The 288,358-nt window shown below is 42.0% G+C and overlaps 6 protein-coding genes across 8 annotated transcripts in view; 4 read left to right on the top strand and 2 right to left on the bottom strand.

Moving 5' to 3' along the window:
• RAI14 (retinoic acid induced 14) overlaps positions 1-10,009 on the bottom strand; it is a 71,487-nt gene extending 61,478 nt beyond the window's left edge. The window contains exon 1 of the mRNA XM_088532105.1: positions 9,917-10,009. Coding sequence (XP_088388231.1) covers positions 9,917-9,952 — 36 coding nt within the window. The 5' untranslated portion in view covers positions 9,953-10,009. The remainder of the gene's footprint in view (positions 1-9,916) is intronic.
• A 65,435-nt stretch (positions 10,010-75,444) lies between these two features.
• Positions 75,445-89,234, top strand: C1QTNF3 (C1q and TNF related 3). Of its 2 annotated transcripts, none has more exons than XM_088532096.1 (6): positions 75,445-75,616; positions 80,760-80,871; positions 83,179-83,333; positions 86,080-86,209; positions 87,559-87,658; positions 88,751-89,234. In XM_088532096.1, exons 1-6 carry the CDS (start codon positions 75,533-75,535, stop codon positions 88,908-88,910), a joined length of 741 nt encoding a protein of 246 aa, XP_088388222.1. In that variant the 5' UTR covers positions 75,445-75,532; the 3' UTR covers positions 88,911-89,234. The 2 variants fall into 2 exon arrangements, with proteins under 2 accessions (XP_088388222.1, XP_088388221.1); XM_088532095.1 differs by having other exon boundaries at positions 75,445-75,820.
• A 7,520-nt stretch (positions 89,235-96,754) lies between these two features.
• AMACR (alpha-methylacyl-CoA racemase) lies at positions 96,755-112,817 on the top strand. Its single transcript, XM_088532101.1, has 5 exons — positions 96,755-97,004; positions 98,208-98,351; positions 100,671-100,831; positions 105,049-105,235; positions 112,102-112,817. Exons 1-5 carry the CDS (start codon positions 96,755-96,757, stop codon positions 112,509-112,511), a joined length of 1,152 nt encoding a protein of 383 aa, XP_088388227.1. The 3' UTR covers positions 112,512-112,817.
• A 1,785-nt stretch (positions 112,818-114,602) lies between these two features.
• Positions 114,603-130,121, top strand: SLC45A2 (solute carrier family 45 member 2). 2 transcript variants are annotated; one of them, XM_088532094.1, is made up of 7 exons: positions 114,603-115,041; positions 116,147-116,323; positions 118,320-118,405; positions 124,772-124,915; positions 126,858-126,981; positions 127,830-128,035; positions 129,897-130,121. In XM_088532094.1, exons 1-7 carry the CDS (start codon positions 114,603-114,605, stop codon positions 130,119-130,121), a joined length of 1,401 nt encoding a protein of 466 aa, XP_088388220.1. The 2 variants fall into 2 exon arrangements, with proteins under 2 accessions (XP_088388220.1, XP_088388219.1); XM_088532093.1 differs by having other exon boundaries at positions 118,320-118,642.
• An 11,697-nt stretch (positions 130,122-141,818) lies between these two features.
• On the bottom strand, positions 141,819-143,153 carry RXFP3 (relaxin family peptide receptor 3). The gene has a single exon (XM_088532092.1). The coding sequence runs from the start codon at positions 143,151-143,153 to the stop codon at positions 141,819-141,821; it is 1,335 nt and encodes a 444-aa protein (XP_088388218.1).
• A 5,130-nt stretch (positions 143,154-148,283) lies between these two features.
• Positions 148,284-285,582, top strand: ADAMTS12 (ADAM metallopeptidase with thrombospondin type 1 motif 12). The gene is made up of 25 exons (XM_088532112.1): positions 148,284-148,380; positions 153,202-153,563; positions 201,567-201,741; positions 221,059-221,255; positions 223,124-223,207; positions 224,865-224,989; positions 227,070-227,219; positions 229,201-229,344; positions 230,212-230,356; positions 233,767-233,859; positions 234,046-234,191; positions 235,035-235,204; positions 242,140-242,273; positions 249,209-249,329; positions 253,527-253,771; positions 255,086-255,227; positions 261,674-261,800; positions 268,898-269,108; positions 271,328-272,473; positions 274,571-274,723; positions 277,522-277,695; positions 279,359-279,505; positions 281,454-281,607; positions 283,813-284,090; positions 285,388-285,582. The coding sequence occupies exons 1-24, from the start codon at positions 148,284-148,286 to the stop codon at positions 284,046-284,048; spliced, it is 4,878 nt and encodes a 1,625-aa protein (XP_088388238.1). The 3' UTR covers positions 284,049-284,090; positions 285,388-285,582.
• The last annotated feature ends 2,776 nt before the right edge of the window (positions 285,583-288,358 follow it).

Raw genomic sequence — 288,358 nt, 5'->3', positions numbered from 1 at the left:
ACTATGCTTGACGATATCTCTCCCTGTTAAGTGCATTTCAACAAGCAACCAAGACAAGCAATGAAGACACGACTCTCATAGCCCATTAGCTGCTTCTCGCTGACTTACCATAGAGGTTTTCTTGATGATTAATATGGTGCTTGTGCATGATGCAGCTTCCTCCATTTTGAAAAATGCAGCTGTTTGCACTTGGGCAAGGAAATTGCTCACAAGCTCTAACGTCACAAGTGCAAGGGAAGTGCTGGATTGCCATTGCTCCTGCTGCAGAGTCACTGCACATCAGCCAGCAACCACTGCTCCCTCCCCCCTTCTCCCATAAATAAATAAACAAATAAATCACACAAGACCCAAAAGAGAAGATGCTATTGCATAGCTACCAATAACAAACTGAGGATCTCCAATTGTTACGTGCACTTTTGTGCTAGATTTGGTGAAAATAAAGTCAACTGAAGCTCTGCTATTTGCTTCTGTGAAGTTAGCATTTTATTTTGGTTTCAAAGCTCAGTTCAGGAGACTAAAGTCTTGCCTCAGACTTCAAAGGGCATCATTCCAGTCTCTGGATAAGCAGGCAGGTTACCCAAGTTTACAAAACTCCTAAGAGATTTCCATCACACACAGCAAAAGCATCAAAGATGAAAGGACGCACCTGCAAACAGAGCAGAATGGGTATGCCACATACATACACATGCACTGCAACCACATTATTTGCAAAGCAATGAAAACACCTTTGTTCCATCATCACCCTAATCACTCAACTCCTACAGGACTTCTGGAGAGCCATCTACACAGCCCACCTGAGACACATACCCACAGCATAGCTACAGACTGTTACATAGCAGTGAGGCCAGCCTGAAATTCAGATTACTGAGTGTTGCTATTTGTACCATGTCATCTCTCTAAACCCTAACAGCATCAAGCAGCCCTAGTGTTCGGTGCAACACAAGACTAGCGCTCAAAGAGGTTTCTACACAAAAAACTTCTAATTCAAGGTAAAGTATAAAGTCCATGTAACAAGCAAAAGCAGGAAAAGCAAAGCACCTTTAATAAGAATACACAGGAACAACAAGATGCAAGTCTAAAGGATGAAGATGTCCTGGAAGCTGTCGTTAAAAGATACTCAATCCCAGTGGTTTTCCCCAGCTGGTATTGTACAACAGTATTTTCGAAAGTTGAAATCTACAGCTACTTTTGGAAAGTCTAGAGCTAGAATTAGGAAAACAGCTCATTCAATAGCTTGTCATACATTGAGTGACCATATAAGCCCAGGTAGCTGCATTAACTTGGAGAGGGACAACGACAACATAGCTTGTCCTGGGGCAAGCCTCAAGTTCCTCTCAGGCAGCTAAGAACCAGGTAGGAAAACACACTTTTCCTCCACCCCTTAGGGAACATTTTGTATCTTTTCTAAGTATCAACATAATTACAAGTTTTCTACAATATATGTTTCCAGATACTAATCTCTGTATAGAACCAAAAAAAGGTTGAGTTTGGAAGAGCCCTTTTGAGATTCCTAATTCATGTGTCTGCTAAGTACCTTGCCCAGCTGAGTTTTGAATATTTACACAACCAGGTTAGAGTAAAGTATGAGTAGCTAGTGCAGTTTTGTTGCCACTTACAATAAAGTGGTATATTAAAAATCTGTACTACTTCAAGATTTATTAGAACTGATGCGCTGTTAATAAATGTTGAGCAGTTGTTCCTAAAACATCTGTACTCCAGTTGCATGTATACACACATAGTGTCCTAACAAAGACAAACACTGCAGAACTAAGGCTTTTTCTCACTAGCTAAAATATGGCTCATTTTTGGCTTTCAGCCTCCTTTTCGTTCCAACTTCCCTACACAGCTCATAAGTTGTTAAATACTCACTTAATCAATGCAGCTAACGGAGTCAAATAAAACATCAACCATCAGCCTCACCTTGGCCCGCAAATCAGCCTTCAGCCCCCAGAAAACCTTTCCTTGCACCTGGGCTGAAAAACCTGTAGCTTTTTTTTTTAATACAACCACAACACAGGAATCCCTCTCTGTGCTTGCTCCCTCCGCCTGCCCCACAGTGAGCCTCAGCAACCAGACCTGTGGGCAAGAAAAAAGGTGTCTTCAAAGCTGTGCTGGAAGTCCAACAGTCCAAGGATTTGCAATATCATAGATAGATAGACTGCATTTTCCTGCAAAGAACTGCCACTGTTGCCCTCCTCCTCCTCAGTGCTTCAATGTGCTGGAGCCTTGGAAAAGGTGTAAGGAGATGTAAACGGGGCAAGTGAGGGAGCAGAAAGGGTCTTGACACATCCCTAACGCCAGGGACAGCTGCTGGAATGAGGCACATTCTGCACATGCTTCAGCTTGGTGAACTCTGTAGTGTTTCTTTCTGCTTGTATCAGTCATACGGTCCCAAAATAAAAGCATGGGATGAAACAGATCAAAACTCCAATAAAATAAAATGTATAAATAATGTTTTAGTCTGTAGTTAAAATGACCATGCCTATCCACAGAAGTGTCTTTTTGTTCTTGGCAAAGACAATAGGTCACACTCTTCAAACACAAAGATCAGACTAGTCACCAAATCCCTTCCTTTGAGTGCATTTTAACTGACAACTTTGAGCTGTACAGAAAATTCCTTTTTTTTTTTTTCTTTTTTTAATCAGATAAAGACGAATGGTGCCAAAAAGGAAGAGCAAGGATATAGTGTACCACAATAAGAACACACAGACAGCTAATTTATTGCACTATTCATTTATTTCACTTTACATTTAAATCTTATTAAAGATAAGCAAATAATCCAAAAAAGTTACAAGTACTTTTTGCAGCTCTTCCAAACTCAGGCCTTTGAACTTTTGTGCTCTATTTAAAGGGACGCAAAAGTCATGTTTCTACACAACAAAAATTCCATTCTTGTTACCAATATATTTTAAAATACTATTTTTTTCCAGTTTGTATAAGCTAATTTTGCCTTCTTTTCCCTACCCACCCCATTTTACACTACTTAATCTTGGTACTTCATTGAGCAATGAATTGTAAACAAAGTAGATACTTGCACATTTCAGTTCATCTGCATTCACTTATTTCATACAATTTTGTAAACTGCTGCCCTAACACTATACTATTAAAAAAAGATAACTATTCCTCATGTAACTTGGGGCACAGCATAGCTGGAAAAGCTGCAGCAGGGTAGGAGCCGGATGTCATCTCCTCAGGGCAGAGCTCAGGTGAGTGCCCACACTAGCAAAAGGAGTGAGAAACTGCAGGCAGACACGCAAGAGGAGCCCTGCCTGATCTGGCACTCCTGCAGTGCCAAAGATTCTCCCAAGTCAGCCCAGACACAGAGCTGCACTTGCAACACAACACTGTGACTTTGCAACTGTCCATCATCAGCTCAATCTATGGATCAATACAGCTGCAAGAGGCAGATACTCCAAACAGACCAACATGCAACTAATAGTAGGTCTATAGGATTATTTCCTCAAGCACCCTGCCACATAGGTACTGATAATTGGCTTTAGGACCAAGACTATCTCTGTTATATGCTGAACTACAATCCTGTTTTAGGAAATTATTTCATATATATGAAATATGTATATTTCATATATTTCAAATATATATTTCAAATAATTTTTGTTTACTCAAAGCAAGCCGACTCCAACACAGCTTCCTCTACTATAATATCAGGCATCACAGCACACTTCCCATTCGACTTATTTCCTCTCCTCTGTCGAGAACTATTGGCAGATACTGAAGGTTCTAGAATACCTGCAAGTTTTCTGCCCTCACATGTTCTCCTCTTTCCTCAACTGGCCCGTCAGCTGGCATCCCACAACAACCAGCAGCAACACTGCAATTCCTTATCCTTCTGCTTCTACTGACGTTTTTCCCCACCACCTTTTTCTTTTTTAAGCACCATTTTTCTCCTCCTTCATCTATCTCAGTACTTGCCTTCTCCATTCCATTTTTCCTCCCTCAGTAAAAAGAGAGGCTGCACCTCACCCCTGTGGGGGCTGAGGATCAAGGGTGCCAGAATTACAGTTCACCCAAACGGGAATTTTAAAAGCACTCTAAGGACATTTCCACTGCCCACTATAAAAAGACTATTTGATGGCATGAAATTCCCATGGAACCAAGCACACCAGGCAGCAGGTCTTACTCAATACACTGTAAGGAACTATGGAATATATTTAACGGCTTCCCTAATCGAAGGGCTCAAGCTTTGCCCAGGACAGCGAGCAGCCAAGAGCGGAGCGTCACGTCCTCCAGAACTGGGCGCACAAAGCCAAAGGGCTCCTGAGCTGAAGCTGCGGTGGCAGGTAAAGTCCTCAAGTAGAGGGAGGCACACATGGGAGCGGGGTCACTTGTTCTAAAAGGAAGGGGGTTGATCCTCCTTTTCCTGAAGGAGGTGGTGAGGACATCCTATACATCCCAGAGATAAATTCTTTCCCCATGCATCATACTGTAAAAATCAAAATTCTGGCTGAAGGACACAGTAAATGGAGAGACAAGATGATGTCAATCCATTTCAGGTTTATTTAATTTGATTCCTGATAGAAAGCATGACACCCAAATAAAAGCAAGTTTCAGCAGCTTGCTTTCTAAATAACCGGATAAAGCGGTCAGGTTTGCTATTTCACTTGAAAGTCACAGCAAACTCTGTACACACTTTTTGTCACAATTAGCTTGAAAGACACTAGTACTGTACATGGACAATGCAATTTAACAGTCTCATGTTTCCTTTCAGGCTAATTGTAACTTTGAGTGGATAAAAGAATTTAAGAACTGTTGAAGACACCCCGCTTTATTATTTTTAAAGCTGCCCCACCCAAGTTCTCTCCCACACGTTCACTCACAGAGCACACGGGAACACAGTGATTTCACTGGAATGTAACCCAGCAATCTCTCCCTCCAGACCCCCACATCACATCTTACTCCTTAAAGCTGCTGAATAGAAGCCTACTAGTCAGAACATCAGGCATTACAGTAACCTGCTAAGCCTTAACAAGGACAGCCTCTAGATTAAAACTATTTTACACTACAAACATACCTAACTTTCCTACATTTTGAGATTTATGATATGATGACTACACTGCAGACAAAAAAAAAAAAAAAACCTGCAAATTTTTCCTCCCTCACTTGCTAGTAAAGGAATAGGCATTTCCAGAAATACCAGAAGTTTGAGTTGGCAATTAGCATTGGGAAATCCCAGCCTCCCTTGGCTCTACTTCTGACAAAAGCTACTTCTCGCACTGAATTGCCTAGTCAATTTTCAATTTTAAAACCAGTTGAATATTATTAGTATTTAAGGCATTTGGAAACAAAATCCAGTTCTAATCTTCACTTACCCAGTCAACAAGATGGCAATCAAGAAAAAAAAAGTTCTGTTGTCAAAATAATATGTTTATCAGCTGATCTGCAAGTATATCTAGATAAGAGTCCCAAAACTTTTTTAGTTACTGCCCACAGATCTAAGGCTGAGAATGAGAAGTCAAGGCTGGGAGGAAGAAAATACCTTTATAGAGCGGCCCTTTTCTAGAGGGATAAGAACACAGTCAAAAACAAGTCTACCTACACAGATCTTCCTGGTACCTACCATATCTTAGTATCAAAGAGCTAGATATTTAAATGTGTGTAGGTGCCTAAAAATGTAGGTGAGTATCTCGTCATATGTAAAAGGCAGACAGAACATGTTTAGACAGGTTTGGTACTTTCACACAACTGAAAATCCACCCAGCACTCATCTGCATCTTTAAGTATCTAGATGCCTTTGAAGCCAAGCCACAAAGGTATTAGTTATTGGGGAAAACATTCAAGTCTTTACATATTAGTAGTAACTATTAAAAAGCCCAATCAAGCATTAGTAGAACTTTTTTTAATTCTTTCAAATCCTACTTTTTCTAGCTAAGACAGTGAGGAGTCTTTCTAAAAGGTTTAGAGATGCTCATTCTCTATTATGGAGATAAACTGCCCATAAACAAACTGAAACCCTAAACTGATAGTTCCCAATATGATTATACCAAATTTTTCAAGTGCTGCACATAATGGCAAATAACAATTACAACGGTCATTCTGTCAGGTCACCAGGCACCAAGAGTAGGTTTTAAGTTGCACCACGAAGAGCAAGATGTAAGAAAAAGGAAGAAAAAATAAAGCTTCAAGGCAGAAAAGGAAACTGGATGCTTTCTTGAGAAGGAAGTGCAATTTCTGTAGTTCCATCTGCAAATGTTTGAAGTGTGCATATCAAACCCCAAGCTCGCAGTCACAACAATTGCCCCTTCCTGGGCATCCTGCTCAGGTTCCTAGGCTACACACATGCTCCCATGACCACACATCATGCTGCACGCTGTCACAACTAGGTATTGTCAGAGCATCTCCCTCCTCCACTTCCAACACACACGTTCACATGGCAACGGACACCCACAGGAAGGGTTCCACAATGACTAAATGTGCTGGGGGAAAAAGATGTTCTCCATTAACAGGGCTGTTGGTGCACAAGAGCCTTCTCCTTCACTCCCCCCAGGTCAGAGCCCTAAGAAGAGTCACACTCCAATCTGCCTCAGTTTTGGACAACAGCAGTTCTGCTAAATCTCAGAATTAGCAGCCTCATGTGTTCCTACATACCATGGCCACCCTTGTGCTTTCTGGCCGCTAATCTGAAGGCAGGATTCGACACCACGGTGAAGCCAAGCGAGCAGCTGCAGACAGGGAAGCCCTGCTGCTCCTCCTCCTCTCACCAGGCTTCTCCGAGCAGACGCCACAGTAAGACAGCACAGGGAGTTAACCAGCTAAAACTAACCTCACTAAATAGTTTTCTGCTGCTTTATGTCCCTGAACTGCCTCACTGTGGGCTCAGACAAATACCACCAGAGCCATAGTGTTGCACAGCTGCCCTGTCAGCAGTGGCAGGAGAAGAGCGAGCAGAGTCATTCGTTTGGATTGCTGTAGACAGAGCACCAAATCAAAACCCCACAGCAAGAATACATAAATACATACATGAATATCAGCAGTTGAGCCTACTTTGAATTCAGTTGCTCTACAAAGGCCTAGAGAGCTTTAACATATGGTTGAAGCTGCTTATCTAGTCTTCATGTAGTTTTATGCTTTGAGCCTCTGTGCTTGAGAAGTGTTTGAGTAATCCCTACTTCCCACATACACCTTGAAGACTTATTCTCACTTCTTTTTTAATGGTAAGAATGTGGCTAAAAAGAAGGACACATTCCCTCCCCCAAGACACCTTCAGTTCTGCAAAATAAGACATTTAAAGATTTTCTCCAGAAAGCAACAGAGTAAGGGTGGGCATGAAAAGAAAGATGGGGATCCTTATCCACATCTGAAAAGCAGTTAGCATGTTATATGCCACAATAAAAACACAACTAATTCCAGTTTAAGCCATCTCCTTTTCCTCATAAATTATGGCTAATGGCAGCTTTCAGAAACTAAAGAGAAAAGGATAATCTTTCTTATCTTGCACAAAATGCAGAGCAGCTCCTGTTGGCTGCTTTGAATTATGCCCTTAAGGTTCAGCTTCAACAAGAGGAAGGGAAACTGGTGTGAATTCAGACTGCTGTGCTCTTATACACCCAAACTTCAGGTATCTGAAAAAAGCCTTTGTGGTCAATTTTATCTCCAGCTTTTAGACTGCAGAACTAGCATCAAAATGGCAAATGTTTTCAACCACCTTTTGATTTTGTAATGAGGTGCGAGGGAGCTGGGAAGGATAAGCTAGGGATTAGCAATTCCAGGCAATTCATAGCTGTGGATGGACTAGTTAGAGCAAGATCTAGTTGCATCACGCGTGTCCCTCAGCCTTTGCTCTACAACAGCTGCCCAGCCAAAAGTGTGCCTGAAGCCTTGTCAACTCACAGGCACTCCTAAGCACCACGTGCGTTCGTTCACACCTTCACCAAGGGATTCTCTTTATTCTGGCAGATGCCCATAAAATATTTTACTGCTGGGGGAACCATAACAGCTCTTGCTAATACTCAAGAAGAGCAACAACACTTTCCGACTACAAAATAGGCAATTGTGGACTAAAGTGAGTAGCACACTGGGGTGAGATGCAAACAGAAGCTTGTGATTTTCGATTTTCATTGTTGCAAAGTGGCCTAAGGTACAAATCAAAATTACACAGGATTTGATGGATTTTCCACAATCGTTTTCTTCTACATCTAAGTCTGTTATTTCCAGTCCAGTTCTCCAACCCAGAAAAAGCAGGACATTTTAGAAGCCTAGGCAAACACACTAAGGCTGCACTGAAGACCTTTAAATGCTGGATAGCATGAAATACACTTTTGGTGCGAGACCTTTTTCTTATCCCTTTCTTTGGACTCCAGCAGTACAATGAACATACTGTCTCAGCCTGGTCACTAGCAAAAGCCAAACACTGCTGAAATCAGTGTGCTTCACTCACCTCTCAAAGGTTAGTTAGCTTGGTTAAAGAACAAGCCTTTTAGAAAGAGCTTTTGCTGAGCTGAAGAAATAGAGCCACTATCACCAGTGTTGCTGCTAAGACAATACAGTGTTTGCCCACACCAAGTGCTAACCTGTAGCTCAAAAAACACTAAGCAGCAATCAGCACATCTGCAAATCACATTGCAAAAGTATGTTACAAGCTGACTAAAAAGACACCTCTTTAATAGTGTACCTTGAGACTACCTTTACATCAAAACACAGTTTGCACTACTGAGCACCTTGTAAAATAATGTTCCCAAACATGAAAACTTCTGAAGAACCTCCATTTCAAGCATAATGCACCTTCACCAAACACAGCTATTCCTGGGGGAATCTGTCTGTGACAAACAACAATACATCACTTTTTTCAAAGAAGTGTGTAGATTTGTAGAAGGATGAAACATCCCATACTTCAGGGATGACAGATTTGTTACTAATTCCATCCCAAACCTGAAAAGTTAATCAAACACATCAAAGTCACCACATCAAAGCCATGTGTTTCACTGACTATCAAGTGGGCATCAGCACTAGTGCAAGGCAAGAAGCTGGAATGAGCAACTGGGGGATAAAGAAGAGGACAGGACTGCAGCATCCCAGAGCTGTATCGGCTTCAGGTGCAGTTCTGTGCTCTTTCAGCTAATCTTGTTATAAGCTTATCTAGTTATGATGCAACATGCACCACCTTTTTTCTACCAAGTGTGCAACAGAAGTGCATTCACTAACATGCTTCCAAATGCTACCATTTCCCCGCAAGATGTGACGAGCAGCAGTGTGGAATACAGTAAAAGCTGTGGCAGCCTATGGCAGTCCCTCTGGTCCAAGGGAATTATGCCCACTCCATAAACTCTATCTTGGACCTCCACTGATCCTACTTTAGCAAGAAAAGAAGATGAAGTGCAACATGGTCTCTCTCCAAATACAGTTTTAATAGTTTGCTGTCAGTTTGTCAAACTTGTGTCTTGGGCTGACTGATCAAGCCTCGCATCCACCTCTTACTTGTGGCTTGTCAGCTCCAGTACGACAGAAGTCCTACTTGCAGCACTCCTTCCTCAAGTCCTGCTAACAAAGGAACTGCCACAGCCCAGGGAGGCTCTCAGTAAGCGCTCAAACATCACACTGATAAGAACAGTGCTATGCTTGGACAGAAATACGATCAGGCACTGAAGTCTTAACACTAGCCTTAACACTGCACCTGGAACAAAATTTCAGCCTGAGCAAGAGCAAAATCTAACAGCAGATCAGCAGACCCCAGACACATATGCATGATTCAGCTATTTCTAAACGGGAGCAATGCTATTAGATTGCATAACAGAATTACACTCCAAAACAAGAACAGCCCAGTGTATGCTGCACTCAGTCATTGCTCTGGTGCTTGGAAAAAGGTTTTCTCTGTAATTCATTAACCTAAAACCTTATCAAGGTGGGAATGAAGAACTTGTTTCCAGTATGCAAACCAGCAGCCAAGCCGAGCAGAAATACTTACGTCACTCTTCCTGAACTTTGCTTTTAAGCTCTTCATGTTGATCACATTCAACCTTCTAGATCTTTGAGGAACTTTTTATCCTTCTTCAATATCTAAACAAAAGAGAAAGGAAAATAAGATTTCCGCTTGATAACATACAGTTCCCTGGGAGCCAAGCCTGACCTGAATTTACAAACCTACATGGCCCTTTGGGATTTTAGCCCTCAAGCTCTAGAAAAGATTTAGACAAACAATAAGAGAAATTTATTTTTTTCCCCTCAAAACTTAAAAGCACATTCAAGTCCAAGTATGACCTGGGAAGAACAAAGGCTTCACCAAAAACTGAGAAGTGTACCATGTTATACTAGCTGGAAGTAGATCACAGGCACATTCATATACTGGGCAGCCCCTTTCCCAAACCACAGCCCATTTCAGCAGTAGTGTGAGGGAATTAGCTTGCAAGGTGGGGTGAGTGGAAGCACAGGCAGGTTATCTCATTCAGCAACATCTGTTGTGGGTCTGCGCTGGGTAGCTGAAGAACCCACTGCTGTTTTATACATAAACACAACCACTAACCAGCAAGCTCTGGAGCATGCACATGCAGAACCAAGTACAGCTCCACACAATGGAGTAGACGGGTCATCCGAGCAAGGACAGAGGACAGTTTTCACACTTTTCCGGCTAAGAAACCATATGTGTATTTTAAGTCGTGGCTGTTCTTAATTTGGCAGTGCGCTAATCACAAACAACAGCCATGCTCCACTTTCCTTCCTCGCAAAGGGAGGAAAGGAGCAGCTGCAGACACATACCACAAACTGCAGGCAAGCTGCAAGCTTGCAGCCCGTACCTAGAGCAAAGTTTCCTCCAGAAAGTCCCCATGTACAAAGTATGACCAACCAAGCCAAACAGGACAGGGAACAGGAGAAGCATCTTTTCCTATAGCATAATAGGAAAAAATAAGAGTGTCATTCCAGTGTGTTCACTGGAAGAGCCAGCCTCCCTCCTTTGGCAGTTTTAGATGCTATACGAGTTCCTCCTACTATTCCAAGGAATAGTTTAAAGGATGTTCAACTGTATAAATATCTTCCTTCCACCATAGTAAAAAGAAAAATATTATGAGTCTAGAAAAATAAACAAGTACCTGAAATGAAGACTGGGACATAACTCAAATAAGTCAAATAAGTCATGCTAAGTCTCTAAAATTTCTTGTCACTCTTCAGAAATAGTGGGTAGATTTAGCAAAACTAGTAGATTTGACAAGCAAAGCAAAATTCAGCTGTTTCATAATAAAGTCCCAGATTATTATGAAGCAAGTTGCTGTGTTGTACATGATCATTCTACTATGAGCAAGGATTTAAAATGCTATTATGTAGTACTGCCTTGGTAGAGTATATATGAATGCTTCCAGCAACACAAAACTGAGCACCATTCAGGAACAGCAATTAGTGCTAAGTAAACATGTCATTTAAATGGTTGCCATATAACTACAGGGTTGAATTAAGGAACATACAAGTATGTTTTTCCCCCTCAGAAGAGCCCCAAACACAAAACTCCACACACCACATGCAGAAGAATAAGTTTCCCACAGAACACAGACCTGCAGCAGATTTTATGTATGGGAAAATTCTGTGGGTTGTTAAAATACCCCTGAATCCAATTGGAGGACTCCAGACCCAGACTAGTTGTCATTCTGAGGTCATTTCATTTTCCTCACTCCAGGTACACAGCCTAGGGTATTCATTCAAAGTCCTCATTTGAAGAATGGGCTTGTGGGGTTTTTACATTTAACACTAAATCATGTGGAAAAAAAAATCCATGGAAGCTTTTCATTCCCTAGTTTACATGAAAACTTTTCTAGTTTTTGCCCTAGCTGAATGATTGGAGTAACTGCAAAATAACAACCTCAAAGAATTGTGCAAGTTTTGGAACACCTGGGAGGAAGGAATAGTCATTGCTCAGAGAGAAGCAAGTCACTTTATTTGCATTACAGCTAATCACAATTTGGAGGAAGGGTGAAACTGCACAGGAGCTGTTGAATCTTCCCTGGAAGGGAGCATGAGCCTCAGCAACAGCTCCATTCTCTGCCAACTTGTTCTCTAGCACTGAGCACGGTGAGCATTGGAAAGAGCAGAAGTGTCAGGGTATGGACAAGACAAATGCTAGTCCACGTATCTGGTCCTCTTCGTACACTACAGCTGGAGACAAAAAGGGGCAAATTGTTTTTAAGACTGTTGGGAAAAAAAAGGGGGGATACTGAAAGAACCAGGAAACCTCACACAATATTCCATAGTACCAAAAAAAAACAAAAAAACAAACAAAAAAAAACACACACACAGATTTTTTTTTTTTTTTTTTTTTAAGTTAAACATATCTGACTTAAAGTTCAGCAGGTTAATTAGCCTAGACTATTATAAGAAAAAAATAGGAAAAAACACACACACAAACAAGTCCTTGCCTATAGGGTATGGCATGGAACTGGAAGTAAGATTTTTTTTTTTCCCCCAAATACAGATTGCCAAAGAATTTTCTTCTTCAGGTTGTTTTTTTTTTTTTTCCCCTGGTTCCCCCTGGCCTTCTTGGCTCCTATGAATGAAATATTTGTTACAGCTCCTGTGGAAGGTAAGTACTGCACTACACGTTTTTGTGAGAGAACACAACTCCTTGCAGATACACATGCAGAAGAGATGTAAAAGTTAAACTGCCTAGTATGAGGAATCTGTCACACAATCCAACTTAAAGCTGTTGCAAGTGCTTTTAGTGTGCTACTATAATTTCCCCCTACATGGAAAGGCAGAAGGGAGGTGTGCTGTACTTCTGTCAGACACGAGCTTATTATTTCTCCCCACAAGATACTTCACCTCTTACGTAAGTGCATTTTGTATGTTAAATTCGAAACTCAAATCTGCAGTGTAATTAAAAAAGCACGCACAAGCAGACAAAAACACCACTCCTGGGTTTAGCGTGTGGGTCACATCTGTATCTTTTCCGCAAGAGACAGCGCAACACAAACATTAAGATTACAGTTTGCCCATTGTAATGCCCACAGTCCTCCAGCAGAAGAGATAAAAACCTGTGAAGCAGCAAGGGCTGCCTCTTCTTGGCATGGTTCCTAGGGGAGGAAGTCACCTCTCCAAGGGTGTAACTATTGGAATTAATGCAAAAGGAGGTCAGCATCCTGATTCAGCTGAGCTTTACGACCAGCGTTGATTTGCCAGAACAGGGAAAAGAGGAAGCTAGTAACACAGTCCTCTTTTTACAGGATAGGAAACAACTATTAGGAATTCATTAGGGAGAATCAAAACATTTCAAAACAGCATTTCTGCAATGAATCACAGGTTCTAACAAGAAGTGGTGTCTACCCATAGTAGCATTTCTCTCCTTTCAGAACAAAGGTGTTAAAAAAAATACAGAGCATCATCATTTTGTAGCTGCAGCAAGTTAGCAGTGGAGAAGCGCTTAGCTCCAGAGCTGCTCAGCAGCTAATGCTGATGATATGATTGAACCATTACCTTCAAAATTAAATATCTAGTCCTCCATCTCATCCCTCTTCAGCTTATTATTAAGAAACAGCTTTTGGGAGTATGGACCACAGAAAATATCTTTAGGTAAGCCTATTTTGTAAGGACAAGAGGCATTGAAATGATGGTAATCTTCAGCCTCAATTTATTGAAACTGTGTTTTAATAAATGGTACAATTTTTAGGTTTAAACAGAGGCAGCAGCTTAGGGCAATCTCTCCTGTTGATTTACAGCAGTATTGTGCAAACCACACTAAACAGCCAGACTGGCATAGTTTTTTCCTTTCATTAAGTTACATTAAAATCAGAGCAATGTCTTTTAGACAACACTATAATTAAATCCTTGAGCAACCAAAGATGCAGTGAAGCAACAGTAAAACCACCTCAGGGTACATGCTGCTCGTGTTGCTGACAGTCAGCCTTCACTGAGAAGGGTATGCTGAATTTGATTAGTTTTATGTGCCAAAGGTCTTGCATCTCCTTCAGAACACACCGAGAAGCCTCTTGCTTGGACAATGCTCTTCTGCAGTAAAGCATTGTTCATAACATCAACTGATTGTCCCTTCCTCCTTGTCTGTCTGCTGTCTCCCCAAACCACCTCAAACATTTTCTTTCCTTCTTATTATCTTACAAAGAAGAGCAAGAAGCTCAGTGCAAGATCTGGCAACATTAAGGGCAGAGCGGAAGGAGCACTATTGCTGCCACACATTCACATCTCCTCTGCATGAATACACTTACTCCCATAGAGGAAAACAAGGGCTCGCAAACGTCTCTCCTCTGTCATTACTACTTCATTGTTTATTTTCTGGATGATCATTTTCCTTCCAAATAACAAGCTCTGCTTTGACTCAAGAAAGCAAACTCTTGTGGTAGCTAGCGTGGCATATGGAGCAGAGGCATCCACAGCCCTGGTACCAGTTCTGTTCACCTTCACTGCCCAACATGTCAAACACGTCACATGCTGCAGTTCCTCTGACCTCCTAAGCAACCCAGGAGCACATCCAAGCACAAGCTTCTCCTCTGCGCCACTGCTGAGGCCACTGGGCTGCCCAGAGGCATCAGCCTTTGCCCAGCGCCTGGGCTGCTGCACATGAACACAGTAAGCCCACAGCAGCCTGGAAAGCACACCCAGCATGTCACATTCGACCTCCTCACTTCTACCCAGCTGGGCATGTTTCTCCCACCACCTCCCAGGTCAAAGTGGAGAGGCCTGCAATGGAGGACCAAGAGCAAAGGAAACAAGGGAACACTCCCCCACTCCGTTAGCATAGCTCAGTTTTTCCATAATGAGCAATTCTTCCTTCTCTCATAGGGAGAACCATATGGAACAAAACTGTTTTAAACTTAATACTCTCTACAAAGATAAATAATTCTTGGCTTGGTCTCCTGTTACTTACTTATGAAAAGACACTAAAATAGGTCACTTCAAGTACTATATAAGAATGGGAGTGATTTATGCACAATTAATCTTATTTGAAACAGAATGGGACATCAGACACCACAGGTAACTACAGCCTTGGGCAACTTAGTCCAATACCTCTAGATATCCACAAATCACTAGCGAGGATGTGCTGAACTACACAAATGCTAGAATGCCACAGATAGAGCATCACTACATGTTCCTATTGCTCCTTCCTCCAGCATCAGCACTCACACTCTCATCACTTCTTCTTGATATTCAAAATTTGCAAAATGTTAACTTTTATTTCAATGGATTCAGCTACAACAAGAGTACAAGCCTCTGTGAACATCACAGATCTAACACAAACCTGTGCAATGCTGCTGATGCGGAGATAGGTACAGTGTGTTAAACGGTGTTTCCAAAACAGCTCTGGACAATTAGGAGGGAGCTTGTACCAACAAGGCCTTAGACACACTGAATTACAGGAGAAGATTAGAGGAAAAGAAGCAAAATGTGACATTGCTCTGATTTGTTTACTTGGCATATTAGCCAGTGCTCCAGGCAAAACTCAAGTGAAGTCCAAGGAAATTTGTCATTCACTCATTACACTTAAACTTTACTCTGTTCCTACTCCAGCTCTTTTGTCTGGAAGTGTCTGTCAACCACATTCAGCTCGCTGAAGAGCACAGTAAAAGAGAGAGACCATCTGCATGAACGAGGACTTGCTGCTATCTTCCTCTGCTTTCAATTTCCCATCACTAAAACAAAAAGCCTCTGCCTTGGGTGCCCCTCAATCCTTAGTCCAGACTCTTGTGCGATTGCACATAAGATACAGTGCCACTCTCAAGACTTTTCCATGCTCAGTGCTTAGGCCAATGGCACTAGGCTGGAGCTAAAGTTTTCGGCTACAAATGGAAATAGAGGCAAAGTGACGCAGAGACCCACTTGCAAGATGCCATCTTCCAAATGAGAAGCCCACATGAACAGCAGCAGCTAATATTTGTTTAGTCTTACTCCCTTCATAATATTTTGTATCAGTCACTCAATCGCTCCTCGGAACCAGCAAATGAAAGAATCTGCATAGACACAACCTTAAATCTAAGCAGACACAAATGCATGATTTTATGGATGAATAATCTGAAGTAGCCTATGGCAGAACAGTCACCTACTGGTGGGGGGAGACCAGACCCGAACAGCAATTTAATTTACATGGGACACCCATCACCGCCCAGCCCCAGTGTCATAAACTCTGCCCTTACACTGCTGAAGGCTGAAGTGTACCCATTCCTTAAAAACAAACAAAAAAAAAATAGGAACTTAGCTAGATGACTATTCATGCTATAAAGTAGCTTGATACCAACATAAGCAACTCGATTATCTCAGCGATAAGCAATTTTTACTTGTCTTTATTCAGATTTGTTGAAACTTGCATTGAATAGCAGCTGTACTGCGTGTTCCATAAACACTGAGGTAGAGACCCTCCTGCTGGAGACCCAGCATTTCAAATACCTCTCTCGGGCTTCAGAAATCTCTGAATATCTACGGCTTCATTAGAGACTTCTTGATGGGGTCTCAAGCAAGTCCCCGCAGCCAAGATTTTCAGAAAGCACCCAAGCATCAGACTCCCTAGGGAAGTTTCGGGTTGTGCCAATACATTTGGGAATCCAGACCACAGGCTGTTGTTTCCTTGGGCCCATGTGCAACAGGCAGCTGCACCTCCTCTCAGCACTGTGGAAAAGTGGAAAGTATGAGTGTGGAAAGCTCCCAAGTTACAGACCCTAGATGCAGGAGCACACAACCCCCCTTTCCATCATAGGGCTGAACAAACCTGGGCTCTTCCCTGTAACTGTCTCTTTCAGCTCTTTCAGGTCAAAGCAAGATGCCACATCCTATTTTACAGTGTTTTTAATAAGAGCAGCAGCTTCCAGGTGCAGAACTACAGGGAGACGACAGCAGCTTTAGAACTCCTTTAACGGATTACAACACACACCTAAAATGCAAGACCTGCCCTGCAGAGGGAGGATCTGAGCCCAGACCTTGCACTTGCCAGGCAAATACAAAAACCATCAGGCCAAACGATTTCCCTCCAGAGCTGGTCACGAATTGGGCACAGCAACCACCACTGGCCAACCTCACCAGCTCTCCCACTCTGTGCACTGACAGGCACAAAGACTCTTCGCTGACACTCCAGCCATCCTCTGCAGGCACTTAGTGTTAAAGCCCTGAAGTGAAAAACTGAGATTGCTTCCGTACTTCTCCAGACCCATGCTTGCTCCTGGCATTTGCACAGAGATAAGCTCCACGACAAGGAACTGCCTGAGCTGCAGCTATTTGTACTACATCTTCCACGTGCATCGGTCAGTGGCCTTCAAAGCGTGAGGAGCAGCACTCTGGGAGAGAGCAAGCGCCGCTGCACCCCACACCACTGGCGACTCTAAGGAAAGCACTTGGAAGAGCCTCCTCAGACTTGCAGGAAGGCTGAAAGCTGTGGGAAAGGCAGTTCCACAAATGCACAACCCAAAAAGACATTACAGATTGCTGTGCTCCCACCTACCACACAGTGTTAATAAAAGACACTCAGGATTTTCCGTACTGTACCATCTCACTGCCAGCAAGAAAGGCTCTAGCGCTGAGATTGATTTGTTCTAGTTCAGCTTGTTTTTCCCTCTGTAGTTATTTCGAGCATTATCCCCATGCAAAACGAATCAGCCCACGAGCAGCTCTCAGAAGGTGAGTGATTAGGGTATTGCTGCCGCAGGATTTAGACCTTGCCAGCAACATGCACAATAACTTTGTTTTCATAATCATGCCTTACCAAGATGCAGGGAGAAAGGTGGGGACCATAAAAACAAAAAGCAGGGCAGAAAAAAACACCGAAAAGCCCCGAAGAGGCAAGTGAGTAACCGCCTTGTGAAATGCTCATATTGCTCAATGAGACGAGCATCTTCTCCACCTGATCCAACCGATGTGTTGCTTCAGTGACACAGCGGGAGGAAGAAATTTTTAATTGTGTTTTTTTTTTTTTTTCCCTAGGGAATGCACTCTTGGAAGAGGGAAGAGAGCAGCACAGGGCCGGTATGTTTTGAGGGATGGGAAAGGCTGACTCCGGGCGCGTTCTGCTCCAGCGCTCCCTGCTCTGTGTGGCTCTTATGCAATTCCCGGTATTTGTAAATAACAACCCCCGAGAGCCCCCACGCGCGTGCGGGACGCGGGCGCCAGGCAGCCCCCCAGCGGGCACTTACCCCTCCCCTAACCGGGGCATCAGGAGGCCTCTCTAACGTGGGGAACGCACACTTTTTGGTATCTTAAACATCTGTTTTTTTAAAAAAACAACCCACGCTGACCCCCAGCCGGGCAGCCGCCGCCGCACGAGCCCCGGGCGGGCCGCGAGGTGCCGGGACGGGACGGACCCCAGCGGAGCGGGAGCCCCCCGGGCTGCCCCGGCCGCGGCGGCTCCCCCCGCGCAGGGGGAGCTCCGAAACACCCGCGCTCCGGTTAAACGCGACGCGATCCCTAACGCGGCCCGGTTAAAAAGAAAGAAAGAAAGAAAGAAAAATGCCCACGAGGAAACGTCGCCCGCTCTGTCCCGTCCTGCCCTGCCCTGCGCGCACCCCCACGCGGGTCTCTCCGCCAAGGGCGCGGGGGGAAGTTTCCTCCTGTTGCGCGAGGGCAGGTAGTCCCCCGCACAAAGCCCCCGCTCAGAGCGCTCCCGGCCGCACTCACCGCAAGGAGCCGCCGCCGGGAGCGGGCGCCGCGCACGGAGCCGTTGCAGCCGTTTGGGCCGTTGGGGCCGTTGCGGAGGGCGGCGCCGCGCGCGCCCCGGGACGCTGGGGCCGCTCCGCGCGCGCCACGTTCGACCCGCGCGGGCAGGGCGGGGGGAGTGGAAGGGGGGGGCGTGACATCACTGCACGGCCACGTGACCGCGGGGCTCCGGCCCCCCGCAGGGGAGGGGGAGCGGGCGGGACTCCCCCCCCTCACGCCCCGCCCCTCCCCGCGGGGGGCTTCGCGCGGTCACGTGGCGGCGCGCGGGACCCCCCCCTCCCCCGAGGGGGGCGTGTGGGAAGGGGCGGGGCGGCGGCGCGCTCGGTGTCCCCGCGTCACCCCGGGCGCGGGGCGAGGGGGCAGCCGCCCACGGGGGACGCGGGGCGCCCGTGGGAGGCGGCCGGTGCTTCTCCGCAGCCGCGGGGACCCGCGCAGCCTCCGGCCGCTCTGCCCCTGCGCGCCGGGCGCTTTTGGTTTGATAGCGCCTTGAAGCGCCGCTCCGGTGTTCGGTTGCACGGGGGTTGTAGAGACGCAAAGCCCCTCTCCGTGTGGGTCAAAGCCGCCGCGCCAGCGCTGAACCAAAGCGAGCTATTCCCGGAGGGACAAACCGCTCTCGCGCCGCCGTGCAGAGGAGACCCCCGTGGAAAACCCTCCACGCTTGGTTTACAAACCCCTGTCAGGTTCATCAGCCCCTGACAACTCTGCCACCCCGGGGTCCCCACGCCACGGGAAAGGTCCGCGTCACGGGAAAGGTGCATCGGCCCAGTCCTGCTCGGCACTGCCACGTGCCCCTCTGGATGAAGTCCCATTTAATCACTCTGATCAGCCCTAAATCTTCGTGGCCCACAGAGTATCCACACCCTCCAAAGAGAAGTGGAAGTGACCACTTCAGAACTTCAGGACGTGATTGCAGTAGTAACAAGGGTTATTGTTAAATGAATACTTGAACACCACCAGAAGCGTTTTTCCCTCTGCTCATGTGCAGCTAGCGTAGCTATAAAGTATGCTGCATATATGAGATTATTTCTAATTCCTTTTTTTTTTTTTAATACATGTGTACAATATGTTTTAAAAGCCTTCTGACTTGTTCCAATGCCAGCAAAATTCCATGTAAACACATGTTACCAACATAAAACTTATTAAATAATTTTCATGTTGGTAACACGTGTTTATCAACAATGTCTGGTGTCTGGAATAGTGCATTATCTTCCAAGAGTGAGGCAGGGTAACGGGTCTCTGGGCTTTGTAGCAGCAGTTATCTCGAATTTATTAAACTATCCTCATCAAGAGTGGTTGTTGAGGTAAGAGGGACAGCGTTCGACCTGCAAGAAGTTGCTTTCCGAAGCAACTTCTCAAAAGCTAGATATTAGCACACTGGCTGTGCAACGCGCACTTCCCATCCCTGTAATTCCTTTGCGCGAGAGGCACGCAAAGAGGATGGCAGAGCGAGAGAATCATCTTTGCTCAGCTTCTCATGGAAAACTCTGTGGGAGATGTTGCAGCCAGTTATAATTCAGAGCAGCTGTGCACTGCAATGAGGATGAAATGAATCCACCCAAGCCTTGCTAGCTACTTCTCCAGAAGGGAGAGGCCTGAAAGTGGCTTAGAGATGTCTCAGAGATATCCTTATCACTGTTTCCCTTGTGTTCATATTATCTGCCAACTAGCTTGCCTTGTTTATCTATATATATAATTTTGTTGTTGTTGTTCCACTTCTGGCTATTGCCTACTGCAGAACACAAAGTGCAGGTCACAGATTCACTTAAAAATTATTTACAAAGAAAATCAGATTCCCAAACTGCTTCCTCTCTTCCCTCTCAGCCTCCTTATAACTTGTTTCATAAGTCGTGCCATACTCTCTTTGCCCTTGTGGGACTTGTTCTGGTTATTATTTCCAATCTGAATACCATTTGTTTTGCTAATGCTGGTTGTTTTTCACTGAAGGATCATTTAAAGAAAGTTTGATTTTAGATTTTGAGACAGCTTTGTTCTTGCAAGTGTTCCTTGCTGGAGTAAAATACTTTAGTAAAATATTTTACTGTCATAAAATACTGTTTTTACCCTTTGTGGCAGATATTCTCCTCCCTCTTTCCCCCATCCCCTAAAAAATACAAAAGATGTAAGAAAGTCACAACTAGAGCTGCTCAGACAGAGTTCTTGAACTGAGGCAAAAAACATAGCCATGGGTTTCCTTTGAGGTGATCCTTCAGAGCTGGGGATAACATCCTCACATGGTTGCAAGGAACTTTCCAGATCGGTATCCCCTCTTCCTCCATCAATCTCCCTTCTTTCTCATGTTCTTTACATCTCTGCAATCCTCTCCACCTTTCTGCATTGAGTGGCACTCTACAAAACAGTCGCAGGCTTCATTTCTAAGAAAGATCCTGAAAAATGTAGTATTTCTGTTTCTGAGATTCCTCCTGCACTGCCCAACCCTGCTTTGCCATGGCAGCAAGAGGCACTGCAAGGTTGCACTGCCATCAGTTGCACCCTGTAAATTTCGTATGCCCTTCCTCTGCTGCAGGAGCAGAAATCAGTACAGGAGGAGGACACCAAACTGTCTGGATCCCTTAAATCCTTCAGGGATTTCACAGCAATGATCTGCTAGACCTTGTTTTAGAGAGTAGCTTTCCTGCTGGATTGTATCTTGGGTGAGTTCCTCTTAGGAAAGAGAACAGTCCTCCAGAAATGTAGTTTACCCTTCCGGCCCTATAAAAGGAAGGACATTATCTGCCTCTAGATAGATTTTTTTTTTTCAGTATGGTCTGCAGCCATTGGAATAATCAAAAGGAATTTATGCAATTCTTTAGCTACAAAGAATAAAAACCCTCTTCTTTTTTTTTTCTTTTACTTTCTCACATTATTATGGAAATCAATCCTTGCATTAGTGTCTTCAGTATGAATATGCTTTTATAGACTTAACTAGGGAAAAATAATTTCTTGGCCTTTTCACTAGCATCAGTGTAATATAAGCTTATTTTATGCATCTGCCCTGCAGGGACCACAGCTCAGATCTGCAAGGCAGTGGCCTTGATGATCTAATGCAGCTTTCCCACAGAGACTCGTTCTCAAAATTATTCCATAACATATTTAATTCTTAAATCATTTTCAAAGCACAAGTCCATGGAAACAACAAAAAAGGAATTACACACTCATTTTACAAACAGACTATGCCTAAAATGGCAGTGCATCTGTGTGAATAATTAAAGAAGGAGTAAGCGCTACATTTTGTTTTACAGAAAACCTCCGCAGTCAGTAAGGCCACTGTTCAAGTAAGCACCAAGACCTTTGGAGTTAAAGTTTTGTTAAAAATCTACCCCAGATCAACGGGGCATATTTCAGCTCTGTACACCATGAGTAGCATCCCTCTGTTTTGCTTTTGTAGTGGCGTGCCTCATTCCCACTTACAGTCATTCCTGCTCAGGACCATGGCAGTGCCTTGGGTTTCACGTTGCTCAGAATCCTCCTCCACGAGCACCAGAAAGACTTTCTCTGCTGTGAAATGAACTCCATCTGCTTGGCCAACAGATACCCAGGCAGCAAGCAGGGGACCAGGATCACCTGCAAGGAAATCGCTCTCTTCACATCCTCAGAGGCTGTCCTGCAAGTCTGGGGGTTGAAACTCCATAGCATCATCTGGGAACGTCGGCGCAAGCTCCCAGGCCTGCAGAGGCTGGGCAGAGCACACCTTGCAGAGACCATTATGCAAACATAAAAGGCTTTTTGAAGGCCCACTGCTCTAAGTCCTGAAAGGCCAGTTGCCCAAGAATAACCAAAAAGAAGATTATACTAATCTAAGGATTGCTAAAGAGCTAAATCCATCGTATTTGTGTATGCTGGAGAGCACCTTGATTATGTTGTAATAGTACAAAAGTCAAAGCAGTTCCCACAGTTGGTGGCATTTGCATGGCATGTTTACTACTCTCCACGCAGAGAGCTGCTTTGTCTCTGCTCTTGCGCTAAGGTTCTTTATTCCATTCATGTTTTGTAAATCGATTTCCTCCTCTATTTCAAACCAAAGAAATCCACATTCCTGCATATTTTATATGACTATTTCTATTACAGAGAAAGCAAGCACCTTGCAGATAGCATTTCAAACCACTTTCTTTCTTTCTTTTTCTTTTTTTTTATCTTTGCTCATTGCAACATTTCTTAATGTACATTTGCAATCTTCAGCTTCGGTTATCTCCCATGCTATGTTCCCATGACACAATTTCTGCTTCTGATATTTTTGAGGAGCTGCAAAATCCTATATGCATTATATATTTTTGTTGTCACTCAGCTGTTGAAAAAGTGAGTTTTTTACTTTCTCGAGGAGAGTTCAAATTTTACTATGTCAGCAGTCTGTTTTTTAGAAATGATAGACCTTCATACCATTTATTTTATGGTTCTTCATTTCTACTGAGACTTCAGGATCTTTCTTTTATATGATCAGATCAAAACCGAAAAAAAAAAAGAATAATAATTAAAGATTTATTTTCTCTGTATCACAATAATCAAACTAAAAATTTGTCTGAATTTTATTCATATTTGCACTCAAAGCCCCTTATCTTTGCTGGAGTCAGTGTAAATGAGTATCAGGCATTCTTTTTCACTTCTCAGAGATGGCTAGAGACATCCAGGATCATTAGCCAAAAAAAAAAAAAAAAATCAAAGAGTTGGAAAGTGGGACAAGATCCAAGGTTAAGACTTTGCGACCTTGGAGACTTCTGCACTTTGCACAAGGACAGATAAAAATCTTATGTAATCCTGCTCCAGCAGAGAGTCTTTGCATAAAGATCTCTACAAATGAAGCACTTAAAACCAGCAGATATGTAGGAAACAACATGTAGGGAGAATAAATCCTTAGTATCTTGTACTTTGGTATATTGCTTAGAGATTGTGCCACGCCAAAACACCACAGATGACTACAACTGAATGTAGAATATAAATATGAATCCAAGGTCTAAGTTTCACGAGGTGATCGAGATCTGGGTTTGGCGTCTCGAAGGTAAAAACACCAAAGCCACATTCTGCAGAGACATGAACCAGTATAAATTCACTGCACGGGGTCAAAGTCCAAACTGGGAACCTGGAGATAAACCTTCTTCATCTTCATATACATCCTTCATTGGTAGATTGAGAACTGACTGGATGGCAGAACTTAGAGGGCTGTGATCTGTGGCACAGAGTTGGAGGCCTGTAGTTAACGGTGTGCCCCAGGGTCAGTCCTTGGTCCAGTCCTGTTCAATTTATTCATCAATGACCTGGATGAAGGCACAGAGTGCTCCCTCAGCAAGTTTGCTGATGATACCAAACTGGGAGGAGTAGCTGATACCCCAGAGGGCTGCACTGCCATCCAGAGGGACCTGGACAGACTGGACAACTGGTCAGTGAAAAACCTCATGAAATTCAACAGGCCAAGTGCAAGGTCCTGCACCTGGGGAAGAATAACCCCAGACACCAGTACAGGCTGTGGGCCAACCTTCTGGAGGGCAGCTCTGCAGAGAAAGACCTGGACATCGTGCTGAACAACAAGTTGTCCATGAGGTAGCAGTGTGCCCTCATGGCCAAGAAGGCCAATGGGATCCTGGGGTGCATTAAGAAGAGCATCTCCAGCAGGTCGAGGGAGGTGATCCTGCCCCTCTACTCAGCCCTGGTGAGGCCACATCTGGAGTATTGTGTCCAGTTCTGGGCCCCACAGTACAAGAGGGATGTGGAGCTGCTGGAGAGAGTCCAGCGCAGGGCCACAAGGATGATCAGGGGCCTGGAACATCTGCCCTATGAGGAGAGGCTGAGGGAGCTGGGCCTGTTCAGCCTGAAGAGGAGAAGGCTGAGCAGGGACCTGATCACTCCCTCAAGGGAGGCAGTGTGGAGGATGGTGCTGGCCTCTTTTCAGTGGTGGCCACTAACAGAACAAGAAGAAATGGCCACAAACTGAAACATCAAATGTTCCACAGGAACTTAAGGAAAAAATTCTTAACAGTGAGGGTGACAGAGCACTGGAACAGGCTGCCCAGAGAGGTTGTGGAGTCTCCTTCTCTGGAGATCTTCAAAACCTGCTTGGACGCAGTCCTGTGCCACGTGCTCTAGGTGACCCTGCGTGTGCAGGGGGGTTGGACTAGATGACCTCTAGAGGTCCCTTCCAACCTTAAGCATTCTATGATTCATCTGCCCAAGACATAAGGCTCTCTGCTTGCTTGCCTAGGTTTCTATCCCTGCCCAACGTGTGTAGATACCGTATATCATATTCAGCTGACTTCTCTGGCCTTTAGGGATGAAATAGTTTTTCTGCCCTAGTATGACTCACAGGATCACATCATCCTGTGCGAGGGTGATGTCGAAACGTCATAGCGGTCTCCAGCCGGATGATCATCTGCCCTCCCTTCTTCTTCCCACACATTGATACTCACATGACCAAGGCTAGGACAAATCTCACCCTCTTTTCCCAGTCCCAGAAACACATGCACCAGGATGCTCTCACCACAAACCTGTCTTCTGCTTTCCCCTTACAAGCATACTATGAGTGTTTATTTCCTAGAACCACTATGAGTGGTTCCTCTCCCTCTCCTTGCCTTCCAGATGGAGATTTGGAGCATATATAGAGATATGTCGACTATCAGCAACACCATCCTGCAGCATAGAAGTTCTCTCGCAGGGAGGAGAGGGAGAACTTGTCGCCCACATGAACCACTTTCATTATCTTGCTCGAAGAGTTGGCACTTGGGAGTGAATGCACTTGAAGCTGCAAGCTCAGAGCATTTCCAGGGAGCACTAGCCAGCTAAGGGGAAGGTGGAACTCAAGGGGTACCCAGCAATGTACTCCTCGTCCACATCAGTGTAAACACCATGTGGTTGTGGCATCTATTTGATGCCAAAATAGTTGTGCTCATACACATCTGAGCAACCTGCGATGGTGAGAAAAGTCTTAGCCTTTGCTATTCTAGACTTTTGGAACAAGCCTCCTATATGTCTTTTTATCTCATTTCACCTCAGACAAATTTCAGCTCACCTGGAAACCTATCACCTGAAGTAACATTCCATTGCTTTCAAATTCAGCCTTCCTGGTGTTTATTGTTGATGCTACATGAGTTTTGCTTTGCTCCTCTGAATGCTGTTAAGTCGGGTTTGCATGGGAAGTAGTCTGCAAAATGAAATTATGATCACGTTCACAGTGATTGAATCTGAAAAATATTACTCTTCAAAGGTAGCACTTATATGATAACTGTTGAAAAAAAAAAAGCCTCCCATACCCATTTCATCATTTGACATGTCTGTGCTTTGAGAGATGTGTTCACAGCTGCTAACATCAGAAGCAATCCAGTGCGTTGTATTAATAGAGTGGACTGCACACTGCTATGCAAAGAGTTAAGGCTGAAGAAAGAAAAGTTCATTTGCTGTGAAAGTCTTTATTAATATGATTCATGGAACCAGAAATTCCCTTGGGCATGGGAATCTTGCTTTTGAATTTCTTTTTTGTTTTCATTTCTGACAGAGCTTTCATGCAACTCCTGAACTTCCATTGACCTCTGGCTTTGGCTGTGTCAGCACTGTCCTCTCCTATGGCTCTGCTGATGTTTCCATGAACCTCACCTTCCCACTTGCCATCCTGAGTACCCTTTTCCCTTAGTAACGAATGCATATTATAGAAGTGAACGGGCACAGTGGGAGACACCTTCCAAGCCAGGGCAATAACGGCCTATGTCCACATTAGCAAGCCATTCATTATGTTCATTAGGAGAAGATCAGCGCAGTTGGAGCAGAGGCTCCATATTTACACTACAAGCAGTAGGGAGATTTTCCTTTGGACAACACTTGATCTGGTCTCCTGGGCAAGGCATCCCCAATGTAGGTGCTTTGAAGACACTCAAAGTACAAATCATTGGTTTGGATGCATGGACTCCCATGAGAAATTGGAGCATATTTAAAGGGCATCTGGAATGGAGCTTCTTCTGAATAGACTCTAATTCTGCACCAAAACTGCTCTGCAGCAAGTGGGTATGATTGGGAATTGCACGTTCAAACCACACTAAAACAAAAGCAGCCAGAGCTGCATGACTTACGTTAGCTTGGTTTAAGAATGGGAGCCAGGACAAGCCCTTATTTTGCTACACAGTAGAAAAAGCCCTGCCCGAATTCCCTTTCTGCCCATGAAGAGGTTGATTTGCATGATACATATCAAAGCATGAAGACTGTATCAAATTAAACTCAATCCTTGCCATGCCAATAGACCTTTACATCTCTGTTCAATTTGTGATGGAGTGAGGTTGCCATCAGTATTTAGCAGAATTTAATCTACAAAAATGGTACGTACTGCCTTATACAAGTGATATATAAAGAACCATTGGTTTAAATTGGAATGGATTCATGCTTCTCCAGCCCAGATGGTGCAGCAAAGAATGTTATGTTCCTTATGTTCCAAACGACACACTGAGATAATAAGATAAGTAATTTTGAAAAAAAGAGTAAAACATGTTGGAAATAATACCCAAAATTGATGAGAGACATTTTTCTTTTGTTTATTTTATTTTTGTTTTGTTTTTGCACTTTTTCCCTTTTTCCTCATCTGGACAGTTAAAACTGTCTATTTCCGTTCAGAAATCATCAATTTCTATTCATTCTTAGGATAAGAATGTTAGCACAAAGTTCTCTTTAGTGGGTTGCATGCTATACATGGGAAATATATTTTTTAATGTCAAATTTTGTATTTCATGAGAATGTTTATGAATCAGGAACTCACTGAAAACTACTCTACCAGTCTTAAATTAGTGTCAGTTTAATCTAATACAATAGCAGTGCTCTCATTTACATTTATAATGTTGACTTATACTATTTATTGCAAGTGAAGTACTTTTAAAGTGGATGTAAATTACACTTTCACTCCTTGACTTGCCTTAGTGTAAATAAGAACCTATCCTGACTCTTCAGTCTTTCCCTCAGCTAATATTATGTAAGCAGCCGGTCTGGAGCCAGATCTGCTTTCATTTACACTCTTACAACTCTTAGGGACTTTAGGGCAGTATGGAGCTTGGATACTTATTTTTATGTCACCATTAAAACTAATTATGAGAGAGTTAACAAAAGCTGAGTAAACACTGGGTTGCAAGATCATGGCTGTATCCTTTACCAGCATTCCTACCATACCACTAGAGATGGCAGATTGGGCTGCTTGTTTTCATTGGTCATGAGTATTTTTTAATTCTCCTTACTTACTAACCACAGGATACAGGCTTGGAATTTACAGCTGCAAAAGCAAATAAAAAGCAAAATAAAATAAAAATAAGAGAAAACCGTATTAATCCAAAATCAGAGTGTCCCAATAATGCAGAGCTATTTCTCTGATCGTGTTTTTGTGTGTGCTGTTTTGGGTTAAGCTGCATCACAAGCTCAAAAGTGGTTAAGCGAACAGCTAAGAAAGATACATCGCTGCTCAAAAATGTTAGAATTCTTGTTAGCAAAGGAATATTATGCTTATAAATTGTACTGTCGAAAAGAATCCCTTTTACCGCATATCCCATCAACTAATAATTGTTGGAGCATTTAGTCTGGAGCTGCAGGAGAGGTTTATTGCTACTTCCTGGTCCTTGAAATTCTCAAAGGGCAAGCATTCATTTATGGAATTAAAATGAAAAAACACAGATGGCCCGTGTTGATAACCAAACTAAAAGCAGTTAGGAGCCAATCCTGGAAACATTTACTTACTGAAATAGCTTCTTCTCACGCAAATACTTCTATTAAAATAAAAGGGATTAACAGACAGGAGAAAAGACCAGAGTTAATAAATATCAGGCAAATAGCTAAAACTTCTTACTCTATGTATATGATGTTCACTTATAAGACCTGAAAATGCAGTTATATGCTTCAATCATTTTTCCTTCAGGAAAATGTATTAATCTAAGATTTTCCTTTCTCTGCTACAAAAGTGATCTGATGATTTGTAAGAGAGAGCACTGACCTCTCATCAAAACTCCAGATAGTGTCAGGTTGGGGCTTCACAGATCTGCTAAGCAATAAGAACAATTTCTGTTTAATGTTAATGAGTAGGAGCTTACCTTAAGATTTTATTGCTTTGAGATCAGATTCATAAAAGCAAGAATACATGATGAACATGAAACACTTTATCAAATTTTGGAACAGTGTCTATAAAATTAGAAATTCAACGTACTGGAATTTTTCACAGGCCATCCTATTGGGGCTATAAATCAAGTGCACAGGGAATGTTTTCTGATGCTAAGAGTAGCCATTAAACATGCCTTATGCTGACACTTTCCTGGCCTGGAAGATAATCCAGGTTTTGTACCTATGCATGAGAAGAAAAGCTCTGCATTCGAAACCTTACATGTTCCATGCTTAAATTTTCAGGTGCCTGTGCATAGATCAGTTCTCTTAATTTTTTTTCCATTAATAATGACAACAATTAATGAAATCAGTCTCTTCTGTCACTGTCTCCCTTCTCCCTCCCCCATGCCTTGTGTCCTTCAGTTTCATCCCATTTGCTCTCCCTTTGGATTTTTTCCTTTACACTCCCCTTCACCTCCTTGCTCTCCTCCATGACTTACACTCTTTTTTCTCTGCATGGGTCTTGCCCCTCTTTTTGCCTCTATTTGTCTCTTTCTTATGACATTTTAAGACATGCCTCTCTCCTCCCCCTTTCTCCCTCCATCCAGATTGCAGTCATTTCCTCCCCATAGTGGCAGATCCCTTCCAGGTAGTATCTCAGGAAGGGAGTAGTATCTGCCCCCCTCCTAGGGGTAGTATCTCAGCTACAAGACTCTTTATTTTTATTTTTATTTTTATTTTTATTTTTATTTTTATTTTTATTTTTATTTTTATTTTTATTTTTATTTTTATTTTTATTTTTATTTTTATTTTTATTTTTTTAAGACTGTTGTCCATAATCAATCCTTCCATAGCCTGTGATTTAGTTAATATATCTAGATTTATATGCCTATCTGGCCCCCTTCTACACAGGGAATGAGACAATCTTATGCTATAGAAGAGAAAAACAGAAGAAAGAAAGTGTCCTTCCATCAAAGAATCTGGCTGCCTATGCAACCTACCAGATAATGCACTGCCTTCCCAGGGCCTAGATCTCCTCACAGCCCTGCTGTTGGTTACCTAGGGAAGCAGAGTGGCACTTGAGCATGCCCCAAAAGCCAAAAGACTGTGAAAAAGGAATTAAAGCTACTGGTAAGCTCCTTCAGTTTATTAGGCCAAGACAGGCATGATTTTCAGGGCTGAACACTGGGCTTGCCCAGCCACCTCATCAGCTTTGAGCTTGCCTCAAGTAGATTGGCATTTTTAGCTATTTTTGCGTTTGGAATCAAAGTCAAATTTATACTAAATCATTTTTATATCACTCTGATGATGAAAAGGCTACAAGTGCCTACAGCTTGAGTGGCTACAAGTTTCATTAACACCTCTGACCTATCTGATGTAGCGCATCAGCACAGGCTTGGGAAAGAATTTTCAGGAGTGGATGCCTTGCTAGGAGAAGACCTTTACCTATTGCAAGTTGCTGGACTCAAAAAAGAAGATTAACTGAGTGGAACTGTGTGACACTTTTCGCCTATGAGACTGAATGCTCATAGTGGTCGCTTAAAATCTTTAAAATCCATCTGTTTTACTTTTTTTTTTCCTGTAGATCTTTATCTTTTCTGAGTTGCAAATGCCTGTAAAAGACATTGCATTTTGCAGCAGTAGGAGTATTGGGGTATAGTAATTTGCTTTGCACGCTTTGACCTTTGAACAGAATTAATGTGGAAAATCATGAATAGAACTTTTTAATAGAAGGAAAAATTGTATGAAGGAATCTCTGGCTGAACGTAATAGCCTTGTTTGCATTTATACTCTCTGAAGTTTCTGGAGCAGATTTTGTATAGAAATTCCATGTTCATGCCTGAGTCACTGATAAAATCACCACTGTTTATGTACTCTGAATAACTTGGTTCTGTGGGGTACGAGACCTTCTCCTTTCCATTCTGCTGAGATCAGCCCCTACCCTCCACCCTGCTCCTTCTGTCCTGGGCAGTACTGATCTGGGAGATAGGAATACTCGATAACTGCATAATTATGGCTTGAAGGCTCTGTAAATGTTTTAAAAGCTGTAATAAAAATGTGTGACTGAGCAGTTACAACAGATCAGTTTGGAAAACCTTTCTCGTTACTATAAAGACATCATTCAAATCGATGTGCTGGGGGAAGTTTTGTCAACAGAAAGAAATTCCACAGAAACAAGGGGTCTCCATCAGGATTTCCTAAAATTTTGGTCCTGGAGAGAGAATCAGAAATGGTAGTATATTAGCTAGGTACAGCATGAGAAAATTCTCCGGTCCGTGTTTATAACAGGACAGTCTCAAACCAAGGGTCCCTCTATGGCTCTTACAAGGTTCTGCAGCTTTCAAGTGGCCAGGGAGGTGCAGGGGAGGTGAGGAAGGCATGTTTGGAAACCCTTAAACTAATGATAACCCTGATGTGGGTCAGTTATAAAAACACAGGGTCATCCTCCAGCAAAACCCCCACGCTAGAGTGAAAGAGCATTCTGTCTCTGAGAAGCAGAGAGGGTTTCACCGAGGTGATTTCTATATGAACTACACGTACAAACATGCAGAGCACGGCCTTGCAAGCAGCTGCATCAGCTCAGTTGAGGAAGCTGCAAGCTGTGGAGCAAGTGCCCAGATCCCAAAGTGGAGAGTGTGATGGGGACTTGTTAGGTGGCTTTTCCACATGGAAAGATGTGTAAGACTACCCTAAAAATGCCAGTGAGCTCTGTCGGTGTTTCTGACTCAATATTATTGAGCTGATGTTTGGTTTGTGAGCACAGTGCAATCAAGCTGAACTTTAAATGAACAATTGAAGCAAAAAATGTGGGGCAGATGGAGAGCGAAAGGGGAGAAGGTTGAAAATTAATGGTTTGTGCTAATATATTTTAACCTCCTAAACATTTAAGTGGTACAGGAAAAGCAGAATGTATACAGCAAATATTTTCCATCCATGTATACACCTAAACAGGAATTTAATGTCCTCTTTGTGTGCTTAACTGCATCCAGCAATCATTGACAATATACAGTGGGTGGAGGAGTTTGTTTTCTGGGTGTGAAAGAACAAATAAACACAGGTTCAACATTTAATATTTTTCTTTTTTGTCCTGCTTTCCTAATGTGTCCTTTCCAATTCTTTTTTTCCTCCTTCTTCTCTCTAATTGAATTTCTTGGCTTTTCTTAGTGATTTTATCCTTTCTCTGTATGTTTTTTCTTAAATGCACTTCCCAATTTCTTCCCCCTCTGATTTCTGTCATTCCCTAATACTAGAAATATATTTTAAAAATAATAATATTACTATAGAAAAGATTTAGTCAGATCCACATAACATATATTTCCAATTTTCTTATATATTCCTATATTTCTTGCACATCCTCCACTCTTCTTCCATTCTCTTAGCCCGTCAGTGCCTTGTTCCAGCCAGGTGTAGAGAGCAACCTCACTTGCTGCACGTGTACCAGCCATGGTGCAATACAGTATGTGTCTGAGAAAGCCCATACTGCCATCAAGGTTCCCTTGGGCAGAACTAGAGCAGGACTGTTGAAAGCATCCTTTAAATAAATAAATAAATAAATAAATAAATAAATAAATAAATAAATAAATAAATAAATAAATAAAGGTTTTCTGCTGTGACTGTGTTTTACTTGACCACCCAAGTCAAATGCTTCTGCGGTAGGTCTGGCCTTAAAGGATATTGCCATCAACTCTTGTGCAGGGGTTGCCTCTTCCCTTGGGGTGTTTCTACAGACGTGAGGGTCCCGCTGCAGTAGCTTCCAGGGGAATGACCCAAAGCTGCTGGTGCAGCTCTCTGCCCTTCCTGAGCCGAGAAGCAGGGAGGCATCGTGGACCAGGGCTCAGCTCTGCCCTTGGCCTTTTACTTCACTTGTACAAATGTACCTGGTTGCAAGGGCTCTGAGAGCTGCTTCCAAGGTGCAGGTCGGTGCTTGGGGCTGTTTCTCAGGACTGTTGTTGCCCTGTATCTGGTGTAAGCAGAGTGCAAGTGGAGTGCTTAAGATCTTCCCCCAAATTAGAGGTCCGATGAGGGACCTCTCCGTCTTCCAGCTGGAAATCTGCAGCTGATGCAACCTCACTCATTACAGAGTTTCACAGCACGTGGTTTCTACCCTTTTTTCATTTGCCCTTTACTTAAGCATAATCCTGCAAAAGTATATTTAACCAGGTCAAAAGATTTTAGTGCTGTTTTAGCAATAAGTGTTTCTCAGTGTTTGACAATTGCATGAGAAAACAGCCTTGGCCACAGCTCTCTACTGTAACCTCCCAGAGTCCCAAATGGCAATTAGGCTGTGAGCTGCCAATGATCTATTACCTGCAGCGAGGATCAAGACAAAGTGGATGCAGACACGTTATGTGTGAAGAATTTACAAACAGAAGGAAGAGAAAATGGATTTTAAAGATGAGATAATGCAGACTAGACATGGCATTCCTACTGAATGCAAGGCCGTGAAAAGGGAATGTATTATGCAACAAAGGCAGAAAAAATAAGGGAACATCCTTCTGTATTTGGGAGGTAGTGTTAGCACCTCACTGGCACCATGTGTGAGGATGGACTGACAGGCAACACTCTAGAGCCCTGCAAGAGGTTGAAGATAAATTAGTATATTCTAGAGTATATTAGCTTTTAAAAGTCCTTCCTTCATATTCTGTAAAAGCATTTCAGAAAAGCTCTCTGCTTAAAGTAATCACAAGCTCCATAAACAGAAATCCCTGACACATCAAAATCACCCTGTCTGTGATACTCCTCCTCCCACCACAGAGAGCACAGTAAATCCTAATTTAGTTCCAGAAGCCTGATGTCAAGAACCTCTTTTAGAGTCTGGAAGATCTACAGCGTCTTCATATAATGGGAAATGTAAAATTCAGTGGCACCAGGAGTTTGCACTCCCTACCCAATCATGGGGAAGGTGGGTGGAAAAAGGAGTTTCCTGCCTCTGGTTTCTAGCAAAGTCTCATAGTTATTTGTCTAGTTATGTGATGGAGTTGCTGGCCTTCAGCTGAAGGAGCAACAAAACTGCACACAATATACAGCTACAGAATTTGTACTTTGTCAATACCCTTTTCCTTTCCCTCCAGCCCCTCAGATAGACATCCAGAGGCTCCACTTTTTGTCATGCCTACCCTAAAGGTGCTCAGTAACATTACGTCGACTCAGCTGAGTCTGGCCATCAACCACAGCAGCACTGATCGAGGAGGAGGCTGCCAGAGCAGAATGATAACTGTTTGCAGCCCATCACCCTCTGCTGGAAAATGCACATGTTCTTTGAGTTCTGCCTGCCCGAGCCCTGCTGCTGGGGGTATTTACAAGCTTGATCTTGATTAATAGGAGGAGGAATGGAAGGAAGCCACATGAGACGCAGCATCTTGTGATCACTTGCAATCCCAAGCACTTATCTCGTGAAAATCATACAGCTTCCTCTTCACCTTTGCTCTGGATGGTAAAGCACAACCCATAAATGTCCTGCTGGAATACTCCCAAATTCTTAAGGCAATAGCAAGTTTGCCTCAAACAATACCGAGTTAATCTGTCCCAAATAAAACAGAAATGAAAATGGCAGAACTCTGCTGCATTTTGAAAGGGAGCTTTAGCTGCCAGCCATCTAATTATGTTTACACGCTTCTCTGCCCTAAATGCAAGTCATGGTACACTGGTGAAATAGGAAACTTTTGCATTCCAGAGGGTACAGACATTGCAGAAACAACCGTGGAAAGTTCGCACGGCAGGTCAGCGCGCCCCACGTCGCTCCAGGAGCCGCCGCGCGTCTGAGAACTGGGAAACTCGGTGTCCGTGTGCGATCCCGGCAGGAGCGCAGGCGTGCCAGGAAGTGTGCCAAAAAGCTTGAGGGCTGTGTGGGTGTGCAAGCGAGGGGGTGTTTAAAACCATTAGCTGCCTAACGTGAATGTACGCACTATTAACTGAGAACATTACAGTCAGATAATCCCTGCTTAAGCTGATTTTTGGTTGTTAGATATCCTTTATTAGAGTTACAGAACAATTCTCTGCTTGTCCCTTGACACAGCAGTGTTCTCTGCAGATACTAAAAAATGATAGAAATCAGTCTAAATTCCTAGTGTTATGAATATAAGTTCTTCACAGCAAGAAAAAATTCCTTTGCTTTCCAGACATGACCGCAAGCCCATTTAGCCTTCAGGAGACTATTATTCTGAGTAAATTTATCAAGCAGAGGGTATAAATTAGAGAGGAGCAAGAATCAGGAAGTTGGATCCTCACCAACACCCTGACCTCGGGCACATTTTAATTTCTTTCCAAATCCGTCAGCTGGGTCACTTTTCTATAGAATAGGCCAAACCCAAACCCTTGATCTGGACATTCTGAAATTTTGCAACAGGATTCAGTTTCAGATCTGAGCAACATAGTCTGAGCTCACATAATGCTGAAGCCAAGTCTGTCACTGCAAAATAATGACTTTAAGTGACTTCATTTTGGGGTGTTGGATCACATTTTTTTGGATGTGGGTCCTTGAAACATTTTGAACACACACTTATTTTAGAGAGCTATGCCTCACCTCATTTACCACTATTTAAAAGTCATGTCCTCCACAGAATTTTTAATAGAGCTCAGGACCTACGTGGAATTTATTGTTTAAAGATAAATCATGGATATAATAATAAAAGGACAGCTTATTTCTATACATGTATATATACCTACATATTTTAACTCATCTGGCACAGGTTTAAGTATTTGGAAATCTAATTCAAAGTGTACAACTCTATGCTTTGACTTTTCACACTGTAGTAGACATGTAGCCTGCATTATTCACTCAGAGATGGACCTGCTGAAGTCAACAGTATGCATTGAAGTTCATAACTTCAATACCTACTAAGTAAATTCTAGATGCACGTAGCTCTCCCCAAATTTTGGCACCACTGGTGAATATATCCTGAGCTTTTCGCTCTGTAATACAAAGGGTGGTCTGGAAAAGACAAGCCATCTATCGTTTCAAGTGAAACATTACTTTAAGCTCTCAGAGACGTGGCAAGCAGGGTAAGGCAAAGGCAATGCTGCTGTTTGCAAAGCTTATTGGCCTCGTGGCAGTAGAAGGATTAAATGTGACCAAGGGCAAATTTTGTCGTTATTTCCCTTTTCTGTATTACAAATCTGAGGGCAAAACAATTGCAGAAATCGCAACAGAATTCAAAGCAAAGCTAAGTCCATCTTAAAGTTAAAGTAGTCTTAAGATTTACTTAGCATTAATAATGTTGTCCACAAGTTAAAAAAGTGAATTGTTCAAGCTAAAAATGACAAGTGACTTATTGTCCATAAAACCATCTCTCATCACAGCAGAGTATACTTGCTTCTTGCCATCCTTAAAACAGCACTGCACCAGGGTTTTTGCTGTAGCACTCTTGCTATTTACTGGCCTTTCTCTGTTAATGGCTGTACTTCTTACATGAACACAAAACATACGTTTTTCATTTCCTTAGAATAGTGAGAAATCTTTTTACAGAAACTGCTGCCTAAGCAAATTACAAGCCTGTAATATTTCCATTAAGAGATATTTCTTTCCCAGTGTCGAGTGCTTTTGGTGGTGTATTATGAAGTACAAAAACATGTAGTGAAAATCGTTCCTGTGACCACAGAAGCATTTTAGATTTTTCTGGTGAGGCCCATATCCAGGTCATTTAAATATATATTTGATTTATGCTTCCTTTTCCCTTTCATAAATTATAGGGCTGTGGAAGAGATACAGATTTATTTCTAAAAAATTGTGTCTAAATGGGAACAGAACTTTTACAGGACTTAAATTACACTTTGCCCTGCTGGGGATAAATAGACACATCCGGATGGTTACTGCAGAAGTCTATAACTAGCTGAACATCTTTAAGTGGATCATTACTGGCCAAAACAGGTTAAAGCTGCCGCTGGTTTCTCAGGAGCTGTGAGTCAAAGCCAGGGGAAGGGAAGAGAGAGGCAAACCCTTATTCGCCAGCGTGATTTATGTCACTTTTGCTCTGCATGAGGAACTTTTTTTGGAAAAGAAAGAGCTTTGCTAGACTCAATGGTGAATGAGAAAAGTGTCAAAGTTTAAAGCTGTCTGTACTAAAGCATTTATTATTGACTCACGTGTATGTCCTGAGAGCCTGATTTACCTATATAGATTTTTAAGTTGTTGGCTTTTTTTATGCACAAACTCCAGATCTATGTCAAACCGAACAGGATGTTTACTACTGAAGTTTTCCATAGCAGCAGGTGGAAGCATTTCATGGATTTGCAGATGCTGCAGCCGTACGCCTATGTCCAAGTAATTTTGATAGCAACCTGGTCATGTGCTTGTGCAGTGATAAGGGCTGCTCTCTGGCACACAGGGCCTCCATCTGGATCTGCATGCATAAACACACACAAATACACACACACCGTTCTCTAATTTGCTGGCAATGAAGTCTATCTCCTTTTTCACTCACCTTGAAGGAATCAAGTGAGGATCCTTGGTGTTTTATGAAGCTAAGCAGATGTCATAGCACAGGCACCCCAGAGAGGGATAGTACACAGCATTTTATTTGCATTAGTTATCTCTGAAGAAAAAAAAAACTCCCAAATCCATCAACCCCTTTTTGGCCACCTCTAGTTGCAGAGAAATCTTAAAATAGAAACACAGTAAGAGTTTACTCAGGAAGAAATAAGATCTGGCTTTGCATTACGCGGTTGGAAACAAGGTTTTGATGAGTAAACAAAGGAACAAATCTCCATTTTTGCTGCTTCACAGTCCTGTCCCCTGCTAGCAACTCCCCTGGCCTGCCCTGCAGTGCAGCAGCTACTATGTGTGCTGGAATCCCCCGTGTATGCAGCTGGTTGGCTCCATAAGACCCAGCTCCCCTCTGTACTCCGCGTTGAAGCTTCCCCGCTGTACTGGCCCTTCATGCCCATGGAAAGCTCCATGGGTTAGCCAAGACTTTGGTATTGAAGTCCTGTAGGGACCTCGACTCCCTTCTTGCCTGGCCTTCCCAATTAGAAAGCCCACCGCATCACATTTTTCTCCAACTCCTCCTTCTCTGGGCCGCATAACACTGCTGTGACATGTGGTGTTCATCCTGCTGTGTACTCTCTGTGGAACACGTCTGTGGGGTTCAGTTTCTGGCATGTCACTGGTGATCTCACACAAGCAAACTCTGAGGCAGGTGAGCCCGCTGGGCGTGCTGCCTAAGCAGCCTCTGTCCCAGCTTGCCGGGAGATGCAGAACTTCCTTATGTCACTGCAGACCAGGTCACTAGGAAGGGCTCGGATTCAGGCTGGTAGAGTTCATTACCCCATTAGCACTGCATTTGAAAGAAGAAAATAAGGTCTAAGGCAAGAGCCATCTGACTAGGCTGAGGTGGAGGCATCTTTGCATAGAAGCTAAGGATGGGCTGGTGGGCAAAGGTCAGAGGAAGGTGTGTAACTTGCTAAGGGTGGAGCTGGGAAATTTAAGTTCTCAGACCTTAATTAGGTTTGATACTAGTTGTGAAGAGAAAGGGAAAAGTTGGATCAACGGAAGCTTGTTGGGCTGAGTTGGGACAAACAATCAAGGTTAGGGCTGATGCTAGCAGGGACGGGTAGGGCAGCTCTGCACTGATCATGCTGCAGGGCTGGGATTATTGCTCAGCTCAGGGCTGGTGTTAGGGAGGGCTGAGTTTTCAGGAGCTGATGAGTTGGGCTGTGGTTCAGTTTGGAGTTGTCTCTTCCCACATGGCCTGTGAACCCATTTGCTTAACCTCTTACTTGCCAAGCAGCTGGATGGAGAGTGAGATTTCCTATGTCTCTTGGTCCCTGGCTGCTGGTGATTGCGTTTTTATACAACTCTTAAGTCAAAGCAAAATAGAGGATTTGAAGGATAAGGGAGAATGTCAGGGGCAGCAGGGATGAAGAGGTGTGAGCAGTCTTGGGCATCCATAAAAGATGTGAGTTGGACACCAGCAGCTCAACACATTTGCCTGTATCTTCCCAACCTGGTACTTGAAAATGCTTGAATAATGCTGTGACAATAACGAACCTTTAATTTTGTAAGCTGCGTAAATGTAATGGTGGTGCACAAGTTAATCATCTATGCCTCAAAAGCAGAATCCATATCTTCATCTAAGATTTGTCTCTTCCAGAACTGTCTGAAATCCCATTCATTTAGCTTCTGCTCTTTCCGTGCCATGGACACTCCCTTGCCAAACACCTTGAAATGTTTTTCTCCCTTTGTTTCACTGCCCCATCCACTCCTGCCACTCCTCATACTTAATTTCCACTCAGACTTCTCACTCTTGTTCTATGATGTCTTACCTCTCTTTGCTCTGTTCTTTGTGCTCTCCACGATATCATGCAGATCTTGCCTCTTCACATTGTTACTTGTTCTATCTTTTCCCCACTTACATGTGGATCAACAGATCATTACAGGTCATTTCTGAACCAAACTTTGTAGGTGCTTCTCCCCAGAAGCATAACCAACAGCATAACCCCTGCAGAACCAGCTCCTAACCTCAGTCAGGCCTGTGTCGTCCTTCTGCCTCCCGTTGCTCATGCTAATGCAACAGTTCATGGTGTTACATGCTGGAACATATCAACTCCTCAAGGTTAAAAGTGCATCGAAGAAGGAGGAAATGGCATTTTTCATTGCAATTCACTTCGGAGCTCCTCAGTCAGCTACAGAGCAGCAGGAGGGGCAGTGCTGGGACACAAGCAAGTGCTGGAATTGCTAGGAAATCACAGCCTTAGCTTGGCTTCCTTCAGTCAAGAGTATTACTCTGGGCATCTGCCTGTGTGGTATACAGTGAGTAGACACAGTTTTGCATTACCTGCACTCAGGGCTGACTGGAAGTTGCCTAAGTGGATTTGTTTGGCCCAGAGTCCAAAATAAAAAAGATGTCATCTAAGGTCATCTAAGAATATTCCATGCCCATTATAAAATGCTGCAGGTTAGTCTAGAAACATTATACAAATGCATTGATTTCTCTAAAATTCACTTGTATTTTTTCATAAGGTTTCTCAGCTATGTCTATGCTTGATATGCTGAATATTCTCATTCAAATAGGCAGGTTTTCTGAAAATGCAGTATTTTTTATCCTTTTTCTACATTATATCTACTGTCCCCTGGTCTAATGGCTGTAAAATTAAATATAACTCTCAAAAATATAAATTCATGGGCATTATTGGTGAAAAAAAATCTGAAGACTGAAAGGTTGCATTGCTATGAAAACTGGAATTCTTTGGCATGCCAACAGAGTTGCCAGCTGGCTATAATAGATGAAAAATGAGCAGAGCATCTGCAAGATATTTACAGTACGGGTAGAAGGAGAAGGAGAGCAGCCTTCAGAGTTTATCAGTGGTATGCAGAGGTCAAAATGTTTATCAAACCAACTTGATGTGAAAAATCCTAATGAGAAAGAGGTTCTGAATAGTCTGAGGAAGTTCTCACATGATGAGTTGCATCCTCTTAAATGCGCTTCTGTTCCCTCGGGAACTGGACAGCCAGGAAGGGAATGGTCAGGCAGAGGGAAGGGGGGAGGAGGCTCCTAGAAGCCAATGGATGCTGGTGCTGGAGAACTTATGGCAGCGGTGAGGAACAGCTGACCTGCATGCAGCCAAGTCCTCACCTTGGGCAGGCCGTCCTGCCTTGCTGACCATCCACATATTACCTCTGCATGGAATAGTTTTCATTGCTGCTATCCAGAATACGGAAGAAATTTCTTCTGGACAGTAATGTACATATATAAATAAATAGAAAATGTGCAAGAAGGAGATGCTGGGTCCCAACTGCGAAGCATCGAGTCTAAGCTGAGCCTTGTTAACTCCTATCCTACTTCAAGTCCAAAGGTGCTAGTAGAGCTCTACTACCAGCCTGAGGATAGAGGCTGGGGTGGTGAAACTGAGCCAGTTTGGGAAGGGATTGTAGGACTGGTGAGGATGGGGGTGGGAGAGAGGCTGGAAGGCACAGGAAGGTGGACAAGATGGAGGGATAGAAAGGGAATGGAAAAGGTTTGACAAGGCTGGAGAGGGCCGATGGCAAGATGGTGGAAGCTGCTGCAAGAAGCCAGAAGGGAGGCTGGGGGAGGAAGGAAAAGTCCTTTTGGTTATGCTCATTTGCCTGATTTCTCACTTTCGCAAAATCTCAGACTCCTCTCCCCCATCTTTGATGGTGCCTGCTGTCCTTTGCCATCCTGCCCTCACTGCAGCTCCTGGTCTCACATGGCAGCCCTGCTGCTCCATGGTGCGTGCTGTCCTTCTCACTGCCTGTACTGTCCTCTGCAGCCCCTGCCTGCCCCTCCACAGCCTGCTTAGGTTTTCCTGGAAAACTACGTTGCTCATTCCTGGCTCATCTCCTCAGCCTGGGGCTACTCAAGTTAATGGGGAATTTCCAGGAATGGGGAAGTTTTCCAGCTTTTGCCGTCCCTGATAAAGTAGAAGGGGTTTTCCAACATGCAGATCTAACAGTGACTCAGAAGAAAGGCTAAAAGGAAGCATGGTTTAGTCTAACTCTCCTCTAAGAGGGAAAATGAGAGATTCAGGCCTCACAACTTTAGATCCCTAGTTTTAGACAAAATCATTTTCTTAATGTTTGGCATGAAAAAGAGTTTTGTCTTCCCATCTCCCTGATGTCATTTTACAGACATGAAAGTGGGTCAGTTTTGGGTCTCAGCTCTCCTCTCAGTGAAAAGAGGGTGTTCAGCTCCTGATGGCTTCTTCTTCTCCGGGATGGATAGAATTAGGGCTCTCTAGCAGTGGACAAGCTGTCAGGCAGTGAGAACATATGTCCGAAGTCGCCTACCACAGCCATTCCTGGGAGGTTACTCACTGACTTCCCAGAACATGGGATCAAGTCCCAGGGGGACAACTTTGCTCTCCAATTTGCGGGAGGTGTTGGGGTGACTCCTCTAAAGCACAACACAAGCACAGAACTAGTTCAGACGGGAACTTTTGGGGGTTTCCCCCCTATGTACTGCCTGAGGATGTTTCTTAGCCACTGGCAGTGGTTGCTCTGAGGAAGGCGAGTAAAAGCACCCACTAGACCTTAGCCATGAGCAAAGTCAGGGTGACTTTGAAGAAGTAGCGCAAATTCTTGTTCTTCCTAGTGTTGTGCCTATGCTGCTTGCAACAGCAGTGTAATTTAGAGCTGGTTTCTGGCTGCTCTCAATTAAGTTAATCCTGAGAGACGAAAACCACAGTAGGAATAGACTGTGTACAGTCTGGCTTCACTCCTCTCCCCGCTCTGTTTTCCTTGACAAATTGCCCTAGTCTGAGGCTGACCTGTGCTATGGGGAACTGAAGCTCCAGTACCGTAGATCAGACTCCCCTGACCTCTCTGCCTCCAGCTGTTTGAAAATGCCTGTATAAAAACCTGTAGCAAAGTGGTTTAGTTAAATCTGCACATACAAGGGGTCTGTAAGAATTAGTAGGCCACATAACTAATGCAAAATTTACTTTAGATTATTTACAGAATCTTGCTGGAAATTTTGATCCTGCAAAACTCAATCCAAATGAAAGTAGTGAGGCAGTCAAAGCTAGCAGCTGCTCTGTATGTGGAAATATTGGGTAAGCTAATGGCAGGGAGGAGCACAGAGGGATTCTTCCCTGCTTCTCAAGCGTCCCACGCTAAGCTTTCTTGGTGTTTACAAGTCCACATATTGCCCTCCTAATATATAAGATAAATACACCCTGAGATGTGTATTTTGAAAGAGGAATTATGGAGCGCTTTGGAGGGGCAGCTGTAACTGGGCTATGCAAGACATTACCAAGCCTTGAGGACTGGTATGCAGGAAGTTTGCAGACCCCTTTCTGCACTGCTGGAGGAGGAGGTTCAGATGGGGAATTTAGACGAGAAAACAATGACAAATGACCGGTCTGTGGGGATGGAATTAGGATGATGGGGAAAGGAGAGGAGAGAGAAGATAATAGGAAAGGAATACTGTTCTTGGAAGAGGTTTGTTAAAAGGAAGAAGATCATGTAACAGCTGTGGGAAGGAAGCCTTGTGATTCACCTAGTGCCATGATACCAAATGACTTGGTTTCCATTGCCCTCATCCACACAAACACCATGGCCATTAGAAACAGCCTCTCCTATGCACTGTGAGGCAGGCGGGAGCCCCGCTCACCTTCCTGCTTCCTCTGAGATAATAGGGTTCCTCTGCACATATTGTTGCTTCAAAGCACAAATCCCATCTGGAAGGGATCTGATAGCTTGTTGTCTGGCAGGAGTCATTTCCTTTAGGTAAAATGCCTTTTTTTTTTTTTTAACACTTGCAGCAAAAAACGTTTCCAAAGCAACATTGTGCACCAAAGTATTAGCACACAGGGTTTTTCTGTTGCTTCACCGCAGGGGTCTCGACAGGAGTCATATGGAGAGGTGGTTTGGTCGAGAACCTCATAGAAGCGAGCGTGGTGCTTTGTGAGCAGCTCCCCAAGGCTCCCACGGCCCCCACACATGGCAGCAAGGTCTGCGCCATGCCCTTGTCACTGCCATGTGAGAAAAACCCTGCTGAGCACTGAGGAAGGCGCATGTGGCGTCCAAGAGCTCTTACCTGGCTGCTTTCATCACTCCACTGTTTTTATGGGTTCTCTGTTCTTGTTTCATGAGGGTTTTTTTCTGTAAATTTTTTGCTCAGAGGGCCCCAGGCCTCAGGGAGGATGAATACAGAAAAACCTGCTGTGGACAAGGCTACTTCAGCTTGCTGTGGACTGTCCTGAAGCACCTCCCAGGCTGCCTTTATTAGTCTTTCATCTCACCACAAAGTGTGGCCTAAATCTATCTCAAAGGTCGATGTATCCCAGTCTGCTTTTCCATCCAGGCAAGCACAGAGAGATTTCTTTGTCCAAGGGAGAATATCAGTTTTAACTCCTTGTTGCAGAAATTGAGCAGAGTTCAACGACTTGCTTCCATACGTACCATTCTACCAAGTGGTCCAAGCCTCCTCAGTCAGAGATCTCAGGCATGGCAGGATGCTCTTCTTTTAACTCTTCCTTTCTTCAGAGGTGGTGAAGACCTTCCTCATCACAGGATACAACATCTTAAATCATTGCATCTGCTCCAGAAGTAATTGCGCCCTGGGAAATAGTAGAGATTTTAACCATATGGATCTTCCCAGTCTCTGTGTCTCTGTGCTGAAGGATCCTTACTTTGGTTTGTGCTCCAGGCATTCAAAAGCAGCAGCTCACCATCATTTCTTAGGTAATAAAGGAAGTCTGTAGCCACACCATGTCCTTTGCAGCATTAATCACAGGCCTTTTGCTTACACTGGAACATTTCAGCTTCCGTTACAGGCTCCACAGATTTACTGCTACTGTCTGTTGGCTTTATGCCTCTGCACCTTGGCATAGCAATCTCATTTAATGTTATATGGAAAATGCAACCAAAGCAAATACAAACGCTGCAGGAAATGTGCCTGGCAATGAAGGTACCATTCTGCTCTCTGACTCAGTCGGGAAGCCGTGCTCTTCTCCTACATCCTATCACCCCTTTCTTTACAGGGCCACGACACTTTGCTCACACAACTTTCCTGTTTCATATCTCCAGCAAAACTGATTCAGGTGTTTCACTCTGAGCTAAGCAGTTATCCATTGTTTATAATGCTGTAAAACACTGTGAAGCCTTAAAAAGATATGCAACTACTGTGGCACATCCTACTCCTCTATCAGGAGGCCAGAGCCTTCCTGAACTGTACACTGTTTCTTTACAGTTGCAGTGGGAAGAAAGTCAGGAAAGGGGGAGAGGAGAGGAGAAGGGGAAATGGAAAAAATGGCCCTTGGGTGCAGATTCTGCTGTGAAGCTCTACAGATGAAAGTTCACTTTTAGGCATCTTACCATTTTCCAACATTTCAGTTCGGTTCCCTGTTCAGAAGGTGTTTTAAGCTGCATTTCTCTTTAACCTAGAGAGCAAGCAGGTGCAGCAGGTCTGCCAGCATGACCAAAGGGCTCTAACTCTGCAGACTGGAACTATGGATTTGTGCTGCTTCTGCCTGCTACCTTACCTGGAGCGTGCCCTGCTGTGGCCGAGATCCTTTGCTAAACCTGCTTTGGCCACAGCCCTTCTCCCTCATCTTCTTGATCAGCGTGTTTGTTGAAAGAAATGTTTCCACAAAATTATTAGAAGATAAAGAAACTTCTCTTAACAAAATTGGGCCAGGAAACCTAAAGACTTATGTGATTACAATGTGGAATACCACTCATTTAATTTTAGCCTTCTAAAAGCCGTGGCCTGTAACCTCTGCTATTTGTCTGGTGTCTCTCTGTAGTCGGTGGAAAGAGATAAGGCTGTCTGGGGATGACTCATTCCATCTATTTTAGGGTGGGGTGAATCACCCCTTTGCAGCTGCCTGTTTCTATCTGTTGGTTCTGCAGGGAATCAAAACAACTTCCTTAGATCAGAGATACCTGATCTGAAGTAGCTGGAAATAGGACTGGAACCACCCCCCTTCTTGATAATTCAGAGAAACAGTCAATGAAGAACCCTTTCTCCTGCCTGTGCTCCAAAAAGTTGTCTTATAACTAGGTAACTGTTAACTGCAAAACTGTTGCTGGTCACACAAGACTCGGAAACAGTCATTATGCAGAGAGATGGAGCTGACCTGAACAGCCTGAGGTGGGGAAACTGCTCCTTGGGTGTAGTCACGTCCACGGAAAGCAGTGCACAATAATGAAAACAAGCGAGGCATCTTCATCTTATTTCCTCGTGGTGCTATGAAGGACACAGCAGTGCATTTTACCTGTTGCATTTTCCTGGATACATTTTCCTTGGATACCAGAGGATTTTTTTTCTCTGTTCAGTAAGATCACCGTGCAGGCAGCAGTAGCAGCTACATCAGCCTGCAGGAGCTTATGGACAGACACGACGAGCAAGCAGTGCCAGGGACAGGCAGAAGCACTGCCTAAAGCTCATGTCCTCAGGGTCTCAGCCCTGAGTTACTGGCTGATTGCAATAGGAACAGGAAGAACAGAATCTATGATATAGTATATAGAGTAAGTATACGTGCAATTAAGCATCACAGTGCCTTTCCTATGATTTTGACCTAAAGCTGCCTCCGTTCTCCCATTTCCTTTTAAACATGACAACTCACTTTGACCTCATCTACACTCACTGCACACCAGTATATAGACTTAAATTGCAGTCTGGGTGTGATGGGAATCAAGCCCAACTCCTCATACCGTTGCTGGCATCTGCTGAGCTGGACTGTGGGGTGAAGCACCTAGTATGGCCCCAGAGGCCCAGCTTTCACTGAAGCTGGTTGACTGCATAGTCAGGGATAAGGGCACTGAATGTACCTTAGGGGACCAGGGGATGACCCAGGTGGACACATGGCCGGGGTTGGCTCTGTGGGAATTTCATGTGAAAGCAAAATGGGGTGAGGTGCAACAAAAGGAAAAAAAAAATAGAGAAAAATAATGTGGAGGCAGGGAGAGGCAAGTGTTTGTTTTTTTTTTAACGGGCATATAACATCACTCTGTGATACTTATCTTCATGTCTGTGTAGATTCTTGCTTGTTGCTCTTACTGTTGTATGTGACTTTCCTCATCCAGTAAAATTGCTTAAGGAGAGTGTAAATTATAATTAAAAAGTACCATGCTAGCTTGTCCTATGGGTTGGTTTTATTGCTCAGAAGTGCCTGGTCCCAGGCCAAGGTCTTTTCCGCAGGATGCCAATGTGCTACGTGGCTAACAGCTTCTGTTTCAGAGTTTTCCATACAGGCTTTTAAATCCCAGGCAGTTGCCAAGCCGCCTGCCAGGCCAGTTAAGAGATTGCTCAGGAAAGCAGCCTGGAGTTGGCTTAAATAATATTTTCCTACAGTTGCATAAGGAGGAGGGAGTAGAACATCAGTTAGAAGGAAAACTTAAGCCCTGTCTGTAAAAGGCAAAGTGAATTACCCTCCCTCACCTGCTATATCCGACCGTCCATCCTTTCACTGCCAGTTCCGTTTCTGACTGTCCCTTAGTCTTCAGCTTTTATGCTAGCACTGTTGTGGAAACTTCTTGTTAGAACTCATAAATTGGCCTGTTTAATATTTCTTTATCAATCCACATCTTCTTTGGCGTTCTTTCCAGTGTGTCTAAACTAGCAACATCTTCTGCCCTATTTCTGCACTATTTTGAGTCCCTCCTCAAATCCCTTCCCCAGGTTGCAACTGTGTAGTCCTAAGCAGAACCACTAGCTGTGGTTCGCATATTGGCAAAACCCTGTAAATGCAAAGTCTCTCTGGCCATTTGTTCTAGTGTTGTCTTTAAAAGAGGGATTACGTGAACCCTGAGATACCTGGGCATGTTCCAACTGGAAAATCGTGCTAAAAAGAACTTCCTTTAGTAGTTACTGCAGGAAATGTTATTCTTTCCTCTCTGTCCTACCAAAAAGGGGTGTGATCTTGTTGCTGTCATCCCATCCCGGACTGAATTTCAATATGAGGAGGCATACATGATAGAAATGGTTTCATTTCTATCTTTGAGAGATTTATATGAAAGTGTCTTCAAATAATTAATAGGACTAATTAATCAGTCTAGGGAAAAGTAGTTATTAGATTTTGGCACATGAATCTTAGGTATCAGTCTCCAAAAATTGCTCCCATGAGTCACCTTGGAGAATCCTGGTGCCTTGGTATGATGAAATAGTGTATCTGAAATAAATAGAGTTGTCATGGAAACAAAATCAGTCCTGCAAAGGATATTGAAGGGGCAGCTAGTCCCTTACCCTGTTACAAGAAAGGATCAGATATATTCTAACTGTTTCTGACAGAAGTTTCTCTAACCTGTTCTTAGGAACCTCTACAGCTTTCCAAGGCAACCTGCCCCATTGCTTCTTTTCTGCTTGTTTGTTTTTGATAGTTAATCATGCCTAGATATCTGGTCACTCTTATTGGTGCCCTTATTTCACTTGGTCTATATTTTTTCTAAAGAACACTTTCACAAAACATACTTGGAAAAATATGAAAAAATATGTATGCTCAAATGCTTCTTTGAGCTAAATTATTACTTTCTTTGCCTTATTTATTACCTTTTTGTCTTATTCATTAGATTTTTTTTGCATCAGTCTGGCATTGCTGGCGCATGGCAGATTTGTAACCCTAACTCCTGAATAACATACTCATGCTCCGAAAGAGAGTGAATGAGCATGGATATATCTCATAGTCTTATGCTGTGTGCATTACAAGAGAGGACTTCCTTTTCCACCGCACAACTTTGAGGGCCCTATGTAGCAGACAAATGTGGATAGTGGGAATTATGGGGAGGGACAAATACCTCAGCTCACTGGTGAACTCTGAGTTTGGTCCTTGAAGCCCTGTATGTGTATGGAAGGACGGGTCCTCAGCACTTTTTGCTCTGCCCAGTCAGAAGGTTTTTTTTTCTTGTCTCTGAGAAGCCAGGGGTATGTCCAGGCTCAGGGGAGCCTTTAATGGGGCTATCAGTCTGGTTTACATCCAAGGCTGTCAGTAAGGTTGTGTTACCAAACAACTCAGAGCCCTCAGACTGCTCTGCTCTCCACTGGGAGTGATTGTGCCTGGGAATGGCTGTTTAAATCACTTCATTTTTTAAATTATTCTTTTATAAACAAATAATTTGATAAAACTGATCAAAATGCTTTATTTGAACTGCTTTACCATTGAAAAATGTGGGGTTTCACTGCACAAAATTTTGAAAAATATATGATTTATTGATTTTTCTTTAGTCTGTGTTCTGCAGTGATTTAGTTTGGACATTCATTGTGTTGTCTTGAAGGAACAGGGTTGCATTTCCTTATAACTCTCTTTATAGCTTCTCTTCATGCACGCTTCTCAGCTGAACTCCCATGTTCCTGTACTTCCATGATACATTTCCTGTAATATACCTGTCTCCCTTTACTATGATGAATGATGGTGGTACACTGTGAAAGGGAGGTGCAATTTGACAGACTATTAGGTAGGAAACACCTGAATTCCAACTCTCATGTCAGGCAGTTCTCCCAGATAGGTCTCAGTGCCTCAAACACAGTGTGTCCTTACAGCACGTCCTTATCCCCTCTCCCACCTCAGTAGCTTCCTTCTCCCATAGCTGCCTTTTGGGCTCTCTTTCATGTTCACCAATGTGCTTGCAGCATCAGCATTGTTTTTTTCCTCTATCAGCAACATTCAGGCAGATAGTGAAACCACTGTAATTAATTGGCAATACTCTCAGGTAGGAAATAAATGTCTTCGGCCTGCTTCCTCTGCAGCTTTCTGTTCCTCAGCTCATTACCTTGCGAGCAGGCTGCTCAGTGAGCCCAAATGTTCCCTCAGCAATTACCAGGGCAGAAAGAAGAGAGAGCAGGGAGGGCAAGAGGCAAACTCTCTGCCAGCCTTCGTTAGCAATGTGTGAAGAGCTAAGGCTCCTTGGCCTTTGCACAGCAATGAGGAGTGGGTAACTGGTGGCTGAGGACTGAGATTTCGTGATACATCTGTCTGTGAGAACAGCAAGGCCCAGAGCCAGGGCTCGCACAGACTTGCCGTGCTGTTTAATCATGAGCTCACTGCTCACTCCTCACCCTTTCCCAGGCAACACCAGGTTCAGTGGGTAGTGCAAACCAGGGACTGTTTTCCTTAACCTAGGGATGGGGGCACTCTATTTTTTGAGGGAGAATAACTGTGTATATGAACTTTTGTGTGCTAGCAGCTTTCAGGACCTATATTGCCTACTTGAGCAAAGTGAGGAATCAAAGTGGCATTCAGAAGAGTCAGCAGCCCATCCCTGAGCTGCTGGGGGCCACAGAGCCTCTGAGAGCCACCACCATGTCCTCTTCCCATGCATCTCACCACATGTGCTCCATAGAAGGACTAGCTTGTCTGTGACCAGGCACTGTGTCCCTGAGATGCCTGGGTGTGTGTTCATCACATCAGTCATGGGACCAGGTTTGACACCAACATCCAGGCAGGCTGTTGGAAGATGAGGGACTCGTGCCTGTGGGTCATGTGGCTGCACAAGTAGGGGACTGAGGAAAGGCCATAGCAGAATGGGAGCTGCCAATGTGGTTCATACAGTGTCTGAGGAGAGATGGTGGAAGACTCCATTGGATGAGTTTTTCTAGGATCTACCTCTGGAGTGTCCAAAGATGGACACTCTGACTGCTTCTATCAGCATCTGTTGCCCTGCACTTCCCTTGGGGCTCCTTCCCTGTTCAACAACAGTGTCTGTTGCCTGTTTGCAGATACTTGTGCTGGTCTCATGGAAACAGCTCAGTTTCTCCAGAGGGTGGGAAGGAGAACTGGTTCTCCCACACCAACAGGTTCCCATGATATCCCTTCCAAATTTTGCTAAGCAAAATTATAGCAGCAAAAATGTTTACCTCATTTGTAAAGAAAAAATAATTAGAAAGGCAAACCTGATCTGTTTTCCTTTCCCTGAGAAAGACTGAATTTTGTGTAGTAGTTACAAATACCAAAATTGTATCTGCAATTGTTACAACCCTGTGGCTGCAAATGTCAAAATGTAAGGGTGACAATATAGTGTGTACTACATTAGAGGCCAGATTTTTAAAACTAAGAATATGATTCAGCTATTTGAATATCTGTATCTCTCCAAGTGATATAAAGAAAAAATAATAATCACCTTGGTTCCTAGGGTGCTAGAGCCAAGATTTCTGAAACTGGCTGCCTAAAGCGGTGGCCCCAAGTCCACTATTTAGCCATCTGAACAAGTCATCTAATTTTCAGACATTCAGAGTGCTTTACAACTCTCGTGTGGCTTTGCGAACAGAAAATCTTGGCCTCAGAGTCTGGCTGTTAAATTAAGCAGCGCCAAGTCTGGCCATGATCATTAGAGCTGAGAAAACCCCCAGTTGAGTTTTGCCGCCTTCCAGGCTGAGCTGGCCCCTGTCCTGAGCAGACGTGTTCCAGGATGCATTTTCATGCAGATTTGCACGAATTAAAACAGCCCTTTGAAAATGTGACTGTGTATGAAGATGCTGAGCGATAGGACTCATGGACACCCCATACGGAGGCAAAGGAGCTCTGAAATCAGTGTGGGCAGCAGCAGCAGAAGTCGTGAAACGAGTTGCAGTGGGAAGAGCTGCTAGGACACGCCAGTCTGTGGCACTTGAAGTGTTCCAAGAAATGGAGTTAAGCTGGCTAGAGTTTCAAAAGACATAGTCCTGTTTCAACATACATTTCAACTTTATATATTAAACTTCAATATTTTAAATAATCAAATAATTTTAACTTGTGTGCTATATAATACACTGCAAAATAAAACGCCTCCATTTCACCAAAATGAAATCTTCACAGGTTTGAGACAAGGTTCCTGTTCTAACAAATACAGAAGCTGTTCCACCTTCAAATTAATCATATTCAGATCTCATCAAAACTTTCATAGAACAGAAGTTTCTCCCTTCAGCCGTCTCGCTGCTGCTGTTGTGTCTGCCCATACCAAAAGGATCAGAAAGGGGCAGTAAGACAGTGTCACATTTATGGAACATGTGATAGAGGGTTGAAAAAGCTAGTATGTGGGATCATGATGTCATTGTATGAATTATAGAAAATGACAAGAGTTAACAGTAACATTGATGTCCTTGTTTTGGGGAGTATTTGCCTTGCAAACTGGTGGTATAAATATTTAAGTACAAGTCATGGTCATTCAAGCCTTTACACTGCAAAACAAGTTTTATGTTAACCAGGAATAAAGACTCTGAAACTTAGGTTTTTGCTTATGCAGATTGGTCCTACTTGTGTATATAAACTTGAATATCTGAGTCACTAAATAACACACGTGGAACAGCACTGGCTTTTACAATGATTCTATTCCTTTTGTGCTTTGTTTTTTGAAGAAACTATATGACATCAAGATTAGTTCAAAATAATCCAGAATTCCCTACCTCCCAGGTCTGGCTCATTTTGGACACGGCCAGTGAGTTCACATGATTTGGCTCATGTTGCCTTTCTTGCTCAGTCTTAGTTCTTCATGACAATGTGTTTTTGTTGGTTCAGTGTGTGCATGAAAAGACAGTCGATCTTTCCTTGCACATCACAGCACCCATGAGTGCAGTACAGCCAGCACAATTCAGCTTCCTGGCCATGGAGCATCTGCCTTTGGAAATGAAACTTGGAATGTCCATTGAGTTCCAGATAAGCAGCAAGTGAGGCAGCTCACAAATTATGAATTTCAGCCTGGTACATGAAAGGGAAGCCAAAGTGGTTTATTTATATACCGGTTATGGTTTGTGTCAGGAGTTCAGGAGTGTTTGAGCAGCCTTGTAGCTCTGCCCGCAGCTGGAGAGGGAACTTCCAGAGAGCAGGGCTGATGGTAGGGCAGGAGATCCCAGAGTCACTTGTGATAAACCCCAGTGTCTGAGTCAGAGCCCTCACCCCGCTGAAGTCACTGTAGATAAACGTGTGTCTTTGGTAATCAGACACATAACAAAATGAGGGTGTGAGTTCCCCGGGCTGCAGCTTCACTTCCTTGGCCGGGTGCAGTGAACTACATGGGGGAACCACAAGCACTGGTGTTTTGAAGCAGCGTAAAAAGCTTTGCCTCTGGACCTGTGTGGCATTTGGTATGTGCTACTGCCCATTCCTTGCAGAGAGTTTTTTATTAGATAAAAAATACTATTTTAATCAAAACATAGTCATGACAATGTTTGATATTAAAATACTGTAAGTGTAGCACTCCCTTGTGAGTGGATTCTTTGGAAGTTCAAGGGAAAATCTTACTTCTGACTACAGCTACCTAGTGGAAGGATAAGACTGAGCCAATCAACTCTTATCAAATGTAGATAGTGGCAAGACAAGAGGCATGTACACAAGCTGGAACATGATAAGATTGATTAGATTTAAGGAAAAATGCTTTTATCATGGGAGTCCTAGGGATGAAGGTATCTCCTTACCTGGAGTTCTTTAAAACATGGCTGGAAAAGTACTTGATCTACCCCAATCTGCTCTGAGCAAGACATTGAACTGGGACATGGATCCCTGCCAGACTGAATTTTACTGTGATTCTTTGACTGCAGAGTAGTGTCATGACAGTGACAATACAGAAAAGAAAAAAGCAGTGTAGTTCTAATTGCAGAAGCATATTCTATATGGCAATATAATTTAATATTTATGGGAAAACTGTTCTTAGGAAACTCACAGGAAATATTAGCGGCTTCAAGTACCAGCGTCATCATCATATGGTAAACAGAAAATGCTTTACTCACATTTCTAGACGAGCACATTTAACCAGACGAGCTTTGCAGGCATCTAGGCTATCCCAGACCTGTGATTGCCATCTAGTGGGCTCTGGTTTTCATGCAAACTTCAGAGAAACCGGACGTCTTGGAGCAGGTGGCTGGAGGTGTCCGTGCTCTGTGTACTTTTCTGTCTTTGCTGGAGAATGCAGTGAGTTCTGCTGCCCTGGCTCCTCTCGCGGTTCTGGGTGTCCCGCCTTGCCCTGGGGCCACACGTGTCTGCAGAGCGGTGCTGTTGGTGCTGCTGGCCCGCTCTGCAGCCCCATGGCCTGAGACCAGCTGAGCGCGACACGCGGGTGAGGAGCTGTGGTGCTGGGCACGGCACAGAGCAAGGTACGGGCCTGCCGGGGGGACCCCATGCTCACTCGCTGTGCTCTGGCACCCTCTCATCTCAGGACACAAGGCAGCTTATTTATCCCTGACTGCATGACACTATCCCGAGAGAGCAGATTTGAGAGGTCTCTTATTCAAGGAATATAATCCTGGGCATTTTCTGAGCTGGGCATAAAGCACGGCCAGTGCCTATAGCAGGAAAGCAAGATACAGCCTCCTGGGGCACAAGACTATAGTTAAAACTCCCACTTTCCTGGAGACTGCAGTTCCTGCAAGGATGGTCCCCCCAGGGAATGTACAGACCTCTTCTCTGGCAGGAACGGGACGGTGTGAGCTCTGACATGGCCTGAGAGGCTGTGTCTCTTCCACCGTGGTGTTGTACACTTGTACTGCACCAGCCAGTTGAACACTTGGAGGCAACTCATGTATTTAACCACAGCGGAGAGAGAAGCAGGATGCCAGCAGCGCTGCAGAAGCAGGAGAGGGGCAGAAGAGATCTCAATGTCAGGGACCACGCACCTCTCACTGCCTGTTTGTTTGACCAGGGTAACCTTATCATAAGGCATGAGGCAAACTCCGGCAAAGCATCCCCAAACTGTGACGTGCCATGGGCATGTCCCCTTCCCAGGCATCACTAGAGGGAGACGGAGCACTGTGCTGTGGTACTGCCCAGAAGTGTGTCCTACTTTCCCCCTCGCCAAACCTTTTCTTTCTGTTGGAAATTACTGTTGGAAACACTGCACTGAGGATTAGGACACTCACAGGACCCTCAGGCTCCTCCAGCAAGGGGTGCAAAGCCATCCACACCACAGCCATGAGCCACTGCAAGGGCAGATAGCACCAACACAAACATCTCCTGGCCCTGAACCAGCTGAGAAGCAGTGAATGTGCTTGGGTCTCTATTAGATGTGTAACAAGACATGAGAAGGAAAGTTGGCTGCAGAGGGCCTGCGGGTCCCACCGAGCAGCAGCACAGGTGACAGCGGGAGACCTACAGCAAGGGCAGCGCACACAAGGAGCTGGGAATGGCTGAGAAGATGAGACCTGCAAAAGGCAACTTTCGTATAAAAACAGCCAGAGAGACTGCTCTGCACAGACACTGCAGCTAGACTGGCACTTGTGTTAAAACCGCGCGTGACTAAGAGCTGAGTGAAGGCCCAGAAAGGGCTGTGGGCAGCGGCCACCGTCCATGCCTGGTCACTTCAGACTGACAGGGCTCATCAGCTCCCTGGAAGTTAGCCCTCACCGAGCACAACTTTGTCTAAAAGTTAAGTGTCTAGACAAAGCTGTCTCATCTCCCAGCATGAAAACCTCTCCCAAAGAGCAACCCATCTCCTCTGGAGACTGAGAAAAATGTCGTGATTCATTCTCCTGGTTTACTTTCCCTACTGAGTGCAGGAGTGGAGACACCTCGCCAGGAAGAGCTGCTTGGCTGTTGGCTTGCGCTGGATGGACTGGCTGCAACTTGTGATCCTCAGTGTATGTTCGGCAAATCCAGTCCATACCACACTGCTCCTCCATCAAGCATAAGCAAACATCTCCCCCAGAAGATCTGCCACAGTTTGTTCTCATAGCTGCTATAAATTTTTTCTAACTTGAGTTCACCTGGTTTCAGGTTGTAGCCACAAATTCTTGTTTATGTGCTTTTTCTGTTGGGAAGTGATAATAGACACTATTAACAAATCTCTCACTTTAGCAAAACAATGAAGGAAGAAGTTCTTGAAAGACATTTTGGATAATTTCATGACTTACTTTCTCCTGTTTTTTTGAAACCCTTAAAACACACTCGCAGCAGAATAGCTTACGTGCTTCCACAGCAAGAATCTATACGGCTACATACAACATCAAATTATCCCTGGCATTTGCATTTCTTCCTTGGGTACAAATTCAGTTTTGTCACATCACACTGGGAGCTTATGTGGACCTTTGAATCTCCAAGACACATGTATGGTATTATTGCCAGGTGTTCCCAAGATAGACTTCATAGCATGTAGCTAATCTTTCTTATCTATAGCTTTGTAATTTTGTTTTGGTTGCATGAGAAATATGTTTTTACACTGTGCCTCCATATTTAATATTATAGTATTGGAAATGTGATTTTTTTTTCTACTTGATGAAATAAATGCTTTGGGGAAAGGTTATTTTGGGGTCCTTTCTTTTTTTTTTGCTTTCTACTTCTTTATTTCTGTACTATTTTAACCACCTTCTCCTGCCTTTCCTCTGGACAGATTTTCAGATATAGATGAATCTGAGTTTCTCAAACATTTGTTTCCTTGTCTTTGACACATCAGCTGTATTACCAATTCAAATGTAAGAAGAGGCAAGCATGAAACATTGCACTGTTTGCATTCTGAAATATATATGTCACATTATACTGGAAGATTATAACAAACAGGATGAAATCCAGCCATCCTGCTGTTCCCGGCAGTTATTTTTCCCCGGTTCATTATACTTCTAAATTTCTCTCACTGCTGGTGTAATGCTATCCTAGGTATAAAAGTGCTACAAATACTATTTGAGAAGGATTGGCCTCTGTTCTTGCATTTCCTTTACATTTTTTTTCTGGGAGGAAATGAGAAGTGCCAGGGCCCAGTGCTGGAAATGGGAGATTGTTGGGGATTGTGGATGGAGTTAAAGGGCTGACTTTAACGGGGGGCAAATCATGTCTCCTGTCTTTATTTGATTTATCCACTTGTCATACAGCAACAGGCCCATATCTCATCAAATGCTCTATCTTATTAAACACATGGAGACCTATGGACAGAAAGCAATGTTATAAACAGTGCCTCATGATTAGAAAGAAACAGTTTGCATAAATACCAGCTATGATTGTGTGCCTAAAAGAGGGGTGAGCAGAAAGCATGTGTTTCTCCTCATATTGCCATAGCAGACCACGCTGCCATCCCTGCTGAGCAGAGCCCTTCACCTCTCCCGACGTGCTTGAGTCAGGGTCAGGAGCCCCAGTGCATGTTTTCCAAATTGCTGCTGGCAGTCTGGTGAATCCTGCAGAACATGCTGCAATCCCCCTGCTGCCTGTGCTCGGAAGAAAATGAAGATAAGAAAATTCACGGAATGTAGCATTTCATTCAGTCGCTGGAAGTCTCCTGAGAAATAGCCCAGTTGTTAGTATGGCCTTTGGGTTACGGGTCCTGCACCTTCCTGTGGGGACTTGCTGTTGCCCTCACTGATGCCACCGCTCACCTCTGCTGCAGGCTGCCTTGCTCCCTGCTCCCTGCTCTCCTCCGTACTGGGGACCACTTGTGCCCCTCCAGCTGTTTTCCTGTGACTCCAGTTCTCCCCTTCCCACCTCTTACCAGCAGCATGTTGTGTCCTGCGGCATTTTCACTCTGCTGTGTGCCCTGGGGCCATCTTCTGCCCTTTCCTCACCTTTAACTCCCTGTCTGTTGAGACAGGGCAGATATTTGCCATAGGATCCTGTCTAGTTCATGATTTAAACCTCTCTGAAATTCAGAGTTGCTCATATGCTGGGATTCAACAGCCATATCCTGGGATCTAGCAGCTAAAGATATAGCGCATTCGTGGAACTGTAATTTAAACTCCATTTTCAGACATGTCTAAATTCAGACAGTTTTCAGATTTTTTTCTTATTATTTTTGCTCAAAGACTGCTTTAAATAAGACCTTTGGAGACCAGCTATGTGAGAGTGGTGTTGTGTCAGGACCCTGTGTGCACAAGGACATAAATAGGACTAATAGGACTAAATGCTAATTGCAGGTAATAACACAACAGAGGAGGAGCTGGGAAGAAGAAATAAATACCTATTTCCAGGTAGGAATCTCCATAGTGACTAAAGGGTCTGGCCCCAAATACCCCAGGTCAACGCACACGATGGGGTACCAACTCCCATGACCAGTGAAGCAGTGCTCTGCCATTGCCTGTCTGTGTGTGCCATGGTGTAACTTCATCCCATGAAAAACAGCCTGAAAAACACAAGAAAAAGTAGAGAGCATGACTTGAAATAGTTATATTTCTCACCTATCCTGCCTCTTTTGGCAATTTCTGCCTGAGTGTCCCAAAATACTTCTCAAAGGCTGTGAAGCTTGGGTGCACTCATTGCAGTTTATGAGAACTGCAGGTAGGTCTCCTCAGATTACACTAGGCCCCAGAGTGCAGTTACGCCAGCTACACCATGTTAATCACCAGATTATTCCATAGTTTTAAAACCCATAGGATAAGATACAGGCACTGAGTATTAACTAGAGCTATTGTGTGAAAAGTGATGGTTTTTGCTAGCAGTTAATTTGTTTGAAGGACATCACTTGCCCTGTATTTGCATAGGTCAGCTCCAGCACATGTGCAAACATCCAGGCTTGGCTCTATCTGTCCTCATTAGGGAGGCCTTACGATTTATCATCCTTGCATTTAGTGGATCTCTGTGAAGAAACTTTAAAATATCAAGATTCCAAGGCACAAAAGCTCTTTTATAGCCTTCATTCAAATTAAAGCTTGTGTTGCATTCTTGCCATTTTGAAATGATCCTTGTCTTGAGAGTGGTATCTTATGATGCATGAGCTCTCTGCAGGAAAGTATTTACAAAGTAAAGTAACTCATTTCTGATAATACAAAAGCTGTATGTTTTATCTGCATATCTATGATTGAGGGAATCATTTGTTCTTAGATCTTTTACCCCAGCAGGAGAGAAATACTGTAGAGTATTATTTAACATGAATGTGCATGAACAGCACATGATTTTACAATATTTTAGTAAAACTAATCTGTGACAAATACCAATCGGAATATTCCGGATAGGGCTTTTAAAGGATGGCTCCAAATTCCAGATTGCTACCAAATTTCAGAGGCAGCTCTAATCTCTGCAGCTCCTCTCATGCATTTCCCATCTCATCCGAAACATATGTATTTATGCACAGTCTGGCAAATCTCCAAAGAATCTGTTACAATTTATCAAGTAAATACCACATATTTGGGAACTGTCTGCATACTTATCTACACAATAGACCTCTCTGCTACATGAACTCTCACATATTCCCTTGAGAGAGCTCTTTCCCCAGATCGCCCCAGCCTCTTCTTGTATTTCCTTGTTTATTCTAATGCACGCTGGAATGTCTGGCCATTTGCCTCGACATTCTGACACCGCCTTTTGGGAACAGTGTGTCACACTGTCCGCTGAGCCTTTGGCCTCTGGTGGTGTGCATGTGCATGTGCTTTGCTTGAGGAAAACCTCTCTGCTTTGCAAAGAAAAGCCTATTTATTTTTCTAGACCCTTTAAGGTACATGAATAAGTGCTGCTGAGATCAATCGATTTCCTGTTGAATCTGCAGAGTGGCCACTTTTATCTGAACAAGGAAAACCTTGCCTCTGCCACAGTTCTCTTCATAACAGACCTATAATCCTTACAAAAAATAATTTAATACCCCATACTAATTATTCCACTGAGCAGATGCTCTGGGAGCCTGGAGTAGGTTTCACTAATCCAAGCCATGTGAAGTCAGCCCCGTAGCCTTCTCCCCACATGTTCTCTTCCCATGCGAATGCACTCCTAGCGTTCCTCTCCTTTCTCCAGAAGGTTTTAAAAATGCACAGTGAAATAGGTCTGGTTTTCCTTTCACTGTAGCTGTTGAGAATTACAGTGTTGGTGGTTGGTGGAGGAAGGTCTCACCATGGTCAGTTTGAGGGAGCAGGACAGACTTAGCCACCGTGCTTCCTCGCAGTGCCCAAGCTGTAGGCAGAGAAATGTTTTTGTTCTTGTTTTTTTCCACCAACCAGTTTTCAAGTCTTTCCAAAATTGTAGGAACTGTCAAGATTACTCTGTCATAACCATTTGATGATTTTCTGCTTGCTGTGGCTGTGTTTGAAAGCTGCCGGGAAGGCTCCTCTATGTCTGTGTCACAGGAGGAGAAGAGCGGTTCTTGTTAACAACTAATCTTGCCCTCCGGAGTGCAGATAGAAGAATGCTGCAGCACAATGAGTACACAAAATCGCAGTGACAAACAATACAGCAGATAAGACACTGGAGACAGCTCCTCTTGCAGGCAGTTTCCAGCTCTCCTTTCCTTCCTATCCTACTTCAGGCACTGCAGGACCATCAGCTGGAGTGCTATTCTCTTTACACTTGCATAAGGATCTTTGATATTGGTATCAAGCTGTAGGTCTCAGCATCCTAGGACATTGAACTTAAGTGTAATAAACTCACTAGTCTGTGACTTGGATTGCACATTACAAAAGAAAACTTAGATATGCAACTCAAGGACTTTTTTTTTCCTGTAAGTGTGCACTTTTATTCTTTTGCAAGATTATTTTTCTATTTCTTTGAAGATCATAAAATGTATATTAGCCCTGGACACACAAAGTGAGGAGTACACACTGAAATTTAGGTGCATGGGCTACCATGGCAAGTGCATCTCTTAAAACGTCTAGGCAACAGGAACAGTCACTGGTGGTCCAGATGCTTCAAGGAGTTAGCTAGAGTCTGAAATTATGATATCCAGGCAGGAGAACTGTAGCTGCCTTCGCTGGCAGGAGGAACGAGGTTGGCTTGGGTTCACCTGCAGCCCTAGTCTCTGTGGGATTCCTCAGACCATGGGCATGATCTCGCTTGCTGGTAGTCACACCACAGCGCTGCGTGGAGGTAAGTCGTGCTGAGTGATTGGAGAGTGAGGAGCACTGGCTCATACTGAGGAGGAAAGCAGACTTGGACAGATACGGATAACACTGATAAGAGTGTCCTGCCAGTTCAAGCAATTGCACAACTCTCCATCTATCTTTGTGTGACTGTACTTAGAGGGTAGTTATGAAAAAGGCATTTCTTGTTTGGGATCTTACCAACATTTCACACAGGGCTGGGGAGAGTAAGAGGTAATTGGTGGAGAGAAAGCTGGCATGAGTATCACCAATAAAGCTTTGAAAAGTGCCCAAGGGAAGAAACCACAGAGATAAGATTGGAAACTTCCCTCGAACTCCTTCCCCAGCCATCACCCTCAGCCCAGGAGACTGGGCCCTGCCGACTGGACAGTGGCAGCTCCTGAAGGAAGACGAGGCTCCCAAAGGGTGCCAAGCTTGCTAGGCAGTCGTGGCTGTGCTGAGGCTGCAGATGTACCAAATCCTTGGAAGTTTCTATGTTCAGAGTGAAAAATGCTCAAGTTCATCAGGTACCACAGTTAGTTAAAATAATATGTTTGAGTTAAACATATCATGGGGTACCTGAGGCTCAAAGCTGAAGGTAGTCTGTGTGGCAGGAGGGTTGCAGCCTGTTGTTTTGCAAATTTCTACCTTCCATGTAGAGAACTTCACTGGTGAAGGCATTCAGGGTGCTCTCCCAGCAGTGATGGGACCTCCACTTTATTCAACACACAGGACTTCACCCTTTGTGGACTTGCTGCTGAGAAATTATTCTGGTTTCTTCACCACCCTGTTGCACCAGGGAGTCCTGCAGAGAACTTCTGTGCTTAGCACAGACTCTAATCTGACTTGTTTTGTGGGTCAGGCTCATTCAAGTTTGTCCTTCAGGGGCTATTCCCAGGTGTGGCAGATCATCTTCAGCCATAGCCTCCCATACTGTGGAATTGATGCTAGATCGCTGGAGATTGGAGAGTGTCTTTGAAATTTTTTGCTGTCTTCCTTTGAGCTGTTCTAATTTCTCATTAGAAACATTACTGTTTCCAATACATGTAGCTTTTGTCTACCCTCTGAGAGTCTTCTATAAAAAGTAAATAACCTTTTGATCAGGTTGAAAACCATTCTAGACATCTCTACAAAACAAGGCAAGCTTTCGGCCAGCAACCTTCCTGAACGTCTTTACTGTCTTGACTTTGTCTATGGCATATCTATTGCAGCACAGTGACCTCTTAACTTTGCATCACTTCTTCCTGCAGCAGCATTTGCAAACTTGAGCAAGGATGGCCAGGACACACGTCTAATTGTGTGCTATGGTGGCCAGGATTCATGAAGGGAATCCCTTACCTGCGCCTTGGTTTTCCACAGCACATAAATCATGGTTGTCTGATCACGGAAAGAGAGTGCGACCAGAGGGCGCGAGAAATGCCTCAACTTTCAGTGCCAAGTTTAACACAGGTGGCTAGAAAAAGTATCCACGTTCAACTTCTCTTACTGCCCTGGCCATCCTGTGCTCATCAAAGTAATGGCCGGAAACTGAAACATCAAAAATTCCATAGGAACTTAAGGAAAAATTTCTTAACAGTGAGGGTGACAGAGCACTGGAACAGGCTGCCCAGAGAGGTTGTGGAGTCTCCTTCTCTGGAGATCTTCAAAACCCGCTTGGACGCAGTCCTGTGCCACGTGCTCTAGGTGTCCCTGCGTGTGCAGGGGGGTTGGACTAGATGATCTCTAGAGGTCCCTTCCAACCCTAAGCATTCTATGATTCTATGATTTTGAAAGATTATTGCCATTTTCAGACAGCCCTTCTGTGTGCTGTCTGCAGGGGCAGAGCTCTTCACACATTTTTGACAAATATTTTTCTATCAAAGTTTGTATCTGACATCTCTTGTGAAACAGTTCTGCTTTTTGACAAAATCTCAGCCCTGAAGATTCAAATTAAATAACCCAGTGTAGTTTTGAAAAATGGCTGAAGACAATAATTTTTAGTTTTGAGTTTCATTTCACAGGGCTCCACTTCTCCCTCTTTTCCCACTCTTGCTGTGGGATGAGGAGTGTGTGGTGATTCCAAAAAAGCAAAAAGCAAACCACTTTTTTTCCTTACATTTCAAAACTTAAAGTGAAAGCTGGGACTTGATGTGAAACAAATGTTAGCTTTAGTTTGATAATTTATGTAAAGAAACCAAGAGCTTGAGTGTGGGGAGAGAGAATGGGAAGGGAAGAAGTCACATTTTCCATCAGTCACTCTCAAGGTATCTCAACCATAACTCCAGTGTCCAATTTTCCACATGCAACTTTGAAGTAAAGGAGAACAGCAGCTGCCATCTCCTCTAATTTGTTTTTCCCACCTCATTTTCAAAACTTTTCTGAAGAAAATTACTGACGCTGAGCCAGTGGAGGGGAATAGGCGGGGGCTGCCGATGGGGGATACAGTTCACTGCAGCGCCCCCCGCATCTGCAGCGGGACCTGGGGCCTCATTCGTCTGCGTCACCGAGCACTAGATCTGTTTGCCCGGGGAATGCACTAGGGATACATCGCTTTTCCCCTATGTAATATATGGATAACAATATCATTATCCTACAACTGACAGAAAAGCCCATTTCTTGCCACTCAGATAACATGCAAAACTGAAGATTATAATTACCAAATGTTTTTATTAACAATTTAGACTATGAGAACCTGTTTATGGGGGGCAGAAAGTCCTCTCTCGTGGGTCTGGTTAATGTGAGAGCACCCGCATTGCCACCTCTCCTTGGCTCCTGAGTCATCAGAAGGGTCTGGAACTCCCTGAGGAATTTCTCACTCCCTAGAGAGAGGCACAGACCTAGGCTGACAGCAGCATTCATCTGCAAGGCCAGGTACATGGACCCTCACCTCTGAGGAAGAGCTGCAAAGTGATGAATGGCCCCAACATAGCAGCCCAGGAGCCTCCTGCTCACATTCCAGTCACAGTTTGCCCAGGTCTGCTGCTTTTCCTGGACACTGTTTCACACATTGGCTTGTGCTGCACCAAGGAAAGCAAAGAGAAATTTTCCACCGTTGCTATCAGGGTTGAGCTGCAGCAACATGAGAGGCCTTCTGCAAAACAGCCCTCAGCTGGTAATAGGGTTTTCAGCAGGGTCATGGAGTCCTTCTGGAAAAAAAGTGTCAGGAAAACAGATGGGAGAAGTGTCTGAACTGACCAAATAATGATGAATGGTGCTATTTGGACAGGATGCATCTTGAGAAATATGCTCAAATTGACATATAGGGACCAGATTAAGCCTAGAACATATTTTCCATTCTCAGTGGCTACAGTTTGAGGAAGATCATTCCAGCGCTGCAGGACTGCTGGAGCAAGGTGGAATCAGCAGCACTTTTACTTGCTCTCTTGAAAAAAACTCAGTGATTGGGTCTTGTTTCAGTAAAATGAAAAACCAGTTGTGGCCCTACAAGCCCAAAGGATGAAGGAAATTATTCCAGTCTAAACTCACCTTGAAAATAAATATTTTCCTCCTCATTTAATTTCTGTTGCATATGTTTCATTTCCTGTAGTCATCTTCTGGGCAGAGAAAAAGCTATTCTGATCTGAAGTGCAAAGAGCAACAGATGGTGCTGTTTCTGTTCAAGTGAGAGCTACAGGAACGAGTCTTTGCAGCAGTGTTAGAGCTTGACGACTCCAACTTCTTCCCCTCATTTCAGCTCACTTTTTTGTGACAGGCTCCATCAACGCATAGTAAGTCAAGCACTGAGAAACACATGAGCTTTAAATTAAAAAATAAAATAAAACATTTCTGGGTTTGCGGCCTTTTTTTTCTTTTGGTGGTTGCTCAGGGATGGCACTGCTCACATGATGCGTATGGGAGACTAAAAATCACAGTGAGCATCACAAAAAAAAAGGAACAAAATAACTTGGTTACTTGAGCGCGTATCCAGAGTAATTACAGGGATTAGTCTGAAATGGTTTGGCATAAAGGGGAATATTATGTCTGGGTAATTTAGATAAGAAAGGGCTCAGCAATTCCTGCTTTGGATTTCTCAGAGAATGTTTTTTTTTTTACACCTCATTTTTTTTCTGAGAACTAAAAATACAGCAAATCCAAGTGCGAGTTAAATCTCCCATGCAAAGGAGAGTTACAGGGTATTCATTTACCTTTCTGATAGACTCATACAGCCTTCTGCTGGATTTGGGGTTGTCTAGACTAGTTATTTCTCCATTCCACCCTCCCATGTTTTCCAAACTTAATTTCCCTCTTGGAAGCGGTTGTTTTTCAGCTCTCCCCAGTGCAGAGCATCTTAAGAAGCAGCCTCTTGTAGCACAGTCTGACAGTTCACTACCTTGGGGCCATCATGTGGCTGCACTTTCCGGGTCCAACTGTGCACCCAAAGGTCAGCGCTGCACAAATGCCAGTGTGGCTCCCTACGGGGCATGCGGGGCTGTTCACAACCTCATACCTCTCTCAGCTGCATTCAGCATGTCCCAGAGCCTGGCGCAGGCTGCTGTGAATCAGATCTCGGTTTGAATAATAAACCTGTAAATGGAAATCTTCAAATCTGTTTTTTTTTTCATCACAAAGTTATAAATGAGTTTGGTGCAAATATTTTGGTGCATACTCTGAGTTTAGAAGATCTGTGATCTGCCATTAAACCATAAGCTTTGGTCTTATAATAGCAGATAGAGTCAAGTGACTTTTGCACAGTGACTTTTCCACAGCTATTTCACACGTGGAGCAGGGCTCAGACCCATGCATACACCCACAGTGGTCTGTGATTGCTCAAATGCCGCAATGGTCGCAGCACTGAGCAACAGAGGCAGCTACAGGAAACCTACATCCTTTGTGAATGTAAATTCTCCTCCACTCTAGAGTATGAAGAGACAAAGTTTCTGAACTCAAATCCATGAGAATTCACAGAATGAACCGTAAGAAAACTTTACCTACAGCTTTCAGCATGGATTTCTGAAGTACGCTACAAGAGCTACAGATGAATGGATGGGCGGGTGGATGGATGGTTGAATAGACGTGCCATAAGAACTGCTATTCCTGCAGTTATAGGATGCTGGATACGGAGATCCTATGATGACTTAAATATATGGAGATCTCATGTAAGGTTGAGCTAAATGCTGTTTGTCCTTCAGGGTAGCAATGAGGGTTATTTAGAAGGTAAGTGTGTGACTTCCCTGGTCTCATTCATTTGAACAGTTGCCACCTGAGGATTGGAGGGTATTCCCGAAGTGTGACATAGTTAATACAGAGGGAGACATTCTGTTCATGTGGAATCAAAATGAGTTTTGTCCCTGATGTCAATACATTTGATCCTCCCCGAGTATTATTGTTAGTAGTATTATTACCACTGCCATGAATGGGCTTCAGAGTTCTAGCTTTTGCTATGGCCAGCTTCTTCTTTCAAGTTAGCAAAGAAGGATAATCAGAAAGATCAGGTGATTCTGCCTTTCTCCCTTTCCATATGGTTTCTGTGTTGGCGGGTGTGGGACAGCTGTGAAACCCCTACCTGGCAAAGGCTAAGAGTCTAGCAAAGAATGAAGAGCAAGTGTCTGCAGTCAGCTAGATTTAAACTTTAGCGGTATTTGATGTTCCTTCTCCAAGTCCAGCCATGTGAACTGCCCTGGAGCAGTAAATCTGCATTTCTGAACAGCACAAGCAGTTCTGTCTCGCTGGGCTGCGCTGACACCTCTAACTGCTGTCTCAGCTGTGCATCTTTACCCTGATTGCAAAACCTCCTGGCACACTTCTGCTCATGGGGATTGATTTTTCCTAGTCTCAAGGAAAATATGATCGCCTGGTGCCTTGGACACAGGTAAAGGGTGTAATGCAACACCTTCAGGCAGGCAGGAGGTAAACAGGGTTAAAAACTTAACAGCAAAACCCTCCAGCCAGCTGTAGCACAGGGTAATGATACCATCCGGAAGAGCTTCAGAAGTTACTTGAAAGGATTAGACTTTGTTTTCAGAGCCACCATGAGAGGCACAGTTCTCCTCTGAAAAAGATGGTGTAGAAAGAACATCTGTGGCTGGTCTCCTTGAACAATTTTATGAAGTAAAATCAAGTTGCCAAAAGCAGCTAGAAGTGGTGGTAAAAACGTGGCCTGGCCGGAACATTCCCAGCATCGCTCAGTGCCAGATCCCCAGAGGAGCAGGCAGAGCCTCCCCAGGGGAAGGGGGAGGTGGAGGGAGTTTGCTCAGTTTGGCTTCTCCTCCACCCAGACCCCACTCTAGAGGTAAGTCTCATCTGCAGAAGTGAAAAAACAGAAGTTGGGAGCAGCTTGGAAGGGCTTGAATGATGGCCATAGAGCTGCTCCCGCTTTGCAGCTGCGTTTGCCCCAGCTGCTCTTAGTGATAGTGCAGTTCTTCCTACAATCAGCCTTAGAGCTCAGCCTAAAGCTGGAGGTGTAAGCTGGGCTTGCTCCCTAGTGGCATCAGGAGCCAGCCCTGCAGCTGATCCTCCCTTCTTTTTTCATAAAAATGCTCAGGCTTCTTTCCCACCAGGAATTCTGTAGTACTGATGATGGTAACAGAATGAAGGAAATGGACCAAAACTTGTCAAGCAAAATTATCCTAGTGCTGAAGATCTCTTGGCTGTACTTTAGTGTCCCATCTGTTCTTCTTATGAGCAAACAAGCAACCTGAAACCAGATCAGTAATCTTAGCTTTAGTGGCTTCTGTGCTCTGAGGTTTCTAAGGCATTTCTAAAGAAGTGTTAGAAAAATCTCTTGTTTGTCTCCAAAACTTGTGTTGGCTAAATGAATCTGAGCTCTGTAAGAACAAGCTATGCTTGCTATAAGCCCATGCAGAATTCTGCACTTGTTAATCTTAAGTTTCCAAAAGTGCCAAGGGGAAAGACTGTGTTAAAAATGGTATTAAACCCATTTTTCCCCTAAATAGAAACAATAATACTCTTGCTTTTAATAAATCAGCAGAAAAATCGATTTTATTTATACAATCTAGGGAATTGTCTCAGGAAACAATTCTTATCTCTGTCAATTCTTCCCTGATAAAAGGTCGTAGTAAGAAATGTCTTCCTTCCAGTGATATATGAAAATGAATAGCAACATATCTTTCTATGATATAGTTTTAACAAAGTAAATAGACTTAGTAGTGCCGTGGGTGGCCATGACAAATTAATTAGAGACTGACAGGAGAAGTGATTTTTAAACTAAACATCCTGGCATGAACTGATAGCTGAAGATGTCAGTTTGCACGTCCACGCACCTGCTAAACAAGTCTAATGTATTTTATTTATCATCTGGAGTAGGTCTTCTGAGTGAAAACTTCAGGGCATGTACCTGAATGCTGCACCTTCAACAGCATCAGTGGGGACAGCCCTGAGGGCCTCCCTTCAACCTGCCAATGGCTGTGTTGGGCCTGTGGCACTTGCACTGCACTTGGGGGAATGAGTCACGTTATATGAAGTCCCTCAGATCACTTCTGGGATTTTTTTTAGGTTACACACACAAAAACGGGCTTTGGGGCTGTGCTATTTGATACAAAAAAAAAAAAAAAAGAAAAAGAAAACTGCAGGGTGAGGATGCGAGGAGAGCAGACTTGCTGATCCTGCTGTTCTTGATGGTAGAGGAAGGAGAGACTAGTGCATCTGCTGACGTGTCTAATGTCACCGTAGATTTGAAAAAAAAAACCAACCCTTATTGAAAGTAACACATGAGAGAGAGGGAGAAGTGTAGCAAAGTGTCAGAGACTGTTGGATTTTAGGGAGTTCGTGCCCCCCGCCGTGTACCTGAGAAAACACAGAGAGAGAGACAGGACTTCTGCTCTGCACAGGAATTACTGCATGATCCTACAATCCTGCAGACATCTCTGATGGAACCCAAGGCTGTCAAGGGCTGGGCTGCTGCCAGAATGGCCTTTCTAGACCTATTTTGAATTACCCAGAACATCACCTTCACTAAGAATGTGATGGGATACCAGTGCAGTGCCGCTAGCAGAAAGAATTTGGGGAAATCCTGTAGGACTTGCAGGACCAAGGACCTAAAACCTTAGACAGCATCGTTTCTTCACTTGTTTTTTTACACTGCTTGCTGAACTGCAGCCTGTATTTGATTTATGCCCTGGTGGAGGAACATTTTATTCATCTTGTAAATGTGCTTGGTTGTGCTCAGGAAAATCAACACTTGAGATGCACACTGCTCCCTCCCACACACTGCTGGCTGCCTCAGCGTGCATGACCTTGGCTCACTAGCAGGATCAAGGGCTTCTGAAGAGAGGCAGATGCCCTTCCCATCACCTGGAGAACCGCAAAATGTTTTATAACCCTGAGAAGATATCACAGCTCTCAGGACCACCTTCAGAGCAGTACCTTTACCTACCACTGCTGCCTCCTGATGAGACTAAACAGATACATTTGGCAGGTTACAGACTCTCTGTCTTGACACAGAGCCAGAAAGGGGTTGCTTAGGTCCTTATTTCTGACTGCTTGCCAAAATGTGGGTCCCCAGTTACAAATACCCTGGACTATATGTACAGTGTTTGCATCTGCAGGGAGTTTGCAGAGGACATGCAAACTGCTTCTTGCTCTTCCAGAGCACCTAAAGAAGTCAACGTGGGGCCTCTGGAAGTCTCAGACATGGAGGCAGAGTGTAGTAAAGAGCCCAGGAGCTGAGAGATCTCCATCCTTGTCTTTGATACAGTGAAAACATCAGAGAAAAAGGACAGTGCTCCAGCACTGACGTGTCTTGACATGAAACTTAGGTCTCTCTTGCCAGAGATAGAGACTCTTGAATATTTTGGCCTCTTATTGCCACTTCTCATCTCACTGCTGAGAAACTCAAAATGAATGGCCCAGATGTGGTTGGTAATGGTCTAGAAATGGTCTGTAAATATATGAAACCATTCTGAAGAAGGCTTTTCTATTGCTGCCATTAAAATCCCACCATGATGATGTAATTTCCTTTTTAAGCTATCTTTTAAACTATTTTTTTCCCCTCTGTGAAAGTGAATATCTAGAAACCAAATTAGGAAGACGAACAGCCTTGCAGGATACTCATTCTTTTCTGTTATAAATGGCGCTAGCTGGCTGGGCTTTTGCCCAGCAAGGGTTGCCAGCTCTGTAAGAGAGGTTACTCTTCTCTCCAACACATGTGGCTCTTTCCCAGATATTATTACAGCATATACTTTTAAAATTATTTTTAGCTCAAATAGGCAGGCAATGAATGAAAGTGAACAAATTCTACCTAATGCTGTGCCAGATATCACTCTTAATCCTTCTCAGTGCCATTTTCTGCCTCTTCTGGGGTAAACAGATGTCTGTGGGTGGTGGATTTATCAGAAATCTTTTACAAGGGGAAGAAGTGAAGGAACTATCTAGGCCTCCGGCACAGCACAGCTGGTGGGTTTATATGCTAAACTGGCATCTGGCCTGGTTTGTGTTAATAGGCCTTTTTGCCTCTTTGTAGGACTGGCTTCTTGCTCCCACACACTGGCTTGCTCGGAGCATGTTGTGATGGTAGGAATGCAGGTGGCTGAGCAAAGTCACTCGGTGATCACCCCCGCTCTTTCCCTGGTGTTATTTAATTTTTTTTTTTTTTTTTTTTGGTGAGCTCTGGATCCCAGCTTTGGTGACACAATTTTGTCACTTTGGTTGGAACCTCAAAGCAGTGCATATGCGGGTGAGCATGAAGATCTGTCTCCTGATGGTCTCTGCTGAGCTCAGCAGGATGCTGTAAACCGGAGTTGTCGTGTGGGACCCATCTGTAACCTGTAAATCCAGGGCCCTCCTCCCGTTTTCCTAACAACAGCTGTGCTCATGATCTACGGCATCCCCGTACATGAAGCAAGGACTAATCTAATGTGAACTGTCATGAACTTTCCCAGTGACCAAATCTTGCTGGGTTATGGATCATAGTTTGCTTTCATCCAATGCCCAAGTAGGACGGGGAGGATTCTTGGCATATCCCTCAGTATAAGCCTTGTTTTTTCACTCAGTGTCACATTTTCCAAAACACATCATGCCTTTGAATATGTCTTATGAATATGCAAAACTGTGTTAGAACAACACAATAGTGATGCGCTACATCTGGGCCCCTAAAAATGATTTAAGTAAGAGCAAGTCACTATTACTATCATTGTTACAGCCTTGAGTCAGAAGTGTTAGGGTTCATTCTTTACCTCCTCTGGGTGCTGGAACATGCTGAGAAATTTTTGTTCTTATGCTTTTCATTGTGCATCCGAAAGAAGAGTGTTGGGCAAAGATGGATCCAAATCTATGTCTCAGTTTCTCATCCCAAAATAGCCACCCCTATCTGACCTACCCACATATCCTGCGTGTGCAGAACTTGAGCCGGGGATGCAGCTGAGCAGGAACTCTCACAAGATGTTCTTTATTGCTTGTTGGGTGGTTAATATAATGAGCAGTTGTTTCTGTGGTGTTTCAGCCGTTACACTTCTGGTCCTGGCCAGACTAGAGAATTGCAGAGAAGAGCATATTTGAAGTAATGAATTTGGAACATTTGGAAACTTGAGAAAAAAATGAATTAAGAGGTAGTCAAAGATGCAGGTTAGATATTGCTTAAACCAAACCAGGCTATTCACCCTGACAAAACTATTGACCAAGGCTATTTTTATTATGTCCATTCCTTCCCCGCCCTGGTTTCTTGGAAGTCCCTCTGCTCTGGCTCTTCGAAGAGAGACGGATAATTGATGTATTGCAGACTGGAAAAAGCTTATCACCCGACATTATTTGTTCCACACCAGGATCCTATCACTACTGTGAAATCTGTTTTTGCAAGTTTAAAAGCGACTCGGATGAGCCACCTGGCAATCCTGTCTGGGATTGCCGACAGCCCGATCCAGACGGTTCGTCACGGACCCTTGAGGCCGGCGCCGAGGGAGCCACGGCACATCCCCAGCTGCCGGGCTGGAGTGCGGGAAGCCTCCTGGCGCCTCCGTGCTCTCCCCGGCTGGCCCAGGCACGTCATCCCGGGAAAGCCACAGTGCTCTCCCGCACATGGAAACCTGCCAGGCAGGAGCGGTGATGCAGAGACAGAGCCTGTGAGATCTTCTGGGGCAGAGCCCTTGGGAAGCGCCATGGCTGCATGGATCTGTGCTCCCCTTGAGGACCGTCTCCAGAGATGCCCTGCTCCTGCAGGTTAACACTTGCAAATTTTTCACACGTCAGAGCTTCTGGCTGTTTGCAAGAGCAAACCTTTCTGAAACTACCTTGGGGTTGGTTTATCCTTCCCTCTGAGTATATGTTATGCTGTCATGTGCATTTTGAAAAGCTGTTGCACATGTTTCCAGAGACCGCTTTTCCCCCTAAACCACTTTTTTTTTTTTTCCTCTGGTCAAAGCTGCTACTTCTGGACAGATGGTCTTGAATGTGAGTGGTGAAAACGTACCTGAGTGGTGGCCCTGTCACATAGGAGGAGATGAATTCGCTGCTGGCATTTCAAGGAAAACTAACTAAATAAATAAAACATGTGAAAGGGCTGTCTGTGTTCCTCCCCACAGCCTCACCAAGGGCTGCTGGAGTAGTGAGCCAAGGGGAGGCACATGCTGGGGATTTTGTGCCTCTGCAAAGAGGAATCATCCTGCTCCCTGGATTGCTGTGGGACTGGCCAAGGTGTCAGCGGGAGCCCGGGGCCTGACAGGAGCTAGACCAGGGAGAGCGTCCAGGAAAGCAAGAGCCCAAGAAGCTGCAGTGGGGCCAGGAAATGGGCACGTGTGGGTGCATCGGGGTGGCAGGGCCACTGAGGCTGCTGGCGCTGGCATGAGACAGGGCCACGTCTCTGCATCGAGCGCTGCCCTTGCTCCTCTTCAGCATGACTCTGTGGAGAGCGCTCGTGAAGAAGCAGGTGCAGATTGTCTCTGTGTGTAGTACGAAGGGGTTATCACTGTAAACAGTTATTTCTACCGGAAGGAATGGTAAATGTTTGATTACAGATTCATCCCTTGCCTGAGTCAGAGCAGGCTTTCTTTCTTATTTATTTGTTTTTAATCATTTTACTTTGTTGCCTCTTGAAATGGTGGCCTGCAGTTTTACATAATAACCTCACTAATAACCCACTTTCCCAATGTCTATATGAACAAGATAATAAGGCTCACCTTTCTCACCAAACAGGGATTTTGCTCGCACAGAAGGTGGAAAGCAGCTTTTATCTGGCAGTTATTGCTTTTTAGCTGGTATCTCATTATCTGACATAAACAGATCCATGCGCTTCACTCAGTCTTAAATGTTTTCCAGATAGAAGTTTACGGCTGCCAAAGCACCATGTCAACAGGTAATTGGTGTTTTCCGGGTGGCAAAGGCTACGGGGGGCTTGATGAGGTCAGCTGTGAGGTAGAGATGGTGCCAGGTTTTATTCTTCTTCACCAGTCACAGTTCCACAGCTAAAAGCAGAAACCTGTCAGGTCAGTCCGTCCTTACCTCCAGGTCACCAGGAGCTGTTCTTCTAAGCGTGGAACATTCTCGGTATTTTAGTACAGTACAAAACGAATTCAAAATCCTGCCATTTTAATGTCACATCACTTTATATTCAGTTCAGGCCATTTCCATAAGCATATTTAATCATTTGGAGCTCAGGAATGGAGAAACAATTCCTCCATTGCTTTTTTTTTTCTGATTCCAAAATTTCAGAATGTAAACAGAGACTTTGTGGGCCACCTATTTCTTAACAGAGGCAGAGAAGGGAATGATGGGCAGTGAAGATTTATGCAAATGGGATTCTATTCAAAAAAACTGGTAATAAAAGAGCAAAGGATAAGTTATATTATTAATTTGGACCAAGAAATGTATATAGCATCAAACCACCAGAACAATGATGGGTAGGAACCAGGTGGACTTTATTAGAGAGTGAGGAAAGGAATGTTTCTTCTTTCTAATCGCTGCCAAGAAACATGCTTGTTTCAGCTTTTGCATGAAATGATAGATGGGGGCTTTGAAGCCAGAATCTCTTTGGCTTTATTGCTCCTCCCTTTGGGACATGGGTGCTGTGAGTAGTCATTACTCACGTTGGAAACATTTGCCACAGGAAGCTCCTGGAACAGAGTTTGGAAAGCCATGAAAGCGCTAATGGCATCTGAAAACATCAGTGCTGTCCCAGCACTTGCTGAATCAAATTATAAAGTGCCAGGACAAATTAATGTTTGCCTCTGAGTCATTCCCATTTTTACAGAGTCCAGAGTTTTCAAAACTTACCAGGAAAATCCTCTCTCCACGAAAAAGAAACACCATTTCAATGGTAGCAGTTTGCAAAATCTGGAACTGTGTTTAGAGAAGACCTGCTTCACTCTCCAGTAAATTCCTTTCCATCAATCCTTGCCCAGTGAAATGACTGGAATATCTGCACTTGCATTTTTTTCTAATCACTATTTTCAGCAGTCATAAAGCATAAGCTAACGATCCTCTTCTGCAAGACTATTGTGAGCTAATTAATATTTATAGGCTGAAGCCAGGCTCAAAAGCTAATCTAGGATCAGTGTTTTAATGATCCTGAACATCTGGCTTGAGAATTCAAGATCTCACTGAAAATGAATGAAGATTCCTGATGTTCAAAAAAGAATAACAAAAAGTGGGGTGGGGTGAGAAATATGACAAAAGCATAAAGCAGTAAAGCAGGGAGATGCAGCTCTATCTTCCGAGCTGGTGGGCAGAAACAGAGCAAACTGTGTCCTGCCTCCGTTCCAGGATTGTGCCTGGGATAACAGGCAGTGCAGCAACCAGTGGGTTTCGCACACAAGGGGAGAAGCGGAGCTGGCAGCAGCCGAGCGCCGGCTCCTGCTTGCGCCGCCCTGTCCCTGTCTGTGCACGCGGTGGCCATCGGGCTGGAAGAGGTGGCTGCCTTCCCTGTGCCCCTGTTCAGTGGGAATTAACAGGTCCGCGCTGACCACTCCGCTGGCGCCTGTGCCCTGGGCAGACGTGCTCAGGCTGAGCATTTCTGACACCTTCCCCTGACATCCCTGGCCAGCGTCTGCTGCTCCTCGATGTGACTTGCCCCAGTGTCTCCCGTGGAAAGGACTGGGATGTAAAGCAGACAGCGCTTCCTCCCCAGTGTTCAGCTAGCATACATTAGTCATCTGTTCCCGCATCTGCAAGGGCTTGAATAGCCTTCAAACCTCTAATATCCCTTCTGTGGCTCATCTTAAATGCAAAGCAAGGCAGAGAGACAGCCAGAGCCCCTTTGCAGATCCCTGCTGCTTGAGCCTTTTTCTCCTTCCCTGGGGTCAAAAAGAGGGTTTTCTGTGACTTCCTGAGGATTAGCACAAGGTTTTATTTCTCCCAACATGCGCAGAGTCCCCAGGCAGGGGAGCAAGGAGGCGTCTGCGCTGGTCATGCTCTGCCGTGGAGCCTTCTGCTGCGCTCAGGGCTTTTTACACTGCCAAATAACTCAGCGCCTTGTTTTGCTCATGGCTTTTGGCCTCCTGGTTGGTCACATCTTGTTTTTTTCACAGGGTATGTTTTGAAGTGAACTGTTTTTTCCTCCCAAAATGAAGCCTAGGTGAGATTTGTGGATCCTTATCTTCAGAGATTCCCTTCTGGATGGATCCGTGTTCTCCCAGCACACCAGGCCCCTGGTGCTCCCTCGTCCCTATGATCCTGGAACTACTAATCTATGGGACTCTCTGGGACACTCTGGGACACTCATCTATGTTCTGAAGAAAAGAAAAACACTGTAGCTGCAGCACAAACCTCACATTTCCTCAGACACACTGAACAGAAAAACAAAAAACACAGCAAATAATAAAAGAAGAAGGAGAGTAATTTAGGAGCCCCATCCAAATGCAATGCAGAGTGCTCACCCTCGATAGCATGAGTTTGTGTCAGTCCATCCCATTGCAGGGCTGGAAATCATCCCTGGGGGTTGATGCTATTGTAACCTGTAGGTAAGTGTTTGGCACAGGCTAGCGAGCTACTTGCTCTCGGCAGGCTGGTGGGGTGTGCAAGGCTATGGGCAAGCGATTGCAGAACGGTAGTCTGCAGTTGTGGCATTCTGGAGGATATTAGTGGGTGGTTCAAAAAATATTATAAGGATATTATTATACCTATATAATTTGATTCTTTTAGGATAAAATAAGCCCCAGTAATTTATATTTACTTGGCAGCAAGGAAATAAAAGTTGGTTTGGCAATTGCATTTAACAAAACACTGGAAACTCAAGGGAAAAAAGTATCGCCTGTCCAAGTTGAACTAATGCTGAGAAACTGAGCTCTGTGAATCTGAATTCAACTCATTTTTTCAGAGCTGCTTACCCTGTCTCCTTCCACTGCTGGCCAACTGACAGAAATTCAATATTTTTCTTTTACTGAATGAAAAGCATAGTCAGAAACAGCGATTGGGTCAGAATCATATGCAAAAGCTCCTCTTGTGCTTTTGTTTCCTAATTGCTCTTGGAAGAATTTTCGGACTGGGCTGACGCAGTTGTGTGTGTGAATTTCCTGGCAAATAAGGAAGGTGACTGTGTCCAAAAGACATTTTAGAGTGTGAATTCACAGCTTTTCCATGTCTAATCAAGGAACGTAAACCATTAGCCACATGTTCTCCATTTCCATCACATTTTTTCACACTTAAACAAAAACATGCCAAAGAAAAGGTGCTACATTTTTAATGCCCCCAAATAGGAACCACGGGAGTCCGTTAAATGCTGTGGCCATTTCCAGCATACAAATCAATTTTCCTTGTGGTGGTGAAGTGGTGAATAATGCCTGGTTTGTTTAAAGAAGCATGACTGATTTTGGATGAAGGATCCTGTCAGTTTGGCATTTTTCGTTTTATTTATTGCACACAACCGTATAAAACCTGGTACTGGTCTCAGTGCCAGGCTTACTAGTGGAAAAGCTGAAAGGACCACATAGCTCCTGGTGCAGCAGAGAGGTTCTCCTTCTGCAAGACATTTGCTGGACTCCTGAGAAATCATTTTGAATAGCATGGCAGAGAAGGATTTCATCAGTTGGCATCTGCTGGCTTTATTTTTTCTTCCATTTTGCCTGTGTCAAGACGAATACATGGAGGTGAGCAGAAGATCTTATAAACCAGTGGCCAAAGTATTGCAAAGTCATCACCAGACTGGCCATAAAGGTTCCAGAAGCAGGGAAATATTGAAACAGCGGAGTCAACTTATAGAGTGGACTGTTGCTAATAGCACTTCTACAGACCAAAAAGTCCTGAGACCAGAGGTAGATGATGTAGAACTGACTACCTCAGATAGAGTCCAGGTACTCTGAATTAATCTTCTAAAGATAATTTTAAAGTTAATGAGATATTTCTTTTTTTTTCTCTCTCTCTCTCTCTAAGATTATCACTGATATATTTATGAAATGAATTTTACTAAAGCTGTTTATTGGTCTGTGTCCTGCTGGGTTGTTTTATAGGATCTTTTAATGAACTAGTAGAACCAGCAGTGTCTCAGGACGCTGTTACCAACATGCACAGCAGCCTTTTGTTTTGCCGAAATTATTGTGATATAGAGTCCCTTAATTATTTCTGAGTATTTTTTAAAAATATATTACAATTTTATATTTTATTAAATCATTTGGATGTGAAGGAAGTTATGGAATTTGCAGAGGTATTTGAAAGGATTCAAATAACAAAGAATAAGCTTACTTGAAAACTATGTGTAGGAAACATATTGAGTTTGAGAAAGACAATGAATTTTTCAGTATTTGCAATTGTTATTCTAAGGAATAGCTTGAAAATACAGGCACAAATATTGCTTTTGAGAGACAAGTAGATTTAATAATGATATATATCAAATTGACTTTCAGTTTCAGCAGAAAAACATGTGGAATGAAATGTTTTTTAAATCTGCTATAGTGCCTACTTTTTAAATTGGAGGTCTTTTTATGCCGTTCACATGGCAATTTATATATTATAGTCATTAGCTGACAGCAAAGGGGAAATTGCATGATTTTTGTATAAAATACCACAATCATAATTTAGAGGTGAATCTTTTAAGAACAGAAGATAGACCTTTTTCTAATTTTAGGCAAAACAAAATTCTATTCAAGTAAAGTTTTTGTTGATTGGTATATTTTTTAAAAGCAGCAATGTGAGTGTTTCATTCCTATTTCTGATATAAATGATGAGGCTCTCTCAAGTTTGTCTTTTATCATTTGCATTTTACAACTTCTTTAGAGCTAATCATGATATTCCAAATTATGAATCAGGGACATGCAGATGAACACTGAATAATCACCCACTTTATGATAAACATTTTATTTTAGTACTATGCTAGGCTAAAGCAACTGAAACACTTCCCAGTATAAGAACAGGTTTAATCCACCACTACATTCCCTGTAATCAAATTTTAAAGTGAATTACATTTCAGATTTCTTGTGCAGGAGTTACATATAGATACAAACAGTGTGAATATATATGTATAAACATATAGCCTGGTGAGCCAGCTAGTGTATGTTTGTGTGTGTGCTCCTCTTTATTGCACAGAGACTTGTGCAGCTGCATCCGTGAAAATTAAAGTTAAAAAAGTTTTAAAAGACTTTAACATAATTTCAGATAACGCAGGATTTAATATAAAATGTTGATTTTGTTAAGGGTCAAATTGCCCTTCAAAATGTCACTGCAGTCTCTGGGGAGCCTGGGTCTTTCATCAGACAATTCAGTGTTTGGAGCTGCCTGGTGGGCAAGGAGCTGTGACACTAACACTGAGTCCTGCCAGCCCAAGTGCAGCTGATAGCAGGTCATTTGCTTGGCAGTCTCGTCCCTAGGAAGCAAACTTTGCTGGGGAAATTATGCCATTTTTGGCTTACTTAAATGAAATGGAGCATTAGCAGATGCACAACAGGGATAATCCATCACAGAGTGGCTGATGCAATAGGTATTTTCCATCCCGAAACTCCCTGGGTTTCCAGGCAGACGGGGAGCAAAGGTGGCAAGGACATGTTTTTACTTATATCAAACCTCTCCCTTCTCCCTGAGCTATCTGAAAGGTGTTTGGCAAATGCAACAGCTGTAAACACCCAGACTGTGTATGGAAAAGTTTAATCCCTAATATCCCTAGCTTCTTGATTATCTTAGCTCTGGCTGGAGAATTTTGCCCTTTTGCTGAAGTGTTTTAAACATCACATTCACTATTGTGCCAAAGCCACAAGAGCATTTTTCTTTGCTGCACTGGGTAAAAGACCAGTTTCCATCCTGCTGGTAACTTCTGAAAAATATAATGGACATTTCTCAAGAACAAGAACTCGCAGCAAAAGGAGGAAAGCCAGACGTGCTCCTCTTTCTTATGTTCTTACACCCTCCAAGTACCCCTCAGCCTATTGGCCTTTTGCCCTGCATTTTGGTGGTTTGTTTATTCCTTTGCAAGAGAAGGGTCATAGAGACCACAGAGACATCTTGATTTTCTTGCAGCACAGGAGCCAAGGGCAGTGGATGCACAGTGCTCTCTTTTCTATATTGTGTTAGGCAGTTTAAACAGAAACCCAGAAAATTAACCAGGAAGTGGAAAGAGGTCTGGTTCTCCAATTCTGATTGCATCACAAGTTTAAATTAAAGGAATTTTATAGGCCATCTGCTCCCTAGAACTGCCTCCTACCTGCTAAATCAAAGGAAGTTCAGCAAATATCCGCAGTGCCCTCATTTCTAGTTTTTTATCTGTATTAGGATGTGGCAGATGCCTTTCACAAGCTGCTAAATCATATTCCTGTTCTGGAGAGCAATGCCAAAGATTCCTTGCGCAATAAAATTTATGTGCCGCTTGCTGCATAGGACCCCCTTGGCAAGTAGGCTGCAATTAATTTTTATTTCCCATTTGAGTGTAATTTTATGTTAGGCACAGATTTTTACTTTAAATGTACTTTTCACAAAGTCCTCTGTTTTTAGAGATTAGAAAATTATTCTGAATATCCATTGTTCTTGGCAAGTGATCGTGAACATTTTTTCCTCCGAGTAAAAGGATTAGTAAAGATAATAAGTCAATATTAGCTCACAACTTGCATAAGTAGCTATTTTGAAGGCAGTGGAACTGTTCTAATACAACCAAGCTGGCAGGACTTGCCTGCTTTCACATGTAATAACCTGTTGAGCTGTCAGAGAGATAATGTCAAATTAGTCACGTTCAGTACCAGCATCTATTTAACAACAATTTTGCTGGCACGCTAAAAATGTTGTTTGGGATGGCAGAGTGTTGGTTAAGGAAACAAGTGCTACCTCTGCAAAGAGAGCCTTGCACACTTGAATAAGATTTATTTTTGACACAGAAAATCCACTTTGCTGGACTCATGCATTTCCTTACCTGTAACCCACAGTTGCAAGCATTTGGATATTTCTAGCCTTGCACTATTTATTTGCTCTGGACAGATGCTTCTGTCTGAAAAGCAAAGGAGATTTCCAGCTCAGCACCACATTGAACATTAGCATTCCAGGAGGTACAAAAAGTTTGTGTAATTCCAGTCCTGGAGCATTTGGCTCTCCTTCAAAGATGGAAAACTAGTATAAAGCAGGGCTACTTCTTATCTCACATTGGGAAAGCTTTGACCAGTACATCTGGAGATTGTCAGTTTTATTCTAACAGCTGGGAGAGATGAGACAGCAAAAATGATACAGATGGGTCCTCCAGGAACAGACAGTCCAGCAGACAGAAGTCATTTTTTCTCTCGTACAGTATACCTCTCATCTGGAATTAAGGTAGAAAGCAACGACCCATAATCCAAAGTCCTCCTGACCACTGGCAGTCGTTAATGTTTTTGTGCCTCTTTGAATATGAAATTCGCTTTCTGAGCTCTCTGTCCAGCCTTTTCCCCCAGCAGCTGTCACTGCTTCCAGCTGAACGGTGTCCGATATGTCCTATCCATCGCAGCCGTTGCATAAAAGACGTCCTTCTACAGCCATAAACACAAATTCTGGAGCCTCTTGAAATTAATGACTTTCTGGGGGTGTGCTTGGAATCATTCAAAAGATGGGCAGCAAGCCTCAGCGTTGCAGATTAGGTCAGGTGGTGGCCTCAAGGGTAGGAATACAGTGCAGCTATATGTTCATTTAGCTGTGCCCAGAGGACCAGGGGCTCATTTACTGCAGTTAAACCAGTAGCTGTGTATTAGGAAGGGGTGAGAAAGAACAACAGTGGAAAGAAAGGGAAGGAAGACAAATAGCAGAATGATTAGGAAAAAGTAGCAATCTGATTTCCCTACAGAATTTAAGCACTGCAGATTTGTACCTCAGGATAATAGAAAAGAATTGCAGGGGAAGAACAACAAAGAAGGGAAAATGAAAAGGAGGTAGAAAAATAAAATAAGAGCCATGACCTCTACCTCAGCTGACCCAATGAAAGCTTTGTACCCGCTGTTAAATCAAAATGACAGCCTAGTTATAAAATCTGACCAGAACTGAATGAGAATCCATTAGCCTAAATACAGTAATTTGGGAAAGAAAAGCAATGAAAACTGATAATAGCAAACTATAATCAGACTATTATTACAGTAGTGAAGCTGTGCATAATCAACTCATTTGTTTATTTGTGCTGCTATACATTTCATCATATAAACAGTTTTTCATAGTTACATATCCACAAGTATGAATAATCAAATGTCCTTAACCCCATGTGTCATGGTCAGTTTGAGTCTTCTCATGTGCCTTGGCGCTTTGGCAGGTTATCTTAACTTTAGTAGTTTGCAAATGTGCTGTCTTGGGGTCATTTGCAGGTATTTGCTGTATGGACAATTTTGTACATCTCTTCCTGTCAATCTGATCCAGTTTTCTCCACGTTCAGCAGAAGACAGCTCACTGCTGAAGGCCACAGGAAGGTCCTTTTTTCCTGACACTCATTGCACTTAGGCTTGCTTGTCAGCAAAGGGTCTTACATGAAATTCGGGATCAGGGAAAAGCAAGATAGAAACCTAACTGACATATCCACTTAACCTTCACTAGTCAGTATTATTTCATTTCCATATCCCCCATTTTTTAACATGCCAACTTATTTCTTCTTTTTGTGTTTATCTAACTCTCAGAACACTTGAAGAGCTTTTTCCTTAAATCTTCCAAAAATAACATTTTTGGAGGAAGGGTTCCAGATAAGAAGGGTTTTGAAAACTTATGCAAATATATATACTGATACTATATAAAGAAGATCCTGTAACTGACACATGTATGATTAATGCATTCCATGAATTAGTTATTTATAACCTATTTTTGTGCACTTAGCCCCCACAAACAGGACCACAGAATCCCGACTGCAGTACCTGCTGCCGCGGCGATTTTGGAGTTCGACTCTACCAAGGGCCCCCAGGACCTCCCGGCCCCCCTGGGATGCCAGGTAAAGAGGTTCAGTTGATTCCTGATCAGTCTGCTTGCAGGCAATAAACTCTGTGAGAATGGTCTGAACATCACAAGATGAGGAGAAATTTGGAAATGGGTTTTTCGGTTATTTCAGGGAAGATAGGGGTCTAATACCAGTTAAACTCTAAAGTCTATGCCAGTGGAAAATGACTTGTTAATAAAATCCAGCTTTAACAGAATCATGCTGAAAGTAGTCTCTTTGCATTTGGCCAAATTGTTCTCTCTTCTTAAAGCTGCATGAAGTGTCCATTACAGTTGGGAGAACTTGTTCTCTGGGGTTGATTATTGCTTTCATCATTGAATATTCAGCAATGCCAAATTGTGCTGCTTTTAGGAGCTTTCCTGTCTAGCCAAATTTTTACAGACACACACATGCTCTCTTCTCTCATCTTGTTGTCTTCCATAATATAAAATAACTGATTTATTAAAAATGCACACAGAATAACAGGACACCTAAGAAAAGGGTATAATTTGATCAAGTAATTGCCACGTAAAGAAACAAATCTGCAGAAAGGGAAAAGATGGTATGTTGGTGTAAGTAGTATGGTGGTTACTTTCATGAAATGATCATTTCTAAAGCAGATGTGTAAAGTAAATGAACACATCATTGACAGATTTGCCTCATCTTCCCGATCTTTCCTCTTCTGTTGTGTCAATAAAATATATTTCTTTATCATTCTGTCTCACAGATTTACTGTCAGCTACCAGAGATAACAGATAACCATTCACAAAAAAAGACGCAGTCTTTCCTTAAGGTGATTTTATATGCTATGAGATAAATATTTTCCACTAACAGGCACATCTGACACTTTTCTAAATGAAGCATTTAAAGAATTAGCTTCGGATTGCAGAACACTGAAATAAATTGCTACTCAGAAATGTTTTGATGTTAAGCATAATGAAGTATTAAGCATATTTGACATTAGACTGCCATGAGCTAGAATTTATTATTTCATGCATCACTCCTTTATAAGAATAGCATGACCATTATAGATGCAGGAGAAATGTAACAGTGAGACCTCTTGTGCTGAAACGCTGCCTTATGTATTAATCGATTTGGCTGCTTAGAAGTGGGACAAAGTGTTGCTTATGCCCATACTTTGGCGGCTGCAGTTGGGATACTGCAGTGGTTGTATCCGGACACAACTTTGCCTGTCCCTACATGAGGGAATGTAACTCAGTCACACTCTCATGCTGTCAAAAGACACCACAAATGCTATTCTACAGCATCATTCTCCAGCCAGGAATTTCTCTGTCTCCTTCATCTGCTGCATTTTTTATCACAATGTGCCAAAGGGAAATAACAACAGCTGTGGTTCACTGATTGATTCAAATATTGCTTGCAGGCGTCTGTTACAAACAGAGAAGTGGTTCTTTATTTGTATGAAGGATCATACTTTTAATTTGTAAAGTCTACTGATTTCTCTACTTAAATAAAACTTATTTACAGCTATCATTTAGCTTCGTTATTGGATATCATGTTTTTTCTCAATACAAAAAAAATGAGAAATTACTCACTAGATTTGACCTCAAACAACACTATTCTTGCAAATTCATGATTACAGTACCTAACTGCTTTGCATCAATGAAGAAGCAGAGCTGCACAGAACCTCATTTCAATTCAAGTAGAGTTAGATCAACGACTGCATTAACTAATTCCCTTAGTAATTAGTTTAAGATTGAGATCTTGCTTCAGGTAAGCATAATAATCATTCAGTTATTCTAGCCAGTTTTGAAATTTTGTCAGTCACAGATGTTTGCTCAGTAATTTCCTCAGTAAACACCAGGAAGTAAGTAATAGCGTAGATGCAGAAATACCTTTTTACAATGAGCCCTTTTATATAAAACCACTTCAGAAAAGCTTCATTATAAGATTTTTGTCTTTCTGTAAGTCTAGGGATGACCTATCAACCCTTCTAAGGAAACCTACACCCTGAGAATTTAGACCCTAAAACATATTTTAACTAGTTTAAGGTTACTGCCTTTCTCCATTTGCAAGACACATTTTGAAGATAGCAAAATGTTTCTCCAAATTATCCTATGAGAACAACAGGAGAAAAGATTTTATGGAGAAGTAAAAGCAGAAGCACCTACACGGGCTACCTGGACGTCCCACCAGGCAGCAGCCTTTGCTTTCCCTGAGCCTTGTATCTGCTGAAGTTTCTTCCTGCACAACTGCCTACAGGGACTTGAGCAACACCAGTGCCAAAGAAGGGTTAACTCTTACACACAGTTGCATCTCATTTTGGAAACCTGCTCATCAAAATCTTAATCCTCTATTAAGGAAATCATGGAAACAACGGGAATAATGGAGCAACAGGCCAGGAGGGAGCCAAGGGTGAGAAAGGAGACAAAGGAGATATGGGACCAAGAGGAGAGCGCGGCCATCACGGACCCAAAGGGGAGAAGGGCTACCCTGGGATCCCCCCGGAGCTGCAGGTACAAGATCTCTCGTGCTGCCTGCAGCAGTGCTCCGGTTATGGAGTTTTCTCCTCTGAAAAGCTGTTCCTGATTACCGTAGGATACACTGCGGGATGCTTGGGAAGCAAATCCATCTGTAACTGTATACACTACAGGGTGACATACACAGCACTTGCCAGGACTGAGTAATGTGCTCTGCCAGATCTTCCTGCAAAAGAAAGACACCAGGGCTTAGCCCTTCTTCAGAGTAAGAATCCAGATGCAAAATAAGCAGGAAGAAGCGTATACCATTCCCTTTTAGGGCAGAAAGCCAGTAACTGGATCGTTAAAGGAGAGTAAACGGGACCATAATTTTCCCATTAAGCTGTATCACATACATACCTCTGTGCTTCCTAGGGCACGTGAGAAGAGCAAGGGCCCACACTTCTGAGGTCTGCCAGGCCTTGGGAGCTTCGCAGCACCATTCGTATCCAAATCCTCACATACTAGGTCAAAACCCTTGAGTGAAGTCCAGAGTCGTCAGGTTTTGAAAAACGTCCTCAGTAGCTACCTCTGTTTTTAAATGTACCTCTAAAATGTTGCTCGGAACTATATGGATTATCTCCATGCAGCTGGCATGAGGGAGAAGCAGGTACGTTCTGCCGTGATGGAGCTCTCCCAAAGCCAGGTGAACATGATAACGTGGGTTCAGGCCTGAGCTGTCGCCTTTGCTAAGGTCTTGGGTATATTTGTTCAGGCTCACCACTGTGTTAACATAATTACATAGCTTTCGGATTAGACCTTGCTCATCTCTTCAGAAAAGGCATGAAAACTAACAGCAAAGTCACCAATAAACCAACATGTGTGTAATGTCGGAAAATTGCTTTTTCTTTGGCATTTCTTGGCATTGTGTATATTTGAATACTCAGCGCTAGGTTGCATGGAGACGGGGTAACTGTACAGAATAAAATTCAGTCTGAAATTAGTTTCCAAAAGTAGTAGACTTCTGTGATAAAGCAGAATTATTTTAGCATTCTTAAAGAATTAACTAGGATTAGTGTTTTAGCTGAATATCTTGAAAAACGTATTTGTTGTAATTACATTCATCATAGACACTTCAGCAATTTCAAAATGAGTTATCTAGTGTTTTTCTTAACAGTAAGTTAGCAGGATTGATTTATTTAAATATCGAAAAATGAAAGATGATGACAAGGCTCATATTACAGTACTTGCTTTAAAGTAAAATTCTTTGGCTATATTTAACAGATGTGCTTTAAAATTCTTTACACAGTAAAGCATAAAATTTCTTGTCAACATCATGCTTTAGAATTCTAGGGAAGGGATAGGGAGAGGAAGAAACACCTTTAAATACAATACCATTAAGTACAGGATTATTTTGAAAGACATCTGTATCCATATTGATCTGCTACTTCAAAATAGGACAGAGAAAAAAGACACCTTTTCCAACTCTTCTGGTGAGTGCAAGCAAAGGAGTGTGGGGTCAAAGAGAAAGCAAAATGGAATCCAGACAAAAAGCAATAAATTCCATAAAGCTGCCATTGCAGCTGCTTTGCTTTAACACATGATGAACTTTGATGTGACCCTGGCTGAGATGCAAGAAGTTAGGAGTTTGCTGTTACGGTAAATGCATCCATGCAGGATAAGGAAAATAAGCCCAGTCTTCAGTGTACATCTGGTGCTCCTCAGATTTCTTAGCAGATGGCTTATGATTTCCAGTGTTGGATCTGACTGAGCATTTGATTTTGCCTGTTTCAGTTTCATTCTTATTTGGATCTGAAATCAAAAGAAGGGAAGGGGCTGATTTTTTTTTTTTCTTTTTATTTCCTATGTAGTTGAAATCTCATGGAAAATGACACTTTTGTGAGAGGCAGTAACAACTGCAACTGAGCATTTTCCATTTAAAAAGCAGCAAGACAGAAATAAAACATCTGTCAACTCCCCTCATGACCTTCTGGCCTCCAGATGCAGTGTCTCTGCTCCTGTCACTCTGCTATCAGTCCGCTGGGCGACCATGGCCTCACAGACCAGATAACACCTTTCCCTGCCTAGGCGGTTGGTTTTCACAGCTTCCTACAAAACATTTTCCACAAACTATACCTCTCACTACAAGAAGATGAATAGGGAGTTCTAGTACAATTTTCACTTTTTTAGTTTCCCCTTTTGATCCTCACCACCATATATCTTGACTGAGAAATACAGAGCACATGGTAAGAGAAATAGTAGTGATTGGTGAATCCCCATCACTTTACTTCTAGGACATCTTTAATAAAAATGACTCATGCATCTCTGAAGGTAGTCATCAAAACTACTAATGTGTATGGATTTTACCATGCATGATTTATTTCACACTTTCAGTTAAAAGCAATATCCAGCTTAAATGTACGGGGCAACATATAAAAGCTAATTAAATTATTTTTATGCAAAACACCGTATATTTCAATACCACTTTTCTACTGCATCATTCTAGAGAGAATTTAAGATAAATAAAATCCAAAACTAAGGTTCTTACCTGTGAACACTTGCCCATACACTTACTTTAACAGTCATGAATAGTGCAATTGAACCTAAGGAAGCTAGTGTTCTTCCAGTTTCACTCAATGGGAATTTTGTTACTAGAGTTTAATGACCTTGGATCATGCCCTAGAAGAACATCTCTGTCAGGAAAATAAACAGACCATGAATAAGAGATGAAATTCTGTAGCCGATTCCTCCATATTTGCACATTTCATGAATAACTGACTAAGTATAAACTGCATTTGCATAGGTTGCATTCATGGCTTCCATGGCTACTCACTTCAGTAACCAGAACAGTGGCATCATCTTCAGCAGTGTCGAAACCAACGTCGGGAATTTCTTTGATGTCATGACTGGTCGATTTGGAGCTCCAGTGAATGGTGAGTGTTTGCAAAACAAAATAACACAATTCTGAGAGCTATCGAGAGGAGCAGAGCCAAAGGCAATGAGAAAATACTACTGCCTTTTCACAAGAGGCTGATGAGGCTCATGGGAATAGTCCATATAGCTCTTGCCTTCAGGAAAAATCAGACTGGAGAAGCAGCAAGCCAGGAGGAGGTTCCCCTGTGGGATCCTCCTCTCCTGTAGGAGAGAGCAGGGCCTCCCGCATTGAGACCTTAAGCACTCCTGTTGTCATGATGAGAGCACCATGGTCACACGCACCAGGGGCAGTTTCACAGTCATCTCCTCCTGCCTCCTGTCACTCCGGCTGTCCCTGCTTTCCTCTGCACCGTGAGCTGGGCCAGATGTGGCTTGAAATGAGGCATTACAGGGTTTCCTGATCCATTTTTCATCCGTGTTGATCCCCCAGCTCACCAGGCTGTGGTGTAGGAGGAGCAATGGGGGATGGATGGTGATATGCCAAGAACAGGTCTAGGCAAAGCCTGAAGTCACCCTCCTTCGCTTGGTCCTTTTCATCCTCCCATTAATTTATGTCCTGCTGTGAAAAGTGACATTAGTGCAAATGAAAGTCAGGCCTCCAAGCTTGCTGTGGCAGTTGTCTTACGGACAGTTAGGACTATGTGTGATTTTTCTTACAGATGCCTCCCTTTGTGGTTAATGTATATGTGGGCGTTAAACTTTCACCCATAATGACTCAATGTCTTTGATACAAGATCTAAGCTCACAGCACTCAGAGCACTGCAGGGTCAGTGATCCAGACCTCCCTGCTGAGGATCCAGAGGCTTTTCCTCCCTCCTGGGAGAGTCTCACAGACCTCGTGACGCATAACGTGGTTGTACTGACGGCATTGCTAGTGCCTTCCAAAGGTCAGAGAAGGGATGGAAGGGCAGAGAGCAGAGGCAGTCTGCACACGCAGGGCACGGTGTGGCGGGCTGCAAGGCTCATGCCCTGTCCGATCCGGGATGGCGTCCAGGGCTGAGCTGGGGCTGCCGTGGAGACTGCCCTTTTGGGAATGTTTGGGAGCAGGAAGGCAAACAGGGAGAGGCGAGAGAGGGGTGACCAGGCTGAATCTCTGGGAAACTTCCATTTCGGAGAGAAGGAAGGGTGCTGCCACGTCTTTGGAATGGCATGTGGCTGAACCCTTGCCATATGTAGAATAAAAACGAGTCAGGTTTTGACACACTGTAATAGGAAGTGAAATACCCACTAACAACAGGAAGGCAAATTTGGTCTTAGCTGTTAGATTTTCTAAGTAAGAAGCACCAGCCTGCAGCATAAGCACCTCCCTCTAGGAAGCCAACATGTTATAAATTTTAACCTTTTTCAGGAGTGTACTTCTTCACCTTCAATATGATGAAACACGAAGACGTGGAGGAAGTGTACGTGTACCTCATGCATAACGGCAATACCGTTTTCAGCTTATACAGGTGAGTTGAGTGCCAAGCCTTTTTCACTGCAAAAGATGCATTTGTGCAGATGTGGCTTCTTTCTCACATTGCAAGAACGGTGAAATTGTTCCTTTTCTGAAGGAATTCACTAGAGTGAAAACAAAACAAAACAAAAAAACAAACAACAAAGAAACAGCACTTCATTTTGCACTACTGAAATCATACCTGCCACAAAATCTTCCTAAAATTTAGTCTTGATCAGATGTTCCCTAAAGTTTAGGAAAGCACTGCAAATCAGGGTTGGAGTCCTGCAGTAACTAGCTGTTATTCTGTTAAAACATATTTCACCTCTATTTGGTCTATAAGGGAACAGGAGTAAGGAAGAATTCAGCAATGTGATAACAGATCTTATCAAAGATTAAAAAAAAAGGCAGATTACTTTAAAAAACAGCAATTAAACGGCCAAAGTCAGCAATAAGTAGCTGCAGGAGCCAGAAACAAAGGTGCTCCATTTACTGGTTTTATCATTAACGTATTTTGAATATTATTTTAACTGTTTGGGTTACTTGGCCTACTTGCCCAACTATTTTTCCTGAAGTATTAATGAAAGAAAAGGCAAGTGGAAGAAAGGAAACCAACCCACACGCATAATCAGCAGGTTAGCCCAGATCTGGCAGATCTAAGCAAAGGGCCTTAGGCTGGAGTCAGCCCTGGCTACTGCTGGCAGGGAGTGCAGATGCTCAGCTTACATGAGACTCCTGACCTGTAGGCATGTAAAATTAGCTGGGGTGACTCCAAGAAAAAGAGCATAATGAGAAATCCTGAGTGCTGTGAAAAATGAACAGTGTTTCATTTTAAATAATAAATTTGTTCTAAAACCTGTGTGAGCTAAGCTTCAAGAATTTCAGAAGGGAATGAAATGATGCACTTAAGGTGCAAAATTTAACTAGGGGACCAAATGCACACAGATGCCAACATTTTTGAGTAAATCAGATAAAAAGTGTTAGTGAGCCTTGGAGGAAAATTTTGCTCAGGATAACAATGTGCTTTCTCAGACTTTATTTTCAAGTTATTTGCTTGATCATTTTGAAGAAAAAAAGAGCTGAGTTGTTGTAAAATATTCCTCCTTAGCTATGAATCAAAAGGGAAAGCAGACACTTCAGGAAACAGCGCGGTGTTAAAGCTTGCCAAGGGAGATGAAGTCTGGCTGCGGATGGGAAACGGAGCCCTCCATGGGGACCATCAACGCTTCTCCACCTTTGCTGGGTTTCTTCTTTTTGAAACAAAGTAAAAAAAAAAAAAAAAGGAAAAAAAAAGAGAAAGGTAATCATCTGAGGAAGCTTTTCTTTTTTTGAGCTGGTATTTTTCTCTGGACTACAGAATAGCAGACCAAGAAGTCTTGTTTTGATGCAGTGTGTTGCTATTTGTGTATCAGAGATGAGCTGAACACATTGGGTAGCTGACACAATTACAGATTCACAGGGGATAAATTGTCATCTAGGTTGCATCTAATGAACTATTAAACGTTGCTATTGCTCTCTTTACCAAAGCAACTGAAAAACAAAGGTAAAGCAGTTGAAAATGATTTGGAGAGCAGTTTGTGCAGTTAGTTTTGTCTCTAAATATACTTAAGTATATGTCAGGAAATGTTTGTTTGTTTGGGGATTTTTTTTTTGAAATGTTGTTTGTTTGGGGATTTTTTGTTGTTCTTTTTAAATGGTTCACCTAAGCTTTTATCATGGAAACAGGCCTAAAGGAGTTGTGACTTAAGTTCAGCTGAGAGCAGGTTTAGAGGAAGAAGTTTTTACTGGCCTATTTACTATTTACTAGAAATAACGTTATAAACAGGAGAAAAAAATGTGAAAATTAACATGTCAAGAATTCAGGTTTATTTCATTGCCATCTCAAACCTCCGAAGGTGCATTTGGTGTCTTTTTTTTTTTTTTTTTTTTTGTAAATTTTTCAGTACATATTTACTCTTTCTCTCTCTCTCAAAAAAAAAAAAAAGAAAAAAAGAAAAAAAAAGAGTGGTAATAATTCTAGCCTTATTAGCTGCTTAAGGGACAGGGGAAATGTATTATTCCTTCCTAGCCTTTAGATTTTTGAAAACTGACGTAGTTGAATGCAGAGTGTCAAGGCGGAACCAGAGATGCTAGACAAGTTGGAATTAATGGGCAGCACAGGTAGGCAGAGAAACACATGTTCTGTGGGCTTTGGAGCTCGTTTAGCAGAAAGTACACTGATATATTGCCTATTTACTCAACAGTGAAGTTGCTGATACAGTTTGCCTACTAACCTGCCAAGAACTAGTATTTCAGGAAAAGAAATTGTAGCCTGGCAAAGTCACAGCTAACCTACTTCAATATTTAATTGGTGAAAGGCTAGGTTAGAAGTTCTGCTCCCAGAAAACTGGACAATTCTTTAGAATTAATAACTGCTCACTGATTTTTTGGATATCTGAGATCTTATGCTGTTATTTTTTACTTAAGAATGAACTTATCAGCATAGGCTTCAGAATATGGTTTCAGAAATACTGGGGTTAAATTGTGAGCATATTTTGCATACTCTGCCTCAAAAAGTAATGAAAGAAAAATTACATTTTAACAGCGATTTGTTTAATATTTATTTGAACTTATTTTATATAAGACAAATATATCATTACTGGTAAAATAAAGTAAAAGAATCAAAATCTGTTCTAAGAATTTGTATGTCCTTGTATACATTCTTAGTTTATGCAAAAAACTTCTTGTGTTAAAAATGCATGCTGATACTTGATGATTATGAGTTGTGATTTTTTAGTATTGTGCATCAACCACTGAAAATTTTAATTTTAATGAACTACCTTCTGATGGCTTTATCTTCTCTTTATGAATTTGGGGCAGGTTTGCGCCATATAGACTTTCAAAACCTGAGATTGTGTTATTTCAATAAATATTTTAATGACATTTTGCCATTCCTTCAAACTAAAATCCACCCACTAGCCTATCAGATAATGTTATTCATTTGGAATAAGTGTTACATGTGATATACAGTACAATGAGCTAACTTTCACAGTAAGGAAAATCTTGAAAAAAAAATATTTCTTGTTGTGTTAGGAATATTTGCTTACATTTACCCAATAAAATCTAATAGTTGTAAAACTATAATAGTTTGTTCACATCTATATTTACTGCAGCACATCTGAGATTAGCTAGAGACTTTTACTGTTTGGAGACTGTGGGGATAAGCACAAATTTCCTGAGCGCTCATTTTGCTATTGCACTGGAGAAAACCATTGCTAAGGGTCAACAACATGTTTTTTTTTACACATATAAAGACAAACATGCATACACACACGTATATATTTATGTATATTCCCATCTCTCCTTTTTTTACATTTAGCAAGTCAGATGCATGTTTATTCTCAGATTTTTTTTTAACAATAGTTGTCTTTGAATCATTGTCCATAGTTGAAAGTCACTTCTTTAACTGATGCTGTAAAAAATATGTTCTCTCTTCAAAGACTCTTGTCCACCACTTTGAAATAAGTGATATCTTGTGTGTTTTATGTATTGAGGTCCCTATTTTCTACCTCTGGATCAATAAAATTCAGGTCTTTGATTCTGCCATGGAGATAGCAAAGGTGACGGTGGAAGGGGCTCATATTGTGCATGTGTATTTATTTGAAATGCGGCAGGGCAAGGTCCATGAACATACACATAGAATAATGAACTCCATGTGGTGCAGAAGAGATTTCTTGTGTTAATTGTCCAAAAAAAAAGAACAAATGGAGTATTATCCTTCTGGTCTTCTGGAAGCAATCCAGCAGACAAGAAATTCCACGAAATAACAGTGTTTTAGAAGAATCACATTGTTACAAAGCCAAGACTGGAAATATCCTTGCTAAAACCATCCTGAATATCTTAGCTTCTGTTTCCTCGGAATGTGTCTCACCATATGTTCTTCCCATCCCATAGCCACTTGCTGTTTCTTAGCCTCATCCTGCAGCAGCTAGATGGTGCTTGCTGAGTAAGCCATAGACCACATGCTGACATGTGGTAACAGAAGACAAATGCAGAACAGCTTCATTCACTGACTTCAGCCAAATGTACAGTTAATGAAGCTTGGTCGCTATAGAAAATGGAACACACTAACACAAGGAAAAACAAAACTAAATTTGCAACAGCAACCTTAATTTTAGCGTCTTTAAGCCTCTGAGAACTTCATTTTCTAACAGTAATGATTCTTTGAAAGAAAAATACTCCAGGCCCTCACAACATCACACAGTGGAAGAGAATTAATTGTATGTTCCACCTCAAGGATTGGTACTTCCGGGAAGGAGATGGGGCTTCAGAGTTTGTCATACTGTCATGGGAATAGTCTTGATCTGCAGCTGAAATTGCTGTATGGGAATTAATTTTTCTGTTGTTCATTTTTTTTTAAGCTACATTGCTTGGCATAAAATCTTTAAGCATATCATTTCAGATCAGTGCTTTCTTCCCTGAAAGATTACGTGTTTCTCAGAAAAGGCACTGTTTGCTTTCTCAAATTCTCAAAGTGACACAGAATAAACAAGAATGTGAATTTGTTATGAAATAAGTATATTGTGACTATAGCCAAGTCCCAAACAAATTGCTCATTTGCAGGGTGATGGAAACAGTTAATGCAAACAAAGCCCTGTTCAGTCCAGCCCTGTTCAATTTATTTGTCAATGACCTGGATGAAGGGATGGAGCACAGCCTCAGCCTCCAAACTGGGAGGAGTATCCAATAGTCCAGAGTGCTGCGCTGCCATCGAAAGGGATCTGCACAGACTGGGCAGTGACAACTCTTATGAAATTCAACAAGGCCAAGTGCAGGATCCTGCACCTGGGGAGGAATAACCCCAGACAGCAGTACAGGCTGGGGACCAACCTTCTGGAGAGCAGCTCTGCAGAGAGGGACCTGGGCGTCATGGAGGACAAGTTGACCATGAGGCAGCAGTGTGCTCTTGTGGCCAAGAAGACCCATGGGATCCTGGGGTGCATTAAGAAGAGCGTCTCCAGCAGGTCGAGGGAGGTGATCCTGCCCCTCTACTCAGCCCTGGTGAGGCCACATCTGGAGTACTGTGTCCAGTTCTGGGCTCCACAGTACAAGAGGGATGTGGAGCTGCTGGAGAGAGTCCAGCGCAGGGCCACAAGGATGATCAGGGGCCTGGAACATCTGTCCTATGAGGAGAGGCTGAGGGAGCTGGGCCTGTTCAGCCTGGAGAAGAGAGGGCTGAGAGGGGATCTAATCAGTTTATATAAGTACCTCAAGGGAGGGAGTGAGGAGGATGATGCTGGCCTCTTTTCACTGGTGGCCACTGATAGAACTAAAGGAAACGACCAGAAACTGAAACACCAAAAGTTCCACAGGAACTTAAGGAAAAATTTCTTAACAGTGAGGGTGACAGAGCGCTGGAACAGGCTGCCCAGAGAGGTTGTGGAGTCTCCTTCTCTGGAGATCTTCAAAACCTGCTTGGACGCAGTCCTGTGCCACGTGCTCTAGGTGACCCTGCGTGTGCCACGAGGTTGGACTCCACTGGCTGACAGGACTGAACAACTCACAAACAGTAGTTTTTCTAGATAGGACCATTTTAGCAAAGCAGCATGAGGTATTTTGTACAATTTCTTTCTGAGAATGAGAGTAGACTTTCATGCCTAAATATAAATTCATAAACTTTGACAGATAGCACCAGACTCTCTGGAAGCACAAATTCACCATTACTTTGGAGGGATGCATTTCATCTCAGGATAAATTCACTTTTAATGTGTGAGCAAGAAAGTGTGCGTTCACACTGACACATAAAATGTGGAAAAGCAAAGAGAAACTCCATTCGTGAGCTGAAGAACGGTACTGAAATTGTGGAGATTAAGGTGCTGTATTTGACAGAGTGCCATACAAAGGACAGCGTATCATAACAACACTCAGTATAAGGCCAGAAATGTGGAGTATGAACTGCATTGTCTTACAGATGCCAAGGAAGCTTTTATTCTGGTAAGGCATAAAAGCCGATATTAGGATCAAGCATCAAGGCTTGAAAGCTTTGATACATTCAGAATACAAAAATACCATCGAAAAATTCATGAGTTCTCAATTTAAGATTGATGTGGATATGTTTGAATTAATCAGGGATGTTTCACATTACTGCTCCTCACATTTTTAGGCGATGCTAATTTCCAAGTAAGATTTGAAGTATTACAAGAGATGTGAGCAATTCTTCTGCCCTTTTGGCTTTTTCATTTAACAAACTGAACAGTTATCAATACCTCTTTTACCATATACCTCTTTAGTTCTGTCTATGCACCTCATACACTAATGTAGAAAAAAGGTGTGATTCTGTATAGCACAGCTTGCAATATCATAAACATGATAAACATGAATGTTTTACCTAATAAATTCTCCACAGGGTCCAAGAATATTGGTAATACAGTACCTCTGATTTCTGCTTTTCTGCTCATGGGGCTCCCTACCATTTGTTGCTTTTGGATTTCTAGAATTTATTTAGAGCATTGGAAAGTGTTTGGCAATCAGACAGGAGGCAGGGAGTGTGCTGAGCAAGTGGGTTCTGCAGTCACACACTTGTCTGAAATAGCAGAGAACCGGAACCAACCCAGGTGGTTTCCCATTCAGTCCTATACTTCTGTAGTAACAGCTTCTGGTGCTTGTCAATGTTTTTCACGTCCAAATAAATGCCCCTGATTGAAAAGACCATATATTTATATCTATTTTTAACAGTCTTTAGCATTGCTAAAGACTATTATATGTTTATCTAATAAGACTAGATCACAAATAATACACATGCAAAGGGCAGAAACAAGGTTTTATTAACAGCTGCATCTTGACTTCATATTCCTGGTTCGGTATTTTTGCAATTTAGTGAAAAGTGAGAGTAATTGTAAAGTGCAAATCTGTCAGGAACTGTAAACCCAGCATGCAATCCAGCCAGCCTCTGACACAGACATGTCTGCACCTCTCTGAACAATATCTATAACACATAGTCTATAATATTTCATTTTTTCAACACTGTGGAATGCACTAACTTAAATATAGGAAATGTATATTTTGCAAAGGATGATACAGCTACTAACTGAGGTAATTTAACCAAGCTCACAAAAGCACCCTAACAATATCTAAAACAGAACTGCATGTCCTGCCAGCCAGTCCTGTGTTTTGATCTCTTATCAATCTCTTTTTTTCATATCTGTTGCCTGTCCAGTAGTGAACTTACAGAGGTCTATTTGTTGCTGTAATTTTAATGACACATATTAAATGGTATCACAAATATGTGCACTGTACTGTTGCTGTTGTAAGTTAATGCTAAGGGAAGGTTCCTTGTTTTTAATGTACACTTTCTACTGAACTCTAGGTTGCTTCAAGAGTTTGCTGGATTCAGATCATTAACCTCCACCTCTTCCTCAATCAAAACCTATTTCTCCCTCACACCTTTTTTTTTCTTTGCTTGTTAAAAGTCATTTTTTTACGTAGATTTAACTCTCTTAAAGTGCCAGCCTCATACTGCTGAAACCGAAATAATTTAATAAGGTCATGACTAGAATGTTTCTGCCATAGGGTACTTTTTAACAGTACATGACAGCAAAACAAAAACAAAGAAACAAACAAAAAAAACCCCACAGTTGTAAAGCACCTTATATATGAGCTGTGAAATCCACACATAATCCAGTCTGTAATGATGATTTTACTTGCCTCTGATAAAATAAGCTTCATCAGGTAAAAATGTAATAAGGCAACAAAACAGCAATTGTCTCTTCCTGCTCAACACAAATCCCAAGAGCCTTAAGGTGAAAGGAGATGAAACTGAAAATAATTTAAAGAAATGCACTGCCCCAGTAACACAGTAACACAATGGTAACTGTGGAAACAAACCGTCATATGGAATAGCATCTCTAAAGGAGATGGATAACAAAGAAAACAAGCTGGTTTCCTTTGAATAAACATGCACATATTTTTCTCCCCACCATTTCCTGTGGGCAACAGCATAGCAATGGATACAACTGGGGAGCTGCACTCAGGTGTCCACTGGAAAAATAAAGGGCATTCTGGAAACAGGACTCTCTGTTATTGTAGGGATCCAACAAATTCTGCATTCATATTTGCAACGTTCACCCATTTTTGTTGTCTATTGAACTTAAACAAAAACATTAAATCACCACAGAATTTATTTTAATGGCCTCCTCGTCCTGTCTCCTGTATAGTAACTGGAGATACCAGGAGCAGGATGTATGTTTGAAAAGCCTTGTGGATCTTATACTGTTTCATGACCTTATCCTGGCTGCATGTCCATCCCCGTGAGCAGCCGAAACAAAAGCAAAGCTGCCAGATCTCCAGTGAAACGCTGCTGCTTTTCTGGAGGGCTTTACAAGCACAACTGTGCCTGAATACAGGTGCTATTAAACCTGGTGTGCTTTCACCAAATGCAAGCTCTTGTGCTCCATGCTGGGGAAAGGGCTGAATGATCTGGAAGGCCGGGAACTGCTCCGGGCTAATGCTCATCACAAGGGCAGAAGCCTAGCGGGGACAACGACCTAAGAAGTGATGCTTAGGGGGGACCTTGGGTCACTTCTGAGTCAGTGGGGAGCTGGAAACACTAAGGGCGCAGGGAACCTGTTGTGGGTTCAGTGTTGCTGTCCCCACCATCTGTCTGGCTCCTTGTTAGTCGGTGCAGCCCTGCAATGGGGACAACGGGTGTCCCAAGCGCAGGCTCGAGGTGGTGGCACAGACTGTTTTGCGGCTGTTTGGTGGGCGCCTGGGCAACCTTTTGCCCTCCACAACCACTCGGAATGAGATAGCGCAGGTACCACATGTCTCATCCTACAGCATCCCTAGACCACCTGCCAGTGCAGCCTCCCTGAACTCCCGGGGCTGATTTTTTACGTCTCCTGCCCGGCCCTGCACCTCCCGCAACCAGCACGCAGAAACGGGCACGGGCTCGCTGCCAGTACAGCCGGAGGATGCCGCTTTTGCGTTGGCTTCACGCAGGGACGCCTCGGCGCGGCGCGGCCGTTGAGACGGCAGCGGCGGCCGTTTGCGACCGTTGGCGGCCGCGCGGGGGCCGTTGGCGGCGGCGCGGCCGGGCGCGCATCGATGCGCCGGCGCTCGGCAGGCGGCGGGCGCCATGGCGCTGAGCGGCGTGCGGGTGCTGGAGCTGGCGGGGCTGGCGCCGGCGCCGCTCTGCGCCATGATCCTGGCCGACTTCGGCGCGCGCGTGGTGCGCGTGGACCGCGCGCCGCGCTCCGCCGTGGCCGCCGACGTGCAGGGCCGCGGCAAGCGCTCGCTGGCGCTCGACCTCAAGCGGGCGGCGGGCGCGGCGGCGCTGCGGCGGCTGTGCCGCGCCGCGGACGTGCTCGTGGAGCCCTTCCGCCACGGTGAGGCCGGCGCCGGCAGGCTCGGCTCGGCTCGGCTTGGTTCGGGACGCGGCTGCTCGGGCGCCGGCGGCCCTGGGGCACCCAGGGAAGGAGCTGGCGGGTGCGCAGAGCGGGACTGTCGCGCCCCGCCGCCCGGCCTGGCCTTGTGTGCCCTGCTCGGGGTGGCTGCGCCCCTCGCCTGCCCCCGGCTGCTCCCTTAAGCCGTGGTTGCGAGCCCAGAAACTCTTCTTCTCCCGAGGTGTTTACCCCTGTTTCATTTCCTTGTTGGTGACGGGAAGGACCCGGCTTCTCAGAGTAGTTTTTATTTGGTAGAAACATATTGCTCAATTTCCCTGTTGTTCCTTTAGCGCTGGTCGGCTGTGCCGCTATTTACAAAATAATGCAACAAAACCAGGCTTTAAGGTATTTGAGGGTGTTACGGATGGGTTTGTGAAAGAAGCGTCGGCAGTAGCTGCAGGATGGAGCAGGCGTTGAAGCGCTGTCGAGGGCGTCCCTGCCTGCTCCTCTGGCCTGGCCTTACTGCAGGCCCGAGCGTGGACGATGGGCTGCAGTCGGACCAAGGGTCACTGCACAGATAAAAACTGATGTTTTGTGCCCAAACGGAATGCCTCTCTGAAACCACTATTTTAGAAATGGGCCATCAAAATATTAGTCTTGATTACTGTAGACTGTATGCTGTCCCAAACCATATTTGATAGATTTCAGAAAGCTCCTTATTTTTTACAAAAGGGAATTAGCTTCTCTTCTTCTGTAGCTGTTGCAGATGGTTTGTGCAGTGTGTAGTTGAGTGATCACTTTGCATTAGGGAGTTAAAGGTACAGGAAAAAAAGGGATGCTGAGGGGGAAAATACATAGATTTTCCAAAGGAAGTATGTTCTGATGGAAGTTGGAAGTAACGAGGCAGACTACTGGGGAAATAAAAAAGGAGGAAAAAAAAAGGGGAAAGATAAAGGAGCATAAAGCATTTTAAGTGTCATGCATTCAAAATGCATGCTGTGCAATATTCTGGCTATTAGCATTATAATATGGATCTTGAATTAGAAGGCATGTGCATGTATGTGTATATATATTCTATGTATATAGAATGTTTCATAAATTTCAATTCTTTTATAGTGCAATTTACATTTATTTTTAACTATGAATCATCTATGTTTTGAGTCTCATAATGTGCTAAATCCTAATTCTTTTTTTTTTTTTTTTCAGGTGTCATGGAAAAACTTGGCCTTGGTCCAGAGGTTCTTTTGGAAGAGAACCCCAGGCTCATCTATGCTAGACTCACTGGATTTGGCCAGACAGGAAAGTATGCCAAGTCTGCAGGTCATGACATCAATTATTTGGCATTATCAGGTAGGCTGAAAATATATTATGATTAATTTTTTTTGTATAAATCAAGGCTTAAAAATCTATTGAAAAATTTCTTGCAGATAGCTCAAATTACATGAGATATATAGCTTGGTGAAGCAGCTGAGCTGATCTGAAGCCTCACTGGCAAGAAGGAAGAGGTTCCTCCTTCATCCTTGTGCTTCTCTTTGCTCCCTTCCCTCCAGTGTGTGGTGCTTGCTTGACCTCTGCGAGCTAGCTCGGCTCCTGCGCATGTTAAAAACTGACCTAGGAAAAATGGGTTGAAGCACTTTACTAAGAGGTTGGTTGGACAAATGTTAAAAAAAATAAATAAATCAGCACAAGAAAATGGAGGAAACTCAAGCTGAGCAAGGTGTTTATTTTTACAACAGCAGTGAGCTGTTAGGCTGGATCAGTGTGTCTTCTCAGACTGTATTTTTCTCCTTTTGTGCTGTTTTATCTGAATATTTTTTTTTCTTTAAAGAGAACTGAAGTCTGTATGTATTTTTATCTTTTCCTTTGGGGCCTCTCTGCTAGAAAATCAATATGTTCGTAGTCCCAGTAGGGTTGCAGGTTATTTTGCCTGCCTTGTGAGCAGCTGCTTTGAAATAAAGTAAAACTGCACAGCCTACAAAGCATTATCTTGTGCTTTTCTTCTGTGATTTTCTCCCCAATTATACTATTCTAAAGCAAAGCAGATTTAAAATAGAATGTTTTTCTGTCTGCAAAACTACATTGCCTTAGAATATTGTAAGACAGTACGCTCATTTAATGTGTGATTTTGCAGGTATGCAATATCAAACAATAACAAAATGACCCAATATTGATGGTAGCATTCAATTTGTGGTTGTGTATGGGTCCACTTGCTGCTTCTCACACTGCCAGCACTGTGTGTGTTTCTGTCTCTGCCCGTTTTCCAAGCAAGAGCAAAAGTGAGCCAAAATCTTGTGGCTAATTTCTGGATGCTGCATTTCCGTTAGCCCCAGGGAAGTGTCAGGGCAGAACTGGAAGAGATGTGGAAATCTGGTGCCCTCATCCGTGGGGATCCACTGTATTGGGCAATGAAGTTTCTTCAGTGCTGAATTCAGTCCTCTCTCATGGCATTAGATTGTGGGTGTATAAAAGAGAAGAAAGTCACCTTATTTGAAACACCTTTGACTTCATGTCTGCATGATTTTAAAAGTTTTGTGATAGTTTAGTTTGTTACATACTTAGGGAACAAGCATTGTCATCCGTTGCAATCTTGGATGATAATCCTTTCTCTTTATTTTTTTTTTTAGTAAGTACAGTCTTGTTTAGTGCTATCTTGTAATTGAGAAAGGCCTTTTACAAGAAGGAAGTTCCAAGCAGTCAGACATGTCAAACTTGTTGATATTTCAAATTTAAATATGAATTATGTATCAGTACTTTTAAAGTGTAAAAGCTTATGAGATTTCCAGGTCAGAAGAGGAAATTCCTTTCTTTACAGGAATTAAAGAAAGGAATGAGTTACAGAACCTTCACTGCACTTACTGTTTCACTGGTAGTGTTTCTCTTGCCAGACATCCTGGTGTAAAAATAAGTCTGTTTTTAAACACATGAACTCTCACTTTAATTAAGTCTTCTTGAAATTTCTCATAATCAGCTTTTCCAGCCAAATTAAAGGAAATGGGACAAGTTATTTGAGAGGTGCTCAAAATTGAGATGATCTCACATCTTGGCTATTTTCTGGATGGGTTTTCGCTTTCTGAAACTCAGAAGTGGCTTACATTAGAAATTCTAGATGTAAGTTAGTATGTTAATATGCTGATGCATGTGACAACCATTAGTTAAAAGTCAAAGTCTGGTCATTGACAGAGCTTTATACGTGCATTACAGTTCTGCAAACCTCCTTACACTGTACACTCAGCTGCTTGCACTTAAATGCATTAGACTTTAATTAACCAAACAAGAATCATGCAGTTTTTCAGGAAATTTTGCCCTTAAGTTATACACATAGGTGAGACATGATCTTACTGGAGAGTTTCTTATGGAATTGTTATGAAGGATCTTCAAAGAGTGAAGTGATAAAGAAAAGATGGCAAAGAAATGCTGGCAGATGCAAAGCTCTGTTTTCTGCATAATTTCTGGCAGACACATTTTAACAGGATTATGGATATTCTTTTGTGAATGTGATTTTGTATATTCTTTTGTGAAAAAGGCTTAACTGGATTGGAATCAGAAAACAGTGTTGGGAGAAACTTGCTTTGTCCCTAATTTGCTCACATAGATTGTAGAGAATGATACTTCAATTGTAGGAATGTAGAAACTAAGATTTATAATTACATTTACTTTGTTTGCTATCAGGTGTGCTGTCAAAGCTGGGTAGAAAAGATGAAAATCCTTATGCACCTTTAAACCTTTTGGCTGACTTTGCTGGTGGAGGAGTCCTGTGTGCGATGGGCATTATTATAGCCCTGTATGAACGTACCAAATCTGGCAAAGGGCAGATTGTTGATGCCAGTATGGTAAGTTTTGTCTCATGGGGAGGGTGGTTTGCTGTTTCTTTTCTACTCTTTAAGTCGGTAAAATTGGTTTATGCTCCTGCCCTGCCCCTCAAAATTACACTGTCATCAATAATAGCCAAGAAATCAAATTCAAAACTTGTTTTAATAAAATATAGTAGACTGTATAGTCTACAGTCTATATATGCTTTATATATTACTATGTTGTCACACAGTATTATGTACTACTGTATATAGTATTAATAGAATAGAAGAGGATAGAAGAGAGAATAGAATAGAGTAGATAGAAGAAATGACAGAAGGGCAACATGCAAATTTGTAGCAGTTTAATCATGAATGCTATGGATTTTTTCACTGCAAGGCCACTCAGTTTTCTGTAGATGAAAAATATTTACATTTATCCTTGAAACCCGTTGATACTATTATGTACAAGTTTTTTTTCCTGACTTGCACTTTTTCCTTTTTATTTTTAAAAAGGCAGTGCAATTAAAATTTGACCTCTCTAGAGACAGTGTAATACAATGAAGGCTGTCATTTGGGTTCTAAGTGATAAAATTAAAAAAATCCTTTCATCGTAAGAGATCTTGAGGCTAGGGAATAGCAACAGACATTATTTGTTTAGCAGTTTTTTAACAGATTCACAGAACATTCTCAAAAGTAGGTCATGAAATTATGGTCTAGATGAAAATTGCATGGGAAGAGTGCAAAATTGGTCTAATCCAGTAGCTATTAAAGGGCAATTATCAAAATGGAAAAAAAAATTAAGTGGAGTTCCACAGGGTCTTTTGTTCTGTCAGTCTTTTCACTGGATGAGAGACTGCAAGATACACTTGTTAAATTTAAAGATGAAGTGAATCTGGGAGGAGCTACAAGCGTGTTGGGTGAAGGATTGAAATTGAAAATGGCCTTTACAAATCCGTGAAATGACCTGAAGAAATTGACTGAGCTTCACAGCGACCACTGCTGAGTGCTCCTGCTAGGCAGAAGTGATTAGCTATCCACCAAATACAGCCTGAGAACAATTAGCTAAAGTACCATCCTGGGGTTTACAGTAGTCACAAGCTGAACATGAGTCAACAGCACCACAGTACCATGATGTTGTGAAACACACTGACACTGTGTTAGGATATATAAAAAGGAAATTGAACCGGCAAGGTTTCTGAAGTAAGTCTTCTAATCAGTTCCTCTATTCAGCATTTATAAGGCCTCAGGAAAATAGTGTCTAACACCGATGATCATTTTTTCAGGAAAAAATAAAAAAAGCAGTTGGAGGAAGCCCAAAGAACATACAGCAAAAATGACTGTGGGTCTAAAAAGCATGACCTGCAGGGGAAGACTGAAGGAGTTTACATATTTGTGAAGTGGAAACTATAAAGAGATAGCATAAGTCTTCAGATATGTACAAGGCTATTTTTTATGGCTGGGAGTATTACCTTATCTTTTCTATCGTTGCTTGAAGCCATTGAAAGAATTTGTTCACAAGAAGAATGAGTGCAAGGCTACTGATGTCCAAATGAAAGCTCTGGCTAATTGGGAAAGGAATTTGTTGTGTTTTTTTGTTTGTTTGTTTTTGTTTTAAAAATCCTGAAAACTTCTCTACCATTTTTTTTTCTTGTCTCAGTAGTAGTTGAGGAATTTACAGTTCCCTAGTGATATTCCAAGCAAGCCCTGAAATGCTTATCTGGTGATACTGGACTTATATTACCTAAATTTTAGCTAAATTTTAGGTAAAATACACTTTCACTTGCACAAACTTTCTGTGAGATATTTGATTTAAAACATGTATGTGTCATCCACAACAAACACAGTTAAATAAGATGGGATGGCTGAGTCTGTTTCCGTTTCTAAATTTGATTCATGGAAGTAGGGTTTTCTTTTCCTTTCTCTTTTTAATACAGTAATGCAGCATCAACATATTTGAGCTGTCATTTAATTTTAAAGCTTTATTTAGTCGGTGTATTATGCTGCTGAATAATTGAGTTAATCTGAATACGCCAAGAACACATTGGGGAAATTTCTATGGTAAAAGAGGGAAAATTATTTTTCATAAGGTTTTGTCTTATTTCATGAAGAAAAAAGTGTTTTACTGGAGCCTTATTTTTTTATCGTAATGTACATGTGAAGAACTCCTGGTTAGCAAATCTGAATTATTACAAAAAGAGGGTAGAGAGGCAATCAGATCAAGGGCTGCATTTGCAACATCTCTTCACATTAGTCCGGTATAATTGCTACACTGCATAAAAAGTAAACACTGAGTCTTGCATTTTAGCTCTGCGGGATCAAACTTCTGGTGTGAACCAATTCATATTAGTTACTGTCTCTTCTTGTTGACTCTCTGAAAACGTGTGTATCTGATTACTCTTGCACACCAAGTGGGGTGCTGGATGAAAACTGTGGTAGGATACAGTCATCTTAGGGTGCTGAATAAGGGTGACTCCCCTCACTTCAGTCCCCTGTTCAGACACAGGGCCTTCTCACAGAAGGCATCTGACCGAGTCTTTCTTGTGAAAGAAGCCACAGGAGAAATTTTATCGACCACTTCTTGTATAGCAGCCTTGTGGCCAGGGCATTTCCCTGTCAGACACAAGACTGGACATCCAGGTTTTTCTCAGCCTCTAGGTATAGAAGACCAAAGCTCCCACATCCTAGAAGAGCTGCTCAGTCACAAGGCTGGAGTTTAGGTTGGAGTGGGTTTTTCTCAGTCATTTTGCTGGCCCTATTTTGCTCTGCGGCAGGAAAGAAGAGCTGTGGTGTGGGGAGAGGCCACCCAGCAGCAAAGTGTACTGGGCCACCAATCCCTGCTTCACAGCCTCCTGGCGCTTGTAGCATTAGGAAGTCCTTGGGGAAAATGCATAACCAGTAGTGCTGTAATCATTGTGTAGTTAAGTGGAAGAGAAAAGTGACCACAGTGGCATGTGTGGAGTCATCTGAGATTGCCTTTGGGGTTCAGGGCAGAGCTTAGCCACCATTTTACTTGTCTCAGAATTGTGAAGGGCCTTGGGCACGAGCTGGGTGTCTGGTTGCCAAGCCTGGGATGCTTCTGAGAGCCAGTCAAGAAGAAATGCTGTTTTACTGTAATTGTAGGCAAGGGTAGATGTTAGGGTAGGTAGGTAGGTATTCTGAATAGTTCTGACAAATTTAGACACCAAATTTGCAGTTTGAGTTTATTCTGAGTGTTAGCTCACTAATTGTTACCTTCCAATGTGTTTCATGTAATATTTTGCTGATGTGTGTAATGCAATATATGATTATTAGCAAAGCAAGCAGTAAGTTGGTGGTCTTGCAGTTGTTTTGCAAACGTGCTAGTGAAAGTGTGTAACCTTAAATCTTTTCAACATATAGCAAATAGGGCAAAAGAATTCCTGGATTTTGACAAGAACTTGAGAGGAAGAAGACAACCAATGTATTTTAAATGAAGAAACCTTCATGACTCTGCATACTTGAGATTTATGTCTTTTTAAAATTTATGCTTGGAAAGGTAGAAAGTTATAGATATTTCTACTTTAAAATTTAGCAGCTTTCTATTTACAGAACCTCTACAGACAATCTCAAATTAATTTTACGCAACTGAAAATGCATTAAACAAAATGATAGCTACTACTACATTTGAACAATTATCTCCAATTTGAGGGGGAAGAAAATTTCTAAGTACTTGATGATGTGAGGAGTGGGAAGTTAATTTTTTGCTCCAACTTAGCCATCTGGATGAGCTTCCTCATTCACACAGTATGAAAGAGACCTTTAATTTCTGATTTCCTTTCAATTTTCTGCTTCTAAAAATAGCAGTGTTATTATAATCAGGTAAGCTCAAGACAAGTTGTTCATCTATAAGGACTGGTGTCAGCATCCTGCTTTCCATAGGTATAAGGCTTGAAGGCTAACGGGTACTTAGGGTTCTAGATACCAAGGAAGCTTGTTCCATCACCTAAAATGGGAACATGTATGTGAGCAACTAGTTGTTATAAAGTTGCTAATCTAGGAAACTGAAGTAGTATTGTTATACTTATACCGCTTGTTATTCTTTAGTAGTAAAAAAATTGACATATGCAATACCAGCTGTGCTTCGCAAGTATAAGAAATGAAAATGCTTTTAAGGTTAAAAATCTTAAACCCAGGCCAGACTAGCTGGTGAGTGTTTGCAGTCTTGTTTCATGTCAATTAAGGCAATATGTCAGCTAATTTATTGAAGTGGATGTTTACTTTTTTTTTGTATCTTGAAGGTAGAAGGAACAGCATACCTGAGTTCTTTTCTGTGGAAATCACAAAATTTAGGACTTTGGAACAGACCCCGCGGTGAGAACTTACTAGATAGTGGAGCTCCTTTTTATGAAACCTACAGGACCTCTGATGGAAAATACATGGCTGTTGGTGCCATCGAGCCACAATTCTATGAGCAGTTAATAAAGGGTAAGTCGCTTGGAGCAGCTGTTTCACATCCACTAAGCATGATTGAATAGATAACTTTTTAACTGAATTTTGATTTAGGATGTTTGTTGTGTTTTTTGTCTTTGTTAAAGCCAAACCCTTTATGAACCAGTTGGGTAGAGTTGTTTCTTTCTGGTTTAGTTCCTTTTTCTAGCACTTGGTTTTTTAGTTTTTAATTCCTTTTCTTCCAAAGTCCTGGTATTGCTAGTCAAAGATGGGGCTGAAGCACTGCACAACTATTTTAAAAAAGACTAATATGGCAAATAAAATGTCATACAGTTTCATATATTTTTGCTATACAAAAGTTTAAAGAAAATTTTATATTATTTTTAAAATGAGTGTTCCCTGGAAATATCCCATAATATTTTTGATAAAATTTTCTAAAATGAAAATCAGCTTTATAAACTGATTTTCACCACAGAATTTCAGAATACTTTTAGAGTACAACTATATGGATTTGACTTTTATGTTTGACTAAAGAGCTTTAAAATAACTTTATAGAGTATGACTTACGTGTTTAGAAAAATTAGATTGGGTCATGCAAAATCATTTTATAAGGCTAATACTGAAGTTAGCAGTGCCCCTTTACCTTCGAACCAATTGCATAGTTTCAGGTTTAGACCAGCTGTGCTCTTAGTTTCTTCCTGGTTACTTCATTTAAAAATAATTTCCTTTTATTCCCCTTTGATAAACTGTTATGCTTTCCATGCTGAATATATGGAAGTTTTAAAAATCCACAAAGAATTTGGGAGTTAATTTTCCTTTCCCAGTATTTAGGATATAAACCATGTAAGAAATCCATCTTAACCTAATTTTAGTTCTATTTAACGAGTAGGACAAAATCCATGTAGGAGATACCTACAGTGGATGTACCTAGGCTATGTTACGGGGTCACTTTGATGTGTAGAGTTAACGTGGCAGCTCTCGGCTGGGCAAAGGTAACAGTGAAGCAACTCTTGACTCCTGCTCAACATTTCTCCACAAACTATTACTGGAATTGCAGGCTGGGTGCCTTCTCAAGGCAAGTACTGCCAGGCAACTCGGTACCCCACGGCTCTGTTGCACTAATGAGAGCATCGGCAGTGCCAGGGCTTGCATTTCCAGAAGGGTTTGAGATTCAGGAACATGGTCAAGGTGGGAGGTGGGCACGGGAGGACATCTTCTGTTCTTTTTGATGTTGCTCTTTTGCAGATATTGAGCTCCCAAAGAAACATTTGTGCAGTAAATGGCTGCTTCTATAAATGGCTATAAAGCTCTATTTATTGCAGAGAATTTTCACAATTGCAGAGAATATCCAAACTCTTGTATAGTAGTTTTATGTATGCTGATATAGGAAATGCATTAACCAGCCTCATGGACTGAGCTGTTGACATGTTCAACATGATGTTATACACCCAGATCAGATGCCAAGTTTGGGAGAACTGTTGTTTTGGCTGAGTTAGTGCTCCTGTTTCTCATTGTCCTGAGAATACCTTGCTTGTTAGGCTGCAGATCTAAGCCACTCCTTGAGAAAGTGTAGTTGTTTTTTTTCCACAGTTACTGGTTCTTTGAAGTGTTATTCTCATCTAATCCCCTTTTGCTTGCAATAAATAGAGCCAGAGAACAAAAATAATTCAATACAAAATCGTCAATCGTTGCTCTGAAAATTAGGGAATTTGTGATTCCCGTCCTTCTTCAGGCAGAATGCCTATTAAATACGAAGAAGGAAAGAGGAAAGAAAAAACTAGAAAAAAACAGTTCTACTTACTCAAATACTCCTTGTTTGGCCTAAAGTTCATGGCTGCAATATTTATCGTATGCTTCTCTGGAGATTAAGTTGAATAGCAAGTGCTTTTAAGGTACAGAAGTGGGATAAAAACTATATATTAGGAGGAAAACGCAATCTGTAAAGGAGTGTGGGCTCAGGCTTTTTCCAGTCAACTGGAAAGGTTGTCTAGGTGGACACCCTAGGATAGTTGATTCCAGTATTCGGACAAAGTAATATAGTCTGACTGGTTTCTATCTCACGTAGGTATCTCTTTACTGCAGAAAATGTTGAAATTCTGTTTTTCTCTTGATGTTTTCTCAGAAATTTGGAGTATAAAGTCAGAGCAGCAACTATGAATCCATCAGCCTATATCAGGGTACCCATATTTTTCATATTTTTCATGTTTGAAAATATTTCCTATACTTAAAACACACAAGAATGGCTTGATTTTCAAAATGCTTCAAATTTTTTAAAAACATTTTTTTTCGCACAATAAAAGACAAGTGTATTTGCATGTGTGGAGAAAAGTGTAATCACATTTGTGACTGCGTCTGTCAGCATTTGTCAGATTCAAAAATTCAGTATGTAGACTACAATCTTCTACCAAAAAACATGCTTTTGGTATTACAATTTTTGCTTCCAGTCAATAATTTTTATTTATTCATTTTATGAAAGAGTGTTATTGAAAGCTTCAGACTATAAGCAGAATTTTTTTTCACAATGTTGCATTTAAAATAGATGGTTGTTTTCACTGTATTTTAAGTACACATTGTGAATCGTTCAGATTTTCACATAGGAAATAATTATCACCTTCAGTAGTTCTGCTTCTAAGCTTTTGAAGCAGTGATGTACTGAATTAGAACAGCTGATTTTTCTCATAGCTAAGATAGCTTTTTCCTTTCAGGGATATCTAGTGCAGGAAGTCGGTTTAGAATTTAAGCCTTTAAATGTCAGACAGAAGAAAAAGCTGCTTGTAAGAACTATATTAATGTTCCTCAAACCGAGAAACTTCTGTTTAGACTGAGTGGTCTGTTCAAGGCTTTTATTCCTTGCTTGAAGTAGTTGTAAAATACTGTGTTCCAGTTACAATTTCCATGATTTCATTTCATACTTTTTTTTTTTTCATATTTCTGGTCAGTTCTGTTGGTGAACAACTTGGTGCTGTTCCAGATAAAACATATTCAGAAGCCACTTTATGTCCATCTGTTCATATTCAGAGAAACGTGCTACCTCTGCCACTCCCGTATAATGAGAACAAAAGAATGTGGGATGTGCAGAAGTAGTGGACAAAGATTGAAAGATTGCAAATGTGGAAAAAGTGATGGAAAAGTGGTGGAAAGAATGGTGATTTCTGCCCACAAAACTCGATTAGCAAAAGTGAAACTAATGTCCATTTTCCTTTTGCTTCACTTTAGTGGTTCCCTGTAGAATTAGGAACCCAGGTGAACCTAGATGAGAGTGCAGGTAATAAAAAAGAGGGGAAGGCTCTAAAGGGGGCTGTAAAGAGGAAAGCGTAAGGTTTAAGAAAATACTTCATCTTAATTTTGAGAAAATTTGCTGTATGGATCATGCTTGCCAGGGAAAGTAAAGTTTCCACTTACCACCAAAACTTGGCTATGAGGAAAAATTGAAGCTATATAAAGTAAATAAGGTAAACTCCCATAATAGCTGCAGTATAAGAAATTATATTCTGAACTCATTGTAGACTATTTGCTGTTCACAAACATGCTGTAGTCATCTTGCTTACAGTTTGTTACTAGTAAAGTCAGCCAGCATATAATGAAAATATCATGCATCTTATGAGAAATCTGATGAAAGAAATACGTATTATTAAGGCTAGGTCTCCATTTTTTGATTAATTAAAAAAAAGTCTTCCAACTTCCAGATCGCTTCTGTGATCAAGTTTATCTTGATTTTTAGCAACATGTGCTTAGTTATTCCTGTGGCCAGGCTAAGAGGAACGTGCAGAACTTGGTATTTTCATGTATCAGGGAGAAGGTAAGGATGTGATTCTGCATCACCATGTGGTGTAAATTCATTTACATAAGATGAAGTTAGTATAAACTTACCCTGCAAACTTGGATGGCAGCTGTGGATGCATTTGCAGTGATGCAGTGGTAGCAGTCTGGTTCTAATCACCCTTTTGATGAACCATCATTTTTTTAATAAAAATCAAGGGGCTGGGAGAACAAATACGGAGATACTTCAATGAAAATTCACTGCTGTTTTGGAATATTCCAAAGTTTAATTCCCTGTGAGAGTGAACATGAATTGCATTTATGTAGAGCAATGATATATATTTTATGGTTGTAGTTTGCCATAAAAATAGTCATGCTTAGACGATTCTGTTGCCCTGTCATTACAACATCATTTAAAAATTACTGTGCTATGAGTGTATTGCTTGGAAAAGAAAATCAGAATGCTAGAAGAAGAAAATCCCAAACAAAATCCCACCAAGGTTCCTAAATATAAACCACTGTTGTTGAAATACTGTGAGAAAATATTATTTCTGTTTTATCACACCAACATTGCTGATTTATCTGTCGAATTTTCTTTTCTCTGTTTTTTAAATAGGTGCCTAGTTTCACTGCAGTTCGTCTGAGAAGTTCTGTAAAAACAAATTTGTAATTTGCTGTATTAAACAATTGCAGATCTGTCTCAATACAGCTATAGCATACAAGAGAGACTTTTTTTTTGAAAACCACAGTTTCAAAGCTGTAGTGGGATAAATTATTGGCCTTTTCTAAAGAAAAATCCCTAGACCAAAATCCGAGCAGGTTTTGATTTCTGTACCAGATTCTCTGCATAAAAGATACTTTGCTTTTGGTTATATTGGTGAAATATGTCATTCTGTGGTATCCCAAGCAATTCTGTGCTGTGTAATTTTTTCCCTGTTGACTCAGTTGCTCCTGCTGTGATTCCGTTTTCTGTACCGCAGATGCTTAGAACAAGGTGGAAAATGAGAAGCTTCAGTGCTTAAATGCTTTGAGTTCATACTGTTTAAAAGCTCCTGAAATCCTCAGTGGGTGGTGGAAAATGAGCATGTAATATTAAATTCTAGGTTCTGCATATTGTTCTTTTTAGCTGAGCATGCAGGGTTAGATTCGGCCAACTTTCTATCTGGTGTGATCTTCAAGTGTAATTGTGTAATATGATAATGATAGAGTTATATTCATAAGGTTCTGACTCCTAGAAGCCGGAACGTAATTAAGCAATCAATATTTATCATATTGATGTTTGCAATTGAGACAGAATCATGGCTAGTAGGTTGTTACTTAGCTTTACTTGTTCTGGGATGTAAATTTGTCTCGCCTCCTAGTCCTTAAGTAGAGTGTCTAGCACTATTGATCTTTAATAATATATTCTGAGTGAAGATTAATCAAATTCATTTTGTATCAGTGGCTTCAATTTAATTTTAGATGCTGAACCTGTAATTGTAATCTCCAATTAATTCTTACTTAGAATGATAAGAAGTGCTATGAAGAGAAGATTTTAAGTTTAGAGATAACAGGTACACATACTTGGTAACTAAGTATGGACTAATGCTTACCTTTTAATGATATTTAATTTGATATCCTTAGGAATTTCTATTAAGATATGAAACTATTCATTCTGTCCTTGGTTGTATTGATTTTCCTCTAATTTCAAACAATTGCATGGCAGAATTTCTGAGTCATTTCCTGAAATTGGCAATTTCTGTGTGTTTTTCTTTGCAGTACGGAAGTAAGATTTATAAGTGTGTATTCATTTTTCAAACACTTGGAGTCTGATAGATCAGAAAGCCACTAAATATTATGGTGCCTTTAGAACCGGGAAGAGATAGAGCCCCAAGAAGGACACGTAGTAGAGATTAGATTATCAAGAAAAAGAATAAATTTAAAGAGCAGATGATTATATTCTCCCCTGTAGGAGTTATGTTTCTGCCCTTTTCAGCGATGAGGAAACTGAGGAAATAGCAGAAAATATAGAAAGCTTTTTGTGTCTATTTACAGCTGAAGATGCGAGGAGTTCTGTGTCAGTTCTGCACGCAAACAGGCATCTGGTAGGCAAGCCTGCTGCAAACACTGAAAGTCCAGTCATCAGTCTGACACCAGTCACAGCAACAGAGACAAGAAAAAAGATTCAAAATTAAATGTTCCCAGAGCAAACATATTCTCTGCATTTTGCACAGAACTGTTGTTTTCTAAAAAGTTCCAATTTTTTGTTGTCTTGTAAAACATGATAATAGCTATTCTCAAGCCCATCTTAAGTTCTTAACTGTACATGTTTTCTATCCCTGCTTTTTTTGATTTTCTTTTCCCCCTCACTTCTTTCAAAGTGCTATAGCTGTGACCATTTGGACCTAACACTTATGAATTCTGTTTGATATTATACACTCAGTGTCCCTCTGTATGCTGCTTACATTTTAAAACTGGATTTTAATTGCTTTCCTCTCTTTTTTGTTCCTTATAAGAAAAGTAAACAATTCTTGTGTCTGTGGTAGGCTCCATGCCAGTGGTAGGCTCCAGAATTGTCATAATCTCCTAGATAGCTGCTGGAGTTGGTATGGGACCTAATAAGGTGCCCATTTTTCCAAGCCTGCACTCCCCGAGTAGGCAATACCTGATTGCACTGGCTGCAAACACTGTAGTCTGAATGGCCAAGTAAGGCAGATTTACTGACTTCTGGGACTTAAATATCTTGCAGTAGCCATCGACCTGTTCAGTGGATGGTTGCAGCAGCTGCTAAGTGTGTTACTACTGCTGGATAGATAACACAATACCTATTACAGCAGATGTTCTCAGGACAAAATGTTCTTTCTAGGCAGCTGCTACTCTTATAAGACATTTATGCGAACAAGTGTTTATTATATGTACTTAGTTAGAAGGCCATAGCTGATGCAGTCTAGTTTAAGAGCAAGTAATAGAGCATGGCATTCTTCTTGTCTCTGCCTGTGCCTCCCCCAGGCATAGATGTGAAGTTTGAAGTGACTCTGAGCATGCTGGGCAGCATTAGACTGCCTGCAAAATACTAGTTTCTTAAGAAACACTTAGTTTGGGGGAACTTTTTGTTTTATCCAAACTCTGCTATTGTTAAATCTTGTTTTTTTTTTTCTTTTCAGGTCTTGGGCTAGATTCAGATAAACTTCCTAGTCAGCTGAGTTTCTCTGACTGGCCCAAAATGAAGAAAATGTTTGCATCCATATTTGCACAGAAGACACAAACAGAATGGTGCAGCATATTTGATGGCACCGATGCCTGTGTGACCCCTGTTTTATCCTTTGATGATGCTGCCTCGCATCAACATAACAAACAAAGAGGTTCTTTTATCAAAAATGATCAGGAAGAGATAAGTCCTAGACCTGCTCCTCTCCTTTCACGGACCCCGGCAGTTCCATCTTTTAAAAGAGATCCTTTTATCGGAGAACACACAGAAGAGATACTTTTAGAATATGGATTTACTAAGGAAGAGATTGCTAAGCTTCATTCTGATAAAGTAATTGAATTCAGTAAACCAAAAGCTAATTTATAATCTCTAACTATGCCAATCAGATGAATTTCAGATGGATGCAGTAAGATATTATGCATTAAAACTGAATTATATGACAAATAATATTTGTATGGTATCACTTTTAAATTAATGGTTTAAATGAATGAAGATTTAAATTTAATTGAGAACCTGTACAACTGGATGACTTTCACTGGACTATACCAACCGTGTTCATAATACATCTAGAACATTACTGAAATTGCATTCTGGAAATCTGCACTTTTTGTTTACTAAGTAGATGTAAATCCTCATAATGTTTTTTTAAATAACATATTCTGCAAAATGGTTGTTTCTTTTAATATGAATTCTTAGTTACACAGTTGCTTTGTAATATATTTTGTAATTACCTGAAGGTAATACTTTTCATAAAATACAGTCATGTGCTTCATAAATGTGTGATTGTGTTGTTTGCTCAAAGATGGGAAGGGATTTTTATCTCTATTGTGCTGGTGCATTTGCACTGTTGTGCTGGCACAGTGGTCCAAATAATGAGCCTGTGTCCTTATGCTCCACTCTAGAGTTTGGTGTGGTGGTTCTATTTAAGAGCTTGACTACGTTTTCTACATTTGGAATTTCACTTTGTCTGGAAAAATGCTTCAGGATGAAATTTGTTGCTTTAAAATAGTTGCCAATCCTTTTCTGTCTTTTGGAAAAAGTGTAAGGAAGCTTAGCTGCGCGAGCTTTGAACAATGGCGATTCCATGCTGGTGGTTGTTCCCTTCAAAATTAGGAGTTACTTGAAGCAGCCTTTGTTTCTTCAACTTATTTTTGGAAAAAAATGCATGGTCTTAATACAGTTTTCTTTAGTTAGGCATATCAGGAGTTAAATTCCAAGGGGTTGCTTATTTTTTGTATCGTAGTGTTTACCATGCTAAGTATCAGTTCGTTAGTTACAAAAACTTCAGAGCTGAGGTATGTCTATTTGACATACGTCATGCCAAAGTGTCAGCCTTATTACTGTAAAAAATACTTTTTTATATTTTGCCACAGAACACCTGCATGAGAGCAAGAGTTGTTTAGTAGATCCTAACTACAAGTAGGTCCTAATCACGTAAGCAAATAGCAAAAGGTGTTTAAGTTTCAGCTGCTAACTACTTTAATGAGTTATTCAATGTTATACATGTTTGCAATAAGATTTGACAGTTTTCTTTGACCCAGATGTATCTGATTACATGGAGAACAACAAACATCATCAGGTGTAAGCTGCAGTGCATCTAGGTTTTGACCCAACGCAAGTGAAGCCAATTTAAAAACTCCTGTTAAATCCAGTATAGCCTGGATGAGCTGCATTGTGTGGGTGGTTGAAATGCAAGGTTTGGTTTTGGTGCATCGCCACAGATTCCTGTTGAAGCCTTCTGTTTTCTTGCCAGGAATACTGCTTGTTATGCGCCAGGTAAGACTCTTTTTAAAAAAATAGGGGATCCTCATCCCCTTTGTTTTTTCAGAAACCAAGAAAGCAATTGGTTGCAGTGAGAGTATCACACAACTGACACAAGAGAGGTACTCAGCAGTTGGCTCTTGGCAGACTTCTGTCAAGCTTTTTTATCTCTCCCTAACACTCCAGGGTAATAGGTAGGTTCACTTACCTACCTGAAGTGCACTGAAATCCCTTCCTGAATATATGTTTATAGATATCTTTATAGATACCTTTTTCCCCACTTTTCTGCTGGCAGGAATGCTGCTCGCTGAATGGAGAGAGGGCTCTGGTCTGGGCAGCATGGTTGTCTGTCAGGAAGCGGAGGAGCAGCTTGCGCGCAGCTCTCGGTGCACCTCAGCACGTGATGTGTAGGCAGCCCCACGGGCGTCCCTCACCTGGTGCCCTGGGCCACCCCTCCGTGGCCCTGCAGCCGGGAGCCGTGCAGACACCCCGCAGGGCCCATGTGTGGATGCTGACACAGGCTTCCCCGCCCCCTTCCTTTCATAACTTGTGATCGCGGAGCCATGAAAGTATGCGAGTCCCTCCCCCGGCGCCGCGCGAGCTCCCCGGCCATATGATCTGGGCTCCATGTCAGTCCCGAGCAGGCAGCTCTGACCTCCCCACCGGCCGGCCCGCGAGCTGGACACAGCCACGGCGATGACCTTGACGAAAGAGAGTTTCTATGGGGCTCTTCTACCCCCTTCCGAGGTGGCCGAGGCCAATGTGGACATCCCCAGGGAGGAGGAGAAGGCTGCACCGCAGTCTGTGGCAAGGACTGGAATAGCGGAGCCAGGCAAGCAAGGGACTGGGAAGCTGGTCATGCACAGCATGGCCATGTTCGGCCGGGAGTTCTGCTACGCTGTGGAGGCCGCCTTCGTCACTCCAGTGCTGCTCACTGTAGGGCTGCCCAAGAACCTCTACAGCCTCGTGTGGCTCATCAGCCCTATCCTGGGCTTCGTGCTGCAACCCGTGGTAGGTTCAGCCAGTGATCACTGCACCTCTAGCTGGGGCAAGAGGCGACCTTACATTCTGGGTCTGGGCATCATTATGCTGGTAGGCATGGCTTTGTACCTCAATGGGGACGTGCTGATCTCAGGTGAGTGAGGGGCATGTGCTGTGCTGACAGAAAAAACGCGTTCTAGCCATTTGAACCAAAGATTCCTGTTAAAATTGGGCATTGCATTGAGCTGAAGAACAGTAAGAGCTTTAAATCAGCTGAGTGCCGATACTGCCCATTGACTGTTCCATGATTTATGCATGTGATCGCTGTGTGCTCTGTGCTGATGTGATTGCCCAGCAGTTCATAAAAGTCAAGCACTGCTTGGGCTCAGAAACGGTTTTAAGAACTGAAATGTGTCATATTAAAATTAGCAATGGATGTTGCTTGTATGGTGCAGTACACATCCAAACTGAATATATATTAATCGCTATTTAAGAATGTGTTGACATTTAAAATATATAATCACAATTATTGCAGCACCAACTCGACTCAGGAATGGGTTGTGTTTGTGAATAAGAGAAATCAGCAACTTCCTAGAAAGTGTTGCAGTAGGGATGTGCAAAATCAAATAGGAGTGAGGGCTCCACAGGCTGTTTTCGTTGCATTTCAGTTGCAACTTTCTCAAAGTCTTGATGGAAGGTTGTTGCCATTGTGATCTGACAGTGAGGGGAGCAGTGTGTCCTTATAGATTGATTTATCCTCTGTCCTGGGTATTTCTGATGTTGTATATGCCAGTATTTATGTGCCCAATAAGAGTTGTTTTAGTAGATTTGTGTTTATGTAAAACACTAGAAGGATGGGACAAAAACATAAAATAAAAAAAAGATACGAAACGTGACTGAGGCTACTAGAGCATGCAGTGCAAGTGTAAAGGAGGAAAAAAAAGTTAGTGATGCTTTTGATTGTGGAGTTTGCAGTATCCAGAGCCTGTGCCGACCCAAGGCAGTAAATCAGTGTAGCACAGCTCAGCCCTGCACTAGCTCAGTGGTGCTGCTGCCTGGGTGCCAGCTGGCACCGGTGGAAACAGCTCTTATGCCACTGCTCTCCCAGAGATAACTGAGAAATTATTATATTTCGATGTACCAGGAAAGAGGAAATACAGTTTTTTTGCAGAACATGTCACTATTGTGTACAGAAAAGTACTCATGAAGAGGGTGAAAGTTGTCAGCATGAGTTTTGTTTTGCTTTTTTCTTTTTGTAGCTTTCATTGCTGAGAGAGAAAAGCGGCAGACATGGGCAATAGTCACTACCATGCTTGGAGTAGTGCTTTTTGATTTTGCAGCTGACTTCATTGATGGCCCCATCAAAGCATATTTATTTGATGTCTGCTCTCATCAGGAAAAAGAGAAGGGTCTGCATTACCATGCCCTCCTTACAGGTACTCAGATCCCTTCTTTGCCTTCCTACCTCCAGAGGGAAGGGAGGGCAGTTGCATGGATTTTATTCTGACTGTGTTTCTAATCTTGAATGAACGGATCATCTGATCTTGAGCCACAGTCACGAGTCTTTTGTTGCTGGATTTTCACTACTCCAAAGAACAGCAACTTGTGATTGCTACAGGGCTTCTCCAGCAGAAGGCTAAATATTTACAGCAGCAGACCCAAGGTTAAATTATGAGCAATTAATTGATTTGGAAAGCAAAGTAGTGCTTATTCAGCTTGTACTGATTTTTCTTTAAGCTTTTAGTGAAGCAAAAATTAAGGAATGCAGCTTGCTTCCTTGCCATAGAGGTGAAAAATAAATATTTTGGCTCAGTATGCAACACAAGCAAGCTGTATGCAAAGCTATGTAGCTAGTTTTCCATTTGTCAGCAGTGTTTCGATACATGCTAGCCTCTTCTATAGAGATAGAAGCCCGGTGTGAAATTCAGAGTTTCATAACTTTCACAAAACAACATTGAGAAGCTCAGTCCAGGCTCTTGCTTCATTTGATTGCACTTGCCCATGTTTAAAAACGTTGCAGTTAACTTGGTCCAGCACCTTGGGTTCTCTATAGCAAGACCATCTACACCAAAATCCTTCCTGATGGTTAATTGCTCTATTTTTAAAATCCTCCAGGGATAGAGATTCTCTCATCTGCCTAAGGCAATCTATACCAGCGTTTCACTGGCTTTGTTAATAAGACTTTTTTTTCAGAAAGACGTATTGTAGGAACTGAGTTATTTTACCTCCCAGCTTAGTTCCTTCTTTTTACACTAAATATCTCCAAGATTTTGTTCTTAAGATTGTCTTCATCATTTTTAAGGTCCAAATGGTAAAACAGATATTTTGCGATTAAGGATTTATGATCACTGAGAAAAGCGGAAGAGATACTGCACATATCCAGTGTTCAACTCTCAGATTATGCATTCTAGCATCATGATTACTTTTTGTCAAAACAGTATATAAAGATGATCTGAAATATAAAACATTCACCACTGTGCAAAACGTTAGTGTTGTTTTAGTTCAAGAAACTGTTACCAGCTTTATTGCTTTTCATTAAAGCAAGTTAGGATCCAGTCTCTCCAAAACTTGGTGGAACAAGAAAGGATACAGTCCCTCTAAAATTCAGTGGGACACAGTGAAGAAAGGCCATAGTCAGACCTAAAAGGGAAAGAAATACAGAAATTCCAGAATTAAAGTACAATCACATGGTTATTAGGTCAAGCAATATAGGAGAATAATATTCTCATAGTAATATTCTCTCTTTACCTTTACTCTGACCTTTTGTTTTTCATTTCCTGAGATGACGAAAGCCAGTGAAAACAAACTCACATTTGTACGTGTTCTTTTTTTTTTTTTTCCTTTTTATAGAGGTGAAGTACTTGGTTTGTGATAATTACCAAAATATGTTATTTATTTTACTTCCCTTTTGAAGATTTCACATGGAGGCTGTGTTTCTGTTTGTATTCAGCTATTCAGTATAAAATACGTTTTACAAGGTTTAAGATACTGATAGTCCTGATGTAACAAAAAAATTATATTCAGTCTGTTTTGTAGTCTTTTATTTTCATGGTACACTAAAAACAAATTGCTGTAGAATTTTATTTTGTATTGGGCATTGTTTCAGAGAGAAGAAAGCCTCAGAGAAATGTTTCTGAATCGTGCTTAGAGAATATTTGCTAGAAAGGGATGGAGAACTGTGCTGCTATATGTTCAGCCATTTCATGGAGAGCTTTGTCCACCAAAGCTGGGGAGATTTTTCAGGATATGTTTGGCAACTGTTCACACATGTGATTAGCTCAGTGTTTTAATTTCTTGTGATTCTTCCCACATACACTGATACCTGAAGGGCATTATGTAGTGATGTCTAGAGAAGATTACATGTAGAACATATTCTATATTATTCATTTATTTTATAAATATTTTCTCTTTCCTGCTTTCCCCCTGCTGTAGGCTTGGGAGGAGCCCTAGGTTACTTGACAGGGGCTGTGGACTGGAGTAATACCATACTGGGACATCATTTGGTATCCGAGTTCCAGGTGATGTTCTTCTTTGCAGCCTTAGTTTTCCTGGTCTGCCTCGTTGTGCACTTGTGCAGTATCCCTGAAGTCCCCCTCAGATATGAAAGCGAAGAGACCAAGTTCTTGTTGGAAGTGGATGAACCCCATCAGTATAAATCCATAGAGGAAATCAAGAATGGTTACTTAAAATCAGCATGTTCTGAAATAAAGGCCACACCTAAACCAACGAAGTCCTCTGGTCCATCACATACAGATGTAAGTGCGGATTGATTTTGTGACCTTTATCCTTTCAGTCTTGGAGACCACCAGTTACCCTTTTTTAATTACCTATTACCCTTTTTAAAATACCTCTTGATGACTGTTTGAAATGCAGCCCTCAGAAAATCCTCTACCAGGATATAGAGCGAGCCTCTCTGGCCTGGTTTCTATTTCATTGTTTATACAGTAGTTTTAACAGAAGGGACAGAGATGGGCTGGTCTTGCCGGCTTTGGACATTTTGTGGGGATGAGGGAGAACCAGGCTGGAGTTTGTGCTCTGTACTGCCACAGAGCAGAAGCTCCTCATATCCTCCTCATCTGTTTTTCCTCCATAGAATATAGTTTGTCCTTTAATTTCTATAGAATTTGCAACATACTGAGGACAAGAACTAGATACCATTAATCTTTGATATAAATCCGTAGCTTCCACTGAAGTCAACAACACCTACATATGTAGTATATATGAAGTGTACCCTGCCCTGATAAATGCTCCAGTTACACTGCTGCTCTGCATTCCAGCAAGTATCTGTTGGCAATACCAGAAGAGTTAAACTCTTATTCAGTTTTACAACAACATTGCCTCCCTTCCAAGGTTTTTTTTTTTTTTTTTTTTTTTTTTTAAAGCAGCTATTGTAGCTGCATCTTTGGGAGAACTTCCAGGTGAGAGGGAGAAGTGAGCACTTGCACTGGCATTTTATTCATACTGATTTACTAATGCATCTCGTTTTCAAGAGATGATGCGTCGCCCTAAGGCAGTTAGGAAGAAGTGAATCGGCATGGAAAATATGTGGAGATCACACTTGTAGAATAGTGTTAGGAACAAACAATAGTTCTTACTGTTTTGTTGATGATTTGCAGTGCTAAGAATCCTGACAGCACTTTCATGGCATCCTAGGTAAGCAAAGGCTTGCTGGTTCCCATTATAACAATAAATAGCAAAAGAGCTTCCTCCTGTTCTAAATTCACTTTTGATTTCTTAGCATTATGTATAGCTATCCCTGAAATAAGTCTTGGGAAATCAATTTAAAAAACCCTGGGAATGTGCAGCGCTTGTCCCCTTTCCCCTCTTGGGCCAGGCCTTGCCAGCCCTGTTCACACTGAGCATCCTCATGATTACCAAAGGTGGTGAACGTCATAGCATGTCTGCCAGCATAGGCTCCAAGAGAAAGGAGGAGAGAACAAATGCAGGGAGAACAAGGGAAGCAAACTATGGAATGGGATAATCTGTTGCTTTGCAAAAGCTAATCCCACTGAATCGATGACACCTGACCCCCCATGTGGAGCTCTGCTGTCCGCTCTGTTCCCGCTTGTTCCGTTGCCCTCCTTTCCCAGGGGCTCACTGGACAGCCTGTCAGAGGCTCCGTGCTTTGATCCATCTAAGGTTTCTTTGATGTGTTTGGGCTTGTGTAAATTTTAGACACTCTGTCACTGCAGAAATGGTCTGTCTCATATAGCACATGTTTTCTGAGTTTATTCATTACTGTAATTGCTTCCTTGAAAAAAAATGGCTTGGTTTCCTGCTTTTCTGTGTCTCTTTTGCTGCAGGCATTAGGGTCCTATTTCTTTTGAATTAGGGCCTGTGCTCTTGCATGCTAATAGTCCCCATAGATATTTAATGACATTTGACTTGCTACACTAGGAATAAACATACAAAATGATTCTACTTGTGTTCTTTAATTTAGTGCCAAGTTACTCAGGACCCACTGCAATAATAATAATAATAATAATAGTAAAGTCATATTGATTCCCATGTGTCCCTTTGAAGTATCCTTAGGCCTTGAGTTACAGTAATGTTATAGAGAAAATGATTGGGTACTTTGGGCTATAGAAGGGAAAGTCACTTAAAAAGAAGCTTGAGTCAAACTTCATTTAAAAATACCAGTGTGAGGTCTATATGCATTAAACAGATATAGTTTTTCACTTTTGAAAACACCTGAATAGGCAATAACAATTTCTGGCTAGTTCTCAATTGGTCATTTGTAATTACAGTAGCGTCCTCTGTAGTTCCCTGACCCTTTGCTAATACTTTGATGGGAAAGGCTATTTGAAAGAATTATGAGGAAGAGATGAACAAATTATATATGTGGGATCATGCAATAGTAATTATCCTTGAAATAAGGAGTTAGTTAGGTTTGGCTAATGAATTGATCTTTTTTTTTGGTTGGTTGGATTTTATTTGTATTACTATAGTCTAGAATCATAGAATCATAGAATCATAGAATGCTTAGGGTTGGAAGGGACCTCTAGAGATCATCTAGTCCAACCCCCCTGCATACGCAGGGACACCTAAAGCACGTGGCACAGGACTGCATCCAAGCGGGTTTTGAAGATCTCCAGAGAAGGAGACTCCACAACCTCTCTGGGCAGCCTGTTCCAGTGCTCTGTCACCCTCACTGTTAAGAAATTTTTCCTTAAGTTCCTATGGAATTTTTGATGTTTCAGTTTCCGGCCATTTCCTCTAGTCCTATCAGTGGCCACCACTGAAAAGAGGCCAGCACCATCCTCTGCACTCCCTCCCTTGAGGTATTTATATACACTGATTAGATCCCCTCTCAGCCTTCTCTTCTCCAGGCTGAACAGGCCCAGCTCCCTCAGCCTCTCCTCATAGGGCAGATGTTCCAGGCCCCTGATCATCCTTGTAGCCCTGCGCTGGACTCTCTCCAGCAGCTCCACATCCCTCTTGTACTGTGGAGCCCAGAACTGGACACAATACTCCAGATGCGGCCTCACCAGGGCTGAGTAGAGGGGCAGGATCACCTCCCTCGACCTGCTGGAGACGCTCTTCTTAATGCAGCCCAGGATCCCATTGGCCTTCTTGGCCACGAGGGCACACTGCTGCCTCATGGTCAACTTGTCGTCCACCATGACACCCAGGTCTTTCTCCGCAGAGCTGCTCTCCACAAGCTCGGTCCCCAGCCTGTACTGGTGTCTGGGGTTATTCCTCCCCAGGTGCAGGACCTTGCACTTGGCCTTGTTGAACTGCATGAGGTTTTTCACCGCCCAGTTGTCCAGTCTGTCCAGGTCCCTCTGGATGGCAGCACAGCCCTCTGGGGTATCGGCTACTCCTCCCAGTTTGGTATCATCAGCAAACTTGCTGAGGGAGCACTCTGTGCCTTCATCCAGGTCATTGATGAATAAATTGAACAGGACTGGACCAAGGACTGACCCCTGGGGGACCCCACTAGCCACAGGCCTCCAACTAGACTCTGCACCGCTGATCACCACTCTCTGGGCCCTGCCATCCAGCCAGTTCCTAATCCATCTCACTGTCCACTCATCTATCCCACACTTCCGGAGCTTGCCCAGGAGGATGTTGTGAGGGACGGTGTCAAAAGCCTTGGTGAAGTCGAGATAGACGACATCCACCGCTCTCCCCTCGTCTATCCAGCCGGTCATTTCATCATAGAAGGCTATCAGGTTAGTCAGGCAAGATTTTCCCTTGGTGAATCCATGCTGACTACTCTTGAGCACCTTCTTGTCCTCCATGTGCCTGGAGACAACAGCCAGTATGAGCCGTTCCATCACTTTTCCGGGGACGGAGGTGAGGCTGACTGGCCTGTAGTTGCCTGGGTCCTCCTTCTTGCCTTTTTTGAAGACTGGCGTGACATTGGCCTTCTTCCAGTCTTCCGGCACCTTCCCCGTTCTCCAGGATCTTTCAAAGATGATGGAGAGCGGCTTAGCTATGGCATCTGCCAGCTCCCGCAGCACTCTGGGGTGCATCCCATCAGGGCCCATGGATTTGTGGGTATCGAGGTTCCTTAGGTGCTCTCTGACCCAATCTTCCTCTACCCAGGGCAAGTCTTCCTCTCCACCCGCTTCTTCTCTTGCCTCTAGGGCCTGGGGCTCTAAAGGGCTGCCCTTGGTAAACACCGAAGCAAAGAAGGCATTGAGCAACTCTGCTTTTTCTGTGTTATTTGTAACCAAGGTGCCCATCCCGTCCTCCAGCGGACCCACGTTCTCCCTGATCTTCCTTTTGCTGTTAATGTATTTGAAGAATTTTTTTTTGTTATTGTTATTTTTAACGTCCCTTGCCAGCTTGCCTTCCAGACGTGCCTTAGCTTTCCTTGTCGCATCTCTGCACTCCCTGACTACGTTCCTGTATTTCTCCCAGGGGGCCTGTCCTTTTTTCCACATTCTGTATACCGCTGCCTTCTGCTTGAGCATTGCCACAAGCTCCCGGCTCATCCACGCAGGTCGCCTGCCCCCTCTGCCTCCCTTCCTACACACAGGGATGCACTGTTGCTGGGCGTGGAGGAAGTGCCGCTTGAAAACTAACCAGCTCTCTTGGGCCCCCCTGCCTTCTAGAGCACTAGCCCATGGGATTCTACCGAGGAGGTCTCTGAAGAGGCTAAAGTTGGCCCTCCTGAAGTCCATCGTCGCAAGGCTACTTACAGCCCTGCCTCCTCCTCGTTGAATCCTGAACTCCACCAACTCATGGTCACTGCAGCCGAGGCTACCCCCCACCTTAACATCTCCTACTAGGCCCTCCCTATTTGATAGCACGAGGTCCAGTAGCCCACCTCTCCTCGTCGGCTCCTCCACAACCTGCGTCAAAAAGTTATCGTCGACGCTCTGCAGGAACCTCCAGGACTGCTTATGCCTGGCTGTGTTGTCCTCCCAGTTGATGTCGGGATAGTTGAAGTCCCCCATGAGAACCAGGGCCTGTGACCGTGAGGCCACAGGCTTTCTAATAGAAAGCTTACTTTATTTAAAATGAAGTTAAAAGTGACAGTGATGCCAAGACAAATTCCGAGGGATTTGGACAATATGCAGGTCAAGGTAAAAGTCAGCATCTTGAAATTTGACATTCCTATGAGGATTAGAAACCTCTCACTGCAGCAAAGTATTTCCCAACCTTTTCCATGGTGATTACTTGTATTGCAGCTAGCAGCATAACCTAGTTTAAAGGACAGCAGAACTGTGAAAAGTAGCTAAAACATCAAAGATAGGAAAAAAATCCTCAGCTTACACAAAATTTAAGATAAAATTCTGCTTTTCATAACTTTTATGGTTCTGCCACATCTAATGACCATACAACTCCCCTTACCATCTCTCCCAACATTGTTGCCTCTGACTAGAAAAAAATGGGAATGTTCCATCACTCACAGTAAAAACAGCATTTCTTTTCTTTTTTTTTTTTCTTAAAAAGCAAAGAATCATGCAGGATCTTTAAAGTAGCCAGAGCTGTGTGCTATAAATGTGTGGCAGCTAACCTACTGCTCATCATGCTCGACATACAAGTGATATGATGAATGTAACCAGAAAAGAAATAGGGAAAGAGTGTTTGGGTCCAAGGCTGAGACTGAGGAAGAGGGAGATAAGGTGGGGTATTGATGATGCTAAGAAATTGTATTGTTCCAAAAGTAAAACTCTGTTTAAGATTAGCTGCAATGTTCTGGGTTTGAACTGAGCCCTTTCTCCCATGGGATGAGGTGCTGGGGTGCCGGGGCTCACGTTCTGCACACAGGATTTGGGTGGTGCTGTGTCTCCTATGCAGTATCACTCTCTCCTGGCTTGCTGGGGAGTAGATAGTACATAAAAGATCTCACGGTGATGATGCACCAGAAGAGGTGAAGTTTTCTAGGGAGCTTAACACACAAAGGGGAATGAGAGTGAGGTCTCAGAATCAGACACATTCTTAACTCTTACGAAATATTTTGTTTTCCACTTTTTTTTTCCTATGGTAGCTTTCAATTGTCAATGGAAAGCTGATTGCCTTGATAAAGATTTTTTATTTTCGAAACTCCAATTTTCCACTGAGGATCTGTTTTGACAGAAAATTTTCTCTTGGTTCTACAAATAATTAATAACCCCACTGATGGCTTGTAACAGCAGGAAATGTTTTTATCATTAGCGATGTACCCCAGCTCTCCCAGTGTCTCTGTTAATCTTTCAGATGACTTTATTAGGCATTAGCTCTGACAAACAGAAAAGATATTGAAGGACTTTCAGTACCCAAGCAACCCATTCTAGCAAAAACAAATAGAAAACTTAGGAAGTTTGGCATTAAAACTATGATGAGACCTTCTCCATTTGCCGTCAGCTATTTTATTAGCCATCAGGGCAGTAATACAGTATTATTGTTAAACAGTTTATTGTTAACTACTGTTAAATATTTGTGTTTAGACTCAGCCACGGATGACCCTTAAATCGCTCCTGAAGACGCTTATAAGCATGCCATCCCACTATCGCTACCTGTGCGTGAGCCATCTCTTCGGATGGATGGCTTTCCTGTCCAACATGCTCTTCTTCACAGATTTCATGGGACAGGTAAAAACATAGGGCACTTTTGCTTTTATTTACTTGTAGCATTTCATCCTCCACAGAAAAAAAGTGAGCATGTATTATAAACTTGAAGAAATGACAGTGATTTCGGAGCGAGTTATATGTGGAGTGCCCAAACAAGAGTTTTGTGAAATAGCTCATTCCTTTCAGGCCCCGTCGCAAACTGGGCTCTGTTGGGTGTCAGGCTTTCTGCATTTGTAAGGGTTTTGGGCCGTTTCGCCGTTCAGAGAGAAGCTCTTGGGATGACTGTCAGAGTTTTTGTGATGGTACCAGATCCTTCTGTGGTCCAGGGTGCCAGGAAATTTTGCTTTTTTATTGGGATATGCTCTGTCAAACAAGCCAGCAAAAATGTGCCAGTACCTGCTTCAAACATTCACCACGTCACAGTGCTCAGCTCATTTGGCCTCCTGAAACACTGAACAGTTTATACGTAGTATGTGGGACTGCATTCCCAGAAACACAGAGACAGTGGGGGACGGGTGCCGGCTTTGCCATGTTTTGTTTAAATCCAAGTTATTGGGCAGGCTCAGGGTGCTGTGTTGTGGCCCCACGTGGGCTGGAGCCTGTGGTGCCTGCCCTGTCTGCGGGCTGCAGATAGGCCTGGCCAGCCGCCGTGTAGGTGATCCGGGCTATTCCTGCACTTAGCTCTAGCAGGCAGTCAGCCCATAGGCGTTTGCTGCTGTTGCAAATGACTGCTTCTTGCCAGGACTGTAAAATAGGCTAAGAAATGACACTGGGTATTATTTTTTTTGCCAATAGATTTGTGAATATGAATCAGCAAAGCAGCCTCTCTTCTGTTATAACAAAATGTAAATTAATTAATTAAAAAAGGAGGCGGGGGAGGGAGGTTGATCTGCTGGCAAGCAGCTCCATGGAGAGGGATTTGGGAGTCCTGGTTGACAAGTTGACCATGAGGCAGCAGTGTGTCCTTGTGGCCAAGAAGGCCAATGGGATCCTGGCCTGCATCAGGAGGAGCGGTGCCAGCAGGTCGAGGGAGGGGATCCTGCCGTTCTCCTCAGCTCTGGTGAGGCCGCACCTGGAGCACTGGGTGAAGTTCTGGGCTCCCCAGTACAAGAAGAACATTGAGCTTCTAGAGAGGGCCCAGCGGAGAGCCACGAAGATGATTAAGGGACTCAAATGTCTATCGTATGAGGAAAGACAAAGCGAGCTGGGCCTGTTTAGCCTAGAGAAAACTGAGAGGAGATTTGATCAACATGTTCAAGTACCTGAGGGGAGCATGTAGGGAGGATGTCACCAAACTCTTCTCGGGGGGTGGCCCGTGATAGGACAAGGGGTAATGGGTTCAGACTAAAACACAGGAAGTTCCACCTCCATATGAGGAAGAACTTCTTTACTGTGAGGGTGACAGAGTCCTGGAACAGGCTGCCTAAAGAGGCTCCCTTCCTCCCTTCCCCAGTCCTGTCACTGCCACTTCCTGCTTTTATGTGGTTTCCAGCCAGTATCCAGTATTTACTTGCCCCCCCACACACACTTTTTTTTTTCTCTCTAGGTAAGAGAGAGTTTTTGTTTCTGGAACAGAAATTTTTAAGAAAAATTTAAAGAAAAATTTACTTTAAACTTTACAACAACTTTCAAAAAAACAACTTTAAAGAAAAAAAAGCTTGTTTTCCTGCAAAAGGAACTGAGTAAGAGACTAATTCTCAGAGTGCCTGGGTGGAAAAACAAGTGTGTGGGAGTAAGCCTGAAAGAAAGAAACAAAACATGAACAAAATAAATCAATTTCAGAATAAAAAAAGAAAGAAAGAAAAGAAAAGGAGAGAGAATCTAAGACAAGGAGGTAGGAGTGGAGCCAGGAGGATGGCCCAAGGATGAGACCCTGTGTTGGGGTGCCATGTAGCTCTAGTATGGAGATACTACACATGTGCAGCACATACCTGCCCTCTGTGATCTCTGTGGTCTCTCTCAGATTGTGTACGAGGGCAGTCCCTACGCGCCTCGCAACTCTACCCTTTACCTTGCCTATGAACGAGGAGTGGAAGTTGGATGCTGGGGGCTGTGCATTAATGCGTTTTTTTCATCAGTCTATTCTTGTAAGTACTCAAGAATCCATTCTGGCATTTTTTCACATTAAAACTTGAATGTTGTGTTCATATTATTGGTACAAAGCTTGTCTTGTAACGACTCCTGACCAGACCTCATGATGTGGGTCATTCTGGGAGAAAGGCATTGCTCTATATGGGGCCTGACTGAGCATTGAAAGTCATCCTAAACTTAAATACTCAAGTAAAAAGGATGCGGTGAGCATATTCTAAGATGCTGTTTGTATATCAGTCATGTAACTGAGTCCTCAGAAGATCTCTGTAATGCTTTCACCTATCTGCCTTTTTCCCTTACAGAATAACATTTTCACAATGCAGTAGAATATCTTGCCAAAAACATGAACTTTACTATGTAGAGTCGTGTGTCAACATGCCAGTCCAGTTCCCCAACTAGATTTTAACATACTTCTTATCCTGGATTAAAAAAGTTGTTTGCTACCCCAAAAATTAAATTAGTAACATTCTGGGGTATAAAGTTAGTATCTAAAAGAGACTTGATGGAAATATTTTCTCCTTTGGATCTTAAATGTAGATATTTGTGTATCAGCCCCCTCAGCTCAGTGAGGCGATATTGCCAAAAGTTTGTATTATAAGCAAACAGTCAGGGTGCCAGCAAGGGCAGTTCTTACATGATACCTGGTAACTAGTTCTTCTCTGGATTTGCTTAACTCACAATAAGAATATTCCCAGAGAGAGGAATGTCAGGAAAAAGAATATCTGCTGCAAGTATATCCTCACAATAACTTGAAGCAACTTCCAAAAGCCTTAAGATTTTTCTCTTCATTATGTCTTATGAGAGGAAGCTTTTTAACTTCCCATCACTGTTTTCCATTTTGCAGACCTGCAAAAAGCCCTTCTGCCATATATAGGATTAAAAGGACTTTATTTCATTGGATATCTACTTTTTGGATTAGGTACTGGCTTAATTGGCCTGTTTCCCAATGTCTATTCCACCCTGGCTCTATGCTCCCTCTTTGGTGTTATGTCCAGCACACTGTATACGGTGCCATTCCACCTCATTGCAGAGTATCATCGGGAAGAAGAGGTAAGTTCAAGGCCTAAGGAAGGGTAAATTCGTATCTGGCGAAGTTTGTTCAGTCTGTTTGTGGGGGAAAAAAAAAAAGGATGGAGCTGGAGGAAAGATTTTAGTAATTGTTTCAAACTATTTATGGTGATATAAATGCTATACGAAGAAAAATTCCGACGGAGACCACTTCAGGACTCTAACTATATTAACATATTAAGATGGGTTGTAGCTCTATAGAACTTTTTTTGATAAGAACCTTTCCAAATTCTCCGAATTCAGTCATGCGTTACAACAAACTATTATTTATCATCACAACTGAAACAAAGGTGATTCCAGTAAGTGTTCAGGCAGTGCACAGACAACAGGGCTTCAGATGGGGCTGTAAGTGCTGCCATCCTGGAAATGAAATCAAAAACGTTGGTTTGTAGACAGCTGTGTGAGTACATCTTTGTTTCTAAAAGCAAAAAGATTGACTGGGCTCAAATTGAGGAACTCTGCCAAATGTGATTTCAGTGAGGCTTAACCTGTTCATATTAGTGTAGACTTGACTTTGGAGTCAAGATAGAACTTTTGAGGACAAGATAGAAAAAAGAGGATCATAATCATGCCTTCATCTGCACATTCATCTGCACATTCATGTGCCTGTGCTCAGAATTACTGGCACATAGGGACACTGGGAAGAGACCAGCAAAATAGTTATAATTAAAACAAAAATGCTACTTTTAAACTTTGAAACACCTCAGATGAAGTGACATTATTGACCGTATTGTTCCCCCCACAAAAAGTAGACAAAGGGGGTAGAATGCATACTCCACCAGTATGCATTCTACCAAAACCATGTGCTGGGTTTTAAAGTATTAGCCTCTCAATTCCTTTGTATGCTGCTCTTCCCTAGGATCCAAATTCAGTTTTGTGTACTGGATTTGGAAGGGACTGACTGTTTTCTCCAGTACTTCTGACCTTTGTGCGTTAGCATCTCAAATGCAATGTAACAAGGTCATGGGAAAAGCAAAAAGCATCCTAACAACTGAGAGCATTCAGCTACCAGGAGACAGCTGCTCATCTATCATACAGCACAGAAGGTCTATTACAACACATGCAATAGCCTATGCAACAAGAACTATAAATATGTAAACTATCAAATAATTTCACAACAAAATCAGAATAATTCTTTCTTGGAAGAGTTACTTATGTATAATAAATAAAGCCTGTTGCTCTGCTATGATATCCCTGGAATATCATTAGTTGATAATGGATTTCTGTGATGTAGAATCCTAGTCTGGGAATTGCTTTCAAATCATTTTTTCAGCAATGAAAGCATTATGTTAAGATGTTAGTAATGAACTGATTTTTGAGCTTTGAAGCATAACTTCAGAGCATAGTGCTCAATGAAAAGCAGGTCAGGTCTGTATGTGGGGGATGTGTGTGCACAACACTTCTTACCCTGCCATCCCCTGGGGCTTTCCTTTAAGCACATGACAGTTGGAGCTAACGTATCCTTGACAGGGTATTCTGTGCTGTGAAAAACTCTCCTTGTGTCAGAGCTCAAATAGACCCAAATGTCAAGGAAAAACCTATTTCTTACCATGTTTCTTTTCTTCCCCCCGAGAGAAAGGATGGAGAGAAGCAAGGTGGGTGGGAGAAGTGGGACAAAAATGGGACAAATTTGAGGGAAGCCTGGAAAGCTCACTGTTGCTTGTACAAGCTTTAAATGTCACCTCAGGGACTGGCAGAAAAACAAAGATGGGAAATAGAGACCTGTTGTCCTTGCCTTGCTGTGCCTGGGCCTCATGACAGGGGCTGCCCTTAGGCATCGTCTGAGAGCTGCCAGTCACCAGCATTCATGTCAGACTGCAGTTTGATTTGTGCTCATTTGCAGAACCTGAAGCTGCAGGACGGAGAGCAACCCGGCACACACGGGCGCGGGAAGGGCATTGACTGCGCTGCCCTCACCTGCATGGTGCAGCTGGCCCAGATCATTCTCGGCGTGGGCCTCGGCCTCCTGGTTAGTGTTGCCGGCAGCGCGGTCACGGTGATTTCGGCATCCACCGTGGCGCTGATCGGCTGCTGCTTCGTTGCCTTTTGTGTTCGATATGTGGGGTAAGCCACAGGGGAGCATTTTCTGTCTGGTTCAGGAGCACTGGTGCTGGTGCCATGCTGAGGTTGCTGGCACATCCTCTTCTTTTACCTCCTTGGAATGGTTGCAATTCCAGAGCGTTTCTTGTCCACAAAGTGGAGACTCTTATTAAAGCTGTCAGCCTAATGCATCAAATGGAAAGTTTCTCTATTTTGCCTACTTTATTACCTCCTTCATACTAAGAAGGTGCTATTGCACATTATGGCTTGTATGCCCGTGGTGTCCTGATACCCTGCATGAGTAGTCATTGAGATATTTCTCATTGGCAATTTGAGGAAGTTAATAAATGAAGTAATAAATTGAAGAAGTAATAAAAATGGACAGAGCAAGGATGAAAGCTGTTGCTTATATTATTTTTAAAAATATTTTAAAAGACTGGACCATTCCCTGTAGAAAACAAAAATTGCAAGAGGATTAAACAAGTGTCAAAGTCTGTAGTGCTGTGAGGTTGTGATTAGCAGGTTTGTTAAATGGGATCAGTTACCTCCCAGCTGCCATCAGAAGCAAATTTGGGTATGACTGGATTCTAAAAAGATTGAAGTCTACTGCTTCAAAGCATAACCCATTACAGTAAAGTAATTCTTTTACAGTGCATTCTGATGCTTATGTATAAATCAAATGAAAATACTTGTCAAGATTGTCATAAAAGTCTGTCCAAAGTCACTCTGCAAATCACTGTTCAGGCACCTAAACAATCAGGCTACAGGAAGCAGCTACAATTTCTTCATTCTTAAAAAGTCTGGCCATTTGACCTCAATATTTCAGTTAGAAGAATAATCTAGGTCAAAATAAAACCTTTATGAATGTTTGTAAGTCACTCAAATCTTCACACTGGATATCACAGTATATACCTTAATTAATGTACTTTCTCTGTTTTCTCTGTATTCCTGCATGTGTCTTGCTTTGAGTGAAATGTTTTTGCTCTCTACAGAATATTGTAATTAATTCAGTTCTGAAAAGCATTGTCATGAATTGTTTTACAGACCTCTAACCAATACAGTAAATGCTAAAGTGAAATCATTTGTATTTAAGTGATTATGGAGCATCATTCTTGTTGTTATAATATCTCCAGAGCTTCAAAGTCCTGTGTTTGTGAAAGTGGAATTGTGTATTTATGCTGTGCATCCTCCATCCTGAAAATTTTCAAATCCATTTACTATGTTATGTGCTAAGATGCATGTAGCCATCTGCTAATACAGGATTATTAGTGAACAGAGACAGATTGTTGCCAGATACGTTTCCCTAATTGTTGCACATGTTCAGTCAAGGCTGTTCAATCATCCTCACTGTTGAGTAGCCCTGCATGAATGTACAACAGTACTTAAAGATGGTTCATTTGAGTATGAGGATATCCCTGCACAGATGCACCAACTTCATCCTCTTGTTTCATAGAATCAAAGAATCATTAAGGTTGGACGGGACCTTTAGCAATTGCCTAGTCCAACCCCCATTTGTTTGTGTTTGAAGTGAATGGTGAATCATTTATTCTCAGGAGAAAACAAAACAAAAAAAACAGGTCTCCTTAAGAGTAAACTCTTGTGGACTATAACAAGGCCATGGAAGGCTCATCTGCCTTTCCATGTTGGTGACTGTGCCTCCCTGTTTGCCCAGGACAGGGCTCAATGCATGGCAGACGTTGCCTTTCTCCATAGCTCCTTCCTCCCTCCGTGTGAGGAGGCCACAGTGCTTCGCTCTTTTCATTTTGTGGCTCTTCGTTAATCCTTCTCTTGTCGCACTCCTGGAAGTGAAAAGATTGCCAAAGTGAGCCCCTACCTGGGCAGTGCTCAAACCACTCTGTAAGAATGAGGGATGGGCTGGAGCACAAGGGCCTCAGCTGGGATATGTGAGACAAAAATGTGAGACAAACATCTCATTGCCATCACTAACTCGGTTAGTCACCTTAACTCAGCAGTATCTTACAGGAGAAGGAATTTTTAAGGGAACAGTAGGATAACTAAGGATAAAACTCTGATGCCAATGTGAGGCTTTCACAAGGAATCTTGAAATGTTTACCTGTCTCTTCATCAATACTTTTTTTAGGGTTTAATGATATCAAAGCATGAAAATTTGGGTGGTCTGCACTCTCTGTCTTCTGTTACGCACAGAACAAGCTGGCATTGACCCAGACCCATGGCCTGATGGTGGATGTGTAGCAACAGAACACTAAGTGTGATCCTGCAAAGAGGAGCTAGATGTAAGCGTCGTTTATCACTAATTCTATTTAGAAATCTCTTCAAAGGTGGCCTTTTCAAGGGATCAGGTTATCATCTTTCTTATAATTCTTCCTTTTAAAATTAAATGCACACTATAGTATACAGTAGTATAAGGAACAGATTTCCTTTTTCTTTGGAAGTATCCCTATAAAAGCCAGCTATTTGTCTTTCTAAGATTCAAAATAATATTTAGCCTAATGGATCTTTCTCAAAAATAGCAGCAGAAAGAAAACTATGCAGAAATTAAAAAAAAAAAAAGATTTAAACAGGAGAATTAAGATGGTGTTCGTTCTGAGGCCATATTTTGGATGTTGATTCTGAGTATATTTCAGATACCAGTGAAAGCTTTTTAAAACATTACAAATTCCTGAGAAGGGAGAAAGTATTTCTAACAACGCTAGAGGCATTGAGAAATTGCACTGTGGTTCTACTGATTAAAAAATTCTGCGTTTTCTGTGCTAAATTAATGAGTTTAGACTTTGGATCAAGTTACCAATATGATCAGTTATTGCACTTACTATCAGCTTTTATTAAGATGATGTGAGTGCCAAAGTTAGGACACTGGCTCTAATCTTTCTCATCTATTTTTGCTGTCATATGCAAAGAAAATCAGTGGTGCACTTAGGCAAATGGATTTAGTTGAAAAGAGGAGACATTTTGAGATAATCACAGCTCCCTCCCTCCCATTTCAACAGAGCTAATAATGACTGAAGGAAACAAAGCAGGAAACAATTGAGCTGTCTTATCTTCCTGATACTTTCTTTTTTCCTTAGGAATACACATAATTTGTTCCCCTTTAACAAACCAGTCTGTCATACAAGTAGAAGATTCAAGAAATTTTTGTTCTTTTGTTTAAAGTACTTGCAATGTTACTAATGTCACGGTTGTTTTTTTCCAATTTTCATTCTCTATCTCTTTCAGTGATCTCATTAGATTTCTTTGACTTCCTTGAAAACAAGCAATTCAAATGATAAAACTTCAAGATAAAACTGCATTAGTCAGATGAATCACAAATGTCTCTTGGCTTGGCAGAACTCTCAGTTATAGCATTGGTTATATTAGTCTGCAAATCATCACGAGTCCCTGCAACAGGTCAAAAGAAAAGGAGAAACTGGAGTAACTAAGAGATGTGCCAGTGACGGCATTTGGTATTTCTGAACCATAGATGGATTGCTCCATGGGGGAATAGGGTGGAAGCACTAGATGTAAAATTTCCTCAAATATTTTATGTCATTATAAAGATGTGTATCTATAAAATAAACCATTTCCCTCTAAGTTTCCAGCATTCATTTCTCATTTCCTAGCTACTGCTGCTTTGTTTATTTAAACACCAAACACTTGGGGCTGCTTGTCAAGACTATAAATCGACAAAAATGCTTCTCAATTCTGAGACCCCTCCACAGTAGACTCAGTTCCATATGTTGCTTGTTTAGGTACAGAAGATTGCATTGCCATTAAGATCCCTTTTGAAAATGAATGTATTAGTTTCCCATGTATTAATTTTTACCTGTGTGTTAGTGATGTTGCCTTTACATCATGCAGACACCAAACCAGGGTATTGCTTGTGCGCGCTGCATGCGCACTTGCAAAGGAGGCAAATAAAAGTACAGTGCTCTCCACCCTTGATTGACTGAGGAAAACAGATCCTGCCTGTCACTTTTAAGCAGAAATCTGCTACCTTTTCTAGAAAATTGATGGCTTTTTGAGGCGAGAGTGTGCCTGTTCTCCCAGGGAGAGGGACTGGCGGCCGTTTTAGCAAGGATGGAGCAATTCCTTCCGCCAAGGCCGGGTGCTTGTTTGCCCTCCAGTGGTCAGTGACATTATCGCACTTCTCCAGAGCTTTAGCTGCCTTTCCTTGCGAGGCTCCCAGACCTGAGGACTCTCCTTCCTATCTTCCTTCTAAGTTTCCTTGCAGTGATGCCGAGTGGCAGTTCAGTCCCCTTGTCCTGCATCTGAACAAGTCCCAGTTCGCTTGCGGCAACCTCTGCCCCAGCTACGTGACGCCGACGGCGACACTGATAACCTGCATGGCCCTCAGAGCCAGCGAGGACACGAGTCGTGTCTGACCCTTCGCCCTGGGTGGCAGCCGTGCAGAGTGGATCACGGCCAGAGCTGGGATACAAACCTGCTGTGCAGCTGCCCCTTGTTTGGTCTGCACCGAAGCTTTTGTTGCTTTGGTTCCCCGCAGGTCAGGTGTAGCAGGAGATGAGAGCAGCAGGAATGAGGAGAGGAGGCAGCATTGGCTGCTTGAGTGCCGCTGTTTCAGGTCGCTCTGTCCATTAGTGTTGAGTGAGAAAGGGGAAAATAGCAAGAGCGTGGCCGTGGCATGAGGGAAAGGAGAAAGCTGTGGCTGTTAGAGGCTGAGAGCACTTAGCCAGGAGCTGCATTATTGGCAGATTGCCATACAAGTGCCAACATATCCCAGATGGTTTGCTTTTCATTTCAATGTTCAGATCTGGAACTTTTAAAAACAAGTATGGCTTTGCAATATGATTTGCTAGTTGTCAGATTCCAGGGATTTTAGGGGCTGAAGATGCGCTCGTTTCTTTGATTAATGCTGACATTCTAAAGTAACTCTTCATCCTGATAGCTGGACCTTTAAGAAATATATCCCAAATACTGTTAGGCTGACATAACACTACAAAACTTTGCTATAAAACAGTTGTTAAAACTATATTTATCTCTGAGAGAGACAGCACCTTATCAAAGTGTTCCATTCTGAACCGTGTGTTTATAAATTCCTTTTGTAACATTTGACTTGGAATGACCTTATATTGTGTGCTCAAAATGCAAGTTTGTACTCTTTGCCACTGGAAATACAACCCCAAATCTGAAATTTAAACTAGATTCTTCTCCTTGTCATTACTGATGACCAGCTGCATAGTTTTTGCAATTATTCAAAATATCAAAACACCCTGTCCCCCTCAGTTCAGAAACTCATTGATAGGTCTCTACCCCTAAATGCATCATTGGATTTGCCTGTAAATAAGGGAGTGGACTTTAGTATGAAATGCTTTATGATGAGACAAAAGGAAGAGTATATTTCCTCTGAGCCCTTCTGAGTTGTTTCAACAGAAATAGAGCAGTAAAAACAGTTTTGAAATTTAAGTGTTTGTAAAAACATATTATAATAGGAGATGATTTGAGAAGAAAAAAAATAGAGGTTTTTCAGAATAAATGTGAAACAATGCAGACATGTGCCAGGTCTCTTGGAAAGGAAGAAGAACATACTCATAGCGTTTTTATTTGTCATAATGGAATCATGGAATCACAGAATAGCTGGGCCAGAAGGGACCTCTGGAGATGACCCAGTCCAGCTTCCCAGCTCAGAGCAGAGTTGACTACAGTGGGTTGCCCAGGTCCCAGTCCAGAGGACTTTCAAATATGCCCAAAGAGGGAGACTGCACAACCTCTCTGGGCAACTTGTACCAGTCTTCAGTCACCCTCACAGTGAGAATTTCACATCTCAGAAGTTTGCTGGTTTTCAGTTTGTGCCCATACTGTCACCAGGAACCGCTGAGAAGTGTCTTAGTCTAACTTACTCCCTTCATCAGGTATTTATAGACATTCATGAGGTCCTCCCCAAGCCTTCTCTTCTCCAGGCTGAACAGCCACAGCTCTCAGCCGTTTTTGTCTATCAGATGCTCCAGTCCCTTAATCATTGTGGCCCTTGGCTCAACTCTTTCCAGTAGGTCCACATACATCCACGCTGAACCCAGCACTTCAGATGGCAGCTTCACAAGGGCTGAGCAGAGGGGCAGGATCCATCAGCTCGACCTGCTGTCGGTTCTCTTCCTAATGTACCCCTGAATACCATTGGTCTTTATTGCTACGAGGGCACAATGCAGGGTCATGGTCAAGCTCTTGTCCACCACAACCCCCGGGTCCTTTTCTGTAAAGCTGCTTTTGGGCCAGTTTGCCCTCTGCCTGTCCTGGTGCCTGGAGCTATTCATCCCCGGATTCAGGGCTTTGCGTTTCCTCTTGTTGAACGTTGTGAGATTCCTGCTGGCGCTTTCTCCCACCCTACTGAGGTCCTTCTGAATGGTAGCACAACCCTCTAATGTACCAACAACTACTCACAATTTTGTATCACTGGCAAACCTGCTGAGAGTGGGCTCTGTCCCTCTGTCTAGGTCATTGCGAAGATGATAAGCAGTATTGGCATCAGGATCGAATCCCAGGGCACACAGCTGGTCACTGGCCTTGAGCTGGATTTCATGCTGCCCATCTCAAACCTCTGAGACCATCAATTCAGCCATTTTTCAATCCACCTCACTGTCCACTTACACAGATCATACTCTCCCAGTTTATTAATGATAATGTCATGTGAGACAGTATCAGAAGTCTTACTAAAGTTGAGATAAACAGCGTCCACTGCTCTCCCATCAACTCCCAAGTCAGCCATCCATCACAGAAGGCTATCAGGTTAGTCCGATACCGTTTTCTCCTCATGTTAACCCTGGGCTAATTATTGGTAACTATAAAGTGTTAGCAATCTAATTATCGCAGCTTTAGGATGTAGCCTGAAAAAGAAAATTGAAAGTATTTGATTTTCAAATTTCTTGTTTGAGCTGATTAGAGTCTCATTCACAGAGGGAAGTCATTTTTTCTGCCAGATTCCAATCTTATCCAGCATCAGGTCTGATGTGATTTTGGAAAAAAAGCACGGAAAGGTTCATTGAACGGAGGAGCTAGAAGTCGGTATTGAATAGCTAATTTGATCTCTGTGCCCTAAATGTATTCATTTCGTGAGCCTGTGCAAGGAATGACACAGGCTCTCTTTGGAGGAATCCTACCTCATTAACACTAGATATGGATGTGTAAAGGATCTCTGAGTGAGCTGCCTCTATTTTGTTATTTCCCCAGTGAACAGCCTGTAGTGGGCCACCTAACTTTCTATTAGCACTTCCTATGCAGATAGGCCAAGATTCAAAAACAAAAACAAAACAAAACAAAACACTTGCACAATTAAATAAATGGTTTCAAGCTCCAGCTGGTGTTTTGCCCACTCTGCAAACTGTACCTACTCTGTGTGCCTACTCTGGCAACCTGTAAGAGTCGGTATTTTATTACTAGGCTTTTTGTGAATGACAAGTGGAAGCAGCTCATGAATACAGGTTGAGAAGCCTGCATACCTGTGAAAATTCCTATGGATCTGAAAGCGCCTCTTGTAAGGAAAATACCTATTTGGAAGTAGGGAACAAGTTTACGTTACTAATGTTACCCACTATACTTGGGCAAAGCAATCAGTGAACTGACTGTGCTGCCTTTTTCTGGAGACCTTCTCTCAACAGCCACTGCAGTGATGATGCAGAGAAATGTCACCGGAAGAGATTCTTATGCCTAAATCATCATAATTAGAAAGATAATTTCAGTAGCCACCTCCAAATAGATTAATCAGAATTCTCTTCTGAGGCACAAGAGAAACAACCCTTACTATAAATGGCAGCATCCTTGAACGGAACTGCACCCCCACATATCCCTGTTCAGGCTCATGGACACCCATTAGATCAGAGTTTTCGGTATGGACGCTCAAATGAGTAATCATCTGAAGCAGAAGTAGAGAAAGGGAGGGAAAGGCACCGTATTCTTTTTCCTGCTAAAGTAAGTGCCAATATAATTCAAAGAGAAAGTCAAGTAATTCTCCCACCGAAGAGATGTTTGAAAGGACAACCTGGAAATGCAACGGGAGATTGTTCTCACATTAAGAGTTTGGTTAGTTATTTGGAGGTAAATATTTAGAAGTCTTTAGGCACGCAGCACAAGCATCGAGCATCATCGCGGCTGCAAAGGTTCCTCCAGGTTGTCACTAGAGGTCAGTCTGCACCGCTGGGTCCGTCTCCTTCCTCGGCAGCTCGGACCTCTCTACCAGCACCCCAACAGGGTCCCGGCAGAACAAGGCAGGTCACGAAAACCCCTTAGGAACTCTGTAAATGCTGTTTTCAATCCTTCAGTGGTGCTTATTTTAGTCCATGAAGAGATAAAGGTTACAAATGAAAACATGAGCACTTGGAGGCACAGGAGTGTTTGGGGATTCATAATTCAATTCTGTAAGACTCCCACCCTCTGTCTCGGTACCCGCTAGGATTGGTTGATGCTTCCTTGCAACCTCAAAGCTGGAGAGCAGGGAAGACCCTGTGTCCTGGCCACATGCCAGGCAGGTACCCACCTGGAGCAAGGCGTCCCGGGTGGGCAGCGCGCGCTGCTCCCCTGCGTCTCCAACGGGCTCCTCGCAGCAAGGACAGCGACTCCCTGTGCACGCCAGGAGAAGCACCCACGTGCAAGGCCCCTGCATACGCAAAGCCAGAGCGGTGCCGGGCACACGCACCAGTGGCACAGCCTCAAGCATAAAGTGGTATTGAGCAGCTGTGCACGGGTTGTGCCTCCTTCAGAGCGCAGGTCCATGACCCAGAGCTGGTGGATCAGTGGTTAAGACAGAGTAGCCTTCTAAGTCTAGATCCCAACGCCTCTACACACACAGGACCTTACCTTGCCCTTTGCCTAGATGTCCCTATATGAAGTTGTTATATTTTAGTGATCAGGTGTCTGGGGCTTCCTTTGGCCATAGTTGCTGGTGTTCTGAGCTAACCATGCGTATCATCTGTGTGCTCTGCATATCATCTGTTTTATGGTGCTGTGCTGCTCACTTAAAACGATGTGGAGACTGATAGCCACAAAAGGATGTAGTTTTTTACTGCTAAACACTGCAGAGAATATTCTTTCATCAACTTGCTCTGCAATGAGATTCACACCAGAATTTAGATATCCAGAAAGGCTTTATAAAATGCACAAGACCATTTAAGCATCTGAGGATAAGAATCGACTATCCAGTAAGCTGAGCAGAAACTTTAATGGTCAAGAGCAAACACTAAGAAGCAAATCTGGTCTCAGGATCCACCTGTGCTCCTTAATTTAGGTCTTTGTGCATTCTGGTGTCTTTGGCTCTCACAGAGTGACACTCCTGTGGCTGTCGTTTCCCTGCTATCACAAGTGCTAGGGTTTTCTCCCAGGACATGCAAGACCCAGATGCATCCCTTGCAAATCCTTCAACACATGAGGCTGCTAGATTTAGGGACTGGAAAGCTCTGAGGCTGCGAAAACCACCTCACACTGTGTGGCATACGGAGATGTTAACTGAACTGGGGCCTGGGAGCAAGATGAAGTCAGGTGTTTTATGGTTGGGTTGTGCAGTCAGGTGGTTAATCATTGTCCCTGGAAACAGGAAACCTTCAAGCCAGACCTGGATCCAATTTATGTTTCTCTATTTTATAGCAATTTATTTGCACAAGGAAAAAACATGCTGGTACTTTCTCTCCAGGGCTCACACTTGAATGCCTGCAAAGTTATGTTTAATGGTTTTCTTTCCATTCCTGATCCAACAAGGGCGAGCAATTCAGGCAGCATGAAACAAATTTAAGCCAGAGGATTTGAGCCAGGCTCTAATCTGAACTCAGAGGCTCCCAGGGTTGTGGGAAAGGGAAGATTTAGTCTCCCAGGTAGCGAGCAAGAGCTCACAGCAGCAATGCGAGTACAGGCTGCACAGGCGCTGCAGACGGGACAGCGGAATAGCTGCAAGAGGGGATTAACTGAGAGCCCTCGTAACAGCAGAGCTTGGGAGCGGGGCTCGGCGTGCTCGGCTGCCTCCCTCGCACGGGGTGAGCCCTGCAGCCAGCCTTGCCAGAGGGATCTCAGCGAAACCCGCACAAGGTGGATGCTACAGACAGATACAGAGTTAAGCACGCTCAGGAGCAGACATCTAGACACAAAAAATGTACTGAAATTAAAAAAGAAACAAAACCAAAACCAAATATCTTTTAATTACCTACAGATCTCATTCAGCAGCTGCTCGGGATTTAGGAACCTAGGGGGGCTGTTGCACAGTGCGTAGGTCCCCAAGCTCCTCCGTGGATGTGTCTTCACACAACGCTTTTCAGAGTCTTCGCATTCGGGTAAATATGTCCATCAGCTGCCAGCTCACTTCTGCGCCGCTTCTCAACACCTTGCAAAACTGCAGCATCCTCCCAGGTAGCAGGTGTTCAAAGCTGCAGTAAAAGTCTCTGCTGCCTCGAAAAGAAAGAGTGGCTTCTCATTGCAAGCTGCAGAGACGTCTGCTTCCAACCCAAGTCTGAATCTGCTAACAGGAATTCCTGGCGAGCAGCAAACCTAAAGGGGTCTGCAAAGCATAGCTGCCACTGAGGGCAATGCAATTTTGCCTGCACAGAAATAGCAAGTTTACTCCATATCTGTATTTAAAGGTGACACAGCCCTCTGCAGAAATGATTTTTTTTTTTTTAAAGCAGAGTTGGACAAATGTAGGAATTTGGCTACAGGAGCAGGGAGGGGAAGGATTAGAGAGAGGTTGCAGATACGGTGTATTCATCCCATATGCAATTCTGAGACATCAGTGAACTTGCATTTTGTCAGGAAAACCAGAACTATTCAATATCTCCATCTTTTAAAGGAAATATTTTGACCTTTCCATTTAAAATTAATGTTAATAATTTAACAGTTAATATTAGCATCATATCTTTGAAAAACATTTTTAAAAGAAATACAGCCTCAGCATAAGAAGTTTCACAGCTTGAAATGATACATTTTTATCCCCTTAAAAGCTCCCTTGAGACCAACCCAAGTTATTTCCCCATTTCTTTCCCTGGGGCAGTTGCGGGGACGGTCCCCTGCCCCGTCCCTTCGCGCGTGTGCCTGTAGAGAGCTGCGGGCTGCAGCTGCTCGCTCCCAAAGGAAGTGCTGGAACCCGGTACTAACGGCAACAGCAGCAAGTACCAGTGCAGACCCATTACCAGCATTTATGCAGGGCATAAACCCTTGGTTTAGCTGAGCCCGGCATATCCTGGAGCAAGTTATTTGAAATGGCGGCTTTCCCCTACCTGTCCAATCCACCTTCTATTTACATCTTTGATCGCCTGTGGTGCGAGGAGAAGCGCTGCCGCGTGGTGCCCGGAAAGACACCGGCTTTGCCGCGCACCATGGGCGTGCAGGGCCCCCCTTGGCGGCCGGGAGGAGGCTGGGGACCACAGTGCCAGCTCTCCTGCCTTCCCCTGACAACTCCGCTGAAGCAGCATCTCTCCATGCAGCCGGAGCCCCGTTCTCGGGTTTCTCCCCGCCCTGCACACCCTGCATCCTGCCTGCAGCCACCAGTTTGGGCCCCATGGCCCTCCCCATTCCTCCTCCTCCTCGGACAGGCACAGGTAATCGGGGTACTCCTATCCCCTGGACACCACAACCATCAGCTCTTGTCCTCCAGGCACTTTCAAGGGGGCAGTTTCCATTAGGAAGCCCTCGAGAGCAGACACGATCCCCAAAGAGCATCTCGCACCCAGGAGTCCTCTCTTTACCCGCGTCCCTCTCTCCACTGTCCCCCCAAGGCAGGCGCTCAGCGTCCCAGAGCCACTTCCTCTGCAGGCCCCCGTGCCGCCGCCAGCGCCCGCCCTCAGCAGCGCTGCTCGGGGGAGCCGGTGGGCAGCATGTCGTAGCGGCCGCTGTACACCACCACGCCGGGCGGGTAGTAGGCCAGCTCGGGCTGGACGGCCGCTGCAGGTGAGGAGGCGGCGACGGGATGGACAGGCACCAGGGCGTGCAGGGCCTGCTCCTCCTGCTCAGGCTTGGTGGTGTCGGTGAAGGGGCGCATGGTGGTGAGGGAGGGTGAGGTGATCCTCCAGAGGAGGCTCTTGAGTGCCTTGCGAAACTCCCGGCGCATGAGGCAGTAGAGGATGGGGTTGAGGCAGCTGTTGGAGTGTGCCAAGCACACGCTGATGGGGAAGAGGTACACTTGGGAGAGGAAGTACTCAGTGCTGAAGTGCACCACGTTGAGTTTGATGAGGACACCCCAGAGCGTGAGCGCTTGGTTGGGCAGCCAGCACAAGAAGAAAGACAAGACCACGATGGACACAGACTTGGTCACCTTGGAGCGGCGCTTGGTGCTGGGGCCACTGCAGCTGCTGCCGATGTGCTTGTCACTGATGAAGCGCACCAGGAGCAAGTAGCACAGGCTGATGACGGCCAGTGGCACCACAAAGCCCAGCAGCACCTTCTGGATGTGGTAGAGCCCCAGCCAGAACTGGGCATTGCTGCCGCGGCCCTCGGGGAACTTCAAAAGGCAGAGCACATCATCAAAGACGGTGGCAGTGGTGGAAAAAATGGCATGGGGCAGAGAAGCCAGGATGGCTGACACCCAGATGAGCACGCAGAGCCACTTGGCAGAGCAGCAGCCGCCCAGTGGGTCCCCGCGCCGCTGGTTCTTCAAGGCTGAAGCCACTGAGCGGTAGCGAGCCACGCTCATGGCCGTGAGGAAGAAGACGCTGGCGTACATGTTCATGGCAGTCACATAGGAGACGATCTTGCACATGGCCTTGCCAAAGAGCCAGTTGAAGTCCAGGGCATTCTCCACTGCCCAGAAGGGCAAGGTCAGCACAAACTGGAAGTCGGTCACCGCCAGGCTGGTGACGAAGAGGTTGATGGAGGACTTCCTCCAGCCTTGCTTGCTTTTCATCAGGTAGAGCACCAGCAGGTTGCCCACCAGCCCCAGGGCACACACCACGGAGTACACCAGGGAGATGACGATGCGCACCACGTCCGAGCTGTCGCCCCCCATGCCGTCGGCTCGCTCCAGGTTGATGTTGCGCAGGAGCTGCAGGAAGGACACGTTGCTCCGGTTGCCCGCGGCCGGAGCGCCCTCCAGGAAACTCAGCGACATGTCCCAGGGGTCGCCGTCCGCTGCCCCCTTGGCGCCGGCCGAGCAGGGCCCGGGCTCGCAGGACTCCCCCATCCCGCAACGGGGCGGGCAGCGGCTCCGCGGCGCCCTGAGCCCGCAGCAGGGAGCGCTCGCGGCGGCGGCTGAGGCGACCGCGGCGGCGGCTGAGGCGACCGCGGCGGCGGCAGCGGTTGAGGCGGTGGCGGCGGCGGCTGCCTCCGGCTCGGCGGGGCGGCGCGGCTGGCGCCGGGCCCGGCCCCGCTGCGCGGTTATATCCAGCCCCGGGGCCGGGGGCCGGCGCGGCGGCGGGGCATGCGCGGCGCTCCCGGGCCGCCCCGCCGGGCCCCCCCGCTCCGCCCCGGCGGCTGCACCCCCCGCAGCATCCCCGGGACACCCGCACCCGCCGCTTTTCCCCCGAAATCGCCAAGAGAAAATCCCGACTTCATTCCTACTGCACCTTGCGCTCCACTTCACCCTTCTTGGAAATACATACATATATGTGTGTGTGTGTATGTATTTATGCGTGTGTGTGTATAGGTACATATATCACCCTTTACGCCCATTTTAAACATATATATTGCATGTGTGCTTCTACTGGTATTTACGTGTGTATTTGTCCACGTGCATATGTGTATACGTATGAACATGCCATCGAGCAGACACGAGCTCTGTCCAAACATCCACCCTGCAGCTTCCCCATCACGAACGGGACGCGCGGGACAGCGAGGGACCGGCCGCGTCTTTTTGTGCCCTGGGGAGATCAGAAGACGGGGGCTCTCCAACTTCATCAGGAAGGATGCTACGCGGCGGAGCGGGCTGCCCGCCGCGTGCAGTGCTCGCCTGGGGACGAAAGAGGGCAAGAAACGCGGTGGAAACGGCAGCAATCCCGGGAATCCCGGCCGCGGGCAGCACCGGGCTGCAAACGTACGAACACAATCCCAGGGAAAGAGCAAAGTTTTGATCGGAGCCGCACCAGGGCAGATGTTCTGACATAAAGCAGAGGGCGTGAAGTGCTCCCCCCGCAGCAGTGCTGGCAGCCTCAGCGCTCGCCCAAAAGAAAGGTGACTGAAATACCTGCCACAAACTCACTTCTTGCTCCTTCCCTCTGCTTAGTTCCCGTTTTAGCTCACGAGCAGCAACCATCTGTAACTGAGCCACGCAGAAGCAGCAGCAACGTCCTTTGGTAAATAATTAGCAAGGTATACAGGGAAAATCGGGTTTTCTTCTTAGTCCCTTGTCAGAAATATTTATTCTTCTTAACATGTTTTAGACACGTCAAATAAATTTTTGCTGAAATGATAATTTCCCTACAATTTACCCCGAAAATCCTTATTATTTTTCAGTTCTCTACAGACCTGTTTCAAAAATGAAACATTAATTACAAAGTGACTGAACCAGCTATGTGCTGCTTATTTATTTATTTATTTATTGGCAAGGGATATGGGACTTTTTAATATGAAAGCCGTTTTTGTACCGCAAAGAAGAATTTCAAAATATTAAATACATCATTATTTTAAATACAGAAACATTTCAAACAAGGGTCTAATTCCAAATGAATTTTTGTAGCAGCAAAGGATTTTTTATTTTTTTTTTCTTTTCAATACACCAAAGCAAAGAATAATCGAAAATGTCCTGAATGGACTTAATTGAAAAGAGTAATTAATATGTGGCAGCACTGATGGACTTGAAATTATGCTCAAATGATGCATTTTCTCCACAGAATACTGTTTTGTGAATAACTCTTTGTATGGCATTTTCATTGTTGATAAACTTCATGGAAAACAGACACATTCTCCAGAAAGTAATACCTAAATGCAGTTTTAAATTGTAATGAAAGATGTTGTTCAGCCACGTTCATGTCCTCTCTTCATTTATCTTCTAAGTACATCACTGAGAAAATACTTTTGTGGCAAAAATATCCCTGAAAAGGTAATTTCAAAGTAACCCCTTGCTCCAGAAACATCCTTTAAAAATTTTATATGAACAATAAGGCTAGATGAGCTTTACATTTTACATAATCAAAAAATAAAATTAACATTTTTCTGAATTAGATGGCCACTTACAAGCAAAGATCCATATTTGGGCAATGATAGGAATTAGCAGAAATCTGAGCGTGAACCCTCCAAAAGTGGAGTCACTGACCCTTTCAGAGTTGGGTTCATTCTGCTGCTCCACGAATCTGCTCATGGACCGTGACTGGAATGCGAGCAAGCAGCTTTTGCACGAGCCACCTGCAAACACCTTTAAAGCACAGAATTGAAAGGTAAAGCCGGAGGTGCAGCGGTGTCTCTCTTCCAGCTACCAGAAGTTGGTCGTGCCAAGAGACGGTAAACTCTAAAGGAGAATCAGGGAATTAAGGGAATTACACACACACAAAGTACTCACAAACTACCATCTAAAAAGAAAAAAAGATAGTAGATATGTAATAATTGCTCAGCAGATTCTACATACAGTCTTTGGGATTCGAGTCTGGACAGTGTTTGCCCTTGTGTGTGACAGCAGGGGATGTATTATCCTTCGGAGGTATCTTCTCTACTAACAGGAGGAGGAGCCCGGCAAGCACATACTAGATGCCTTACAGATCTCTAAACTTTGGCCAGAGAATCTCACTTCCAGCAAAGCAGATTTTTTTCACTGTCTTAAGCAGGGATTCATCCTGTGCAATTCCTTACTGTGGAACTGTGTAATTTATGTTGTAATTTCTCTGTGCTCAGAATGTCATCTTTCCTGCCTCTCTGTACATATTTATATAATATGAATCTCAGCACATACAATTAATTAACTTTGGGTTATATAGCTAGACTATGTGTTTCTTCATCATATTCCATGTTTTTTTCCTTCCAGTACACATATAGGACTGTCTGTCTTGAATTACAGGCTACTGAACTGCAACACTTTTACCATCACTAGAACACAGCTAAAGTGGCAGTACATTTCTTTTTCTTTTATAATTGAGGCTAAATTATTAAAAAACAGTGAAACAAATAAAAAGTCACAGTCACAAAAAGCTCCAAGATCTCAGGTTATACCTCTTTCAGAATGAGAAACCACCAATCAATTCCTTATCAGATGATTTTCACAATTCTTTGTGCATGACTAAAACAGCTTAATATATACTTTGTAATAGCCCACACAGGCTCTCTGAAGTCACGTCTATACTGGGAAGACAGCGCCATTAATTTTGTTGGCTTAAATAGCTGGCCTCTGTATGTCCTCACAGCATGAAAGCATTTCTGCTTGTGCCACTGCTGCACATTGTCATGACTGTGTCAGCCAGAGCCAAAGCATCCCTTAAACGGGGTCCTCTTGTCCCCGCTGGGTATTTCCCGATACGACACCCAGTGATTCACTTCTTCTGTATATGTGGATGTTGGCCCAAAGCCCAGGGAGTTATAGATGTTTGGAATCAGATTCCCACAGTTCTGTTTCTCTATTCTGCATGGCTTTTGCATATGTAACTTTTTGGCTATAAAGAAATCAAAACAAAAATGCAAATTCCTACAAAACCTCTCAAGTTCCTCAAGTCTCAAGTCCATTACTTCCTGACTTTTTTTTTTGCCTTCTCTGATATGACACTCTTGAAGAAGAGATGACAGAGAAGGAAACAGGCAGGAGTAGCATATTGAGAGAGTTAGTCCAGAAAAAGAACTCTGCATTCCCAGAAGAAGGCAGAAGTAAAAACATATTGTGCTTCATGATTATGGGCGGATTATGGGCGATGGGAATCTGCTCTTCCTGCTGAGGAAGGAATCAAGACGAATTTTCCTGCACAAATATTACTTGCCTCACACCAGACACTGTGCGCACCTACACAAAGAGAAGACGGGAAACTGCAGGTGGCCACATGCCAGTTTCATCAAAGGCCTTCTAGAGGTTTGCCACACCAGTACTTTGTACATGTGTGCCCCTACCTACCTAGGGCTCCCGCTCCCTCTTTCCAATTCTCCTAACCTTTTCTGCTCACTTTATTTCCCTTTCCCATTTTATAGTTTGATGTAGATATCTCCCTATTCTCAAGTTTAATTACTTTAAAATACTTACAGCTTTTTGTGAAGCTTGCATTGGGGATGTAGTGATAAAGAAGCCAGACAGGTTCCAATATCCTATGCCACAAAACGTTCTAGCATCAAATATGATATTGCATTATTCAAAGAATAGTGCTGACAGCAGGGATGTCAGGTACTTGTTGCTCTATTACGCAGCATAACATTATTCACAGGCAGAACACACTGACAGCTCGACCAAAATGAGCATTTAGCATGAAGAAATCATGCATGAAGAAATCATGAGGGTTACTGGGTATTGGAAGTTAGACAAAATCACCCTCTTTTGCGTAGCCTGAGCTGTTCCATTAACTAGGGAACAGGCCATGGTGAGTCACCCATCAAACACTTATGCTGCTGTAAACACGTTTGGTTCCCAGGACTCTTCCCTGTCCCAAGCCTGTGAGCAGTCACACTGGCTATTTTCCTGGGAAAATGTGAGATTTGCAAACTCTTCCTTGCAGGTTCATTCTCAGGAGTTTGGAGTTCATGTTTCTTGTATTGCTAGACAGCTGGACCGTGATGGATATTTACCTTTGGGAAAGCCTGACCAGGAGAAAAATGGCAGTGCAAATAACCACAGAATAATGCGAAAGGATTTAAGCAGTGAGTGGGGAGCTGCTTTGGGCACTTGGGTCTCCCCTGAAGCAGTGCAGTGCAACCAGCACAAGCTGCAGTCAAGGACCTCCAGAAATAAAGCACAATAAGAAAGTAACAGGATGACCAAAATACAATAAGAAAGTGACAAGATGACCAGAAATTTCCCTCCTTCCACGCAGGGACCCCGGGCCGGTAACGCAGAAACACGCGGCCAAACGCCGCACAAACGCGGTTTAGCCCCGCGGCATCGCCGGGGCGGGGCGGCTGCGGGGAGGGGACCGACCCGGGACCCCCGTCCGGGCCGCCCCGTCGCGGGGCTCTGGGCCGGGCTGAGGCCTCGGGGATCCGCGGGCGGCGGCACGCGGCGCTCCCCGCTCCCCTGCGGCCGCCCCCGGCGCTCCGCGTTAACCCCGGCGGCGCCAGCGCGGAGCGGCGCCCGGCCCCGGCCCGCCGGCAGAAACCGGACACCGCGCGGTGGGCGCGGCGCGGCGCGGCGCGGAGCGGCGCGGGGCCGCCCCGCCATGCGGCGGCCCGGCTGAGGCGCCGCCGGCCGCCGCGCGCCATGCCGAGCGCGGGCTGGGCCCTCTGCGCGTGGCTCCACGTCCTGCGCGTCCAGGCGCTGTGCGCGGCCCCGCCGCCCTTCCCCGCCGAGCGGCAAGGTCAGTGTCCCCGCGCCGCGGTCCCCGGCTGCCGCTTCGTGCCCTCCGTGCGTTCACTTAGTTGCGGGGAAGCTCCGTGCTGCGCTCGGGGCTGCTGCGGGATCCGCCGCTGCCTCTTTAAAGAGCAGCGTCGCCTCCGCGAAACTGAGCAAGTTTAGTGCCCGGCAACGTACGTTTTTCCCTTTCTTTACCTCGCCCCCTAATAACGACCGTCCTGCAGAAACGCGGGGTGCGGGAGGTTGATGCTCCCGGGGTGTAAAGGGAGTTGGGGGGTTGCGCATCGGGACAGTGTCCGGCGCGCGCCCCGTTTGTGGCCGTCAGCCGAGCACCTGGCCGCGGTGGTGCCGGCCGGGGATTTACTGCTGCTGCGTGTGCATGGAAAAGCAGCCTATAAATGAGGGAAAGCTAGTTGGGCTCTGCCTGGCCGTAGGAGACCTGAACGCACTGGAGGAAGTTTTGCTGAAGACCTTCCAGATCTAATCATCTCCGGTGCTGTCAGAGGGATGGTTGAGCAGAGAAAAGTGCAGTCTCCTCTGTGCCTCTGAGCTCGTGAGAAGCTGAAGCGGTGCCCTAACTGCCTGAGGAGCAATCTGTTATCCTGAAGCCACTGACACGTAACCCGAGCGAGAAGAACGATAGCACTTCAGGGGCTGGGAGAGGAGCCAGGCAGGGAGCGCTGTGTTAGCAAGGGTTCACTGTGCGTGTGCCAGGCATCCAGAAACTGACTCAGAACGAATTTCACTTTCTAGGCATTGAAATCAAGGACTTCCCAAGAGAAAGCTTTGTGTAAGGGGACAGTTCCAAAATTTTATTTAGTTATTTATTGGCAACAGTAAGAAGGCAAGTTGAATGAATATGAGGCGTGCAAGAGTCGGGAGTAATCCCTGTGTCTTGCATAGCTGAAGTGACTTTTAAGCAATGTCTTCAGTCAGTATCTGCAACGAGTGCGGCTCATCGGACATTGGAGGAGACTCTTGCTATGTGTTCAAGGGCTGTTGGGATGACTGTTCTCCAGGATGGATTGTCTCAGCTCGGGGCGGTGGAGGAGCTGGAAGGCCTGGGAACGGAGCCTTGGGATCAGGAACACGCTTCCTCCAGGGATAAGCATTCCTATTGGCTGCCCCAAGGAACTGTTTGAAAGGAATCCAGAGGGTCTGAGACGCAGATGTAGGAGACTTGAAGATGAAGCAGTGGCAAATGATGGTGTCACATTTTGAAGGAACTTTGTCTACAGAGAAAAAGTGTGTTTTCTGTCTAAAAGAAATTGTGCATTTCCCAGTACAGGTGGCAGACTGTTTAATGTCTTTCTGCTTATTCTAACCTAGTGAGTTTGTGTGCAGCAGTTCTTCATACAGGCTGTGGAGTTGGAGTTTGAATCCGCAGAGCAGGCAGTAGTGGTGTTCAATTTTATCAGATGTTTGGCGTAGTACAGAATTAGCAGGGTCTGTGGGGAAAGTTTCTCAAACAATCTAAGCAATTTTTAGACTTCTTAAGTAAGTCCTAAGGACCTGGTCCTTGCTCTTGAACCTTGCTTGTCCTGCGTGCCCAGAAGAGACTGTTATTCCAAGGCAAAGTACTACCCTGAACACACTGCTTAATTCTTTGCTTCGGTCCTGCTCGCAATGCAGACAGAAGCCGGTGCTCAGGATGCAGCTGAAGAAAGATGAAGCATTCCAAGGATGGGCACTATACAAGTCTCCCATGGAAGTCTTTCTGTTCCTGGCCTGCACTGTCAAGCAGTGCCCACTGCATGATCTGCTCAGGGCTTCCTTGCTTTGGAGAGCACTATGCATGGCCAAGGAGAAGACTGGTGCTGCTGTTAGGGATGGGGAGATGCGGAGAAGAGCTCCTAGGTCAGCTTCACCCTATCTACTAACATTGGATCCAGACACTATCTCTGGTTAATAACACTGTTCAGAAGAATAGATAGCTGAGCCAAGAGTTGTATAGGATATTAGGATCAACTTCAGCTACTTCAGGAAAGAAATTTTCCAACTTCTCCTGTCTGTTTCCATCTTTTACTGCATTGCTTATCTGCAGTGCGTCCTTCTTGCATGTGGTAAAGGTCTGACTCCAAGGGAATGCCTACACAACATGCAAGGTGGTGGCCTTTTCAAAGGCTGGATGGCATTTTAAATACTGATGGCATTTAAAGATTATTTAGTTTTTGCTGGCACACAAAGCATTAAGGGTGTGGGATGGGAGAAATGGCAGTAAGGTACCCATAGTGTTTGAATAGGAACTAGTTACTGCTGCAGAAAACTTGAGGGAGTCAATACTGAAGGATACTACTGTTGTTGCACAGTTGGATTGCATGTGTTAAGTTCTCCTTGCTTCTCTGTTTCAAGCATTCAATCACTCTTTTATTTCCTAGAAGAGCAGTAAGATATCATCCAAATTGTGCCTCCTGTCTTTTAGTCTCTCTTCTGCAAATAGAAAGATCAAATTATGTTAGTCTTAACATAGAGCTTAGTAAGCTGTTTTAATGCTGACAGCATTGCCTTTGCTAAACACTAAGCAGCAGTCTAGGCATCAGTGATACTGATTTTTTGTGGAATATCTTTAACCATATCTTATTAGACTTCGTTGTGTTATCTTATTCCCTCTGGTCTTTTGCAGAGTTTTAAATAATAAAGTTCTGCAGTTGTATTACTGTCTACTGTATTTTAGCATAAATCCCCTCTCCAGTTACTGGCATTCAAAAATGCAAAATTAAAGGGTGGGTGGGAGAAGTTAAGCTTCTTTCCTTTGGATAATCTTGTTAACAGCATATTCTTAGGAAGTTTTTTTCTTATAACTGATGATGTCTGTCTTGATGATGTAGTGCTTAGCCACTACATAATAACTAGCGTACTGCTGAAATAAAAAACCTCCTGGAAGAATTTGAAGTTCAAAACCACAAGTCTTGTGTGGAGCTTATCAGATAAGCCACAAAAAGTTAAGCTGAAGACATAAAGCAGGATCAAATCCTACAGCAACAGCAAACGAAACCAGTTGCCCTTCAAGGCTTGAATTTGAGCGTTGCGTGAGTTGTGCTGCAACACGGGAGGGCCTGGTCTGCTGGGCTCTTTCTAACCCCATCTTTGTTATCACAGTATGGAGGACATGAGAGGAAAACTCCCAAGTCTGAAAACTTTGTCTTCTGCAGATCATCCATGTTTTTGGGTATTCCTCCTCTCTTCCCCATGATCTGCTTCTCTATAGACTGGGGAGGACCCTTTCTGTAGCTCTAGAGGTGCTAGAGGGCCAGGCAGGTGGCTGTCATCAGGGGCCCTAAATGGCAGGCAGGAAGGTGCAGACTGAGTTTCCAACACGAGCCCCTGCTGTGTGTGTGGGAGCAGGCAGGATATGCCGTGTCTCCGGATTAGAGGCCGTGGGGAGGTCTCCAACTGCAGTCATCTACAGGCACCAAGCCCCAGCTGTGGCTTATCCTGCACAAGCCCCCAGTCCCTGCAGACTGCTGGGACTCAGGTACTCATTTTACAGGAGTGCAGCAAGTTTGCTTCTGGGATAAAGGTGCCACTGAGACCAGATTGCTTGCGTATTTTTTCTGTATGCGTGAGGAATTTTTTTAGGTAGGTGATATTTCCGTGCATGTGTCCCAAGTGTCCATGGGCTTAGGAATACTTACTGTGCAACAGTGTCAGAGCACCTGTGCCTTGTACAGCAGCCAATGCAGCTCCTCTGTGCCCGCCTCTCCTCAATGGGGTCAGCTGGCACACATCTATTTAGGCATGATTGAAGGCAGGTGGGTTCAAAGGTGCACTCAGTGAGGAGTGAGACTTCTCCAGGGGATGGACTGCTCTACCACTTCCAGGAATAGAGAAAGTGTTCTAGAAGTTCCTGGAGCATGTTAATTATTTCATTAATCAGCTTAGTTAATGAATGAGGCATAAGTGGCTGGAATTTTGGGAAGGAAGACCTTTCCCGGGGAAAGATAGCCTGGAATGATGCATATCCTCACAACTTCTTTTTTTGATGGAATGTATTCAGACTGACTTCTTGGGCTGAAGTCAAACTTGCTGATTGAGGATCTGGCTCATAAGGAATGAGTGCTAAGGTAGTGTGATTTAGGAGGATTTATCTTATTTCCTTGGAGCTTTTGAGTTTTACACTTCCGATTAAAAATTTGAGTTTTTTTAAAAAATTTATTATTTCTTATATTAAGTGACAATACTAGTGATGCCTTCTTCCCTTGATAAATTATGATTTCTTCCCCTGCTAGACTCTGATAAGTCTGGTCTTATCCTAATGGGAGCCTCTTACTCATAATCATGTGGTTACTTCACTCATCCAGTGCAAACCCTTTAAAATCATCTCCTTGCTGCAATGTCTGTTAAAGGTGGGTGCTGCCAGTTGTCCTATAGCTACTGCCAGATGTAACAAGTGTGCGTTTTGTTTTCTTCTTTGCTTTTCTTTATTTATTTGTTACGTTCTGTTTCCTGCTTCAGGTGGTCTGTTTTGCAGGGCTCATCTGCTTGATGAGAACCTAACCAAGAATCTTGGGGATCACAGCTGGGGAAGGCTTGCAGCAGGGATGGGAGTAGAGGGAGATGAGAGTCAGTGCTCTATTTAAGAGGAAACAATGTTTGGGAAGAAAAATGTTTATCTTTTAAAGGGAGTGCCAAGATTTTTATATATATGTAGTACAATGTTTTATATATTTATTGTACAGTGGTAATGCATTGCCCCACCACTGTGCCAGTAGGATGAAATGGTGAACTTTCCTCATTCACAAGTCTCCCTTTAAGCCATGTAAGCTCTGACAAGGCTAGAACTTACCCACCTCTGCTTCTTTTTGTTTCCCCCTGCTTCTCCCAGAGCACTTTATCAAGACATTGCAAGAATACCACGTGGTCGAACCGTCACGAGTAGATGCGAGTGGACGTTTTCTCTCTTTTAACTTACATCATCACATCTCAAACACAAGGAAGAAGAGAGACCTCAGCAAAAAGAAAAGTGTGGTATACTATAAAATTAATCATGAGGAGAAGGATCTGTTTTTTAACTTGACTGTCCACACGGGATTTCTTTCCCATAACTATGTAGTAGAAAGGAGACGTGGCAACTACGCTAGCGCGAAGATTGCAACTCGCTCAGGAGTTCCTTGCCACTTCATTGGCACGGTGTTGCAGCCAGATTCGGGGAGCGGGACGGCTGCAATCAGCACTTGCAATGGCCTGGTAAGTGACCATGACCTTTTGCTGGACTTCTGGGCTAACTATCATCTCCTTAGAGCTGAGCTAGAGCATTTGTATATGAATGTGTGCTTTAAGAAGCTCAATGGGCCTATCTTGCTGATAAAACTCTCAGAAAGTATCAGGCTACGTCTATGGATATAATTTGCATTTTTGAAAGACAGCGAAATGAATGACCTTTGAAAGTGTGCAGATCAGTGCACTGACCCCTTGCGTCAATGCACCTCTCTGCACAGGCTGGGGAAAGAGTTCACCCTTGAGCCTGAGCTCAACATCAGGCTGAACACCTGGAATCTCTGTTGTTTTCCTGCCAGCTGGTCAATGTGTAAAGGGGTTGCTTGCTAAGAGAAGTGCAAAGCTTTGGAAAATCTACGGGCTCCTGAAATAACCTGACAATGTGTGAAAACAGGTCTGCTGTAGATGAAACAGGAAACTTCGGAATATCATGCGTGAGTGCTGAAAACTCTTTTGGCATACTGCCTGGGTTACTTGAGATAACTGATGGGGGATCGATGCCTTGAAGATCAGAAGTTTGCCTACTCTTTTTTTTTTTTTTTTTTTTTCTCCCCGGTAGGGACCAATTTATTAAAGCTTCCCTGAAATTCCTTATAGTCAGGGATGGGCAGTAATAGAAAGGTGCTGTGGTGCTACAATATCTCCTTTGGTTGATTTGTCATGTGCTTTGCCAGAGCACCTTTGTTAGAATTCATGAAGTGAGAACTTGGAAATGAAACGTGGGTGATCATTATGCTTTTCAAAATAGACTGCAAGAAGGATTTAAAAAAAGTCACCCAAATTTGTTATAAACTCCACCTGGTAAAATGCTTTGGAAGTGACCCTTTCACTTGGGCTCCAGGCTCTTTGAATTTTAGTTTGAATTTTATTTTGGAGATCTCTGAAATACCATTTGCTTGAAGATAGAGCTGTATTGTTTGTGTTTTGCTCTTTTCTTTCTCATAAAATTATTTTATAAAAAAGATACATGGTGGTTGTTCTTGCCCTCTCCCTTTCCCCCCTGCCAAAATCAGAAGTTTGAAAACACTCATGTATTAATTCAGGTTGCTGCTGAATTGAGGGGAGGGGAAATGAGGATTTTAATGGGATTCTTAGGCTTGGGGAGGGGAAAAAAAAAAAAAAGTGGTAGAGAGGTTCTGTCTTCAACTCCTATCTGAGCCTCTGCCCTGAAGGGGTGCAGTAGGAGCTAGACTGGAATCTCTGAATTCCTGTGAGTGGCGCGGGCTGGGGAAGGCGGCTCAGCTTGCTTTTCCTGTGGAAGTTCCCCAAAGATCCAGTGTGGCATGAGAACATTTATTAATGCCTAATAGGCTTTTGGCAGTATTGAGAAAAGGAATCCAGATTTCAGGATGCTTGGAACCAATTTGTGGTGGTCTGCTGTGCCCTGAGGTAATATTTATTTATTGCCATTCTGGAAATGCCCTTATATATATATAAATATATATAATAATTTTTATGCGCAATGCTGCTGTGTCTTTTTCATGGGCTGTGTTGTACTTCCCTATATAAGTACATTTTCTGTTTATTCTCATGAGGCTGAGAAGGAGACCTGAGAATAGATAAACACTATAGAAGTAGCAAAAATTGTTGGGGATATTTAAAAAGGGCAAATTGAGGAGAAATTATTCTGCAGGACATGAAATCTAAACTATGTGTGTCTATGTGTGTGTGTGACTTTTTTTTTTTTTTTTTTTAATTGTGAGTCGTTTGCGGTGAGTTGCCCAGAGGTTGTAGAGTCTCCTTCTCTGGAGATCTTCCAAATCTGCTTGTACACCACCCTGTGCCACGTGCTGGAGCAGGTGTCCCTGCTGGAGCAGGGGGGTTGGACTAGATAATCTCTAGAGGTCACTTCCAACCTTAACCATTCTGTGAGCTGATACCCGTCTCTGGGACTGAGATGGGTGGAAGAGGAAGATGACAGAAAGAAGAGAAGGATGGCAAACCAGTGCGGCTGGTATCAGCTACCCAGAGCATCACTGTGCAGCAATGATCACCGCACAGGCCTCACCTGAGAGTGCCCGGGTCAGGACTGGGCACTGTGCAAGGGTCCCCGTAAGCAGCAGATGTTGAGAGCTCACCTCGTGCTGATGTTTTGCTCAGGCCTCATTAGCAATTAAGCTAAGCAGGTAAGAACTAATATCTTAGCCTTCATGAGCAGGTAATGGTAATAGTGATGCTCCCTTCCTGGAGTGCTCTAGGTATGTAAGAGTAGAATAAGGATGAAGATCTAACCCAGCACTGATGGAAAACACAGAAATGGGCTTTCATCTGCCTTGTGCTTTCACTTTTAAAATATATCCCTGTTTCTCTCCACTACTGTTGTGGGCATTGCTCTTTCATGTAACAACAGTATTGTTCTTACTATTCATTTTATTCGTGACATTTTTGGGAATCAGTCTTTATCCTCCATAAATCAAGTGGACAGAGATAAAACAGCTGTTGCCGAGGAGACGCAATTTCCACGGGGCATCTGTTTGAGTGAATGATATTTACAGATGCCTGAAAGAGAAGCAGCACTTGCAAAATGTGAGAAACAACATTCTGCCTGATTGCTGTCAGTGTTTCTGCAAGCCAACAGTATGGTGTTTTACTATACTACTCAGGATTTGGGTATTTTGGTGGGACAGGAGGAGAGAAACTCTGTTACATTACCAGTTTGAATTCATTTGTATTTATGCATATCTGAAATGGCCTGCAAGGCCAGAAAGGGAGAAGTCATTGTGTGAGGTTTCCTCTTTTGATTTAAATATATTTTTATTTTCAGAAATACACTTTTACACAAATGTGTGAGGGTGCATGACTTTGGGAAGGGCCCCAAAGGAAAGGTCGCTGCTGGAGAACTAGAAATGAATTGAAATTGAAAGTTGTACTTGGGGGGAGGATGGATATCCAGCCTCTTAGGTACAGGAAAGTTTCCAAATGGAGGGAAATGTTTTAGTTTTTGTCTCTCAGTGGAAATATTTGGATTTGCTCTAAACAGACTGCCAAGGCAAACTTCTGACAGTGCTTTTACACTTCTATAGTTTCAGCAAAAGTTTGCAGCGAATGTTTGCAAATGTTAATTCTCAGTTGTGCATTAGTCCTTGTGTGGCAGCAGTAATATTGAACATTCCCAAAACAGCCCTGGGAAGGGAGCAAAGGGTGGGAAAGCTGAATTATTACCCCAAGTTTATGGACTGAGTTACTCTATAGCGTAACTTATTGCAGACTAGTGACACTTCATGAAAATGAAGAATGATCTCTTGTGCTTAGGCAACACTACCTGTGTTTTTAGTCATAATCATATAAGTGAAAAATCCATCAGTGTTTTTTCTTGCAAGCTTGCCTCAGTTTTGAGGAACTCAGTGTTTTCTCTGCTCCTATGATATACAAAGCATGGAGAAGGCTGAGAGGGGATCTAATCAGTGTCTATAAGTACCTCAAGGGAGGCAGTGAGGAGGATGGTGCTGGGCTCTTTTCAGTGGTGGTCACTGACAGAACTAGAGGAAACTACCAGAAACTAAAACCTCAAAAGTTCCACAGGAACTTTGCTTTATCACAATTACACTGCAGCCTCCTAAGTGGCACTTGCATGCCTTGAAATCACACCCAAGTTTAAGGACTGTGAATGCTTCTTGGATTACTCCAGGATAAGAGGCAACCCAGAGCGGCATGAGGCTACACACAGCAAGGAGGTTCTTGTCGATATTTTTATCCACTTCTTCGATCAATTATGCAGAGGGGGAAAAAAAAAGGGCATTTCACTAAAAATCTAATCTGTAAATACTAATGCTGCACTGCGTTCTCAAAAAAAAAAAAAGTCTAGAACTTAACCTGAAATAATGATGCTATAATACAAGGGATAAAAGTCTCTTATTGCATGGGACAAACCACCGTAATGCAGAGAGACAGACACACACCCCAGACTTACAGTGTGGCTTGTGTACTAACAGTTCGACCCACAAAAACTCCCACTCAGCTATCAGAAAGAAACAAAGCCAGCCAGCCTCCCCCCACAGGGAGCTTTGCAATAATTTGAAGTACATCCTTTGCTGCAAATCCAGTGTATAAAGTTGTGCATCATTACAATTTACAAGACTAAGTGATGCAGCTGCAACATTGGCATTGAATTCAAACAAATCCCAAGGACTCTAAAAGACAGAAGAAACCTTGTTTATTAACTCCTGTTAAATTAACTGCACTGTTAACTCACGGCAATTATTATGCAGAGGTTACATTACTGTATCTCTCTGATTTTTATCCTTACCCAGGGAAAAAATGGTCCCAATAGCTAGTATTAATATAATGTCAGGGATAAGTACTATCACATTTTGCAGTATGTTTAGGAATGAAGTTTTCCTTTTCTTTAATGACTAGTATGGGAAACTATCTGGAAAACAAGAGCAGCAATCCCCATAGAATAATACCTGAAAACTTTCTCTATATGACAACAAGCCCATATATAACAATTAAAACATATTTCCTAAATCTTCATGCTAGCGTTACTGCTATCTCACCTCTTTTGTGAATTCACTCGCAAACTTGTGACTGGGACATATAAGATAGCACAGTACCGATGGCACCTACGACAGCATGAATTCTGCTCACTAAGTCTCCTGCTATGAGGTTTATTTTCTGGAACGATGATTAATTTCTCGTTTTCTCATTAATCCTGCTGGCCAAGACCTGTCCCGCAGCGGCACCGCTCCAAGCAGTGGGTCCTTCTGCTGCAGAGCCGGGCTGCCCTGAGCCCGCGCTGCTTCACGCTCTGCAACCTGACCGGAATAGCGAGCAACCTTCCTGCCTGATGCAAACAAGGAAGTTCATAGAATTATGTTCCCATCCCTTCCAAAGTCATAATACAAAGGCAAACAAGCCAGAGAAGAATTCTTTCCCCCTAATAAGCTTTTTGAGCAGTGTTTCAGCTGCTGTAATTCACTTCAAAACTGCTATGAACCTTTTGCAGAGGTCTTGCTTAGGGGCTCTGCATCCTCATAAAGCATTTGCTGATCACTGGCATCAGTAAGCTAATTTATTCAGCCCTTTAGTTATACAAATGCTACGAATGATAAGTGAATTCACACTGTAATTCCAAAATCAGTAAAGTTCTGGGATGGGCTTAAATGTTAAAAGAATAGATAAATGCATATTTTTTCCATCACAACCACAGGAACTTAAGGAAAAATTTCTTAACAGTGAGAGTGACAGAGCACTGGAACAGGCTGCCCAGAGAGGTTGTGGAGTCTCCTTCTCTGGAGATCTTCCAAACCCGCTTGGACGCAGTCCTGTGCCACGTGCTCTAGGTGACCCTGCGTGTGCAGGGGGTTGGACTAGATGATCTCTAGAGGTCCCTTCCAACCTTAAGCATTCTGTGATTCTATGTTGCCTCCATTGTTTTATCACCTTATGATCTCTCCCAGGTGAAACTGCTCAGTGGATGCGAAGGGTACTGTGCTTTTAATACTTTAACCTAATACTGCTGTTCTCCACTTCCCCTCCTATGGGTGCACAAAGCCTGTGTCAGTGTATCAGGCTACTCAGTGTTTCCCTTGGGCAGTGTTTAGGGATAGAAAATTGTTTCCTCTAAACAGCTTTATAATAAGGAAGCAAGGTAATGGAAAGATAAAACATGTACTAAGCTTATATGTTCACTAATAGAGATTCTTGTCTGCTTCTGCATTTTCCAGTTTGTTAACCTGTTGTGAAAGGTTGTGAAATCAGAGCCCTGCAGAGCTGCTATAGCCGAGAGCAATGACCCTGTCTCTCGCCCTGATTACCTGCAATTTAGTCATTGTGAGTGATTTCTAGTTCATGTGGTGATGAGGCTTTTCTTTTTGTTTAACGTTCAAGGTATCTCGAGTAACGCTTTTCTTGCATATCTAAATTAGCATTTTCAGACTCCAGCTTTAACTCTTTTCCCTCCTTGTGTTGAGCCTGGTAAGGCGTAGGGTCGTATACCTTGATTATTTGTTATGATGTTACTGAAATCAGCTTGGTCTGTAAGCATAATCCTCAAATGGAAATGGAAAATGATATTGAGAAATTCAGTGTCTGGATTGACTGATCTGTAATCTGATAATTTAACAGAACCTTTCAGGATTGTTGCTACAGTTTCATGAAGTAAAATTGTTTATGATAGTTTGGTAACGAGGCGTTTTATATCTCTGAAGCTGAATTGTTTCTCTCCTTGTAACCAAGTTTTTATCATAAGCCTAAGTTTCAGCATCCTTGTAGTATTTTTGAAATCTGTGTGACTAACAATTATTTCTCTTAATGCAAACAGTTGTCCACTTTCACAAGTGACTAAGTATTTGGCAGTGAAAAAATACAATTAAGTAAAGGTTATACTTTTTCTTAAGTTGCCCTTATGGCCATCTGAGACTGAATTGAGCTCTCTTTCCTCATGTGGACCCTTATAGCCTCAGAATACCTTTGGAAAAGTCTTTTGGCTTGATGCCTATTATTTTTTTTAAGATATGCTATTGACAAAGGACTGCATATATTGTATATTGCTACTGCGGTACTCTAAGTGAACTCTATTCTGGGATCAGGCATATGCAGAAACATATGCATAAGTCTTTCTCCATGGATCTCCACCCTAACCAGTTTTGTTTACTCTAGAAGAGATAACAAAAATACTCTGTGCCAAGTTTTTCAAATTCTTCACCTGTGTTTTGCAACTTTCCTTGAAAACATATTTTGTTAGTAATTGTGAAGATGGGAGTCAGCATCTTATAGCAGTGTAAGGAGAAAAGTTGTACTGCTTGGAAATCCCTTTTTTTTTTTTTTTCCCTACACTATTTATGGGTAAAATCTTGGAGAAGTTAAACTCATTTCTTTTTGCTGACTTGAAGTGAGTTTCTGGATTCCTCATTTGCAATAGCTCTACCTTGTAGTAGCTGGTGGATCCTGCCCACCGTTGGAAGCACAGCAGACAGGTCTGCCCTTCTGATGTCACTGGCATCGGCGGACCAAAATCTTTTGGTTTATTCAGTCAGCAGTAATCTGTTGGAGGTGAAATGTCAGACAATAAGAGCCTGTAAAATGCTGAAGGGAAAAGAGACCATCTCCTTGGGGTTGGGAATTCCTCCATGCTTGGATATAACAGAGCCTCCAAACTTTAAATGCTGTGATTTGGCATTTTCTGTCCTATATAAGGTGTTACTAACTCTGTTATGTTGGTGCTCTATGTTTCCTTCTTTAGGCAGTAGTGTGAAAAATGCTATAAGGAGAAAAATTTACACCAGAAGACAACTAATGCATTCTGTCCTCTTTTTTTTCTCTCATGTTTTGCCTATGTTTTCTGTAAAATAATGAAGATCTGGATATTATTCTTGCTTGACTAATGCGTTTTATTTTTTTAATCCTCTTGAAGGCATCTTAAGTCAGATTTTGCGGATTTATCATTCAAACTTGGACTGGTATTTGCTGCAATACTTCAAAGTCTATCCTTTTTCTCATGTTCGAAGTCCAACTTCACCCATCTGCCAGCTCCCTTCCCCCCATCTTTTGTCTGAAAAATGCTCTAATTGACAGGTCAAATAAAATCTCATCAGTGATCTCAGTCCATGAGAATCCGGCTGAGTCTGTTGTTGCTGGTCTTGGCCTTGTCACCTTTGACCAATGTAAAGCTGTTAACCCAGAAGTTGGGTATTGACACAGTTTTCACTATGGAGTTGGTACATTTCAGTGAAAGTTTAATTAATGGATAGGTTAAAATAAGGGTTACAGTAGTTGCCAATTTGAATGGTATGCCCAGGATTGGGATGCCTTGCTCCTTCAAAGTCTAACCGTCTGTAACCCCTTGGGGAGATGCAGAAAGCAGGTGTCCTTCTATAGTTTTAAGAAGTGTTTTTTTCTTGTTCTTTAAATCTGTCTGCTTATTTGCTAGTTACTTTGCAGTGCTGCTCTGAAGCAACAATCTAGTCATGTTTTTAGCTCTAAGTCCTTATAATGAATCCTCTGATATTTTTTCTGAAGTGGTGCTTATGAACATTTTTTTTGTTTAAATCTAATATTTTTAAAAACAAACACACTTCTCATTGATTGACTTGAGAACCTACTGTGAAAGTATCCAGAAGCTAAATGAAAATATATAATCATTTTCATTTGATTGCTGAGGAATGTGAGACTTTTAAGACAGGATGTTTCTGCTCCTTCTAGTATTTTTGGAATTTGCTAACAAAATTCAATCAGATCTGAAAGGAATGGAGATATCAAAAAGACTAAACTCTTACAAACCTTGCAGGTAAAGGAGCAAACCTGTGATCAGTCCAATGGCCAATCAGCCTAAGCAAATTGATCTATAAGGCAACACATCTACAACTTGGTACTGAGTTGGATGCCAAGGTGCCTTGTATCACGTGTCAGTGAGGAGTCCTGGAGAAGATCCAAGAGATATTGGAGAAAACTGCTTTCAGGGAAGAAATGGAGCCTGTGTGGGGAAGAGATCTGCTGGAGACAGAATCCATTTTCATGATGCTGAAAGGAAGGGTACCAGCAAGGGTCCAACTTGGAAGTTAATAATTAATATATCAGGGAAAACAGGTGCTGTACCTGCTGCTCATCAGGGCATGTGCTTTGAATGTTGTCATTAATGATGAGCAAGAGGGGAAGAACTGAAGCTTTCTATATTCTCAGCCAATCATGCATATAATGTGACATTAATAGGCACAGATCTCACTGATTACATGCCTTATTTTCTAGTTTTTTTTAAAAAGCTTGTTCCTCTGTTCTCACAGATGTATGATCATAAGATGTTAAGGGGCTGAATGACAGTGGGTGATGTAGACAAAAGACCAAAAGATGATGGTTTTGCTGTTTGCCCTTAGTGAAAACAAGGGCTGATGGCATCTTCACAGCTGCTCTGTGAGAGCTTCTGAGAAATTAAATTTTATTTATTTATTTCCTCAATACTTTGTTGGTCAGAGGTGATCAATGTTGGTCCCTGTGCAGGGTAAGCATTGAAGGCTGCAGGTGTAGAGAAACAGTAGTGAGCTGGAACCAGAGGCTTACTTTGCCTCTCAAGGGTGCTGGTGTTGGGCTCTTTCGTTTACCTTTTGTCTAATCCTCTGCAGTCTTGCGCTTTTATAGATAGAGAGCCCTCAATACAGACAAGTTAGACTTGTAACAAAGGCACCTTTTAGGGCTTCCGACCTGTTGTGTAGGTTGATAAGACTTCAGTACCAGTTGCATATGGGTAGTCCAGGGTCTAGTAGCTCTAGAGAAGGATTGATAAGAAGCTGCAAGCTTTAAAGGAAGCAGCTTGCTGTGGCTAAGTGGTGGTGGTGCCTAAACGCATCCATTGCACATTCCACGTGCATAATGTTTGCATGGCGAAACAGACAGTCCCTAGTAAATCCACTTGGGCCTGTTGCTGCACACAAATCCGAAGCGTAGATCTAAATCCATTGCATGTGTTGTAAATCAACAATGAAGCTCATGCAGTCACTGCTTAATTTGTTTATTCAAAATCTGCTGTTTGTAATTTTTAATGTATATATTTGAAACAGAACAGGCTCTAAACACTTGGTCAGAATTTGGGTATTGAGTAAGTAGTGTGAACTTTCCCTGTTTCCTTATATAAATCGGGGATGGATCAAGTCTGTTCAAGACAATAGGAAAAAGGCTCTGTCTTGAGCAGAGCCTCTCTGACAATGATGGTAAATCTAGGGGCAGATAAAAACAGCATATGCATGTAGAGCTCCTCTCCTGTGTTCTTGTCTGCTTCTTTTCAGCTCTGATCAGATGGCTTGATATGGGAATTATCTCTCTTTTTTTTGCATCTTTAAGAGCAGGCCAAGCAAGTCCATCATCTGGTGCTAGAAACATTAAATGTGAATTTCAACACTTAAAAGTGGATTTTGACCTTATTCTTCCTTTTCTGTTTTCTGTTTTTGGTTTTAACTTCCTGTTAGCTTCCTTTGGCTCCCTAAATTACTGCCTTGGCAGAGAAAACGGATATCAAACGTCGATCGCAGCTCTTGTGTCAGATTATTTGGTGACGTGGTCTATTCTGTTATCGCTTTGTTTCCTGATAGTTCCCAGGGCTTGATAAAGCTTCTTTTTTGACAGCTGCTGAGATGGGCAGATTTAGTTTAAATTCTTTTTTCCATGTAAATGTCAGCTCAGGTTTTTATTTCTATGCAGTAACAGTTAGGTGTGATTCCATTACTCAATACACAAAGACTAGGATTATTTCTCTGTATCTTCCCCATTTCCTTTGCCATGATGTATCTGTCTTCATCAATCGACACTGAATTGCATCTTTCTGAAGTTCGTTAGATTTTACTCTGCTTTACTATCCTGAAAGACTTTGCATCCTTTACAGATTTTCTTGCTTTTGTGCTGAGCCCTCTCAATGAATTGTCACACAAGTGCGTGGTCTCCCACACAGCTGTGCTTGTGACTGGCTACTTGTGGTTATAGGATTATTTGGAGACTTTAGTTTGGGTTGTCTTGACTGTCTCCATTGGTTCAGCTTGTCTGAGGTTTTAGTACAGATGGCCTCATTGGAAAGAAGTTCCATATCACAGGAGACGATGAAATAAAAAGAAAAATGACCTGTATAACCTGTGTAACAGACTCCAAATTATTTTTTAATTCAAAATGTAAGCACAAGGGAAGTTTCCAAGAAGAAAACGTCCACCTAAAATTGCTTTGCAGCATCATTATGTGGTTGTAGCTCTGAAGCTTGTTTGATCTTAATAGCTGAAGCATGTGTTTTCTTCATTTCTGTTACCTTCGGTTTATACCTTCATTTCCTATTCCCCCAAACTTTCTTCTGAGTTTGTGTTTACTAAATGGATAAATCAAGATCTAATCAGGTCCACTGTCTTCATGATTAAATTAGATCAAGTGAATAGTGTATTGAGTATTAAACATATTTGGCTCTGGCAAGAACAATTGCTAAATAATTGATTTTCGTTTTGCAGAACCTCCTCTGTTCTGAATTAACATGCTTCTGGGTTAGTGAGAGAAACATGAATAACTTCTATTACTGTTAGAATCCACTGAGAGGATTTATGGAGTTGAAATAACATTGTAGGTCATATTTCACCCTTGTTGAGCTCCATTACATGAAAGTTCCCAGGTAGCATTTGAGATGAGCATCCTCTGCCTGAAGTGCACTAATGAATAATTACTTAGTGATTTCAGATCAACTACACTTTAACTTGGAGGGTTATAGCACTGAACTCTGTCTCGTGCCTTTATTCTTCTCTTTCCTGCATACCCTGATGGAATAGTTGTATGTTGTATAGTTCTGTGATGTGTATGGGTGTGTTTTTTGTTTGGTTGTTTTTTTGTTAGATTCAAAGGATTTTAGGTGAGGTTTATCTCCAGATATGTACTGTTAGGTTGCTGACAAATTAAATAGGTTGATGTAATATGAAATAATATGCAAAATAAAAGCAATTGATCTCAAGCAGCCTGCTGCACAGCAGGACCACGGGAGGCAAAAGGTATTTGGTGATCTCTGTGTTGGTATTCAATTTTGCTGTTCTTATGGAAGCAGGAAATGTCATGTCTTGGAAGAAAAGGCTTCCAGACTTGGTGATTCCTGAGTGATCACAGTGAATCCTGTCCACTAGCCTCTGGAGTGGATACCTGATGGGACCACCTGTCCCAGTATTCCCTTGGCAAATACAGTTGCTGCAGTATTTTCATTTTCTAGGCAATGGCCCTGTGTTTGAGCATCTTACACGGATCAGACAAATATGAACGAAATAAACTGTTCCTTGCAGCATCACTTTCCCCCTCCCCATCACCACCTCTGCCTACTATGCAGTGTGCCGTGATCTACCAGGTGCTTAAGTATAGGTGCCCTTGTGATTGCTGGCTTTAGTCAGCCCAGCTAATGTGATGTAGGTCATAATAATTATGCTCGTTAATCAAACGGAGAAATTGAAGTGGTGCAGACTCTCTTTACACAGAGAAATTCCTGTTTGTTTCTTTTAATGCTAGCTAAGCTACTGGGAAAACATGCCACTTGTTTATACCATTAAGTGTTATTTTGCCTCAAATGAGGAAATGGATTTCATTTAGTTTTGGAGAAGAATTCAGAGGTCTGAGCATAGCAGTGATTTAGAAGAAAGGCAGTTAAGAGCATGGCTTAGTGGTGATGGTGGTGATGGGTTTATGGTTAGACTTGGTGATTGTAAAAGTGTCTTCCAGCCATAATGATTCTGTGCTTCCAACTCGTGGTGAAGCCCACTCGGGTGACTTGGGTTGCTTAAGTTGTTTTGTGCTCTCTTGAATGTAAGATGCCCAGCTGATAGCTGAGTGTTGACCAATTGGTCTAACTTGGCAAAAGTAGGCACCTGAATGTAACCCAAAGGGACTAATAACTTATCTATCTGTGATTGCAGAGGTTTGTACAGTGGGCTGGAGAGTGCGATGGACACAAGACTGCAGAAAACCACTGTTGTGTTAGAAACCTTCTTGCGGGAGTGGTGGCAGTGATGCAAGGTGTCCAAGCCCTTGGGCAGAGCTGTCATCTCTATTGCAGAGCACTGGAGAAAGAAGCGTGTAATATTGCCAACACTACAGCAAAGGTGTTATATATGTGTTGAATTTCTGTGGCTTCATAAATCTGGAGAATAGTGTGCAAGGAGAAGGAAGAATTATTGGGAGAAGTAAGCCTTTTGGCATAGTCCCTTAAGACTCTATATCAGGCTACTTTATTTGAAATTTTTCATTAATGCTCGTGGGCCAAAAATAAGGAGTGGGTAATGAAAATTTTTGGAAAAAAATGAAGCTGGAAGATAACATCTGTGCAGAGATCTGAGATGTTACACTGCTAAAATAGGTGATGTTAAAGTTGGAATAACAGGGAGAAGAAATTGAGTGTCATAGCTGGAAGCTGTGAAGTTATTTTAGAAAGTTATTGGCTGGAAATATAAGACAAAAATTAGACATACTAGCTGATGCCAAGATGGGCTTATTATTTTGAGATGCTGTCATGAAAAAATCAAAAACGATCCTAGAATCGAGCAGAGATGAGAAAAATAAAGTGAAGATGTGGCTGAAGGTTCACTTTAAAATACTGTAGACATTTCTTATTGAACCTGAAAAAGGACAGGGAAAGAAACAGTGAGAAGTACTACATGCTATTTATACCCTTCTCTAGGAGTCTGTTTGGCAGCTTTTGGCAGTGGGATACAGGGTGAGACACGTTGGTCTGAGCTGTCCTGCTGTGCTTTTGTGGCGCTTGCTTTACGTGATGAAGAACTGGTGACGGGTTTGCTGATCCGGGCTTTCCCTCCCAGTCCTGCTCGAGCTGCCCGAGCACTGGTCTGGATGCCTAAACTGGTGTCACTTGTGAGGGCTCGCAGGATCTTCCTAAAACAATTGGCTGACATTCCTGGGAATGCCTGGAACCCTTTTTTACGAACTTGGAAGTTGGAGCCTAAAAGATTAGGTAAGTGCAGGAAGTGGTTTAGGCAAACTTAGTCTAGCTGAGGGTAGGACTTCACGCAATCCAAAAAAAAAAAATAATCCCTGTTAGCCTTAATTCTCTGAAATCTGATTGATAACATCTTATCTCATTCACAAATGGCCTTGGTTCACTTAGACTAAAGTGTTTGCATTTCTAGAGGACATGGCGAACCTGCATTTTCTAGGAGTCCCCCCATAAAAGAAAACCTACCAAAAATGCCCCTACCACTTCACCCCACCCTGGCCAGCAAAAAAACACCCCATAAGTCTCGGGCTCTGTGAAACACCTCCCAGATGAGCTGAATTAACTGGCAAATGGAGGCAGGGGAGGCAGAACTTGAGATAGAACTTGGAAAGTTCTGTTGCAGCCCTGACTGCAGAGAGAAGCTCTTGGCAGGGGCCGGGTTCGTTTGCCTGGGATGTTGCGTGCAGGAGCGGGGCCGCTGCAGCGTCTGCGTCCGAGGGCCGGCGGGCTCGTAGGGAGCGCTCGGCAGCGGAGTGCGCCGGGAGCGCCCGTGTGCAGCGGCTCCGCTTGGGAATGCGGCTGCTCAGGGAGGCTGCAGCAGAGCCTCAGGAACTGCTAGAAGCTCTTGAAGGATCCCCGAGATTCCAGAGTGTACCCAGCTTTTCAGGAGTGTTGTGGTGTAGTCCTCTGGCCCTTCCAGGCATGGGCAGAGGGGATGGATGTGTCAGTATTGCAGCTGTGGAGGCTGGAAAAGCATTAACTCCTGCTGGTCATGGTGGAAAATGTTCAGGTCAAAAAATGTATTTGCAAATTGGTTGCTGGGGAGCTTCTGTTTCCTAGTAATAAGTGTTTCTCTACTGATCAGTGGTAAACAACAAAGCCTGAAATAGACTCTGAAATCAGGATTTCTGTGAAGGACTTTTCTGTCAGCTTGATCTGCTCAGATCCCATCCTATCCCCATCAGGCCTGCTCCCACTGGAAAAGGGAGAGAGCATCCCAGTGCTTCAGCATGTGTGGTGCCAATCTGTGCAGGAAAAGGGTAGGAACACTAACATGGAAAAATGGATATTGGGATGCAGGCATGCACTCGAGACAGGGCTGCAGAAATGTGAGGACTTTGTTTTGTTCTATTTTAACCACTCACTTTTATCCTGTTTTGAAATAAACCTGCAATACGGTGGCCTGGCACAGATGTTTCACACCTGCCTGCTGTGGCTGGAGCACCCTGGGGAGCTGTGATTGTGACCTGCTCTGAGCAGGCACTGCTGAATAAATGCGATGCCTGCGAGCATCAGTGTTCAAGAGCAGCTCAATGGGGCACACGTCAGAAGCGAGGTGTTTTTTTCCTTTTTTTTTCCTCCCTTTATAATTGCATCATCCTGTCCAATTTTCATTAAAAGAACAAATTTTGAACAGAGTAGTGAGGGCTGCTGGTTCATTCAGGCAGGATGCAACAGAGTACAAGTCCACTGTAGCTGTAAGAATAACGAGCAAGGAAGGGGTCCTCTTGAAATTTCTCCTTTGCTTTGATCTGACTGTGCTTGTTCTTCTGTACCAGCTGTACAAACCCTAGACAGCCTGGTGTGTTAAACAGAAGCACAATCCTCTCTTAACATGACTGTCAGGTAAAGCCCTTTTTGTACCACATGCATTCAGGCACTGATGCAGCACTGCGTGTAAGGGTAACCTGGACTGCCTAGTTGTGTCAGTGCTGTTAGATGTGACTGTCCCCTGCCAAACTGTGGTCTGTGTGATGCTGCTCAGGCTCATTCTTTGCTTGCTGTGGCTCTTGTTATTCCCTCTGAGCACTGCTCACACCTGGAGCTGCCTGCACGGTCCCTTCAGTCGCAGAGCGAGGAGGATGATGGATGGGGAGGCAGGATGTCTTCCTCTCGGCACTGTGAGTGATGTCCGTTTCTCTCTCAGCAAAGTGTGATGGTGGGAAAGAACCTTTCGGAAAGCTTCATATCTAGGGGGAGCAGGTTGAGAGCAAAGGTTTTGTACACAGAGGTAAAAGAAGGGATTGCAGGGCTGTCTAATCAGAACCTCTAGCCTTTTATTGCTCCCTCCCATGGACAGATTCTTGTTTTTGAGCAAAAGCAGTGTAGTGGGGTACCCTTTGTACTGCCCATATTCCCTTCAAACTCGCTAACTTGTTGTCCAAAGGCTTAAGAGTACTAAAGTTCTTAGTAACATCATTTGTCTTTCTGGTATTGGTTTCAGGAAGGATTAAAGTGCCCTGTTTCTGCTGCTGAAATAGGGCTTATATGATTCCAGGGCGTGGGAGCTGCCAATAGGAGAGGGAAGTCTGGGCATCCTGGACTTGCATACAAAGCTTGGCAATGCAAGAGCCTGATTAACTCTTTAAGAGAATTATTTTCCTAAGGCTCTGCCAGGGCTGGGAAGGCTCTCTGCGCTACTTTCCTCTTTAAAAAATTGCTGGGGCAGTATGTCAGTGGGCAAGCTGTTAACTTTCTGTCTTGGATTCTTTCTGTGTAGACCTGTGTTTAGTCGGGCAGCACACGTGATGCTGAAAGGCAGATTCTTGCTCCAGGAACTGTGGTGAGAAGAAAGCTGAGCTTGAGGCTCATGACATGAAGTTCTAATCATTTTGCTCTGCGTGAGCCTTGAACAACGTTGCAGGAAATATTCTTGTAGTGCTTGCTAATGCATCTTGTACAGAAGGCTGAGACAGAACATCTCTGGCTTTCTGTGTTCCTACAGCCACAAAGATTGAAGTGTACTCTGTCCCCTTGCAACAACTCAAGCTTGATGAGTGACTTGTAACAGTGTTCTCTGTTCTATATTTTTTGGAGCAAAAATTTATCTGGAGAGTCGGTTTCATGCTCTGGTTACAGCAGCACAAGAGCTGATGCTCTGGCTGATGTACCTAGCTGCTCCTGTCTCATTAACTGAGCAAAATTATTTTCATCTGTAAAAGGTGTCTAATCACTCCTAGCAGCTCTTGGACATCATAAATTATTTCTTCCTGTCCCCTCTCTATATATGTTGAGCTTTTTCCCTTGGCTCTCTGCTCGAGAAGCATTTATACCCTGGGGAGCATTACCCCTAGGGAATGGGACTGAAGTGAAGGAAGTGCTTTGCTGGAGACCTGAGGAGGTGCTGGGGTCAGGACCAGGAGAGGAGCAGTGATAGCTCCAGCTGGGCAGCAGCAATCCAACCTTGCTGCTTTCTCTCAGCCTGCTCCTGTGGACAGGAGACTAGGAGGTCGGGGACATGGCTTGAGTCTTGACACTTTGGGCAGGTTCTCTGGCTCCCAAAACAGAGCAGCTTCTTGCTGGGCCTCTACCTGATCAATGGGAGTGCCCCATCTGCTCTCAACACATTCCAGGGAATGCGTCTTCTTCTCCCCATGTCCCCTGTTTGACACTTGTCCCCTTATTTATCCTCAGTTTGACTTATTTTTAATTTTGATAATCCCCCTGATTGAAGTAGCTGACTATCTTACAGCACTTGCCTTCTATATTTCCCTGAGTTGTTAGGAAATTTTATCTCTAGTTCACAAATGGGAGATGGAGCAGCTCAGTGGTTTGCCAGAGTCAAGCAAATGTTGGTGCAGTTGCAATTAAATAGAGGTGTCCAGCTGTGGCCTTCATTTTTCTCCTCTTTCAAATTATTGGATGCATTGTGGGACTGGCACATAACAAACAGTATATATCTGGAATGAGCCTACTGTTTGCTGGGCTGTGTAGAACTTGTATAGTGTGTTTTGGAGAATTAGTCCAAAGGCCTTTGCTGAGTTATTTGTAATAAACTCAGTAAAGGCAAGTATCTTGCCTTTGAAAATGAGAATTTAATGTTAAATTTGTCTGATAATTCTTGGTGTGCTTTCATTGATGGGCCGTCTCTTAGATGCAAAAGGCTATGAATAGAATTTTGCTGTTGACTGCAAAGGCAAAAAGGCAGAATTGCTTTTCAATTTTGAATTTTATTTTTGCTCGTCTTTTGAACTATGACTGGAAAGGAATGATGAAATTCAGAAAGATACTCAAAATATGAATAGATAATCTCTGGAAAATATTTTGATATTTCACATCCTCCTAAGTTGTCAATAGGAAACACCTAAATCACTAGACTCCAAAGAGATTACCAGTAAGAAGTGTTTTGGCTTTGCTGGGTTGTTAGCAGTAATTATGTAGCATTAATGAAGTATTGTAAGTTAAGTCTGTTTTTTTTTTTCTTTTTTTAGATACACATATTTATGTGTGCATATATTTTCTCTCTTCACTATATGACATGTTTTTAATATCTATCTTTTTCTCCCAGGGCATAGCTACAGCAGGATATTTGAATGCTTGACACAAATATGAGCACCTGCATATGCACCTGGTGGATTTAAACATGTAGAAAAATGCTAAAAGGCACTTTGGGAAGTTATTGGATCTGTTTCTTTTCACCTCTTCCTTTCCAGCATGACAGTAATTTTAGTGTTCAAATCAACATTTGATTCTTGAATATAGTGAAAAGGCTTCACAAGTTCATTTCTTCACAGTGTATTCTGCTTGAATTTGAGACCAGTGTTTTGTGTTTCTTTTTGCAAATTCATTCTGCCTTTTGAGGACTTCTCTGTATAAACTTTTCTGTAGAGTCTTCTGAGTTTTGCATCTTCGTTTTTCTATCAGTCCCCATCTTGTGTTTTCATTCCATCACTTCCTTGTTTTCTGTCCAAAACTTGCCATCCAACTCCTTTCTGTTCTATGGCTTTGTATAGTGTCATTGCCTTTCTAAAGTTGAAATAGGAGCAGTTGAAGATGCAAGGGTTTCACAAAGCTGAGCATCCGTTTTAGAGGTGAGGTTAGGTTCGTGTTAGGCTCAGCCTATTGTTGAAAAAGACAGTGTTGTGAGAAGAGCAGGACGCAGCATGATGAGGGAGGAGTTAGATAAAGAGAAGGCAGAACCAGCAAAAGCAGAAGTAAAAAGAAAAAAGCTGAAAAAAAAAAAAAGGATGCGACTAGACAAAAACATAGCCAAGAAAACAGCAAACACTGGGTTGTGATGTTGAATGTTTTTCTAAGAAACTTTGGATTCTTGGTTATATCCTGATTAAAGTTTTCTTGTATGTGCTGAAGCAAGAAGATAGTGCTTCTAAATTATTTTTCTATGTTCATAGTAGAATTATTTACAGTAATGCTAGGTATAATGAGTCAATTATTGGTCAATTAGTCATAGTAGACAGCTGCTACTTCTGTAATCTGTAGTACAAATATTTGTATTTCTTACACCTGACATCTCAGACATGCAAAGAGCAAACTGATCCTGCAGAGTTCATGGCATTTGCTTGATCTTGTCAAGAAGTGTTTGCAGGGAAAGAAATGCTGTTGTGTAGCTGACACTATTAAATATATACTGCAATACCTTTGAAACTGGAGCTAGTGCTTAGTAGAAAGTTTTGGTCAAACTGCTTGCCTCCTAGCATAAGCAGTTACATGGACAGCTGTGGTTTTACAAACCGTGTGAAGGAAGGTGGGAAGTGTGCACTCTGTGAGGGGCCCAGAGAGATGGCAAGGGGATGCTGGGGATGGAAGAGGAACAGTGGGATTCAGGAACAGCATCCCAAGGCTGCAGGAGGTAGCAGGGGGTTGCAGGGTAGCAGACGAGCAGATCCCTGTGAGCACTGCCTGGCTGCTCGCTGCAGTTCGGGTGGTCTCCTACTACTCATGGCATATGCAGCTGTGGAAGCTGGATGTTGACCCAAAGATGCAGGGCCAGCACACTCTCAACTACTGTAATCAGATGTTTTGTAATTACTGCATCCTATCTGGAGCATCCACAAAATTATTTCTCTTTTATTTAATCTGATATATATCTTTGTCTGTTCTGTCTGTTGTGGAAACCAATAGCTCTTTGTGTACAGAATACAGCAGGCGATAGCTGATATTTATTGAATAATAAATAAGCACAGGAGAAAGGCAGGAGGCAGTTGGAAAGAGTCTCTTGGGTATGTAATTAAAGTAAATTTTCAGACATTTGCTTTTATGTGTAGAGCAGTTCTGCAAGGGTGGCAATGCTTATGAGCTTACTGGGAGGTAGAGCAAGTGCAGATCGCTTGGGTGGTGACAACTTTTGAGCCTGGTGTGAACCTCGGAGGATGTTCTCCTTTGCTTGTGTTTCTTTTACTCTGTCCACGTGTCATGCTGAAGTTTTGTCTTAAAATGCTCCTCGTATGTCACTTCAGAAAGGCTTAGTATTGAATAATAACTGAAGGGTGCTACTGGGAACAGTTCTGAACAGTTTGGGTCATTCATTCCCAGGAGATGGTTTGTGTCTGTTCAAAGGGCAGAATGCATCTGAGGAGATTGTTTTACCCTACCCTAAGAAAGATAAATATTACATTGCATTTGCAAAACACAAGAATTGGCAAAAAGGGTAAAAATATGGCTGTCATTGTGTCCCAGAGAAGCCACATTTCTTGTTTGCTTCTGAGGAAGCAGAAGTGGGCCTGCTGCGTTCGGAGGCGAGGGGATGGGCCTCACAGGGAGGAGAACAAGGTGCGGTGAGTGAGGTGCTTCACGTGAGTGAAGGCCTGTTTACAGACAGCTGGAGAGAAGACCATGGAGGGAAATAGAATTGCTGTGTGATGAGAGAAAGCTAGTGACTGTGATCTTAAGGTGTATACTTTACCTCATTTAATTTGGTGTGGTAGCTTCATAAAAAAAGAATAGCAGTAACTCGTCTATTACCTGCTTTCTACAGAAGCTTTTCTGTGCTGGCAGCTCCATATTGGTGAAAGCAGAGATGCTGCTAGCAGGTAGGCAAAGGATAGTTTGCAGGGATTGAGGAGATATGCACAGCACAACCTGGTGATGCCCCCAGAGCTCCTGTTCCAATCCCAGGGCCACATCAGCCCTCTTGACTAGAGAGATCTGTTAGGAGCCTGTGTCTAAGCAAACTGAGGGGTCCCTGGCTTCTCAGAATTGTTGCTTCCCAGACTGCAGCCCTGTTTTGTGAGGCTTTATATAGATATGTGCTCCTCTTCCTGGAGCCCCGATTAGAAGTGCTGCTGCTGCGTGCCCATCACCTCTCTTCCTGCAAACAAGGCATTCCCCACAATGCTTGCATTATCTGCAGAACTCACCTGAAAGGCAGTCGTGTCTGTGTTTTTTTTTTCTTTTTTTTTTCTACTTTTTTCAAATCCTTATAAAGATATAAGGCTCCCCCATCGCCATCAAGTCAGAGGATTTCAGTAGAAAGGCACCTGCCTGATAATGGCTGCTGAATCGCTGCTGTGTAGGTAGCACTGATTTAACCATTCTTCATCAGAATGTGCCAAGATATATGCCTTATGAACCCTAAATGTGTCATATGCATGCTATTAACCAGTCAAACTCCTAATCTCATTAGGCAATGTAATTGGAAAATGTAAAATTGTATAAACAGATCCCATGTAATGTGATTAAAGTTGGCTTTAGCCATATTTCCCACTCTTAATTCTTGACTAGTCTGGTTAATATCAGCTGCTTTTCCCTTCCCTCTCCTGCCCACCTTGAGTCATGTCAGGTTCCCATGATGGTCCTGTGCTGTGTTGTGCTGTATGTCCTTGATAGATACAGTTACAGCACTGACTTTTGTCAATTCTTGGGAACATATCTTTTGTTCTAGTTATTAAAGATCAATGTTTCTGCAGTGAAGGACAAGTTTCCACCCAGTTTCTAGATCTTAACTTGTCTCCAAGAGTTATAAAAGATAACAAATCATCATGACCTTAGAAGGTCTAGCTTTGGTAGTTGCTGTCTAACATCTTCCTTAGCTACTGTGGAAGTGGGGATGTTAGGACTACATTGCATGACTGTCCAGCCGCATACAAAAGAAGAATATCTTGCTGAACAGTGTTATTGTTTATGTATTTGGTTGTCTATCTATTATTTCCATTTAATAAGGGTTTTTTAGTCACCGAGGGGATCATCTTCAACCGAATGTGCTCATCCTTCCTCTCTGCTGACTTATATGACTTTAACTACAATGACTTAAGACTAAAGCTTGTTTGATGGAATTTGTTAATGCCAATCATTGCTTTTCAGTCTGGTAGCATGACTTCATTAATGAATATAAATGGGCATGTGGGTACAGTCTGTTAAGATGAGATTGCTAGGTTATTTTAATTCATACCAGCCTTGCAGTGTGTGCCCTGGTCTTCAGACAGATAAGCACTTGTGCCTGTGCTCAATTTTAACAGGAGAAATCACGTTCCAATAGACAAACATAGGGCTGTGGTTTAGATTTTTATGTACTTACTTTTTAGCAGCCTTAGGTTGGACTTTGAGCAGCACTAAGAGGGCATAAGTTTCTTAAACATATATTTTTTCCTAGGACTGTTCAGAGGAAAATCGGTATTGAAATGTCCATGTTCAGGTAAGGGTGATCCTTTGAAATAGCTGACTTGCCTTAAATGAGGTGTGATGGCTCTGCGGTAGCTCAGAAGACCCCTTTGCTTTCCCTGAAATGTGACTACAACAATAGCAAGTATTAAAAGATACAAATCCGTCTCTTTGAACAGCAGAGGAATTGCAGTTCAAATTGCTCTTGGCAGAAGAGGGCAGGTAAGTTATTTAACTTAAATGTTTCTGAATACCCTAGCAAAATGAAGGAAGCTGATGAAATTAAGACCTGTGTATCTGTCTCCCAAAAGGTCTTAATCCATCAATTTTTCAGTTAAAAATAGTTTATTGCTATCCTTCCAGAGTAGTGTGTGGGTTGTTTAGGTTTTTTGTTTGTTTTTGTCTTTTTAACTGCATGATTTTTACAAGTTTTAGCATTACATAATCTATTTTAGCTTTTTATTGCAATAATGTCTAAAAATTAGTATGAGACTGTAAGAAGAAAAATACAGAGGAAGTATAAGCATCAAACCATACTAAGAATATTGTTTTTAATGAAAACCAGAAATGCTCTAGAAATAGCATTATGGCATACACATCAAAGTCACCCTGTTGATAACTTGTGTTCGCCCTCTTAAGTCTTTTCATAAGTTTTGCTTCATTGTGTGGGCTTGTAAACCCCAATTATACTAATGGGTGTCATGCTTCCCTGTTTTAGGGAAGAATTGCCAAATACAGCCAGGGTGGGATGCCCTCATTTAGCAACTAGCTCTTATGCTGTGGAGTATTTCTCCTAGCTACCAGGAACACTGCCAGTGGGGATGAGACCAGAAATGCAGCTTGTGCTCGGGTCCAAGGACAACGATCTGGAAAACTCTTTGCTGTAACCTTCTGTCAGGCTGTTGCGTAGTGGAACTAGAGATAAAACACTTGTCACATGAATGAAGGAGAGTGGCGTTTTGCAAAGCCGGTGGTCAGTTAATTAGTGCTGAAAAATACATAGCAACTTAGTCTTCTACTTTTTAGAAACGTTGTTTGCTGTGCTACCCTCATTTACTGAAATGTCTCATAAAACAATTCTTTACTATAAATTAGAAGGCTAAACATTTGTGCTCCTCTGTTTCTCAGAAACCAGCTATACAGAAAGATATGAAACAAAGGTTGGTACCACCATATGGTCTTTTGATGAGGATTGATGTCCTGTCTGTCTTTTGAAAGAAGTCAAATAGACCACAAAAAAGCTGACTAACATCTGTGACTTCAGTAGGCTGTGTAGCTGTTTGGGGGTTTTATGTGCCTATTTGATTGTCAATATTTTGAAGTGGTTTTGAACAAAAATACATGCTTTTAGGAGACATCTGTGGAGCAGCCATTCTAGATTGGGTCATGCTTTACCAATACTCTAGGGGCCGTATTCAAGGACCCAAAAACCTTGAAAGAGGAACTTGGCCGCTCCGCAGGGCAGCTGAGCCTGCTGGGGATCAGCACGGGTCATGAGAGGGGCTTCTTTCACTTTCTCTAAAAGAGATCTACAGACTGAGCTCTTAGTTCGGATTGTTGATGCTTCCTGGTATTGTGAAGGTCCTACTTAATGCTATTAATGTGTACTTTTCAGTAATGATTTCATAGGTGTTTCATTTTGGTGCCTGAAGTTGGATGCGATGAATCTGGGGTGTTGTTCCTGACTTATTCCAGGGTTTAACCTACAGGTTAAAAAAGGAATGAAGTTACTGCAACCAATATTTTGCATATTCTAGTCCAACTTTACTTCAGGTTTATGAAAGAACCAGAAACTTTTAAAAAGGTGTGTTCCACTTGACTGGTTTAATGAGACACTTTGTCTGAAATGAGGCTCCATAATTTAACATATTCTTTAAACAGATGGTGCCTTTTGGCCTTCTTCACAATCCTGGCAATTTTCTTTTGTGTTTTTCTCCACACAGGGCAAAAAGTCAACTTCCCAAATATATGCCTACTTGATTTAAGCATGTCCGTGGCATTATTGTTTGCATTTTCATCTTCACGGAACTAATAAGTTAAAATGTTAAAAACAGAGTGTCGAATTAACATAAGTCCCCACTTTGATGCAGTAGTGTTGTATTTTCTTATAATTTAAAAATGTCTAAGGCAGGGAATGAAAATATTTGTTACACAGAGTAACTGTTTCATATTATATGAGCTTATAATGCATAAGGAAAACCATCCAGTTAAATGTATGTGCATTATTCTCACTTCAAATATAACTCCAGGGTTGTCTTTCCTTGCTTATTTTCTGTTTGTTCTCAGTTTCATCCAAGAACTTGTTAATGATCTGTGGCAATTAAATTCAGCAATAGCTAATGGTGAAAATGAGAGTTAATTTAGGAACACTGTTGTGCCTCACACCCTGTTCTCCTGTGTTATGTGAATCTGTTGTGCCTTGTCTTAACAGAAAATTGCTAGAGGTAGGTACTGTGCACTCCTTTCCTGGAAGAGCAAAACCACCATCTCTTGGATGTTCTTTTTAAAGGTTCTGAGTTGTAAAGGAGGACAGAAAACTGAAGTTGAGGGGTGTCAGTAAAGAATGTTATGAAAGATACTTCCTTTGGGGGCATCTGTGCCGTGTAACACAGTAGAACATAAAGATAAACCAGCAAGAGTCAAACCAGCTCAGGTACCAGAAAGACTTGGCATCTGGTGAACTCCAGATGCTGAGAGTAACCCAAGCAGAGCCCTTCAGCCCTGAGCAAGCTGTTTGGGCAGGGCAATATTGCTTCACCCCATCACTGTCTTGTGTGGTGCCATCACCAAATACAGGCATCATTAAGTGACCTAAATGAAAAGCAGCTTACTGAAATGCCAGTGTATTTAAAATATTGGACATTAAGATTTGTTATTGTCACCAATGTCTGTTAAGTAACCACCTGGTAACTTTCTAGTTACTTATGTGCTGCCTCTCCCCTGAGCTTTACCGGTACTGAGGACCTTGAATTTCTTGTGAGGCTGATTTGATTGAGGGTTTCTGTTTAAAAACTTAAATAACAGAGCCCTTGCACATGTTGCCCTGACCCGTTTGGCAGCTCTGCTGTGTGCCAGGGATAAATGCAATAGGAACGGCCTTTTCAGTGTGGCTCTGGGCTACTGGGTTTCTAACAGCAGGAGGCCCTGTCTGGAGAAGAAAATAAATGTTTGAAAGCATAGCTGTTTTTGTAGAAAAAGGAGAGCTGTACATGACTGACTAACTAGATTTCCTGTGTATTTTTCAAAGAGGCTCCGTTTATTATTTTTTGTGTTGTCCTCTTGTATGCAGTTAGGAGGGTTGTTGAGGGAAGTGCTCTTTAATTTGAACACAGGTCATATGGAAAGAGTGGATTTTGCACCTGAAGCATGCTTGAAATTCACTGCAAAAGACTTTAACTTAATCACTATAACCTATGAGATCTCAACATTCAAGTTTCTTTTCCTTAAATTTGTTTGCAGGAGCAAAGACTATTGCTGTGATTATCTGTAATTTCTTTGCCCTTTGCTGTGACTGCTTCAAACCCTGCCTGTGTGCAGGCCCTGTTCCTTTGTGATAATGAATATCATCGGGAAAATATATATAGAGTGGTGCTATGTTAGTCTGTACAAGGCCTATTGCTTTCAAATGAATGTACTTTAGGCTGTTGACTAATGTGTTTTTTTAAGCAATACCCATACCTCTGCAATGATAGCATTACATTAGTGACAATAGTCTATTTCAGAGGTATCCCTAATGCACAATGAAATGGATATTAATAATTTAACAGTTTCAGGAGGTTTTCTACTTTTCAAAGTAATGACTGCTTATAAAGGGGGGGGAAAAAACCCATAGCATTGAACTCAAAGTTACTGCTATGTGTATTTCCATTCAACTGTGCTGAATGGAGAAGATGGAAACCAGACGCCTGAAGACAGAATCCAGTCTGGCTAAACTGGGTCTACCTGTAAATAAGCTGAGTATCTAAAACCTTACCACAATTCCATGAAAGGATTCAGTCTCTTGCTTTCTGGGACTGTCTAACCCTGGGGGCTCCAGAAGGTCTCTTGAGAGGGTTGAACCTGATGTGATCTTGACAGAGCTTTGGAGTTCAATGGATGCCTGGTGCATGTGTGTACATGTGTACCAAAAGTGCTTTGTTTTCCCCAAAAGCACTTAGCTAAAGCTCTCTGGTGATACAGATTCTCCTCAAGGTGCTAAGAAGTTAGTTGTGGTTCTGGCTACAATTTTGGTGCTTTTGAACACGGTGAGAACATTTTTCTCTGTAAACAAGAGCCCCATTTAAAGGCCCAGCTCAAAAAAATTTAAGTATCTCTTCTCCTGCATCCAGGAAATACAAGGGCCTTGGATCTCTACCATTCCTTCCAGGATTATATCTAAAGCTGTGGTGTGTCTGTGCATAAGTAGGTGACTAAATCAGCTCCATGAATTCCACTTGAAGCATCTAGTGGTGCAGTGCTGAGAGAAGAACCTCATCTGTGCAGTCCTTTACTGGTGAAGACCCATAGCTCCTGACCTCAGTCCTGTGCCTGCATTATGGAGAAGAAATTCTGAGCTTTCTAAATGTGAAGAGACAAGGCAGAGTTCAGACCCTCTTCCTTTAATAGCATTTAATGCCATGCTGCTAAGTCTGATATGGAATATACAATGGATTTTGCATTTTCCTGTTATAGACAGATGTTTTTCTTTTACTATCTAAATTTGGGTCAAAGGTGTTTGTTTTTTATCAGCATTTTTGAAGATATCATTGTTGTTGCTAAAGTCCTGCCTAATAATTCTAATGTGATTGAAACAAATCATCTTTGTCAGTGGTTTTATTTCCATCTGAAGCTTTTTAAGCAAACTTGTAGCAATACTAGCTTCTTGTTTTATTAATAATTCAGGTGGTTTATGTTTGAATTAGGGGTTATATTTTAAGCCTGCAAAATCTAAGTAATGCTTCTGAATAAGTCCTAAAGTTCAAGTGTGTTAAGCAGATGGACTTGACTATTATTCTGGGTTATTTTGTTGATTTGAGTAAATTCTCTTTACTTACAGGGAAACATATCATGCCTTGTTAGTGATGTGGCTGTGTACTTTATTGGATTTGCCGGCAGGCACATACAAATGTTTGTACAGCCATGAAAATGGAGCAGTCCCTCATGTGCCTCTTTAGTAAGGCTTGTGTTAATGCAGAAAGTGAGCTCGAAGTGCTCAGACTCTGGATGAATGAATCTGAACTTAAGGTTCATTAATTTCAGAATTATTATTTTCAAGCCTGCGCATGAAATATATCACAATTATTTGTGACAGTGAAGCTGCAATAATGGAGAAGACTTTAGTCCAAGTGATGCAAGTCAACTGAAGTAGCCCTAAGAACTTCTCTTACTTGTTTGAGATGAGGCATCAAACTGCTCACTTTAAATTTAAACTCAGTAACCTGTGTTTTTAATGCATTTAACATTAGGGAACTAAACTTTGGCATGTTATTAACAGAGGAGGGGAAACCAAGGCACCCTGAATGCCTGGAGCCCCATCAGGGACAGGAAGTCAGTTGCTGTGTCGAGAGGGTTGTGATAAGTAATTGGTGCTTTGCTGTGCAGGAGGGCACCGATTCATTTTTTGGAGTCCCCAATAGTATGATTTGAGGAAAAAAACATCATTATCCCACAGCTGGGGCTTTATTTCTATGTCTCTGGCTGAAGCCTTGAAAATCAAACAATATTTGCTGGCACAAACCATACTTGTGTTCTTTCATTCTTCAGAGCTATGCTGGTTCTAAGTTGACATTTGGACTGCAGAATCCCAAATACGCACATATTGCACACTATAAACAGACTTCAGAAGTTCTTGACCACAGGATTATTACTGAAAAAAGTTTGGAGGATTACAGTGTACAAGATCTATCATTTCCCTGTAATATCTGTCAAGGCTGGAATTCTTATGTGGTAGCTGCCTCTGGTGATCTGTTCGATGACTCTGTGGTAGAGAAAAAGGCATCTCTTCCTCTGCATGTTTAGGTTTGAGGCAAACTCTCTGCTGATGAAAAGGTAACCATTTATTCTCTAGAAAAAAAAATAAAAAAATGAATAAAGTCCTGTATTCTCAAAGGATTTTCTAATTTGCTCATTGATCTAGGTACAAGGTGGTGATTCTGTACAGATATCCTGTGTGCTCTGCAGTGTCTAAACAGGGGACCCAGTTGCGTTTGTATCCATTTGAGACTTTATTTTTCTTCACCAAAGACAAATCTTGCTTGAAGGCAGTTTAGTCTTGTTTCAGAGCAATGCGCAGCTAGAAACTCTGTTAGATTGTTGTTAAAGGATGTGAGCAAGAACTTTCTTTTCCAAACCTTAAGCTGGATTTCATTTGCATCTGACTCTGCATGTCAACAGTCAAGTGAAGTTGGTCTGAAATCTGAAGCCACACTTTGCTAAGGTCCATTGTTTGTTGTGATAGGAATTAAATTTACATACTCTTGCTTGGTTCCTAACAGATTTCATTAATGTTAGATACCCAAAAGAGCATAATAAATTGTCAGTTGTGTATAAACATTTGTGACTTGTTCAGCATCAAATAACACTTGTTACAGCATTTGTGGGAGTAGAATTATCAAAGACTGCCTTAAGAAAAGGCCCTGTGCGCTCTTCCAGCAGATATGCACAGAAGCAGGTAAACAGCAGTCCATCGTGTACATCTTTCTTTCCCTCCCTAAATTATGTTGAGTTAATATAGGACAGTAAAGCAACACAAACAGATTGGAGCATCTATTACCTATGAATTATGATGTCTCCAAATTTTAGTGAAATATGTGTGCAGTTGTTGAGGACCTATTGATTTTTGGGATGGGGGAGGCAGAAATCAGAGTTATTGAGAAGCTTCATGTTCTGCTTCAGTTTATTCATTCTGTTGATTTTAGAACTTGGCTGATTAGACAGATATTTATTTAGAAATAGCCCATAGCATACTGCCATGGAGCAAAATCTTGAATTCAATGCCATATTAGGCATAACTGCAATCTGTTACAGTTTAACGGGAATGATTACACATGGAGATAGGAATTTGGGATATGAATATGGTTATAAGCACGTAAATGTCATTCTAATGGTTTAGTTAACATTTAATTGTTTAGGCAAACTGCACTTCATTGCAACTTGGATTTTAACACTCCTAGTATCATGCAGCACCAGTATACAAAGTTGTCACACCCTGAGCCAAGCTATAAGTATTTAAACTACTGTTGTTCACAGATGAAGCTTATCTGTTTTAATGGCTGACAGAATTAAGGGGAAGAGTGTAGCTATTGTAAATCACCTTTTACACATAGGTGGTAGGGAAGTTCAGCTCACTATGTACACACTCAGTTTTACCCACATCCGATATGAAAACCTGTTCTGAGGTTGCTCATTGAGGCTTCCTGGATAGCTACCAAGGGCCCCATGTGTCTAATTAGCACCTCAGCTCCAGGGGCTGGTAAATGTGAAGCAAACTAGTATGTGAGGCACTAGGTCAATGCCAGGTTAGCTGCTGCTTGCTAAAATTAGCTTGCAATTAGGTTTACAGCTGTTCCTAATTGGAGATAACAGAGAAATCTTGACCAAAGAGGTCTTTTATATAATTTTTATTTTTTTTTAGACACTGCAGGACAGTATGGAGCTGAATGCAAGACTTTAGGACAATGATCCAAAGTGCCTTGGTGTAATGATCCCAGGTGCTACAGAAGCAACCATGACTCTACAGTACAGAGGGCCAAGAATGAATTTATAATAAGCATCATCTATGCAAGCTAATGAAAATAATACTGCCTAAATGACATTTTCAGGAGTAATATCTTTTAGTGTTTATGGGGTTTCATTTTTACAAACTGCTTTGTTCCTTTTTGATTTGATTATTGCTGCTCTTTGCTGATGAAAATCAGTATAGCAATTTAGGTTGGATTGGAAGGAGGAACTAGATCTCTTCTGTGTCTGCCTTGGGAAGTGTTGGAATATCACTAGAGGAGCGGTTAGGGTGTTTTATTTATTTAGAGTAATGACATTTGTAAAAGCAGAAACTTACACAACTTTAAGAATTCCACTGATCAACTGATTGGTCAAGTGTTTTATTTACAGACTTTGGAATTCACTTTAACTTTGAAATAATCATCAAAGGAAAGAATAGAGTGAGAAAACCCTAGATTAAATAAAAAATAAGGTCAGAAAGCTAGCAAAAATCTTCTACAGTTGGAAATATATTCAGTTATTTGTGGATTAATGAGAATACTTAGACATATGCTTCTCAATAAAACACTTCATATCTTGCATTCTGTGGTCTACAATTTTAAATGACTTACTAGTTGAACAGCTGACGGTTTATTACAAATAGTGATAGTTTGAAAATTAAAAATACTTCAGCATCTTCCTCCTTACTCTATGCCTTGATAAGAAATATTGCCCTGTATTGCAGAATATCCTTAATGCTAGCTGCTTTTCTTTTTCTGTTCTGAAGTTATTTGCACACTGAATTCTACTTTTTTCGCAACCGACAATTTACTGACAAAAATGATTTTTTTACAACTGACTTAGAAAACACTGAATAAGTATAAGTGAACATAGAACTCTATGTTAGAGAGAAAACAGTTATATGGAGTCTCTTCTAACACTATCCTAGGTCATCGTAGGTGAGATTTATCTGACCAAATATTTATATTTTGTGTGCAAACGTCAATTTTTGAGCTCATCTAGACTTTCTTCATGATCAGCGAAAAGAAGCAGAAACCTACAGTGAAATTTGACTCATCCTAAAACTTGTGCATCAGCTTGGTCAGACAAATTGCCTGTTTTTCTTCACTGATCATGAAAGAGATCTGAGGATGCCAGCTTGGAAGTAGTGATAGATCCTGAGGATGCCAGCTTGGAAGTAGTGATTTACATTTGGTCAAACAAATGCTGCATCTGGGGATCTGATTTCAGCCTTGGAAAATACTAACTTGTGCATAGTGTTTACTGGTTCTACCTGCCTAGCACTTAGAGGGTAACTTCTGTTTCAGCTTGTGGCTTTTGAAGAGTCTGAGACTCATTTTGACTGACTTTGCCAGTTACTTGATGGCAGATACAAAACACTGGAAAAGGAGAGGGGTGGGGGGGAACTGAAGGGAATAAAGCAGCAATAAAAAGTCAAGCTAAAAGTAAATCAGTATGTGGGCTGACTCCCAATATCTGACCAAATAAAACATTGGTTTACATGATTAAAGTAAAAAATTTTGTTAGCAGTGGTTCTGTAAGCAATTAATAAGTATCCGCAAAATGTGTCAATGTTCATTGAATCTGTGGGATAGGGTTCTCTGAGTTGCTCTGCAGCCCTGTTCAAGGTGACTCTCATGTCACCTTGCTGCAACAGCAGAGGGTGGTGGCAGCACGAGGTGCTTTCACACAGTCAGCACTTTAACTTCTTTTAAATTTATGCTTGTCCTTGTGCATTTCAAGCTTGGGAGCACGAAGCCTCTGAGTCTTTCCAGTAGTCTTCTCTATGGCTAGAAGCTAGATGGAGGTTGTGAGGTGAACTTTTGTACTAAACCAGACTTACATTAAGCTTTGAGGAAAAGAACATAAAATGGTTATTGTGTGATAAGCCGAGACGGGTGCTCGATCAGGCCTTAAACTGGTGACTGGCCAGAACTGGGAAATGCACTTGTTTCTCCTGATGCAGTGCTGCCCTGCTGCCCCTGCCTTTTTGACTTCCCTTTGGTTCCAGATCATTACTTGAAGGTGGGTAATGCAGGTTATGGGCAGTTTAGGATTCCATCCTCCCCCTTGCAGTTACTCATTACTGCACATTTTGCCTCAAAACACAAGTCGGTCCAACTTGTGTCCCTTGGAATGAGGGAAGGTGCTTCCAGCACCACATCCTGCATGGTGTCAGTTAAACGTGAAGGGTATTTTCCTCTAGGTAGGGAATGGCTGTTTCTGACCTTGAAGGTAACACATGGTGACAGTGGAGATCAGGGGTGGGGAGACACGGCTGTTCAGTGAAGTGGCAAGAGTTGCTGGTCCTCAGTTAAACCACCCACAGGCAGATTGGCTGAGATGTCACTGAAGAGTAAGAGTGCTCCTTTCTGGTTCAGACAGACTGCTCTTCTCCAAACTTTGCTCAAAATATCCCCCTATTTAGTGTTCCACATGGGTGACATCATGGTAGAGGTGAAGGAGTTCAAACTGTTTTTCCTCCTACCTATTGGCAGAGGCCAGCTTTTAAAATAAGATATTTCTATTTTTCTAGCAAACTAATATTTTCTGTCTTGAATAATCACCAAAACACAAAACATATGAATGTCTCTTATGTTGTCAAACTCAGAAGTCTTGAGAAAGTTTAACTTATGAGGTAATTTTGCAAGATTACTGGGGAAGAAAAAGTTACTGTCAAGGTTTCTGTCAGATCAATGCCATGCTCTGGTTACCAGCTGTGTCCCTCCATATTCATCTGCAGAACAGCAGTATCTACTGGATCATGATTCCATGTGCTGTTGGCCTTGCTGAAGCAGCTCCACACAGGCTAGGTATAAATGGAGAATAAACCAGATATTGCTAATGTTTTCTTAGCAGTGCTGATTCCTGTACAGGACATAGACCACAGCGTGATCCTGTCAGTCTGACCACTGACTAAGTGGACAGGTTTGATTTTGAATAAAGCTCTGATGGGGATGAATCCAAATGCACTCTTCTCAGGTTTATAGATCTGTGTCTGCATATTTTCGCATGCAGATTTCTGTTTCCATTTGGGTTTCTGTTAGAAATCATGCCATGGCAGCAGGGGTCTGCAAAGGAATCATTGTCTTTCCAGTATTTGCAGAGATGCCTGATGTTAATTACCCAGGAAAAGAGCATGTTCAGTTTACAACATCGTGAATTTGGAGCATTTTAGGGAATGTGAAAATACAGTATTTGAAAAGTGGCAAATGTTTCAAAGTAAAGCAGTATAATTTATAAGTTTAACCTCTTAGGACTCTTAAAAATTTGGAAGATGAACTAATGCATGGGTGCTTCTGGAGAGCCAGTTATGGCCTAGGTGACTGTGCCTGTAGATGCATAGTTATGTAGACAAACTGCAGATGCTTATACCTATCAATTATAGATCTGCTTTCTGAGATGCTCGAGTCCTTTCCATTCAAGATGTTGAATGGATCCTGGAGTCTGCCTGGCATAGAGAAGTGTACTTACCTGGTAGGAAGTTGGCCAGAAGCGTGTCTCAGTGAGCGCTGTGTTGGCCACCAGACAGAGGCCTTGCTGGAAATATCAAAAGATAAAAGCAGGACTTGTGCCATCTTGTAGCTTTAGCTGTAATGCAGGCAACCCGAGTGAGCTAACCTCAGAGGGGGGCCGTGACACACATGCACCCTGTTAAGGCAAACAGCTGCACTTCATATTTGGACAGATGCTTTCCTGGTTTCTCTATAGAGAGCCCAAGCAGTATAGAAAAAGGCTGCTCTGGAGTGTTCACTCACTTTTACTGGTGTCCTGAGTAATGTTGGATGTGTGAGTCACAGGTGATGTGCTAGGTTCTGTATAAACATCCCCCAAAATTCGGTCAGTGCTCTGAGACCTTGGTATAGAAAAACTGGCAATAGGATGAATGGATTTTTTTTTTCCTTGGGAAATATGTTTGACACAGATTTTTGTGTTTTGACTTCTCTTTCAAAAGAGAAATGAGTCTTCTATTTGACTTTCTTTTTTTTTTTCCCTCCTGTTGGATAGTGGTGTTAGCAGGCCCGTATCTGCTTCTGGTCAACCTTGTTGACAATATTAGTCCTGGGGGTAATTCAGAGTTGTGGCTTCACTCCCTTGTCTGAAAATCCCTTAAGCTTAAAAGACCTGTGACAAGAGATTAATAAAAACAGGCTCATATGCCCTGTGTTTTGATTTTTGCCGCACTCTTGTGTAAAAGTGCAAATGCTTACTGCAAACTACAGTGTGGCATTTCTGAAGGACTTATGGCAATACATGAAAATATTTACCTATATACAGATTGAAAAAAGCTAAAATTGGATAACTTTTGTAACGCTCCCATGTGGAGGACTACCAGTTTAGTTAAAATTACTTGCCTTCATGCATTGCCAATAGGATGAGACATGCAAAGGCCAGATGGCTTTTGAAAAGTCAGTGCTTAAATGACTATGCAAAGAGTTTACTTCTAGTCCAGCTGTTTTGCGCAGCAGCTCAGCTCTTTTCCCTCTAATTTCAGGGGTCCAATTGAGGACTTAATTCCTGTGTTTCACATGTGCTTGATTTTTAGGCTGTTTGTGTGACTGCATCTTTCACCCTGTGTGTTTGCTTTCTGTGTTTTATACTGCCGTGGTCAAGAGTTGGACATCTCTTCAAATGCTGGAGCTGACTTCTTGGTTTCAGTGCCTGGCTTGCATTCTTCCTGAGACAACGGAATTATTGTTTAAAAAACGGCAGACAAGAAAATCCCAAGAGCTTCCTTGCAGCACAGTTAGTGGCACTTGAAGATGCGTTATGGAAAAAGTCCTTCTGAAAAGGCTCCCTGAGAGCTAAGGAGATTTGAAGACAAAACTGGAGCTTGTTTGGTAGCTGCGCGCAGCTCCCATCTCCAGATAGTCCTAACTGCTTCCCTGCCAAAGGTAGTCAAAGGCAGTGTCAAGTGAATCAAATCGGATTAGATGTGGGTATTAACCCAGATTTTGAGAAATCTGGGTGGTGACTTCAAATTCTAACGCTGAAGGTGGCGAGCAGTGGTGCCCCGATCAGCAGACTCCAGATACGTGTTGCCAAATAACTGTTTCTTGGATGAACCAGAGCACGGAAGGGGAGGAGAACGTGTGCCCTGAGATAGGAGTCAGTGCTAGGAGTAAAAAACAGCTGCAAATGATTTTTTACAGCCAGTTCAATAAAGTACTTTCCAGTTCTGCAGATTCAACTGTGAAAGTACCCTCCTCCAAAGCACATATTAGGGATCTCAAAGTGTAGTCATGTGCCGAGTACTGACCACAAAGTAAAATTGCTGTATTTGAGAATAGCAGGAGGGAGGAGAGCAATACATGTGTTTCCCATATGAGCCTGAAAGGAATTATTTGTTGCCTTTGGAAGCTACACATTGTTAGGATGTAGGCAGTCAGATCTGCCCCTGCTGCAAATAAATCAATGAAGCTCAACCAGGGATGAAACTGGTTCAGGGTTTGTGTTATATTTTTCATTCTTAAAGGGAAGAAGAAGAAAAGACATAGTTTTGACAGGGAGTTGCATAGCTTGGAGTCTTCAGTGTTTTGTTTTGGGAACAAAAACAGCTTTTTCTTGGCTAGTGCAAAAGCCCTGTTTTTATGTAATAGTTTATCTTTCAGCTTGTCTTCATCATGGAATGGCATAATCTTGTAGGAAAATCTTATATATATAGGAATATATGTTGCTATATAGATATATTAAAAGCTTTTAAAATGTTACATTTCTCAATCACAATGTCATCTTGATCATAAAAGTTTTTGCGGTAGAAGTCTGGTTCTGACACTTCAGTCCAACTATGCAGCTCTTTGAAATAGCAAAAACAGATCGACTTGCTCATTGCAGGCAATACTTATGTGAGCTTACCTTTCTCAGAGCTGAATTGTGGCTTATTTTTGATGCAGTAGTCTTCCTTCTGAAATTATTTGATCTGGAAGCAACCCTGTGAGACACAAGTTATTTTTAGAGCGTAAGCTTTAAAATACGTGTACTTAAAGAGTTCTTTAAGTCCACTGAAACTGCCTGAGAACTGCATATGATCTATTCTTTTTTTTTATTCCTAATTGTTTTCCATTGTTATCAAGCCTTTGATTTGTTGTCCTTGATAAACTGTATTGATCTGTTCCCAAGCTATCAAGAATCATTTTGAGTAGGAATTGAAGTTAGTGCCTTCTAGGTTTGAGTGCTATTTTTTTTAAAAAAAACTTCCCTGAAAGCACATTATATGCCTGTGGAATGAGGTACTGTCCTGCTGAAGAAATTAACTTGTGTATCTGATCTGTTTAAAAACAAGCAAACAAACTGCAAACAAAAACCCATTCTTTTGTATACTTAGTTATATCGCTGAATCTGTTTCTTATAAAAAGTATTACGTGTCCTAAAGAGACAAAGTGGTGTATTTTTTAAAGGTGCTGAACATCTATGTTGCTGCTCTACTTAGAGATTTTCATCATTTTTGAACCTATGCAAATTAAGTTATGGGGATTTCAAAACGTGCCAGTTCTGATGACTTAACATCCTTTGAGGAAAAGAAAAGATGACAACAGAAAGAAAATTAATCCTCTTACTAAAACAAGATAGATTTCCTCAACTGCCTGGTTCCCAGGAATCTTTTACTGAAGAAGGGGGACAAAGAAGGCAGATAAACAGCCCATTTTTTTTCTAGGTTTTCTGTCTTTAAACAACCACAATGTGCTAAGAGATACCACATTCACACTGAAAAGGCTGACTGCTGCTTTTAAACAAGACAAAATGAAACACTTATTTTCAAAATACGTTTTGAAAAAATAGAAGTAATCTTTCATGAAAACTCTTCATGAAAATCTCTTTTGACTAATTCATATGTCAACTCTGAATGAAAAGCTTTTTCAATGGACAAAACCTAATTTCTTTACAGATCTATGCTACAGGAAAAAGAAACAAATGTATATCAAAACACTTAAATGAGAATCCCAAGTTCTTAGCCCCGAATCTGTCCCTTTGATTTCCATAGGTGAGCTGCACCACTAGGATACTTTCGTTATGCAGCAACCTCTTCTCAGGGCCACGCTTTGTGCTTCTTGCACAAAGATGCAATACCTGGCTGTACCGGGTCAGCCCAGAACTGCAGCCTGACGCATATTCTGTGCTTGGAAAGAAGGGCTGCCCTGAAGAGATTCAGGAAAACTTGTGCTCTGCTGTGAAGTCCTAGGAGGTTAATTCTGGTCATTGTGAGCTGACGTTACAGCTATAAGAAAGCAGAAGCCCCGAGAATGAAAAGCACCGTAGGAGCCTCTTGGGCTGCAAAAGGTTAAGCACTCAACCAAAAAAACCCTATACTTTCTGATGAAAAAACTCCTATGAAACCTCCTACCGAAGCAGAAGACTGTGGTTTGTGTTCCTCATGTTGGTGGAAAGAGCAATTTGCCAGGCCCTTGACTAACCTCTGACTTCAAAAGGAAATAGGGATCAATGCCAGGTTCTTGGGGAGGGACCTTAGCAAGCAGGAACTTTTCTTCTGCTTGTTGCTGGTCTCTGAGCTACAACTGGTATTTTTCTCTCCAATCCTGCATGGATTTGTCCAGTTCCTTCTGGGACCTCTCTAAACATTTCTCCTTTGCACCTTTCTGGTAATTGCTGCCTTGGCTTAAGTGTTTGGGTGAAAAGAATCTCCTTTTGTTATCTGTTAGCTCTCTTCAAAGCTCCCTGGCTTGTGTGCTAGCAGAGATGGTAAGAAATGTTTTTCCCTGTGGTTTCTCTGCCACTTGCTGCCTCCCTTCTGTCTCTTTCTCTTAGACTTTTCAGTTGTGTTTTGTACAGAAGTTGCTTTGTAGCCTTGTTTAGTCATGTTAGCTTTTTTTCCCTAGTTATTTCATTGTTTTTATAGTAGAGGGGCCCAAATCTGCATGAAGTGTGCAATGTGTAGGCATGCCTTGAATTTATTAAATCATATTATCAGGTTCTGTTTTGCTCTGATTTTCCAGTAATCAGGATTCTCTGCTTCCTTTCCCCGCCCACTCCCCCCCAACATTTATATATCTTGTCTCATTCTCATTATGAAGAATTCTATCAGTCCACTATATTTTTTTAAACAAAAAAAGTCTGAATTCTGCAGACCAGCATTTTCTACTGGATATCTAACTGCATGCAAACTGTGTGTCTTTTGGGTTTGAACATAAGGGCTTGCCGCAGGCCTGTGTGTAGTTATTGTAAAGGCTCTGACTGATTTCAGTGCAGAGTGGCACAAAGCCTGAAATTGGAGGCTTTTTGCCACTAATGCAACCTGGATGCCAGTTGTTGCTGGGAAGCAATAAGGATGGATGTTCTTGTGTCAAGGGTTTAGTCAAGCCCTTGGTAGTCAGGTAAGTCTTGTGAATCAAACCTGCTCTCCAGAAAGTCAAGGTGGGATGGGAGAGGGGCTGTCCCTTCCTTCCCTGTGTCATACTTGGCATTTCTGGGCAAGTAGAGTGTTGCTACCCTGAGCATGGGCATCCTCGCCGAGCACATGGCATCAGTGCCTCTGGTCACCCGTTTGAATGCGGCCACGCTCTCTGTCGTACTTGTGTGATTGCTTGGTCCAGTGACCTGCTTAAAGTTCCTGCCCTCAGTGCATCTCCGTAGCATTGATCCCATGGGAATTGCACCTCATTTCTAAATAAGAAAGTGTTTACATAATGTATGTACCATGGATGCTTGGTTAGACGATGTGTTTTTAGCTTGGCACTGACAGAAAATTTCCTCTCTCAAATATGTCTGTAACAGCAGAATTGCACAGAACAGGCTTGATTTTTTTTTTTTTTTTTTTTGTGTGTGTGTGTGTGTACTTGCCTTGTGCTGATGTCAGCATGTGGTATCACTTTCTCAGCCAAACAGTTCTGCCACTTATAGGAAAAATCCCTTGATCTGATTTTTCCTGTGTGCCACTGTTTGAGAGGGCTGCTGGTCATCCTTCCCTGGGAGGCCAGTGCAGCCACATGGGCTCATCCATGCCTGGACAGACTGAGCTTAAGATGGCACAAAAGTCTCTGTGGGCCCAGCTCTAGAAAACCCTGACCATGCTGAATTCTTTGAAGCTATTCAGCCTCTTATGGGAGGTAGCTGGAATTTCATCAGATCCAGCCCTTCCTTACCAAAAGGGTTTTTGTGTGATTTGAGGTAGCCAGATGCTACTCCTTTTAGGGACTTAAACATTGAGACAAAAATTCTACACAGAAGGATTGGAACAGGCTGCCCTGGGGAGTGGTGGCAGCAGAGTTCCTGGCAGTGTTCAAGAAACGTGTAGATGAGGCACTTGGGGACAGGGTTAGCAGGTTTGGTGTTGAAAGGCTAATGGTTGGACTCGATCTCGAAGGTCTTTTCCAACTGTAACGATTCTATGGTTCTATTCTGCCGCCTGTCTGATGTAGTCTCACATGTGTAAGTTATTCTGGTGATATATTGCTGTATCCAGTGTGCCTGTTGCAGTTTTCCAAATTCCGCGACTCTCTTTTCCTAGTTCTGTTGCATTTATTTTTCACTTTTTTCCCTTATCCTTACCCCTGTGTTTTATTTAATCCTTTTTCAATACAGCTATTGCCTGTGGTGTCTTTTAGCATATACTGGGTGCTGAGTTCTCCTGTCTGACACGGTATTTGGGTGTGAACCCCTCCTCTTCCTCCATTCCCCTGCAGCGATGGTCCGTGCAGTCTTCTTGCTCTCCAAGCTGCAGTTCCTGAGCATGAACCATCATTTCTCCTGAATGCACAGGACTGCTGTCAATGTCACTGTGCTGCTCTAAGGTTATTCACTGACGTGGGGAAGTGACCTTTGAAAAAGGCCTTGGAAGCATAAAAGATAAATGAAGAAGAAGAAACTGAGGGCATCACTATTGACTGCCTCTTTTTTTTGCATTGATGGAATGTTTTCATGAGAAATGGTGGCATGATCCTTGTTAGGAGTCCTGAACTTCATTCATTAAGCCCATCCGCGATGCACAGCCAGAGGCATCACAAGTTTGGAGGCAAAAGGTTGAATTTGGACAGTATGACCCCTCTGCATTTTCTTTCTGAAAGATCTTAATTGGAAATATATGATGTTTCAGGTGTAATTTTATAAACTAAAGCAGCTGCAGCTCTTTCCCATCCTTCTAACTGAAGGTGGTTTTTGAAGGAACAGAGCAATTTTTTTTTTTTAGTTTCCCTCAGAACAGTGATACCTGCCAAGTTGTTTTGGATCACAAATGACTGCAAAACTTGCAAGAATCTCAACCTTTTGTGACTATAGTTAGAGTATGCCTCAGCACTTGAAGGTTGCATTAACAGTTCTAGATATTCCAGTACACAAGTCTTTTGCAGAAGAGGGGGAAAAGGAGAGAATAGGAAGAAGAGTTAAACCTTTTTAAATGGAGGAGAAGGAAAAAGTCTGACTCTTGGCCAAAGTGCGCCCTACACACTAGAGAGGAAAGCTGATAGGGTTTTTTGATTTGAATTTAAACTGCTATTAGATTCCCTCTAGAGTAAAGCTCAAAGTTGTACCAGGTATTTATTCCACATTCCTTGCCATGGAGTGCTCCAGTGTGCCCTAGCTGATATTTCCAGGGAGCAACTTCTACAGGCGGCTTTACAACCGAGGAGGATTGAAGCTGTGGTGTGGACAGGTTGGGGCACAAGCAAGAAGCTACCCATCCAACCTGTCCTGGTGGGGATGTCTCCTTTACTTTGGGCAGCACTGCCTTCTCCATAGGGAGATGAGGGAAATACTGATAAAAGGTGCCGCAGAGCCTGGGAGTGCTCTGCGCTTCAGAGAGCCCTTGGGAGTCCCCCTCTCAGCTGCAGTGTGGAAATGGCAATGGCAGAGAGAGAAAAGGCTCAAACTGTGCTTGAGTTAAGGGATTGAGACAACTGAGCTGCACCATCTCTCTACTGGGTGCTCTTAGCCTGTGGCGAACACATGCTTGTTTCAATGTAAGCAGCATTGAAAGTTGTACAAGATTTATTAAATGACATCTTTGGTGTGATATAAGGTGATAAAAACAGATGGTTACTGTATCTCTGCTAAGGGCAATAAATATTTTCCTCATTGGAATTTAATGGTGTGTTTGAGCTTTAGATGGAGTGAAGGAGAATGGATTTGGCTTAAGCATATTGTACGGGGTATATTTCAAAAAACAGAGGATGAGAATTTGGAAGGAAGCAGATGGGAGCTCTGGGAACTGCACAGTATGAAGTGACAGCTACTGGGGCTCTGTGATACTGTTAGAGATGCAGAAGCTGTGAAAATGCCCATTTTTCATGTTCCTCATGAAATACTGGAGATCTCAAAGCAGAAGCCCATACAGAAACTAAAGAGATTCTAAGCAACTTCACAGCCAGATAATTGTCGTCTTTCACTTATGGATCTTCTATCATGAGAGAAGAGACAAAGTAATTCTCTGCTGCAAATGTGGCAGAGGCCAGTGGAGTCTCAACAAGTCCATGTGTAAATGAGATGAGATTGATTCTTCCAAATATAGCCAGCAAAGAGTCGATACAGTTGAGGACATTAGGATGGACAATACAAATTAATAAGAGGAAGCCATGACTTGAACTGTGAATAATGATATATATTAAACTTGTATTTTCTGAGTACTGCTTCCTTATGCAAGTATGTTCCACTCCCCAGTGAACATTCCTGTTTTACAAGGAATTTCCTGTAATATAAATGAATGTAAGAAATGCAAAGCTCCCTGCTGGTTAGAGATCTGGTATCAGGGTCGTTCTTGGTTATCACCGTTTCTTGGCAGGTTGTTCCCAGGGCACTGCAAAGAAACAGATGAGTGCAGGAGTTTTGCCTGTCTGCTTTTCTTGCCCATTTATAAGGACAGTGGAATTGATGTAGTGCTCTGCGCTCCTTTAAATGTCTCCTAGATAACTTTCATTTGAGTCCTCATCTTTGCTTAACTATGGGAAAAGAAGGGGGTCTATTATGCTCTAATCCAGTGAAGAGATGAAGTGGAGTGTGGTCCCCAGCAAACTGGTGCTGTAACCCTAAGTGTTTGTCTCCTGTGTGTCCTGTTGAGAATGTGCTGGAGGAGATGCCTATCAAGGGAAGGGGACCTTGGCGTAGATGTGTGCTTCCTCGTCATCCTCGCTTTCTCAGAGCAGACTGTAGTGCTCCTGGAATGGTTCTTTACAAGTCTTTCAGGTGGGTAATTCAGGTGGGTCTTGTAAATGGTTGTATGGTAGCTAACAGCTCTAGTCCTACAGACACCCCTGCTGACTTCCCCTTTGCTCAGGTGATGTCTCCAGCCAGGAAGGATGTTATCCCTGACATATCCAAGGCTGCAGTCTGACTGTTAAGAACCCAAGAATGGGAAAATATCGGACCCTCATTATTTTCTGTTAGAAAAGCTGTCTCGTAAATATGCTGTGAATTTGGATTTGTACCAATTCCTTTTTACTTGTTTTTCTCCATTGTGCATCATGAACTTTCTGAGCCTTCATTGTGCAGAGTGTACAAAAAAGCCGCATGTTTCTGTCTAATTTCTGTTTTGCTTCTAAAATGCAGAAGCCAGCAAGTATGACAAAAGAACATAAAACATTTTGGTGTGATAGGATTGTCTTCAGCTTGCCTTGTAATCATAAAAACAAGGTGTTAGGGTTTTAGACCAAACCTGCATTAAACTATTAAGTAGTTTTCCAGTGCCTCAGTGCTTTTTTCCCCACGGTCTGCTGCAAGCATCCCTGCTTTCTGTAAGACTCTAAGAGCTGCTGGGGTGTTGGCCGCCTCTGCGGGTGATGTGCACAGGAGTGTCTTGCCAAATTTCTTGACATCTAGCAGATAATCAGCATTTGAAAATCCTTTGTTGATTTGTTTTTTCATTCCCAGCTCTAGCTAAATATGAGGAAGTTGGTGAAAATCTAGCCTGGCCCCTGGTGTTCCTGGGCTTGGGTTCTGGCTGAGATAGCATCAGATAATGACTGAAGTAGAAATATCCCTGGGGAGTAGTGGGGAAAGAAAAGGACAAAATACACGAAGCAGGCAGAGTGAAAAAGGAAAATAGATTCAGCATGTGTGATGTTGTAATGTTTACAGATAATTTATTTCACTAGTTGGATTTTTCTTGTCTAAGGCTGAAATTCTCTGGTAAAGAGCTGTTTCCTTCAGTGCAAATTTTCCTTTGATTAGAAAATTCTTTTGTTCAAACTGAAATTCTCTTAATATGCCTTACACTTCTGATAAGCAGCCAGAGAAAAGTACTTACGGGTAAACCCAGCACCTTATTTTTGTTCATTTCTGTTCATGTTTTTCATTTCTGAAAGCTCTCTGTGTTTTCAGTGCCTGTGGATGTCAGAATTACTGCAGTCTTTTTGGGTGAGCAATGAGCAGTTTTTGCTGCAGATGTTTTTTAAAAATTTATTTTTAGTATTATCGTCAATGTAGTCAGTAATGCAGATTTAGGCTGAAAGTCTGAGCATTGCTCATAGTGGCTTGGGAGCCTTCCCCCTCCGGCCCCAAACTCCCACTGATTCCAACCCCTCCTTTCTCGGGTAGTGCCGCAAGCTTAGCCAAGGCTCTAGGCTGCTTTTTCCCTTCCTGCAATACTCTGCTTCTGTTTCTTGTGTGGGATTGCTTGAGAAAAATATCTGCCAGAAAACAGGGGTTTTTTTGATTGCAAAAAACACTCCCAAACTTTATATTGATCAAAAGAAAAACAACTGCTTTCTACTGGGAAACTCAAATTTCTGTTGAAAATCTAAAAAAAAAAAAAAAAAAAGTTGGCTGAAAATCATAAGTCAAAAGTATTTTAGGACTACCCCATCATGAGAGCCATGCATTGCAGGAGCTGCAAACTGTCCAGGGAGCCATTGGGAGTGGGGTAGGAGGGTAGAGAAAAAGGCACTTTGAACTAAAAAGTTATGGAACAATGAGACAACTCTTCCAAATACACTCTGGGAGGCACTTTTGGCAAAAATATTAGAATTTGTAGGAAGTTCATTGAAGGAAAAAATGAGAAAAAAAATGTGTGGTTGATTTCACTTGTAGGCATGGAGGAAAGTCCATGTTTTCTGGCCATTTTTATTACTGTTTTATACAGTAGTTTTTGGTAAAGAAGTTTAAATGATGGAAACTTGACTGTGATGGTTGCTTTGAATGGTAAAAGTAAATACTGTGATCTCGATTTTGCAATGAGCATAAGAATGAGGCTTAGTCATTTATGCTGAGTGCATTCTGAGTGAATGTACTCAAACAGTAGCATTGTCAGGCATGGATATCCTAAAAATGTTATGCATATACAGAGTTTGAAATCTTGTAGACTTCCAAATGAGAAAATGTTTGCTATTATATTTGCAACTTGGGAAAGAACAAATATAAGAGCAAACAGAAGGGAATGTTTAAACAGCAAAGGGAATCTTGCCAGTTCAAGTGCTATGAAGTAAGTTTAATACAGAGCTTGTTGATGTTTTCCTCTGTTTGGTCTTGTTATTTGCTTTCACAGTGGGTAGCCTATGAGGAACCAAAGGGCAAGTGCAAAGTGCTAGTTCAGCAGTAATGAGGGTGTTAGGAAGCTGTTTGAAAGCCCATCTGCACACTGGCAGCAGCCTTTTGCAATCTGTTCATCACAAGCAGCGCTGAGTGCGGTGTTTGCTGCTGCGATTTCCTTATTTGATTTGCCCATAAATTTACACAGGCATTGTGCTTCTCATTAAGGTAGAGCAGGAAATTAAATTCATAAAAAATATTTCCCTGGGAATATTATCATTTGAAATAGAAAGTATTTCGCTTTTCCACTGTAATAAGCTATTTCTAATGTGTCCACATTTCTCAGTTAAAGCGGTGATGTTTTGAATCAGTATTTCTAATGTATAGAAAAAATGAATCAAAATAATAGAATCGAAATATGAACCAAATCAGCTTCTTTATCAATTAAATTATAAACATCTTCTGTATGACTAAGTGCGTAGCCTCTGCATGCTGTAGTTCTGAGCAGGAATGAAAGTCCTTGCTATACGACAGCTAATGGGTCGAGAATAAAATAGTTTCAGGACAGTTTCAAACTAAAGGTTAAGAATCTTCTTTGGGAAGATCTGAAGAAGCCTATTTGGTGTAGGCAAAGCATTTCTTGCTATGGAGAACCTTTATGGAAGAACAATTTGAGAAGCCCGGTGATAGATCTGCCTTGTAACTGTGCAGAGCAGTGAGCTTCTGGCCTCGAGAAAGAGGAAATCTCCAGCAACTTATAAATCAGAAAATGAAGCACTGTCATGCATGATGGCTGTGTTAGCAAACAAACTATATTCAACACTAATTGCAATAAGCAAACTTTAAACCTGTGCTGTTAGGCAAAAAATAGAAGTGATCTCTCTTGCAAGGTTTCCTGTACTTCCCTTCCTGTCGCTTCTATGAACAGTTGAGAAGAGCTTTTCTCCTGGAAGGGGTCAGCTCTTGTTCTTGTTCCAGAACTAGCAGACGTTCTCAGACATTTAAGAATTGAATAGTATGAGAGAAAAGGGGAAGTTTTGAGGCAAGTTCCAGAATTGATCTAGCCAGCGCTTTTATGTGAACTACGTATATTGTATCTTTTCCTGATAAGCTCATGCATGTAATGTGGTCATTTGTAGATGCTCAAAGTACAGTATGTCATAATGTCATGTCTTCCCTTAAAAAAAGACCCATGAAGTTATGGAGTAACACATTTTTAGTATTGCTCTTAAGCTACCTCTCCAATCACAGGCTTAATAGAAATGGATGTGTGTGTATGCAATAAGAATGTTGGTTACCATTATTGATCTTGCTTTCAGTCTTGAAGAATGCTACATTTGTACCTACATGTATTTCTTATTTGTCCATTTTTTCACATTGCTGGCAATTTTAAGCCAACAACAGTTTTGATACTTTTGTTCATTTTGTGATACCTTAGTTTTTTAAAAGTTATTTGTGTCTGAGGTGGCTTTCTTTGAGAAAGATCTGACATGCAGACATGGCTGCTTCCAGGAATTAAGGAAAATGACGAGCTTTCCCTTTTCCTGCAACAAGTGCAGGAGGTGCCTTTAGGGCTTCAGCTAACATAACCAGGAGGAACAAGAAGGAAGGTAGTAATTACAGCACAAAGAAGATGGTGCTAGTGACTGTGTTGTTGCACGTTGTTACCCATCCACAGAAGGAACAAAGCACATGCGGCAGGAACTGTATGCACTCCTGGAATGTGTTGGTCAGAAGAGTATAAGAACTAGTGCAGATGAACAATTGTTGCAGGAAACGGGAGGAACTAGTCTAGGTTTATCTCTGATCTAGAGGAAGTCTGGTGGGATTTCTGCCTCCCATGGATGGGACAGTGATGTCATACTGCTGCACACAGCAAATGATGTCCATAGAATCCCAGCTGGTTTGGGGTGTTGTCAATGTATTGAAACAGAGATGACTTGGGACAGAATTACTATGGCAAAAAGCCATAACTGAGAAAACAGATGTTCTATACAAAAAAAAAAAAGTTAAAAATATAGTGGAGGTATTTGAGGTCATGTTCTGTATTAACTGTTTAGTGACTTATTGAACAACCTGTCTTGCTGTTTTTCTGCATCTGTAGACAATGTGGATTATGGTAAATGTCTGTCACCTTGTAAAACATGGATGGAGAGCTGAATTTTTACATGCAAGTACTGGCAGCAGAAATGAAATTTCTATTTGCATAAGCCTTTTTATACTATTGCTTTCATTTTTACACATGTAACCTTGATACAATAGCCCAGTGACTAATCAACTTGCCATACAGAGTTGGAGTTGACAGTGGGAGGGGAGGGGAGAGAATTGTTTCCTCCTGATTCTGAGTTAAAAATACAACAGAAAAGGTCAAAGTGACCCAGGATTTCAGAGTATCAAAGAAAAAATGAGTTATTGTGGAATGAAAAAGACTGGGCAAGAACTTATACTAATACTTATATTGCTTGAGCAGCAGGGGGGAAGCCACATCTGCTGATCTCCTCCAGGTTTAGCCTCCTTGTAGGAGTTCTTCCTCTATAGATTTATGCTTGCTTGACATCTTCATCCGTCCTGAACATGGAATTTATTGCTTTTGTAGTACTGTTGATGTATGATTTAAAAAAACAACCTGACTATGTTTAAAAATAAGGCTGGATTTTTTTTTTTTAAGGGAAAGGTAGAGAAAGCGAAGAAAAGAGACAGAAAGCCTCAGAGTCCTGGACTTGTGAAACAGCATGGACTTAATCAAGGCTTCCAACTAAGGATGACCTCTGGCTTTTAGATTTCCATTGCAAGTAAAAGTTGGGAATGATTTTTATGCTTTTAGGAACTGATAGAGACTCTGAGAAAAGGCAGTCAAAAATCCATGTTTGGACTAATTTGGTGTGGGACGTATTGTGCCAAAGGCTATCAGAGTGGAGGTAAAAGGCATTTTTTGGAGGAGGCTTTGAAGTAGGTTATGTGGAGTTCTTGCTGAGCTGCCTGTGGGCTGCTCATACATAGCCCACGAGTGCTTATCCTTTAAAATTTGCTTTTCCTCCACTCCCATGATCTCCTTGTTCCCTTCACTTGCATACTAGATTTCCCAGCTATGGGGAGAAACTAAGACTTGAGGAGTTTCAGCTGAGGTTTCTTGTTTCTGTCCTTACAAGTTTGAATGCAGCAGCAGTGCCACATCTCGATTCTTCTGCTATTGAGCAAGAAGGTTGTAGTGATGAGAGAAGCTGAAGAGAGGGCAGTGCGGGGAGAAGCCGTAAGAAGGAGATGCCAAATCTCGCATCAGGGAGATTTCCTGTATGGTAAAGGTGGGACTGTGTTTAGCAGAGCCTTTGCTTTAGCTTTAGTGCTATGTGTATTACATACTTCAAAGTGGAAGGGCTGTACAAGGCTCACGCAGTGCTGGTAATCCCTGCTAAAAGTGCTAACACAGACACAAGGGTCTGACACTGTCCAACTGCTGGATCCATCCCTTAGGTCACAGGGGAGGGGAGATATAAATGAATCCTGTGCAGTCCAGATGGTTATCAAAGGTGTTCTTGCTCAAAGTCAGGAGTTGGGTACAGAACCTGTAGCATGAGAAATTTTACAGCCTTTGTTATTCAGGTCTATTTTATGATCACAAGAGCTTATTAAAATGTGTGAACAGCTGCTTGCTTGTTCCACTGAAAGCCTGAGGCCAGAAGGGGTTTGCACTTTTGAGACGAGAGTAGACCACACAGTTCATCGTATGCATGATCTCGACATAGGATTTCAGCTAGGAGCAGATTTATACTTTCCTTTTATGAAATAGCTTCTATTCAGGGCTTGTTTTCCAGGGAAGAGATAGAAAAAGACAGAAGAACAAGACACAACTTTCTAGTGCATTGTGTGCAACTAATTAACTTTTGGCCCTTCAGCAGCTTTGTACAATATGGAACTTTTGTCTCAAACTGGATTTCATGTTATTAAAAAATTTTTTACATGCCCCTTTACCCTGTTACGCCTAGATGTATGCAACAGAATAAATGCTGAAAGTCTGTTGTTCTCATATTTTGATTCTGCAGTGACTGCCTTAAGAGAAAAGCTCAGAGACAGTGATGTGAAACAGTCTATGCTCTCTTCGACTTGCGGTACTGGACAGTAGAGATTAACTGTTTTATGCTTATTTTCAGACTGGATATTTCCATCTGCCCCAAGGGGATTACTTCATTGAGCCCATTAAAAAGCATCTGCAGAAAGAGGGAACACCCCATCCCCATATTATCTATGGAGCAAATATCCTTCAAAATGCTTTAAGGAGAAGACGGGCAGTGCCTATGGAGAGAGAACAAGCATGTGGATTGAATGGTATAAATATTTTAGCTGTTTGCTTTATGCATCTTTTTAAGCAGCTTTTATTTTTCGGTTGTCTGTGCTTTCCTTCTGTCAAGTTTGTTTAAATTCTGGAAGTAATATGGAATAGAATGGAAAACAGTGTATCAGTCACAACACCTTCTGTAACTGGCAATGTTCCTACCTGAGAATGTGAACCCACGTTTCCTTTTCCTCCTTTCTTCCTGCTGGAATATGGTTTTCCAAGGTCTTGACACCTGTGATCTTTCCTACTCCTCACTTTTTTTTTTTATCCAGACAAAACTTGAATCGACTTGATTTCTTGAATAGTGCTGGAATGACAACAACCAGAGTCATTATTTTTAATAAAATATTCTCACTCTGTACAAATGCCCTCCTCAACATAAAATTGTCCAGCTCTAATCCATGGTTTAATTTTAGGATTTCAGGCTTCTTTGTGATTCTTACCAAAGTTTTTGAAGACTTTTAGCCTGTTGCTGTGAAAATGAGGTACACTGTCATATCAAAAGTATACCTAGCGAACTGTTTTTGTAGAAGCATAAGTAAAGATGACTAAATGACTTACTGGGTCATTTGATGCTGGGTGTTACTGCACCAGTATGTCATTTGGGAAAACAATCTGCTAGACCTGTAATGAGGAACATGTCTGGTAGGTAGTTAGCATATCCTGATTACCAAATATATTCCTTCAATTCATCAGTTAAATCATGTGTTTGATTTCATGACAAAAGCTTACAAATGTTGCTTTGGTTCTCAGGTACTTGAGCCTTCAAGCTGAATCTGCACAAGATATTAGTAAGCGTTAGGGACAAGACATTAGTAAGGGTTAGGGAACCAACTGTTTTGGTAGGAAAATGAATAAATAAAATAACAGATAAATCCCAATTTATGTACAAAAGGAGCTGCAGAATATTAAGGGATGTGTGTCTGTTTTATAAGTTAGCAGTTAAAGCTGGTTCTTTTTTTTTTTTTAAAAAAAAAGACTATATAGGAAATTTTAATGCACAGTCGTGACTGCTGCTAGACTTTTACTACTGTGTAATGCTAAGTGATAGGTAAAAGAAGCAAACAACAGCTCTGCCCCCAAACACATTCTAGTCAAAGACCCGGGTTGAACTTTTTGATGGCAAAAGGCAGCATGAACTGATCGTGTGGGAAACTAGAAAGCTGATGGTTAGAGGGCAGATATTAAATCTTCATCAGTGTTGACCAGCCCATGATAAGGCATGCTGTAAGAATGAATATGACTTTCTTTATTATCTTTTATCAACTACAAAGTATGTTTATCTGCTTGACAATGAAGACTAAAACTGATAAACCATCATCATCAAAAATTGGCATCTGTTTTAACTTAAATCTGTTATTGTTATTTTCTTCTGGTGAATACTGGGATAAATTAGAAGAATCGGTCCGAATTTGCCTGCGATGATTGAGAAAATGTTCTTGTCTACTGTCCCTCAGATTTCATTATGCATGAAATAACTTCTGTAAACAATTTTAAGTATGGAGAGGAGATAAAAGAGGCCGTGTGATCACCCTGTGTAGTTTGAGTCACCCCGGTATATTCCTTCAAATTACTGAAGAATAAGGCAGAAACAGACTGGTTGTGCCTGGATGCCAGAAAAAAAAGTGAGCATAAATTCTCTGAGATTTGATTACATTAACTAGCTAGGTTTGCTGGATTTAAACTCCTTACTAGGCTTTTGGGTTTAAGCTTTGTCTGATATCGCTCATTCTCATATGGCAAAACTGCTACTGGTAAAAGTATATTCGTCTTACTCCAGCCTTACAAGAAAGTGTCTTACGAATTAAGAAAGGAGTGTACGTAATCATTTATGTTTCTGTTTAATTGACTTGATCAGACTCTACAGGTAATGTCTGCTTTTGACTCTTGTAGCCGACTCTTCCACAGCTGTAGAAAAGGTAAGAAATGTCAGTGTCATTTGCTCTTTGCATTATGCCTGGTTAAAAGAGCAGTTGCCCTTGTTAAAGGGGGGAACAAAAAAGGCAAGTGAGGTAATTGTGTTCTGTACTAAATATCACACAGACTTTGAGGGAGCTTTTGTGCATACATTTTCTTAAAGGTGGTAAGATGACTTCCCCCTTTTGAATACTGCAATCACTTCATGTGTGGCCATATGATATCACAGCTAGCCCAGACTAATGCTTTTGGGGATTGCTTTAAAACAAAATAATTTTAACCTAAACTTTGCATTTAATTATAGAAACAAGTTCTGTTTTATAGCTTATAATATTGTGATCAGTTTTATGTAGTCTGGAGTCTCAGCTTACTCCTATTGGCCTTAGGAATAATTGCTAAAGAATTACCCCTTGTATCTCTTGTAGGACCTGGTTTTGGGGATCAAATATTTTACTTTTGTGGGCTGAAATTTACTACATGCTTTTGTGTGAGTTCTGTTTCTTTTTACACATAAACCAAGTCAATTTAGCCATTTGAGGATTATGATAAGGAATCTTGGTGTTGTACTTGAGTTAAAATATAGCGATGATTTGGAAATAGGTTTATACACCTTTTTAAAGTTAAGTGGAATGTCTGTCCTGTGGAGATATGTATCTGTGAGCTAATCCAGTCCTGGCTTGGAGTTTAGGATTCAGTTCATTGAATGAAATCAGTTACCTGTTTTGAATTGTATGATTCTTGCCTTAAACTCCTTTGATAGCTGTTTTTTGCTTTTCTTTATCAAAGCCTTAGGAAGTCACAAACTGTTGCGCAATCATTAGAAGACTGTATAAAGCTAACAGGACTAACAAATGTCGCATTGCTTTAATCTGGCCCTTTTTTGTGAATACAGAATAATACTAAACAATATGTTAAGATAAATGATTTTATACTCATTTTTCACAGGTTCTTTGTCTCCTTTGGTGCACAGGATGTTCTGGGGTTGTGCGTTGAAAAACATGTTCATCGGCCTGTGGGAAGGCAGCTGAGCACTATGCGAGAATTACATGAATTCTTACGAACGGAAATGAAAAATCAGATTTTTCATTGAGAATTAGAATATTTCTTCCTTGTTGGGTTTAACTGCATACCATTACGTAGCATTTTTAGAGAGCCCCTCAAAAAATCTGACTCATAAAAATCTGACTTTAAAAAATCCTTGCTCTGAACCTTGTGGTATTTTTGTGTACCCGTGCTTTTGCTATCCTAGTGTGAGGTTAGTGAGACCATCCGAGTATGGCACACTGACCTGCTTGTGTTCTGAACAGCATTTTGCTTACTGAAAATGGCAGTGAAATACTCAGTAGAGTTTCAACCCTAAATTGATTATCTCAGCTTCTCTGCCCTACCTCGTGGCCCTCCTTCTCAGCTTTTATTTGGCTACAAGCCTTCGCGTATTTCCTGTAATTCCTTCCTCAAGGTAGTAACACACGAACTGTCACATCTGGCAGTTCTTGTTATCCCTGTGCTTTCTACCACCCAGTGTATAGGGTGTGTTTATGCAGTGCAGTATTGTAGCTTTTGATTTCTTTGTGTGTTTTGTGTAATTCCATTTACTTGTGTTTCCCATCCTCTTTGTCTCTAATGCAAATCTGGTACTAAGTGTTCAGTTGAAGATGAAGCTTTTGTAACTTCTGCATTTAGTTATTCTTGCAATCACATCTATCTTCTCTGTTGCTGTCATTCCTTCCTCTTCCCGTTTTATACAGAATCTACCTTCTTCCAAATAACCATGCATGGTCTTCTGGTTTGTTCTTCTGGTTAGTGACCTCTTTGCTTTTAAGAATACCTTGGCATCAGTTACATTCCTGTGCTCTTGCAATTATTATATTAATTAGTTTATGATTTGTGGTATCCTCAACAGAATTATATGCTTGGAGAAAAGTCATTATGCTGCTACAAATCAAGGATGTGATAAATGATATAAATTAGAACGTGGGTATGTGCTGTGCGCTTCCATTGCTGCTTAGGCAATTGTCAGATGACTCACTCAGTTGCATGCAAAACTGAACAGTAATCTTGAAAATACCATTATGATATTGTACATTGCAGCTGGTTTTCAATATAATTGGAAATTCGTTTGAGAAGTGGCAACAGTGACAAATGAGGAATGGCCTTGACCTTTGTAAGTTACAACTATTTTACTCATTTAGGCTTGTAGGAGAGGAAAACAGAGGGTTTGAGGGTTTCTTTTGTTTCTTTAAATAGGTTATCTTTAAAAATTTCCAACAGTCCAAGATATAATGTAGTAGATGAGATGATGTTCTCCAGGCTTAAAAAAAAGTCCTCCTCTTTTTGTGTGTGTGTTTCAAATAACCTACCACCAGATGATGATATGCTTATGAACTGTGAATGGGAGAGGTTTTGTGAAGTTTGTGGATGAAAATGGTTGGATAGATGGAACAGTGGCTGACTTGTCAGTGATACAAGATTACAGCACTTCAACCGTTTATGTGGTCGAGTTGCTATGGTTCAGAAATAGGATATTTGGGTTTTTATTCAGGCTGTGACTGGGTGAATGCTGCAATAGATGGTAACATAGCTAAGTTAAGAAGCTGGATTTAGGGTATTAAAATAGAAGTCTACTATTATACTTTTCACTTGAGCTTTAGATTGTACATGGCTGTCATATTTTTAGCCTTTGTTTTGACTTTGAAAGCAGTTGGCAGGTGGGTTTCATGCCTATCAGAATTTAGGGTTGGTTTGCATGTTTTTTTCATGAACTTCCAACTCCTTGTCTGCAAAGATATGAAGTCTTGTAAATAGAAACTTTTCCATCATGTTGAAGGTATTTGTCCTGGTAGCCGCAATAAGTCTGGGGAGGGAGGGAGGAGATGGGCTAGAACAGGGCTGGCTCCAGAGACCCGGTACCGTGTGGAGCGAGCGGAGGCATGGGAGGAATTAAAGGAGCAGAGCAAAGCCATCTGTGCAAAAAGTGTTTTAAAAGCCTTTTGAATGATGCCTTTGAAGTGCAAGTCATTTAATGGCTGATTAGAAAGACACTAAGCTGTTTCAGGCAATAGTTATCTGTTGTTCTCCCTAAGGGTAGACTTCTGAGTGCAGGATTTTTATTGAATAATGGTCTTGGTTTTTGATAATGAACTTGCCACCGTCAGAGAATTCTCTTTAAATTTTCTGTCTTTAAGTGTACAGCAGAAACTGTTGATCTTGGCTTTTGACAGTTTTGTTCCTCTATGTGGAAGAGGAGGGGAGATTAAAAGACTCTGGACGCTATTTTACTCTCTAAGGAGAGTGTGTCTTTTGTTGGAGGAACATTGTGGCCAATATAAGCAGTCTTGCTGGCTGGCAGAACCTGATTCATGCTATATAACTTTTAAAAGTATGATGTAGAGAGTAGTATGCAGACATTTTTCTAGTATTTGTTTCTTCTGTGTTTAACCCCATCAATTACTATTCAGCTTCATTTGCTTAGTTTCTCCGAAACACAAGGACTATTTTTCTTGGGATTATAAACTCAGATATTTAATTGTAGTAACTGAAATGAATTCAATCAATGCAGAGGATAGAGCAACCTTGTCCTAGCATGCTGCTACTTTCTATTTTGAAGGTCTGCTAATCTGTTTGGAAGAATTTTGCCTTAAAAACATGCAAATGGTTACTTTCAGTCAGAGTGACCTCCGTTTTAAAGCAGGAGCACAAAACACGCAGCCTCTAGAAGCACACAGTCTCTCTCATTTCTGGAACAGACTGCACTGAGCTAAAGATGTTGAGCACCTGCTTTTGCCATAGCAGGTCAGGGGTCTGGAGCTTGGCAGATGGAGATGTCACAGCAGTAGGAGCATGAAACACTTGCTCCTAACTGTTAAATATCATCAGGGAAAAAAAAATGCTGCAAAGGTGCCTGAATACTGAAACAGGTTGCCCAGGTTGGTTGTGGAGTTCCCATCCTTGGGGATATTCAGATGTGTGGAGACAATCCTGGGGAATATGTACTCTGGCTGACCCTGCTAAAGCAGGAAGCAGGACTAGATGATCTCCAGAGGTCACTTTCCGTCTCAACTATCCTATATTTTGTCTGTTCATTTGTCCCATTACCAGAATATTAATTGGCAGAGCTATTCAGCATTCAGTTTTGTCAGTTCCAAGTTTCTTACTGAACTCTGTGAACTCTTTAGAGAAACTTTTTTTAAAGAAGAAATTACTTTATTACTTCTGAGGAGACCACAAAGGTTTCTAATTCCTCTGAGAAAGTGCTAAATCTGTGCTGTGGGTCTAATGTGCTGATATGGGCTCAGTGGTCACAAGTTCCTCCCAAATCTTCATATCTCTAATGAGCCTCTGGCAGCCTCATGTCATCTGTGACCCACTTAAGTTACAGGCAACTCGCAGTGCTCAGACCTTTTTAATCCTGCTGTGTGAGACACAGTGTCCTTGTAGCTTGTCAACTCCCTGCTCTGGTCTGCTGTTCTTCACTCTGTGCTCCCACCAGCTAATTGAATTTGGATGCGTTTTGTGTAATTGAAGAGAGTTCTCTGGGTGGTTTGTAGTTAAAAGGAGAACATTCCAAGATAGGTTATAATTTTGTGATTTTCTAGGGAGAAGAGGCACTGCATGGCTTAGGGGGTCACACAATCTATTCTTACCCACCACTACTGCAACCTAGTAGGGTAGTCTGTAACTTCTTTGCCTCTTTTAGGGAGTAGTGGTGTCTCATTTGGACTTGCCCTGATCCTCACTTAATTATTTGGTGCACAGATTCTATCCTCCACTGCTGGTCATCTGATGCAGGTTGTAGGGTGCAGTTTCCAATGCCACAGCGTTGGTGACTTGTTGGGAACTGTTCTCATCACAGCTTTGGCAGGATTTGAGTAGCTGGAACCAGAGTGTTGAACAGCAGCAGCTTTGCTAGGCCGTTGCTAGTCCGCAAAGGGCATGGGCATCTTCTGGAGCCCTGGGCATCCCTTCTAACACAGGTCTTTAGCTCTGGCCTGGTAGTGTATTCAATTGTTGAGACAAAAGTTAGCCTCAGTGCAAGTATAGTGAGCTATTTCATTTTGTTTCTGTGAATGACTTTTTCTAGGGTGAAATGTGTTCCTCTGTTTTACAGTTTTTATGCAAAATTTGCCAGTTGCAGTGTATCCTTGCAAATTTTACCTCTTCCTTGTACCATATATTTCTGTGATAAGGACTGTTCTGAGAAAACTGTATATGAGTAAAAAGCAGACTAGAGGAACACCATTTTAAAGGTCATACAAATTACACATTTTTTTTCCCTAGAAAAAGGATTTGTCCAGCAGCAGACATCTCAAGAAATGTGCAGAAGAGTAGCTGAAAGATCGCTATGGCAGAAGGAACAACAAATATTGTTAGGCATTCCCCTTAAACATAGCTTCTGGAGGGCTTGCTGGAATCATTTGTTGCATATCCAGTAAAAAGAAAGAAAGAGAATATAGATATATTTGCCACAACCACCCCCTCCTGCTTTCTTTCTCATGCAGATGTTTTTCTCATGCAAACTGCTCTTATCTGTCTTGGGGAATATTTGGCCAGAAATATGTCTAATACAAAAGGGAAAGTGGAAAACCTTGATGCCCTTCATAACAATCTGTTTTGTACTCCATTTTGGAAACAGACTGTCCAGTATTTTGTTCAGCTTTATTTTGTTTGGGCTGAAGCTTCAGAGAATTTTTTTCTGTATTTTAAATCACTTTTAAGGCAATTGAAATATAGCCTTCATCAGGCCCTGCCAAATTTAGAATTAAAAGCATGTTTCTTGTCATGATTTCTGAAGCAAGCTCGATAATGTTCTTTCTCTTGTAAGCTTTGTTCTTGTCAGTTGAGCCCCAAGTCTAGATTCCTGTCAACTCGGGAGAGCACTGGATCAAAGCCTTCTGTCAGGTGCTGAAGAAGTTTTAACAGGGGATTGTTTTTGGCATTTTCTGTATTATTTGCCTGACATTCGCTAGGTAAAATACTTGCTGAACCTCTGTCTGCAAAGTGGTATTTTCAGCATCCCCTGCTACATCTGTTGCATGTCACAGGGTACCTCTGTCAGTCAAATGTTCCTCAGAGGAGCTGCCTGGTGTGAGAGGAATGAAATTTCATCTGCTGGGAGGTTTTGGAGAAGAAAGCAGTAGAAGAGTTCTCTGCAAAGCCGGCACCAGTAGCACTGACAGAAAGCTGAGCATCCCAAACAGAAATTTAACATTAAGGAGGTGATTACTGAGCAGCCTCTTCAGTCCTCTGCTGATAATTATAGCCCATTTCTATCCATCATTACCTCTGCAGTGAGGTATCTCCACCCTCAGATACGCTTAGTGGAAAGATTTTTTGAGATATTTTCTTTTCTTTAAACTATAATTAATCATACTACTACTGTGCATTTGAACAGAGTGTTTCTTTTGGGCAAAATCACCTTCATTTTTCCCTTTATGTTGCCCCACCTCATTAGATACCTTTATAATTTCAAGACTTCTGGAAAAGGTGATGATGACAGGCAACTTTCTGCAAATAAAAGCTGAGATTGTTATTTGCAAGATAACAAAGGCCTTGTTATCAAGCCTTAATGTGGCTTTGCTGCCTTTTTTTTTTTTTTGGATGACAGTACAGTTTTCACAGCTCAAAACCATTTCTAAGCAAACACTTTAAAAGACTCTGGCATTTTACTACAGGAGCCCCAACAGCTCCCATCTCTGAAGGATTCTGGACTAGTTTTCTATGGGCAATGAACTGCAATAAGCCCAGTTAATAGTAGTTAATAGTGCTCTTCTGGTGTTCCTGGTGAACCTCTGTCCTATTCATGACAAAAACAGAAGCAAATGAACCAGATAGTGACATTCAGCAGGTTTTAATGCCTTTGACAGCCAAACTCAGATAGGAAAATGGGTCTCAAGGAGAAAAGCTGTTTTCAAAACTCTAGCTAAAACCGAAAACATCTTTTGCATATGCAGTTTTGTTTGTGAAGAGCTCAGAATGGCAGCAGTCACCTATGAAACTGTTGTATTGTAACAGGAGTGTTCAGAAACACTCTGAAAGCTGAAATAGAAACTGTTATTTCTTAGAAATGTAAACACACTTGAGTGCCTGAATAGCAAAATTACACTAAAAATACTAGGCAGTGACAAAGTGTGTTACTAAAAACCTGAATTTCAAAAGCATAGTTTAGCTACAAAGGTAGGCGAATTGTATGAGGAACATGAATTGACTTAAACTCTGGTTGAAAGTGTTTGAAAGTGTGTGTGGTATGTGTTTTTTGGGTTTTTTGTTTGTTTTTTTAAAAAAGCTTTTTTTTTTTTTTTTTTTTTTTTTTTTTTAGAGATGTCAATGAGATTCCAGATATTTTTTAGTGTGTTTTATGGTATTCCTTTTTATCAGTCAGGTGGGTGCTCAGCAGGCTTTTGCTTTTGTAATAGGTAATTGCACTGTAGATAACTCTGCCAACTGCTGTTTCCCAGTGGATCACACTTGTACTGTGGATGGAATCCATAAGTGAGAGTAGCATTTGCTTTGTCATTTGGGTCTGCAACAGGTGTGACAACCATTTAAACATCATAACAATATCAGAAATGAAACTGTAGTATTATTTCTCTGATTATCATAGAATGCTTAGGATTGCAAGGGACCTCTAGAGATCATCTAGTCCAACCCCCCTGCACACGCAGGGACACCTAGAGCACGTGGCACAGGACTGCATCCAAGCGGATTTGGAAGATCTCCAGAGAAGGAGACTCCACAACCTCTCTGGGCAGCCTGTTCCAGTGCTCTGTCACCCTCACTGTCAAGAAATTTTTCCTTAAGTTCCTATGGAATTTTTGGTGTTTCAGTTTCCGGCCATTTCCTCTAGTCCTATCAGTGGCCACCACTGAAAAGAGACCATCACCGTCCTCTGCACTCCCTCTCTTGAGGTACTTATAGACACTGATTAGATCCCCTCTCAGCCTTCTCTTCTCCAGGCTGAACAGGCCCAGCTCCCTCAGCCTCTCCTCATAGGGCAGATGTTCCAGGCCCCTGATCATCCTTGTAGCCCTGTGCTGGACTCTCTCCAGCAGCTCCACATCCCTCCTGTACTGTGGAGCCCAGAACTGGACACAATACTCCAGATGTGGCCTCACCAGGGCTGAGTAGAGGGGCAGGATCACCTCCCTCGACCTGCTGGAGACGCTCTTCTTAATGCAGCCCAGGATTCCATTGGCCTTCTTGGCCATGAGGGCACACTGCTGCCTCATGGTCAACTTATCATCCACCATGACACCCAGGTCTTTCTCCGCAGAGCTGCTCTCCAGAGGTCGGTCCCCAGCCTGTACTGGTGTCTGGGGTTATTCCTCCCCAGGTGCAGGACCTTGCACTTGGCCTTGTTGAATTTCATGAGGTTTTTCACCGCCCAGTTGTCCAGTCTGTCCAGGTCCCTCTGGATGGCAGCACAGCCCTCTGGGGTATCAGCTACTCCTCCCAGTTTCGTGTCATCAGCAAACTTGCTGAGGGAGCACTCTGTGCCTTCATCCAGGTCATTGATGAATAAATTGAACAGGACTGGACCAAGGACTGACCCCTGGGGGACCCCGCTAGCTACAGGCCTCCAACTAGACTCTGCACCGCTGATCACCACTCTCTGGGCCCTGCCATCCAGCCAGTTCCTAATCCACCTCACTGTCCACTCATCTATCCCACACTTCCGTAGCTTGCCCAGGAGGATGTTGTGAGGGACGGTGTCAAAAGCCTTGGTGAAGTCGAGATAGACGACATCCACCGCTCTCCCCTCGTCTATCCAGCCGGTCATTTCATCATAGAAGGCTATCAGGTTAGTCAGGCAAGATTTCCCCTTGGTGAATCCATGCTGACTACTCTTGAGCACCTTCTTGTCCTCCATGTGCTTGGAGACAATGGCCAGTATGAGCCGTTCCATCACTTTTCCGGGGACGGAGGTGAGGCTGACTGGCCTGTAGTTGCCTGGGTCCTCCTTCTTGCCTTTTTTGAAGGCTGGCGTGACATTGGCCTTCTTCCAGTCTTCCGGCACCTCCCCCGTTCTCCAGGATCTTTCAAAGATGATGGAGAGCGGCTTAGCTATGGCATCCGCCAGCTCCCGCAGCACTCTGGGGTGCATCCCGTCAGGGCCCATGGATTTTTGGGTATCGAGTTTCCTTAGGTGCTCTCTGACCCAATCTTCCTCTACCCAGGGCAAGTCTTCCTCTCCACCCGCTTCTTCTCTTGTCTCTAGGGCCTGGGGCTCTAAAGGGCTGCCCTTGGTAAACACCGAAGCAAAGAAGGCATTCAGAAGGCATTATGCTGTATACTAGTAAAGCAAATGCCAAACCAAGAGTGCTGGGCGTTACTAACCGCTGATAGTGCTTTGTGGCCTTTTCTTAAGTGCAAGATCAGTTGGCTTGGGTAAGAAAATATGACTTTTGTACATATACCAAATGATATCCAAATAAAAGCACGCTAAGCTTTGATTATTTATTATTCTTACTTTGTTGTCTTGCTCATGAATAAAAATGTTAGGGTTTTTTTCGAACTGTTTTGTAGCTGCATCATGATGGTCAGTGGTTCAAAAACACTGCTATAGAAGACTTCAGAGATGTTCAAACTGCAGGACCTCAGCTTTAGTAGTTAAGTCTAGTAAAATGTTATCAAATATGATCTACACTGGATGTCACTGCTGAGTTTAACCTCTTGACATGTTTTTTTGTTCTGCTAACACAAATGCCAGCAGTGTTTGTTTTCTTCTGCCTGTGAGTGAATGAATCAAGTACTAAAATTATAAAGAGAAGTCAGACATATAGTACCTTAAAAGACATCATTGAAAATAATCTGTGTGTTTGGGTGTTGTGAAACAGCTTTAGTTGAATGGCCATGCCTGTCAGAAACAGTTGCAAGCCAAACTGCTGAGATTCAGTAGCTGCTAACCTGGATGTTTCTTTGTGAGCCTGAAAGTATGAGCTGCAGCAGGCCCCTGTTTTAGGACCTTCCTTCTGTTGTGCTGCTAGTCTGTGCTTGCCTCTCCTATCCTTCTGCCCAGAGAGGCAGGAGCAGCTGATCCCAGCTGCTTTGGTGCTGTTTGCAAGCACAGAGGGAAGCAAGGGACTATTTTTTTTTCTTTATTTACTAAAAGGAAATGATAATGAGTCAGGAGTTTCTGAAGAACACATTGAGCCTTGGAGGGGTAGAGGAGCCAAAAATGGAGGCTTTCAACCTAGCAATCTCCATGTTTATTCCGATTCTCACATATAGGGGAATATAAATAGGCGAAACATCACTGCTGGGCATGTTGGTTTTAGGGTGATAGCAAAAGCACATGCAGGATTCTCTCAAGAACATCTTGGTGGGGGGGTTGTGTTGGTGCAGAGGGAGTCCTTGCTCTGCTGTTACAAACTTGAAGAAAACAGTGCAGGAATGCTGGATGTACAGAGAAGCAGGCGGTTCTCCAGGGCAGCCAGGCAGGGAAGGATGAGGTTGTTTGCAGAGAATTGAGCAAGATTTGCAAGTGGGATAGAGGTCTCCTGGCTTCTCTCCAGGGGAATCTCAACCTCTTCCGCTTTGCTCTGCAGCTGCGTGTCCCTGGTCAGGCCCCAACAAACTTCTCCCTTGGCTAAAGGACTGACTGCTGCAGATGGAAGCACCTTCTTACACCCCTCAGGAGAGTCTTAAGCTGATCCGATCCTTTTCTTCTTTGCTGTGCCTTGGCTCACATTTCTGCAGGAGAGTACAGCAAAACACTTGCTCTTTCTAGGAATTTGATAGATGTCTAGATGGTGCAGAATTCAGTAGCTGAGAGAAGGTGTATAATGTTTCTGAAATAAAAAAGTTTACACAGGGACGTGCACCAGTTTACGTAAAAATCCCTCCATCAGATGTGAGTATATTCAGTGATTCTTTCAAAAACAGGACTGCAAATGTTCACCAGAATTTTAGGTGTAATTAATACCGTTCGTTCAAATATATAATATAAATGCATGTACATAAGCTGACAATGGCTTTTCTCCAAAATGAGCAATGCTCAATATGCAGTGCCACAGGGATGGAGAATGCTTGGGCTTTTCTCAGCCCAGGAAGCTGTCCCCTCTAAAATGCCTCTTCCACCCTGTAGCAGCTTGTAGGCTCTCTAGCACTATTCTGCCTGTAGGGCTGGGCAGACCTGCTGTCTGAATCACTTGGATCACCCAAATCCTTGGGATACACTTCACAGCAGACTGTGCTGGTCCTTGGCATCTTCCAGTGCTGTTTTGTTTTTTCCTGGCATCTTTTCTTCTATGGATGATAATCTTCCACCATTGTTTGGTTCTCATGAGATCTGTAAGTGTGGCTTTAGGGCAGCCAGCAATGGGTGCCTCTGGCCTGGAAATCACTGGTTTAACTTCAAGAGCTAATGAGCACTCTAGTGATCTGTACTGCTACTACTTTTTTTTGTTATTATTATTATTATTTTTTTGGTACGTCTAGTTAATTGTCATCCCCGAAATATGCATCTTTTCAGAGCTTCAACCCTTTCTTCCACCACTGAATGTTGTAGGGCCTGCACATATTTACTAAAAGCAAAATCAGCTTAAGGAAGATTGTAAGAATAAGATTTCAGCAGTTTGTCTTTCTTCATTCTAATGAGAATGAAACTTAGGGAACATTAATAGAAAATTTCAGAGTCTGATTCAAGAATTTCTGGATGCTGTTGGGTTAACAGTTCGGGAAACAGTTCAGGAAAACAGTTCAGTTCTGATAATGTGAAGACATCTATATGAGGTTGATGCCCTTTGCTTTGCCCTTACACCCCTTTTTAAACCTTCATTTGATGAAAATGAATTTTTGTACAGATACATAAAAAGTAGACTATTAATGAAGACCGTATGAATTAATTTTCTTAAATTCTTACTTGCATAATATTGGCTCCCAAATCTAAATTTTTCTTTTCTTCTTAGGTCAATGATTCTTAAATTATTTGGTTGCAGACATTGAGGCTTTGTCATAATTTATTGACAATTTTTAATTTATAAGCCTGCTTTGTATTGATATATTCTTTTTTTAGAAGATATTTGTCTCAAATGAAAACAGAATTGCACCGCAAATTAAGTTGTTTTCAAATGCTAATTTGCCAAGTGCAAGATTGAATTCATAAAGGAGTCATCTTGTTTTTTTCATCAAACTCATTAATATCATCAGCAAAACAAGAGGGACCAGCTACTAAGGTGAATGAACATGGAAAGTTCAAGCCACGCTGAGTAATGTAGTCAGAGAAGCACATCTGTAGTTTTTTGTTATTCCTGAAGTGTTTTGCTGTTATGTGCAACCTTGACCAAAATGTGATTGCCAGATTTGAACGGAATAATCACCACTTCTAGATACTTCACTGTCTAGTTAAATGTTAATATCTAAAGGAAGCCAGACAAGAAAGAGGCAATTTTAGGAGTTCACTAAAATCAATATTAAAAAAAAAAAAAGGCGTAAACTCTGATCTTAGGGATAGTTAAGCATGTGCAGAACTCTGAATCTTACTACCACTGTGGTTAGTGGAGCTTTCCTTACCTGAAAGATGGCAATCTGACATTTCATACAATCTTCGTTCAGTTTACAGACTGTTTCTAGCTGTAACTTGTACTTATTAATTATTACAGTATTCTCTACTGCAGGGAGTTTCAAGGTCTTTGAGTTTTATAGTTCTATGTATGTCCTGTTGATTAGCAATTGCTAGTTAGAAGTTTTTGGAAAACTGCTTCCTATTTTCCTGATAGGAAAGGATAAGGTTATTTTTTCCCCACAGCTTCTATTCTTTTTTGTGTTTAACTATCCTGAATGTCTTGTATTAATATAAGCAATACCTGTACAGTGTGGTAGGATGACAACAAAAATTACTAGAGTTAAGAAGGAAGGAGCAGGATCTTCCCATCAAGCAATTTTGAAAATAATGGGATTTTTTTTTTTGCTTTGGGTTCCTTCTTGGAGAAAAAAAAAAAAAAAACAGATGATTCAGACAGAAGGTAAATCTTAGCTGTAAAACATATGTAGGCAGCTCTAGATATAGCTACTTCCCATGAGGATGTTATCTGTACACTGCCTGATGCCAGTGGCTCAGGACACTTATCGTTCTGTCCCTGCAGCCTGTGTGGCAATGCGTGGCAGATACTGCTGCTAAGTGTGCGTGATTCAGTGCATCAGTCATCACAGATCCAATTTTAGCTTCATTCTATGCAAGTGGTTTGATACTTTGTATTTTTGACAGCAGGAACGTTTAAGTTAAAGCCTGCAAGTTTACTTTCTATGTTTACTTTTCTTGAGTCTTTATGGTGTCACCTTTGTTGGTCTTGGGGTTTTCAGTGTGAGGAAATATTTTAATAAATATCTGTAATAATGTCCGATGTGAGCACTGTTATTTTATGCTCAGAAAGCAGTTGTGTGATTTAGCTTAATCTGTTTAGAAATGCTCAAAAAGGAGCTTTAGGTATTCTGTTTCAAATTCACATACTACTTTGTTTAATGACAGCTTTTCTGTGTAGCGTGAATCCTTGCTCTTCCACTTTTTTAGCATTCAGAACTAATTTTGTTCTGTCTTAGTTCATCAGACAGGGTCAGAAAAGGGGAGCTTAATAAGATGTTGCATTTCTGAATTTTATAGATTAGTAGGAAGTTCTTACAGTAACTCAGATACTGGAGTGATGATACCGTGCTGTTCAAGACAACATATACTGCTGACAATAAGTTGGCTGCTTTTAGGAATAGATTATTGAAATACGAATTTGCTGACCAAATGTACTGGTTTACCAGTATTGCAGGTGATCACAGGAAAAGGTTTTTATGAACAAAAATGTGCTGTTTTCCAACCTAAAAGGCAGGAGACAGACCTCTGATCTGGAGCTACGTGTGGATCCTGGACAATTGAACTCCAGTCTCATGTTGTGCCTCCTGGCTGAGTGTGGGCAAGAGCCTGGGCAGGCTGCTGAGGTACCTGCTTCCTTGTGGGGTGAGGAGAGGTATCTGGATGGCTGTTGCTGTTTATGAGTATAAAACCAAAAAGGCAGCCTGCTGTATGGGGAGTTAGCAGCTGAAAATCGCTGACCCAGTGCATGTCTTCCCCCGCCTCTCCGGGATACAAGCACTTCGTTTTGGTTTGCCCCTGTCAGAGTTGGGGACTCGGAGCCTAGAACCAGAATTGCTCTTTTTCACCAAACATGAGTGAAGGAGGAAAGGCAGCCACCTTTGTGGCACTGTGAGCATGGGTGACTGGAGCACTTTGGGCATTCCCAAGTCTTCTGTTAGCTCTGACTCAAAAGTTGTTGGATAATGTTCACTTTTCATAAAACACTGCTGATTTTTTTACCTTAATTTTTATTAACTGTATTACTTCTCAGCCTTTCCTTTTAGTCTGCAGTTGGCCTTTCTTCTCTATATATTTTAGCACTAAGTTAATATCTGTTGTTATTAGTTCATATGTTTATTCATGTCCCATTATACAGTGGTTGGCTTTCAATGCTAACTGACTGCTCCAAAATTAATCTGTTTGTTTATCCTTAACCTTCACAGGAACCCTCAGGGTTCAGGTATCCTGTTTCCCCCCTTTTTAATGGATGACTCTCTGGTTTAGGGGGGAACGTGTGTGGATTTTTTTTTTTTTTTTGTGAACTTGTGGGCTCTGGTTTAGGATTTCTGTACTTAGAGCAGAGTGCCTCTGACTTATCAGCTGGGCAGAAGTCTTTGCAGCACTTCAGTAAGTGAGTTTATTTTTTGAGTTTATTTTGCTTCAGAATGAAAAGCTTGATAAAGCAACCATCATTTGTGCAGTTGCAACAGCAGAAATAAAACCATGCTTTGCAGCTGCCTCTGTGCTAGTGCAGCTCCAAGAGGTTCTCGCTTTGCATCATCTAACTCAGAAGCTGTTAGGAGGCTTAAACATCTGGAATTCCATCCTTAGGTGAGTCCCATGATTCCTTCCAGAGCATGCACTATCCAGAACGTGACTAAGAAAAGACAAAACGAGAGATACTCTCTCATTTTCTGGCTTTAATTTTTCACAACTTGTGTCTCTCTTCTGAGGTTTTGCAGTAGTTCATAGCCTCATGCTTAACTGGGATGCTGATTCTCCACACTTCCCTGAGGATTGTTCACTCTTGTGGTCCGACTGGCTTTAAACATTTTTATCATCTCGCTTGGACGTAGCGTTACCACCTGCCCAGGCAATAATTAAAATTCCTTTTTGGATGTGAATACAAAGCCTGAAAAGTGATGTGATGTTTTCTTTGGCCAGCAACAAGTCACTTAGCTAGCAGTCTGGCCAAAATCTTCTGTTTGGGTAGCTGTAGGGAAGGTTTTTTGTGGTATAAAATGCCTTTGAAAAAAATATAGATACTAAGAACTGCAATCATTGAAAAGAAAAAGAAAAATAGAAAAAGACACAAATGTACAGAACAAAGGAATGAATACAACGCATTAATAGCTCACAGTTGAGATAATTAAGATAACTGAAAAAAACCTGAGGGCGACAGTAGGAATGATGCTGCAGCTTAGTGTTATGGAATTGCCTTGGGAGTTATAGCAAGGGTAGACCATTCTCCTGCCCTTGGAAAAACAAACAACAACAACAAAAGAATCTTATATTGTAAAATGTTTTGTTTTTAAAAGAAGCTAGCTTTCCATGGAGCTCATTCTTCAAGACTGATACAAGGATGTATGCCTCTCATTGCATTTCTTGACTTGGTGGGAGGAAATGTTCTTCACCAACTTGTTTACTTCTTGACATAGCTACAAGGTATGATCTGAGTGCATGGGATGTCGTTGAGCAGTGATTTAGGTTACTAATCACAAGGGAAATCAATATAGCTACACTTGTATTGTTACAATGTATGGATAATAAAAAATAGAAGTTTACAGCTTTATTTGGAGTCTTATTATATGATTCATCTTTTTACATTCAGTCATTTTTTATGCTATTTGCCTTGGGCAAAAACAGTAAGATTTTCAACCTTCTTGTCAAGTAGAACATATATCATCTTTTTAAATGCAAACACTGCTTTACCCAAAAAGAAATGTGCTTACAACTATTATTGATTACTTTATTGTATCCACAATATGGAATATTAGATATTCTGCTTAGTATATTAATTCAACGCTGTGCAGTTTACAAAGCTGTCCAAGGAAATGTCAATTTCCGGTAGAATTCGGAGGCCCCAGTGATACCTTCTGGTTAAACCTAATTATTCTAAAGGGCAAACAGTGCAGTCATGACACAGGTGTAACAAATCTGCCAGTGTGAACCCAGGGGTTTGAGACGGAGCTGCAGGGTCATCCGTGCTTCTAGTGAAGAGTGGTCTGGGTAACTGTGTCCTGGCACTTGCTGGTGCTGGATACCTGGCACGGGTAGTCTTGGGAGGTGGAGGTGATGCTGAAGAGACTGTGATATGCCAAAGGACTCCTGCAATAGCTATCAAAATAGCAAGCATTGCTCATCTGTCCCAGGACATGGGAAGTGCCAATACCCACTGAAGTTTCTTTGACTTCTTGGCTGGAAAGATGGCACCAGTTGCTGTTGAACTGGCATCTCTCGCATCATTTGCAGGCCTATATGTGTTTACATTCCCAGTATTTCCCTGTTGGCACAGCTGGCTGGTGCACAAAGTTAGAGCAAAGGGAGAGGAATTAGCTGCAGTGAGCACAGTGCCAGGTTGCCACAAGTTGAAAGATTAAGAGCACTTTCCGAAAGGACTTTTTAGATGCAGAGATCCCCAAATCACAGAAGTGCTAATCTTCTCACCTGTCAGTCGTGACATAGGTGGCTGAGTTGCTTGCAGCCATGCGCCTCCTCGGTACTCAGATGACATCTGCTGGTGAAGCCTTCTCGCTCCTCAGGGTGCCTGTGGTTATGTTTTCCAAGCACAAATCAAATGGCTTGTATGAAGCTTGGTTTACCAGAACATTGAGAGGAAGAGGGACATGTGGAGAAAGTGCTTCCCTTATCTGAAATTATGAGCGGGTGAATTATGACCGGGTGTCATTGGGAGGTCCTGAACCAAACAACACAGCAGAAATTCCCAGAAAAGGACATCCCCAATTTATTTATTTTATTTTTTATTTTTATTTATTTTATTTTTTAAAAAAGTTTTGCTCTGTGTGTAGCATCTGAATCCCTAGTGTTTTGAGTGGGGGTGACTTTCGGATACATATTTCAGAGCGCTGTTTAGCCCATCCTTGGAGACACTCAGCGCTTTGCTGGGGAGAGGCCTGTGCTACCTGCTGATCCCGCTTTGAGCGGGTGAGGTAGGTGGCAGCCAGAAGTCCTTTTCAGCCTGTGGTCCAACCTACTCAACTGTTGTACGAGCCTGCGATGCTGCCAACCTATCTACAAACAGTATAGCCATAGACAAGGTAAATCAGGCTTGGCAACATTTTGAAGTCAAGGTTGCTTGTTACCTTTGCAGATACTATCAGCTTTTCCCAAAACCAAGAGCGTCAGAGGGAGAGATGGGAACGAAATCATGTGCCTGTCAGAAAAGTTTCTCGACGCTCTGTCAGCAAGGAGCGATGGGTGGAGACACTTGTGGTTGCAGACAGCAAGATGGTTGAATACCATGGAAGTGACCATGTGGAATCGTATATCCTCACTATCATGAACATGGTATGTACAATGTTCTCCTTTTAGTTAGGTGGATGAAGCTAATTTTAATGATTTTATTTTTAACCACACCCACACAGTTGTAACATGGTTTACTAAAATTAAATATCTCTCATATATTAAAAGTATCTTTTTAAAGCTCTTTATCTTTTCATTTCTATTTTACATAAATACAGTTTTCCTCTATGTATTTCAGTGACAGTGGCATTTACAGTTCTTAGTCCGGAGGGTTGTATTACATAGCTATAAATTCTGGTGCTAATTTTCATTCCACTGAAATGATCGCTTCTAAATCTCCTGCCTTCCTTGCAGCCTGCTCTTGATTGATAATTTAGTGTTAGCAGTTGCAGCAACAGAGAAATGCAGTGGTTTTTAAACATGCAAATTCTCTTCCATCTCTGTGAATGAGAGGCACCCCAGAGTGCACTGGAAACTGTAGGAATTCTGAGCTCTGTTCTAGCCTTATGAAGGTTGTTCTGTTTAGAGAGAGAGCAAGAGAGGCTTTTGCTAAAGTTCAGCCAAGACAGCTGGTTTGTACCTAGCAGAAATTGTGTGGTTATTTGTATAATTGACACTTGGGTTCTTCAGATGATTATTTTCTTCTGTCATTACCATTGCAGACTTGGAAAATTACTGTCTTTTCTTCCAGGCTAGTAGTTCAATATCTTGCCTCTAAAATCCACATTAAAACGCAAAATTTTAAAAAAAGTTTACATTTTAATGTGTCCCTGTGTGGCAAATTTCAGAATATCTTGACACAAAAATTGTTTCATGCTGCTGTCTACAGCTCATGATTTCTGTTAGTATCTGTGTTATAGTAGGTATTGGCCTTGCAGAGTCTGTTGAGGGTGTCTTTTCCTATGTCCTTCTCATCTGACTGTTGCATTATATCTATGAAATAAATCACAGTGTAAACTCTAGCCATGATATCTGATCTATGCCTCATGTTTATGCAGTATATGCCTGGCCGTGTGCTGAGCTGTCTGACTAGTTAGCAAGGCAGGGAGCGTGAGTGAACAAACACAAGGCTGACTTTAAGTTCAGGTTTTGTCCACCCAGGGACAATATGCAAAATAAAACCTTATCGTTATCAGATTCAGGATCAAACAGGTATTAACATTTTATCTACTGTCTGTACCTGAAATGTTAAGGTTACCCCCAGTTTCTAGTCTAACACTATGAAAAACACCCATATCTAAGCCAGACCTCAAAAGTAACATTTTCACTTTGTCCCGGTAATGCCTTCTTTAATGGTCTTCTCCAAAGCGGTTTTGACGCAAACACAATCTATTTTATCTATTTGTATTTCTTGTGATTTATGACTTGTTTCACACAGAGTGCTTCTGGCTATTTCTCTGGTTCCCTTTCTTCTTGCCTAGTCTGACATTGCTGCAATATTACATTTGAACCAAGTTTTTGCTGAACTCAGTTCTTGTCATAATGTTTGGTCTTTTGTGTGTGTGTGTAAATTCATATTTCCTTTTCTCCTTATCCTCTTCTGTGCTGTGAAAACACAACTGGATCTATCATTTAATTGATAAGCTTTTCCTAATGCTGTCTCCCTTTGCTTCGCTGTGTCATAAGCTGCTTCTTATCAACTCAGAACACAAAGATTTGATATGCTGCTCTTCTGTACGTTGAGTGGACCTCGCCGTTAGTATTGAATGGTAGTAGATATTGTTTTCTGCTACTGTTTGTCAGGAAGTTTGAAGTTCAGTGCAACTTTCAATGAAGTGTGTTGAGGATAAAAGCAAGCAAAGAAAACCACAAAAGGCAAAGATATGCTTAAAGTAAACGTCATATTTTCTCTCTGAAGTTCTGTTTTACTCTAGAGGATTCAGTTAATCTCATACCTCCTGGCTCTGGCACAGGTCACAGGGCTGTTCCATGATCCGAGTATTGGCAATGCAATTCACATTGTGCTGGTTCGGCTCATCCTTTTTGAGGAGGAGGAGGTAAGGATTTTATTTTCCTCAGAAAGTCAATTAAGAAACTTGGAATTTGAATCTTCTGAGGCTTAATTAGGGAGAAGAGGGTTTGTTTGCTTGAAATAATTTGTTCATTTGGTTCTTCTGTTGATCTGTTGGCTTTAGAATGTCTGTTTTTAGGATAAATGCTATCTTGGATAGCGCAGTATTTAGCTTATGACTTCAGGTGTTTCTGCATAAAATCCCCATAGAGAATGCAATGAAAATAAGATGATTAGGAAGAGGGAAATGGAATCTCCCAAGCGTCAAACAAATATGGGCTGAGGAGGAATAGTAGATGAGAAACAAATTAATGTATGTGCTATCACTCACAGTCTAATCACCCAGTGTTACCTGAATTGTATTTGCAAAGTATAATGCAAGTGTGTTTACAGGTCTCTGAAGTAGTATGTTGCAGCTGTACAAAAATACATGTACATTTCCTTCTGCAAATCTTTTTGAAAACTCCAAAACAAGGACTAAGTAGATGCTAATTGCTCTAAGCCAACAACAAATTAATGACTGGCTATGTCTGTCATTCACAAATAATGTGTTACATGCTTAAATATGTGCAGATTGTTACCATTTTATTAGTCACTTTTTAAAACACTGCGTAGTGTAACCTGCACTGGCTGCAGGAGCACAGTGAGGGGGTTGTCTTCAGTGACTTATGGTTTAAGCCAAATACATCCAAAGCTATTGAAGGCAGTGAAGGCATGGGAGGTAGCCTATGCCTTGTGGAATAATTATTAGAATAGAGTCTAATTTACACAGATAGCTCTTGGTGTAAGGATATGTAGGCAAAGATATGTTTTCCTTTCTAACAGGACAGTTAGGATCGTAAGTTCACAGTATCTATTAATAGAAGGTAGTTGCTAAATTTCAGTAGCAGCTTTGAAAATGAACAAAAATTCCTGTGAAGTTGAGTGTGGCAGTGTTGGAAGCAACAGTGGAGTATCAGTGGATATCAGTGGAGATAAAAATCTAGTATTAAGATATTTCTGAAATTTAAGATCTGGTTTTGAATGTTTAGATGCTTTGTAAAAACATTTACTTAAATAAGCTGAGGCAAGATATAATGGATGCCATATGGAAGCATATTTTCCTATTTTATATCACAGAAGACAAGTAACTTGAATGTGTGCTATATAATCATAAAATAGGGAAGAAAGATCTATAAACTGCATTGTTTCTTTATGCACTTGAGAAATATTGTGAAAGTAGTGCAGCCTTAAATGTGTGGTTTATGTAAATAATTTCTTAACTGTTCTCATACAGCATTGAGTGACAGACCTGAAGTTGTAGACCAATTAATCTTTAACTTCCTTATACCAAGAGGAAAACTCGCTTTAAGGAGAAAATATTTTTGTTGGAAATTTTCTGCTCAGTTTTGGGTTTTATGAAGCTTACTTACCAAAAATATTAATTTCTGCATTTTTCCTTTAGCAGCACAGGCTAACACCATTTTAATTTAGTATTCAAGATATTAGATAAATAATGTCATTGTTCATTGGGAAGGCTCTCCCTTCAGGCAAAACTGTAATCAATTGCATTTTACCCAGCTTCACAGCTATTGTCTGACACTGAGGTGTAATTGCAATGCAGTGTCATCTTTACAATAACACTCTCTTTCTTTTCCTATTAGCAAGGCTTGAAGATAGTCCACCATGCTGATAAAACATTAGCCAGCTTCTGCAAATGGCAAAAGAGCGTCAACCCCAAGAGCGATGTCAACCCTGCGCACCATGATGTGGCTGTCCTCCTAACCAGGTACCAGAGCAGTTCAGCAGATGAATGGCAACACTGTTGTTCAACTGTGTTCCTTTAGATGATATTTTTTGTTTATAGGCTTATATCGTCTCTTAGTTCATCCTGCTCTGAACCCTGTAAAGAGACATATCTGATAAAGATGTGCCTTTCCTGGAACACAATGTTAATACAAAAATAACCTCATATGAGTGTGTGTAGCATTCATGTAGGTGGAATACACAATCTGCAATATGAAAGCATGTGGTTAAGGTTAGACCCGCTGTACCTTTTAAAAGGGCTACTTTTCATTTGTTTTCAAAGTACTATATGTGCGTTACGTATGTATGTGGGTGTTTTATTGGCGATGTGTTTAAGTCAGGAAATTGAGATCTGTGTCCCCTGATGATTAGCTATCTCCTGGGAACAAAAGGATCTTCAATCATTTTTCCCACTTGATCATATCTTATTTAGTCACTTCTTTTTTCTTCATTAAGGGAATATACCAAAGCAATCTAGCATGGAGGTGAACATTACATAACGACAAATCCTAAAATAATAGAGATGCTCTTCAGAGGGGAAGTTTTCTTTGTGAAAATGGCGCAACTTATATTTAAGCTATAAGTTGTAGTTTTTATGGATATAAGTGGTACTTAAAGATATTTAACAGCGACAAAATATTTTATTAGTGTAAGGAACTGAAGCACAGAAAAGTTGACTGAGATTACACAAGGAGTTTGTGGCAAGGCATGAAACAGAAATTGGACAAGTCAGTAAAAGTGGTCCTGCCAGCACACAACTGGAAGGAAAGACTAAGTCAGTGGCCTGACTTAACAAATAAATGAGAGGGGAAAAAAAAAGGAAAAGTTTTTAGCTACAAAAGAGTCTGTCAGGCAAAAAAAAAACCCCAAAAAACAAATAAACACAAAAGGCAAAGTGGTGTGATAAAGAAGAGGGTCAGTAAATGTTAAAACAAGAATGAGAAAAAGAAGTCTCAATGAACTGTTTACTTCTGCAACCGATCAGGCTTCATTCAAACTATTTAATTGAATGAAGTTGAGGTTCAGTTGCAACAGAGGTTAGGTAGATTACTGGGTAGATTACATATACAGGATGTAAATCCTTGTTCTGCTTAACTCTCTCACCCTGGGCTGATCTACAGCTGCAGGCTGGGATTAGGCTATGCACCCCTTACTCTCCTCAGCCTGAACAGGGCATCTCTCTCATTTTCTTATTGATAGTTTATGAATCTTGGGGTTGGGATTAATGCTTTTCCTGCCCAGGGGCAAAACACATATTGCTCTTTTTCATTTCTTTTAGCAGACTAGAAAGCTTGCAGCTACTTTTTTTTTTTTTTTGGCTAAAGAGCCTAGTTGCAACCTCAACTCAGTTGTTTAATCCTGGCAGTGAAGCAGTGAAGCAGCCTAATTCACAGATTTCCTTAGGGAAGCAGCTGCAGCTGGGGGAAGAAAACTGTTGGCATAAGCAGCTTACAGGGAGTTGGGCAGTAGCCTGGGCCACTTCTGCAGCAGGACATCAGCTGCCCCTTGCTTGAAGTGAGTCCCATTCCTGAGGAGAGGCTGCCTCAGGCCCAGAACACAAAGACAGAGCTTTCTTAAAAGTGTTTTCAGAAGCCACCACAGAGACTTGGGGAAATTCTGCTCAAAGTTAGTGGCAAATCAAAGGGGGCAAGAAAGGATCTTTAGAGGTAAATCTGTCTTCCTGATTCATGTGAATCCCTGTGCAGAATGAGAAGAGAGAAAATTCTTCATGCCGTGTACTATCTGGCATACACAAACAAACTTCAGATATCCTATTATCATAATGCTGTTAAAGGTGGAAATTTGAAAGCTTTTTCTTACGCAAGTTGAGAATAAATATTTATTTTGAGGCACAACATAAATATTGCCCATTAAATGACAGTAGTATAATACTGTAATAGCAATACCAGTGCATGTTGTTGCAGATATGTTTATAAAAGTAATAACAACACCAATTAATGTTGGGGAGATTAGTGGGGAGACAGAGGCTGTCACCCAGTGTAAGTGACATTCTGCAGTTGTTTTTAAACTCTGCTAAGGGAAAGTCTTTGTTGTGCTTATAGAAAGGACATTTGTGCTGGCATGAATCGTCCGTGTGAAACGTTAGGTTTGTCTCATCTCTCGGGCATGTGTCAACCTCACAGAAGCTGCAACATTAATGAAGATTCTGGCCTTCCACTGGCATTCACTATTGCCCATGAACTTGGACACAGGTATAGTTGAAAGTGAAGAGGAACTAAGCTGGGTTTGATTTATTCTTTGTTTACCACTGTTCAGATCTCTTTTTTTCCCCTCAAACCAATGCCATTAGTCCATCTGCACCCACCCCCCAAAAAAGTAGCTTGTGAGTCTTGTTTTAGCCAATCCTAATAAAGAGAATGTTTATGCCTCATTTATCTTTGTAGAGGTAATTCTTTGCAATAACAACTGTTGCATGGTGCATTAAAAAGAGATTAGTTGGGAAACAATTGGATATTTGTTACTAACGAACAGAGTCTCTTTAGAGTTTTCTTAATAAATGGGCAACTTCTGTGTATTAATATTTCCACTATGGATTCACTTAGGTCAAGTTCCTGTGCATTTAGTTTGATATGACTATTTTTTTTGTGTGTTTGGATTTTTTTTGCTAGAAATTTGTTTCCTCAATATTTCTGAATTGAGGGAGTGTTTTAGTTGCTTTTCCAGCTGGGCCATGGTCCTTGGCCAGAGGACTTGTTCATTGCTATATCTGCATCCATATAACATTCATTATGCACCTAACCGCTAATCAAAATGAAGACTGGATTTCCTGTCAGGATATAAACTGTGATAAAAGGGTTACTTAAATATTGATCCTATCGACCATTAATTGGTCTTTCTCTATTGCCAGAAAGGAGGTAGTTTAATAACATAATGCTGAAATCATTCACTGTCAGATGTAGGTCCTCAATTAAGTAGTGAGCTGAAAACTGAGATGTTAACAGTGCAGGTATCTAGGTCTGTTGCCTTTTCAGTAGGCTGTTGAATAAAGAAACCTCTTAACTAAGTCACAGCTGTCTGAGAACACCAGGTTGGGAAGACCTGCTGTGGAGGACTGTCGTCCTGTTTCTAAGGCACAGTATGAGACAGTTAAATAGTAAGCAGGAGTAGGGGTGAATTCATTGTATATTCGGCAATGTGGAAAAACAGTGTCTCTGTCCAAATCCAGCAAAAGGGATTAGAAGAGAAACAAGCATTAAAGGCATGTTTGTAAACAGTTTAATACAGTTTGTAACAAAACCTGGTCTTAATTAAAGTAATGAGAGTCGGAAATAACTTTGCTAGTCGATAGAATTGCTTTGTCGTTAGGCAAAGGAACAAATAGTAAAATCTAGTTAGGAATTTTAAGAACAAGTTTTGCTTTTTGCCTTAGCATTTTATTTAGCATCTGCAAGCGGCCACTACCAGTGTCCTGTGTCTGCACAGTTTCATCAGATATCCTATGCTAGGCAGGTTTTAGCCCAGTCAGGAGTAGGCGAGAGTGCTGGAGGAAGCAAGGCTTAATCACTCCAATGGTGACCTGTCCTTCTGAATCATTACCAAATGTACATTGCAGCAAGGTGTTAAAACATGTCGCTTTGGAAATAAAGCTTGAATATCTGGGTTTTAAAAAACTGATTGCCAAATTACAACAGTTGACCCGAAGATCAGGTGAAGAAAGGGATTCTAGACCTAGCTAGAAGACACTGAAGATTTCTTCCCTATCATGGGCAGTGAAGAAGGGAAAGAAGAGCAGATGTAATGAGTTACCAAATTCCTGAGAAACTGGAGGACTGTTAGAACTGAAAACTCCTAAGAAGTGTCTCTGGGACTGGAGTACTAGGAAGTGCTCTTAGTTCTAACAGCTTTGACATAGCCTTGTGCTTTGAACTGCCTGCTTCAATCCATCCAAGTTGTGCAGTAGCGTTCTGGTTCTGTTAAAATACTACCAAGATGGTCTCAGGCACTGTGTTCTTTGTTTTCTACCTGATATTACTGCTTTGCTTAACAGATCTGCTTGAAAGCTTGTTGGAGCCTAGAATTTTTGTGGTTTTTGTATACTTTTTGGCAAAGAGGTATCTATAGCTAACCAAAAGATGAAGCAACTCTATTATGTACACATACTGTTGCTATAGAGGAGTGTTGTGATATAACCAGTCATATAATTATTTATTAACTCTAATTTTTTATCTCTAGCTTTGGTATCCAGCATGATGGAAAAGAGAATGACTGTGAGCCTGTTGGAAAGCATCCATATATTATGTCCCGGCAGTTGCAGTATGATCCCACTCCCCTCACCTGGTCTCAGTGCAGCAAAGAATACATCACACGCTTCCTGGAGTGAGTGAGCAGGGTGCAGCACTTCCCTGAGAGGAGCACAACTGTATATAAGACACCTATGCAGAGTTTATTAGATTCATTTTTATTGTAGAGTAATTTGGGAGCTTTCCTCAATTTCTTCGATTTCTAAAACTGCAGTCTTGTTGTGTCAGCTCAGGCTTGGTGCATCCTGCAGTTTCTTACAGTTACAGCCTTTATGTCTAGGACTCTGGTGGAACATTAAAGATGTTTTTGTTGGCCACAACATGGGCTTGACTTCAGTAACTTGTCCAAATTCATATATATATATATATATATATATATATTTTAATAGCAGCACTGTGATATAGCTTTGAGCAGACGCTGCAGTATGTTTTGAAGTCACCCTGCAAACTATAATGGCTTCATGGTATTTCCAAATTGACAGGTTAGATCTTGTCCCTGTAAAACTCTGTGCCAGTTAGAGAGTGGTCATTTGTCAGGTATAGGCGGAGGTGATAGCAGCTGAGAGGTGCTCAGTATTGGGACCATCCACAAGTGCAAGGACCACATGGATTCCTTTGCTTTTTTAGACTTCACTGGTTCTTCTTCCAAGTTGTTGTTATCAGGTATTGTTTCTGAAACTTGAGCTGTTCCTGAGCAGGCAGCTTGTGGTTTTTCAAATATTTTAGTACTCTCTAAAGTTCCGTGATTTATGAGAAATTAATATTCTTTGTTAGCAACACTTTCAGTTTAGATTAGCTGGAATCTGGAAGCATAACTACCAAAGGCCATGTCAAGAATTATTAATAATACTTAGATAGTGAAAGTCAATATTAAAAAAAAAAAAGAAAAAAAATTTTAAAGATGTCTTTTTGTTTTTATTAATTTGCAATTTTAATCTTTTAGCCGAGGCTGGGGATTCTGTTTGGATGATATACCCCAAAAAAAAGTTCTGAAGTCCCCAGTCATTGCTCCTGGCGTAATTTATGATGTACATCACCAGTGCCAGCTTCAGTATGGTTCCAATGCAACCTTCTGTGAAGATGTGGATGTAAGTGCTCTGTGTTTTTCCTCATTATACTAATGAGAGCTTAATCTTCTTGAACAGTGTGGAAGTGCAGCTGGTGAACCTTAGTTGTTAAATACAATTGTAGCATACCCAGAGTTTTGTAGTGAAGACATACCCTTACGGAGTGTTTTGATTCTAGCCTGGAGATCCCAAAAGTGAGATGTTGCCCTGTTTGGCTTGTATATGCCTTGTCCTTTGTGGGATCTGGCCTCATGCCTGTTGAGATGCCCTTCAGAAATGATTTTGGTTTTAAACTTATTGTATCGCTCTTAACCAAATTATCAGCAGATATTAAGTCCTGTTTTTCAAAATACGATGCTTTTTAATATTATAGCTTTCATATGATTTGTTCCATTAGGAACAAATCTTCACTTCCAGGAAAAGTTATCTAGAGGGGAAAAAAAAGAAAAAAAAAACTATGGCATTGCTCTTTTGCTCTCTATCCTGATTTTTCACATTTTTGATAGTCTGACAAATGAAATTTCAGTCTGTGTATCTCAAAGAATCTTTATCGAGTTAAACATAGATATTCATAAGAATCTTTATAGAAATTAGGTATAAAAATTTCTATATAAATCTGTATTTAGATACATTTAATCTCATCTGGCAATGGGTAGTTTAGATAGTCCAGTATTGGCTTTGTAGGGCTCATCTTTGCAGCAGAGCAAGACAGCACTGTGCAGAGATTCGTGTGAACACGAAAGCCACATGAGCACAACTCCCTGCAAGACCCAGGAAGCACTGCAGAGTTAACAGGTTAAATTTGCTAAGGTATAGTGCTGTACTATCATAACTAGTTACTTAGCTCCATGCAGCCTTATGCTACATAGAAGGACACTTCAGAAACTGTGGTTCCAAATGCTGATCTCACTAAGAGACCACTAAGTTTTACTGGCTGTTGGGTAACAGATGCAGTAAATGCTGCAGGCAGTATCCTGGTTTGCTCTCCTTGCTAGATAGGACCAGGGCAGGTGGGGTACCTTGGCAATGCTGGAGTGAGTTTTAGGCAAGGTATTATATACAGCTGCGGATTGAGGACTGTAGATCTGGACTATTTGTTCTGTTATGATAATTGTGTGTCCTCATCTACCCCCTTGTTAGAGGAATTATTTATGACTAATCTATCTCCTCAGCTGTAATGATTAGCAATGAACTGCGTTGCCTGAATCTGAAGCATTTATTGCTTTCATTACCTGCTGTTCCAGTTTTCTTGGCTGCTGCAATTTGTTGGTACAGATAGAAAATTAAAGTGTGATTTTTGTAATATTTATTCATTCTGTCTCTCTTTGAGTGTGAACCTAATAGGCCTTTACATTCACCATCTCCAGATTAGCCAATTTAGAGCTCAGCAAAACTCAGTAAATTGGTATTATTTTAGTATAGCTTTTAGTGCCAGGCCTGTGTTTTGCAGGTAGCTGCACTGGCAAGAAGGAATTGTGATGAGTGTGATCTGCCTGGCATAGTGGACAGTCAATACAGTCAGTCACTTGGTTAAAAAGTCTGACAATTCTTTGACTTGTCTCTGTTTACTTAACACTCAATACTGACCAAGTTATGTATAGCTTCTAATGTTTGCGTGTGTAGTCGAATTTTATCCACAGGTTCTTTTTGAGATAACAGTTTGCATTTAGTTGAAGATGCCCAAGAGTTCAGTGATTACACTGAACAAAACGGTTTAGAATTCACACGGAGATTTCCACAAACTGTTTAGGCTGTTAGTGCTATAAGCATCATGTGAAATATGTAAATACTGTCCTTCCAGTAAGGAAAAGAATAACAAAATATAATTTGGGGGGTTGAATGTTCCAAGTGATAAAGTAGATGGATCCATACCTCCCTAAAGACTGTAAGAATTCAGAATTCTCATCTTATTGGTCTTATCTGCAGAACTTTCAATCAGTTCAGTAGGTCTGGAATTGTTTAGAGCGGCCTTCCCTTAAGGCACAGATTCTGGTTTCAGAGTTTGGGTGTTTACTGTATGGATGATGATAAAATCCTTACACTGAGTCCATGTTAGTCAAGAACTCCTGAATATTCCCCTTAAAATCAAGGAGTGAACAAAGTTTTTTCTTTCCTTGCTGATATTCCAGTAATCTTAAATATGGAGAAAAGCCCTGGTGCATGAGGATTAAAATGGATTTTTTTTTTTTAACTTTATAAGCTTCCTCCATAAACGCTTGATTTTGGAAACTGATCATGTCCACAGGGTAAGCATGCAACTGCATTCAGTTTAAACCCACAGTTTTACTCAGTGGTGCCTTTTCTGGGCATTTGAAATACTGTGGAGGATGCACTTCATACAATAAAAGCACAAAGATATTTTGTATACAATAGTTAAAAGTAAGCATGAAGTTCCCAATAAAAGCAAATACATCAGCAAGAACCTTTGAGTAGCTCTGCCTTTACCTCCTGATAATGATGCCTCCCCAAACAGTTGATAAGTAGTGCTACTCTTCAACTCTACATAGGGAGCTGCAAGGCAACCTCCAACATGTGCCCATCACCAGGAAGCAGCTGAGGAGCAGAGATGCAAAGCCCCAGATACTGTGTCCAACTTGAAGCATAGAGTGCTTGGAGATGCCACTCTGTGCCTGAGCTTAGCTGTTTTAAATAGAAGTAGGCCAGAAAGCAGCAGCCAATTTGGGGATTTCAAACTCATCCAGATTTTGCTAGCTTATGAGGGCTGGATTTCTGCAAATGCATGTTCTGTTTGTAAGCTGTGCCAGCCTTCATCAGCCCAAGCCTTTGCTCTTCCCAGGCTTCTGGGCTTTTGTTCCCTTGCCAGCTGTTCTAGAGAGCTGCTTTGACATCATTGATGTCTTGAGTGCGGTGCATTTAGATCTGTTTATCTGGTTTTGAGAGTTGAAGGACATGAACCTGATGACACTTGGAAGAAGAGTATTGTTTTTGCTTACTGGATGGGTTCTCTAACCTTCTTTGATTTCAGTGTTCGTATTTTCAGGCAGACGACAAGACAGAATTAAACATTGTATTCATTTAGTAGTCATCAAATGAAAATAATACAGGCTCCATCTGCCTACACTATAAACAGTAGTACACAAACTTTGTAAAGTCATTTTCCCTGTCTGTAGCTGGGAGCTGAGCAGTGAATGAGGAGATCATTTAAACTTACAAACACAGTTTGGTTAACCCACTTAATACAAAATATTCACTGTTTTGTGTTTATTAAAGTCCATAGATGTGCAGATGTCAGGAGTATCTGAATTTGACCCCTTGAGGGCTCCTAATTTGCAAAAACTGAACATCTATCTCTGGAAATACAGTTCTCGTAGAGCTTTGCAAATTGATATATAAAACCGTCAGGGACTTTTGAAAATTTCTGGCTTTAGGCATGTTTGAGAGCACTGCAGTTTTCTTTCTTCCTTTTCCAGAATCTTTGCCAAACACTCTGGTGCTCAGTGAAAGGCTCCTGCCGCTCCAAACTGGATGCTGCTGCAGATGGCACTCGATGTGGAGAAAACAAGGTGACTGAGCTTCCATGCAGGAATACCATGAATAGCTCTGCCATTGGGTAAAAGAGAGAACATCCTGTGGCATCTTCTTTCAAAGCTCCACTGAAGATTTAACCTTCATGGTTGTTTACAGTGATTATTTGCAGTTATGATTTTCTGTGATACTTATCCTAAACTGTTTGCCCTTTTTCTTCTAAGTGGTGCTTCTCTGGTGAGTGCATTACAGTGGGCAAGACTCCAGAAGCAGTCCATGGTGGATGGGGTGTTTGGTCATCCTGGTCACATTGCACAAGGACATGTGGGGCAGGAATTCAGAGTGCAGAGAGACCATGCAATAACCCAGAGTAAGTTGACTGTACAATCTTTCCATTCCTTTTAATCAAGATCTGAGATACTTAAGTCTCGAGGGACCCTTTTTTTATTATACAATTTTATCAGCAGCTGCTAGATCAAGGCAGTTTTTGAACACCTCTCCTCCTCAGCTAAACATCTCTGTGTAAAATTCACTTGGCTCAGTTTTTATAAGCTTTATCTCTTTAATTAATCTTTATCTTCCAAGGAGCTTACTTCTACATACAATGAAAAAAAATCCTGGCTTGCAAGCTTTGCGTAGATATTAGAAATGTTGCTTTAATAATACTGCCTTGAATAAATACAATGCCCTTGAACACTGTGGGGAAATAATGGCTAGTGATGTGTTAGTAAGGGAAGTCAAGGCCCGACCTGTCATGTTTTATTCTGTTTGTAGCTTTAGGTATTTGGGTCAATAGGTATGGAAGACCAAGGGCAGAATTATCTAACATACAGCTGAGTGCGTAGGGACCTTATATCTTGTTTCCAAAAATTGCTACAGGGATGCCTAAGACGCGAATTTACTTGGTTGTTCTGATAAGATTTTAAAGACATTCTGGATATTGTTTTTCTTCCTTTCACTTCTTTAATAAGGCCAAGCAAGTAGCTCTGTGCTTCCAGCTTGTTGTGCTCCTTCTAGGTTGTTGTGCTCCATGCTGTCCTGTTTGGATACCTGAACAAATAAAGAGTGTCTCTATCCTGTCAAGGATTCAGATTCACCTTGTTAACCTGTTGAAAAGACACTGTTATGTAGTTGATACTATTAGAAAATGCAAAGGTTAAAACTTCATTTTGCTGAAGATCTCACATGCCTGATCTCAATGCTTCCTTTCTAGACCTCAGTTTGGAGGAGACTACTGCACTGGAGAAAGGAAGCGCTATCGCGTGTGTAACATTAGCCCCTGTCACAAGAATATGCCAACTTTTCGTCAGATGCAATGTAGTGAGTTTGACACAGTTCCCTACCAGAACGAATTCTACCACTGGGTTCCAGTTTACAACACAGGTACAAAGCTATGAATTTTTGAATATCTTAAGAGTGAAATTTGCAGACAGATGGGAAACCTCTATGAGGAAGAGAAGTCACTGAATTACAATTCTTTAATTAACTAGAGAAAAGTCAGTTGTGACCATACTCTCCTGTGCCTGATATGTATACATGAGGGCACTGGTTTTGCTTTGCGCATTGATGTTTTCAGAAAGCTCTAGCAATAATGTCTATGAGCTTTTTAACTAGTCTTTAACTAAATTTAACTAACTAACTTTACTAGTCTGTACTCAGACCTGCATGGGAAGTGTTCCCAGCACAATGCAGGTAAATAATACCTCAGCAAGCTCTGTATTGCAGAGATGGGACAGTTATCTCTGCCTTATAACTTGACTTGTAATAACTAGTTATTAAATATAGGGGTAGCAGTTATTAGCATAAAGCTTAATTCATGGTGAATGCATACCTATCAGGAGTGGATTATCCAGTAAAAGCTATAAAAATAACTTCTCCAAGAGAATATAAACCAGATAAGGCAGTGAAGATCAAGATTCACATTTCAATTTCATTTGCCAATATTATTTTTCTGCCATATTTGTTGCAATTTCATAGTTACTGATGACATTAAGTAGGTATCCTAGGTACAAGCCTCAGTACCATATAGTAAATACATAATTGAAGGTAAAGCTAGGCACAACATTCCAGAAGAATTTCTGATCAGAGAAAATATGGATGATAGAAGAAGACTTTCAGATGACCATTCAGTAAACAAAACATAGTAAATGCTAAAAGCCTAGGGCTTAATCCAAAGCCAAACATAAATTATTTTCTGCAGTCCCCTGTCACTGAATTTGGGATTCCATTCCTCTCTGTTACTCATATGAGCATTTCTGCTGCGTACAGCCCTGGTTCAGCTAATGTCCTCTTCAGAGCAATGCTAACAGAGATGGTAATTCTGTCTGTGCATTTATTGCTGAAGGTCTGCCTTTAAAAAGGACTATGGATCATGAATCAAAAGCACTGTAGACAATGAATCAAATGCTTCCTGCGCACTGAAAGACAGGCCTAGGATGATCTCTCTGCCATATTTCAAACAGACCTGGTTATACCTTTACTGATAAAACACTTGCATTAAAAATGCTTGTTTGTTGAGCCTGAAATATTTCATTTGGAACATTTGGGTTTGGTGACCTTTTGCCAGATCCTTCAAATACCAAGCAGATATCTCTTCAGTGAAAGGCTTTCTGCCTTAGCAGCCAGGATTTTAGCCTGGAGTTACCTTGCTGCCTTGGGATTTGTAAGGTCTGTAATGCTTGCAACTTTATTCTTATTGATCCATTAAGAACATCCAAAGTGTTTTCATGCTGCTGAACTCTAACTTAGAAGAATCCTGGCACGGACAGGTGAGGTCTCCTGCTGGCACTCCTCTGGGCAGAGAGTCCTATGCTAGTCCTGTATCAGCTTCCTTGTATGGATGCTGATGACGGAGGATGGCTCTTGTGGGCTCGTGGCTTCCAGCTTTGTCCAGCTGTGACACTGAGGTGCACTTGGCAGGTTTCCAGCTGTCTCAGACTGCAGTTTTCTCTCACTTTCCAGTAAGTTGCTAAAGATGTCCAAGGGAAATTAAATTATCTCTATTTTCTCTGTTTATAAATGTCTAGGAAAGTAAAACTTGGAGAAAGATACTAAAGCCAAACCATTGTAATGGCATAATACACATGCCATAAGACGTGATTAACAGGATTACTCAAGAAATTCAACACAGTCTTTGCAGCATAGAAGGCTTTGGAGACTGAATGACCATGTCTACCATATGTCCATCAACCTTCATCAGTGTATATCAGCTTGCTTTGCTTCACTTTGCATAACTAATGCCATCTAATTTCAAAGACTGGTCAGAGTGCTCTGTTACCATGTTAACTTGCTGTCAAGATGGTTTTGGCTTATGTCTTATTAGCAGGCATTTTCAAGCTTTCCCTCACTGTGCGTGTGATACAGGAGAAAGGAAAATGTTCTGAAGTTTTCCCAAACCCTGACTGTGTGTTATAGTTTTGTGTGGAAGTGCTTAGGCAGGGAGTTGAAAATGCACTAGAAACTTTCTAGATACTGGTAATCTTTTCAGTATTTCTTCATCCTTTTTGGCAAACAGTAAATGGTAAAAGAAACCTAGATGATCATAATTGTTTCTTCTTGCTTTTGTTTCGCAGCTTCCGTAACCCAGTTCCAATGAAGCACGTCTTGACAGTTATTAATTACATGACACTTTCTGCTGTGTAAACTGTGCATTCATAGAAGGAAAAAGTTCCTTACTTTTGAATTTGTTCATCAAATATTGGGTTCTCACAGATGCAGAGAGGCAAAGGCTTCGAGAAAATAGGGTCACCTCTTTTATTCCTTGTGTAAGAGAAGAAATGCTGAGGCCTTATCTTCTGCAGGCAGACACATTAATCACATCCCTCTCAGCCAAGTAAGGTGGATTCTTCCTGCATACAAACTCATAAGATTCAGCTGTGAAGGAAGAAGTTTAAACTCACTATTTCTGCTCTGAGAAATGAGTGTGTTCTTTCCTGGTTGGCTGCATGTTGCTCTGTTTATACTTGCTGAATCTGAATTTTGTCATAATATAGACAGAAAATAAACCCCCACACCTTAATTTTAGGAATATTACTCAACTATGCTTGCCTCCTTCCTTGATCCCATTCTAATTCCATGTAAATCATTGGGCGTTTATGGGAGCTCTGCTGCTTGGTATTCCATTGTACCTTGTTTGTTTGTTTTTGTTTTTCCCCTGTATATCAAAGGATTGATCTGGTCCCTGTTCAGATCAGCAATGTAATCTTGGCACATGAAGAGGACAGAATATATAAAATAGAGGACATCACTTTTCTAATCCACTGAGTGTTGCTGTCACTAAAAATCTAAGGTCAGCTAGGAGCGCTGCACTGCAGGAATGAGGCAGACAAATGTGGGGGAAGTTTGACAAAGAAGGATGTAAAAGACAAAATAGATAAACATTGCTTATGAGAAAGACTGAAAAAACCTTATAGCTTATAAGTACTCTTGCTGGGTACAGCCTTGATTAAGTTAGCATCCCCCCAAGGACAGTGCTGACAGAACTGGTAATCCTGTATGTGTAGTTGTTTTTGAAAGTCCGCTTTTAAAAAGTGCTATAGATCATGAATCAAAAGCACTATAGATCATGAATCCAGAGCTTCCTGTGCTCTCAAAAGCAGGCCTTTCAGAAGGCCTGAGAAGATTGAGTTAAAAGCCAGATACTTTAAGCACACTTCTATATATTCCATGCATGTCCTCGAGCTAGCAGAGGTGCATGCTAGTAGGTTCTAGTAGCTCTATGCAGTGTGCTCAGGGGTGGAAGCAATGCAGCCACAACCAGTTCTGTGTCCTTGTGCCTACAGGAGGTAGGACAAGCAGTGACAGGCAAAAAGATGTGAGGGCCCTTAGTTTACAAATTACGATTTAGGAGGGATTAATATTATCACTATGGAAAGTCTAAGTGTACCCAATCCTACTTTTGTTTAGAGGGAGGGACTAAAACTCCTTAGGCTTTATTCAGGCAGCAATCAAACCCTGTTTAAATTAAAACTCAGAGTGCTTATGGATTGGATCTAATATTTCATGTGTGTGCTGGACTGCATGATTTTCTGTAAATTTTTGTCTAAAAGTAACTAGGATGCCAGTGTCTTTGGTAGAGCCTCATCATGCATTAATGATATTTGCTGAAGCAAGAAAAGCTAAATGAGCTGCTTTAAAGAATTTATTCTAAGAAACCATAATTTTAATATTGATCCTATTTTAGTCTTTTAAATTTTTCAGGATTAAAATATTTGTAGTCTAAGGGTAATGGAGCCCTGATCTTGGGTGAGATTCAGCTGTAAGAAACAGTAATAGAAAAATATTTTTAGAAAGGAAGGGCTAATACAGTGTTTTGATAACTTCCTCAGTTGTGCCCTAACCAGTTTTCTGTGGGGCCAAAAGCAAAATAGCTTTGCAAATGATGACAAGAGTGTAAAATACTGGATAGGGTTGAGTCTGTGGGACGGGAGCAGAGGTGCCCTCATTTTTGGTTGGGTTCCATAGAAAACAGATAGGGGAAAATAAAAGTAACACAAGATCTGTGGCGGGGGGAGGGAAGTTAGGAGCTCTGTTTGGACCAGCTACTGCAGTTAGAACAGGAAGGCTTTCAAGCCTAGGAAGCCCTTCTTTGAATCATGAGGCTTGTGAGTCTAAAAGTTTGCTTGTTATTTAGTTTTTGCCACATCAGTTGCCTTGGCAAGGGAGATTATCTTTCCTTATGACCTTTTTCCAAGTTATGTGTCTAGACCATCCTAGTCATGACAGGAATATGTCAGCAGACAGAACTGCATGTTTTTTTTCTTTCACTTTTCAGTGATTTCTGAAATGAAGTTGGATACCATCTTGCTTTTTATGTCAGCAGACAGGTAGGGAGAAGGGGCAGATATCAAACCGCTGCTGTGCCTATTTTGTTATGATCGATGGGGAAGCTGCGATGGCTTTGAGCAAAGTCTGCACTGGGCAGCATCAGTTCAGAGCAGGATACAGGCTAGCAGCACTTCTGTCCTTCTTTCCATTTGCTTTGTGATGGAGAAAGAGCACAGTGAGAGGGCAAATAAAATAGCAGTGAGGTCTTGAAATTTAGCCACTTGGCCAGAAAAAACTTCTCCAGAGAAAAGGGAAATTAATTTTATCACGACAGTTCTTATCAAAGCCGCTAACAGCTGTTATGGTTGGCAGTCCTCACAGAGCAGTTGAGGACTGTTAAGGATTGTCCATTTACTGTTCTTGCTTTGAAGCCTTTTGTAACTCCATCTTTGTCACTGTTCTTGAATATGACTCACGTGACTTGGAATTCCTGTAGTTTCATAACCTCAGTCCTTAGCCTCCAACCTCTTTGCTGCCCCAGCAAAGAGGAAAGCACTTCTGTCTTATTTGAGAAGCTACAAGTTCTTCATTGTTTTCACTTTCTCATTACTTCTGTTTGGGAGAGCAAAAACACAAATTACCTCCCTGTAAGGTTTAGGATTTCCTGGTGTGTCCCTTTTTAATGTTCTTTTAGGTTCCAATCCTGCAAAAATAATGCTTTTGTGAATGAGATCATTGATTTTCAAACTTAGAATTTCAGTAGGATTCAGTCTTTGAGTTACAAGTAGTTTGGGCAGGAGCTGCTGTGACTTTAGTGTGCTGTATGGTGCAGTATATCTGGTGCTTTACAAACAAAAGCAACAAAACTGCATTTCTCCCTTCAAAGGCAGAAGCCCTTTTACGCTAATGCAAATAAAATTAATCTTTTTTTTTAAAGAATGCATTTTTAAATGCATTTCTTTCTGCTTTAAGTGCCTCCAATTTTAAATGTCGTTCTTCTAGGACACAAGGAAGAGAAACAAAGGGGAAAAGGGAGGAAAGAGAGAAAATCATTAGCCAGAACATAGAAGATGTATAGTAATCACAGAATGGGTTGGAAGGGACATCTAGAGATCATCTAGTCCAACCCCCCTGCTCCAGCAGGGACACCTAGAGCACGTGGCACAGGGTGGCATCCAGGCGGGTTTGGAAGATCTCCAGAGAAGGAGACTCCACAACCTCTCTGGGCAGCCTGTTCCAGGGCCCTGACTTAATCCTCAATCCTTCATCCCCCAAAGGGGGTGGGATGCAACAGAGGGGCATTTGTTAGTTCAGTCAAGTGCACGGTGAAAATACCGTTCAGCAGAGGCACTTCTGCAGCACACTGGAGTATTTTGTTTAAAATGGTTTTATGAGGGTACCTTGAAGTCCTCCTGGCTGGCGGCTTATGGTTGCATCTGGAGCAGATTTAAGCCTTGTTTCAGCAAAGCATTTCAGCTGACTGAGCATGAATGAATTGCTCTTGCAGTTGGGTAAACTGGCGTCTTGGAAGAGATCAGAAAGATAAGACAGCTCCTTAGCTGGGATTGGCAGTGACTGTGACACTTCCTGCTTTTTCTTTCAATTAGATTGCTAGAGGGCTTCTAGGGGAATGCCATAAGGGCACAGAATATGTCCTTTTGCTTTTACCCTGGTTGTAGTTCTAATGCTGTCCTCAATTTATACAACTTATTTTTCAAACTTGGGTCCTTTGAGGCTCCCAAGGCTGAATTTCAAAGCTTTTTGCTGCCAAGGGCCAGCACCTGTGGGGCATAGCAGCTTTGTGTTTTGCTCTTTACTATCCATCTGTGAGCTAGACCAAGAGAGCAGAGAGCCTTGCTGCTCTCGCAGGTGCTTTGCTGCACTTCTGCCTTCACCAGTGCTGTGCACATTATTATCACTCAGACCCACTAATATCATCTCCTGTTTCATAAATTGCTAAGCAGAAAAAAAATCCCAATGCCTGAAGTGTTTGAAGTAACTTATTAAGTGCCATCAAACAGCTGCAAATTAGCAACTCGTTGATTCTCTAGTGACATACAAAAGATCAGAAGCAACTGCTTCACTGCTCCCCACGAGAGGCTGGTGGCGCTGATCGGGAGTTGTAAATTATCTGCAAACCCACTCAGTCACAGCTGGCATGTGCTTATCAGTGTCCTTGGCAGTCTTGTCCCCAGACTCCTTTCCCCTCACAGGGGGCAGCTGTTCTTGCTGCCTTCCCATCCCCTCCACCATCCCAAGTGACTTGAGAAGGTTTTGGCCCACTCAGCTGGATGTTCCCATACTTGTGATGGACAGCAAAAGGGAATGAAGGTGCCAAATACCAGCTGCTTCGTAGAAATACCCTGGTGACATTTATCAGGTCTGTGCTGTTCTGTTAGCAGAATTAGCTTTATTACCTGCTTGCAGTTAGGCCAGGGAAAGTGAGCAGGTGGTGAGTAAAGGTGTACTCTTATTCCCTATGTGTTACAGTTCAATGACTCTCCTGAGATATTTTCTGAGAAGGTATTTTCTATGTATTTTTTTCCCTTCAGCTAACCCTTGCGAGCTCCACTGTCGCCCAGTAGACGGCCATTTCTCAGAGAAGATGCTGGATGCGGTCACGGACGGCACTCCTTGCTTTGAGGGAAGACATAGCCGAGATATCTGTATTAATGGCATGTGTAAGGTATTGGGTATGTTTGCATGTTTCTTTCTCTACAATTTACTTTACAAATTTATGCAAAAACATTTAACATGTTTCTTTGGGGGGTCCAATGAAAGGCACTCCTGGCTCCTTTTTATGGTATTTTAAATAATCATGGGACAAAGTCACAGATATGACTTTAGAGGGTGGAAGAGCCCCCTACATTCTTGTTAATGAACTCATCAGTATGAATGCTTAATACTTCTAGTAGCTTCAGACTACCCCTTTTCTTCTTGCTTTATTTTAAAGCATCAATTTAAGAAAATTGTTTCTGATGGTGTTTTCACCCAAGATTATCTTTGGGTGTCACCATCATGGGGTTTTGCACATTATGTTAGCAGTTCTAAACTGGAGCTTGTGTTTTTATGTTCAGACATGTGCACTTGAAGACAAAATTCTTTCCACTTACCACAGTAAACTAAATAATGCTATGCAATGAGGAAACTTGGCAATCCCAATGTTTCAGTAATGTTCTGTTTACTGAGGAATAAGTATGAGGTTTTCCGAATGTTAATAGCCGATTTCCAGAATAATGTACTGGATTGTGACATTTGAAGGTGTGTTCTATAGGTAGCTGTAATGTTCACAGTCAGAGCGTTGACTTTACAGAAATCCAAATAAATCAAATGAACATTTTACTTGTAGAGAATGTATTTACAAGTACATCTTGCTTTCATGAAGTTGAGAATTTGGGATCCTGTGCCCTCTTGAGCCTAATGTGCTCTAGGTGTCCCTGCTTGAGCAGGGGGGTTGGACTAGATGATTTCTAGAGGACCCTTTCAACCTTAACCACTCTGTGATTCTGTGTGATTATGTGATTCTGTGATTCTGGTGGCAGGACTTGGCATTTTGTAGAAATTCTATGCCATAAACCAAAGAATCAAAGAAAAAAAAAAATGCATCCAAAAGGGACATCAGATCAACCATTTAATCTCTTTACAGAGTCACATGAATTTTTGTCATTCTTCATAGGTATTTGTTTTACTTGGAGACTTCTGGTGATGGAAAACATACAGTTTTCCTAGGCAATTGGAATGCCATCCTTGCAGATCTTGCTTATACTGGAATGCCAGGGCCTGTGAGAACAGCAGTAAAAGTTAAGAGTTTTGCTTTGCACAACATGCATTTGTGATAGAGAGTTAAGGAGGGTCCTGTTCAAATTCATTCAACTTTGCTGTGAGCTAGGATGAATCTTTTGTTTGTAATGGGGAAAAAGTTGACATGGACATCTGCAGTTTAAGCTAGCTGGAAACAAATATCTAGCATTTGGAGCATTTAGTAAGTGTTACATACTGTAGCAGGGCTTTTGTCCTCATCAGAAAAGGCCAAGTGTTGATCTCAGAAGGCCCTCTTCATGAAGCTTTATCTTTTTCATTTCCAACCCATGTGGATTCGGATGACTATGACTAAGTTTAGTGTTTTCTGTGTTTAGTTCTGCTTGTGACAATTCAAATTTATATCTGTTTCAGAAGGAGCAAAATTTAATTTCTCTGAACTGATAGATCAGAGTCAAAGGCAGGTACACCTTTACTTGCAGCTTCTATATATTAGATATACTGTATCACAAATGGTTCTAGGGACTCAAAACTTTATTAAAAACACTCTTCCAAAGTACAGGTGCTGACCTAAATGCAATTTTGTCAGCAATTTCCCGTGTGGAATACCCCTTCAAACTGTCTGACAAACAGATATAATTGGAGTCAGAGTCATGGAGTGAACAATGTAACCATGGAACTGACACAGACTAGATCAAATGATGAACAGGTAACCCAAATAGCTGACATTTTCCAAAAGGCACCATGCTCTTATCTGAAATATGTCACGCAGCACAACACTTTAGTGGAAGCTTTGTTTCTCTCAGTATAATTCACTAGTATTTTTGTCCAGCTGGTTAAGCACAATACGTACGATATGGGTCAGAAATTTGGAAATGCATTCAATGTAATTAGTTTGCATCATTCTTGTACTTTTAACAGCAACATACACTAACAATGTGAAAAAGGATTTCATAAAAATTAGAGGCAGTGACTAATAAAAGCCCTATTCAGATTTTCAGGCCTATATCTCACACAAGCACTTTGCCTTTGTTCTGAGCACTAAAATAATATTTCATTTTAGGCTGCAATTGAATAAAAAATGGTAATATGTTATATGTTAGACCCCTTGTCCATATTGCTTGAATAGATTGATCTTGTAGAGTAGCAATTTGACAATGAAGATTTCAGTTAAGAATTGTTGCCCTAAATTTAACCAACTTTAATCTGATTTTGCAGATTGCCATGGTTTGGCATAGAACCATAAGGGAAACTGCTCTTAAGATATCTAAATGTGCTTCGTTTTAGTTATATCAGATATACTGATCGCCAAACTGCACATCATCAAGGGGGAAGTGCAGGCAGATACCATTGGTGATTCTCTTGGTCCTTGCAACTTGTGCAATATAGGGAGCCTATTTTTTCAGCACACCTGTCATTTGACACAGCTGGGCCTTTGGATTTTTCTTTTGTACAGAACTGGCCATCCTTAAATGCCAGTAATGCTGTTATCACGCTCAAACCTGGAACCAGTGGCTGCCCAAGAGAGTCATGACCTATGTGCCTGTGGTTGCAACCATATGTTGTCCCAGGTTGTGCTACACAGGGGATGAGAGATACTCTTGACTCTACCATATATCTGCACCTAGTCATTCATCTTCAGATATCCCATTAGACCCACTCTCACCATGACACCCTACTTAGCTTTGGAGGAAGGCAGGAAAATCTGTCAATTTCGTCTAAAATCTTCAAGATATTATGGCTAGTTTGCTGTTTAACTGTGTTCCCCTGCGCTTATTCTTTGGGTGTCACTTCTTTACTTTTGCTTATAAGATTTTTAAATATAAAATTTCTCTTTCTGCGTTTCAAGTTACATATCAGTCTGATTCTTACTGGAGCCTTTGGTTGTTCCCACAGTGTTAATAAGCAAGGATCTTGCCATGGTATTATGTACATTGAGCTGTAATGCAAGTATGAGTTTTCAAGGTTGATGGATTTGGTTAAATGTGAACTACAGCACCCTCTATGAGTGAAGACTCGTGGAGTGTGCACTGAGAGTCATGGACCTGGCATCTCCCCTGTCTGCAACAGGCTTCCAACTCCTCATACAGCATTTGAGAGCTTAGATGTCCTTCAATCATGCAAAATCATGAGCTATTCTCTGTGGTAATTTGCAGTTGTTACTGACAGATTATTAACTTTGTATTGGAAATTGCACTGTTCTGTATTAGTAGGGAGGAAAGTGGACTTTTATTCTCTTGCTAAAAAGTAAACTACACACCTCATTTATAGTAGTAGTACACCTATCTCTCACTACTGCATGAATCTCTTCCTCCCACTGCTGTCTCCAACAGGGCATTGCTTCAGCCCTTTCTGGGTAAGTTATTAGAGAAACTGTCGCATCAGGACACATCTCCCCATTCAAGGCAGTGTCATAGCCAAATATGACAAGATCATCATTTCTTCATTTGGAAACCAGTGGAACATGGGAGGAAGAACTTAAAATCATAATGTGTTGTTCCTGTAATTTGGATATTCAAGCAGTGCACCCTGCAATACCCACCAGTGACAGCAGGACTCTTTGTATCTGCTGTCCAGCAGCCAGTTTGACACAAGAATCTCTTTCTGGAAGTGGTAAAAAGATAGTTTCCTTTTAGTCACCGAACAGTAGGAAACAAATTGCAGCTCCTTTCTGCAGAGAGGCTGTTGAACAGTTGATGTCTGTCATGTACTGGGATTGATAATAAAGACTAGTCTCAGGTGTGTTAAAAAGGCTCTCAGTGAACAGGGCAGTGACTAAGGCTGCATGGGGTGATGCAGATTTGTAACCACTGTAACACAGTGTGCTTCCCTGGCAAAGGATGGACAAGGACATGGGTGTGCATTAGAATCAGAGCCTAATTGCTGTGGTTTTGTCTTATTTTAACACCTGCCTCTAGTCTTCAGGTCCACTTTCACATGCTATCTGCCAGAACTGTTAGGCACATAATTAAATACTGTTGTAGAAAACATGACTGCTTCCTATCCAGGGTTGAAGTATGAGGAAAGCAACTAAAAGGGAGGAGGAAGAACTGGAAATAAGAGTGACAGAAATGATGTGATATTCACTGGAGCGGTGAGGTAGAGCAGGGCCTCGAAATTAAAGTTTGTGCATATTTACAATGAATGAGTGCTGGAGCTGTTTACTTCAACTCATGGAAACATGTCTCACAGTTTGTAGTGGTTATTAATGGCCTTGTAAGGTGACGACATGTTGCCAAATACAAATGTCACTGTATCAATGGCAGCAGGAGATAAAATGAAGGGTGGCTTACTGCGGTACAGTAAATTACTGCTCTGCAGTGTTCATTTGGGTGGCCTCAATCAAGGGGATCCTGGCACCCACCCTGGTACAAGTATGGACAAGAGTGGTGATGTCTGACCAGATATTGACAGTGTTTCAAGTGTTAAAGGAAAGCTAAAATGTGAGTTTCTGTGGCGGTAATCGTATGGGACAGAGGGATTTCTGTCATGTCCCAGTGATATCATATTTTGATGATCTGAGGATATTGCCAAGGGAAATTCAGAAGCATGTGAGAAACTTGTCAGGTGTCTTGAGTGAACTGATGCGCAGTGCAGCCCATGGAGACACCAAGTGACCCCCCTGTAAATAGAAAATATTCAGGACTCCATGACTAGAGTCATACTGAGTCCATGCAGGACTCCCCAAGACTCCAGGAGCTTGGTTCTTGCACAGCTCTAAGCCTGACAGCACTGGCTTTGCTATCTTTATAGACAATTAACAGATATGCTGATAGTACAGTAAATGTAGTGCAAAATAAAGCATTTTTTAAGGAAAATGACTATTTGCCTACCTATTTACATTCTCCGGCAGTGCTAAGTATCAACTATAGTGCGTCCTTGACTTACAGGTGAAGAGTAAAATCTGAATTCTTGTTGAGATAAGGGATCATCCTGCTCTTATCACAGTGGTATTCAAGCACTTGGAATACTTCATTAAATCCATACTTAATAGAATAGCTACATGCCCGGGGGCAAAAATGTGGTCATGAGACTACCTTGTATGTGCTTATCTCTGTAACATTCTGTACTGCTCATAAACATAATACTTTAATACTGAGGTATGCCTGTGTGAAAAGACATTACAGTATCAGTGAGTTCGAAAGTGGCTTTCCGTGGAGAAAGAAATAAACTGAGAATGCTGCAGGGCTTTTTGGCACAGGTTTGTATTCTGCAGCAGGTATCAAAGATGCTGATTGGGTGTTGACACTAAGTGATACATGAGTCTCTTTGGAATAATATGCAAAATGTGACATGATTTCACACAGCTATTAACTTGGGGCCTTCTCTTTTTTAGCACTTTCTCTAGCTGGTCTTTATCACTGGTACCCAGAGGAAAAGTTCAGGCGTTTCTTGCACTTAAAAGACCAGAAAAAAATATTGGAATATAAAGGATGTGTTATACCCAGATTAATCTAATGGATATATTTTCCTGTCAGAAGATTACAGTCATTATGGTAGCTGTTGTGCTGAAAGTAACATAAGATCAGAATCAAAAGAGGGGATAAACTGGAGTTTCATACTTCAGGAAGGTATTACAGTTTAGCAGGTATTGCACCTAAAAGTTCAATTTGAAAAGAAAAATAGCAGAGAATGATCTTAGATATTCTTATAGTTCTGGCTTTGCATCCTTTAAATAGAAAGAAAAAATCAATATATCCCATTTTTTTGCATGAAGAGAAGTCTTCTAAATTAAGTTGTAGGATGATCAAGATGACTTTGAAGCACACTCCTTGGACAATCATGTTGCCCTGTGTTCATTAAGTCCATGAAGATGTGCTATGGATGAAGCTAACACATAGTAAAAGTGATACTAACTGGAGATTCAGTTAACTGGAGAGCCCCAACCAGCCCCTCTGTAATGATGGTGGGGTCTTATACAAATCACTGTTAATATATATTTTAAACTTCATTAATATTTGAGTGTGATGATAGTAGTTAAAATACAGGAATCATTTAATTAACTTTATGAGATCAAGGAGCTCAAGTGCACCATTATGTGGTTTAGAGGGCAACACTTTATTTCTAAAGCAGTTATCAATAAAAAATAGAAGTGCAAAGTTGAACAGCACTTTCAGTTTTGTTTTGGAAGTTGCTTTGCTAAGTTGTTTTAAGTTTCCAAATACAACTTTTTAAAATCACTTTAAATGAACTGAATACATTTTTAGAATTCTTTCTTTGGCATATTTTTATAGTATTATTATCACGATGCCTTTAGGGGAGTTTGGGGAATAGTTCTCTGCCTGCAGCTGAACTCTGATTACGTCAAGACAGAGGCACTGCAGTGAGCTCTGAACCTGTGCTCTGCCTCACCAGCAGTGGCCTTAGAGAAGGAGAGCTCCTCTCCCTCTGCCTCTCCCTCTTCTTTAACTTTCTCCACTGGTAGGAACCAAATTCTGGTTCGTGTTTGGCTTAGTACTGATTCTACCATTTTATGCCCCTACTTGTCTGTCTAGAGCATGTTCTGTTTTAAGTAAGTAGGATAAACAGGTAGGGTTGTTGTCTGAATCTAAAGAAATGGGTATAAAATTCAAAGTATGTCAGATGGTTTTCTTTTGTATTTGTACTGAATTCCTGGGAAGACATGGGTGCTTACTCATCACAAAAAAAAAAGAAAAAACTTACTTTCATACAGTACATGTGAATTTAAGCTAAATATAACAATCTCTGCTGTTAGTTCCTGTATATAGAACATGCACTATTCCAGGAATTTGATTCTCCCTCTTCTTGGAAGGGCAGGGTACCCTGGAGGCAGTGAGAAAGGAGTTTTTGAGTATGTTATTTTGGAGACCATGCTTATTCTGAAACTGTTTTTCCTTCTAGGCTGTTGGCTGTGATTATGAGATAAACTCCAATGCGACGGAAGACCAGTGTGGAGTTTGCCTGGGAGATGGCTCTGCTTGTCATACAGTGAAGATGATGTTTAATCAAAGTGAAGGATTTGGTAAAAATAATTCTTTTTAAAAACATTCTTCTATTGCTGAAATAATTTCTCTCCCTAAAAAAGGCTCAAATAGCTCTTACTGCAAACTGAGTGACTGTGCAAACTATCAATCTGCATAGCAAATGGCAAATGCATGATGCTTCGCAGTGAATCATGCTTGAGCCAGAAAGGATTCGTTCACCTTGTCTAATAAAAATGCTGTTAGAGACCAACAGGTCTCTACGCAGATAATAAAACCCCAAATAGCAGGTGCATTTACAAATGAATATGATTAACCACCAAAGGAAAAAAGAAAAACTAGATCAAGTCTCTCGGGAGAGCAAAAGTACGAAGGAAATGCTGGAAGTGTCTGGTCTGGGGATTGATTTTGAAGTGTCCAGTCTGTCTGATCCAAACGGCTACAGTGACCGTTTGCACTGCAGTTGCTTCCCATGCGTGATGGTTGTACGAGTTTCTGTAGGATGTCTCTGGGGCAGAAGGTGAGCAAAGTAGCTCCCTGAAGGGTTAACGGGTTTGAATCTGCACTGGGAGAACTGAGCCTGTCTTTGCCAATGGCAGCAAGCCCCTTGGGCTGCAAGATGCCCAGTGTGGGCTGTATCCGAGTATAGAGTCTGGCCCAGGGAGGGGAGAGCTGAGACTGATCAGAACGAGTGTGATGATGCATTTGACTGTGTGTGGGTTCTCCAAGGATGAAAATGATCTGAAGGTTCTTTTCAAATAACATTATTTCTCAAAGGGTCCAGGCTAACTGAAGCAGTTATACATGGGAGGATAAAATGACATCTCTTGTATGTTATTTAAATTCATACAGTATTATATCTTCACTTCGTTTTTCTTGCCCCAGGATTCAATAAGCCTCACTGAGAGAAACCACTGAGGGATTTTGTGTGTTAAGTAAAATTATTTTGTCACTGCATTTAGATTCAATAGAGTGAATGTCTTCTGCAGGCTCTTTCTCTTCTGCAGAAATTAACTCCATTATGGAAGAAATGAGGAAAAGTAGCAGGAAAGACAGGAGCCTGTGAGCCATTGAGCTTTTAAGATGTGTGGTTTGCCCTGATGTTCCACAAGCGGTAAACTGGAATTAGGAATTTATTTTTGTTCAAACTATGTGGCTCTTTTTTTTTATTTCTGACTGGCAAGCATGTGAAGTTCTCTCTTGCAGACTCTGCCATAAACTTGTATTGTAAGTCCTCAAATTGTAAGTCCTCAAATTAACTAGTGATCAAATCAGACTAACGAAATATTAGTAAAGAGTTGTAATAATTCAGTCTTTCATAGCAGGGTACAGAAAACAGTTTTACCTAAGGTTTTACCTACTCCTGTTCAAAAAAAACAACCAAGCAAGCAAACAACAACAAAAAAACTTTAAAACCTTTGTGGTTACTCGAATTTCCATTTAAAATGCTTTGTCTTTCCTATGGATGCAGCACAGGCATAGTGGTCCAGAGGCTTCCAGCACAGCTGCAGAAGTGAATAGAGTGAATATTTCATGTGTGTAATTGATTCCATTAGCGCTTTATGGTGGAAATTAAATCAGATTTGCACAGATGGTCTCCAGTATTGACACTAATGCTAGCAAGTACCTGGTCCGCACTTGGAGCTTTGTTTGAAAAATCATTTAAGTCACTTCGGCTATTTATGACTACCAAGATTGCAGCATGGGCAGGACAGTGAAAAGCAGGTTCTAGGCCTGGGCAAAGAAGTCACAGGCTCTCCTATGATTAAGGATCTGCTTTTGTTTAAGGTATTTAAGAGAGGAGGAAATCCCTGACTTTATGCTCATTGTAGTGGTGGCTGCAGAGGAGTTTTCCCTGGGCACAGCAGAGCAGTCACAAGGATGCAAACAGCCCGGGAAGGAGAGAGACCTGCTGTGCTGGGTGAGGGGGAGAGCTGGGGTCGAAGAAAGACTGAGGCAGAAGGGACAACAGGTTAGCACTGTGGCAAATGTGGAGTAAGTGGATAGCAAGAAAGGGGAATAGGACATTCTGTGAAAGGAAATTAATTGTTTGACTTTAGCTCGTTTCTTACAATAAGGACATATAGGGGTGCAGATGTAGTACTGCAGAAAGTAAAATTAGGTGCACATCACTCCTATGAAACTGAATTTTAGCAAATTGATGAAGTGAGGAACAAAGTCTGCGCTTAGCCAGACTTGGAGGTTTATGTTGGAACCATAACCTCCTGATCAGGACTGAATCAAACCCATGCCATGGTGCTCTTTTGCCCGTGTTTTACCTTTCATGTAAACTAAACATCAGGCAGAGATCTCTTAAGTGTCTGAAATTAGCCCTGAAATGGAGCCTGGACACAGCCATGATGCAAACATAGATCCAAGAGTCTGGAAGTTCCCCTGGCTCCTCACTTCAGAGACCATCTCCGGGCTGTGCTTTTTTTCCCTTACCATCACAGCTGCAGTGCTTCCTCTTTTTCATGGGAAGGCTGAATCCAGCCGTGCCTTGGCCTGCAAACCCAACACCCTGCTGGAAGCCTGTGCTCTTCTCTACACCATATCTTCATGGTTGCTCCCAGAGCCTTCTGGTCAAGACACACGAAACAGAGGAGAATTGAGCCTCAGAGAAGTTACATTTTGTAAGATGTAGAAGCTCACAGATATGACAGACTGGAGAGCAGGATGGGGGCTGATGTGATAAGGAGAAATAGCTGGGTCTGATTATTGACTGATCTGTAGAATTTCTCCTGTCTCATGGCAAGGCAGAATAGAAACAAGCCATTCAACTGCAACAGCACTGTTGTTACAACAGGGGTTGCATGTGTTTATTTTTTATATTGCATTCTCAGCAGTAATTAGGAGCATACAGAAATTAGTGTGAGGTTAGGGGAAAGTGGGAGATAACTTAGTTAATGGGGAAAAAAAGGGAATACAATATTTAGCACATGAAAAAATCTATCACCAGACATTTAAAATACATTTAAAATCAGGTTTATGAGCAACAGCAAGTGATTTTAGACAAAAATAATTAAGCAAAAACTTGAGGGGACACAGACTTCATGTTCTAACAGGAAAAAAAAATATATTGTTGTTATACTTGTGTTTTGAACAAATGTTATTCTAATTAGATCCAAAAAGATATTGGGAAAGGGCATCAGGGTTGCAAAGCCAAGCTCTCAGGAAGTGACATAATTGAAATTTTCTATGCTATCTTAATTTGAGACACTTGTGAGCATGCCTTCTAATCAAGCCTTTAGTTACATTATCACACACTGGGTTTAATACTTTCCTGCTGCCTGAAAGTGGAAAATATTTGGGAGAATCACTAGGCCTTGTCTCTGGTTTCTTATTCAGTAATCTTGCAGAATGTAATTGGATTCTTTACTTATGAAAGGCTAAATATTTTGAATCTCCACAGTCAGTCTTGGAAGCTTGCAAAAAATGGCAACCAGAAAACTGAGCATTTTCATAGGAAAATATATGGAATTTAACTGCAAGGAGCCCACGTAGATATTCTTTAGATAATGATCACCGAATATGCCCGATGCATTCCGTCTCAATCATGGGAGTGTGTAGTGAAAAGTGATAAGCTGATTTACACAAAGAAAGTGAACAGGATTCAAATTCCAGAATTTAATTTCTCCCCTCAGCCACATAGAGTAAGAACTGAGGCACCACGTTCATCCAGTAGCAAGTCTTAAAATACACCAGTGTGAGTTTCAGCTTCCACTCCAGAGCTCCTGCCTGGAAACCTGTCACCCATCCAACTTTTAAAGCCTGTCCAGTTGTAACAGCAAAAAAAATGGTTTTATTTTCTGTTTTTTTTTTTTTTTTTTAATACTTACTATTTTTGCAGTTTTCATTCACTAGCAGTAACAATTCTCCATAAGATCAGAAGCACAGATTTTCATGTTGCTTTGCCTGTTGCACAAACAAAACTGTGATAAGTGTTCTGGTTTCATTCTTAAAACACATACCAATAATCTCATCTCCTTTTATAGATAACTTTGTACATGAAAGCTATTTAACTTCCTTATGAAAGTTAGTAGTTTATATAATCTGTTTCACTATTCTTAGTAATATGAGGCATTTGAATGGCTTTTAGTTTGCAGTAGCAAGTCTGAAGATGGAAAACAGGCAGCGGGAAGTTAAATGACTTAAGAGAATGGATATGAAGTTACAAATAAGTAATGTGCAATTGTATTTTTTTGCATTTGTTTCCATGAACCTGTATTGTCTCTTAGGATATGTTGATATTGGGCTAATTCCAAAAGGTGCAAGAGGCATCAAAGTCACAGAAGTGGCGGAAGCTGGAAACTTCCTTGCTGTGCGAAGTGAAGACCCAGAAAAGTATTACCTGAATGGAGGCTTTATCATCCAGTGGAATGGTGAATACAAAGTGGCAGGAACAATATTTCAGTACGACAGAGCTGGTGATCTGGAAAATCTGACTGCTCCAGGACCCACCAACGAATCAGTATGGATACAGGTAAATAGAAGACCGTGAGCAGAACTTGCTGAGTGTAGATGGCAGCAGAACACATAGGGGTATTTGAAAAGGAGTCTGGAAAAAATATGTATTTTGATATAAGCCATGCTATATATGTAGTCTTTCAAAAAAGAGTTGAGGTGTTTTGTAGAAAAAGATACCCCTTGTTTGATAGGTAATTTGCCCTACCTGAAAATGGTTTCACAATTATTAAAAAATAATATACTCCAGCACTACTTTCCACAGAATATTGCTGGTCAGTCCTCTGCCCAAGCTTCCCTGCCTCCTGTGCCAGCCTGGGTTAGCACATGGGGCTGTGATATGCATCACATCCTTAATCACACAAGAAGAGCTGGTATTAAGCAGCAGCAGCAGCAGCTTGGGAAGGGTGACAGTAGTGTTGGTGTATGCTGAGCACAAAACAGTAGCTTAAAGTAAGTGAAACTGGGCTGGTTGGCATCAGCTGGCTAACTTTACTCCCTTTTTCTTTTTTTATGTAGCTTTATCAATTCTACCTGAAATGTAACCAGCTTCTGTAAATTATTTAAAAACACTTTTGTTCCTTTTCATTCCATAAATAGATCCTTCCTGTGTATCCAGTGAATACTTGCAATCAATATTCAAGGTGTTGAGGGGAGCCACTTCCACACCTTAAATGTCTGGAGAGAAAGTGGCCCTATGGGTGGGTGTCCCAACTTCGCTATCAGGAATAGAGTCAAGGAGATAATCAGAAGGAAGAGTAATAGTTTGTTGCTTCACTGTTTTGTCCCTGGAAGATGTTCTCCTTTCCTCCCTCTCATCAGCTAATGACAAACTTCTTGATTTGGTTTTAGCAATTAGAATTTTCCTTCTGAATGACAGAAACACCAAAAATAAAAATCCTGAAGCATATCTGAATAAAACCTGTTATTTGCTGACCTACTGGCTGTTTTGTAAGAGCTATTTCAGATGGGGAGGGAAATTACCATTTATAATGAGGCTAGGCAATAGTCCTTGATGAAGGGCACTTCAGGCAGTCTTGGATGGACTTTGCACGATCTTTTCTTACAGTCAATAGGATTCCAATTATGCTGACCCAGTTCCTCCCAGCTGCGCTCACAGAAGTGCATGGCAAACAACCGTGTCTTAGGGGCATACACAGCCCTGCCAACACGCAAATTAAAGGCTTGCCAGTCTTCATTTTTGAACTGGTAGCAGGCTGCAAAATGGGAAAGCTGCTTTAGAGATTGCTAATTCTTCTGCTTTCACACTTTAAGAGCTTTACGTCAGTAAATTATAATCATAAGTAATTAAATAAACCATGCTTTTTTCCAGCTGCTTTTTCAAGAGACTAACCCTGGGATCATGTATGAATACACTGTGCGTAAAGAAGAAAGCCATGAGAATGAGATTGGGGAGCCAGAGTATTTTTGGCAGTATGGAGACTGGACAGCCTGCAGTGTTACATGTGGCAAAGGTAATTCCTCACTTCCTTTCTCTGTTACTGGTTGTCTTCATTACCATCAGGTTTCATCCTTGCCTTAAATTTTCCTGGCAGCATTCTGTTCCTCGAAGAGGTAAAATTCTTTAATCTGCGTTTTGTGAAAAAGCCATCAGATAGTAAGACATATTGGCTTGACAATAAGTTATTTGATGGTTGAAAGCAACTACGTTTCAATTACGCTTATCCTGAAATTTGCAACTTTAATGAACCAAAATGAAAAACTAATTTTATTTATACTTCGTTGCAGTATCGTTTGCACTAATCCCCTTATCTGGAACACTTAATTGACAGCCTGCTTTGATTTCTCTACTGGATCTTTCAAAAAATAACAAAAAAACCTTTTCTATTTCACATCAATAAGTACCTTTTGTGCATTTCTCTATAAATAGTTGATTTAAGTTAGTTTTCAGCATTTGTACCACTTTGCCACCCTCAGCACAATGGTTTGAGAACAATTTTACTTATAGTTCTGTGCCATATGCTAACCTAGGTAAGTAGAATGAAAATCTGGAAAAGATCTAAAAGTAGGTCTGGAATAGATCAATGAAATGAGGCTAATGCTAGGAGTAAGCCAATCTGATAATGATTAAAGGCCCGAAGCTTGTGCTTTTTTGTCTTTTTAAAAAATTCTTATATCTCTATAAAAGTGTGTGTATATGTATATATTTTTTTCTGAAGAAAAATCTCATCACAAAATGCTGTACTCTCCCTAGCTGGCAAAAAAAAATCCATTTAAGTATATTCCCAAAACAACTATTTTGCTTGATGACCCATTTGTAAATTTTGGCTGTGTTATCTTGCTGTGGACAGTGTTTAATTTAACAATTGGCATGATAACAAAAAGAGAAAAAAAAGTGCTATTAGACTGCTGATTTTGTTTTCTTTGATGTCACCTGCTTTTTCCCAGAGGTGTTTCTCACTAATAAAATTACAATTCAGTGTGCTGTTGTCTGGCTAAAGAGCTATGTGGTTTGGCTTTAATTTCTGACTGCCACCTGGGCTACTTGCATCGAAGGCTACTGGATATATTTTGTTTTCAATTTTGATTTAGTAAGTGACTTCCACCTTTTACCATGATAAACACGTCCTGTGCTCACGGACTTGTTCTGTGCATCTGTGGAAATGACACATTTCAGGCTGTGGAGGGGAGGTAGGGGAGGCAGCGCAGATCCAAGCGCAGGGACACAGAAACCTCCTCAGGTCTCCCTGTGCCTTCGAGAGATGGACAAATGCTTTTCTGTCTTTCCCTTTAAATAGGAGCATCTATAAAAGGAACTGCGCAGGTGTTAAGGGGAATGTAGTCATCTGCTGATACACCCTGAAGGCAGGTTTTTGGCACTCCCAGCCCAGAAAAAATGGGAAGCACTAGCATAGAGCTTTGTGCATCACTCGCATCAGGGATGCATCACTCAGGCTGGTGCTGCTAAGCCAGTGCTGAGGCTGAACTAACTGGATCTACTGAGCCCTGAGCCTTGAGATGGAGCTGCATGCAGCGGGATGAGCAGCAGGATTCCCAGGAGCTCCGCAGCCTCGGAAGCAGGCAGTTGCTGCAGGGAAGGAGTATTTGGGAGACGCCACCTCTCTGTCAGCACATTTATTTGGAAGCTGTAAATTGTTGCTGCGTTTATCAAGGCACAGGCATCATAGTAGCTGCTGACCTAGAACCTGGCTGTCCCAGTCCCAGGCGGTTGCACATTATTGTGGTTTGATCCCCCCGAGTCTAGTTCAGGACCAGGAAGCAGAATAAGCAGGACCGAATGTTCCCAAGTGGCATTAGGGAACAGAGCTCTCCACTTCCGCAAAACTTCCTTCTTAGTTTGAATGCAGATTAATTTTATCTGAACGTCTCCTTTAGATTCAGAATTTAATGCCACTGGCAGTAACAGACCTATTGTGCCAAGCCATGGACGTCTGAAGATTTTTTGAAAGGTCTCTAAGATAAAGCGTACTGAGGCTTGTGAGAAGATTATCTTCTATCAGGCTGCTACACAACAAGTTTTACTTAAAGCAAGTCCAGAGTGGAGGTCAAGGAGATAAGAAAAGTTGCATTTGTTTAGACTAAATGTGGTAGTAGAATAACCTCCAAGGACTTCTGCAGTTCCTGTTTGGTAAATAATAAACTAGTGGCTTGTCAGGGTAAAAGGGAGGGCCTGAAAGGTGAGCTATTGAACCAGCTTTGAGTGGCAGTCCTTACCTACCTAAATTTCTGGTTAGAAAGCCTCACCTATCCTACCACATCCCTTTTTTGAGTTCACCCAGGGCAGCTCCTTCCAGGTATTTTTGAAAAGGTTCTTGGCCTCAAGATAACATCACCTACATGGCTGTGCCCTGGCTTATATCCTTCTCCCACTGCTTTGTAACCCAGAAATAGAGGCCTCATCTTTCACAATATGTTAATGTTTTCTGTTGTTCTCTGTCTTATGTGCTCTCAAAGAGAGTTAGTTTGCAATAACATCATTTAAGAGGAAAGATATGTCTGAAAAATCAGTGTATTCTTTAGCAGACAATACTGCATTGAAGAAAGGGAAAACAATGCCATGCCTGATACCCATTTGCAGTCTAGAAAATAATCCGGTAGTGACATTACAATCCATATAATGACAAACAAATTCTAGAAGGGATAATTTACAACAAAAATCGTAAGTTTTGCACTGTCCTCATCATAGCCTAGTTTGAATCTTGGTTTACCATTTGCTTTATGCAGAAAGGGATTGTTTTGCCATCAGGATGTGTGTGCAAACAGGAGGTATCCTGCAAACTGGCTTTGTGCACAGCTTCTTTCCAGACAAGAGCCTGTCCCTCCAGAGCCCACGCTCAGGGCTGGACATAAAACCCTTACGCTTTTCTGTAGGAAGAGGAATTTAAAGTTTTCACTGAGTTTCCTTTTCTAGACCAATTGCCCATTATAACAATCCATTAAAAATTACAAATGTAAACCTTGAGTTATTCAGTTACAGTCTAAAGGTTGTAATCATGTTTCTTAGAATGAGTTTTGAGTGGCACTGAACATAACAATAATCATAGCACAGCTCTAACTAAAAGAGAATTTTAGGCAATCTGAAAAAAATAATTTCTGAATAGATTAGACCAATAACTGGCAAATTTTCAAAGCTTTGCAGAAGGACTTAGCCAGAAGATTTGTGTGGGGGGGTTAATTGGTAGGTGCCCTTTAAATCCTTCACCGCACTTATCAGGGCTATTTTGCAAAATTACCTCCAGGTGTTTCTGAAGTGAAATTTAGTCCTAAACTTGTATTTTTGTTATTAAAAAATAAAGGTCAGTGTGTTTTTATTTAAGATTATGCACCTAAGTTTTAAAACAGCAGGAATGGCAAAGCTGGCTTTTGTATTTTATAAGTAATTTGTGCATGCAGTGACTGTAATCTTTTCATTCAAATACTGAAGTGCTGTTCTTAGGGAGTAGCTAATGTGATGTGCAAGTTGGAAATTACGTGCTCACATAAAGTGTGCCAGCAGACATGCTCCTTTGCATACATATTTTGTACCTCTATTCTGGAAGTGCACGACCTTCAGCTGTTGTGTTCTCACCTCTAATTTTGCCATAACGGAGGGATGTTCTGCCCACAGATTTCTAATTTCTGTCTCAAAAACCTTCCAACCCCAAATGATCTCCAACTGACACCAAAGTGCAAAATCAGAGCACAGTGTTTGAAATTTTATCTCCCATTTCTCTGTTAGGGGTGAAATGGCACTGAGAGGTGGAAACAGACCCAAAGTGCCTTTAGAGAAGTGAGGAAATGAGAAAAAACAAGATGTTTGCAGTGGGCATCAGAGCCCAGGACAAGGTCCAGCTGAATCCAACTGACACGTTCACACATTCCCCCCACAAGCTATGGACTAGTTAGCCTGAGGTCAGAGAGAAATAGTGAGGATGACCAGAAGAAAACACACCTCTTTCAGAGCCCTTTAGGAAGAGTTTTAAAAAACTCATTAAAACTTAGATCCTTAAGCATACTAGAATTTTTAATCTCGGACTTAAATAGGATTGTGTGTACTGATGAGTTATATAAGCGTGTAAATCTTTTATAGAGGTGTGTCAATGCGAGTGACTAATTTTCTAGTTCTGTAATATTTTCCAGTTAAACAAGCTCAAGATTAGAAACCTAACTGTATTTTGTCTGCTTTATGAACATCAGTCTATGTGTACACAGCTGCACATATGCATGCAAACACTTCTTCCAACTTTTGAAGTGAAATGTACATAGTCGTAGAATCATAGAATGCTCAAGGTTGGAAGGGACCTCTAGAGGTCATCTAGTCCAACCCCCCTGCATACGCAGGGACACTTAGAGCACGTGGCGCAGGACTGCATCCAAGCGGGTTTTGAAGATCTCCAGAGAAGGAGACTCCACAACCTCTCTGGGCAGCCTGTTCCAGGGCTCTGTCACCCTCACTGTTAAGAAATTTTTCCTTAAGTTCCTGTGGTTGTGATGGAAAAAATATGCATTTATCTATTCTTTTAACATTTAAGCCCATCCCAGAACTTTACTGATTTTGGAATTACAGTGTGAATTCACTTATCATTCGTAGCATTTGTATAACTAAAGGGCTGAATAAATTAGCTTACTGATGCCAGTGAACAGCAAATGCTTTATGAGGATGTAGAGCCCCTAAGCAAGACCTCTGCAAAAGGTTCATAGCAGTTTTGAAGTGAATTACGGCAGCTGAAACACTGCTCAAAAAGCTTATTAGAGGGAAAGAATTCTTCTCTGGCTTGTTTGCCTTTGTATTATGACTTTGGAAGGGATGGGAACATAATTCTATGAAGTTCCTTGTTTGCATCAGGCAGGAAGGTTGCTCGCTATTCCGGTCAGGTTGCAGAGCGTGAAGCAGCGCGGGCTCAGGGCAGCCCGGCTCTGCAGCAGGAAGGACCCACTGCTTGGAGCGGTGCCGCTGCGGGACAGGTCTTGGCCAGCAGGATTAATGAGAAAACGAGAAATTAATCATCGTTCCAGAAAATAAACCTCATAGCAGGAGACTTAGTGAGCCGAATTCATGCTGTCGTAGGTGCCATCGGTACTGTGCTGTCTGATATGTCCCAGTCACAAGTTTGCGAGTGAATTCACAAAAGAGGTGAGATAGCAGTAACGCTAGCATGAAGATTTAGGAAATATGTTTTAATTGTTATATATGGGCTTGTTGTCATATAGAGAAAGTTTTCAGGTATTATTCTATGGGGATTGCTGCTCTTGTTTTCCAGATAGTTTCCCATACTAGTCATTAAAGAAAAGGAAAACTTCATTCCTAAACATACTGCAAAATGTGATAGTACTTATCCCTGACATTATATTAATACTAGCTATTGGGACCATTTTTTCCCTGGGTAAGGATAAAAATCAGAGAGATACAGTAATGTAACCTCTGCATAATAATTGCCGTGAGTTAACAGTGCAGTTAATTTAACAGGAGTTAATAAACAAGGTTTCTTCTGTCTTTTAGAGTCCTTGGGATTTGTTTGAGTTCAATGCCAATGTTGCAGCTGCATCACTTAGTCTTGTAAATTGTAATGATGCACAACTTTATACACTGGATTTGCAGCAAAGGATGTACTTCAAATTATTGCAAAGCTCCCTGTGGGGGGAGGCTGGCTGGCTTTGTTTCTTTCTGATAGCTGAGTGGGAGTTTTTGTGGGTCGAACTGTTAGTACACAAGCCACACTGTAAGTCTGGGATGTGTCTCTGTCTCTCTGCATTACGGTGGTTTGTCCCATGCAATCAGTGCTCCATGTCAGTCAGATATAAAACAGACTTTTATCCCTTGTATTATAGCATCATTATTTCAGGTTAAGTTCTAGACCTTTTTTTTTTTTTTTTTTTTTTTTTTTTTTGAGAATGCAGTGCAGCATTAGTATTTACAGATTAGATTTTTAGTGAAACACTTTTTTTTCTTTTTTTCCTCTGCATAATTAATTGAAGAAGTGGATAAATAAATCGACAAGAACCTCCTTGCTGTGTGTAGCCTCATGCTGCTCTGGGTTGCCTCTTATCCTGGAGTAATCCAAGAAGTATTCACAGTCCTTAAACTTGGGTGTGATTTCAAGGCATGCAAGTGCCACTTAGGAGGCTGCAGTGTAATTGTGATAAAGCAAAGTGTATCTAATATAATTGAGCTAACAAAATCAGCAGAGCTCTGCCTAACACTCTTTCAGCTCAATTAAAGGATACTCATGCCTGTCTTAGCTCAGACATTCAGCAGTGCTGGCTTTTACTTCTGATGAAATGTGTGCATCTCTATTTGCCCTGCTTACATGCTGGAATTTATATGTTATTGTATGAATGCATCTGTCCCACAGCTGTTGTTGCAGATGTGGAGCAAAAGCTGTGCACTCCCTATGCTAGAGGATTCCTGCAGTTTGCCCACTGCCTTCAAGGATTATCCTTCTCTTTGTTCCTCCTCCAGGGGTGCAACGCCAGATTGCCCACTGCATGCGGAAGGGAAGTGGAGCAATCAAGAACTCCTTCTGTGACCCAGCGACCCAGCCAAATGGACGGCAAAAGAAATGCTATGAGAAGGACTGTCCACCCAGGTAACAGGCACTGGGAGCGCTCCCGTAGTGCTAAGCAGGGCCTTTATTCAAAAGAATCATAGAATCGTAGAATGCTCAAGGTTGGAAGGGACCTCTAGAGGTCATCTAGTCCAACCCCCCTGCACACACAGGGTCACCTACAGCACGTGGCACAGGACTGCGTCCAAGCGGGTTTGGAAGATCTCCAGAGAAGGAGACTCCACAACCTCTCTGGGCAGCCTGTTCCAGCGCTCTGGCACCCTCACTGTTAAGAAATTTTTCCTTAAGTTTCTGTGGAACTTTTGGTGCTTCAGTTTCTGGCCGTTTCCTCTAGTTCTATCAGTGACCGCCACTGAAAAGAGTTGGTTCCAGTACCAGATCGGTGTGCTGTCTGTGGTCGGCTACAGTGACAACTCCCAGAATATTCAGAGGAAGTGTCAGAACCCCAGTAGTGGAAAATAATAGTGTGCTGCCCTAAGAAAATTCTGATATGAGTTCCAGTCTGTGCTGTGAACGGCAGAGGCTGCTACATCCCATCTGTGTAGACCTCTGTCCTGTCGGGGTTAGCAGCAGGGTGTGCATGCGAGCCACACAAAATCATTTAAAAAATCCCATTCTCCTCCTAGCATAAGCAGTATTCTATTATTTTGTTTTCCAAAAGTGTATTTGCAAAGAAATTAAGCTTTTGATGCTGTTTTTCATTTTATTTTTATTTTTGGGTACAGCTCTACTTCTTTGTAAGACAGAATAGGTGGAAATATCCTCCTATTTTTAACTAATTGCTGCACCTTCTTTATAACTCTTTATTATTTGACGTCATTTTATCATGTCCTTCAGTATTTGTTCCCTTCCATGAAGGGCAACTTTCTTCCTTCACTGTTCATTTTTTTTCTATTTCCATAACATTTCTGTTCATCACTGTTCTTGTTCTGTTCTGCTGTTTTAGGGGCTAGGGCAAGGAAATCTAATCACTGCAAGCAGGTGAGAACAAGCCATGGAAGTGATTTGTTGTAGGGTGCGTGCATTTGTTGCAATTTGCATTTGTTTGCATTTGTTGCAAAGTGACATGACAGGCCCTGTATTCATTGCTGCAGTACACTATGTGCTTTTTATTTCACACATTAGATACGGACTGTCTTTATCTTTGATTTTCTTTGGAAACCTTTTATCGTGCTATTCTGACATGCTGTATCACACTGGAATACACCAATCTGTCTTTAGTAATTCTAGTTAGTTCCAAATCATGTCAAAGTAATTATAATTATTTAAGTGTATATTATGTTTTGTTTGCCAGCAATGAGTTTCGTGAAGGTTTAATATAAGAAATATTGCACAGCTGCTTAAATAATTCTTTCCATGTATGTTCTCAACGTATATGACGCCTCTTTTGGTATATATGCCTTTGCTGTTAGAGATTGTATACAAATAACTCTTAAAAGAATAAACCATTATCTTTTTATAATTCTGTATTGTTTGCCAGGAAAGCAATTGACAGTAAATCAAATTTACTAACTAACTGACTTAAGAGCTGAAAGTATCCACCTGTATGGGGATGCTTAGTACATATAGCAAGTTTAAGCTGTGCTATTTTTTCCAAAGTTCCTAATAAGTTTGAGTTATTCCCGTTTGGTCTAAGTGACTTCTTTATTCAGTCCTGCTTTTGAAAGTGAGGGAGATGGATCCGTGCCTTATTAGACAGAGCACAGAATTACATTAAAGGTGAACCAAGCTCGCTCTTCTGCTGTCCAGGCAGAAAACTATTAAATACTGTCAGTCTGAATGATATTTCTCAAGATCATTTTTCACTGTAGAGAAAAGGATTATTTTTTCTTCTGAGGTAGATGAGCAAAATATTGACAAAATGGAGTGCAGAAAACACATACAATATATTTTAGTTGCATTTAGTTGTTATGCCACTTTTTTGTGGCAGGTATCATCTCTAATCCAGACAGAGAACTACACGTCTCTGGAAAGCAAGGAGGAGATTAAAGCACTTGGGATGGTGAGTTTGGTTGGTTTGTTGGTTCTAAAGAAGAGCTGAATGTTAGAGGAAGGTGTGACTTGTGATGACCTGGCCTAGCTGAGAACGTGTGTGAAGCTGCTGAGGAACGTGTGTGCTGCAGAGAGAGGTGATGAGCTCTGTGCTAGAGGCAAGAGTGATGCCACCAAACGCAGCACCGGCGGGGACCTTGAGTCAGAGCAGTAGCCGCAGACCTGGAACCGCCGAGTGGCCTCACGCCTCCCAGCAGAGAACTAGTTGTTTTGGGGGACATCCTCTCTAATAGAGAAGGTATCATCTCTTAAATAACCCTTGTATGATCCACTAAATCCCATCAATGGAAAACAAGCTACCAGAGGAGCCTGGTAGTCTAGCTACTGGAGTACTAAATTAAAATGAGATAACATATCAGACAGTAGCTATAGGCAAAGAATAACATTACCAAAATGATTGTAACACAGAAGCCAGATCTTATCTTGCTAATCCATTTCAAAGAGTTAATTATAAACAGGTTAAATGGCAGGTTCCTGAGAAGCACCCATGTCTTAACAGTCTTGTTTGTTAGATGATTTAGACTAAATTTTTTTTCCCACACTTTCTACTAAAACAATCTGAAGCAAGACAAATAAAACATTTTAAATATTGCAATACACACGTGCAACGTCTTGGCATAGAACACAGAAGCACTGGCAAAGCTGTTTACCATATGCAGTTGAAAGTTTGAATGTGATACAGCAGCTTGTATGAAGCTGGAATGGTGTTGCTGTGCAGGAATGCAATCAGACTTTAGCAATCAGACTATGGAACAATGTTTCCCATTATATGTTTCTTTGATAAGCAGGTATTTAGCTCCATGGGTGTTCATAATAAAAATCAACAAATAGTACTTGAAGAAAAAGAGTTGAATTTTAACTACTTGTACTGTTGCGAATAGAACTTTTGCTCTCCCCTGAAAGAAATTTGCCTGGATCCTTTTAACCTAACTACTTTCTAAGAACAACTATAAATAGTTTTTTTAAAATTATGTGGGATCTGCCTTTTCCAAACTTTGGTTGTACTTTTATAGTTCTGCTTCCAAACTTAGTAGTAAGCCCCAGCAACATAGTAAGAACAAAGAATGTTAATTTCTATTACTGTGATACAGCCAAAATCAGAGTCTTACAGAGATCTGCTGTGCCTGGAGCTGGATATAAATAGAAAGAAGATAGTGACACAAACAACAGGAGGGAGTATTTGGCCCCTAAAGAATGTGTGTAGCAATCTCTGATTCCAAAATCCCATACCACGATTTTTTCAACAGGATCTATACCTCATTCAGTACCTACTGAAGCGCAGGTGAGGACTGTATTGTGAGCAAGGCTCTGGGACCCTGTCTGAGTTACAGCAGAACTTGGAAACCCATCAGGACAAGGAGGTGGATCTCATCTAAGGCAGTTGTTGCCACCTAAAACAGTCAGATTTTATCCCTGCCTTTGTTCCAGAATTACTGTAATAGTAAGGAAGTTGCATCTAAAATATTTACAAGTTTCTCTTTGTTTTACGTTCCCCTTTTTGTGAGTGCATGGTGAGTGCTTCTGGATGCACTATGGAAAAGCTGAGCACTCACAGCTGCAGCTGAAGTCAACTGAAAGGATGTTTTTACCCTACAGACTGCTCTTTAATTGATCAGGTTTTGGAAGACAAGTGCTTAGGCAAATTATTTACCCAAGTCAGGTACTTCTTTGTTTATTTGTTAGCACAATTTCTCCATGCCATGCCTGCCTGTAAAGATAAGACAGTCCTGTAGCTTCACAGGGACTTACTGATGCATTAATATTTAAGAACTATTTAAATATTAAGAAATACTTAAGAACAGTTGCTATACTTGTAAATCTGAAAATACCCTGGGAAACCAGAGGTAGGAATAAGAAAGAAGCTTTACTGAAGAGTTCTCTTGTGCCTATGCTCTGGGCAGGTGGTATTTAAAATACCAAAACTGAGTACAAATGCTCACAGAGCTCCAGGAAGGATTCTCAGGAGTCCAACCATGCCGTGACAGCAGAGTCGTCTGGTGGTGACTCCTGCAGGGTTTCGGCGAGCTGGCGTTTGCCTTTCGGCTTCTTCCAAGCCTCATCCTGGAGGCTCAGCGGAGCTGTGTGCCGCAGCTATGGCACCAGGGCCCGCTTTCAGGAGCCCCTCTTTAGTGCTCCGTGCTAAATTGCTTTTAAGCAATTTGAGAGTCATGTCTTTCCTTTAAGCAATTTAAAGAGATGTCGCTTTCTCCATAAACACCAACTTCCTGGCAGTGGTTTTCCCTGCGTGCTCAGGCAGCTGCTGCTCTGCTACCTGTGATCAGCATAGCTCAGTTTCATGCCACCCCATCCACTGGCACTTTGTGGCTCCCTGATCTACTAGACAAAGACTCCCATCAGGTTCAGTTTCTACCAAATTGTCACCATCTCACATTGTACTCAGCACAGCTACCTACAAGTTTTCTTCCCCAAATGCTCTTCTTTGCCAAGCATCTCTCTTTATGAAGGCAGCCTTGTCTGCACCCTTCAGAAAGCTAAGCCATTGGGAATCATAGAATCACAGAATCGTTAAGGTTGGAAGGGACCTCTAGAGATCATCTAGTCCAACCCCCGAAGTACAGTAAGGGGAGTGTTTCAGCTCAGCAGTTGCACGTTTGAATCTGATTGCTATGTTGCAACTGGATGTCATGTCTGCAGAAGCTCCTAGATAAACAGTGTGTTGCAGAGCAGTCCCTCAAGTTTTTCTCCCTTCCGTGCTGCCAAGGACATTCTTTGGGACCCCATAATAGAGTGGACAGATGGGTGATAGGCATTCTGGTGTCCTCACTTTGCCACTGGGATGCCTCAGTTCAGAAGTCCTCACCATAGAACTTGAAAGGAGGCAGAGTTCGTGATGTTTCCACGTTAAAGTTTCTCATTTGTTTAGGACTTGAGGCTTACTATTATCAACTGCTTTGTCAGTCCTTTGCATTGAATCCTGTTAGACTTATTGAATGAGGAAGGATTCTTTGGAAGAAGCTACAGGACTAAATATAATTTAATAATTATAATAATATATTATGCCAATAAGATTGACCATGAAACTTCAAATGGGTAAAATCTTTATTCTGGGATTTCCAAACTTTGGAGTACTTAACTTTTCTTCTCAACTTCTTAAAAATGTTCTTCCTGGAGTAGCTTATTAATCATGTACTGTTATGTGTGGTCAAGGCAAATTCTTCAGTAAACTTAGATACTTCAGTGCTAAGAATTCAGTACTTGAACCTGCAAACACCTGAATCCTCACTTAAAGTAATTGGAAAATGATGGCAGAGAGTGTCAGCCTACCACGTCTGTAACTGGAAATGTGTGGTCTGGGGCCATTAAAATTCATAAAGCAATTCACGCTCTTGAAGCTACTTTTGTGACTCGTCAGCAACCTGCAAGATGCTGGAGATTTGAGAGAATTGGAAAGCAGATGCAAGAGATGCAAATGACCCTGAAATGGCTTGATTCAGGTTGTAAAGTATATTTTTGCTTCTTTACTGCCATTTTCTACTGAGGTACACTGGCTTTTCAACCATTTGTTAGTTTGCAGAAGTGTGAAAGAGCCTGAAACCTCTCAAGAAAGACAGGAGAGAAATACTTCATTCTTTTATTACCGTACTACCAGAGGCCTTGTACAGGGCAGTGATGGCACTGGGTGAGCCTTCGACAGTATAGCAAGCAATTGGTGTCCCAAGGGGCTTAAAATAAAACTGTACCTAAAGAGATGAGGGAACAGGTGTTCCTCAGAGGGCACCAGATGGTTGCATGGATGAGCTGGGTGACTCTGAGGGCTTTCTTTTTAATGATTATGAATAGATATTAGTGTCTTCCATATTAGTGACAGCTCTTTTGCAACCAAAGAATAAATTGATTCCAGGAGAGGGTCAGCAAATCAAAGAAGCCAGAAATGTTGTTAGTTGGGGAGACCGAGCAGGAGATTGTGAGAGAGCAGGATGTATGCCAAGAACTGTAATAAATCCCTAGACTGAATGTTGGTGTATTTATCAGAATGGGATTTTCCTGTGGCCTGAAAGGAAAAAATGTGGTAGAAGAGTGTTACTTATAAGCCAGAAACAAATGCTTTTTTTTTTTTTGAGTGTGTGTCTAGAAAGGCATTTTCTGATTTTATCCTTCTTTTGTTTTCAACATAAGGTTCACTCATGACCTGCTTTAGAACCAAGGAACACGTAAAAAGTCCAGGAGCTTTTGTGGCTTAGAGTTCACAGCTGAGACAGACTTCTCATTCAGCAACTTGGGTCTAGTTTTTGTCAGGGATACTGTAAGCTGAAATGTTTTTATTGTTGATGTTCAAAAATACAAATGTGTATCTTTAGACAACAGGCACGCAGGTATTTGGTGCGCTGCTTTCAGTGTGACAAGAAACAGGTGGGTGAAGCTGGAGAAAGGCTGTGGTAAACTGGATATATAAAGGGCACAGGTCATGCTGGAATAGAAGGAAACAGTTATCTTCAAGTCAGTGAACCAGTGCCTGTTAAGCTGCAGAGGGCTATCTGCAGAGGGCTATTTTAATCAGCAGCAAGACACAAAAGGGGCTTATGTTTACTTCCTGAAGGAAAGCAGTACAGAAATGCCTGGTCCAGTCTTGAGCACCCAGCTAGGTCCCAGGACATATGGCTGCTTTTCTACTTTTCTGCTCCAATTACAGCCCTCTCATAGTTCTCATCTGTTGCTCATTCTGTTGCTCACTCAAAAAACAATAAACAGATAAACAAGGGGGCAGCGTGAGCAGTGTGTGAACCTTCCTAGTTGTTCCTCAAATAAAGATTTGGAAGACTATCACTGAGTGGGTTCTTATTTATTCTAGAAGTGCCTGCTACTGTTTGGAAATCAGTGTGTGTTGCGGACTGGTCAGTGTCAGAGCGTGGAGCAGAAATCTGATCCCAGAATGTTAATTACTGCTCTACACAAAAAAGCACCAATCATAAAGTGCTGGATGAGGGTCACTGACACTGTTTTCTAGGAAAAGGTTCTCTAACCCTTTCCTTAATGTGTTTGCACTGGATTATTTTCCGCTAATATTTTCCGCACTGCCCCCACCACCACCACCCTGTGTTTTTCAGATGGTGGGCAGGAGAATGGCAGAAATGTTCCACCACGTGTGGCCCAACGGGACAGAAGAAGCGAACCGTGCTTTGCGTCCAGACGGTGGGATCCGATGAGCAGGCGTTGGCTGTCACCGAATGCCAGCACCTGCTTAAGCCAAAGACCCATCTTTCATGCAACAGGGATGTCTTGTGCCCTTCTGACTGGACAGTGAGCAACTGGACAGAGGTAAACTCTACTCAGCTGTAGAATTAAATGGTTGGTTGGTTGTTTTGTTTGCAAAATGTTCTATTATAGTCAATCAGAAGGACCGATGACTTTTTTTCTTTGTTTTTGTTTTTTTCCTACTTTCTTTTTTCCCTTAGTGTGTGTTTCTGAGTACTCTATGCAGAGGGAAGAAAACTACTGCATGTTAGAAAAAATCTCAACACATGTTACTTATTAGAGATTTCTAAGAGTTTTGCTTGCCAGACTTTTTCTGTTGTAGAACAGAGCCTGTTTGCATGCTCCAAACTTCCATGCAGATTATTACTGCTGTGGACTGAGTGGGAGAGGCTGTATATTTTATACATAGGAATGGAAAAAAACTACTTTTGCTTTCATGTTTTTTATAATCATCTCTTTCTCATTTATATCTCTGTTCTGCTGGTTTTTCAGCAGCGTGCAAGCTCTTAAAGTATTAGTATGAACCCTTAACAAACACCTGGGTATCTGTGCATCCTTAAAGTTAGATAAATATTATGTAGTTATTTCACTGACAGCTGATGAACTTCAGAATGTGAGGCCGTCAGAATGATGATTGCAACATATCCTGACTTAAGAAAATGTACCTCCAATAATTACGACAGCTGATATACAACAAGTTCCATTTATCTTTCCATTTTCAAGTGTCAATGAAAATGAAGTTTACTGAGTTTTTCAAAACTTTCAAGACCTTCCTTTTTAATGCCTCCTCTCCCTTCTCTCTTCAAACTTCTGCATGCAATTACTCAGTAACAGGCTTGGCAATTTTGATAGTAGATTCAGATAAAGAAGTAATTGAATTTTGTGACAGTTTGATTTCAGCTTATGCTGCTTACAAACCATCATCCCCGAATGTTGATTGTTTTATAAATTGAGTAGACAACATATTTTAACTACTTGTGGAAAAAGTTGGCAGTGTGTTTCTGGCCAGCAGTATAATTATACCAAAATGGTATGCTGATACTGAATGCAGCAAGTGCTCGTGTGTCATTGAGCATTATGGCATGTTACTGACAAAAATGAATTTCTACCCTGCAGATATCGAGGAGGGAACATAAGATGGATTATTTCTCCCACACAAGTGACAGTGTTGACAATAGATTTGTAATTGCAGAATGTTGTTTGCTGGTGAACCTGAGAGGGAGATTTTTAACAGGCAGGGATTCACTGAACTTATCTGGCTGTTAGAAAATCACCCTGTATCTTGTGATATGAGCGTACTTAATTAACAGATAATGCAGATGAAGCATTATAGCTGTTACGATTTTTTTTTAGCACATGGCCATAATTAAAGCACCTCTCTGCCTTCCTCCCCTCTCCTGTTGCTACAGAGCTAGTGTTATTCTACAGGTAGTAGAATATAGCACCAATAAGATGAGGTAACTGATGTTCCTATTACCATTTGACCTAGATTAGCTCTGACAGGGGGTGAGATATTCCAGGGATTTAAAAGTGCTCCCAGTAGAGGTGCTCACTGCTTTAAGTGCTGGTTTAAGCCAGCTACATTAGCCGGTCAAAATCCCTAGTATCCTCAGAGGGCTTCCTCCAGTAGGACATATGGAACATCCCCATTAACACTGGCTGATTAGCAGCTTTAGCAACTTAAAACTAAGAGGCATATGTTGAAATTTCAAAAAGTCCTCAGTGGAGCAGCAGCTTCCAAAGGCCTGAAGATGCCTGTCAAGCTGATGAGGCAGAACATCATGGAAGAGCTCAGTCTCCTTGGAGTCCAGCATCCTTAAGCACTGCAAGGGTCTCTCTCATAAACTCAGCAAGAATCTATGAGCTGCACAAAACTTCAGAGTGAGACTAAGGCATTGCGAGCAGCCAGAACTGAGCCAGTCAGATATGTTTTTGATGGCAACTTTAATACATTTTTTTATACCTAATGAGAGGCATCAACTAAACAATTTCTGGGATTGTTTCACAGCAGAAATCAAATTCTCTCATATGTCCATGTAGTCCATGTCTTTATCATGTAGTCTGTGATCACTGCTGTATATTCAATGAGCTGTTTATTCTTCTAGAATTTCCATGCTTGCAGAAAATCAGTAAAACTAACAGCTTGATCCTCAGGAAAGGCTTTGTTAGTGACTATTTATGTGGATGTTTTTGCTATAAACAGATATCATTTGATAATTATTTTCATTAGTATGTGGAGCAGAATGAAGAGGGCAATTGTATTAATTTTGATTCTTTCACAGTGTACAGTTACTTGTGGTGGTGGAGTAAGGACTCGTAACGTCACTTGTGCCAAAAATAATGATGAGCCATGTGATAGCTCCAAGAAACCAAACTCTAAGGCCCTGTGTGGTCTCCAGCAATGTCCTTCTGCTGGAAGATTTCTCATACCTCCACTGGGACCCAGAAGAGGAAAGATCATAATCAGAAAAACAGCTATTAATCCCAAACGGGGTTCTCCTGGCAGAATACCTATACCCGTGCCAAGCCCAAGGGTCCACACAACAACAGAAACACCCAAGTCTGAAAGCGTAACTGCCTCTTTTCCTATGTTGTCTACTTTGGGTAGTGTTTCAGAAAAAGAAGGAACAATCAACAAAACATTACAAAATAATTCTGCTGGATCAAGTAATGTTTACAATTATTCTGGTGCTTTTACAGAAACTAGTTCACACAAAAGTACTACTTCATGGCCTTTTCATAATAGCTCAAGTACTGAAAATATAAGGCATGCTGAAAATGTTACTGAGAGTGATCCAATTTTTACGGTCAAGAGTGAAGCGCCAGGAGGTGAGGACAGTCGTGTCTCCTTGTTTACCAAAAGTCCAGAAATAACTCCTAGCTATGATTACTTAACTGAAGAATCTGATGACATTGATGTGTCGGCAGGGAGCAGTGAGAAACCAACTGAGCTCATTCACAGCACAGAACTCGATCCAGAAATCAGAACCCAGAGCATGGTTCTGGGTACGAACTCTCACGCCCTCCAGAATGGTAACACGACTCCTCCACTCTCCCCAGCCTCTCCTCACCATGAATCTTCTACGCTCCTTCTGATTAGTGGGGCACCGCCAGGACTGGCATTGCCGACGACAGCAAACCCTATCAGTCTTGATGTGCCTGTTGTGGAAGTTACCACCCAAGAAGCATTCATTGCAGTGATGCCCACAATGTCTGCTAATCTGAGAGACCAGACTGACAACCCAACAGAAATAAAGTTATGTGACGTTGCCACCAACAGCACATCATTGCCAGCTCTTGAGTGTGCTCCCACAAACCAAAGTGCAGCATCTGAGCGGGTTCTGCCAAGTGTCACAGAAAAGGGCCACCTAATAATACCCAACAATTTGCATGCTGAGGCCTACTGGATAGTAGGGAACTGGAGTGAGGTAAGTTATTTTTAACTGGATAAAGTGCATTAGTGCTTTGGTTACCTAAACATAGTTTGCAGTTGTCTGTCAACAGATATTTGTGGTGCTTTTCTATCTCATACTTCCATGAGTGTTTGTACTCACCATTAAGCAAATGCTTCCTAACTCAGTGCAGCATCCTACATGGTAAAATATGTTTCGATCCATAGTCAAGACAAGGGTATTAGTTGTAAGTTAAACTGTTTTGTGTGGGGAGCTTGATTTGTCCAATATGTCTGTGGAGAGATATGAGAGAGTTCTGTGCCTGTGAGTGTTTTAGGGGTTTAGGTAGTGGAACTGGATAGTACTAGTAAACAAAAAGTACTTTTCCTAGATGGAATAGAAGCTACAGCTTATGGTTACAGCATTAAAAGTACTTGTACTATTATTTGAGCATAGAAATTAGCAGTTATTTTTTTCTGTGCTAATGGCTGTGCCAGAATGAATATTTTACTCTCTAACAGTAATACGAATGAATCAAAAAAGGTGTTAACATCCTGCAGCTTTCGCCCACTTCTTAGGAAAATGCTGTCATGTTTGATTCTTCTGTGATTCATAAAAATGACAAAAGGGATTATATGAAACAAGTTGCAGCTCACAGGGAGTTTGAAAACTCTTTTTGGATATTGTAAGGAATGAGCAAAAAGTGTTTGGAAGATATCTGGTCTGGAAAGCAATGATTTGTTCCAATTTCCCAGTTTGTCACAAAACAGGCTTTGAAAAAAAAAAGGGGTTGTTGAACATAGTTGTTACCTTGCAAGGATGTCAGAGGCCAGGCAAGCAGGTGGAACAATGGATTTTCCTGCTCATTGGGACAGTATACCCACATTCATTACTGAATGACGATAATGCTTGGATAATTTCTGCTTTCTGTGCAGGAGCAATAGAGATTGCCAAGTTTTCCATGGCCTTGGATATGTAGTTGCATCATTCTGTATATCACTGTTGACTTGCCTTTTCTGATTCCCCAGAAGCATATATTTTTTTACAAGTAGATTTCTATGCAGCCAGCTTGCTGTGCTCAGGGATAGCAGTTACTCTGGGTCAGGGCTAGGTGGGGGCTGCCATCCCCCTCTCCTAACATCCGTCAGAATATAGTCAGAAAGAGCTTTTTAAAAATTTACATAGTTTTGTTTAATGTCCTTGTTGTAAAATTTCTTTGCACGTAAACAGAGTTCTTTGTATCTAAATGGGTTTCTTGTTTTTAAAATGTGGTTCCTGAAGTGAGAGACTGATATCTGAACAAGTTACCTCATCTGTAGAGGGACTGAACAGGCATTTTTCCTGATGATCCTTTTTAAACAGTGCAATAAGTAAAGTCTGTGGTCCAGAATTTGAAACCTCCTTACACTGATCTGCTTCTCTGTGTGCCTATATCAATAGAGAATGATATGGAAGATCTCTTTTCCCATACCTACTTGCTCTTGGATCCACCTGGAATGCTGCGAGTTCATGAAAATGTAGAAATGCCATGATAAATGGGATGGCATGAGAGGACTTAGAGTATCCCATGGCAATGGAGTTAAAGCCCAGCTAGATCCCACCAAGATCCTGCTGACGGCTTCATTTTGGTGCAGCCTGCAGGTCAGACCCCTGCTCTGTTGCTACCACCTCCTTGGCTGTTCCTGAAGGAGATTCCCTCAAACAGTCCAAAGCTGCCACAGTGTATTTGAGGTTTTCAATATCTTGTACTCATTTTGTTGATTATGTCATTAGCAGTGTTAGGAATAGCAAAGGAAAAGTGATGAAGGTTAGATGCACTGATATTTTGCTCTAACAAATTGAAAATTAAAGATCATAGAAGGAAGCCACAGGACAGATGATAATAGATTTAGAGTGTCTCCATAAGCAGAAATTTGCTGACGAAGTGCAGTGCATTAGGAAAAAAAAGTCCTCCTTCATAATCTTAAGTAAGAGGATCTAGGTAAACTTGAAATCTTCTTTGGAGGGTCTGTGCAAGCCTCTTGGATAACCTAGGACATCTACAAACGCGCTAGATATTAGTGTTGAAACCTGACTTGTTTCCAGAGAGACTGGCTAAGATTTGCTGCTGGACTTTTCTCTCCTACCATGCAGTGCTCAACCACCTGTGGCCTGGGGACGTTCTGGAGACACGTGGAGTGTAGCAGTAGGGATGTATCCGACTGCCAGCACAACAAAAAGCCTGATCCTGCAAGAAGATGTTATCTCCGCCCTTGCGCGAGCTGGAAAACAGGAAACTGGAGCAAGGTAACCTCATTCAGAGCCCTGCGTGAGCAGTAAGCTCACTGACTTCAAAGACTAGAGAGATGTAAATACTTCATGTTTAAAATAATTATTCATTCACTTCCCTGAAAGCATACGTGATTCGCAGTTGACCATTCAGCTCTAATTTACTAATTTCCTGGCTAAGTTATTTATGGAAATGCATCTGTTGTAAATTCTGTTCTTCCTGTGTGGGGGTCATGCTCATTAAATCTTGCCCCTGGAGCTAAAAGCAGAGTTTGCTGTCCCTGTTTTATGGAGATCATAAGACGAAACTGTACATATTTGCATGTGGCTTGCACTGGTTTTGCCTGTGTAAATATGTACCTCTGCCTCTAGCAGCGTATCCTAATTTTGGTAAGCAAGTGAGAATTTGTCTTGTAACTTACAAATTTCACTGCAAAAGCTGAAGAAAAACATAGTAGGAAAATTGCCTGTTGGTGCTAGGCTTTTAATCAGTCCCAGGTATGTACACAGGCTGGGTCAAGAGTGCCCATAGTAGGGACTCAGGGAATTGGGTTTGATTTCTTTTTTGGTACTGTAAGACAGTGCGTATCTGAAAGGACTTTGGTCAAACTTCTTGTAACTTGTTATGTTTTGTCTTCAGATTATCCGGAATTGAGACTTTCAATCTTGGGTTATTTTTCAATACTTGGAAGGAAAAAAATACAAAATTATAATTGAAATTGTATAGATGTAATAAAGAAAAAGAAAGATCTCTTCTACTCTTTCCAAATGTACTGCTTTTGTGGACAATGTTTTTATCGTTGGTCTAAAGCGTAGATTCATACACAGAAGAGACTGCAAAAAAGGTTATAGTTACAAAACTTTTGTTATGCTACCGATCTCTTTGACATAGAAGTGATTTAAACATGAAATACGTGCCTGTGTAGAAAGTCCAGGCATGGCAAAGTCACCGCATAACCACATTTAAGTTTTCAAAATTCATTTTACATGATGAATAGATGTTCTGCTGTTCCTTTGCACTGGGGTGCATTTCGCTTTCAATTTTTCTTCATAAATATTACTGCTCTTGCAACTAACTTCTGTGAGATAGTTGTCTCACAGAAAGTAACTAGATGCAATAATATAGGCAACTAATATTTCATAGTGTTGGTTGAATCCTTTTTTGCATCAAAAGTCCTTCTGTAACAGATTTCTGATGTTAGCCACCCTTATTTTCCTGCAATTTAGCTACACAAATCTAATTATCTCATATATAAAAATGACTATTTTTGTTTGCTTTTGCAAGTGATAATTTTTATCACAGCAATATGGTTATAATCCACTACCAGTGTAGTGACGATTTCTCTGTTCCTTTACTCTGGGCTCACTCTTCTCCTCCCCTAAAGAAAGAGTCTTTGTTGCTTTTAGACTGGAGCTTACAATCTCAGTTTAATGCCAAATATAATTTGAACTCATTTTGGGATTGCACCTACTCATTTTTTTTGCAGCTGATTCTTTTTGTTGTTTATGTCCACTGATGTAGAAACATTTGTGTACAAAAACACGGATTCTTCTGTCCGTCCGTCAGTGCCCAAAACAAGTAATATATTCAGTTTCCATGCCGAGCTGAAGAGTGATTATTTATGTAGAGACAAGCATCATCAGTTTTTATTGTGCAACGTGGTGGTAGAGCAAAGCTAGTCTGATAATATTTGGTGGTGTAGGCAGAACTGGATGAAGACAGAAATTTTAAATAAAGTATATTTATCCTTGGGATAGCAAATTAATATCTCCCACAGCAGGATAGGTCAGAGGCTCTTGTGTTTAGGAGCAGAAGATGGTACTGTTGGATGGGGCACAGGAGCAAACTCTGGGAAGGAACAGGAGCCTGGGAGGGCTCAGTTGGGTGGGCAGGAGCTAGGCAGAAAAATGGGTCCCGTAGTGCCAAGCAGAAGAATAATTTCACAGACTGTGAATGAGGTCTCCCCTGCTCTCTCCTTTGTTGTTTTCTCACCCCAGTCTGATGTGAGGTTGTTTATACTTTTTTCCCACCCTGTTTCCATTCATGAGGACTATGACCCCCATCACCACCACACTACATCCTTCTAGGATGTGGCTCCTTCCTACACAGAGACAAGAGACGTGTCTTCCTGCAGCCCCTGCATTGCTGCTGAGTGTCACATCCCTGAGGTCCTGCTGTGCCCAGAGAGAGGGGGTGGAAGGGCAAACAGGTGGCAGAGAAAGCAAGATAGGAATGAAAAGCCAAATTGCTGCTCCTGCTGCCATGAAGGTATGGGGCAGATGAGGGTGGCAACTCCTGCTGTGGGGTGAGTTCCCCGATGCCCCAGTGGTATCATCAGTAACTCGGCTTCATTTTCTGAGAAAAGAAGCAGTTACACCAGCCTGAGCAATGTGCTACCATGGACTGCCTCTTCTCTGGCTGAACTTCCCTGGCTGAACACTATGCCTCTTTCTGCCTGCCTGCAGCAGGAACAGCTGAAGGGCTGGATATTTGCTCCCATATGTGATATTTCTTTTCTTACTTTTATTGCATTATGACTTTTTCTACTATGACATATTTGGAAATTGCTGGTTAATTAAATCTGCATCTGTTATTAATGGATGTTCCAGTGAAGAAAGGGAAATATTAATATGGTGCGTTCTGATTTGCAGTGACGAAAAACACAATTTTTAAGCTTAATAACAAATTATTCCTAGGACAAACTGGAAATTACGCCTGTGAGTCGTGATGTTAAAATCGCATGCCCATCATCCCCCTCTGAGACTGGGGAAGAGGACTGTCCCTGACTGTGTGTCCCTTTCTGTTTCATGTACAGTGCTCTGCTAACTGCAACGGCGGTTTCAAGATCCGAGATGTTCAGTGCGTGGATGTTCGTGAGAAGCGAGTTCTCAGGCCATTTCATTGCCAATTACTTGGATATAAGCCACAACTCAGCACTAGCTGTAATATGGAGCCTTGCTTCCAGTGGCAAGTGGAGCCCTGGGATGAGGTATTGTCCTTTAAAAGAAGCTTTTGGAATGAGCAATTATCTGTCAGACAACTGTGCCGGTTATGTCTGATACTGTCCCTCAAAGGAAGGCACACGCTATTACTAATCACGGGTTTTGCAATCCCTGTGTATACTTAGAGAAAAATATACTATAGATAAAGACCCAGCAGGATTATTCCTAGCATCGCACATGATATGCAGAACTGTAAATAAGCACACCCTGAAGCAGAGGAGCAAACGTCCTTGAAGATAAAGTGGATTTGTCTTGGGTGTCCTGCTACATCAGTATATGAGATTCATTCAGAATGAATCATTTGGCTGACAATTTTTACATTGCTTTCTTGTTATGATCAATTTGGAATTTTCTTAGATGCCTGATTTTCCTTTACACTTTTGGTCTGGAATTTTATGGGGCCAGAGAATTAGGTCAGAGATAAAATTGATTTGTGGGTCACTTTATGGCATAAATCTCGACCAGTAAACTTTGTTAGGCTTGCAGGCGCATGTCTATTTCAGCTAGCACATGCGGCATGATGGTTCCCTTTTAATGTCTGCTCCCTCTAAGAAGAGCTCTAGAGAAAGTGCCACACTGCTTGTTGCTTTATGGATGTAATGCTCATTGATTTTAGCAGATGAACACATTGCTTCTTTACTGGTCACTGACAAACGGCACTTAAAATAAGAAATGGGAGCCTTTATCCTATGTGCAGGGGACAGATTTCCTGTCAGATAAGTCAGTAAAGGTTGAGTAATAGAAGACTGGCCAAATTATGCCATATCATTGATATTTTGCCACTTAAGATATTTTCTGAAAGCTCCTGGCCATCCCTGGTAGTTGTCGTCATGTTAAGGTTACTGGGTAAAATTGGACTGAAATGAACATTTATCAGAAATCGGCTCTGATCCCGTGTCTGTCAATAAGGTTACCATTCTGTGGAGAGAACAGCAGCAATGTGTTATCCTAAGTATCTCTGGCCCCTTCCAGCACATGAGTGTACCAAAGCTTGTGTGTATTTCAAGCAGGCTGGACTGCAGACCTAGTCAATAATAATATTCAGTTGATCAATGATGATAAAATAGGGACAAAAGAATGCTTAAAAAGGATCTAGGTCACTGTTTGTGTGATGCTTTTTTTTTTTTTTTTTGGACATGCTGGAGATAATAAATTGAATGCATTGGGGGAATATTAGTGTCCACAACTGCCTTATAAAGATGAGATGATGAGATGTTGTTACTCTCTCCTATAAATGTTGCAGATTGAACCTGCAGACTTGAGACGTGCATACTCATTTTTTGTTGAAGTTGTTGCCACCTCTGGTCTTGCATCAGCTGCTATTACCAATTCTGACAGTCCCATGACTGGCAGGAATGGATTCTTCCATAGTGTTTTGGACTATTAACGGGTGCTTTCTTGTATTTATCTGAGCAAATGACAAAATAAATGTGTCAGTGCAGAGCTTATCTTCACGTTTGCACTGTTAGACCTGGTGTGCAACCTAGCCTGGACATCTCCTACACCATGTGAAAGAGTAGCCCACTTCTTGTGACCTGTTATTCCACATTACAAAGCAAAGATCATTTCCTACTGCCTTTACTGTGTGTTTCTGGAATGTGTTGCTCTTTCCAGCCGGCCCCCTGATGGTCTGTGCACCTCTCTTGTTAGTGTTCGAGAACATGTGGTGGTGGCCAGCAAAAGCGTCACGTCTATTGCCCAGAAGAAGGCTACTGCGACTGGACAGAAAGGCCTAATGCCACTGCATCATGCAACATGCAACCTTGTACACAGTGGATTAACCAGACTTGGGGCCCGGTAGGACTCATTTGTTTACTTATTTTATTCTTTTTTTTGGCAGACTGAGAATGTACCAGCACTAAGCAGGATAGCTAGCTTCTGGTATTCAGCTAGTATCTACAGGCTTCAAAAGCTGTAGACGGCTAAATCCATTCTTACATGAAATCATGAGCTGGTCATGTTAGATCATATTTAAATTGGTGCTATTAGTTGAAGAGCTAAAGGTCAAGTTAAAGCAAGGAGGGATCAAGCAGATCCCTCGCTTGTTTGTGAACTTCAGTGCCTCTGGCAAGTCTAGTTTCTAATGTTCAGCTGGAGCTGTGATGAGAAATTTTTAAAAATACCAACCAAACATTTCAGAGACAGGTGGTCTCAGTTCTTGCAACTGATAGAGCTTTTACTCTTAGTTGCTGCATCATATAGTGTTGGAGGGAGAACTATTTTATTGTTTTGTTTTGTTTTTTGTTTTTTAAATACTCTTTAATAGAAAAGGAAAAATCATCATTGACACTCTTTCCTTATTCATTTCAATTTTTCTACAAGAAAGGCTACTTCAGTAGTAAATTCAGTCATGTTCTGTTAGGTTTTGAGCCAGGGAACACTTCGAGAGCATGACAGGACAGAGCATCTTTAGGGAGGGAGAGAAAAAGACTGAATTTGTAGAGGACAAGCCTGACTGAGCCTTTCCAGGTACAGACTCTTTTGTTGATGTCTGTGTTCTTTTCCAAACATTTTCCTTTTTTTTCCTGTGTGCATTTCCAATTAATTAAAAATGTTATTACTCTGTATTTGTTTAAGTGTTTATTTCACTGGCTACTATGTATTTGAAAAGAATAAGAATGTAAAAATCATTGAAATTCTCAGAAGCTCTTTGATGTTTGAAGAATTAACAGCATTTTCAGAATAATACAGGAACATGTTGTGAAAATGTTCTCTCTATGGCCATCTCCATATGGCCAGAACAAGCTGGCAGTAGTTTTCTTGTCATAAGGAAAGGGTAACCACATTATAAATATCACCAAACAAACAAAAAACATCATCTCACTGGGCTTCTTAAGATTTGCTTAAGACTGCCAGTAAAAAAAAAAAGATGCAGGAAATGAAAAATTATCAGCTTGGAGTAGTGATTTGGCTCCACAGTACAAGAGGGATGTGGAGCTGCTGGAGAGAGTCCAGCGCAGGGCTACAAGGATGATCAGGGGCCTGGAACATCTGCCCTATGAGGAGAGGCTGAGGGAGCTGGGCCTGTTCAGCCTGGAGAAGAGAAGGCTGAGAGGGGATCTAATCAGTGTATATAAATACCTCAAGGGAGGGAGTGCAGAGGACGGTGATGGTCTCTTTTCAGTGGTGGCCACTGATAGGACTAGAGGAAATGGCCGGAAACTGAAACATCAAAAATTCCATAGGAACTTAAGGAAAAAATTCTTAACAGTGAGGGTGACAGAGCACTGGAACAGGCTGCCCAGAGAGGTTGTGGAGTCTCCTTCTCTGGAGATCTTCAAAACCCGCTTGGACACAGTCCTGTGCCACGTGCTCTAGGTGACCCTGAGTGTGCAGGGGGGTTGGACTAGATGATCTCTAGAGGTCCCTTCCAACCCTAAGCATTCTATGATTCTATGATTCTATGATTACTGCGCTCTTACGTTGTAGGATTTGCATTTCAGCTCTGCCTTCTCCTCTCGAGAAAGTAGTTCCTCCACCCTGGCTACATATGCCAAGATGTTGCATTTCTGCTATCTACTATTATTATTTACTGTGAACCACAATATATAATATGGCTCAAGCCTGGCCATGAGGCACCATGGAGGTGTCTGGCTGGGTATGCAGTGCACACAGTACACTTGTGCTGTTGGATATGACCATATGGTATTTTTGGCTTCCCATTGTTATACAGCTCAAATATTGTCATGTTAAACAATTCTAATTAAAAAGACTTTTTTATTTATGTTAAATGATGCTCTTTCAGTGCTCCGTCTCTTGTGGGGGAGGCATTCAGCAAAGAACAGTGAAGTGCCTCAATATAGACAGCAATGAAACGGAAGATCACCGTCTGTGTGCAGATAAGCCCAAGCCAATGGAGCATCAGAGATGCAATCTGCAAGAGTGTGGGGAAGGCACAGGTATGGTGCTACACCTTGGGCAAGCAGTTTGCAAAGAGCTCCTCGCTTGTGCTGAGGTGCTGCAAAAGCCTCATGCTGACTTGAGCTGGGACTACAGCGGGCTCAGGAGTTGCAAGCTAGCCTAACTGCTACAGCTCAGCCAGGCTATCAGCAGGGTCATGTTGCCACGTTCTCCCTCCCCACCGGACCTGTTACCTCCTATTAGGTAGCTCACAGCCTGCTCTGGGCTGTGAAAGAAGGGTTGCAAAAGGACATGCTGCAACCTTGGAACTCCAATTCTTGGCAGGGTGGAGGTTGCTTGTGTGCAGCTGTGTTACTGCAGCTATGAGTGCACAAGTCAGCAGGCTGTGCTTGCTTTGACAAAGGACATGGAGGACCCAAAGCATGTCTGAAAATATTGCTGTTAGAAGGCAGTAGCAAGTATCAGAGGCTGCTTTTTTTTTTTTTTTTCCCCTGGAAAGAAGGTAGACAAGTGTTTTTGGAGTAGAAACCCAACAACCATCGAATAGGACTGTACAGTGATGGAGTCCAAGACCAAGAGGATGCTATTTCTTAAGACAGATTCCCCCAGTAAAAACTGCAAATTCTGGGAGGAGAGCACAAGCAAGCAAAGCAGAAAATACAATGAAAATTAACTGTGATGATCCGTGAACATAGACACAGCTTTTCTCTCAGCACTATACATCTTCCTGAGAAGGAGAAAAAGGTTGCAAATTAGTGTATTTATCCCTTTTTATGTTGACTATTAAGTGGGGTAAAGCCAAAAGCTCTGTAGTCTGTGTACTGCAGTATCCAACAGTATCCAAATTACTATATGGTAAGCACAGCACCAGTTCAGAGACTTTCTGGGGCCTTCACAGGCCTTTTGGAGGAGGATTCTTCCCTCCTGTCAGGTCAGCAGAGTAGGTCCAGCAAGTCAGGAAGACAAGAGGTTGACTCCTGCAGGCAGTGCAGACCTGGCCTATGCTCATGTGTACTATGAGTCACCCATCCTACTATTCAAAAATCTTTAGTGCATATTTTGCCCTAGAGTTGAATTGCTGTTTATCTCCTGTTCCTTTCATGTTCAGGACAGCATGTGCTCAGATAAATAGCACCTACACAGATTTGTTAATAGCTGCTTGTATGAATAAAAGCTTGAGAGGCCAATAAAGCATAAGAAATGCTCACTGGGCAGGCCAATGGTCCATGCAGCCCAGTATTCTGTCTCAGCAGAGGCATTAGGAGATGCTGCTTAGGGAGGATGCATTCCTCCCTAACTTCAGTTGCTTCCTGTGATTCATTTCCCTTGTGTTCATCCAGCATCCTCGACTGTCGAGTTAGGGCTGTTAAAGGCAGCCAGAGCCAGTTCTTTCAGTTTACGTTTATGGAACTTTTTCCATGAATATATTGGATCCTTTTTTTGACCCTGCAATTCTGCCTGCTTCCATCACCTTCTCTATCTGGAAGTTCCAGCAGTTCACAGGCTGCTGTGTAAAGAAGTGCTCTTACCTGTTTAAACCTCGCTTTCTACTACTTTCATTGAATTGGTTTCATTGAGTTTCTGTTGCTGAGGATTTGCTGAGCAGCAGCCCTGCATTCAGCTAACACACCTTCCTGTTTTTGCAAACCTCAACCATGACCCTTTTCAACCATTTCTCCTCCCGAAGGACTGACAACTGACTAGGCCTGACACACTTAATTTTATTAAAGCTACTATAGACCTATCAGAACCATAATACAGATCTTACCATTTGCTGGCCTGTATACGTGCACATGCCTTGTTTGTGCTCTCGCTGCTTGTCCTGCACTGCCCTGCAGCACCCAGCCAGCGCCGTCTCCGGTGCACGGGTGCAGGAATGCCAGAGAACCAGGCGCACATCATTGTTACTGGAATCCTGCTGGCAGTTCTTAAAAGCAGAAGCATTAAACTGAAAAACAGAGATCAGTTACGTCTGCTGCAAAAGTAAATGCTTGCTGAACAATAATAAAAAGTGCTGTATTTTCCAAGGCAGGAGGTCATGTGAAGTTTAATGGGATCTTTTCACTTAGGAGTGCCAGAACATCAGGGAGATGAAGCTGAAAAATAATACCAAAGAAGAGAAAGCCATCATAAAGATGAGCCTTAACAGACATGACTTTCCAGACTAAGGCAGTTGAATATTCTGGAAATGTGGAAAAAAAATAGCAAAATATAGCTAATTCTTCTCATCTTCTCCACCACAGGCCTTTCCTGCAGTAAAGACCAGCTGTCGGCTCAATTCTGCCAGAGGCTGAGAGGCATCGGCAAGTGCTCAGTGCCTTCAATACAGACTCAGTGCTGCCTCACATGTAGCCATCCCCGAGTTCGAAACAAAGCAAGATATTGGAATCAGCGAGCAATCAAGCAACAAAATTACCCTAAATCTAGAAGAAAATCGCCTCAAAGCCAAGAAACTAACAACCAACCTGCTCAGCACTAGCTGTTTTTATATAGTTAATTTAAACAGGGCTTGTGTTTACAGGTTTCATGCTTTTTTTTCTTTTGAAACATCCAATGTAAATGGATTTGGGAATCCAGATACATCCCTTATCCTCAGTCCAAATTTTTCCTTTAATTGGTCCAAAATTTGTAACATAACTTGAAATGTGCCAACAGTTAGTACTTCTTAGGTATGCATAGAGGCTGGAGAGAGGCTGAGAATTTTTTTTTTTTTTATGAATGTTTAGTTTGTGCTTTCTTCTCTCTTTTTTTTTTTTCAGTTCTTCTTGAAATGGCAGCACCGAGTGCCCAAGAGCAGTCAGTGAGGGCGACTGGCTGGGCAGGCCCAGGGCTGCCCTGGGTGGTGTCTGCTCTGGTCCAGGCCCCTCAATGATTGCTCACTTCTTTTTTTTTTTTTTTTATTTTTTACTTTTTTTAAAGGAATCACGGCGAAGTGGCAGTTCTCTAAACTATGTGCTCGCTTCCATCCTCGTCATCTAAATTTACAAGAGGAATTTTATAGCTGATCATGATATTTAGACCAAATCTAAACACTGTCTTTCTTAAAAGGAAAGTTGTTCACTTAATACTTGACTGAACCTCTAAAGGATACCTCAGAAATATCCAGTCCTGGCTAGTCTTCTCCTGCTGTAAATGTCTTGCTCCAACCTAAAAGCCCTTCCAAATCTGGAATATTGAATTCCAGATGCGTTTTAAGTGGTCATGGAGCAGCATTTCATGGTACTGTAAAAGCAAAGCTATTTACATCTACTCCATTACCCAGGTAGGTTGTAATTCACAGATGGAGCAGTTGTAGCTACACCAGTACCTACTAGCAGAGATGCAAATCTGGGAGAGGCATTTGGGACCTGGAGTATCTGCCTAGCTCTGGGCCTCAATCATTAGGAGAATATGAGCCAGACTGTAGATATGTTTTGCTGTTGAAGAAAATGGCAGAGCAACCTTTAGGGAGACCGGACTGGACCCTTGGAATCGTAGCTGGGCATTTCAGAAGAGCTGGACTGAGTCTGATGTTCAGATTCCACTGAAACCCAACAGAGTTGGATGTGTTGGTCCTTTGTGCTCTTTGAAAAGCTCAGATTTACTCCCTAGCTACCAGACAATTTGAGGTTGTAATACAGGGGAGTGACACATTTTATGTGATTTAGAGTGAGACACATAGTCGTAAGTATAAGTGTCACTATGGATACAGAGCTAAAACTGACAATAATAATTTTCCTAGACAGACTTTTATGAAAGTTAATAGAAATGTTTGGACCTAGCTATAATGTATTAATCTAATGAAGGCCACAAGTCTAACTGTCCTTTTTCATAGACAGGTTTCAGACCTTTGGCTAAGGGTTCACTTCAGTTTAATTATCTGGGAGTTCAGGATATGCAGCATGGTAAGGTTAGACTTGTTAACCTCTGAGATGGCAATGTAACCTCAGTTATAGGTGCTGATAAAATTTAAAATCCACTGTTAAAAATATGGTGCTATTAGATGTGGAGGGTGGCTTACAATGGTGCATGTGCATGCATGTATACATACATAGCCTATATGCACATACAGCATAATACAGATCTATGGTGTTGCTGGCCAATGCCAAAAAATACTTCTTTTTAAGTATTACAGTCTGCTCACATCCTTCTGAAGCCCTGAATGGTTAATAACCCTCTGAGCAGTAGAAACCAGGTCAGTTCTTATCCCATGGACCTTAGTAATATCGAATTATGTTATGGGGCAGAGGCGTCCCATTTGATTCAGGAAGTATCTGGCCAGGTTTTGGTCTCAGGCTCCAATAGGTGGAGCAGAGGCCATACAGCTAAGTCTGAGCTGGTCTGTGATGGCCAGACAACCTAAATTGGTGGACAGTGCAAATGCATTTGTTGTGCCCAGAGATGTCTCAGGATTTGGGCAGGACAATGTTGGATTCACCATTGTAGTGAGCATCTTCTGTGCTCAGAGGTACCTGCAACATCTATCCACTGCGAACAGTAGAAGTGGGCCACCAGGCATGTAGACTAATGAGAAAGGAGTAGACTGAGAGAATAGAGAGCAAGAGGAAGGAAAAATGCCTGGGGGATGTGGCTTCAGGTCTTTCTTACAGATAGTGTGGACTAAAACCATTTCTGGCTTCATTGTTTTCTTCAGGGAACTGCATTTCATTTGAAATTGTGAAAAGTGAATAAGTGATACCATGAACATTAATCAAAATGATCTTACTACCCAGGGAAGTATAGTTGTCACTTTTGTTCAGTTTAAAACTTTACAGAAAAGACTGTGACTATAGCACAAACTGTTTCAACAAAGTGGTGCCACTGCAGTATTTTGCATAGGTAGGTCTTTGCATTGCACTCATCAGCCCAATAGGTTCTCTATGCCAATATTATTTGCAGCCATTGCTCCCATCCATTTAGCAAGATTCCTTCCTCGTGATACCACTCTCCTCAAGTAAAGATGGATTTATGTTCCAAACCCAGATGGGTCACTCTTCTCAAAGGTGAATAGAGAGTTAAGTCCAGAAGCATAATATCATTCCATTGTCATATTAGACTGAGACACATCAGCTTCTTAAGTGGCTCAGGAAAAATGTTTATTTGGCACATTCACTGCTTGTTCTAACATTTCAATTTTTAAAAAGCAAACTATAACGACTTCTTTGTTAAAGCTTCAATAAATGACATTGCTTATGTCTGAGGTCTCTGGTACTCCATGTTTCTAGTGCAAGAAGATTCATAAGATGGATTAATGAGAAAAAGTTTCTCAAAGTTTCTTTCTGTGTTGTTTGTATAATTATTACAGGAGAAGCCTTGTCACTGAGGTATTTTAATGCTTCATATTCCAACACAAAAGAGTTTCTTAAAAAGATAGTCCAGTAAAAACTTGGTGCTAAGTAAAAATATACATCTTTACCAAGCTTATTTGGGTATTTCGTATGAAATAGATGCTGTCGTACCATGTTCAGTCCAAGTAGATGTCTTAACTCTATGCTGCCGGGTGTATGCATGCTTACTATGGGACTTTTTGTTTTCCCAAACAGCTATATAAAATATTTCCTTCCTCTCCTCCCCACCAAAAAATTATTTTCAATATTCAGATTTTATGGATATTTTCCACTGCCTATGCTGTCCTGCCTAGCAGTTTAATCAGCTAACTTTGTTCCTTGAACCGCAGCATCAGAACAGAAGCATCACATTTAGGCTGATCTGGTTGGGTAGAGGGCATATCAGTTTGCACTTATTTACTGAACTCCACATGTGCACCTGTGGATTCATCCTCCTAACACTCTACGTACACCAGGAAGTTGCTGCTTAGTGTGTCACAAATTGGGTCAGCATGTCCAGCCCACAGGTGCAATATCCTGTGCAGGTGGTCCAAGGGAGAGGAATTATTTGAATGAACTGAGGAAAGAGTTGAAACTCTTGCATTTTGGATGAGTTTGTTAAGCATTTATCAGGCAACATGTTGGACCCAGCCTTACCAGTTTATGTTCTCCATTGTAGTGTGCAGGGGGAAGGGATTTGGTTCACTACGCTGTTTGCCATGGCCAAGCTCACAGCACCCAGCAAACCATAGAATTGTTAAGGCAGGAAGGGACCTTTAAAGATCATCTAGTCCAACCTCCCTGCACTCGCAGAATCACCTAGAGCACGTGGCACAGGACTGCGTCCAAGCGGGTTTGGAAGATCTCCAGAGAAGGAGACTCCACAACCTCTCTGGGCAGCCTGTTCCAGTGCTCTGTCACCCTCACTGTTAAGATTTTTTTCCTTAAGTTCCTGTGGAACTTTTGGTGTTTCAGTTTGTGGCCATTACCTCTAGTTCTGTCAGTGGCCACCAGTGAAAAGAGACCAGCACCATCCTCTTCACTGCCTCCCTTGAGGTACTTATAGACACTGATCAGGTCCCCTCTCAGCCTTCTCTTCTCCAGGCTGAACAGGCCCAGCTCCCTCAGCCTCTCCTCATAGGGCAGATGTTCCAGGCCCCTGATCATCCTCGTAGCCCTGCACTGGACTCTCTCCAGTAGCTCCACATCCCTCTTGTACGGCCTTTTGGCTGCCTAGTCTATAATGATATCAGCATGCAGGAAAAACATTGTGCTTATGGCTCTAGCAAATCTATCTATGATTTTAATAGTAATAAGGTGGTGAGAGTGTGGGTGAATGTAGGTGGTTAGTTGCCCATTTTGCCCAATGTCATAGAAATTGCTCCCCCAGTTCCACAGGCACCTGGACCTCTCTTAACATCTCTCCTCCATGAAAAGAGCACGAAAGACCCTCACACCATGCTCGCTTGGACAATCCCACTCC

The sequence above is a fragment of the Tinamus guttatus genome, unplaced genomic scaffold (genome assembly GCF_059628265.1).
Source record: "Tinamus guttatus ecotype Peru unplaced genomic scaffold, ASM5962826v1 Tinamus_guttatus_pri_ptg000455l, whole genome shotgun sequence".
In the NCBI taxonomy this organism is placed as follows: Eukaryota; Metazoa; Chordata; class Aves; order Tinamiformes; family Tinamidae; genus Tinamus; species Tinamus guttatus.
Note: the sequence above shows the minus strand (reverse complement) of the source record. Positions and strands in the feature narration are given on the sequence as shown.

Excerpts from the sequence above, each read along its gene's own strand:
- C1QTNF3 (XM_088532095.1), top strand. The coding sequence starts at position 75,533 with ATGGCAGAGAAGGATTTCATCAGTTGGCATCTGCTGGCTTTATTTTTT. Across the intron at positions 83,334-86,079 it reads GGATCCCCCCGGAGCTGCAG|GTTGCATTCATGGCTTCCAT; the intron begins GTACAAGATCTC and ends GCATTTGCATAG. Across the intron at positions 86,210-87,558 it reads ATTTGGAGCTCCAGTGAATG|GAGTGTACTTCTTCACCTTC; the intron begins GTGAGTGTTTGC and ends AACCTTTTTCAG.
- AMACR (XM_088532101.1), top strand. The coding sequence starts at position 96,755 with ATGGCGCTGAGCGGCGTGCGGGTGCTGGAGCTGGCGGGGCTGGCGCCG. Across the intron at positions 97,005-98,207 it reads CGTGGAGCCCTTCCGCCACG|GTGTCATGGAAAAACTTGGC; the intron begins GTGAGGCCGGCG and ends TTTTTTTTTCAG. Across the intron at positions 105,236-112,101 it reads CTATGAGCAGTTAATAAAGG|GTCTTGGGCTAGATTCAGAT; the intron begins GTAAGTCGCTTG and ends TTTTCTTTTCAG.
- SLC45A2 (XM_088532093.1), top strand. The coding sequence starts at position 114,603 with ATGACCTTGACGAAAGAGAGTTTCTATGGGGCTCTTCTACCCCCTTCC. Across the intron at positions 115,042-116,146 it reads TGGGGACGTGCTGATCTCAG|CTTTCATTGCTGAGAGAGAA; the intron begins GTGAGTGAGGGG and ends TTCTTTTTGTAG. Across the intron at positions 128,036-129,896 it reads AGTATCATCGGGAAGAAGAG|AACCTGAAGCTGCAGGACGG; the intron begins GTAAGTTCAAGG and ends GCTCATTTGCAG.
- RXFP3 (XM_088532092.1), bottom strand. The coding sequence starts at position 143,153 with ATGGGGGAGTCCTGCGAGCCCGGGCCCTGCTCGGCCGGCGCCAAGGGG.
- ADAMTS12 (XM_088532112.1), top strand. The coding sequence starts at position 148,284 with ATGCCGAGCGCGGGCTGGGCCCTCTGCGCGTGGCTCCACGTCCTGCGC. Across the intron at positions 253,772-255,085 it reads ACGAATCAGTATGGATACAG|CTGCTTTTTCAAGAGACTAA; the intron begins GTAAATAGAAGA and ends GCTTTTTTCCAG. Across the intron at positions 255,228-261,673 it reads CAGTGTTACATGTGGCAAAG|GGGTGCAACGCCAGATTGCC; the intron begins GTAATTCCTCAC and ends TTCCTCCTCCAG.